The sequence below is a fragment of the Alligator mississippiensis genome, chromosome 12 (assembly GCF_030867095.1).
Source record: "Alligator mississippiensis isolate rAllMis1 chromosome 12, rAllMis1, whole genome shotgun sequence".
NCBI lineage: Eukaryota > Metazoa > Chordata > Crocodylia > Alligatoridae > Alligator > Alligator mississippiensis.
The window spans coordinates 55,029,686-55,318,043 of NC_081835.1; the positions used below are offsets into that span (position 1 = coordinate 55,029,686).

The following is a 288,358-nucleotide window of genomic DNA, read 5'->3' on the forward strand; positions in this document are numbered from 1 at the left end:
ATGATTAGGGTGTTCCACTAGGACTACAGGTCTGAGTCACTTCATTGAACACCTTCAAGAGACATTTGGATGTCTATCTTGCTGGGATCCTATAACCCCTGCTGACTTCCTGCCCCATAGGCAGGGGGTTGGACTTGATCTTCTGAGGTCCCTTCCAGCTCTAATGTCTATGAATCTATGAATCTATGAATTGGTTAAGTACGGACAGTCAAAAAGCCCGAGGCTGAATCAATTCAGTCTTTGCAGGTTAGTCTAAAAAGTAGAGATTAAATTAAGAAACAACTGGACACATATTTACTTTTGATTCAAGAAATGCAGCCACGTGCCTGCAGTGGCTCAGGCCAGAAGCCAGGGGGTGCTATATCATATTGCTCTGGGCTGTGTGTTTGCTTCCTCTTCCTGTTGCTCCTGAGGTCTCTGGGATTTGCAGTCCAGAATCACAACAGCAGGACTCTGCAGGGTTGCTCATCACTTCCTCTTCCAGGTGCCTCTGAGATTTGTAGTCCACAGTCACAGCCAGCAGAAAGTTTCAGTAAGTTTAGCAGCAGGGCAGCTCTGTACTCAGGGGAAGATGGGTTTAACTCCTTCCTCTCTGACCCCAGACCCTAGTCCCTGCCTCCTCCCCAACCCTTCTCTGTTGGAGCAAATAGCACAGCCTAGCTCAGGGTTAGAAAGTATGCTGGGGGATTATGATTTAACTTGAACCAGGAAGAAGTCTGAGACAGAAGTTTCATAAACTGGTTTGACCCAAATCAGTTAAGTCTGATACTGCATTCAACCAGGCTTATTTTAAACCAGTTTCATTAATTTTGAAACTGGTTTACATGCACTGAGTTTATGTTTGGTTACAGGTGTAAACCAGTTTCTGTTGACTTAAGCTGGTTATTGTGTAACTTCTGTCCCGAGCCATTGGGGTTAAGGTCCTTTATGCTGATAGGAACTGGAGGTTGAGGTTTTAGTCCCAGGTTCAGTCTTCACTGATGGCACATGATGGAGCTGGTTCTCTAAAGCTAGGAACACATTTAAACCTTGGTGTCCCACATCCCAGGTGATGGACATCATCCCTAGCCAACAGAGTCAATCTCTCACTGGTCCAATTAGTATTTAATTATTTAATTCAAAATGTAATACCTCTAACAGGCTTGAGGCTTGTGCCAGCCAACAGCATGGCGTTTAGGACCCTCATCTCTGGAGTGTGGGGAAGGACCTTCTCTGAGCTCACCAGGCACTTGGCCATGGGTCTCCTATCTCCTAGATGAGTATGCCGGTTTCCAAGCTACTGGCCATGCTGGAGCCTGTCTGTGTGACTGTTTCTCTTGAGTTTTTCTAGGAATGATTGGAAGATTTCAGTGCCATCCCAGTGCAGAATGAGAATAGATTGTGGAGATGTGAACAGTTTTGTGGGCTACATAGCAATCACTTATTCAGCTTTTGTAACATAGTCCATGGTCACAGTCTCAGGCTCCAGACTCCTCTAGGTGGGTTGTGTACAGTAATGGGGGGGAAAGAATATGGGCAATTCCACATGCAGTAAAGAAACATGCAGATCAGAATAAGAGAGACCTTTCTCATTTAGGAGTGGCCTAAGAGTAATGTCCTCATAGTGTTAACCCATTCACTGCTGACCTCTGTAAAAGGTTCTGTGTAAAGCAATATGGCAGAGTATGGCAGGGTGGTACCAGAAGGATGCCACAAGCTCTGGGACAGCAGCACTCAAATCATCTCTATTTATATTATATAACATTTAGAGGACTCAGCTGAGGTCAGCTTCCTCCCCACCCCTCCCAAGTGTGCTACACTGTCAAGATAATGAGAGACAGGCTCTGTCCTTAAAAGCCTGCATCCTAAACAGGCTAAGTGAAAGGGAAAGATTATTACCCCCATTTTACAAATGGGCAGATGAAGAACAGAGAGATGAAGTGACATAGCCAAGGTCAAACAAGGAGTCTGTGGCAGAGCTAAGAGCAGGCCCTGGACTCCCTGAGTCCACTGCCAGTGCCATAAGGGCAAAGCCATCCCTGTTGACCAGTTAGGCAGTGACAGGTTTTAAATAGAGTTGTTCTTGGTATCAGTGTAAGTCAGTAGTGACCTTTATGTCTGGGAGAACTTTGCCAAGGATTCCCTCTTCTTCCCCTCCCACCCACCCATGCACGGGATAAAAAGACAGCCACTCTTTAGTTTCTTGGCACTGAAATGCTTCCAGATTGCACCTATTTTTACACTGTTTATTGGGTCAGGTTTGGACAGCTTGGATATTTCAACCCTTTCCTCTCCCCCAGCACACGTAACTCATCAATGCAAGGGGGAAGAGAGAATAGCGAGATTTCTCTGCCAGAGCCAATCAATCTGGCACTTGTCATCAGCATCCAAACGGCTATAAAATATTTAATTTCTTAATGATGAATTGGCAGATTGTTTTAAAAAGACAACAAGGAAACAAAGCAAAGGAAACAGACACTGGCAATCTGCAGCGGTGCTCTCTGCCAGACTGAGCGTCTGAAGCCAATGAAAGGGAATTTGCTTTTCCTCCTACACTACCTGACACTATTGCCCATCGACAAGAAGTTTCCTTTAGCTTTGGGAAGTTTCAATCCAGACGGTCATCACCTCCTTCCTTTAGTTTCAGTGCCTTTATAGTCTAATAAGGTTGCATTTTGTAACAAAGGCTGTCCAGTCATGCAGTTGGTTCAATACAAGCCATCACCCACACATATCCTTGTCTCTCACTCTGTAGCTAAACTTTTCTTTATCCTGTGCATGCTGGGGGCTTTGGTCAACATCCCAGTTTCAAGGGGAGGTCCATGGACATAGGAGGCTGAATCTGGGATGAATCTCCAGTGGAAAAACAGTGCTTAAACCTGAGTCAAACTTTCAAGCACACATTCATTTTCAAGCCCTGGATGAATTCTCCCAGCTTCACTCATATATGAACTCTCCAAAGCCAATAAAAAAGGGACATTCCCATAAGCCGGCAGAGGAGATTCTACTTAGCTTGGCCTGGCTGACTTGGTACAAAGACAAGGCCAAAGCAAAGCTATCAGAGCTCACTTCAATTCTTGGTTAGCTCTGGAGCTCTGTTTTAGACACAAGGCTTGAAAAGGAAGCTGCCACATTCCTCCTCCTGGTCTAATAACTCGGAGAGCTTTAAATGAAAACCAGTCTGTTTATCTCTACTCAATGCTGTGTCTTTCTCTGCCTGTGAACTGAAACAGCAGAGGAGCCTGGCCCCCTTTGAGCGCGGCACTGCCTTAGCCACACTGCGAGCAGGCCACTCCCACTGTGCCATCGATCAGCATGTTTTCCAGATACATAAGCAGGTAATTAGGAAGCCAGCGATTCATATATAAATAATATCTGATTGCACTATATTAAGCTCCAGACAGCAGGAAGATCACTCTCCCACTGTCTGTTGAAATGAAGTAACACACAGCTGAAGACTATGAAGGACGGATTGAGGGTAGGGTGAAGAGGTGAAGTAGGGTCAGGGGGGTGATAAACAGAGGCCCTGATTCAGAAGAGCACCTAAGAAAATGCTTAAAACACATTGACTTCAATGAGATCTAAAATTATAAACAGGCTTAAGTGCTTTCCTGGTGGGGCTGGAGAGAATAGCTCCTGTGCTTGGTATGTAGGAAGATTAAGAGCTTGGTTAGTTGGAAGGAGTGAGTCATGATAAAGTGTCCTCAAACTACTGCAGTGAAGATGAATATCTGCTGTGCAACTCCAGGCAAAGAATGGAGGGAATGGTCTCCCTTTTTCACCCATGGCAGACTGGGGTTGGCAGTCCAGGGAAATGCTTTTTGTAGTGCACCAAAGATGACTTCTCCAGCTCAAATACACTATGAAAAATTAGCTGGAGAAAAAAGGAAAGAAGAAAAAATGCAGATGAAGGGCTAAATTATATAGTGCCCTGCTCTGTGTGGGGTCATTTATATTAATACAAAGTGAATGTAACACATTGTTCTGATCTCATGCCATTTTACACTTGCTTTGCACAGATGTAAATGAGAACTGCTTGAAATTTTTCCAATTAAATTGTTTTTCAGCAGAAAATTGGGTTTGGACTAAAGTTGATTTGTTTGGTCAAGAGTGTCTGCCTGACATGAGAACACTGATACATCTTGGCAGATGTAAACTTGACCCGAGAGTTTTGTGTAGAGAGGGGTCAGGGACCATGACCCACCCAACCTAGACCTCCTGTGAGGTCCCTTGGCTTCAGTTCATAAACCAAATATTTCTATTTCCATCCATCCCAGCCAGGCTGCTGATCAGTTTGCTGAAAAGTCAGATTTTGCTGGAAAACTTTGATAAAATGAATTTGAAGTGTTCCATAAAACCCATTCCTCATTTTCTGACTGGCATTATTGTAAAGGTTGGTAGGTGTTTGCAGGGCAATGAGGACTCACTCCCAATCTTTTCTAAGTCTTGGTACCGCATGCCAAGTGCCAAGTAAGCCTGTGCAAACTCTGTTATAAACACACAGCCTGAACGAACAGCGTGGAGAGAGAAATATGTTTTCTCCATTTACCTTCAGGGGTAATGACGGTGACTCCTGTTGTTTTATCAGGGAGCATGTGAACTTTGGTGTGGTTTTAAAGCCCCAGCACCTGGAGTCATATGAGGAAGGGAACTGGGCCTTTGGTTTTATTTAAAGGAGAAGTTCAGTCCCTAGCCCTCCTGGGTGTGGAGAAAGACCTGAAACTGTAACTGTACCTTAAAAATCACACACACCCCTCAGAGGATAAACAAGCCTTTATTTCTTAATAAATAAAATCCCACAATTTTTGATGAGCTAATTCAAACTCAGGTGCTGGCAAGCCTGCTGCTGAGGTGTTCACTTTGCATATTGTCCCCTCGTGTTGTTTAAATGTCAATGTTGTTCACGCATTTTCCCAGGCGGTGGGGAGAGGAGATGGAAGTGGTGTGAAGATCACCACAAGCTCTTCAAACATGAATTCATGCAAACAACCCCATGGGGTAGGGAAAGAAGCTTTATCAGGTAGCAAGCTGAGACACAGAAACTAGTTAGGTGTTTCTTCATTACAGTAGCTACAGCTTGGGTTCTCTGAGCAGAGACTGCAAAACTCACCCAAATATCTACCTAATACCTCAAGCAAGCTGTTCAAACCACACTGATTTCAGTGGCCACACTGCTAGTAGTAGTAGCCCAAGCAGCCTTAGGGAGAGGAAGTAGTTGAACCTGGGGGTCATCCAGTACCATAATCACAAGCTCATCCTTCCACAGCCTTGCTATTAACCTTTGTTCCTGAAGGGAATTTGTATTACTCCTGTGTCAGCTTGCTTCTATTCCAAGGTGGCAGTGATGTGATCTACCCAGCAGATGGCACTGCTCATCCCAAATTCAGCTGCATTCCAGCTGAGCTTGTTCCACAAGGAAGCTGGTTTAGGAAGAAATGGGTCACAGAACAGCTGGTAATGATCAGAGCAATTCCTACGCAGCTCACCTGTGTGCAAGACAAGCAGGTTATAGTGGCTGTAAGTAGCCTGGGTCCTGATGATTTGGCAGGGTTATCCTGGCTTTTATAACATGTACTGGGTTTGCAGGCTTCAGACTTTTTGAGTGTGGATGGGATGTAGTGCAATGGGGACAGGTTTCATCTGGATTAGGAGCAGAAGATGCTGCGGTGGGCTGTCTGGCTGGCCTGGCCTCTGTGCTTTTTGACACCTACTAAGGCTGCACAGGGTGAGCTCAAATGCTCAGGGGAGGCTCTTGTCAGTGCTTAGATGTCAACTCCCCAACCAGAAAGGGCTAGACCCTCTTTGGCTTTCTTTTCCTGTAGCTGCTTTTCAAAAGGGGGTGGGCATGGGTGGAGTAATATGCTACCAAATCAGAATTACTTAGTGCTGGGGTTTTCCCTTTTTTGGCCCTGGGGAAGGATGTAATGATCATAAGGTTCAATAAACATGAGTGAGAAGAACGAAACAACAACTCTTGATTGTGGAGTAGTAGCAGTGTTGCCAACTCTCATGATTTTTTGGTATTGTTCTTAAAGTCTACACTTTGGGAATGTGAAAAGCATAGTTCTTATATATATAAAGTGCCTGGGTCAGACAGGATCAAGGGATGCACAGCGGGCCAGACAAACACCCCCTGTGGGCTGGATCTGGCCTGTGGTCCATATTTTGTCCACCCCTCTTCTTAATATTAACTTCTATGACTATATAAGGAGCTTCAGAGGGCCAGATACTTCCTCCTTTGCCTTGTGGAGCTATTCATACCACTGCAATGAGGATGGAAAGAGCTGCTAAATCAAACTTCTGCACATTTTGCATGGATTAAATGGGCATGTCAGGTGCAAAGCTATGGGGGAATCAGGACCACAAGCTGCAGTGGAGGATTGGGCCTTGGGTACATGCTGCACACCATTCCTGCTGGGGACTCCAGAGATGAGGTTTGTGATTCTGTAAGGCTAGGACCAGACATTCAAAAAGCCTAAGCCTGAATTGATTCAACTTTTGCAGGTTAGTCTAGTTTCCAACCATACAGACAGTCCCTCTGGACTGAGGAAATTCAGGCACATGCCAGCAATGGCTCAGGCTGGAAGCCGGTGGGGGGCACGAGAGCAGCCCACCCTTCCATTGCAGAGTTGAGCTGAGACGGGTGTAGCCAGGTCTCAGCAGGAGGCTCTGATTAAGGAGGGGTATGAACCCCTGGCCTGCCTGCAGTCCCAGGCTTTTCCTGGCTTGTTGCTCAAGGGGTAAGAGTGTTGCCAACCCTCAGGTAGCACTGAGGCAAGGTGGGTGCAGTGCATGCATCTGTTGATGATACGGAGCTTTTCAATCTCCCTCCTTACTTCTGTATACTGTCTGCAGCAAGCAAACTGACAGGCAAGCAAGCTGGGGGTGGGGGGAGGCTAATAACAGTGTCACCCCTGTTTCAGTGTTTATCACCCCATTATGAACACAGAGGGACATTACCAGCTACCTGTTGATTCTGCCTGGGACAGACATTGCATAAACTGGTTTGACCCAAATCAGTTAAGTCTGATACTACATTGGACCAGGTTTATCTCAAACTGGTTTCAGCCATTTTCAAACTGGTTTATGTGCACTGAACATCTGTTCTGTTACAGGTTTAAACCAGTTCCTGATCACTTAAATTGATTTATGTGTAATGTCTGTCCCTAGCCTAAGGGCATTCACTGGATGTCGCTGTTTTACTGCAGTCAGAAATTCAAACAACAAGGGGCTTCCTCAAGGGGGCTGCTCTGAACAGCGCGTTCTGGAAACCTGGGAGTTTTTGGCTGAATACAGAAGAGAAGCCAGAATCAGAAAAGCAGACATAGAGGAGATGAGAGCAGCAAGGGGAATGACAGAGATTCCTCTCTGCCTGTCCAGTTTGATCCCCTGTGGGACACAGACCAAAGGACCTCACCCACCACATGGCTGTCCCTGGGGAATAACAAGAGAAGCTTTTTTAGCCTCATTGCACAAGTGGAGAAACTGAGGCACAGAAAGGCAATGTGCCCTAATTCCTGCTAACACATAGCAATTGAAAATATAGGCCAGGTTTCCTGAGGCCCAGCCCTGAGCTTTAGTCTCTTGGGCAGGCCTCCTTTTGGTGCTGCAGGAGGGATTGTCACATATGGACCCTGAAGTCAGACCTAGAGCAGCCACAACCCAGAGAGACAACCTGTGTGTGATGAAGGAGGTACCATAGCTCCGAGGGCTAGGGGCAGCCTTGGAAATAACCTTGTTCAAAGGCCTGCTGGACCTGACCAAAGGGAACTGGGCAGGTCCTCTGTGGAGCAGCTTTTCCACAGCATTGCCTACTTTCTCAGCATTCCCCCTTGCCATGAAGCAGGGGTTTCTCTTCAGCCCCACACACTCCCTTTCCCTGTCACTGAAGAGAATCACAGTTGATCCAGCCATTTAAACCATGCTGCAAAACAAAACCCATCCTTTGAGAGAGCATGGTGATGCTGTCTGCTAGTTTGGCCTCCATCCTTCCCTAAAACCGTAAGGTGTAATCGGGTAGGGAAGGGAGAGGGATCAGGAACAGCAAGTGTCCAGGAGACACCCCCTGCCAGGCAGAGAAACCCACTCAGAGGAAAAACTTGGGTGCTTAGAGGCAGCAGGTGATGGAAGACCTGCCTCATGCCCCCTGAGGATGGCCGGCTGCCCTTCCTTCCCCCGGGAGACCCCACAGTGGACAGGAAAGATGCACCACCTGTTAGGAGGCAGCTCTCTTGCCTTTTTTCAGCACAGCTCTGCTGGGCAAGAGGCCAGGATGCCAGATGGTTTCTGAGCAGACACTGGAGAGAAAACTTGGCAGCAGCTTGGCTGTCCTCTGCTGGACAGGGATGGCTGGATCGTGGGGGCTCCCAGGAGGACAGCATGACTTGCCACTGCCTGCAGGAAAAACACAGCAATCCATCCCTACTGCCTCCTTCCCTGGGAGACTGATATCCCACCCTTGCCCCTGACTAATTCCAGCTGCGCTAAACCTTGCAGCAATGGCTTCTTTGCTTTGGGGTTCCTGCCTCTGCCACAACCCCATCTTTGCCTTGAGAGGAAACATCCTGCTTGCTTTAGCACTGCTTTTATTCAGAGACTTTTCCTGATATTGAAACCGGTAATAACTGAGGCTTCCAGGGCACGCTGAAGAAAACTGGGGAGCCTCAGCACTTAACTTGCTTGGGGCCCCTCTGCAAGCTCCAGCAGAGTGTGTGTGTGTGTTTGTGTGTGTGAGTGTAAGGGGCCCTGCCATGCTTTACCTCATCTTAGCACAGAGGCTTACATTTTGCTACCCTTGATCTAAGTCCCAGACATGCCCCTGTGTAGCCTCAGAAGACAGCAATGACTTTACTACCCTTTCCTTCTCCCTGGAAATTTATTTTTCCCTCTCTCTGTAGCCCCAGGAACCAGAAACAAGTTTTATGGGGCAGTGATCATCTACCCTGTGTTCATGTGGCTGCTAGCATCTTGGGCCTGAAACTAGGGCTCCTGGGAATGATCTCAGTGCACAATAATAATCATAATCCCTGTTAAGTGTCTGCTCTCATACAGCAAAGCTGGGCTGTGTCTATGCCCAGCCTCCTCTGGCCATGGCCATTTAGTGGAGAACGGTGTGCTAAGAGGGGCTTTTACTTTGTTCATGATGTGGCCACATTGCCCAGCTGTTCTCCTCCCTCTCAACCCTTTGGCTTGGCTGTGTGGTTGTGCCAGGGCTCTGGACTGCTACTCACACAGGATCACCTGCAGAGACAGACCCATGCCCAACCCTGTTTGAACACCTGTCAGTACTGTCACCCTGAGAAGGTGGCTCTGGGGAATAGTGGATGAGGTGGCAGAGAAGCTGTGTCCAGCAGGTAGCTAATACCTCTCTCAGGGCTTCCCAGGGATCAGGGGAGTCCAAGTCATCTTGTTCTGCAGGGCTCGGGGGCTGGAGGAAAAGGAAATGCAGAGAGCTGGAGAGCTGCACTGAGAGCATATGAGCACTTCCTGCAGGAGGACATTTGTTCCTCTGCTTGCTGAGCATGGCTCCCACAACCGGGTCTCCTCTCCTCCCTTAGCTGCCCAGACAGCACTCCTGTTCCCAGCTCCACCTGCCCAGCCCTCCCAGGGTGGTACTGGGGCCAGGCCGGGTGTACAACTTACTGTTGTCGTCACTCACCAGGGCACTTTGCAGCTGTCACCGTAGGTGCTGTCAAGCTCCTGCGATGCCACTTGTTAGGGTTGTTAATGAACACTTTCTCCCAGGGACTGTTATTAACACAGGAGACTTGCTTAACTCCATGGCACATCTCCTGCTGACATGAGCTGAGGACCTGCCAGTGCTAGATTAGGGCTTTTAAAGATGAGCAAAGGGCTGGTTTGGAAATTTCCAGCACAAAGAACTTTGTAACTAAAACTTGGGGGTGGAAACCATGGAGGCTTGTGAGATGTCTTCTACCTACGATCTCAGCCTGGCATCTCCTTCCCGAGGGATTCTGCTCTTGGGTGTTGCCTTTTTGCTGAGCAGGAGAGAGGGCCTACAAGAATTGGCTGGAGGATACTACTTGCTAACCATCAGTCTGTGGACCCAGACATTGGCGTTGGATAGAGTTTGGCTCCTCTAGGTTCCTGGCTAACATAAGAAACATCACTATAAGGCTCAACCCAGAGCCTGGATTTGCACCTGGATTCTAACTCCAAGTGAAGCCTCACAGTCTGGTTTTAAAGTTTCCACCACTGCTGGTTAAAGAGGCCCTACCTGGATTGTCCATGTAGACTTCACTGTCATATCTGTCAACCACAGCTATTGAAACTTGTGTCTTCGTGGTCCAAATGCAGCAAAATGACCAGGTGACCTGCCTTGGCCAAAGCAGAGGGGTTGCCTTAAACTCCTCTCTTCCAGGGGTTTCTTTTTGCAAATACCCTCAGATCTGAACTCCCTCCAACCTCCTTGTTGGATCAAGGGGTTGATTCACTGTCACCGCAGGCAGAAGGGCCAGCTGGGACATTTGAGCCCAGAATTTTGTTACAGGGCCATCTCTGGATTTCACTGATGGCTCCACTCCTCACCCTGGCTCCAGATCAGCTCAGGGGCACCCGATGTTATAGCCACTTCTGCAGATGGCAAGTGCTTCCCATCTCTCCCACCTCCTCTGCCTCATGCAAATCTCCTTCGATTTTTATATTGTCACCCACGCAGCAGCTTAAAGATGTGCAAAGCTGACAGTAAAAGAAAAGACCCCCTGTCACTGCAGAATAGATGCAAGAACATATTGCAAAGATGATTGCATTATGCGAGGCAGGGGATGAGAGGAAGCAGGAGGGAATTTTCACTTGGTGTCTATAGGATGGGGTTGTGGGTCACAGACCAGTTTTGACCTGTGGTTTGAGAATGCTGTAATGCAGGGTTTGGAAAAGGCATTGGCCTGCTGGTTCCCAGGGTGATTGACCAGAGGTTTTAAAGGAAAAGATGCCAGAAGTCAAACCCTCAGCCAACAGAGTGTAATTTTCCTGGGCCTGTGTGGTCTCAGATACCTCATACTGGCGTGGTCTACTACTGGAACTTTTGGCCTTCAACAAACTATGCAGGAGAGACATTTGTGTTATGTTTCTCCAAGACCCTTCCAGCCTTTATGTTCATAAGGCTAGGGACTGAACGCTAGAGAGGGGGGCCAGGGAAGCCAGGCAGGATGCGCAAGTGTCTGGCCTTGTTCACACAACAAGACCTGCACTAAAACTTTCCCAAAGCACCTGTGACCCCTGAGGCTGACGTTCTAGAGCTGTGTTCAGGTACAGACACCAGCTGAAATTATCCTCCCCTTTAGAGAAGTGTCACTTGGGCCCTGCTGAGCTATGCAGAGTAGCATTAGCCAGGCACCCAGAGCTGGACATCAGCCCTCCCTTGCAGCTGCCCCCGCTGTCACTGAGGCACGTTAGGGACTGTAGTGACAAGACCCAGCACATGAAGCAGCCAGATCCTTCCCATCCAGGTAGACTATCACATTCTGGGACTTGTCTGTGAGGCTGCTTGGTGGAGCAGGGAGGGAGGAGGGGGACACGGTTTTAAGATGGGCTCTATTTGGTCACCACTTGTGTGAGGGAGATGGGCATGTGTGGGACTAGAGACATGCTGCCTTCAAGTGAGATGCAAGGAGAACAGGGACCTGGATGGGGCTCTGCCAGACCATGCAAAGCTCTGGTAGCGGCAAATTCTTTCCCACTTCCTTCGCTTCTCTTGAAACAGGCTGGGAAGCTTTTGGCGGTGCATACATCAGCCACACGATGGCACTGCAAGAGCACAAAAGTGCCCTGGTGCCTGTGACTCATCTGTCTGGCTGGATCAAGTTTATTAACCCCTGGAAGGAGGTGAATTTGCGGTGGGTGCCCCAGCTCAGCAGAGTTTGAGAAGTGGAGTGTAGGGAAGAGGTTGGGACGGGGTGAAGAGGGGAGAGGATGCTCATGTGGCCTGCAGCGGATGGTAATGGTGTTGCTGCCACAGCCAGGGCAGAGCCAGGAGTCTTTTCCTAGCTGCTGGTCCAGCTCTGCATCAGTGAAGATGTGCAGGGCATCCTGGGGTCTGTATCTGGGGGCCGGGGGGTACATCAGTACAGACATGCCCATTTCTGTTCTCAGGTCAAGGAGCTGTGTGCATCATTGCCAGAGGCAGGAGGAATCTTCTCACTGATGCTGGGGTGTGCGTGTGCCTGTATCAGTGCCTGATGTGCCTAACAACTTTTTGCAGGGGATACTAGAAAGGTAGACTCCAGCCTTTCTAGCCAAAACAGCCACCACTTTTCCATCACATGCTCTGAGCGGGCCACCAGCATACCCTGGGAACAATAGGTCTCCAAACATAGGTAGTATTGCATGAGGGTTAATAATTTCTATCCATGTTCCTGCTTTCCAAAGTCCTTTCCCCAGATCCTTTCCATTACCACAAGTGAGAGAGTTTTCTTCATTTCCATCCTGGCCTCAGACAGGTGGACAGAAGAGTTTCACATTGTGAAGAAGGAGGCTAGGTGAGCAGACCAGTTGGGAGCACTTTGGGTGGCTCAGTGTGCAAAGGATTTACTTTAAGTAATACTTGTAAATAGTTTTCTGTGCGGGACAGCTATATGCCCTTTTCACCCTAGGGGCAGATGGCAGTCTGGGTCTGGCAGCAGGGCCCAGAGACTGCTCCTTGATTTGTCCCTATGACTTCACATTTCATTGTGTTGGGTAACTGTTGTCCCCAGGTGAAAACTATAGGTTTTTTTTCTAACTTTTTTGTTACAAGTGTGGCTGACTGATCCTGAGGAGAATGAACGAAGCTCTGAGACAGAGATGGACTGGGAGAGAAAGTCCCAGGGCAGAGAGAGAAAAGCAATGGTCCCAGTGAGGACAGAGTAAAGTCTGAGCAAGGACGGAGGGAGCTGGAATGGCACAATAAAGACTGTTGGTTTTGCAGCAGTGATTGTTGTGCTTTTGAAGACTATCAGTGCTCTGATAACCCTCTTCTAAAGAAGAAAACACCCCCTGCTCCTCCTTCCCAGGAGCTGACTGAAAAGAAGGAGCTCCCAGAGATGGGGGTGCTAAAGATCATCAGGGAAGCCAGGGTCTGAGAAGAGCCAGGGTCTCACAGCCAAAGGCTTGCTCCTTGTGAAGCCACACTAGGGTTGACTACAAGAGGGCTTTGAGGGAGAGGGGAGGGAGACCTAATAAAACTGCTTGGGGGAGTCCCAAGGAAGAACTTTCCTCTTCCCCTCTGAAAAGGGCAGGGTGAGCTTTTCCTTTTTTTTTTTTTTTTGGTAACACACATCTACCTACCAAGCAAGTGCTTTGGGGATGCTCTAGTGCAAGTTGCCTATGAAAATGCTCTGTTGGTTGGCAACTAAGTTTAGGAAAAGACCAAGTTGATCTATTAGTTTGCTGGTTCCTGATGTTTCTGGCTTTCAGCTAAAGCTCAGAGAGACCAGAAGGACCTAGCTGAAGGGCTGTAATGGCTTTCCCTATGGAGTAGTTGCCCTGGCATTCCCAATTAGAGAGAGAGAGAGAGAGAGAGAGAGAGAGAGAGAGAGATCTCCCTAAAAAGATGTCTGTGTATCCTTATTTAAGCCCATCATTGAACTAATAGATTCCATCACTGAACCAATCTCCTCACTTACACAATCTCTAAATCCTATAAAATCAAATAGGGATTAAACCAAATGATTACCAAGACCTGTGCAATTCAGGAAGCAAAGAGAGGTCTGTTCTGTAGGCTGGCTAGAAACCTACTGCAGGCATAAAGACATGTATTAAATTCTGCAGGATGGTCCCAAAAGAAAAGTACTTTGTGGTCTCTGTAGGCCTTTTCCATAAGAGGTCATCAGGAACAACCACGGCCACCAGGAGACAATCTGTTTGTGAAGAGCAGTTGATGATTTCTGTGGCAACCTTTTCTTCAGCTCTCGTTCCACATCTCAGTATGGAGCCTTTTTAGCAGAAGGTCTGCGTGCATTAAAGGTTGTTGATTTGAGGTTTTCTTTTTCTCTCTCTCTCTTCTTTTATTCCCATTTATTTTAATATAGATTTTTTTTTTTTCCACCAGAAAAGATGCTGTGATGCCACCATCTGTCCCAGCACTGGAAGGTTCTGATGGTTATTACAGTCACTTTAATTTGCTTCCTGCTTGTCCTGCTGCGCTGAAGTGTGAGGAGCAATACTTAAAGCAGTTGATTTTTTTTTTTTTTTCTATTTATTTGGAAGGGGGGAGGCAAGAGGCTGGGGTTGGTGTGTGGAGGAGGGCAAGGTGGATTTCAGACAGAATGCATTTTAATTTACTACCCTATTTCTTTTTCAAGGTTACAGTAAAAAAAGTAACATCTGTCACACAATCACTTACTGCTAGAAGACCATAAAGAATCGGTTGCCATTTCTCAGGCAGAATAGTGGGAAGTGACACGATCTCAGGGATATGGGCACAAGGCAGGGTAGCATACTGGATTTCAATGCAACTTTGAAGCCTGCTCACACAAGAGTGAATCATTGTTATAGCTGTTTTGCCACTGGGGAAAGTGAGGCACAGAGATAGGGATTGAATCCTCCCAGGTCAGAGCTTCAAAAGGAGGTTTGAACTCAGATATTCTGATTTTCATGAGAGTAGCAACCATCCAGTAGTTAGGGCCTAGCCTAGGATTGAGAAATACATCAATCGGCTGCTACAACAAAGGAAGGAAGATATTGAGAAATAAAGGGAGAGGCAGTTCTGTGAATTTTATGGCTGACCTGGTCCAGTCCCATTCATCGAGGTTCCCTTCTGCTCAGCCGGTTCCTAGAGCCAGCCAGGTCTCTTCATTTGCTTCTGCTAATAGAAGAACATGTTCTGAAGGTGGGCCCAAGCTGCAGACTCCCACAGGAGTTAGGGATTTCAGGGTTAATTCTCACGTCTAGCACTTTGTGACATTCTTCAGCAGCGTTGTCCAGGGCAGTTCTAGCTAGGACATGATGGGAGAGCACACTTGAAGCTCACAGTCAATTGGGAGGCACTACTGTGCCAAATATAAGCAATCAGGAGTAGAGGCACCCATGTTGGAAAGGCCAGGTGTGCTGATTTCCTAAAGTGAAAAGCGCCCACAGCTCTTCCTGGCTCCAGCTGGAGCCATACATTTTTGGTATCTTAGCAAAGCAGGGTATGAGTGGTTGGGTACTGAAAAAGGTGGCAGCTGCCCTTGGAACTAAAGGAGGTCGAGAATGTATGTTGAATTTCAGCACTAAGGGCATCCTGTATGAGTTATTTAATCCCAAGCCAGACAAGTCTAGTGGCCATCACCCTCAGGGACCCAGTCAATCCAGACTATCAGCCATGACCATAAAGATAGGCAGTTTTTCAAACATGACCCATGCAAAAAACCTTTCTAGCCAATGCAGAACCTTGGAAGGAAATGGGAATCCAAGGCCTTCCAGTGGGTGACTGCTCCAGATGTATTATTAAGTAGTCTGGCAGCTGCTTTCTGCACTAGCTGGTCTGCAGGGCCCCTGCAGTAGCAGTCTGAAGGTGGTTAAGGCTTATGTGAGTGTAGTGGGACACCCAGGTTTGAGAGAGGAGGCTCTTGCCAGCCCTTGAAGGTTAAGCTCTGATGGTTCACCTTCACATCACCCACCCTGGGCAGCCCAGTACATGCCAGAGTGCTGCTAAGCTGGTTCCTCCCCATCTAGCAAAACAAACCACAGATGTGCAGCTTCAGCCCCCATCACAGCGATGACTGTACTTGTGCTGGGCACTGCAGAAACAGGTGCAGCAAACAGTGCTCAAATGCAACTGAGACCTGTAGGCACTAATGCAAGACAAATTCTCATTGTGGAGTTCCCTGTTGGGATGCAGGGTTGGCTATTTGACTGGTCAAATAAAGTTCAGTGAATTGATTGGTCAAGTGTCAGTCAAAAACTGATATTGGTAAAAAAATTGCCAATAGGTCCAAATAATACACAGAAGAGGCACAAATTTTCCGTCAAGAAAAGTGTACAAAAACCCCAATTAAAAATCATATTTCTGTCAAGAAAACTACAAAAATGTAGGGTTTTTTTGTACAATTGCTATAATTTTTGGTAAAACAATATGTGGTCAATTGATTGGCTTGCCAACCTTAGTGGGAAGTATAAGCATCCTTAGTTGGCTATGGCAGGAGCAGTTTGTAAGAGACTTCCAATTCAAGGGACCAGAATACTTATCCTTCAAGTGAAGTCAAACAGCAGCATTTCATTTTACTTCGGGGTAGATTTCCTGATCCAGCCCTCAGCCAGGTCCATTGACATAAGATTAGATTTGGACCCCAACAACTCCATTGTGATTTCCCTTAGTAAGGGAAACCCCTATATTACATTTGGTCTGATTTGCTACTTTCTACTTAGGACCAGATTCCTAAGACATTGGCTGGGTTAGCACAAAGAAATAGAGACTGCTTGTATAAAGAGCTTGTCTCTGATTTAACACTTAATCAAGGAACGGATTTTCCTTAGTGTTCAGTACCCAGCAGTCCCCGTGATGATGCTTGCAGCTAGATTTCCACAAGTGCTTGACAACACCCAAGGCTCTGGGCACATTGAAGGACAAAAGCAGCTTCTTTGGGAGTCTAAATGGGAACATTAGAGCTTTTTTGCAAAATCTAGCCCTTAATTTATAGGCACAGAATAAAAAATAGACAATTTATTTTAAAGAAACAAGGTTTTTTATTCCCACCCCCCGGATTGTGGTGGTTTCTGGGGTGGAGGCCAGTCATGGCTTCTGTGTGCATCTGAAGATAATTTCATAGATTTCATAGACATTAGGGCTGGAAGGGACCTCAGAAGATCATCGAGTCCAGCCCCCCGCCCAAAGGGCAGGACGTCAGCTGGGGTCATAGGATCAAATAATTGCTTTGCTAAATTATTTTTCACTTTTTAAAAATATAGATAAATTGGCTGTTGTACAGTTTACATTTCCCACTGTGGAGACAAATACTTTAATTAAAGAAAAAACCCCAAACAAACAAAAAGAAAGAAAAAAGAAAGAAAAAAACCTTCTATTAAAACAGTGCTGAGCCTAGCATGCAGGGCTGGAGAGAAAGAGAAAGGGGCAAAGAGAAAACTTTGGTGCAAGCAGGAGATAATATGATTGATTTTTCTTGAGCATTTTATGATTTTTTTGCCTCCTCCTTCTTGCTAAATACTAAGAGACACCTTCTGCTAGAAGCCCAGCTGCTTGGCAGTGAGGGAACTCAATTACCTTTCTGAGAAGGAAAGCAAGTATTTTCCTTGACCTGTGTCCTCAACCTTTTAGAAGCCCCATAAGTCTGCTGAAGCCTTTGTGTATGGGACTGAAGACTACATCTGGTGCCACTGCATTGCTAGCGAACTCAGCAGGGTCTGATGCTGCCCTGACAGAGGCCCTGATGCTATAGTCTTCCCTTGACAGTGATGGAGAGGATCATCTTCTGATATGTCCACTAGATGGAAAGAAGAACAACTGAGATGAGGGAGGTTTAGAAAACTAGACACTTTATTTGCAAGGATCTCCTTGTGGGCAGAGCCCCCCATGCTGGTGAACAGGTGCACATGGCAGCTCACTAGAAGTCAGGGCCTCAGTGTGGTGGTGTGAGTGGATGGGTTTACTAGGCCAGAGGGAGAGGTGCGATTAGTGTAATCCGCTATGGACTTGTGTGTTGGGAGTTTAGGCTCCCACACAGCAGCCCTCTCCTTGCTGTACTTTGCTGTATGGAAGACCTCAGAAGGCTCCACATGTAGAGGGCGAGCATGAGAAGTGCGTGGCTGTAGGGCTGGTTGTAACCCTGGGGCCAGCCTTGCCGAACCAAACGGCTATGGGTGCTGCCTTTCCGACCTGGGGGTACTGCTTGATTTGCCGGCAACGAGACGGCATGTAGCCTTGTCTGCAGAACTCAGCGGCGATGCAGGGGAAGGAAAGACCTGACTGATGGTCAGAACCTAGGGGCATTTGCAGGGCTGCCGTTTGGATGGTGCAGATCTGTGGAGCGCTGAGAAAGAAACTCAGAGGCCCAACCTTGCTGCTGGTTTCAGGAGCCCTTCCCCTCTGCAGGGCTGCCTATGAGCAGTTCTGTCAGTTGGGGGCTGCTTATGCATCTCCACCTCATGAGACTTCTCCAGCTCCTGGCAGGGAGGCACTTAAACCTCTTTCTTTTAAACAATTACCTCCTATTGAGTCCAGAGCAATTGCCTTTCTCCACCTGCAACAGGCTGAAGCCCAGCTGACAGCAAGGGAGGCAGCTGAGAGAGCCCAAGCTCCCCTCCCCAAGCCTGCAGCATTAAGTACAAGTGCCCGATCTGGCTCCTGCAGGAGGTGCACTAGATGCTCTTGCTTTCAAACCAGTCAACACCCCTTCCCTCCCCAGCATGGCCTGAGTTGGCAAGAGATGCCAGTGCAGCCAAGGGGGGCTCTTAGCTGGATGTTGTGCAGCTTTGGAGCAGCCAGTTGATGCTGAATAAGGAGCTTTGCTTTACCCAAACTAATCAGCCTTACAAGGGCCACGTTCCAGATGCCGAGGGGGGATGAATGCAAAACACCTCAAGTCACAGAGCCCTTCCTCCCGCTGAGCTGGAATTTGTATCGCCTGCTCAATGGGGATAATTAGATGATGGTCCTTAGATGGGGAAGCCAAACTCTCACTTCCTGCACTGCTGCTTGAAGAGAGGAGCGTATTACGCTTGTGTTCCCAGCCTGTGCTCGCAATTGTCTGCTTGAGCCGCAGAGCTGTCCCTGTATAATTAAGGCTGTCAGTCAAGCTCAGGCGCCTAAACACTTACAAACTCTGCGGCTTGCCAGGATTGTGCCCAGGATTTTAGTGCTTTGCAGGCAAAAGCACTGCTCTTTCTGCTCTTAGGATCTAATAGCTATGATTGGAAGACAGTACAGGGAGGAAGCAACTTGGAAAGGCTTTAAATGACTCCTGGTTGAAGCACTCTTTTACTCTGTCTTAGTTGAAGTGGACTGTTGAAATCATTTGTGTCCATGTTAGGGTGTCCTGAACTGGACTTGCACACATGAAGCAGCCCACAGGGATTCAGGGGAAGGGACAAGGCTTAGGGCACAGACTTTATTCTGTCTTGGGGATCTCAGCAGTTGAGGCAGCGTGGGATATATCCTAGAGGCTTGTAGGCACCCAAGGTTAGGCACTGCCTGCAATTCTAGGTCAGTGCAGCCAGGACAAATGCCTTCCTATGGTTTTGGCAAAGACTACTGTCACCTTTCCTTGTCACCCCTTTGAGAGTGATGCGTCACCTGCATCAGTTTTCTTTACTCCCCTGCAGGCTGGGAATGTAGGACCTGAGGCCATGAATATCAAAGCTCTGTGTACAGGCTTTCCTTTTCCTTTCTGAAGAGGATGTGGAAAGTGCTGATGCTCCTTCTAAGTACGGGTAAGAGTGCCAGCGGTGTTGCATGCTTACTCTTTCCAGTACCTACCCACTTCTTATGTGCACCATGATGTTTCTGGGGGGTTTCAATAGAGAATGAGGTCTCTCTGCCCTAGGTGCCCATGCGCATGTGTGTGTGTGTGTGTGTGTGTGTGGAGAGATAGCGAGAGAAAGAGCCTGTGCCCCCAAACAGTTTGTACTTTAAGTATAGAGGATACCTTTAAGAGGTGTGACAAAAAATTTGGTTAAAAATATATCAGATACATAAAGCCTTAGAAGGCTTCACAAAGTTTGATACCTATGAGGTTTCTGGACTTGCTCATATTTTAGATGGCAGTGGATAATTCAGATTGGGCCCTATTTCCTTCTCACTTGCACTGATTTAAACTAACATGACTGATATAAATGAATAGCAAATTAGCCTAAAGATGTTGGAGTAGATTAAAAATAATGCATTGAGCAAGAGGCCTTTGCCATCATACAGTGGTGGGCTCCTACTTAGATGAGTGTTCCCTTCAACTTCAGCAGTGCCTCTTGGACTAAATGATTCTCTGGGTAAGCGCGAGCTCAACAATGTGGCCCCCAAGGCGCTACTACTTTAGTTAGTGCATATAGAACTGTTATAACTATATATTTCACAACCGGGTATGTTTTCTAAACCCACATCCCCAGTCGTTCACACACTTTGTAGCAGAGAAAGCACTTAAAACTCTAAGCAGTTCCATTTTTGTTCTTGGAAGTGCTTGTAATAGTAAGCATTATACCCCATACTAATAATTTCCATTGCAATCATCAAGCACTTAGTAAAGATGCATTTCTCACTATGTATGCATTTGTACACTATGTATATGCCTAGTTTGGAGATTATTTTTAGAGTAGTAAGTCATCTTAGCTTTATTTGAATGGGTTAAGGGGAGGAAAAGCATTCTAAAGTTATTTTTTTTCTTTTTCCTTTAAGTGTTGTTTTTAACATTTGGCACTGAATAGGTGGAATTGAGTGGGATTCCCCTCCCATTCCTTAAAAATGCTGTTTTTAGGCAGAGATAAACAATGACTCCTTCAAAATAGATGAGACTCAAAGATGGCAGTATTGGGCTTTCACTAGCCATGGCCTCTGTGCTTTGGACCTCTGCACTACCAAAGTTTTGACAAAGAGCTGTGTGTGTGTGTGTGAGTGTGTGTGTGTGTGTGTGTGTGTGTGTGTGTGTGTGGCAGGTCTTGGGGAAATCCTCCAGGAGGACCAGCGTACTGATCATGAACTTCTACAAAGTAAACCTATCATATTTTATTATAGTCATTAGAAAGGCTAATTGTCACGGGAAGATTGCTGCTGCTTACTGACAAAAAAAATACAACCATTCTCATTTTAGTATCAAAGAAAAAAACACTGTGGTGCCCAGTCGTGTAATAACCACTATGCTGTTTGACAAGGGGAATTATGAGCAGAGTCAAATTAAAATCTTCTATCTGCAACTAAAATTGGTTCTTAACTAATAGTTTGAACATCTGCAAATCTACATTCTGCTCACTCACCAGAGAGATATCCAAGATCTTTAGAAAGATTTCTGGAGGGATTTTGTTTTGCCAAAGACTGACTGGGGTGACAAAGGATGGGTCCTTGTTAAAGAAGGATCCTTTTTGGTAACAAGGGGAATTTTGGCTCCAGTTAAGTCAATGGAAAAACTCCCATTGCCTTCTCAGAGCCAGTATTTTTTGCATTTTTTTCAGGCTGATTTCTCATGTGTTTGGCTGGAAGCCATATTTGTGGAAACAGTTTTCTGCATGTTTTCTTAAAGTGGCTTTTTGGTGCGCAACTTCATACCTACACACCCAGAGGCCTGATATTCAGAAGTGTTAAGCTCCATCCACTACATCAAGTTTTTGCACTGAGCACATTACTTTGGTTTTGGAGTGTCTCATATTCTTGCATGTTGCTGCTCCCCCATGGACTTCAGTAGAAGTTTGAGTCCTCAGTGCTTCTGGAGGTCAGGTCCTGGGTCTGCATGGTTGGTTATGAAAAAATGAGGCACAATAGTGACTACTTTTGGAAACACTGGCAGCAGATCAGAGAGGCCTGGCTTGAGTATTCTCAGGTTGGTTGGTCTGCTCAGACTGGACTGGGAACACCCATCTTGAGCCATTGACTCCCACTGAGTTTATGCAACCATACCCCAGACAAGTCTATCAGAATTGGCCTTGGCATCTTCACTGTCCTTTTGCACAGATGTAACCAACTTTTGTTCACTAAAGTCAAATATCTAGGCTGATGGCCATGGAAAGTATGTGGTAGGCCTTTTTCCCTGGCACCTTCCTCTGTGTTTCCTGTTCCCTTGGGACTGATATTGTGGGGGGTGCATGCTGGGGAGGACATATCACTTGGTAACTTCATTCTGTGACTTTTCTTGAGCTAATGAGAGAGTCTTAGGCTTCAACAGTAGAAGAGAGGCATCCAGGTCTGCTGCAGGGAGTTTTCTTAATTGTATATACTGTCAACAGTAATGGAGCTGCCAGGGTTTCTTAGGCATACTCAGGCATGACCATCTGACTGAAGTTGGGGTTTTTTTTGCCCAGGAGTTCTCGTGATAGGGCTGGTTCTGCAGGCGAAGGCTCGGTGCTTGGGTTTGATGTGCACCGAGCTATAACAGCATTATGGCTGGACAGAGGATGGTATGAGATTCTGAGTGGATCTCCTACCCTGAAAGAAGGGGTGAGAAGCAAGGAGTGATCATGTCTGGGGGCACCCTAGGTCCCTGGCAATCTGTGGCTGCTCTTCTATACTTACCCTGTTCCCCCATCCTTCTTTCTTCAGAGAGAGACCCTTTGTTGTCCTTTTGAATCTCCAGTGGTGGATGGGAAATAGCAAAGTTGTTGGATTTCTTGATCCCTCCCCAGTCTGGGAACAAGTGCTGCCAGTCACATTATTTCACTTACTGAGGGAAATGGTATGAGATGGAGGGGACATGGGAGGGGACTCCCCTCAACCCACAACTATTTTCTGGATTGTATCTTCCATCCCCTAAAGCTCTCTTCCTTTTTGGCCAGGATCTAGCATAGAATCAGTCTAGTACATCTGATAGACCTTGCACTTTGGGTGTGCTTGTCCTTCCAAAAGATGGTCTCAGCAGTTTGCTGGTGGCTTTTCAACTTCTTCCCCAGATTCTGGAAACCCATCAGTTTGGGGAAGCAGGGACTCTTAGAACAGATGAGTCACTGTGTCTGTGCAGTGCTTTGCACAACAGGATCCCAACTCTTGCTGCTCTCTAGGCACTTGCCTAATAAACACATGCTTGGGTTCAGCCTAGTTTCACTGCCCATGTGAAGTGAAGCTTAAAGCAGCAATACAGCTCAGAAGAACATGAAATATCTAACAGGCTGCCTTCCTCACTCCTCCAAAGCACCATAGTTATTAGTTGTATGGATAGAATGAATTTCTTTTGCAAGGGCCCTTATTCTTACTGCAACCAGGTGGAGCATCTTTGCACTGTGCTCCAGTCGGCCCTTCTTTGTTTTCCACCCACATTTTTTTTTTTTTTTGCCACTCTTAGGGGTGCTGTTTGCAGAGTCCTGCTTCTTGCTGTGCTTGGGATAATGGATCACTTGCTATAATAGAAACATGGATGGGTTAAAGATACCTTTACCCTGTTTTCCTATCACACCATTCAGCATCCCATGGATGCAAGGCATAATGCAGTAGAGAGGAGTGGGGCAGAGATTAACTGCACTCATCTAAATGCAACTCCTTCCAGTAATTCCCATCAAAGGGCATAGTCAGGACTGCTGATGGAATTCGGACTTTGACTTGTACTTTGAGCAAAAGGGGTGAGTCTGTGAATCAGAGCTCCTGGGCTGTGATCCTGGCTCTTCAAACGAGGGTGCTTCATTGCTTAAAACAGTGGGTTCATAATCAGGGCTTTTGCCAATTCTGCCACTAGCTCACATGGTGGTATAGTAAATTACTTAGCCTCTCTTTGCCACTGTCAACTGGGAAAAAATGCCTACCTCAGAAAGTGTGTCACAAGATTTAATGTTTGCAAGGTGTCCTGGGACCCCAGTCTGGAAGAAAATGTGGAAGTACTAAGGATCATTCACAAAAAATGCCATTTAATTCTGTGTGGCTCAGGGCTGGGTCTAATACAGCCACTAGGGGGCTCGCATGCTCTGAAATGATATCTAATGATCTCTAGGCTTGAGGGCTGACGCACAGTTTATGAACTTTCGAGGGGTTGGGGCTTTTCCAGCAGTGGGCTGTGCAGCGGGTAGTCTGAAGGAGGGTGCCGTGTGGAGGATGTGTTTTTTCTGTGTCGATGTGTCTGCCTTGTGTCTCTTTTCACTGCCTGCTCTGCGCGTGCATGTTTTGTACCGCAATTCAAGGAAGTTGCATGGACTTTGCTCTACATCACTCCACTTCCTCCCTGACTCTTGTTTTGATGTTAAGATGTTATGGTCAGGATTGCAACAGATGGTAAATCAGTCAGAACGGCACAGTAGAGTTCAAGCCTTCCCTTACTGTGATAGAGGAGACAGCTCCTTCCCAGCATGGGACATAAGGACTAGGCCTGTGCGAGTAGAGAAATATTCGATTTGGATTGGGATTCGGCTGTTTTGGAGGACAGTGATTCAATTTGGAGATTTGGATCACTGTCCTGCATCAATTTGGCCAAATCAGCTTTGGAAGATTCGGCGCCGATTCAGAGAGATTCGACCACAGACTATAATGGGGAGTCATTGAAATACCTATAACTTTGTCAGGTTTTGGTTGATTCAGCTAAAAATTGTAGAGATGATAGCTCCTTCTGAGAGCATTAAGTCTGCCAAGCTTAAAGGAGATAGGTATAGGGATTTCTGGGAAACTGCACCTCAAACTGCTGAAAGCTAAAATCATTTCATGCGTGTGTGAAGGCAGATTTGGATGAAAACAGCAAGAATAGTTGCCCCTTCTGAGAGCATGAAGCTTACTAAGTTTCAAGGAGATAGGTGCAGGGGTTTCTGGGAAACTGCACCTCAGACTGCTGACAAGCAAAACTTGTGATGTGTGACACTGTGTGTGTGTTAAGGCGCACCTTCACTGGAGCTGAGGCCTCAACACAACATGGTAGTGTGCCCCAGTGACGTCTCCTCCTCCCCTAAAGCCTCATCTCAGTCCACCACTTTAAATAACAACAGGTAAGCAGTGCACTGCAGCACAGTAGCACCAGCAGCATCTCATGCAGCCAAACTGTGGGAGAGCCCTTCTTTCCTCTTCTGCAGGAGCTTCTCCTCCAGCAGCTGCCAAAGAACTCTCCCTGCCAGCCCCAGCCCCAGCCCTGGGGCTTAGATGGGCCCAGGGCCCTGCTTCCTTCCAGTCAGGTGCTAGGGGTGTTGGTCTAAGGACATGGCACTGGAAGACAAGGTTCTTTGGGTCAATTTGGTATCTTTTAGTAGACCAACTAAATAAAGAAATATACCTTAGCAAGCTTTCGAAGCTAGGTAGGAAGCCAAGCCAGTCCAGGACCTTTCAGACATGGTTGCTCAGGCAGAAACACTTCACAAAAGGCACAGAAAACCTGAAGATAGAGGCTTATATGCTGTTTTTACATCCATCCCCCAGAGCACTGTAATTGGAAGGGGACTCAGGGAAAGATCACAGTCACTGGCCAGCTAGAGATGTCAGTCTTTTCTCCCCTACTCCCCCTCCCTCTTCTCAGTTTCTGTTCCCCTGAAAGACTGCCTTCCGAATCTCTGAATTTCTGAGTCTTTTTCTGAATCAATTCAGAGTTTTTTTCCTTCTCCCAATTCAATTCGGATTTGGTCATTTGGCCTCTGAATCGGGCCAAATCTTCTCTGAATAGAATCGCATACCCCTAATAAGGACCTCTTTGTGGAATAAGTCCAGAGGTGGCCCTAAGGGTTTTGAGAGACCTCTGTTGATGAGATAGCTGAATTGTGTGGAGTCACTCATAGGGAAGGAAGGGGAAAAGAAAGTGAAAAGTAGCAGGAAAGAGAAATAGTGGAAAGGTTTAATTATAATTCTAGTTTCCAACAGACTGGAACCTGTGGGGGAAGTAGAAGTGGTGTGGTAATGGGCATTTATAGTGCAAAATCACACAGGGCTAGCAGTAGCTGGAAGGAATGGTGGGGAGAGTGTTAAGAAGAGACACTCATATATTAGCTTGTATGCATCAGTATATCTGTGGCACTGTTTAACTGATAATGAAATCTGAGGTTTGATTTTTCAGTAAGAGTGTCAGCATTTGCAGGGCATGCTTTGCATTTCTGCTAGTTGCTTTCTGTTCATCCGGGGACTTTTGCAGAGGGAGTGCTGGGTTGATTTTGGCAATGGGTGTAGTGGCCAGGGAAATCTGGAGTGCCTCCAGCAGACAGGAAGGGAGATGCAGATGCGTTTAATTGACCAGTGCACAATGAGCCCTGGTGCTGTCATGAATTAAATATACAAGACCAGGACAGCCTAATATCAGTGTACATCTAGGACTGGGTAGAAATCTAGGCAACAGGAAGAGAGGCAGAGCATGGTTAGTTGGTGAATAGTGATGTCTTGGTACTCCTGTGAAGTAAATGAGTAAGCCAACATAAGAGCCAAAGAGGAAACACAAGTGGAAATGGAGTCTGAGCCTCCACCCCTGGGGTAGAGAAATCAGAACCTGACTCAGCATTTTCCAGTCCCCTAGTTACACATGCGTGGGGAAGAAATAGCAGAACTGATCAAAGAGGTGATTTCACCATCACAGCTGAACTGAAACAAAAGCAGAGCCAGCAAACGTTCAATCTAAGGGTCACAGCTGGTAGCCTGGGCATATCCAAGCAGAGCAAAGAAGCATTCAAATGCTCTATGTCCAGCAGTGTTTAAAGGCCTTTTGGAGAAATTGGTGCCTTCTTCCTCGGAGATGACCTGAGTCTCTCTTCTTAGGTTTGAGCCTCATGGGATCCCTTCTTGATCAGCAGAGAGTTATTCTGGATGAAAAACAGCCTTGCCAAGGGACAGCTGAATAATGGTCTCCAGTTCCATAGGCTTCCTTTTGGACTGCGATGCTCAGGTACAGCATTTCCTTCTTCCTGGGGCCCTCTTGGTTTATAATTAACCTGCAGGATTGTGGAGTAAATCTGTGCTTTAGAAAAGCTTCTCCCTACACAGCCACCCAATTTACAGGGACTGCTAGGTTGGAAGAGGTGTTGGAAGTACCCTAGGGCCCATTAGACCCAAGGCCTAGTAGTTCATAAGCGGGAGGTTAGAGTCTAGGAGAGTCAGCTCTCCATCGGTGGATGGGAACTTTTTCAAAGGACTATGGTAGTTGGCAGAGATCAAGAAAAGGGCTAATTCACTGATTCCATTCCCCACCTATGCCAGGAGGAGCACAGGGGAAGCACTCTGCTGTTAAAGCCTTAGCTTGCTTGCACTGCAGTGAATGGCCAATATCCTAGTGACCCCTTGATGGAGCTGCAATGCAATCTTTCTTCTGTGCTGGTCCAGGGGTGACATGCTAAATGCTATTTACAACATGGAGCAATAGAAAAGGGAGGAGAAAGGCTACTTTGACTCAAGCACTTGTAAAAGGGGCTGGATCAGTATTTGGCCCAGCTCTCCAGTGCAAGGTATGTATCTGTATATCTGTGGTACTGTTTAACTCATAATGAAATGTGAAGCTCGCTTGTCCCAGAAGAGGAGGAAGGTACTTGGTGGGATGGGCCGTGGTGGTGGGAAGTCATGGAGTTGTTCTGGGGAGACGTATCAGACAATGCCAACAATGAACGGTTTAAGGCTGTGGATTTCAACTCACCAAGGGAGGGTCCACTGAGGGAAGGGAATGAAGCGATGGTCTTTTATTGAGTTTGGGGGAACCAGGTCACCTGAGATAATGGTAAACTTATTTATAAAGGACTGGTGAGCATCTTCACCTTGCTAGAATTACAAATGGGCGGGGGGATGTTTGGGGAGTGGTCCTTTAAATTTTGGGGTACTTCAGACCATCCTACCAGGAACAGTGGGGTGACCCAAGAATCTTGCCCAGTCTTCTCCTAGTTTCATCTTCCCTGTTAATGGCTTACTCGCTGTGTAGTACCTAAACCTACAATGCTGAACCCACTGAGAATACAAAATGAGATGTTGGATCAGGATCCTTCCTCTGTGGCTAACCCCATTGACGTTCATAGGACTGCTCACAGAGCAAAGGGTGGCTGAGATTGAGCGTGGGAACCTTTGGTAACAGGGAGAGATCTTCACTTACCAGCTCCCATTTGCATCTTTGGAAATGTTGTCGTTGTGAACTTGCCACTTGCGTGTTACCCAATGGAATTGGTGTACCACATCCCATAGGCCTCATGTTGCCTCAGTATTTATTATCCACAGGGATTATAGCTTTTTATGTGTGCTAACTGTCTGCCTTCTTTTCTGTTGCTTGGGGTATTGAAACTTGTCTGAAATCTTCATCTCTGCCCTCCCTGTACAGGCAGTTAAAGGGTCTTTGCACCCGCCCTATCACAAATGGAACTGGAATACCTCCCCTTGAGGAACTTTCCACCCCTCCATCATCTGTGATGTATCATACAAGCTGCTTTAACTGAATAAACTGGACAAGGTATGGACCTGACCCTGGATCAATCTGGCTATGACAAATGTCTCTAGCCTCCATATGCCCTCATTGACTCGGTGCCTTAATGCTTCAGTGCAATACACTGTTGCCTAAGGGAGACTCCTAGAAAGCAGAGAAGGGAAAGAAAAAGACCTAATTACTTAAATCATTAGCATCACTTCCTGCCAGTGCAAGGTGTTGTCCTGAAGCCTGACATCCAGGGCTCTGGCCAGTCTAGCTCTAAATGATTCCATTACATCCCTTGGGAAAAAGAACCAAAAAACAGGCTGGTTTGGAGGTAGTACTGATATCCAACTTATATTTCCCTTTCTTAGTTTTACCCCATCACTCTTTGTCATGCAACATTTAATAATCTTTCCTCCACTTGGTGAGTGCTACCTCAAGATAGCCACAGGAACTTGGCAGGGATCTCCTGGCTCTTTGAATCCTGCCCCCTGCTATACTGGGCAAACATATCATGTAATTCCTTTTATACACACTTAAGTTTTCTCTCTTCCCATCATACGGACGTGTACAAATAACAGGCTACTGCAAGAAGGGGCAGATTTAGGTTGCCAATCCTCAAAGCAATGTGATATGAAAGAGAATTCAAGTCAAATGCTGCTTGATTCCAACTCCTTCTGTAACATTTGTTTCCCATTCATTGGGGCACTGAGGATTATTTTGTTAATAAGTATGATAATATGTTGTCTTTTGTCCTGATGATCTTTGAGATGGTGCCTTAAAACCATTAATTAAGATTAAGCCTCCCAGACACCACTATGAGGTAGGGAAGTATTATTAATCTGCATTAATTGTGGGGAAAAGTTGAGGTGCAGTGTGACTAAATGACTTGTTCAAGGTCACCCAATGATTCTCAGCCAGAGCTGGGATTAAGTCTCCTGACTTCCAAACCTGAGGCTTCAAAAACACTTGTCCTTGCTAAATGCCTTGAAAGGTGGTAAAATCCAGGCAAAAAGTGCTAAGTGTTTACTTAGATGCTGGAAAAATGGAGGGTATGTTCCTTGCTGAGCAGAGCTCTGAGGCTGTTCCACTTGATCTCATTCTTTTAATGTAGGTGTGTGTTTGTCAATGCCCATGTTGTCCATAAATGAACGAATGGGGTTTTGTAACACTTAGGCTACGAACAAGAATGTAATGCGCACACTAGAATTTAGCATGATGCTGACACCCCGGAGCATATTCACAAACAAGACATGTCCAGAAGTCAGGAGAGGACAGAAGCACTGAATGCTCAGGGTGGTGCGCAGACGTTGTTTGCAAGCACAACGATTCTTTCCAAATGCTCCTTTATATGCCCCGTAGTTAAGGCGTTACCTTTCCTAAGGCCTTATTTTCCCCACTAGCTACACTGTTCTGCACAATGACACCTTAAGCGGGCGCACCTTGTTTATGTGTCATCGGAAAGCTTTGATCTGGAAACTGCTCATCACTTTTTCTTGTCTTTTTAGGCTAAGGCGGAATGAAGGGGGGCAGTTGGTCATAAATGTGGCAGGTTGCTTAGTGCTGGGACTGTGAAGTTGAATTCAACATTCATAGTGTAATTTCAGAATGTGTTTGTATCTTTTTTATCCAGAAATATGCTACCACCAGAATCTCTCCTTTATCTCAGCCCCCTGTATGAGCTGAGAGGTCAGTGCTGTAGGATTTGGATACCTGAACAACAAAGCAGTAGGTTTACACTTTTTGGAATAAGCTGCTCCTTTAGGTGATGTTTCTTGGATGAAACTGGAGCTGCCACCATTCTTATACCATTCCCCATAATAATTTCTTTTCTTTTCTTTTCTTTTCTTTTCTTTTCTTTTCTTTTCTTTTCTTTTCTTTTCCAATCAGATTATCCAGTCATGGAATTGTTCAGAAATGGATATTGCTCTTTCTATGTGCACTTAACCTTAAATCCAAATCCACTTTTTTAAGTGGATGAAGCTAAACTGAAATAAATCACTGCTTTTTGGAATAAGAGTGGTGACACACGGAGTTATTGTGTGCAATATAATAGATATCATATCTAACAGGCATTGTTGTGTATACATTAAGTTGTTTCAGTTTAGTTAATGTCACATAGGGAGAGGTTTAAGATATATCGGAAAAGCTACTCGTCTATCACAGTAAGAACATGGCTGAGGAGGCTTTCCTATAACAAGCCTTTAAAACTAGTAAAGCCCCAAAGAAATAAGGCCTTATTTTACTTTTTCCTCCCCTTGTCACAGGACCTTCCCCTCCCCGCCCTGTCACTACAGCTAGTTTGCTATGGCACTTCCTATTGCATGACTGTCATCCTTTGTCTGAGTTACTTCTCTTTTTTGACTCAGTTCCATCTCCCTACCGGAGGCTTTTTGTGTACTTCACTCGGTATCATCAGCTCACGCGGTTTAGGAGTAAATGGAAGAGCCTGAGAAGTTGGCTGCTAAAGCAGAAACGGGTAGACAGAAGAGGGGCTCTGGAAGCATTCTATGCATGCTTATCTAGAGAGCTGAGTAGAGAAGTCAGCAGTAAAGCAAGGCAGGCAGTCTCATGATTATATGTTTAAGCGTCCATCCCATCTTTTGCTCAGTGCTGGGGTGTGACATCCTTGCTTTCTTCGCAACATTAACAGCAGGTAGTAACCACACGGCCACAGTAATGTTCTAAATAACAGTGATCACTAAATACATACAAAGATCTAAGCCTTGGTGCATTTGTGTGCTGCTGGTCTGTCGCTTCCTTGCTGTAACAGAACTTCTGTCCTGGAAAACAAGAATCGTGACCCACAGCTAGCGCTTTGTATCACTGAAATTCATTCAGTATACCTCAGGCCATATAAATAGAACATCTACTGCAATCAAAAACACGTGCTTCATCAGTGGGCCAGGATAGTTTATGTAGATTTGTTGCCATGGCATAGTTGAGTGTCCCCAAGTTTGCAAAAGAGCATAGTAGGTATTTGCTACTCTTGTTGACAACTATGAGGCTGTTTTGTTATTTCCCCTCTCATATTTCATTTGCTGGGTCCTGGCCATGATGTTCATTTTACAATACCTAGATAGCTTTTGCATAATTCTGGGGACGTATATGAATTCAGCTTTGTCAGAATAATCATTCTGGTGCTATACTAGGTAACCTTGATATATGCTTACCCATTGTTTTCATGCAAAAACGCTGGGCACAGTTGTTTATGTGCATAAACCCATTGTAATGTCAGCCGCTATAGCTGCACTGGATCGTTTCAGTTTTGTGTTGTGCCGTGGCATTTGTCTCTGGCAAGGGTTCACAGTTTGTGCCATATAGAACATATCGACTGTCTCTTGTTCCACGGCATGATGCTTATCTCCCACTTTCAATGACAGGCACAACAAGCAATTTGCTTTTGCCTGCTGATTGAACCTTTTGAACTCAATATTGTAACACCAAGTGCCTAAGAAGACTGCTGTATTTGCACTGCAGCCATTGCTAGTGCTGTTTTTCTGGTTTAAAAAATAGGAAGCGTGTAGTTTAATGATCTGTAACAAGAGTAAATCATTCTTCATACAGATATTGGTGAAACTTCTTCACACCCTGGACTAAACTCAGAGCTTCTCTATCAATTTATGTATAGTTCCACTCTACAAAGGTAAGAGATCTAGAAACAAAGGCAATAGGCCCTTTGCTATGATCTTCCATCAAGTGTGAAATTACTGCACCTATTCCATATGGGGGAGTGTCACAAGCTAACTTTATAGGCACAGGTGCACTGTAGTGTGTCAGGGCCCTTTCAGATAATATTAGATTTTTGGCCGCATCACAAGCCTGGGTGCTCTGTGTGGGTTAACACTATTTCTGTCCATTGTAGCTGTTCATTCAAGTGATATTGCATAGAGGCTATGTTAGTTATTGCCATACATTTCTAATTGAATGTCTGCAAGTAGGAGTGTCATTGTGACACATTTTGAGTTTAGTTTCCTTAAGGATATCTCTTGCTTTTTTCTTGTGCTTCATACACATCCTTTGTCAATATTACAGCCTCCATGTGCAACTGCTTCTTTGAAAAATTTACATTTTCCCTTATTTGCACTCAAACTGTACTCAGAGACTTTCACAAGTACTTTTTGCAGGTTCTCAAGGTGTTCTTCTTTGCTAGCTCCCACCACAGTATATCACTCAAGTAACACTGAGTTCCAGGAATGCCCTGTGGTATCTGGTCCATGGACCATTGCCAAATGGTGGGAACAGATGTTATTCCAAACACTAATCTGTTATATTGAAATAAGATCTTTTTGTGTAAATCACAAGCTGTGTCTTGTCACAATCTTCAATCTCCATTTGCAGCCAGGCTTAGAAAAATGCTTAGCACCCACTAATGAAGCAAATATATCCTCTATTCTTGGCAAAGGATATTGATCTCCATGAAGTACTGGGTGAATTGTGACCTTGGAATCATCATGGATGCGGACACCCACATTTGTTTTTATCACTGCCAGTATGTGGGTGTTTCATTCACTACAGTTACCCTTAAATATAATTCCAACATTTTGTAAGAGCTGCTTTGCTGTTCAGTCTCTGTCTTTGCAAAGCTCATCCAATACCTTTTGCAACATGCCCAAAGTTTAGGACTTGCTCCCTCTTTGAGCACAAGCTTTTGCTTCTGTATGTGCCATGTTTCCAGCAAACATTAGCTCTCTTGTCCAAAAGTTCAACTGAATTTTATTTTGGACTAGAGGTCATAGTATTTTTGAAGGCTTGAAGAGACTTCACACTTCTTTAGTCTAACTAAATGTCTCTTAGCCATTCTTTACTAGATAATGCATGACCTCTTGGCTTTACCACATATAGGTTTAGCATGTTTATAATTGTATAGTCCCCTCTGGATTTCCTCTTTATAAGTTTTTAGAGGTTTTATGAGGGTTTTTTTGCAACTTGATTCTTTAAAGTGGTCTCATATAATCCTGCCAGGAAATTTACAGAACCAACAGGTCCAAAATCAAGTTTTAGTTAAGTACTCTTTAAATACAAATAATAATCACTAGAGGATAATCCAATAATAATCAAACTGGGGGGCTGGGACCTGGGGGCGGGGGGTACTAGGTCAGGACTGGCTGTCAATGTTTACAAATGGGTCCTGGTACAAGAAAGGTTGAGAAGCACTCTTCTACAGGTTAAAGGGTGGAAGAGATTTACAGATTTCTTGCTGGACTCCACGTTGACCAGATGACTTACTTTTATTTGGTATTGTCCTTGTAAGATGATGGTGGTGCATTTGCGCTCACCTGCATGTTTCTGGTATATGTCCAGTTTCTAGTTTGCTCAGCAATCTTTTGCATGCCAAGACAATTTCCTGCAAAGAGACCACAGTCTTTCAGTGTGCTGCATGCTGTGCTTTCTCTTGGACTCCCAGTTTATATTTTGCATGGATTTCATGATGCCTTTACAACTCTCTGGCCTCTTTAGTAGTAGTTTCTATTGAAACAGTGATCTCTAGGGCATGCTTAAGTGTCAAATTAGCATCAGTCAATAGCCATTTTTAGGTTGCTTCTGTTTACAGACTTAATACCTAACTGGACCCTTTACATGTCAGTTAAACTCTCTAAACCATCAATGTTCTGTTAATGTCTTAATCCAGTCACATATTCAGCCACTGCTTCATTACTCCTTGGATTCCATCTGTAAAAGATGAAATGCTCAGTGATCCCTATCGACTTTGGGGATGGGTTTCTGTGGAGTTTACACAATCTTGGCTGGTTGAATAGGACAGAAGCTGCTAGGCTGTGGAGCAGGTTATAGATTTTAGCTCGCTAACACTACCACCTCTTTTTCAGCACTGCTATCACAAGCGATTATGGACTGTTCCAGGCCCTCAGTAGTCCTCTGCTGAACTATGGAAGTAGTCTAATTTCCCCAAAGAGCCAGACCTTTTAAACCCCTTTCCTTCTACAATAGCAGGTGACTCATTGCCCCAGTGTTGCAAACTGCACTTTTATAGTTTCATTTTTAGGTCTCTATACTTATGCTGTGTTCCATCATATTCCTGAATTAGGATCCCATCATTGTCACCAACATTAGTTATATGCAGAAACTACACAGGCATAGGTAGGTTCCAAAATAATGGTGCTTACTATGTGCAAATGCACAGGCCTAGCAAGATGTGGATGCTGATGCTGTAGCAGGGGTAGTTACTGAACAGAAAACAAGGAGGTTCACTAGACGAATTCTACTTTTGTGAAAGGATTTCAATTCCTATAGACTACAAAGGGTTACCCAGAAACAGTGGGCATGAACAAATCATTAAATGACAATGAGCTAAAAGTGGGGGGTGAGGACTCAGCTCAGAGAAGCTAAACCAAGGCCCCGTTACAGTGAGAGTTACGTTGGCCCCGTTTAGATTTCACACAACACTGAGAGTGGACACACAACTATTACCATGCGTCTCCTGCTCGGCTCGAACTCCCTGCTCCTTTGGCCTTGCTACAGTTCCACTGTTTGCCCAAATCTGCTGGCTCTGGTTCGGACAGTTCTTCCTGTCTTTATTTGGGCTGAGGGTTCGTTGTGTCCTCTTCAATAGGCAACAGCTCTTCCCACTGTGTTTCTTATTTACGCTTTTCTGTTGGCCAATTAAGCAAGATGTCTGCAGTGGTTTTGTTCACAAGCTGCTGCTCTGTAATTTGCAGCCCCTTGCTTATACCTGGAATATTGCAAAACTGAGGCCCAGTAAACCATGCAAATGCTTTATCAACTAAGGACATTTACCCCTTCTGAAATCTCATCTATATTTCATTCAGATTGTAACACAATGGCTTGGAAGGTCTCGCTGTTGCGGTGAAGGGAAAAGCCCAGAAAATGTTTGACGGTTATTGCTCAAGGTAGAAGAACTATTCACTGTTTGTCTTCTCTGATCCAAAGCACAGGAGTGGCAGGTTCTCAGCAAAGGATGTATCTTATAACTGCATGATACAGGGTATGGAAGAGCACTTGTGAAGAGCACACCAGTCTCAGGCTGGACTCCTGGGTTCTCTTTCCAGCTCTGCCACTGACTTACTGTATCATTGTGAGGAAGGGGTTGTTTGCACAGCACCCTATAGCATTGCTGTTAAGGAACACCCCACTCGCTCACACCTGGAAATGAAGCAATGTAGCTGCCTTAGAGTGTCCCTGAGTGCACTCCAGTAAGCACACCTGAGACAGCGTGCCTAGGACCACCTCTAGGTGTGCTTGCTTATGGCCTAAATCAGAGGTTCCCAACCACCAGTCTGCAGCCCGGTACCAGGCCATGAAGGTTTGGCTGCTGGGCTGCCAGCAATCACATGCGGGGTTAAGAAAGCTGGGCAGCGGGGCATCCCTGGAAGGGAGGCAGCCAGCTCCAGTGCTCCCCATCCTGCTCCCACTGCCATGGCTGGCGAGGTGCTGCCTGCACAGCAGGTACCAGAGCCCATGCCAGGCCAGGCAGGATCTGCCAGCCCCATCCGCGGCTGGGAGTGAGGGGATGCAGGCAGGGAAACGCCAGGGGTGGAGGGTGGGGAGACAGCTCAGCTGCTTGCTCTTAGGGAAGTCAGTGGAGACCCTTCTTCCTGGGCAGGCCCAGCTGGGTTCCCCCGTGCCACCACCTGCACAACCCCCTCCCCTGTAGGGCTCTCTGGTGCCCATGGCTGCAGTTCCCCAACCTGATCCAATCTTTGCAACCCTCCCCCAATTAAATTTAAATATGTAAATGTAAATTTAAATATGCAAATCTAAACAGTTAAATTAAATTTAAATATGCCTGCCAGTCCGCAGTTTTGAAAATGTTGGGAACCACTGGCCTAAAGGTTGACTACATCCCAGAGTTGATGCATGCAGGATTGAATGGCACACAAGCAGCATGCATATGCCATCACTCATGACTTCTGGGTGCCTCAGGAGAAATGGGGATAACATTTACCTGTCTCATAGAGGACTTATGATGGCTGCTTCATATCTGCAACTTACTTTGAGATCTGTTGGTGGAAAGTACCTTGACAGCATTTATTGTATCAGGATAGGAAGGAAGTGTCAAACCCAGAACTTTCCAAACATGGATGAACTTTCAACCCCTGAATGAACTACATTGCCTCCTTACTGGCATGGCCAGAGTCACTATATCTAGGGGCAAAATGTTTCTGTAGTGTTGTGCAGGATTTCAGGAGGGAGGAGAAATTAAAGATCTTGGGGACATGCAGCAGGAGGATAAAGGGGCATGGCTTTGTCCCACTGGACCTGAAAAAGCAGCAGGGATGGCTTACAAAGGTAGCTTTGCATTCTGTGCACCGGAGCAGCCACAGCTCTTCTGTGTTCATTATCCCACTATATCACTTCCCAACCCATTGTGATTTTTAAAACTCCAGCGCTTACCTAGCGCCATGCTCATCCCTGTTCTGCTAGAGCTGGAAACAGGGCACAGGGACCAGAAAACACCTTGGTAATTCTCTAGCCTTTATGGGAAAACAAAGCACATGATGGTAACTGCTGTGCAAACATGCAGTGCATCTAATTCATTGAAACATAGCAGTGTTACCGTATTGGAACATCTGACCTGTCTTCCTCATAAAGTCTGGGTGTTGATGCAATGGCTGGTTTCCATGGAATCTTCTGTTTTCATTCAATTTACTCCAAGCAAGGCTGAGGTACTAGTCAAATGACTTCCTCTGAAGATATTTTGCTTCCTCTTGGCTTCATGCCTTCCCACGATTTATATATATATATTTCCTGTTAACAAGTCACTGAAAAGAAGATCACTGTACAGCGAGCACGTCTTGGAGCTGATTAATTTTCAGTTTCACTTCCCCTGCCTCCTCCATTTGCACTTGGGAACACATCAGGACAAGGAGAATGAGATGCAGCATTTTAGGAGTTTTCCTTAGCCAGATTTTTTGATTTTCAGTCATGGTTATTTCTACTGGACTTTCACATCTGGAAGATGCTCAGGAGAGGGGTTTGCTCCCCATCAACACTCTTCACGCTCTCTTTGGTCATGCCTTTCCTGTCACAGTGCTCAGCTGGCAACTTCAATCCCTGCTTGGAGGTACGTGATCTCTGCATAAGTGTGACATCTTATTTTTTTCCGGGGGACTTTTCTTTTGCCTGTGGGACCTGTGCCTCTAGCACACTACTGCTTCTATAGTCTGCTGTGGTTTTTTTTCCCAACAAGTATCACCAAACTTTGTTTAATGTAAGTAACAGATAATGAAATCTCTGGCTTCAGAGCCCACAGAGAATTTAGCCATTAGCTTAGGAGATAGGAATATTACTATAAGAGCAGAAGCAGATGTTGGAAGCCATGAGGCACAATTCAGCTCATGTAGTAAAGCTGGAGAATGTGTTTGCTATACAGTTAGGTAGGCTACCTTGTCATTTTCTGATGGTATCATTGTCTTACACTTTGAGGAAAAGCATGTTAATTTGTGAATTGGGTTTGTGAATGTTGCAGGTGGTTCCTGGCCTGACTTACAGATGCATGGATTTGAATCTCTCCAGAGTTCCTGCTGAAATCCCGCCTTCCACCCAGAACCTAGATCTGAGTTTCAATCCACTGGGATCGCTGGGCTCAAATAACTTCTCAGCAGTCCCTGCATTGAAGTTTCTGGATCTTGCTCGGTAATGATCCTTTCGTATTACTATTCAGGAAGATGCAGTAAACATATTACATTTTGAAAATGTTAGATTGCAGTGTTCCATCTTTTCCAACTTCATTCTTTTTTTATTTTTGGCTGAAAACTATTTACAACGTTTGAATATGCAAATCATGTCAGTTGCCCCCCCCCCCCCCCCCAATTGCCTTTTTCAATTAATAAACTATTTAACCAACACAGTTTTTTGAGCTTTGTGTGGCACAGGTGAAATGGTGTTGGGTGACATGGTGGGCCTCATATTCTTTTAGATGCTTTCTTTTGGTTGAGAAGTTAAATTACTTTCACCACAAAAACTGATTTTGTTTTGAAAAGTGGACTAGGTAAATTAGATTAACATTTTCTTTCTTGCTAAATAAATCTGCTTTATGGGAGCATCCTATTTAAAAAAAAAATTTTTTTTTGCTCCCATTGGCCCTGCAAAAACAACTCAGAGGGAGTGAATGGGATTTTCTTTCTTGTGCATCATCAACAGAATTATTTACTGAGCCCCAGTCAATGACTCCTAGGGTTTGACAGCATAGCGGAGACAAAGGGTGGCTGCAGGCATAATTTAAAGGCCATTAGGAAGTGCAGGTAGAAGTGAAGGTCCTGTTGGACTTGCAGAATCTTAAGTGCTGGTGACCACACATAGGATGGACGCACAAGATTGAAAGTCCTAGCCTGGCTCTTGGGTAGTGTTTTATAGCCTGGCAGTAATGAAATGAACATCTTTCTACTTGTAAATACAGCATGTTTGTTCTGCACCTCATCTAGAGGTAATAAATACAGCAACCCACAGCTGTCCCCCTTGCAGAATAAGATTGCACTTTACAGATCTAATGGGAACAATGAATAATAATAATAGTAATGATTATATATGTGGTGGCATTGGTATGCATGGCACTCGGTAGACATGGGTAAATTAAGATTCCCTACCCATACAGCCTGCCTGTAATAACCTGCCATTCAGACTGTGTCCTTTCTGAACCATGTCCTCTTCTGAAGGAATTCTGTCTACTGGCAGAGGGCCCATGTCTGGCTGTACAAGTCACTAGAGCCTCACATGGACCTTGAACTATAGTGACAAGGGATGCCTAAGGGCCTTGCATGACAGATCTGCCCTGGGCAGAATTTCACTCTTCTACAGAGCACATCCAAAGATGTTGAGTGACTGCTGCCTTCCACATTTGCCCAGGGTGTGCCCTAGTCTCTATATTTAATTCCCTTCTGAATTTAGGTATCTGCCCCATACATTGTTACAGTGCTCAGGTTTACAAGTGGCTGCATATCTGTAATCTAATTACTTGTGAACTCTCATTGCTTGAGTGAATGCTTGACCTTGGTTTTCCATTGGGACAGTGGCTGTCAATTAGCAGCACGTGCCACAAGTGGCACATGCAGCAGCTTTGTGTGGCATCTAGAATATCCTGCAGGGAGAATGGCAGCACATAGAGCAAGGAGAAGAGTGCAGAGCAGTGGATCAGGGAGGGGAAAGGGACTGGAGTGGCACTAAGAGAGGGGACAGGTCTTACCTTGTGGCATGGCTGCCAAAAAAGGTTGCCCCCTTCCTCCACTGTATTAGGATATTAGGAGTTGTTCAGCAGGTCATGTTCTGTCCTATCCTATGCGTAGTTTTCTTTAGATTACTAGGACCTCAACTTTCATATCTCATTAAATACATGTTCCTGACTTCACATATACCCCTGTTGCTTGAATTGAAAAACTGAGGCTATAGTTCCACAAAATCTTTGAACATGTTTAGGCATACCCCATATTCAACTAAGTGCTTAAATACAGACCTAAGTGCAGGCTGAAGTTTTTCAGATGGACAGCTCAAATTAGGCCAAAATCTTTTAGGCTAGTGGGGGCCAGTATTTTTGGCAGGCATGCTATAAAGCCCCATGCCCTCCCTGAGTGCTACTCTGATTCCCTTCCCATGCCCAACCGCCAATCTGCCACTCTGCATCTGTGCTTCCTGCCCTGTCTTCTCTATGTGATCTGCTTGTCTGCTTTCCGCTCCCTGCCTTTCTGTTCCCTGCTTGATCTGTTGCCCTGTTTCCTTCCTTTCCTTCCATACACAGAGGCTGCTCTCATACCACTTGTGGTACATATGCTACAGGTTGGCCAGCCCTGTTTTAGACCAAGCTTTAGAAGTTTATGGTTATAGAGACCAAGCTCCTGAGCTTAAACTTTACTGTGTACCTCAGTTGGTTGGTTGTAGTAGGTTGGTTGTAGTGGTGCCAAACATCAGTCTGGTGTCTATACATGTGCTCCAGGGTGGGGGTGGGGGCTGAGTGTTTTAATTAGAGCAGCTCCTGGACAGTCTCTCTAATTAAAACGTTGCAGTGTCATGTGTATTCAGCATCCCATGTTTCAAAATGGCCACAGGGGTGTTTAATTAAAGCTCGTTCAACGAGTTTTAATTAAAGTGCCCCCGCCACCATTTTGAAACAAGGAACGCTGAATACACGTGACACTGCAGCATGCTGGAGTGTTCCAATTAGGACACTGCAGCAGACACAATTAATCTAATCTAATTAGAACACATCAGAGCACGTGCATAGGCACCCTTGGTGCTAAGGTCAAATATATAACCTCATGCTAAGGGAATATGGTGAGTTTGCACAAAGGATTTCTGAGTCTGCTACTGTTTTCAGCTAATGGGTTTGGTCTGTTAGAACAAATGACTGAAGAATTTGGGTTCAAATCATGCTGTGCAGTCCAGGCAGATTCCTTTACATATGCACCACAGAATTTCCCTGCAGGAATCCAGATGAAGGTCTTTGGTTTGTTTGTAACTCCACTGTATTCCTGTGGGTCCTTAAAAATAATGTAAGCTGAGTGCCAAACTGAGCACCCCATTCCAATGAAAATAAATAGGAGCTTGGTATTCAAATCTCCTAGGTGCCTTCTAAAATCCCAGTCAGGCACGTTTGATTATGCAGAAACCTTGGAGCATCTTTGCATGCTGCTGATGAGGACTGAGAGATGTTAAATGAAGCCTGCACTATGTCTGACTCTAACCAGAGTAGTAAATCCCACTCTTTTATATTTAATTCCAGATTTAGGCAGGAGAGGTGAGATGTGAAAGATGCTTACTATGTGTCAATACTCATATGCTTTCCCTAAACTGATTTCCTCTTGCCTGATTGGGCAATTATGCATCTGTAGGTGATAATGTTGTGTTCTCACATAGGGCTAGGTGATAATACTGCCCTGACTTAATAATGTTGTGCCAGTAATGTTACTTTGTTTGGTAATGCTGCATATGGGGAACTTCACCTGCCATGATAATCCTGCATCTGTGCCCAGTGCAGTTCCCTGGCACCTGTGTACATGCATATTAGAAGTGACAACATTTCAGGTATGTCATTCTTCTTTCTTGTATAACAGGTGTTGCCTCCAGACAATTGAAAATTATGCCTTTGAGGATCTTTGTAACCTGTCCACCTTGATTTTGACTGGAAATCCCCTCCGGTACCTTGGTCCATCAGCCTTCTTTGGTTTGTCATCCCTGCGAAGACTGATAGCCGTAGAAACCAACATATTCTCTCTGGCTGACCTCCCCATCAGACACTTACATACCCTGGAGGAGTTGAATGTGGGCAACAACCACATAGAGTCTTTGACACTACCAAAATACTTCACCAACCTGACCTCCCTCAGATTCCTGAGCCTTCAATCAAATAGGATCTCGTACATCTCCAAAGGACAGCTGGATGTTCTGCAGGAAAGAAAGGGACCCTATCTCACATTAGTGCTGTCTTTGAATGATATAAAATATATTCAGCCAGGTGCCTTTGAAGGCATTCAGCTCCATGAGCTTTCCTTGAGAGCTTGTTTTAACAATTTCACAGTTATGAAGGATTGCCTCCAGGGTCTTGCTGGTTTGCAGGTCAATAGACTCATCCTGGGGGAGTTCCGTAATATTTGGAGAGTGGAGAACTTTCAAAATGGGCTCCTGGATGGACTGTGTCAAGTACAGATGCAGGAGTTTGTGTTCATCTGCTTCAAAAGGTTCAAAAATAACACGGACACGCTCTTTGAGTGCCTTCTCGATGTCTCCACTATCCGATTCGTGGACCTCTACCTCAGCCAAGTGTCAGCGGTTCCTGAGTTCTCCCAAGTACAAAGCCTGGAATGCAAATTGTGCAAGTTTGGGGAGGTTCCTGCGGTGAAGCTGTCCCTCTTCAAGAAGCTAAGAGTGCTCCGGATTACCAAGAGCAAGTACCTCACTAACTTCGTGAAGGGCTTTAAGGATCTGCCTAGCCTAGAGGTGCTAGATCTGAGTGAGAATGAGCTCAGTTTCACCATGCGCTGCTCCTTTCTTTTGGCTGGAACCCCAAATTTGAGGCACTTGAACCTAAGTTTCAATAATCTCATCACCTTGAAGGACCCTTTTAGTTGCCCGAATGGACTGTTATCCCTGGATTTTCAGCACTCAATACTAAAAAACTTTGGTACGATACCTCTCTTCCGCTTCTTCACAAATCTCACCTACCTTGATATTTCCTACACTAGTGTTCAGATCTTGTGCGAATGTGTCTTTTGGGGCCTGGAATCCCTGCAGGTGCTCAAGATGGCTGGCAACTCCTTTAAGGACAACAGCCTGGCCAACAACTTCAGGAATCTAACCCAGCTGCGCACCCTGGATGTTTCCAATTGCAAATTGTTGCAGGTGTCTTCAAGCACATTTGCAAACCTCCGGAACCTGCGAGATCTCAACATCAGCAACAACAGGTTGAAGACTCTTGACAGCATGACCTTCCTGCCTCTGCAGGCCCTCACTGTCTTGGATTTCAGCAACAACCAGCTAACATTCCTGACGCATACAGCTCTGAAGAGCCTGATAGACAGGCTGATCTACCTGGACCTCTCTCACAACATGTTTGATTGTTCCTGCACCCATTTAAGCTTCTTTGAGTGGGTCAAGAAACAGAAGCAGTTGCTTCAAAACATTGAGAGGATGGTTTGTAGTAGCCCTGTTAACATGAAGAATGTGAGTGTGCTGAACTTTGATCTATCCAACTGTCAGCTCAGCATAACCCTGGTGGCTGTTTCAGCAAGCATGGCCCTTGTTGCAGTCCTGATCATGTTCCTGATTTACAAGTACTATTTCCACCTGTACTATGCGGTGGTGCTGCTCAGTGGGTGTAAGCATTCCTCTGAGAGGGGAGACACCTATGATGCTTTTGTCATCCACTCCAGCAAAGATGTTGACTGGGTTAAAGAGGAGCTGGTGAAAACCATAGAGGAGGGAGTTCCCCCCTTCCGCCTCTGCATCCACTACAGAGACTTTGTGCCTGGGGTGCCCATCGTCTCCAACATTGTCCAGGAAGGATTCCTGAGCAGCAGAAAGGTCATTGCTGTCATCTCCAGCCACTTCCTAGAGAGCCAATGGTGTAAATTTGAGTTTGAGATTGCCCAGTCCTGGCAGTTCGTGGAGGGCAAAGCTGGAATCATCCTGATTGTTCTGGAGGAAGTGGATAAGGCAATGCAGCGGCGTCTGCTGGGGTTGTCCCGGTACCTGAGGAGGAACACCTACCTGGAGTGGAAGGACAAAGAGGTCAGCAAGCACGTCTTCTGGAGGCAGCTGAGGACAGCCTTGCTAGATGGCAAAACATGGAACCACGAAGAGGTCAGACTAATGTGAACAGGCCACCACAGGCTTCTCTACATCCTGTTCCTTCTCTCTCCACCTGGTTCTGGCTGAAATCCAGGGTTACGGTGCTGGTTCTGCAGGAGGCATGTCCCTCAAGCAGCCTGTTGGAGTTGGAGGAATTTAATTGGAAGAGGAGAGTGGCAAATCCTGCAAAATGCTTGCTGTTGGTTCTGTTGCACCCTTTAAAGCAGGGGTTGGTTGGAAACCTACAGCCTGTAGGCTGGATCCAGCTTGTGAAACCATTGGATCCAGAGTATGCGTGCAGAGGTTCGGCTACATTTGAAGGTGGGGAGTTTTGGCCAGGGGTGATCTCCCCAAGCTGCTGTGGAGATAAGCAGAGTTGGCTGCTGGGTCCCAGCAGCTGCTTGGCTCTAGGCAGACTTCCCCTGGGCCGAGGACCGCAGGACTCCAGAGTCCCCTGTTGGGAGACAGACAGCCATGCTGGAGCTTCCAAGCCATATACTTTTGAGCTGGTATGCCAAAAGCCCTAGGAGCCCCAGCTCTAATTGTGGCAAAATTACTTGCAAGGTGGAAGCCCTGTTTTTTGGCTTGTGCTGCTACCATGCTTTCCATCTTTGGTCCTGAGCACTTGTGGTCAATGAAATCAGTGAGTCACTGAAAACCAATGGAAGTCACTTGCGTTCAGCAGCTCTGAAAATCAAACTATTCCTTTTCTGCGATTGCTTCCAGCCTTTCTACTGTGGCTATGTAAGGGAGTGTCACCAGAGACTGCCCTACTTGCATAGGCTTAGGCTTGATTGTGTTCACGGTACTTGTATGTTCTGGCCAAAGTTAGTCCGTGGGTAAGCAAGTGCCACTCTCTGATTATCACTGCTTACACCAGTGTCTGTAAAGTGCTCTGGTAGCCTATGGGGTCAAATGAGCTGTAGACATTTTAACTGATGAAGTTGTTGTTTTCCAGAGTTCTGATGATAAATTATTAGGGCCAGCTCCTGAGAGTTTTGCCTTTGGTTTATTGGGAGCAGGTTTGACCTTTAGTATTGCCATGTAGTGGAATTTCTGCCTCTAATAAATGAATGAAGGAGGGGAGGTACATAGGTTAATGCAGTGGAGAACTGAATGTATCCCTGCCTTGAGAAAAGTCCTCTCTTGGACAAAGTGTTTGGGAGGGTTCTTAGGGGATGTATTGCTAAATAACAGATTGCCCTTTTTATATAACTATTTGGAAGGCCTCAGGTATGATTAATCAGTGAGTCAGACAGCTCTTTTTTAAACTAGCACAACCCTAATGAAATCAGTGACACTATCCTAATGTAAAACAGGAGCAATGCAGTCATGAATCAGATCTGTTATTTATTCAAGAAGAGAGGCCTGATGCTCCTCTCTCTCCCATGGGCACAGGTCAAGAATATCTCCATTGCAGCCAAGTATAATTGATAACAAAATGAGGCAAAAGCCTGCTCAGAGATCATTTTAGACTTTGTGGCTTGTGCTGGCATAAGCCAGATTCCCTTTTCCTCCTTGTGTGGTGGAGGAATACTCACTGCTGGAAAAAAAATAGTTCACTCTCTGGTGTCTTTTGTTTCAAGGGAGGAACTGTAAACGACTAATAAAACAGGGATCCACTCTGCATTTGCATTCTCTAGTGAGTTTGTCTTCATTTTGTATTTGCTAAGTATTGTTGCAGTAATTTCCAAAGTGCTGTGTCTTTTATGTCAGGTGTGATTGACAGCCCTTAAGCACGGGGTCTTGCCAAACAAACCTGCCTCCTCACCCTGGGGTGGAGGCACCTGAAGCCCAGGAAGGGGCTCTCCTCATTGAAATGACTCCAAGGTTCAGTAAACAAGGGCATTTCTCAAGGTACCTGGGACTGAGGCTAAAGGAGAGTAGAGGACAAAGTAAATATTAGTCTGGATTTCAGCAGCTACAATTTAAATTAGAAAATGAAAGGGGAAAAATTAAATGGCGTGGGAGTTACTGCTCCTGAATTTAACGACACTGAAGCAGCATCTTCCTCCCGCTCTGTGGCTCCTCCACAAACAATTCACTGTATAAATGTATTTCTGGCACAAATAGCAGTGTCCTAAGATTCTTGATTATAATGATAATAATGGGTTTCTGAAAGCCTGCAAGTAGTTCCGGGAATTATAATAAGGGTTTAGGACAGATGTGTTGTTTCGACAGTGAGTGTTTGTTGATTATTGAAACAAGCTGAACAGAATAGCTGGGGCTGTGCCCATAAGAAGCTTGGAGATACACAATTTAAACACAAGCCATTCAGTCATCATCCTCCTCCACTTCAAATACATACAGCATCCCCCTTGCTGAGACAGATTCACAAACTGCTCCAGTTGCTGGCTGGGAGCATGTGCAAAGACCATAAGTGCTTTTGGAAGGTGTAAGCAGAAACCAAACCCAACAAGCTGGGACCTGGAGACAGGGTATGCCTTTCCAAGGGCTTGCAGAGCCCTGGGACAGTGTCAAACACATGTTCTCAGGCTTTTTTTTTTTTTATTTAATTTAATTATTATTTATCTTCAAGCAAGGAAATTACTCTGTCCCCTGGTAGCCCCTCACGATCTAGCCTTCCAGTTTTCTCAAACGCATGCATAGTTGGACCTAGTGTCACTTGGCTTTCATACTGGTTTGGCTTCTGAGAACATGGCAAGTTGATTTCTTGACCTGCAGAGATCTTGGGGAATACACTCTGGTATAGACGGTAGCTGTTTCCTTAGTGGTTAGAGTCAGCATCATTTGCAAAGGGTAATAGGAGATACTATGTGGAGCACCAGTGCTCAAAGGGAGACAACCTGGTGACATGAACATCTCTAGATGGGCTCTGGTCTCCACCATGGGCAAAAATTACCCATGCAAATGTAAAAGTAGGCAGCACTTGTGCCATATAGGAGTGCACAGAGCCTCCAAGTTGGAATCAGCAGCACCTGCTGTCCATGCTGAAGTGCTTTGTGGACAAGGTTAAGAGTATTCCTGCCTCTCTCAGAGCAGCTCCAGCTCCTAAAATATCCTATGACCAGCGAGGAGAAGATACTCCATGTGTCTGGCCTCAGAAACATTGTGCATTTGTTGCCCTGGGACAGAAAGGTGGCCAACCAGAGTCTTGTGTGAAAAACGGATTCTTGCATCCACAGGCTGCACTGAAAAATAAAAACAAATAATTTCATTCAAAATTAGTATTAGATATTTCTGGGTGAAGCAAACAAAGAAAAGAAATTTGAGGTTGATCAAAACGTTATTTCATTTTTGTTTTGTTTTTTAAGACCCTTTCTAAAAAAAAGGAATTTTGGGAATTTTCCAAATGAATTATCAAAATAAAGAGACCTCCCTCCCCCTGAAAATACATTTATTTCAGTTCAAAAGTGCCTATTAAATTCACACTGAATTTGGTAAATATATTTTGGTTGTGCCCAAGACTACATTTCTCTGTGATTAGACTGGTGTAAAAAATGTCACCTATCTCTGTTGCCTGCCCCCACTTCTACAAGGTGTACATAACTAGAGATGTCTGCCTGCTGTACCTGTCTCTGGTTCAAGTTATTGCACTCAAGCCAATGAGTGCAAAATCAAGCATTTCCCATTGAATCTCGATCATTAAGTCTTGTCTGCAGCTGCGTGTGCTCACATTTGAATCAAGTACAGCTGATCAGCGCAAGCCCTAAGTGTAGACAAAGCTACTGCTTGTTCTGTTGGATTTTCCCCTTTTTATTTACAATGCAGATTCCCAAAATCTTCAGGCCAGCATGGGCATAGTGATTTGACCACAGGGCACTGGAGCTGATTCTGTGTAGAGAAGGGAAATGGCAAAAAAATTGGTCCCCTAATGGTAAGGTTGGCTCTGCTTGTTCTGATCATTACTGGTCAGGTTATTTCTTCACTTAAACATTTGATCTGAGTGATGCCCTTGCTACTGTGAAGTAGTGATCTCCATGTTATTGCAAAACTGCTTTTATCTTGAGGATTTCTTGGATGCTGACTCCTGGAGTGGTGCAAGGTGAGTGATGCTCTACATTACTTTTACCCTGTTCCTTCCAATGCATTAGTAAATACTGTCAATGCCAGCAAGAAAAAAAAAAAATGTTTTTTGGGGGGTTTTTTTGTTGTTGGGCTTTTTTTTTGTTTGTTTGTTTGGTTTTTTTTTGGAGTAACTGGTTCTTGACAAGAGCTACTGGAGAACTTCCTACTGGAGAATGCTGCTTTTTCTAAACAAAGGCTTCCTTTTGTTGTGGGAACATATTGGCTTGGATGATTTTGGGGGCAGGGCATTTCAACAGAGTTGAAATATTCCACTTTACCGTGTTCTGAAAGGCAGGTTCGGGCGGTTTGGCTTGACACTTATACCATTTCTTTTCTTTCCTATTACCAAGACAATAAAAAAGCTAGAATCAAAATGTTGTCCATGCAGAATGTCTGGGTTGAGCCCAAGCATTCAGTCCTTTTGTTTCATGGGAAATTTCAGAATATTTTGGTTTTGCTCCAGTACAGCAGTTTCTCACAAAATGCACATTGATGTGTCTGCACAACTCTTCCCCTGACTTTGTGCTCGTTTGTACACAGGGTGTGGGTAGCTCTGTACATGAAGCAGACTTCCCTGACCATTGGGAACCATTTGTAAAATATACCAGATAAAGTGCCTTTTGCAAAATATCTTGGATCACGCATGGTAGATCAATACAAACTGTCTGGGGTCAAGAGCAATGGAATGAGGCAGCAAGCAAACGCTTCTTTAACCTGCTTTGAAATCCTAACTCGGGCTGAGAGTTATGACTAGCAGTACGAACATACAATCTGCAGAGGAGGGGGCCCAGTAACTAAAATCCCAACCTCCCTCTGCTTCAAGGTTGTATCTAAGGCATATTCAGTCACCTGATCTGACCACACCAGTCCGGTGGGAAGAGATAGGAGTCAGATAAGTCCGAGGGGGCTGTTTTATTAAGGGCTCTGAAAATCAAAAGGAGACCTGGGGGAAAAAAATCAATGAAGGATTTAACTGGAAGCTAATATAAAAATGTAACTGTGCTGTGGCTGCATAAATGCAGACCGAAGAGGGGCTAGAGCCTGGGACTTTGAGCCCTCAGGATGAAACTCACTTCTTACCCAGGGGTATATGGGCCAGTGAAGCTACTAGTGGCCAGCACAAAGACAAGGCAGCACCTCAGCTCTTAAGATCTTCATTAACATTGAGATGAGAGGGTGAGTTGCTTTTGAAAGCAGTATCCCTGATAATGTGTTATCTTAACACCAGGTTTTGGTGCATGTGCATGGAGCTATGAGCCGTATCTATGCAGAAAGTCCTCCACCAGCAGCTATTAGAGGTAAACTGGGACTGCAGTGACTTCTCAAGTGCTTTATCACCATGCTCTACAATGACTTCTGGAGGTTGAAACTGGAAGTGGAGGTGCTGACATTCATAGCATTACCTGCTGTGATTTCTGCTGGGAGAGGCTGAGATTGCAAGAGCAGAGGGCTTTTGCTTAGCATCTCTACAATTCTCCCTGCGTTGCTTCCCACAGGGGTGGGCGGTGGGGACTGAGCATTGGTCTGTGCAGAGCCTGTCCTCTAAAAATCCCAGCTCCAGACAATATACAGCAATGTAGTTTGCATGATTCTCTCCTTGTCCCGAGTATCAGCAGTTACAGGAGAACAGATTCGTTTGAACAATTTTTCATTACCTGCAGTCATCAGCCTGTTCTTTTCCACATGGTGAATGGGACAAGAGAGGGACTGAGTCACTGTTTAAATCTATTTAAATGCAAATGAAACTCTTGTCCTGAAGCCCCATTATGTGTGCAGTCCATACTATGTTGCAAGATCCTCTCATACATTCTGAAATACTCCGGTTACCCATGATTCGAGTGTTTGCAATAAGCACCACTGTCTTTCTAGTCATCTAATCACATACATATTAGAGAAGCAAAAACAGCATCTTAGGTACCCAGAGTCTCCACAATCTTAACCGCTTCATCCCAGTGACTCCTCCAGTCTCCGAAAATCCTGATGTCTTCTACCAGGCCATGACTGAGGTTGTCCAGAACCCAGACTGGGTATGGTAGGCTTTATAGGGAAAGAGGGAAATGTCAGTGTTGCTTGGTTACCAGACCTCTTTTCAGTGTGTAAACTGCTGGTACTAGCTTTCATTTGGGATTGCAGCAGGTCACAGCTTTACCAGACAGATAGTTGGAATCAACCAAGCTCAGCATCCTCCAGAGAGTCACAGCCTGGAAAGGTGAAGGCCTCCCTTCTCCACTCCATATCTATGTCTGTCACTGTTTCTTGCACGTTGGCGGGTCTGCATGCATGTGAGCCTTTAAAGGATGTTTATCCTTCCTTATCATACATCTAAGAAGCACCACTGGAAAGACATAGTCCAATGTTATACACAAATCCAGACCTGCCATAGTTGGTTATTCTCCTTCCCATGGTACAGATACAAAACTATTCATGCATATAAAATCATGGGAATGGATAGTTGCTCAGTCAAGCCAAATCTCTACTTGCACTGTAAATACCTCTGAACATCATAATGTTGCTGTGTCCGTAATCCTCAGCTGACCTCCTTTCACTAAAGCCAGGGTTCTTTGTCAAATGAGCTGAGGATCAACATGTTTGGACTTTCTCACCAAACCATATTTACAGAGTATTGGGGGTGGGGGATGGGGTGGACCCATAGGAAGGTACCTATAATATATAACATGACTTGGGATCCTCAGTGTGGTTCTAGTGGGAAGATGTCTCCACATCATATAAAATATTACCACCCATTGGACCCCATGTTATGAAGAATATTATTAGATTCATCACTACAGTGCCTTTTCCCACAGTACTAGCTGGTGGTCTCAGCTAGGATCGAAGGGTCTGGAGACCAAGCTCCCCCTCTTCTCTTTGGGTTGCTTTTTCTTAGATAGTGCTTATCAATGTGTTCATGGAAAACTTGATGTGCTGCTGCCTATCTATGCAGGCCCTAATTCAATAAGGTGTTTAAGCACAATCGTAACCTTAGGCACATCAGGAAGCCCCATATGACATCAATAAGTTTGTATAGTGGAACATAGCCTGAGGTGTCTTCTTTCCTCTGCCCCCAAACTTCCTCAACAATGGTATTCAAAAGAAAGGCTAATATGTTTAAACAAACCCATTGGAACTGAAACTCCCATTAGCTCATGTTACCATGGAACCACTGGCAGTAGTGACAGTCCCTTGATTTCAGGATGATTTCTACCCTGGCTCATTGATGGGTATTGAGGTGACTTAAGACTCCAATCCTTGAGTTACAGTCTCATCCACAGAAGTTGCAGATCTTTCCACAGAGGAGAGTAGGCTGTAGACTCTTCTTTTCCTTCCTCTGTTCTCTCTTTTCTGCTTCAAGAGCAAGATGCTTTATCTCAAAACAAGCAACCACTTGATTAAATTTGCAGTGCCATTGGAATTGGTTGACAGCCAACTTCTCTCAGCTCTTGATGTTGGCATCCATTTTTTTGAGGTATGCCTTCAATATGTCCTTGTAGGATTTCCTTTGGCCACTGCAAGATTTGAGGCAATTACTAAGTTGAGAGTAGAGCACTTGTTTTGGGAGTCCAGAGTAGGGCGTCTGAACACAATGTCTGGTCCAGGGAAGTTGGTTCTTGAGGATCATCCACCCAATGCTGGTAACACTGGCTTCAGCAAGGATACTGGCATCTGTGCAGTGATCTTCCCATTTGATGTGGAGGATTTTCTGCAGACATTGTTGGTGATACTCTCCAGGATCTTGAGATGACGATAGTAGATCACCCACATTTCACATCCATAGGGAAGAGTGGGATGTGCCTCAAAGTGCTCTTTCCATCTAGCTTGGATAGATCAATTGCATCTGAGAAGCATTGAGCCATCCAGGGATCTCAGGAAAGTAGGATCATGTGAAGTTGGGCCATAGATTGCTTTCATTGCCTAGAAAAAGCTATATGTGTCATAATTGTCAGCGTAGCACTAGGTCTCATTGACTTTATTTTGCCAACACTAATTTTTGATTTTCCAGATCCTCCTTTGAACTTTGACTTTGAAGAGCAGATTTGTCTGCTTTTTTGACAATATGAGGTATCATCTTGCCAAGCAGAATGAGTTCTTCTCTTCTAGTCAAGGAGGGCTTGGTCTTGGTATCACTCTCATTGAACCAGTCTGGGTGTTGACTGGTGGTATAGCCAGTGGATTCAGCAAAGGTCACATGAATGGTGGTTTTAAACTTCTTCCAGAGTTCTTTCATTTCTGGACAGGGCAGAGAGCTTTATGTGGAGATACTGTTGGAGATCCTTACAGACTTTGGGGTTTTGAAGAGATTTAGTGTTCAGAGTCCTTCACATTGCTTTTGGCCATTTTTAATGTTTTGAAGCAAGCTGGATATTCATAATGGATCTGAGAAGAGTGATCTGTCCAGCAGTCACTGGTTCTTTGCATGGTTTGCATAATACAGACATCCATTTGATCACAGGCTCTAACAGTAACATAGTCAAAGAGGGCGTGCATAGACAAAATGAGGGGCATGTATACACAACACTTTAAAGCGGGTTTAATGCTTATGCACCACTTTAATGGCGTTGGTGTTTGCACGTGTTGGTGGCATATTGTGCATTAATTCCAGCCGCTGTAGCGCGTTCAGTGTTATAATGTGTCTTAAATGACTTCGGGGTGCAGCAAACTAAAACACTTGTCTACAAACTCATCGGGAGGCGGGGAGGGGCAGCAGGTAATAGGGGGCACTCTGTTTACCAGGGATCCCCTTGGGGTTACCAGAAATAATGGCCACAAACTGAAGGAGAATAGGTTTAGATTGGACATAAGGAAGAAATTCTTTACAGAATTTGTTGCCAAAATATGGAATGGGCTTCCAAGGGAGGTGGTGCTTCCCCTTATCACGGAGGTGTTCAAGAAGAGATTGGATAGACATCTGGCTGGAGTTACTTAACCCCAGCACTCTTGCCTGCCTGGAGCAGGGGGTTGGACCCGGTGATCTGCCAGGTCCCTTCCGATCCTAGAAATCTATGTAATCTACCTCCGAGGAGTTTTAGTTTGCTGTCCTACAGCCGCAGAACAAAGCACGGGGCTCTGTGCGGCTCAGGGGCTCTGCAGGCAGCCTGTGCAGGCAGCCTGGCAGCAGCCCAGGAAGGCAGACTCCACCAAAGAGAAAAAAGAAAAAAATGGTGAGCCTGATCTTTGTTGTTTTTATTTTTTTCTCTTGGAGTCTCCCAAGCTGCATGGGGACCCGGTCCTTCCCTCCGTGGCTACAGAGCTCCCTGGGACTGTCCAAGCTGGGTACTGCCAGGGGGAGCTGGAGGGAGCCATCGCTGCCACGGAGGGAAGCACCAGCCCCCCACAACCCAGGGACCGCTCTGCCTGCCGGCAGCTCGCCCTCCCCTCCCCACCGTCAGAGAGGGAGGTAAGACATGGATGTACACAACATGGGGGTTTACTTCGCCTTTTTAAAAACCCACCGCTTCAATTTAGAGCGAAGTAAACTCTCGTTTTGTCTACACACACCTGGAGGTGCCAGTGCTTAAAGTGAACATGTGTCCTTGTATTTGTCACTGTCTGAAGATGGTGTTCAGGATGACAATACCACGCTGTGCACATTTGCGCAGGAGAAGCATGCCATCACAGTTGGCAGGGCCTTTGGAGGTTCGTGTAGGAAAGCATGTTGTTTCCTGTGGTAGAAGCTTGCACATGACTTTGTTTAATGTGAGGAAGCTGGTGTGTGGAAACAGCAACCACAGACTCTTGACAAGGTAGAAACTTAAGCCCACTGACAAGGGAGAACCCTAGATGACAGGAGACATCCATCTTGCTACAGCCATCTTCCATCTTTGCAGCTGTTGAGATCCTGACATCTTTTCCCACCTGATCTGCTGTTGAGGATTTGGAGTTTGAACTGTGGTTTGACTGGAACATCCCGTCAGGCCTGTTTGCCATGGATGACTCTGGCAGGAGTGTAGGACTCTGGGCCATGTAACTCTGAGGGTCATTGGGACACACAAGCGTCCCCACCACTGCAAGGTCTCGGTCCACGATGAGGGCCGAGCATGCTTATTATGATGGAAAAAGGGAAAAATACAACCTGGTCAGAAAGGCAGCACAAGGGCCAAGTAACCTGTTGCAGGAGCAGCTATTTGATGTTCTCTCTCCTTCCTGCTTGTGCTTTTCATGCCAAAGGAAGCAAATCCTGGGAAGCCTCTGCAGTGGCTTAGCAGGGGTATAGAAATCTGGACACACACTGAAAGCTTGGTCATGGACCTGGAAAAATGAGTGTATTTTCTCCTGACCAATTAACACTGCTGCAATGCTGTTAATTAACAACTTGGAGGGTTGATTGTCAGCTGGTGCCAATGGAAATAAATGGTTTGCTTCAGTGAACCCATGCTGATCTACATCAACTGGGGATCAGGCCTCATCACCATAGCCCCTGGTATGTCAAATAACACCCAGCTGTTATGTGGTAATATACTGACTGCAATCTCTCTCTGTCTCTCTTTTCTGTCTCTCTCCTCTCCAGGTGGTGACACCATGTGCGTTTATCTCGCTATCTTGGGTTCTGTATAACTCACAATGGCGTATTGTGGGGAGGAGAAAATTGAATTGGAGTTTACTCTCCCAGAGTGGGTAACCTGGAGCCTCTGTCCAAATCTAATCTCCTGTCTTTATCTTTTCTCTTCTTTCTCTTCCACTGCATTCCTCCTCTCTTCATTCTTTGCATATCTCTGCTTGCCGTTTGGTGACCAGGAAAAGGGAACAATCTGTGCTGCGGTTTATGAAAAGAAGGTGTCTTTTTATTATTATTTTTAAATGCTCTTTAATTCCTTTGGAGTGTTTGGGCCCTGAAGTAGGATTAGCCATAATTCCCCTGTCATCGTTCGCTTCCGATTAGCTGACAATTCATTCCTCCAAGATCCCTTAAACTCACTGCTGAATACATTAGCCAAAGGACAATGGAGCGGGCCTGATTAGATTGTAATAAGTGCAGGTGGTTTCACTATTGTCTGGATATTCAGTTTAATGTTAACTGCCAGGGACCAGTGGATGCACGTTGCCTTTCCTATTAAACTGAACAGGAAACAGCGTGGAGGCCTCTGCAGTCAGACTGCAGTGTCGAGTGGCAGCCCAGACTTGTTCATGGTGCATGTATTTGAAAATCAAATTGTTTTGTTAAAAGAATCATAACCACACAATTTTTCCCTTCCTCTTTTGTCAGCAGCGTGGCCACTAGTCTTTTTTTTTTGGTTTGTTTATGCTCCTTTGGCAAGTGCAGTTGCTGGAGCTGCCAGGACTGGACCAACAGCCAGCTTGTTCCCTCTCCCCCGGAGATTAGTGGCAGCTGGAGGTCTTGTTCTCTTGCCTTGTGCAAACTGCATCGCTCTGGCAGCTCCTGTTCTCTGTGTGCGCACTGTTGCTCTCTGATATCTTCCCGTCTATCTTGCAGAGGCCAGGCTGGCAGCTTGCCCAGAGCACAAAATGTTTCCTCTGCCCCAGATGGAAACTGAGGACGATGATATCACTTAGTGAGATGGGACCTCCAAGGAATAACAGGCACCACCTGGGTGCCGGGGCATTGGTGGTTGCAACAGTCGGCCACAGGGAGCTGGCAAGGAGCACAGCTTGCCTCCGGAACCTGAGGGACTAGTCGCCCATTAAAACCTGCTGGGGCAAACCCAGACCCCTCTCCTTCCCTTATGGATGGCGTCTTTGCAGTGGAGTCCCAATACTAGGGGAGAGAGATGGATGCAGCCTCCTGATATTTCCCCAGTATGAAGCCATGTAAGCCCCCTGCATTGACAGCATTAGCCAGTGGACTGTAACAGCCACCCTCTAGTAGCTCCAGAGCTGCCCCATGACCTTGCTGCTCCCTGTTTTCTGCTTATCTAACACTCAGCCGGCCTTAGCTGAGCTCTGGAAGTTGGCTGCTTCCCATCCTCTCCCTTGCCAAAAGCTGGAGGGCAAGTGCTGTGAATGGAAAGGGCTGAGCAGAGTCTGAAGGACTGATCACCCCGAGTGATAGCTGCTTTCCTGGAGAAAGGGAATATTTTATAAAGAGCTTTGTAAAAGCGAAGGCACGGCGGCCCTCAGCAAGCAAAGACTAAGAGCGATAGAGGAGCATCCCCCTGGATTCATCTGCCAGAGGTTATTCACCTCAGGAACTGGCAAATAAAAGCTACAAAAGCCCAGTAAAAGGGGGCGTATTATTTGCTCCCTTCAAAACAGGATGGGAAGCAAAAATAAAAGAGGAGGCTCCTTAGGTCCCAGTTGGCTGCATTTGTCAAGGACAAAGATTTCATGGAGATCTCCCTGGGTGACCCAGTTTTTCTCACACACACACATGCACACACGCACTGTGCTGCAATCCACAACTTTAATAATGCTGTGACATACAAAGGGGATTTTGATGCAAAGTGAACCTGACAGAGAAGTGTAGGGAAGTATCTGCCTTTTTCAGAGCCATGCCAGGATTACATCCAAGGTGGCTGTAACCTTCAGCAAGGGCTGTTGTTGTGTTTTATTTTTTTCAGCTGGTTTGCTTTTAATGGTATTTAACAAGAAATGGGATCATGTTTTGTCTTGTCTTTCTTCTGAGAGAGTTTACTAGGACTGTCAGGATTAAGTGTGCAAGGAGTGAGGAGCTGGGGAGAGGGAGAAGCTCTGCTGCTCCTATCCACAGAGAACAGGATGGTGTGCATGTGTGGCCATGTCTCTGCGGTGATACAGACTGGATGAAACATCTGTGCACATAGACACGATCATGAGGCTGTGTGCATGGCAACATGGCTGTACAGGAATAATTGTACAGTCATAACTGTCTGTCTACCTATAAACACACATGGAGAAGGGTGTTTAAAGGCATGTCTGACACAGCTGTGTCAACATTAAACCATATGAATTGAAGAAGCTGCAGATGTGACTGCCTGTAAGGCCATTTCCTTGATTCTGTGTGAGCACATGTGGACATGTGGCTGGAAACACAGCTGAATATGCACTGACTGTCCTCATATGTGGATAGCATCCATAAAGGATGGACGTCTTTTGAAATTCACAGACACTGTACGATATGAGGAGAGGTTTTATGTGGACTTCAAGACACTTGGTATGCCTCATTTCACTGTTGGGTTCTGGAAGTTGCATTCACCTCAGTATCAAGGGAATCTTCTTGTTACAGAGACTGCAGGGGGCTGGTGAAGAAGTTTGTCAGCTTTAAGAGATGATATATCTGGTCCCACCTGTGATGCAGTTGGCTCATCTTACCAGGTGGAGAAAATGAGCAAAGTCACATGATAAGCAGGTCATTTGGTTAAATCCAGCTGTCTGCGGTAGGGGAAGGATAGAAAGCTTAAAAAGGAGGTGTGGAGTGGGTTTGGTGTTCAGGTGAAGGCGGTTGTTGTTTGCTGTGTCTGATCTCATCCTAGTTTTACCTTGTCCAATGGAAGATGTTAGACTTTGGCCAGCTGTACTTATGTGCACTAATCCCTGAGCATTTGCAGCATCTGTAAGGGAAGAGTGCTCATCAGTGTGTTGTGGGCATGCTGGAGTGCTGCTCAGAGAAGGAGTTAGGATTGAAAAACTAACAGAAGAAACTCATAAAGAGCAAGGAGCACACATGATGCATGTCCTCTGTAACCCCTCATGGGCAGGGCTCCAACTCATGTGGCACCTTAGATTTGCTGACCTTATAAGGCATGCTATTCTGAGTCACTTGATTACTCTGACAAAGGGCTGCCTGCACATTTCTGGCTTCAGTAGATTTCTAATGTTTCTGGCTTATACATAGGTTTTCTTTGCTGTGTGTCTCAGCTTGGTGTGCCTCAACTTGCAATTGCAAAGTTTATCCTTGCTAGCTTATCAACATAACTTCTCCAAAGGGGCAGTGGGTATGCTCTAGCTATGATACACCCTGACCAGCTAAGATCAGTCTGGGTGGAGATCAATGAATAGTGTGGCCCTCCGCTTCCCGTCCCCCCACGCACACACACAGTAGGAGAACCAGGTGTCTTTGTAAAGTGCTGTTTTTAGGGAGAGAGGACTTGTGAACCCTGCCACCAAATGATCCCAAGCATGGATCAATCACACTATCCAGTGCCCCCAGAAGTCTCAGGAAATCTTAGGTCTGAGTAGCCATGTATATACTGGTAGTAGAGAGAGAAAGATTGAGTGCTGCTTTCTGCTTAAAGGCCAATCTTCACTATAATGGAGCTAGTGCTCCTATGAGGCGGCCAAGGGAAAGAGAAATATTCGTCTGTGTGTGTGTGCGCATGTAAATATAGGATTATGGATGTGTGTGTGCAGGAGAAACAAGAAATCAACCTAGATGGAAATTTGTCATTTAATTCCAACTTTTTTTTTTTTTTTGCAGTGCAAATAATAAAAGACAGCATATTCCCCCTGTACTCCATGCTCCCAGGAGTCAGTCTCAAGTTGATAGGAGCTGGGGAAGGCTGGGTACATTCAATGGAAGGGCAGAGTATGAAACAGAGTATATGAATAATTCTGTGACTGCATTTGATACGCCTGTTCTGGCCGGCAGCACTAGCTATAGTTATTTCCTGGTGAAGCTGGGAGCAGACTTTTTGGGGATACGTGAAATGGGCTCATTTCCACTAGCTTAGTAGGATGCATCCATGATGGGCATACACTTTACTACTGCTGTTTGTATCTGAAACCCAAATTGCTGGCAGTGCAGTACAGACAAATGATGATAACTGTATGTGCACCCCTGACATCTACAGAATATAGCTATTTCTGTGAAAATGGGACCACTGCCTCCCAGCTACACTCTGAACTTCTCTTTAAGTAAAGGAGCCGTGATTAGAATCGTCTATGTTTTATATCACATTGCACCTGAAAATCCCCCTCAGAGCAGCATTTTGAAAGACCTCCTTCCTATGGCTGCATGACAGGGCTGCTATACAATGACAGAAACCCTATAGTTATTGTGGCTTGCTTTCTAAACCCTTACAGTACTCCTGTTGCATGCATGATAGGGGAAGATGCTGTGTAGACCTAGGCAATACAGTTCATAAAAGGAGCTAGTTAATTCATATTGCCCAGTTTCAAGCTCACAAGAATGTTTTGCTTAGAAGCTTAAATTCAAAGGTTGTTTGGGCTGTTTTTCAGTAAGAGGATTATACAGGGACAAGGGAGAGATAGTGAGCGAGACTAATGGAAGCAAAAGATACAGAGTAACATTTTGAAAAAAACCCACCTACATGATTTAGGAGCCTAAATTCCATTGACTTTCAATGCAAGTTAAATACCCAATGCCCAAGGAGCAGATATGCAAAGGTGTTCGTTTCACTGTGCTGCAGGTCGGTGTCTAGTGAGACGTTTCCAAAGCACCAAACTCCCCTTGAAATCAGCACCTTTGAAAATCCCACTAGGAGTTTTAAGGTCTTTTGTAAGTCCATGGGATTTAGCTTCCAAATTACTGAAATGAATTAAGTTCTTTTGAAAATATCATTCACAGTCTGTGAAACATGGACAGGACTTCTGGTAACCAGTCCAGCTCCTGTATGTGGAGAATGCAGGTTCTTTTCTAATGGTGGCAATGGTTGTGTTTTGAAAAGTAAATTCAGGTTGAACTTACTGGAGAAAAAAAAGCTACAGACTTGGGTCAGATTTCTGAATTTCACAAGAAGTAGTCTGTGTGATTCCCAAAACTGTGTTTTTGGAGATTCATCCATGTGTGGTTTAAATGTATATGACACCTAAATTGATATAACTAATATAGTATAGGGTTTGTGTTGGAATCTAGAAACCAGGCGTGGTGGGTGGTGTTGAAAGATTTCCTGCGAAAAAGTTAATTTATAAAGATTTTCTAGAATGAAAAACGAGGCTTTTTCCCATGTTATATAATGGGTTGTTGGACTGGATAGAGAGCTTCAGGTGGGAGTGTGGGGGAGAGCTGTAGAAGAAAGTGCCAGGGTAAAAATAGGAGACAGATTCACTTCATGCTCCTTCTTGATCTTTCTACCTGCTAACTCCATTCATATTCTATGTGCTGCAGAAATCAGGAACCTTGGCTATAAAATCATAAGCATCCATGCCTTTAGATAAAAGGCAGAAATTGTAGTTGCTTGCCACCAGTATTGAGCCTTTTTCCCTGAGAGTGGTGAACCAACCCCCTGAGCCTGTTTGTAGTATGCAAGAGGCCCAACAGGAGGAAGAAGATGAGTCCAGCCCCTGCCCTTGCTTAGGGTAGCTATGCAGCCGGCATAAAGTGGTCAGGATAGTGTACACCTATATAATGGGGTTTTCCAACCCCTCTTATATATATGCAGAAAGAAGCTTTCTTGGAGTCTGGGTCGAATGGGACTCTAAAATCAGTAAACCAGAGAAGGGAGTTCAGTACTGACTGGGTGGTCAAAGAAAACAGTGTTGTCCAGGCCTGGCGGGTGTTAGCTCCCAGTGGGGGTGAAGGAGTGGCTATTGCAGGCTGCTAATACACTGAACCTGAGAGGTCTGGAGACAATGGTGCAACAGCAACCATGAATGGAGGAATAAAACTCTATCCCAAGATGAGGACAGAACTGGGGCTTGCAGATGGACTAAGGTAGGAAAGGGCATAAGGTTATGTGTAGAGCTGTGAGAGGAGAATGGCTTTGTTATCTAGCACTGCTTACAGCCATTTAGTGGTATGGACTAAGTGGTAGTGGAGCAGGGTGTATGTAGGACCTCCACCTTATTCCTACCCATTGGGACTGCAGACACTTACCATGAGGAGGTAAGGTAGTGGAATGAATGTTTGGCTTGATATACCTCCCTTGTCTTGTACACTCTAATTTTTCTCACCTTACACTCTGCTTTCTGCACGTCCTTTCACAGCATCTGGTAAAGTGGACTTTAGTTCATGAAAGCTTGCACTCTCTATATGTACCTCATTTAGTTAGCCATGTTAACCTGAAGTCAGTGAGAAGGCAGGGTAGATACGCACCTTCCTAGACTAACTCACACTGGCTTGGTACACACCGCAGGAGAAACGTCACTGTTTGGTGAAGGGGCTGTGCCAACAGCCTGTGGACTCTGCTGACAGAAGTACCCACTTCCAAACTCATCCCAGTCTGACATTAAATCTAGAGGGCCAGAGCTTTTTTTTTTAAATGCAGACACATTCAGCTCCCAGCACTGGCTCATTATGCAGAGACCTGTTTCAAAAAGACCTCCCCAGCTTTCTACCACCCCGGTTAATAGGTCTCTTGGAAAACAGCTGAAGCACCACTGGAAAACCACTTGGAAAACCACTGAAGCACAGACCACATGGCCTTGTTTCTGCCTTCTGATTTATTGATTGAACCTTTACCACAGTTGCACCCCTGTCTAATTATTAGTCTTACTGGGGCACACAAAAAACTTCTACCTTTAAAAGAATCTTGTCTGTGGGCCTCAAAATGGCCATTTTCAAGCAATTGTGTGAACAAAACGCTGGCTACGTGAATGTTTGCCAAGTGCAAACATCAAAGGGATGGAGGGAACAAAGTCAAAAGCCAGTCTTTGAATGGTTTGCTATTCATGAACAGATTTTTACCCTATTCAAATATAACTCTTTCATTCTTTAAATGGCATGGGCTAGGTGCATTCTAGTTCTCTTAAGAAAAGTAAGCGAATTAGTCTAAGCAGAATTGACATGGGATCATTCATGCCCCTCTAATCATTAGTGCCTCTATACCACAATGACTTCAGCCAACATGTATGTATGCACATGTGTTTGCAGGTGTAATTAAGGGCCTTACAATATGTCTGGGAGTAGAATGCTCTGTTAACATTTAGAAAGCATGTCTTGATTCAATACATACCAAAGCAGCCTATAGTTTACATGATCGCACTGTGAATACTCTGCAATATTAAACTGACTTATCCAGTTGCCAAGCCAGTTCTCACTTTGTTCAATGCAGGCCACCAGGGATTTGCAAGCTGTTCCATTTTGGTATGAAAGTACTATTTTTAAAGCTGAACATTAAGTTAGCCCTTTATTGACTTTCAATTTCTATCCTCTTACATTTCCATGGCAACTCTGGCCATTTATCTCTGTGTTTAACTTTCCCCTTTCATTTTGTTGCAAGATGATTTGAGTGGTGCTAAAGGGTTAAACCACCCTCTTAAAAATGCCCAATTCCAAGCAATTATTTGAATTTTTTTTTTTTTTTTAGACTAAATTGCCGAGTTTGTGGTTTAATGAAAACTGTCTCTGGAATATTTGCCCTTAAGAATCCTTCAGGGTGATAACAAGTACAAGTCACAAACTCGCTCCCTCTCACCCGGACTTCTATTATTACTGCATTCCAAATTCTAATATAGCATCTGAGGTTGCAAGTGCAGTAGCTATAGCAATAAAGTAGGTTGCAGGCAAGATTTTACTCTGGTAGCAATGGCATTTTGTTTAGAGTTTACATGTGGGCTTGTTGTGGGAAATGTTGGCTTTCATTGCTTCCAAAGTTTGGGGAAAAGAGGATAGCTCTACTCACTCTGAGCTCCGCTATGTCATTCATACAAGGTCTACATGGAGAGAAGAGGAGGGGTGATGGGGGACACAAAATAGCTGTATCACTTCTGCTAGAAAGCGCATCAAGGAGTATGCTTTGTGCAGACATGGTCTCTCCTTCAGCTGAGGGATATACACATATCCATATGGCTGGAACCAATTCCGTGCTCTCTCCATTGCCAAATCTTCCCACCGATAGAAGACAAAGCCATGCCTTTGCTCCTTTCTGGGGGATTATATCCCTGGAGGAAGCCATTTTGTGATGTCCTGATGAAGAGGGGCACGCTGAGCCATGCCTGCCTTCATGTGCAAAGTGGGATCACAATGTAACTCCCATTAATTTCCATTGAATGAATTATTGGACTAAGTACAGACAGTCAAAAAACCTGAGGTTGAATCTATTCAATCTTCACAGGCTAGTCAAAGCTGCATAGATTGAACTGATAACCGAACCGGCTAATATTCGCGTCGGATTCAGATTCAGCCGATTCAGGGGACAGTGATTTGATTCAGTGATTTGAATCACTGTCCCAATTCAATTCGGTCGAATCTCCCAGCCCTGCAATGGCTGCCCCGCCTGCCCCCCACTTCACCCCCCGCGGGCCTCGTCCGGCCCAGGTCCGGCCCTTTAAGAAAAAAAAAAAAGAAAAAACCTCAGACTCGCCGTTCCTGCCAGCGGGGGGGGGGGGGGGGGTGATCCCTGTTGCCCCCCATTGCCCCACGCCATATGGGGGGCTGTGCACAAGACCCACAAAGCCTCAAGGCCACTGCAGCAGTGGTGAGTCCCAGGCCTTTTCTTGTTGTTTTTTCTTCTTAATGGGCCGGAGCTGGCCCATGGGGGGGTGGGGCAGAGGGAGCAAGAGGGGATTGGGGGCTCATGGCAAAGCCCCCAGTGCAGCGTGGGGCAGTGAGGGGCAGCAGGGATTGCCCCTCCCCCCCCCCAGCAGCAGCCGGTGAGCACCAGGGCTTTTTTTTTAAGTACTGGGAGCTGGGGCAGGCAGAGCTGGGGGAGTAGGGGGAGATCAGGGAGCTGGCAGGGGTCCACCCCAATGTTCCCTCCCCTGCCCCCTACTTAACAGCTCAGAGTTGTCTACAGCTCACTGCTGCAGCCACCGGGGACTGCCCAAATCATCAAAGCTCTCTGAATCTTTTCCCAAGATTCAGAGAGTTTTGAATCAACTCAGACCTTTTAATTGATCCCCTGATTTGATTTGGATTTGGATACTTGGCCACTGAATCAGGTTGAATCTCCTCTGAATCGAATCACCACCCAAAGCTTCGTACAACCCTAGTGAACAGACATTCACTTTTGATTCTGGAAATGCAGCCACATGCCTGCAGTGGCTCAGGTCAGAAACTGGGAGTGGGTGGGGGTAGTGCTACAGCATGCTTCCCTGCTCAGCTGGAGCAGACAGCTTGGGCCAAGGCTAACCTGCCCACCTTGCAAGGGGGGGAGGGGTTATAGGGAAGATGCAAAGCACCCTGGGATGTGGGGGGACTGTGAATTAACTTGAATCTGGAGGTAATCTGGGACCAAAATTCAATAAATCAATTTTAATCTAAGTCAGTTAAGTCTAATACTACATCTATCCAGGTTTATCTTAAACCGGTTTTGGCTGTTTTGAAAGTGATTTATTTGCCCTGAACTTGTGTTGTGTTACAGATTTGAACCACACTTATACTGGTTTATATGTAATTTCTGTCCCTAGCCCAAGAGAACTAGAGCAGTTCCCCAGAGTGCTGCTGATGTAGCAACTAAATGATCTACATGGGCCAGTCTTTCATGTTGGATCTAGTCCCAGCTGTGGGTGTTGGCCACCCGTGCCCTGCTGACTTCCTGGGGCTTCTGACTAGGAACATATCTGCAGGTTAAAGAGCATTGTAACCTTCATTCCATCACTTCTCATTATTCCTCAATGAACCACCCTAAATATTTCCACCCTCTACCTTAACATTGACACCTTCCAAGTATTTTCAGGCCATTATTAAATCACCTCTTTACTCATTCTTTATCTGAGCCGTACATAATTAGTTCCTTTAATCTTTCTTCATAGGTCAATCCTGCTAAACCCTTAATCATTTTTATCTCCTTTTCCTGGATCCCTTCCAGTTTGCTGACTGTATTTTTTTTTCTCATTGAGGAATGTAGTGGTTGTACCGTAGTCTGCTGTGTACGCTCCATGAGAATTGAAGTTGGGGCTTTGGGTGGCAGTGGCTGTTAGTCAATTCAAGTATGTCAAAGCCAGAGAGAAGCCCTGAAAACAATCACACCTAGATGTAGTATAGGAACATAGCCACACTGACAACCTTCCTCCTCTCCCTAGGTGGCATCAATTTATACTAGTTAAAGAACTTTTTTTGTCAATATAGCTTAGGTTGTGCAGGAAGGCAAGTCTTGTATATCAGCAAGCAGACTCCTTTTATTGGCATAAGCTATGTCTCTACCAGGGGTTTTGCCAGTAGAGCTTTTGTTGTATAGCATTGCCTGGGATTCCATTGGCATACATTCATTTCAGCTGTAGACCCATACTCATTTATACCAGCTGAGAATATGGCCTTTGATCTTGTCTCCAGCCACCTACAGATTCACTGCAATTGTCCCACTCTCCAAGGCTTTGTACGACTGCTATAGGCTACTGACAGCTGCATGCAGCATTCCAAATGCATTCACATCCGTGCTGTATCCTGCCCAGCTCTGTGACGTGAAGCCTTTGCGCACACAGCTCAGAATAGCACGGCCTTTTCTTTTTCTTTCTTTCGTTCCTTTTTTTTTTTTTTTTCATTGCTACTAATAATGCTACTTCTGCATTTTCCTGCTGCTTCCCTCCTAGGATTTGAAACCCCTTTTCAAATGTTCTTGAACTCACCTTCATTTAATCTTTGTCACGTTGGGTAACTGTACATCTGGGGAAAGTGAGGCACAGCTGATTTTTCTAAGACTGTGCTGTTCTTGAGTAACATGGAAAGGAACAGAATGCAGGAGTCCTGGCTTCTTGGCCAGTACTTTGAGGGTCATGCTTTTATTAAACCAAATAAAAATAGTTGGAAAAAAATTTCTTTGTAAGCTTTCAGGTACAAACACCCTTCATCAGGCTGAGGAAGTATCTGCAGTTGGTCAGCGCTCTTCCTGAATGGAATAGAAGCCAGAGGCCAGTATGCATGTGAGAATACCAGTCAGTAAAAATGCAAATTGCGGAAGTCAATGGGTGAGAGAGAGGTGGCGGTTGGGGGGGAAGGGGAATGTAGACCTAGTGATAAGACTATAGCTGGTAAATAGTAGAGAGGTTACCTGGGGTATCAAATGTTAGGCAGGTTATAATGTGTCATAAATCTAATATCTATATTAGTCCATGATTTTTTGCATTTGATAGGTTGATGAAGTGAAGTTCATAGGCTTATCTGCAAAAGGTGTTTTGTAAATTCCCTTTGAGCACTACCTATGCAAAAAAGCCAGTCAGTTAAAAAGTAAATTGATTTACCCAAAGATCCTTGTCTGCCTATACTCTTAGACCAACATGGCTACAACCTATACCCCTAAAATTTCCCACATTTCATGGTAAATTTCCATGTCCTGAAAAAGGAGATGACTCTACCATTTTTGTATAGTCTGGCATGAAACACCTAACCCAAGGCTTGGCAACTGCAATGTCTGGGAGTCACATGCACACATCATGTCTGTTCGTCAGAGAGCAGCTTCTTCCTGGCAACCAGTCATGGACTGAAGAGTACAAATCAGTCAGGGAAGACGGCACATGGAACATTAGAGACCAGGATTTGGATTTCCCCAATGCCTACATGTGAGTTAGGATGCCTGGTCAGCACATCCATGTCCAAAGTCAGACAGACAGGAAGAAGGGGATAGCATCTCCTTGTGATCATAAAAAGAGCACCTCACAATGGCCAGACTATGAAACGCATTTGTCATCCCTCCATTCTGCCCCTAATTTATTGGCTCTTTCCTCCTTATTTTAAGAACCCATGCACACACCATACTAATTGCATTGCAATTTCCCAGTGCTCAAATATCTTCTTTTAGAAGAAATTCCAGACCCAGTCTCACATATAGCATTAGGGAACATTAAAATGCATACATGATCTACGCTACCCTCATGGACTTTCAATCAGCAGGAGACAGGTAGTGGGGGAGGGGGAATAAAAGTGGCTGCAGGCAAAGAATGAGACAAGAGGGTGAGGGAGGAGGGGGAAGGAATGGGAATAGCAGGTAAAAAGTGGAGGGTTTACCTGGGGAGTCAGATGTTCGGCAGGTTACAATGTGTCATACATCCAATGTCTGTATTTAGTCCATGGTTTTTTGTATCCAGTAGATTGATGAAAGTTCATAGGCTTATCTGTTCATAGGCTTGTCTGTGAAAGCTGTTTCTTAAAATCCCTTTTGAGGATTAGAACTGAGAGATTGGAGAGAGAGTAGTTTTCTTGTGAGAAATGTGCCCCCACAGGTAGGTAATTGGGTATTCTTGTCTTTGGTGGATTTTCGGTGTGCGTTCATTCTGGTACATAGTTGGCGTTTGGTTTCTCCTACATATTTTCCATCAGGGTATTTCGTGCACTGGATGAGATATAAAACATTTGTGGAAGTGCAGGTGTAAGACCCAGGAATGGTGATGGTTCTGTTGCAGGGTGTAGTTATTGTGGGGCTTGTGGGGATGTGTTGGCAGGTTTTACATTTCTTGTCATAGTATGGTCTGGATCTATTCAGTGTGTTCTGGGCTGTAGGAAGTTTGCTTCTGGTGATGAGGTTGACAAAGTTTGGTGCTTGTTTAAAGGCAAGGATGGGTGGTTCTGGGAAGATCTCTTTGAGAATTGAGTCTTCTTCTAGTGTGGGTTGCAATTGTTTGTGGATTTTCTGTATAGGTTCCAGGGAGGGATTGTGTGTCATAATTCGTGGTGTGCAATTCATGGGGGGTTTCCTTTTTGTACTGCAGCAATTCTTCATGTAGTACCTGGGTGGCTCTTTCAAAAGTGTGATCTATTTCTCTGGAGGAGTGTTCTTGTTCATAGTTTCATAGTCAGAAGGGCCCTAAGCAGATCATCTAGTCCAACCCCCTGCCATGGGCAGGAAAGGATGCTGGGGTCAAATGGCCCTGGCTAGGTGATTTATCTAGCCTCCTTTTGAAGACCCCCAGGGTAGGAGCCAGCACCACTTCCCTTGGAAGTTGGTTCCAACTCCTAGCCGCCCTAACTGTGAAGTAGTGCTTCCTGATGTCTAGCCTGAATCTACTCTCAGTCAACTTATGGCCGTTGTTCCTTGTTACGCCCGGTAGTGCTTGGGGGAACAGGGACTCTCCCATTGCCTGCTGGTCCCCCTTGGCAACCAGATCTACTCTCAGCCTTCTCTTGTGGAGGCTGAACAGGTTCAGGTCCCGTTGCCTCTCCTCGTAGGGCCTGCCCTGCTGCCCCCTAATCATGCGAGTGGCCCTCCTCTGGACCCTCTTGATGCTGGCCACATCCCTCCTGAAGTGCGGCGCCCAGAACTGGATGCAGTACTCCAATTGCGGCCTGACCAGTGTTGCATAGAGGGGGAGGATCACCTTCTTGGACCTGCTTGTGATGCACCTATGGATGCATGACAAGGTGCGGTTGGCCTTCCTTACCGCGTCCCCACATTGGCGGCCCATGTTCATCTTGGAATCAATACTGATTCCAAGACCCTTTTCTGCCTCTGGGCTGATGAGAAGGGAGTTCCCCAGCCTGTAGTTATGATGCTGATTCTTCCTCCCCAGGTGCAACTCCTTGCACTTTTCCATATTGAAACCCATTCTATTGTCATCTGCCCACCTCTGTAACCTGTCCAGATCTAGTTGTAGCCTGTCCCTCTCTTCTAGCATGCTCACTACTCCCCACATCTTAGTGTCATCTGCGAACTTGAACAAGGTGCTTTTCACTCCCTCGTCCAAATCGCCGATGAAGATATTGAACAGTGCAGGCCTGAGGACCGAGCCCTGGGGAACCCCACTGCCCACATCTCTCCAGGCCAAAAATGACCTGTCCACCACCACTCTCTGGGTGTGGCCCTCCAGCCAATTTGTGACCCATCTGACTGTGTAGGCATCAACACCACAGACGCCTAATTTTTTAATAAGGATGGGGTGAGAGACAGTGTCGAAGGCCTTCCTAAAGTCCAGGAAGACTAGGTCCACTGCGATACCTGCGTCCAAGGTTTTTGTGACCTGGTCATAGAAGGCCACCAGGTTGGTCTGACAGGACCTGCCTCTAATGAACCCATCTTGGTTGCCTCTAAGCATAATCTCCCCTGCTAGTCCCTCACAGATGTGCTCCTGGATAATTTTCTCAAAGAGCTTCCCCAGGACCAAGATAAGACTAACTAGCCTATAGTTTCCTGGGTCCTCTTTCCTCCCTTTTTTTGAAAATGGGGACCACATTGGCCCTTTTCCAGTCATCAGGCACCTCACCAGAGCACCATGAGTGCTTGTAAAACTGTGCCAGGGGTCCTGCAATGACCTCTGCCAGTTCCCTAAGCACTCTGGGGTGGAGATCGTCAGGACCTGCTGATTTGAACACATTTAGTCCTTCTAGAAGTTCCCTGACTAGGTCCTCACTGACCCTGGGCCTGGCTGTGCCTCCCCTGGATCTGTCCAGTATCCCAGTGTGGGGGATGTCTCTGTCCCTGCTCAGAAAAATGTAAGCAAAGAATCTGTTAAAGAGATTAGCTTTGTTGTCTGGAGCTACCACCAGATTACCAAGCATGTCCTGCGGAGGCCCCACATTACTTGGTACCTTCTTTTTACCCCCTATGTATTTAAAAAAGGACTTCTTGTTATCTTTGATCTGGGTTGCTAGTCCCAGTTCCATCTCTGCCTTAGCCTTCCTAACAGCCCCCTACAATCTCGAGCCAAGGAAGTATAATCCTCTTTGGTGATAGCCCCTCCCTTCCATTGGGTGTATGCTTCCTTTTTGGCTCTGAAGCATTCGTGGATGCTTTTGGTGAGCTGTGGGGGCTTTTGATCACTCTTGCCCCCTTTGATCTGCATGGGGATGGTCACCCTTTGGGTTTGGAGGATCGTCTCCTTAAGAAATGACCACTCTTCTTGGACTCCCAACTCCCCTCCCCTCTGGGACCTCAGTGTCTCCCCAACTAGTCTCCTTACCTTATTGAAATCTGCCTTCCTGAAGTCCAGGGCTGCTGCCTTGCTGCAGGCATTTGACACCCTGCACTGGATGGTGACTTCCAGTAGGCGATGGTCTCTATCACCCAGGTGGTCAAACACCCACAGTCCCCTCACCAGGTCTTCACCTGTGGCCAGGACCAGGTCCAACAAGGCATTTTCCCTGGTAGGACAGTTCAGTGAAAGCCCTTTTGATATTTCACAGTTTCATAGTTGTTAGGGGCTGGAAGGGACCTTACAGATCATTGGGTCCAGCCCTTCTGCACTTGGGCAGGAAAGACTGCTAGGATCAGATGACCCCAGCAAGGTGGGCGTCAAGATGCTTTTTGAAGATCACCAGGGTGGATGACTGTACCCACTCTGGGGGGGAGTCTGTTCCAAACCCTTGGCACTCAGCTTGTAAATAAGTTTTTCTTTATGTCTAGCTTGAAGCAATCCTCAGTCAGCTTGTGCCCATTATTTCTTGTTCTCCCGTGGGGGCCCTTGGTGAACAGATGCTCCCCCAGGCCCTGATGTAAGCCCTTCATATACTTATAGGCTGCCACCAAGTCCCCTCTGAGTCTTCTTTTCTCCATGCTGAACAGTCCCAAGTTTTTCAGCCTCTCCTTATATAACCTGGTCTCTAGGCCTCGAATCATGCCATGCATGTGGCCCTTCTTTGGACTCCCTTGAACTTCTCCACATCCTTCCTGAAGTGCGGTGCCCACAGCTGGACATAGAACTCCAGCTGCAGTCTCACCACGGCCAAGTAGAGAGGGAGGATGGCATCCTTAGCCTTGCTTGAGATGCATTGGTAGATGAATGCCAGTGTTTGATTAGCTCTGCCAGCTATGGCATTGCATTGGTTGCTCATATTCATTTTGTTGTCTATCATGACACTCAGGTCTCATTCAGATGTGGCGTTAGCAAGCATAGCACTGCCGAGCCTGTAAGTGTGTTGTGGATTATTTTTCCCCAGATGGAGCACTTTGCGTTTCTCTGTATTAAATAACATCTGGTTGAGGTCTGCCCACCTGATGAGCCTGTCCAGGTTGGCTTGGATTGCCAGTCTGTCTTTGAGCGTGACCATTCTTCCCCACAGTTTGGTGTTATCAGTGAACTTTGCTAGATAACTTTTAATACCCGAGTCCAAATTGTTGACAAACATGTTGAAAAGCACTGGTCTGAGTACTGAACCCTGACGTGTGCCACTGGTCACCCTCTGCCATGATGACTCAGTTCCTTCAATCAGTACTCTCTGCATCCTACCACAGAGCCAGTTACCTTGCTACCAGACCATAAAGTAGTTGAGGCCACATTTTCCTAATTTTTTTCCTGAGGACTTTGTGGGAGACCAGGTCAAAGGCCTTTTTGAAGTCCAAGTATATGACATCAACTTTATTTTCCCCATCCAGGTGGTGAGTAACCTGATTATAGAAAGAAATGAGGTTGGTCTGGTATGACCTGCCCATAATGAAGTCATGTTGGCTGTCCTTCAGAATACTGCCTTCTGCTAACCTGTCTGTGATGGATTCTTTGATAATTTTCTCCAGGATTTTACCAGGGATTGGCCTGTAACTTCCTGGGTCCTCCTTTCTCTCTTTCTTAAATATAGGCACCATGTAGGCCTTCTTCCAGTCTTCTGGGACCTCTTCTAAGTGCTACAAGTCTTCAAATAACTTTGCTATCGGTCGCTCTATGACATCGGCCAGTTCTTTTGGCACCCTCAGGTGTAGTTCATCTGGTCCTGCTGACTTACAGATATCTAGCCTTTTGTAGGTGCTCCCCCACAAGATCTATGTGATCTATGGAAGGGTGGTCACCCCCATCATGGTCATCCTGTATCCTGTCAAGCAGGCTAACACCCTTGGAATGGGGGAACACCGATGTGAAGTATTCATTCAGGAGTTTGGTTTTGTCCTGAGTGCCAGTTATCAGCTGTCCCATTTCATTCATCGGGGGCCCTATACTTCTCTTATTTTTCACCCAACTTCCTACATAGCTAAAGAAGGACTTTTTGATGTCCTTGATTCTGGTTGCCAATCTGTATTTGGTTTGTGCTTTTGCTGTTCAGATCTGCTCCCTACAGATTTGGGCTGTTGCCGAGTACTCCTTCTTGGTAGCTATTCCTGACTTCCATCCTCTGTAGGTTCTTGTTTTTGTTTCAGGAGGTCCATGACTTCCCTGTTGAGCTAAGGGGGTCTCCTAGCCCTTTTGCTGCCTTTCTTATGAAAGGGAATGAATGTCCTTTGAGCTTTTAGGATCGCTTTCTTGAGAAATGACCACGCTTCTTGTACACCTTTCCTCATCGGATCATGGTTCTGCAGGGCCTCACCAACCAATCTCCTAAGCTTGTGGAAATCAGCTTTCCTAAAATCAAGGATTTCTACTTTACTGGCCAATTTTTCTGATTTATGGTGGATGGAGAAAATGATCATCTCATGGTCACTGTGGCCCAATTTCCTTTTGATCCTCAGATTGCTGACTAGATTGTCCCCTTTGGCCAGACCCAAGTCTAGCAGTGCCTTGCCCCGGTCAGCCCGTTGACTTTTTGTATTCGATGCAAGTGAGGAAGCTTTGTGACCGATTGGATTTAGATGAGTGCTCAACCCATGAGATGTCTGGGTACTTGAAGTCACCCATGATGACCATGCTTCAAGAGCGTGCAGCCTCTACTAGTTCTCCAAAGAATTCCTGGTTGAGTTCCTCTTGGTTTGGCAGCGTGTAATAAGCTCCTATGGTCAAATCCCCTTCCCCACACTCTCACCATATCTTGACCTAGAGTGTCTCAAGTCACCCTTCTTTGTTTCCAATCTTCGCTTCTGGGGAGGTTTAATGTTCCTTCATGCAGAGAGCAACTCCACTGCCCTTCTTCCTAACATGATCCCTCCTATACAGGGTGTATCCACCTATGCCTGTGGTCCAGTCATAGGTGGAGTCCCACCAGGTCTCTGTGATCCCTATGACATTGTATTGGTTGTTGGTTAATAGGAGGGCCAATTCCTCCTGCTTGTTTCCCATACTTCCGCCATTACTGGCACCTAAGCCTCCCATTGGAGGTTCTAGGCTTTTGGGTGACTTGTGAAATAACCTTTCCATTGGCCAGTACTGGAGAAAGCATCTTATCATACCCTTGGATGCTGGTTTTGAGGTTGCCATTTTTTGGGCTTGTGCTAGTGGTTGATGGCCCATCACCTGGTGATCTCACTTTAAAGCCCTATCTGAGAGGTCTGCCATTCTAGCCAAGAACAGCATCTTCCCCTCTGGTGTGAGGTGGATGCCATCCCTTCCCAACAGGCTGCAGTCCTGGAGGTGCGTGCCATGGTTGAAGAAGCCAAAGTTCTCACGGTAGCACCAGTGCCAGAGTCTTCTGTTTACTACCTCTATGCATTTGTGAGGTGGCAATCATGGGTGTTCTCCTCAGTGCACATTCAGTGGTATCAGAGGGCTTGGCTGTAATTACAGCTTTCTTTGTGTGTTTAGGGTGATTTCTGGTTCTGTGGAGATATGTATGTTGGTCTGTGGGTTTTGTGTATATGGTGGTCTGTAAGATTCTAGTCTTCAAAACCAGGGCTTAGTGGCCCAGCTGGATCTGCCTTCCTAGTGTGGGATCTGTTGTAGGGTAGGTGTGTCAATGCCAAGGCTGTATAGAATGTGTTCTGGGATTGGCAGCAAAAAACCCCGCCTTTAGTGCATTTCACTCAATTGCTTAGCAGCAACAGCAGAGAGGAATATTCAAAATATCCTTGGAGTTAAAGAATGAACCATCTAAAAAGCTGCTTTGGAGCCAACTGCCCATTAGCAGCAGGCAGCTGCACTATATGTGTGGATCAAAAAGGGAATGAGATACCAGTGGCATAGTAGGCATACTTCATTTGGAGGGATGGGTTGCAAGCTACATGAGATGGAAGGTGTCTTTGCTAAATGAATCAGTATGAGAAGATAGCATTAGGGGATCTGGTCCACCATACGATCTTTCCTATCTTTTTTTCAGTCCGTAGCTTGAGCCACTATTACGGGGGACTAAGGAGGAAAGAAGCTAGAAAACTGACCACTGACTTGGTAAACTGCTTGATGGACCTTCCCAGAAGATCCTCAGGAGTGACCCAGGCAGGAGCTGATGGTTTCTGGCTGGATGAATTGCTAATGTATTTTGTGAGAAATCCATTGGGTTTGGGGATAGGGAGAGTATTCAATGTCTTGTCTAGGCAATACTTTGGGCTGTTTGCAATTCTTTTTTTCTGAAACACATGAAGAAGTCTCTGTCTTTGCTAGGTGCTCACAACAGGCTTGTCTCTGATTCCTTGTTGATCAGCAAAAGTGAAAAAAGATCCTTCCTAGCTATTAATCTAACTCCCCTCTTTGGATTTCTTGATTGCAAACTAAATGATTCAGAACAAGGAGAAGGAATTTTCAGAGCAAATCTGGCTGCCTGGTGGTAACACCCAAAGCCGATCCTTATAAAAAAGATACAAATGAATGCATTTAACTACATTACTCCTGAAATATTGTGCGTGTGGACATGTGCATGATTGTTTTTTCTTTTGGGAGATTTGGACCCTGTCACAGAACTTGTCTCAAATTTGATTGTTCTCAGTACAACAGTTGGGCTTGATTTATTCCCTGCAGAGATGGTGAAATCTACGTGTTGCCGTGTTTTTAACAGGTCACAGGCCTTTTTCCTGCCTTACCAACTCGGGTAACTGGTGTGAAGTAGCCCTGTCCCCTCCTGAAAACTCTACCAAAAGGTTTCAGTTAGAAAAAAAATTCTTATTACCATCTTCTAAGTAACTTGGGTGCAGATGATGTGGTAAAAATGGAGCAGATAAAGGGGGCAGGAAAATAAAGTCAGATGCCTGCTCTTGTTCTTCTCCCTCCCTACGAAATACTTGATTAGAGATGATGGGCCTGAACCTGAGCCTTGGATCTAAACATTTCTGAGATTTGGAAAAATTCAGATCTGAACTTGATTGCTGGGCACTTATAGCAGACCAAGCGAGAGAAAAAGCACTTGTACTGTGGTGTAGGTACAATGTGCACATAGACTGAATTTCTTTTTTTCCCATGCTGCAAAGTTGAGAAACTTCTCTGATCTTTGCTCATACTGCTACTGCCACCAGAAGAGTCCTTCATAATCTTTTAATTACCATCTTTAATTACCGCAGAATGCTCAAGTGTGTGTGTGAGACCTTTGTTCCATGGCATGTTGTATATGTGAACATTAGAGTTGTGTGAAGCAGGTCCTATTTGATTTGGATTCAGCCTGAACTGGGGACAGTAATTTGAGTCACTGATTCAGATCATTGTCCCTGATTGAATTTGGCCAAATCTGAATCTGAAGATTCGATGCTGATGTGGAGAATCAGCAATTAGGACATACACACAGCTTTAAAAGTTTTTCCTACGTACCTTGAGGTAGCAGGTGTGGCTTGTGATCACTGCGATGCTGGGGTGCATGGAGCGTCCCGCAGGAGTGCAGGAGGGGGGCCCTCCATGTGCTTGTCATGTACTTCTGGATCCACTTCCGGGTCTGCCAGGGAGTGTGCTGGGGGCCCTCCCCATGCCTCCCTGGCTTGGCAAACAGCTGCGGGGAGACCCCGGGTGCCCCCCCCCCCAGACCCAGGAGGCTTCAGTTGCCGAGCTGGGGTGGTGCGGGGGTAGGGGGGCAGGCTGCCCACTCCTTGGTGGCTTTGGAAGTGGGCTGGAAGTGCTTGTGGTCCACTTCTGGGGCTGCACTGAGCATGCTGGGGAGCCTCCCATGCTTCTGTGGGACACTGCATGTGCCCCAGCATCACAGCACTCACTAGCCCCTGCTACCTAGAGGTATGTATCAAAAACATTTAAAGCTGTGTCTATGTCCGAGTCTCTAAATCTTTCCGAATCTCTCTGAATTGATTCGGAGGGTTTCGATTTGATTCGGAGAGATTAAAGGGTTCTTTCATTCGATTCAGAGATTCAGCCACCGAATCAGATTGAATCTTCACCGCATCGAATCAGGGACTGAAGTTGGGCACAGCCCTAGTGAACACGATCGTGTTTGGCTGGGTTTATGTTTGTCCATAGCATATGTAACTTTAGGATAGTGAGTGTCCAAAGACACTTTCCATTTCTAAGTATTCCACTCGTACTGTGTGTATTTCTGCTTATGATACATGAGTGCCAGTGGGACTGAGAACGTCCATGCCATTATGTGGGTCTCTATTTACACGTGAGCTGGGGTAGCATGTTGTGTGTGACCTTAGATATAGCTCGGTTTTCAGTGGATTAGGGTCTTGTTCTCAGGGAAGCACTAATCTTAGAGGGTCTTAAAATACTCTATCAGTGAATTGGAGGGCACTTTGAGTGCTAGAAATGACTTACTGGAAGTGGCTTGATTTTTATAGAACAGAGGTTGAGTATGATCATGTTCTATCATAATTTTATCCCATTTGGATGCATCTCTCCCAGGAATGAAAGAATTGTTTTAAGAACAGGAAGACTCAAACTGGAACTTTTTTATCCAGATGTCTCCTTTTCCCTCAGCGGGTATGGATAAAACAAAACTTGTATCTGAACCCCACCCCTGCAAATCCAGAACAAGCCCCATCTCTGGTTACTGTTACAATGGTGAATGGCAGGTTTGGATGCTGAGGGTGCCACTTTGTTCAAAGAGAAGCCAAGGAAATTAGGAAGGGAAATGAGTGCATCCTCCTGCCTTCACCCAAAACTGATGGAGGATGGGATGCTGAACATCTACCCTCTCCCTGATGCTGACCTAGTATCCCACTCCTGGATGCCTCCAACTTTTCTCCAGTCCAAAGGTTACAGTGTATGGATATCAGAAGGTCACATGCAGCTTCTCTCCCAATCCCACTCCTCTCTCTCTAGCTGGCATGGGGCAGCACCATGGACCATTACATGTACGTTTAGGTTCCAGTCCATTCCCCTGTATTCTTGTTATCTGTACCACAGGAAATGAGGACAGGGTGTACAACATCCCCATAAAGGCTTTTATTGGGAGCCATGCATATGTTTCTTGCTGCACTGATTTATCTCTACCACTTCTAGCTTCCTATGGGCTGTGATGTTTCCACATGGACCTATTATCCTCAATGAGTACATGCAACTGTAAATATTTACATAAATGCTACTTGAGAAGCTTGACATGGGATTGACTCTCCAACCTCTGTGCTCTTTGTGCAGTCGTCCAACTCAAAGCAAGCTTTATGGTCCCAGAGGTTTCAGGATCAGAGATCTGCACTGAAGTGACTTTTAGGTTATGGCCAAGTCTTAATTCCTATGACAGATAAATACCACAAACAAATAAAGGAACCCAGACAGTCATAACATCTAGTGGGAAATGCAGTGAAGTGGGTCATACATCCTGGCTATTGTTAGTGCTGGGATATGGGCAGCCAGACCTGAGGGATAATTGGGGATTGAGCTTACTGGACTGGGGAAAAGTTAAAACTGAAGAGGGCAAGCAGAGTTCAGAGATGAGCCAAGTCAGGAAGCCAGTAGGTTAAGCAGCAAGCAAGCAAGTTAGCAAGAGTGTAATCTAGGATCTAGAGGCATCCTGTTGCCCAGACACTCCCTGCTCTTCTTTTTCCTGGTCTTATATAGGGGAAGTGGAAGGCCAGGTGGTGGGAGCCAGCCACTCAGGTATCAGGGAGCGGGGTTCAAGGCTGGGTTCAAGGCTGCAGGCCTGATGGCACTGCCATTGATCTTGTGTTGGTTGATCACCATTATCTTGTTTGTTTAGATGAGCAGCTCTCCCTAGCTACATATTATACCCTCTATATACACAAAGAGGTACCAATCTCAGTGAGAGCTTCTCCTGTAATATTAAGCAGAAAACAGTAGGAAAACTACAGCAGTAGATCTGTCCTTGTGCTGGATGTTTCACACAGTCCACATTTGGAAAAGGAAGTGACCTGGGTTCTTACACCCACCAGAAATGAACCTAGGCTAATGCTCCTAATCTAGCCATGAGAGGGTCTGTTACTTTTCTGCCTATAGCAGGGGCAGGCAATTATTTTGGGCGGAGGACTGCTTACTGAGTTTTGACAAGCCATCGAGAGCTGCATGGCAGGTAGCCAGGGGCAGATAAATATTAATTTTCTAAATTTTTTAGGGGCCCCACGGGCTGGATAGTGGCCTGGTGGGCCACATTCAGCCCACAGGCTGCATTTTGCCCACCCCTGGCCTATAGAGATAAAGGCAGAAATAGCGTCACATATTTATTATAAACTCAGAGAAGGCAGGGTTTGGCTTCCCCTCTCCCTTATGTTTTCCTTCCTAAGGAAGCCAGGGTTGCGACCGAGCATCGTCACGTTTTCCCATATAGCTTGAAAGCCTGGACCAGTTCAAGTCAAACTGCAAAATTCCCCTTGATTTCAGTTCAGGATCAATGTCACCTGGAATACTGTCACTGATATCTTCAAAAAACTCAGCAGGGATAGTCAAAGCAGATGGCTTTCTCTGATATCACTTTATTTAGAAACACTTGCACTATCTAATTCTATTCTTTTTGTGATAATTCTTTCACTGAGATCTTTCATTAGAGCATACAGGTCTGCTCTCCCTATGCATGCCAGACTATGAAGGGTTGTAGCTGGCTGTTCCACAAGGGATGTAGACACTAGACAGCCCCCAGTGGAGGGTTATCCCCAAAAGACCTATTAAATTCTATCAATTATTTTTTATTTCTACTCCATACAAATAAATTCTCTACCTTCAGCTTTCTGAGAGTGAAAAGTACCTTATAGTACTTTCAGTGGTTGCTTCTAGCATTAGATGGGTTCTGCTATTAGATGCTGCCATGGTACTTGCCCAGGTATGCCTGGGGATAAATTATTTACCTGGTGTGGCAAGATCCTGCGATTGAACAATAAAGTGTTTAGTACCTTCCCAATAGAAATGAACTTGCAGTGAAAGAAGAATGTACTCCAAATCTAAAGTCTTCCTGTTTTGTTGCATGCCAGAAAAGGAGTTTCACCTAAAAAGTACTGGATTTCTGTGATTTTTGGGTTTCTTCAAAAGGGGAACATTTCTTTTCAATGAAAATAAAAGAGAGCTCATTTATTTTGCTAAAATACAGCTTGGAATTCAGACTGTACAATTTTGCATTGAGGACAGATAGTCTTTGATTTTGACAGGAAAAAATGACATTCCAAGGGCATAGAATAAAGTAAGTAGCCGAACTTCACAAAGTGCAAATGTTTGTATGAAACTCCTCGGAGACAGATTCACCCCATTCACACATCTTTATTTTCCGAATACTTCCCTCTCCCTCCTGGACATACACACTAGGTATGCAATAAAATGCATGGTGACTCTCAGGAGCTGGAGACCAGAATGATAACAGCATATAGTGCCTTTCATTTCCATGAAAGCGGGCTGACTCTGATCTTGGTTGGAAATGATCAATAGTCCATGAAGGGCTTGATTCTGAACATGCTGGAAGTAATTCAGCAAAGAACCTAAACATGTCAGTAGTTGCACTGGATGTGAATGGTGCTACTTATGTGCTTTAAAACAGGGGTGTCAAAGATACAGGCCATGGACTGGATTTGGCCCCAAAAGCTCTATTACCTGGCCCCCAGTGCTGCCTTGGGTCTTGAGTTGACCCACAGGTGGTGTGTTCAGGACCATCCAGCATGCAGGTCTTGGGACCCATGATAACATAGCACTTGCCCTGGCCAGTCCAAGACATGCGGTGCCAGCTCTAGGACCATGCAGGACCAAGGCGGGACCCCCACACATGCTGGATCCAGAGACTACAGCATCCCCTCAAGGACTGTGCCACATGCAGCAGTTGCTTCAGCTAGTCTGGGGCAGGCACTGCATGTAGCATAGGTCCTGAACTGGCTGCACCAGATGCTGCATTCGGCATGTGTGCCAGGTTGGCCATAGTGGGTGCTGCAGTTGCTCAATCCTGCAGAGGAAAGCTATCCATAAACCTAATCTGGCCCATGGTTCTGGCCCCACACCATTCATCTGGCCCATATCTCGGTCCCAGTCTGCAGGGCCAGATGAGTGTCATGCCCCTGCTTTAAACCAAGTGTGTTTTTAGATACTTTGCTAGACTAGGGCCAGAGAACTAAACCCCTTGCAAGATCAAGCCCTAACTGAACTTGTAAACATTGCATTACTCAAAAGAAGTTAGACAATAGGTCTGGAAGGACCACAAGAGGTTGTTTGGTCCTTGCCTCTGTCCCAAGGCAGGATCAACTACATCTAAACTATTCCAAGCAGATGTGTTTATGTGTTTATATAAACTCCAGCAGACTCATAATGTGATTCCCAATGGCAAACAGCTTCTTGCCTACACAGAAAATTGTACCAATATAATTATACCGCTGTAGTTAAACTGCTGCAGTTGTGCTGGCATTGCTCCCTGTGAAGAGGCACTTATTGTATAATAAGTGGCTTTTTGTAGTTATTCTTAAAACTGCTTCCAACAAATGTAAACTCTTAGACTTGAATGGAAGCATTCCCATGGGGAGACATGTTGGTATTACTCTAGCATTTTAAATCCTAAAAGCTTGCCTTGCACTGGTAGTCTCATGTAGAAAAGCCTTGGTGAGAAATGCAGAAGCCAGCTCTGTTCAATCAGAGGGCTCTGCCACTTGGCAGTGATCTGTATGAAAAGGATGCAATGCTTTCATCCATTTCCTTGTGGTCATGGATCTTTGCCCTCAAACACACCAATACAACCAACACTTTCTGATCCCTTGTTGTTTGTGGGATTTCTTCATTAGGGGACCCAAAGATGGTATGGCCATAAGGAGTCTCAGCTGTCCTGTCTCCTGAAGAGCAGACCACGTTCTAGCTTAGGCCTGAGCTATCAGAGGCCCTCAGGCATGGAAGTGTTGCAGAGCTTCTGCTCTGTTATTCATAAAGAGAGGATGTGCATATGGTGAACTGTCAATCCAACACCTTTCACATGCTTTAAAAATAAGACTTTGACATATCTTCTCATTTTGATTAGTGTTGGATAAAAACAACTTCTCGAATATCAGCAGTTTTTGGTGGGAGAGAAGTTCTCGTTTTAAAGCAACTCTAATAATAATACTTATCCTTAACAAAGGACTCTTTCATTTCTCCCAGGACATTCTGCAACTCAGACCCAACACACTTTTAATCACATGAGTAATCACTATACATATCATGACTCATGCGAGATGTCCCATTTATTCAAGTGTAAATAGACAAGAACTTGTCACGTTAATTAGGGACCCATCCTAATGTCCTTTTCATTTTGTGTGCTTCTGCAAAACAGCCTTGCAGCTCTTGTTCATGTTCTGCAGCGGCCTCAGAAGCAAAACTTTAATGAGAGAAAGTTAAAAATATAACCATCAGTTGGAATGAGCCATCAGCTAGTGTAAAGCCAGCCATCGGGTTCTCTAAATCCATGATCTCCTTGGTGAAGGGGCAGTTTAAGACCCCCTCATCCATCTGATATCCCAAAGCAGACCCAACATAATATAATAATAAAATAACTGAATAAAGAAAAAACAAAGCCTGGGAGATCTGATAAGCAAAGTCTTTTCCCCCCTTCCGGGCATTGATGTGCAAATAGTGTCTGAGATTTACAGCCCACACTGAGTTGCACTGTTTTCCCCCACAATCTCACACAATCATAATAAGAAAAGCTGAAGGGAACTCTGTAGGGAGCATAGCATTTACACAGCCCATTGTGTCACTGGCCCATATTAGCAAATTACGTTTGAGATGCGCTTTCAAGCCATCAGTCCCTTTCAAAACAGGACTTTGAAAACCCGGACTCCCTTGACTCTCTGGACTGAAGTGAGAGACTTTAGTGCCTTTGAGAAAATGGTTTTATATATATAATATATATATGAGAGAAAAATAAAAGGACAAAGACTATTCTATCATCTGCTTCCCCCCCCCCCCTTCTTTATTTACTAAAAGAACCTTAAGGGCTAATGGAGTTTTCTCTGGCCACTGGGAACAGAGATAGATTGAAGTCTGAAATATGAAAGGTTTCTCTTGTTTTTTAACAAGTTTGGATCACTCTAGTTAACTCTCAGTTTGAGTTCAAAGCAGAATGGGAGACAGAAAAACAAAAACAGGTTTCCATTTGAGCAAGGTGAGAAATGGTTTTCCCATCCTAGAAAAAGATGTTGAAATTGTAAATGTTCCTTTGGGAGGAAAGGTCAAAATCTCCAATTTTTGTGACGTGGTCACCTGGAAAGATATTCAGTTTTGGATTTACTGGATTTTTCCATTTTTCAGCTTATCAAAATATTTCAGTATTTTAATACTAATATTTTATCGCGACTATCTTAAATTTTGAAGGATAAAGTTATTTGGAAGAAAAAATATGGAACACTGGGCGTGTCTACAAGTGCATTTATGACAGCTTAAATTTACTGTGCAGTAAGTGGGAATAGGCTGGTGCCTACACATGAAGGCGTTAAAGTGCTTTAACGCTGTGTGTGGACTGACTTGGGGCTAAAGTTAGTCCCAAGTCAGTCCACACACACAGTGTTACTGGACAGTAAGGCATCTACACATGCATTACTGCACAGTAACTAATGGGGCGTACATTTGATACCTGTATGATACAGGTATCAAATTTATGCTCAAGTTGGCATAAATTGCCATATTTACTGCACAGAATTGGCATGCATGTATAGATGCACACCTGTATTGCACAGTAATTTTGGTTACTGCATAGTAAACGTGCATGTGTAGACACACCCTCTGTGTTGAAAATAAGTTTCATTATTTTTGTTCAAAATACAAAATTCCTTACAAGTCTTTCATATCTGTGAACAGCTACAATTTCGAGAAACCATCTTTTTCCAAAGAAAAATGGTTTTATGGAAATATTCTAGGAATATAATATGGAATCTATGAATTCCAAACTAGCTCTCCTGGAAAGTGTAGGAAAGGATGGGGGTTATGTGAAGGTAAAGGATGTAGAGGAGATCTTTGGACACCCTCTGTTCTAGGCTGGGGGTGTCTTTAAGGCCCTTCCCTGTGTCTCATTTTTCCCATCTAAAAAAGCAGGGGGGGATAAGAGTATCTCTATCACAGTAATATACTAATATGTACAGATTTAGGTTTTCCATAGATATATGCAGGTAGCAGGCAGGCAAATATTGTTATTAACATTGTCCTTATGGAAACAAGGTGGAAAAGAGGAACTTGGCTCAGAGCCACTCTGAGGATTATATTTGAGACTCTTCTAATCCTGGTTCTTCTGAATCTAATTTACTTTGTGACTGTGGGTCAGTTATATAACCTCTCCTGGCCAATTTCTCCACCTGTAAAAAGAGGACAGTGTTTTTTATTTACTGCAGAGGGGAAATGGGCTACCTAACCAAAGAAATATCCATTCAAGCCGAACTATGGAAGGAAGAGTGTTTTATCACTCCTAAGCCCAAAGGGGAGCTGTGGATGGGGCTGTTGTCTTACCAGTAGTAGGAGGCAGCTTTCCACATTCCTCCTCAGAAAACCATCGCTGCTCTTCCTCGTTCACCTCCCTTGCTTTGAGCATCTTTTCACTGTGAAAAGATCATGATGAACTGAAAGAAAAAAAGAAAATCATTCAGATTGTCTCCCTGAGATCTTGTCATCCTGGATAGCACCTGGGAGGGCCACATGGGCAAGACAGCAGAGTATATACGTTTTCCTCTCGGTAAGGCAGGATGAGTGATGGATCTAGGTCAGACAGCCCAAACTCATTTGTCTAATGAAGGGAAGCTGTGAAAGAGGAACATCTAAAGCAGTGATCCTCAGCCCATGGCTCTCATTGCTTGCTCCCACAACCCTCTGAGGTGTCTTGCCACCACAGGAAATTAAAACACATTGACAAGGAGAGGAAAGTATAATGTTGCCTGTAGCATGTTACTTGCTCAGGGTAGTTGCCCATGAGCCAGTGAAGTTTCCAGCCAGAGAAAAGGAAGAAGGGAGATGTAAATGTGTAAATAATTTTCCATCGTTGACACCCCCATGCTGAGAGAAGAGCCTTAGACACAGAGAAATCTGACTTTGAGACTTTGAGAACCTCAACCTTGCTCATCCTCCCCCCCATACTAAAGCCAGAGGGACATGTCCTTAGACGCCTCCTTGATTAAAGACACTCCAACCTTGAAGCATCCCCGAAAGGACAGATGTTACAGATAGACAGTTATGAGGGAGGACAAATCAAGGGAGCAGGTTGGGCAAGTTCAGGGGTATTAGCCCTGACAGACTGGCAGCAGAGGAGAGATCATGGATCCTGTCTTCTTCCCCTTAGCCTAAGTTTAAAGTTTTAACCATTAATTCCCTTATCAGAAGTTTGCGCTAAGAACCCTTATCTGGATTTTACAGGCAGTTCCTGGCACTGGGCCAAACGCAGAGGAAAGCATTTCATTCTTCTCCAGTTGTTAAATGAAGGCAACATTATAAGCCAACAATATTATTCTCATTAATGGGAAGGGAATGTTAATGATGGGAACATATGTGCTCAGCTTTCAAATGAGATCCAACGTCTCTTCCTCCCTCTGACCCGGTGCAGCTTAGTGGGACTAAATCGGTTTTAAAAGCCTGACGGAATGAACCTTAATTGAGGCATTAAAAACACACTCATTTGATCTTACTGGGATCCACAATTCTCTCATTACCGATGTCCTGCTTCTGATTGCACACACAGGCAGCTAGAGAGAGTCCTGAAACCAAATGCACTGCCCGAGGGCTGCTGGGTTGGTTCTCCCTCCGTGCCTCCCCTCTCTTTTTCTCTTTCAAACTTAATTGGAAGTTTAAACCGTATTTATTTATCTGTTTGATATATTTGAAATTGCAAGCGCCTTGATCTCTGCATTCATTTCTCTGCCCTTTAATGTGGACCTGAATCAAATCCTCCTCTCTTTCAAAGCTGTTTATTAGTTTTGTTGCACTTCCCTTACTTAGTCTTCAGCTGTGTTGGAAATGAGCAGCCTTCAGCCCAGCTCAATTTGGGCTGCAGCCCGTGCAAAAGGTGTCCTGAGGAGTCCAAGGTGAATCCAGTTGTGCTCAAGAAGATCCTAAGCTTGTATCTTTATAATGCACCTGCCATGATGCAGCTGAGAAAAAAAGGCAACTTTACAGGGCTGTTCTCAGGGTAAATTTGCTTGTCAAGTCACTGGTTGATGAAAGTGCCTCCAGGTGAAGGGGCTAAGATGGAAATAGGGGCTGAAAAGTAGCATTTCTGCATTGTCAGGCATTGTATAGACACTCAAGGCCTGGTCTCCTGCCAGAGCAGAAGTTGCTGCCCTCCTCCCTCCCCACGCTGTGACCCATGTTAAAGGCAATGATGTTACTATCAGGTGTCGTACTTGACAGGGGAAGGGGATTTTCTGTGGCCAAGTGGCAATTGCTTAGGAAGGGAAATAGAAAGGGATCACACATGCAGAAAAATGGGACACAACGGGGAGCCTGTCTGCTTTCTATGTTTCTCTCCTCTGTTTCCTGAATTGCCCCCAACGCAAGCACAAGTAGGACCTTATTGTCACTCAGGGAGAATCTGGGCTTCCACCCTAGGAAAATCTCTAGTAACTTGAGGTAGGAAATACCCAAGCAACCAAGTGATCATACTTTATGTTTTCCTCACTTGATCACCTGGCTGGGTCCTGTTCCTGTTCTCTCCCCAGGGATGCCTCATTGGGGTTGCTTTAGCCCAGGAGTTCCCGGATGTTTTCAGCTGGATAAAGTTGTAAAAAATGCCCCCTCATGCCAAGAATACTGTGCAAAGAAAGGAGTCTAGGGCACAATGTGATGCTGCACCACCCTCCTAAGCAAGTCTCCCTGTATGTTACAGGAGTATGAATTTGCTCCCCTTGCTGGAAGACCTCAGAGAGTGTGGGCATTAGGTATATGGCACTTACGACAGATGGATGTCCCAGTAAGGAAGGTGGCAAAAAGCAGGCCATAGAGAATACTATACTACTACTACTATTAATAATAATAATACCCAGGTCTTTTCATCAGTAGATCTCAAAGCCTTTGGCAAAGGAGGTCAGTAGTATCCCTAACTCCATTAACTGATGGAGAAACTGAAAGACAGAGAGGAAGAGTCACTTGCTAAAGGTCACTGAATAGGCAAGTGGCAGAGCTGGGACTACACAGTTTTGCCAATTTGTAGTTCATTGTGTTCTCCATCGTGTCTCCCTTAGGAGCCTGTCCCTGAAAGGGGATTATTGTGGTCAAGATGGGTATACTGAGGTGACATTTAGGGAGAAGTTTCTGCTAAAGCTACCTACCTATTGCTGGTTTTTTTAGCTAAATAGAAATCTCCTTGTTGTACAGTATCTTTCACTGACACTAAATCCACACAGCCTGGTTTTAATTGCATGGGGGATGTTTGCTGGGGAGTCTAGTTGCTTTTCTGACTTGTCACTGAGATGTGGTGATAAGCAGATCAAAAGTGGGGCTAGGGGCATGGCGAGATCAGACTGCTCTATGTGCTGCCACCTCGCTCTGTCGGGTCAAGACCACGGGTTGTGAGAGATGTGATAAGGCAGTTATTGCAAGTATCCCTACCTCCCGTGCTCCTGGGCCCTTGTGCCTAGAGGGACGCATGGAGCAGATGAACTGCTTCTCAGTGGTGAAAATGGCTACTCTTCTTTTTTTTTCCTTCCCCTGGCCTCTCTTTTTATCCCCTTATCTTCACCTGTATTCGATAGATTAATGCATGTCTCTGGAAGATAAACGCACTCTCAGATCTTCAGAAGGAGATGCAGGCTCTGAAAGCCAGCGCTTACAACATCCCTTTGGCTTCTGACAAGCCAGGCAGGAGGATGACACGACTTTCGGCTCAGCCTCCAAGGTCGCTCCTCAGACACAAGGCCTGGGGCCTGATATTAGTGGGGCTCCTAGTAACGCTGTTTGACACGTCAGCTGTGTGACATTTCAGTTTAGTTGTGCTCCCTGGTGGGGCAGCTCCCCCTGGAAAGTGCCTAGGCTAACTTCATAGGCAGAAAGAGAGAAAGTCAGAAGGAAGAGAGGGAAAGAGTGAGCAAAAAAGAGATGGGGCCAGACTATCTGCTGTTATAATTTTGCTGGAGTCAGTAAAGTTACCCTAGAAGAGAACTTGGCTGAGGGCATGTGCTGAAATGGAGGAGAGGGAAAGAGATAAAATAGTGTCAAAAGGCAGAGGAAGGACATTAGGGAGAAAGAGTCCAAGGGAGGTAAAGGGAGAGTTGGAGAGGCAATGAAGTGAGTATGAAGGGACAGGGTGTCAGAGAGCTGGAAAAACCTAGTGGGTTTACAGTTTTCTCTCAGAAGCCTGCCGCTGCATGCTGTGTTTAGTAAAAGCTTCAGGAGTTTGAAACTGCAGCTGTGATGGGTTTCCCCATTGCCTGGCCTATGAACCAGCTGTAGCTCTTTTCCACTTTGATTTCACTCATCATACACTACATCCTAATACTCGGCAAAGACACCCCCAACCTACTCCTGTCAAGCTTATAGCAACAGGAAGATGCTTATACCAGTAGGATCCCTATACTGGCATGCTTATACCAGTAGGGAGATATTTCTATTATAGTGGCTGTTTCCCTAAACTAATAGTGTAAGTGCAAATAACAATACTAGCACCCTTTTGGCTGAGGCTGAAATCCTGGACCCACAATATTATAGCTAAAAGAGAAACAAGTGGGTAATTAATTAATTTCCCAATGGTCAGAAAGCACTATTTTCTCACACTGGCTAGACAGCTAACTAGTGTAAATCAGGGCAAGGACATTTGAAATCAATGGTGCTTACACTAGCCAGGGATGAGGCCTTCTGCATTGCTGAGTGGCTTGTCATGTCCAGTTCTAAATGTCTTAAGTACAAGGCGCTTTTTGGGCGACTATTCCAAGGTGTAGAGGGATTCACTATGCAGATTTTGGGCTAGGTGTAGCCTATGAGCTTAAGGGATTTAGTTATCCACTCTCCATCCAAGATAATAAAGGGTAGGGCTTCTTTGCCTTCAGAGGGCTTTGCAATGTCTACCCTCTGATTTTTATTCCTGGGACAGATTTTTGTGCAATGTCTCCTCTAGCAACCAGGAGTCATAGTTCAAATTTCTTAGCAACTGTTTTGCATGATGATTCAGAGAGGTGGAGAATAGAGAGGAGGGGGCTACATGGGGTCGAGGGAAGCAAAGACTTGTGTACACAGTGTTTAAGTGATGGCTCTGGGGTGGGAGAAAATGTAATTCTGTTTGAGCAGTTTGTAGACGTTTTGCCGCTCGTCCCTGTGAATTAGGGGCCGAGTGAAGTCATTAAGCCCTAATCAAAAGCAGCTAATCAGGAATCAGTGGGAGATCTTCCAATTAATCGCGGCTGGAGCTCCGCAGAGCTGAAGTGCTGGAGGCTGGGAGAATAAAAATAATGAAATTAAGGGGAGTGCTGAGCTTTGAAAAACCCTCTCTGAGCATGTTGTGCAGGGCTTGCTTGCCTCTGCCGCGGAGGTGTTCCCCATCACTGTAACCTACTGCCTTCCAGGGCTGGGAGGTGGTGTTGGAAATATTTTGGGGCTGTGGCCTGTATTAAGGTAAAGGTAGTGGCACGTGCTGCTACTAGACTAATGATGTTTAGGGTCTAAGAGAAGTCTGAGTCAGTCACGACATTGCTTTAGTCCACAGACTCGTATTATGACGGGGAGTTAGGAAGTGTATTGTACACAGGTACAACTATACCTGCAGTGATTCTTTTACAGCAGTGATTCTCAGCCAGGATGCCAACGAACCCTGGCGTGCCTTGAAATCCTTTCAAGGGTGCTGTGGGGTGCGATGCAATGTTAGCACAGTTAGATGCTCAAACATGATTCTCAAGATAAACACAGAAACTTCAAATAGCAATCTGTAGCGTTCAAAACGTGTTGACCTGTTGTGGCCTTTCTGAGTTCTTTGCAGCAGAAGAATTGCTTTAGTATTTTTCTGTAGTAAAAAATGTGTGAAAACTAAGATCTGGCATTTTCCAAGGGGGGCCTCTAGTCTACTGGGGGGGTGCTTTGAAGTCTATCAAAGGATGCCTTGAGTATAAAAATGTTGAGAACCACTGTTCTTTATCATGTAGCATATTAGGATCTCTAAGCACTTCACAGATCTGGTAGGTAAATATCATTATCCCTATTTTACAGAGGAGAAAACGGAAGCATAGCATGGTACCATGACTTCCCTAACTCATTTCATTCTGATTCAAAACTGAGTTTTTGCCTGAACATGCCTGGTGTTCTCACCCACATCCCAAGGCAGAAGACAAGGTCTGAGTTAGTGCATCTTGTATTTTGCTGCCCCAAAATGATTGCAGAGAACATGCCTCACCACACCCAATCAACAATCAGTGGATAGTGGTTTGCTATCCCCTTCTCAAAAATGTCCCTGTGCATCAAATTCTTGACACCCCCCGACTGGAACTTGTAACTGCAAGTCACTGCCTCCATCTGCACTGCCTCCAGGGTAAATCTTTAAGATGCCCACAACCTCTGTTCATGTTTGTGGCCACTTATGCACATCCCCCACAGAAAGCAGGGGCACAGGTAGGCTTTTCTAGAGACAGGATCACACCTTGAGGCAGGTGGGCCCTTCCTTATGCGGATGCTTGTGGGATTGTGCCTTGTTTCAGGAGATGTGCTACCACAAACGGCATGATCAGAAGGAGTGGTGCTTGACGGCCTCCAAGCAAATGCTGGTCAAGGTCGATGATTCCCATGCTACCCCACCGCTCACATCAGCGTCCCTGCCAAAGAAACATTGTCTTCATAGAAACTAGCAGCTGTCGGCTCTGCCTATTGGGGTGAACAAAATCCATAACTTCAGCCTAAGGGGTCAATAAACACATTATCCCACCAGCATGGGTCCTGCAAAGAAATGACTCTTCCAGAGCTAGGTTGTTTCTTCCCATGCTTCCCAGAGTGGGCAGACAAGTTACCCCATGCATCCTAAGCAAGCAAGCACCGAGGGGTCCAGTAAATGGTGATGCTATGATTTTTGGCATACCTGTCCATGTATGTGTATCGTCCCTCAGAAGCAGGCAAAGGGCCAGTGCAACTGTTGGCTTGTGACAGCAGTGCACAAAGCTAAATGGCGTAGTCATGCTCTGCTGAGTTAGCTTTACTGCGAGGTCACTAACTTACCATCACCCAAGTTGTGGTTAGTCCACAATGAGGACGTGTCCACAGTAAGTCAGGAGCAGGGCCAAGGAGCAGGAAGAGAGAAGTCTGACTTCCAGTTCCCTGTTTTTAGCTGTGCTCCTTCCTCAAGTGACAAAAACCCAGGACTTCCAACTCCCCGCACTTGCTGCTGAGTCTGCTTTCAGGAGGGTAGGTTAGCTGGGAAGAAAAATCCAGGGGGGAGCAAAGAGACCGGGCCCTTCAGGGAACGGATGGCTCCACTCAAAGCTTGGCCACAGTTCATCTTTCCCTTCAGATGCAGCTGTAAACTGCTGCTGTTATTGCTGATGAGGCCAATCTTGTCCTTTTATCTGTTCCATTAAAAACATGGCAGTTCTCTCACATCACTAAAATCACCACAGCAAAGAAGAGAGATACTCCAGCCTCCCCTCCTCCACTGAACCCCCCTCACCTCCAGTCGCTGAGAAACTTCTCTCTACATCTTACCCTGCCTTAGCCCCCCTCCTCCTTTTTTTTTTTAGCTTCTGCTTGAGAGCCTCTGTAACATTGCTCTGACACTGCTGTATTCAGGTTGCTCTCTAAAAAGAAAAAAAATGCATTGTGTCGTATTGGGCACATCTATAAATTCTCTTCAGGTTTCATTTGGCACAAATTGGATTCTCCTGCGCCTGTGTTCAGAGGTTTCCCAAGCACCTTTTAAACTTGCCAAAGAGGAAATGCAATTTAGTTTAAGTAACCAAAGCGAAAGTGAAAAGGCACATAAAGTTGTTGCAGTGCATTAACCTCTGAGGGCAAGGTTTGAACGAGAAGTCAGCGGCACTAAACTTGGAAACCCCCCTCATCAACACAGATGGATGCACGCAGCAAATTTAGATTGGGTGTTTTCAGTCCCCCTCAACCCTCTCTCTGCCAAGGATTAAGTGGGGTTTATGTCTTAGGTTCAGCTTTGCCAAGGAGGTTGGCTCCCTATTAGGCGGCAGAACGAGTCACCTGGATAAATCCAATGCATTGGAGTTGTCACTCGGCACTTCTGAAAATCTAGTGTTACTGCCTGAATAGAGGTTAGAATAGGATTGGGAGGGACACCACGGGCCAGCCCCCTGCACAGAAGCTGGATTTGTTGTTCCCAAACCAGGACAGAGGCTAGACCGTGTAAGCTGCTGAAAGTCTGTCCCTTTTATAATCATCTATCTGGGGCCTAAGCACACTTGGCAGTTTAGGTCCAAATGTGGGTGCTGAGCTCTTGAAAACCTGGGATATTTTAGCAGCTAAAGCATTACGGCAGTTGTTCAAGACTTCTGGGTTTGGCCAGTGATTTGCTGTATGATTGCGGGTGGGCTGCTCGGCTTATCTGTGCCTTTGTTTCTCCTGTATTGAACAAGGGATGTTGCGGTACGTGTTTGCAAAAAGCACTGACTTGCGTGGCTTTTAAGCTCCGATTTTTGTTTTTGCAGAGAAAAATTCCCTTTGTGGAAGTCAGAGGGCCAGCTTCCAATAGTGGGTTCCTGAAAGTTCAGGGGTATTTCAATTTTCGATAGGGTCTTGCCCACTCAGGTTCATCTCCATAGCAAGCTTCATTTTATTGCTATCCTCTCTTCTTGCCTCTGCTACTTCCGCACCTTATAAATAACTCTGCTGAGCTATTGATTTCTGGCTTGCTCGTTTTCTAGATTTTTTGGCGCCCCAAAGGGAAGGTCAAGATAAATTGGCAATTTGTCTCTGGCTTGGATCTCATGTTCCTTCCTGGAGGTCCCCACCGCTGTCATCTTCTTTGCTGCGATTTCACTGCCAGGCACCATCCTCGCCCTCCTCTGGACTCCCAGAAGAGCTATTATTTATGACTAGTGGAACAAAACCAAATGATGCAAGCTTGTTTCCAGCCTAAGAGAGGACATCCATCAGCAGGGACTTTCAGAGAAAGCCCTTTGTTTAATTATTGGATCATTCAGGTTCTTTACAATCTGATTTTTCATACAATTTCTTTGTGAGTATCGCATAGGGTACTTCATTCTCCATTGGGGATTAACAACTTGCAGGAGTGCACATGACCTTTGGATATTGCCTGTCTGGCTGGCTGCTGATGTGAACCCTTCTTTCCTGCTCTTCATATTCAGTACTAGGGGAGAAGTGGACAAGGACTCACCAACTTACTTATTTTAGAGTCAGTTGGGAACTAATTATTTTGCATGAAAAATCTAGGAGAAAAGGAAATATTTTGATCTTTTTTTTCCCCCTGAACTTTCCTGCTGAATTTTTCAGGAATTCATTTCTTTTTTTTACTAAAAAAAGAGAGAAACCTGCCATTTTTTTTTCATTTTGTAGTAGAAATTTTCAACACCCTTCCCCATAAAAGACCTGGAAAACTTCCAATGAAACCCAAATCCTTCATGAAATATTTATGCAGTAAAAAAGGCCAATCTTCACTGAAAAGAACATTTTAATGGAAGAGTTTTCCTCAACTCTGATTCAAGTGATGCAGGACTCTGGTGCTTATTCAGCAGAGGGTGACGTAATGGTGTGGATTGTGCTAACTCTATTAGCTAAACAAGGTTCATTCATTCTTTGCAAGTCCTAACCTGCTGCCCCCTTCTCTTCCAGTTCTGCCTGCCCAGTTCTGTTACTGTGCCTCAGTCTCAGCCTTTACCACTGCCTGGTCTTCCAGTCCTAATCCTCTGCTGCATTGCATAGTCACTAAATTGATGTGGACTATACATTTATGACTTGGACTAAGGACTCCTGAGCACTTGCCCAAGCTAGACTCTAACCCCCTGCTCCAGAGGTGGAAGGCTGTCTGGGCTCTAGTTCAGTGAAGCACTTTTGTACTGAATCTTCTCTATCATGTTTCTTCCATGGCAGATGCAGCAGGCAGATCTATCCCCAAGATACAGGTTACCTGCCACATATATCTCTCATAATCCTCAATTTTTCAAATTATCCATGAAGGAGAAAGCCCTAAGGCCACTGGCCCCTAAGAGAGTTCAGCTTGGGTCCTGGAGTCTCTGGCAGGTTTGCTGGAGATTTTCTGATCATCTCAAGACACTCTTGGCTTGATGTCCCACAGTGTACAGAATAGATGAGGCCTGGTAAAAGAGAAGATCTCAGTCACCCTCAAGGCTTTGTGGATTAGCTATTGAGTATGCGGCTTCCTGCTTTACTTCCTTCTAAACCTCTATATTACCCATTCACCTGACCTTTCTGCTATTTTGTGGTCTCTAGATCTATTAGCCTGTCTGGGCTGGAACGCATTAAACTGCTGCAAATGGGCTTCTCTAATCCGTATTGGTTACTCTGGCACTCTATTAAAATGAGAAGTGGTAAGAAACCAGGAAGTTCTTGGAGACAGCTTGGTGCTAGCATTAACAGGCGTTTTCTAAGGCACTGTTGACAAGTGGGAAAGATTGTATAATTGAATGTAAACTGGTGGTGAGCTTGCGCCTACATTATGAATAATAAATAGCAGTAATAACAATGGGGGAGCAATATTCCAAGATCTAGCTGACTGGTGTCCAGGCTCCAATCTCCAGTGTCTGAACACCTCCAAAGTACTAATCCGTGTATTCTCCCAACTCTGCTATGTGGTATGGAGGAAGGATCAGTTTTCCTCAACAGGGAAGAACTGAAGCAGATAGAGATCAAGCACTTTGTCCAAGGTCATAGAGGCAGCCTGGCTGCCAAAGGCCTTGCAAGCGAGGGGGTTGGCTGGGAACATCTGTGGAACATGGTGCCGCATGCATCACAAGGGGTGGAGCCTGTCATGATGTAAGTGACCAATCAAAATGGCACTTAAATTGCAGTTCAGCAGAGGACAAATGAGTTCATTCACTTTTGGTAGGGTGAGAAGAAATAAATTTCAAACACTCAAAGGCTTGGAGCATTGTCAGCTTGACATGTGTGCATGAGTTAGCTGTGGTGCATTCAGTGATGTTCTTGACATCTGTTGGGCTAAAATGTATGGTGGATTGAAAGCATAGTTCTTCAAGCCCTTCATACCATCCCTTTCGGCTGAGGATAGTTGTCCTGCCTTTAGCGCCTGGATCCTTTGGTTCATGGATATATGGAAAGATACATTTTGACCACAAATCTGGTAATGTTGCCAATTCTTGGGATTGCATTTCTGATCTTGTGGTACTTCGTGGTTTTCTTAAGCTCAGTTACTGGCGCTTCCGGAGAGTACAGCTTTACTGAGACCTAGGTATGTCTGGCATTGAAGCCGGGTTAATAAAAATAACTGGAACTGGTTGAAAACCAGAATTTCTTTTCCTTGGGGAAACTGACATTTTAAAATCACTTTTCATTCCTGATCAGATTGAAATGCTGAAATTTTGACATTTGACATTTCCTGCAGAACAAAAACTTCCAAATTTTTTCACTCAGAATCATCCAAAAGTTTCATTTAGATGATGTCACCTTTTTTTGCCATTCAGATGAGATAAAGTATTTCAATTTGATAATGTCAAAACATGACAATAGAAAATATAGAAGTATAATGTTCAAAGTAATATTTAATATACGACAAAATGAAATTAATCAAAATGACAGCTAAAACAAAGCATTTTTTTTTATTAAAGAAAACCAAAAAAGTCAAAGTGATTTTTTTTTTCTGTCAAAAAGTCCACCAACACTAGCATGTTCCCTTGAAACATGTTCATTGACATAAAACTGCATTTTCCAATGGAAGATTGTTCTGTCAAAACCTGGTTCGCTCTGAACATTTGAGGTAAAAAGTTCTCTTTCTAGGAGCAAGTGGAAGTGTCAAAGTTTTCCATTCTGTTACCACAGAAAGCTTTGCTCCCTAGACTAGCTAGCTGGAGGAGCCAAACTGCAGTGTTTGCTATTCATATTAAGTATGGTAGTACCGACCTGATTAAGCTCAGGGTTTGTATCATGCTAGGCACTCCATAATAGTCCCTGCCTCAAAAAGCTGGCTGTGAGAGGCCGCATCAGCCATGTACCCCAGGTTTTCCCATACAAGATCAAGGCTGACATGTGCAGTCTGGGGTTCTCTGGTTTCCAAGCCTAAATCAGTGTTTCTATCTCCTCTGGAAGGAAGGAAGAAGTTGTCTGAGCAGTGTGAATTCAGTCAATACTGGTATCACAGTAATGGATCGAGGACTATATCATTGTTATTGTTGTTATTATTATTATTAGTTTGATTTGATTTTTATTCCTTCCCTTCTGACTCCATTGCAGTAAATCCTCCTTGGGTTTTGCAGCCTGCATATCCACCCTCCCTCCCCTTTTGGTGTAATTCAATTTATGTATCTCCCCTGCCTTCTACCAAGGCGAAAAATAAACGCTGTCTCTCATTGCTCTCTCTCTTGCTTTTGCTCTCTGTTGCTGTTTCCCAATCACAAACACAGTTTCTATTCCACTGCAGTCCTCGGGGGGAGACCTATAAAATTTGACTCATGAAGGGAAAGGGAAAAAAAAAAAAAAAAGAAAGCATAGGAAGGGAAAGTAATACAGGCAGAAAATGAAAGAGATTTAAAGCAGCTATCAATCGGTCGCTGTTCCAGCTTTAAGAGTCTGTTGAAACAACATAATAAAAGGCAATAAAGGTGGGATTTATGACCTACCTGGTGGAAATAGCTTGCTGCATTTATTGTGTGGGGTGAACCCAGTGGATGAGTCTGGGGGGTTAGTGGCTGTACTACCCAGTGTGCTTAAAGTGGTGCGACGCACAAATGGCCCTGTTAACAGACACTTTAAAAGGCTATGAGCCAATCCCATGCTTTTTCTCCATTGCCCACCCCCCTCCAACTCCAGGCCTTATGAGCCCCTGTATTTATGGGCTTAGCATTTTGTGTTTTAAAGACTCCGTTTTGCTCAGTTTGACTAGTAAACCTGAGACAATTCTCCGAGATCGATGGCAGTGGGCTGGAATTTTAAGGGCCAGGTATTTTACCACTGGGGTTGGGTCCTCAAGCTAAATCTTGAAGGAAGGGAAAGAGGAAAAAAAAAACACCATGCAGGCAGCAGAGGGAAAGTCTCGTAAACCTCTGGCAGATATTTAAATTGCAGTAAAATCTCCAGGGAGGAATAAATCTGCAAATATAAAACCAAAGCAAAACAAAAAGAGATGGGAGAGTTTTACTACCAGCTTTGTGGACAAAACCATGCTATTAAAAGATGGGAGATCATAATGGAGGCCACTTAGCACAAAGCCTGGACAATTAGGGCTGCACGTACATTTGTGGGTCTTCTACCGGGTGTTCTGCAAACAGACAAGGCAGAAGCTCACAGAAGCAGCGGGTGCGGTGCATGGGGTCTTGGACTGGGAGGCAGCAGACCTGCAATGAAATCCTGGCTTCATTGAATCCAATGACAAAACCTCCATTGACTTGAATGAGATCAGGGTTTCATCCCTTGGTCACTATTGTGACCGCTGCCATATTGTGAGTGCTGCCATAGGCATCTTGTGTGTTCGCTGGCAACTTATGTGGCTCTCTTGTGCCTCAGTTTCCCATTCTGGATGATTGAGATAATGGAGCTTATACCTCTTTGTCACGTGATCCAAGAACCAGGTGCAAAAGGAGCCATCTGAGAGCTGGGCAATACCGTAGCAGAATTGGAAACAGCCACATATGTGTCAGCGCCACAAGGTTGTCAGCAGGAGTTAGCACTGAGATCCTCTATTTCTAATGCATAAATTGTTGACATTTGGGTTTAGGAGGTTACTCTCCTAGCTGTGAGTGGAAGGCTGTTATCCTGGATGTGGGTCAGCCACTAAAGGGCATCATGGACCTAGGCCATATACTACTACCCATATACTTTCAAGGCAGCCATGGATTTTTCATGCTTCCATTTGGGAAGTGTCCAACTTGAGGCACTTTGAGCCCGATTTTCCCAGAGCACCGACGTGGACATGCTCAGCACGTTCTGAATGTTTCTCACCTTGAGACTTCCTGAATGAACACTTCCCCACAAAAAGGTGGTAGAAGGATGGTCCAGTGGTTTGGCCACTAGTCTAGGACTTGAGAGATGTGGGCTCAAGCCTCTCTTATGTTATAAGCAGTCAGGGTGACCCTCCCTGCATCATGCCTCGCAAATTTTAAATAAGGGATATGAACAGTGCAGTACCTAACAGGTGTTAAAGGTCTATTTGAGCCTAGTTTCAGCCATCCAGCTATAGTGAAGGGACAGCAGTTTCTGTAACCAGCAGTGCATGCAGGAAAATTGCGGCAAATCCAGACTCGTTTGTCCTTGACTCTCCAGTCTAAGTAACCCATTGACTGGGGGCAGCTTTCCGCATATGTGTAGAGCAAGGCTCAGACTCATGTCTCAGGACCCCATGATGAAACACTTAAATGGCTCTGTCCCACCTCCTAGTAGCGAATGAGCCTAAATATATTAAAGATTGTGAGGGGCACTGATTGCATGAGAACAGGGGACAGATACATACCATATGAGTTGGCCTTAACTTCTGTTGGCTGGAGCGAGAGCCATGGTATTCAGGCTCTGGTAAAACAGGACTTTAAACACTCTGCTTTGAGGGTCTGGCATGATGCCTTCTCTTATAATTCATCCCCATCCCTTTCCTCCTTGGAAAGAGTTTTAACCTTCTCCCTGTCACTCTTGCTTTCCGGCCACAAGTTACATGCTTTTGTTTTGTGAAGTGCAGTAAATCTTAACGGTGGAATGAAAAGCTCTGACATATCCGATGCCGTTTGTTCTTTCGGAGGAAGAGGAGGGGGAGGGGGAGGGGAGAAAAATCAATCTAGGATATAAAAAGAGAGATGCAGCATGGCACAATGGCATAATCCAGCGGAGCCAAGGGAAGAGAGAGACAGATCTGGGACGGAGGGAGGAGGTGCCGCGGGGATGCTGCAGTCCCGTGACACTTTTAAAACTTCAGTGTGCAACAGAACCCTGGTTAGACACAAATAATGTGTAGGGAGTGGCAGAACAGGCTAACTAAATCCCCATAAAGCCAGATATAATGACATTGTGAGCCAGCACTGGAGCTGCACCATAAACACTGTGAGACAAGACCCCGCTAATTGTAAAAGCCCAATCAGAGGGACCAGGGGCCACAACATGATGGATTAGTTCAGGGGCATGAATGCCAAGCTTGTACAAGGAACCCACACATGTCCCCTTCCCTCCTGCTATCTTGGAAGACTTTGGTTACTGAAAAAAATCCAGACAGACAACATTCAAAGCTGGGAGCCTCTGGGGTGGATTTACACTGTGAAGGTATGTAGGGGCGAGGGAAGAGCAACCTGCGGTGATATTGTGCAGCACGGTGGCTTTCCCCTGCATGCTCTGTAGCCTTATGGGACATGTTTGTCCATTTTTATCATTGCAGACATGTTCAGCACAAGATCATCTTAAGCACTTCTGTGTCTGTATCTCTGTATATGCCTGTGTGCACACAACTTCAGCACAAATGTGTGTGTGGGCATGCAAGTCCACATAATATTAGCAGTAATAATAGGATATGTAATAGTCAACTGTGGTATACCTAGGAGCTCCTTTCATAGAATCAGAAAATGAGGGTTGGAAGGGACCTCAGGAGGTCATCTAGTCTAACCCCCTGCTTAAAGCAGGACCAGCCCCAAGTAGATCATCCCAGCCAAGGCTTTGTCTAGCTAGGTATTAAAAACTTCCAAGGATGGAGAGTCTGCAACCTTTCTGGGTAACCTGTTCCAGTGCTTTACTACCCTCCTACTGAGAGAGGTTTTTTTCTAAGATGTAATCTAAACTTCCCTTGCTATAACTTGAGACCATTGCTCCTTGTTCTGTCATCTGCCACCACTGAGAACAGTTTATCTCCATCCTCTTTGAACCCCCCTTCAGGTAGTTGAAGGATGCTATTAAATCTCCTCTCAGTCTTTTCTTCTGCAGACTAAATTAGCCCAGTTCTCTCAGCCTCTCCTTGTAAATCATGTCCCCCCGCCCCCGAACCATTTTCTTTCCCCTCTTCTTGACTGTCTCCATTTTGTCCACATCCTTTCTGTAGTCGGGGCCCCAAAACTGGACATAGTAATCCTGATGTGGCTTCCCCAGTGCTGAATAGAGGGAAATAATCACTTCCCTCCATCTGCTGGCAACACTCCTACCAGTGCAGCCCAGTTTGCCATTAGACTTCTTGGCAACAAGAGCACACTGTTGGCTTATATTCAGCTCATTGTCCACTGTAAACCCCAGGTCATTTTCTGCAAAGCTGATGCTTAGCCAGTCAGCCCCCAGCCTGTACTGGTGCATAGGCTTGTTCTGTCCTAAGTGCAGGACTTTGCACTTGTCCTTGTTGAGATTTCTTATGGTCCGATAATCCAATTGTTCAAGGTCTCTCTGAATCCTAGCCTTACCCTCTAGTGTATTTACTGCTACCCCCAGCTTGGTGTCATCTGCAGACTTGCTGAGGATGTACTTCATCTCATTTTCCAGGTCATTGATGAAAATATCGAACAAAACTGACTCCAGGACTGACCTTTGGGACACTCCACTTGATATCGGCTGCCAACTAGACATTGAGCCATTGTCTGCTATCCTTTGAGTCCAATGATCCAGCCAGTTTTCTATCTACCTTATAGACCATTCATCCTACCTGTAGCTTGTTTGCATTGAAGGAAGGATTGAGTGTCAGATACTGTACAAATGCAATGCAAAGGAATGGTTTCAGCCCCAAGGAGATTACAGTTTGAAGGGCAAGATTACTAAGGAGATGTGCATGAGGCTTCTTGGGAACACAATGGGGATATGCTAGAGTGCAGCTTGTGTGCTTTTCTGCCTGTCTGTAGGAGTGGACATATAGTTGTGCAAGTAGGGTGGAGGGGTGTTTGTGTTTGTATATGGGTCTTTAAAAGTGACAATAATTGCATGGGAAAAGTGCTTGAATAAACTAGGGGATACATATGTTTGCATCATAGTTACCTGAAGTTTGGGCTACTACCATTGGGACATGGAATAGACCTATTCAGGATAAAGCTTCTTCTGGGTCAGGAAGAGGGATGTACACGTATTCCCTGCTTAGGAGGAGGATGGAAATAGACTGATGTGAATAACTGATGTTTTGAGTCTGTGGGCTGAACTGAAAAATTAGGAGAGATGCTTTGTCACAGGCCAACCGAAAACAGAAGTCTTTTTTTGTCCCTGCATTGAAACAAACATCATAAAAAAATGTCATTTCTAGTGAATGAAATATTTCCTTTTCTTTTCAGGGCTTCTTTTCATATGTCAAAAAAAAATCTTTAGGTATATTGGAAAAAAAACAACCCTGCAACACTGAACCCCTTTGTTTAAAATATGAAATGTACTTTTTGATGTTTTCAGCTGTTTTTGGCCCAAACTATTTGCAAGTGTTGGCACAAATTCACAAACTATTTTGGTTGACACGAATCTGTATTTGTTCACAAAGTACATATTTCACCAAAAGAGGTTCTCTGACCTCAGCATATGAATGATCTGGATTCTGGAGTAGTATCACTCCTGATTTGGGGTCTGATCTGGTTTTTCCTGTAAGGGTTCTTAATGCGAGTTCTTAAGCAGGCAAAGTCCAGAGCAACTTCAGTTTTTCAAAGCTTTGCATCTCATAAGCAAATCCCATATTATCCAGATCAGAAGGCAGGTGAGTAAAGGGGGTGAAGTGTTGTTGGGTAAATGGTTTTCAATTTGGTCAGTTGGGTGGTGCAAGCCCAGGGCTGCCATAATCCCGTCTCTCTTAGGAGAGAGAAATGAATATGCTTCTGACCTGGTCCTTTCTAAAAGGGAAAACGGTGCACACCTATTTCCTAATTGTACTTCCTACAGTGAAGGTAGAAAAGTGACACTCCCTACTGTGCTTAGTGGCATCTGTTGGCAAGGGTTTTGTGTGTGTGTGTGATGTTCTGGTTATGCAAAGTAGTAGCAAATTCCCACAACTTCCCCTAATAGACAAACTGTTATTTAGTACTGATCATGACCCTTTCAAAACACCCAGGTTAAAAAGACAAACAATCTCCATCTCCTAGAGAAAAATCCTGGCTTGGGTCATTACTAAATGAGTATTTACAAAATTCCTTTGCTTTTCATTCTTGTGCTTATTTTCAGAGGTGCATGTCTATATAATGCAAAAAAGACAAATCAAGCTCACTTTTGTTTGGAATCACTGTCATCTTCTGGCCTTTGTGCTCAACCACAGAGCTGCAATGTTCAAGCTGCAAACACTGCAGTAGGCATGTTGATTTTATGAAAAGGCCACTAATTCTGGAACAAAAAACACGGGAGTGTGGAAATATATCTGTTGGGTTGAGTATTTAGTTTTGCAAAATCTTCATTTAGATCTAGAGCTGGTTGACATGTTTGACTTTTTTTTTCTTTTTGAAAATTCCACATAAAAAATGAGAATATTTTTGATATATTGTCCATACAAAAAATGCCCTGTTTTTCAACAAACATTCTTTGTATTTAAATTTCTTTCATTCTTTAAAAACAAATACATTTGATACTTGAAATAAACACCCAATGATCTCCTCACACTATCGTCATCTGGGACTCTATTTGACCTACTACCACTTAGGAATAAAGCCAGTCCAGAGATCAAGAAGACATCCAGTGCAACATTAGGGTGAACTTGGAACTTGTCAATACAATACAATATAGCCTTATTATTTTTTACTAGTTTTATTACTCATTACAATTTGTAACAACAATGGTGATTACTAAGTTCAATAGGCCTTAATTTATTACATTTTTAGGAATGTTTGTGACTTTTGACCTTGCTTCCCTAACGATACAAATAATGCTCCTGGAAAATTCCTTTGTGCTTTGGAAATCCTATTCACATATATGAAAAAGACAAATCTGGTAGAAAGTCAGAATTTGGATTCCATATGCAATTATCACATTTCTATTTTTTTTTTTTGTTTTGTATTGGAACAAGGACAACTCCCTCTCCTCCCTCCCTTCCTCCCCCAACCCCCTTCCTGTTAAATTGCATTGGGGACCAAAACATTTCAGGACAAATACATTTTGACATGGAAAAAATGTTTTCAAAATGAATGACATTAATGAGTCTCATTCTAACATGGTAAAAATACAAAGATTTAACCTTATCAAAACGTTTTGTTTCAATCCCTTTTCTAAAGAAAGTTTCAGTTTTGATGAAATTGCATTGTCCAGGAAAACATTGTGTCAGAAAACCTTCAACCAGCTCTCTATGGCAAGGTAACATAGGTGATAATATGACTTCTGCTTTTAACCAAGACAATGCTATAGGATCTACTCATAAACCCATAGAATAAGTGGATGTTGCATAGCAATGTCTGTAAATATTTTTGTGAATCCCAACATGCTGTCCAGTTCATTGGGATTGCAATATCTGCCATTTATGGAGCATGATTTTGTTTGCACCAATAAGGATGTAAATGGTGGTTTTGGGTAATGGGGCAGAGTTAAGGGTGATGCTGGACCTGTAATCAAGTCCTCTCACACTTTTTGACATTATGTTGGTTTGTTTTTTTTTAATGAATGCTCTTAAATACTGTTTCCCAAACTTCAGTTGTAATTTTGCATTTGTATATCCTGACTTTCAAACAGTAGGATTTTTTTTTTTTTTTTTAATAACTGCAATGTTCTAATTATGTTCTGTAAATTAATGGTCTATTTACCATCTTAACCTATCTCCACAAAGATTTTGTTTGGGAATAGATTACTAATGAAAAAAGCTTTGGCATCTTAACACTCTCATGGGTAAATCGTTAGAATAGATTCCAAATGCAATTAAAGGAGGGCTTTTTTAACTACTGTATTAGCAGATAAATAGGTATATTCTCGCCTTTGAATGATCGTTTGCAAAATCACTGAAATACTATTAGCTCCCTGCTCCTTGCTGAAAATTTGTCTGCTGCCGATGGGTAATAATGGGAAGATGATTGTGTGAAAAAGGAAAAGTGCTGTTGATGGACAGAGTAGGTTATTCTGCTGGCAAGTGGAAAAAACAGAATTTCCTGGAGGCAGCAGAAGCATCATCGGGGGGCTGGAAGGAAGAATATTGATTTGGGGACTGTGATCTTAAGTGAATTGTTGAAGGTAATTATGATCACTCAAGAACAGAGCATGCTGGGAGTCCGGGGAAAGAAGAAGTTTTGGGAGCATCCAGTTGCATTGTCTCTTGCGTTAGAGCCACAGGGACATTGGTGATTGCAGGAGCTTTGAAAAAGTGCATAAAGGAAGCCTGGGTTTTAGGAAACGGTGCAAGCTGCATTGCTGGAAGGTCAAGGATTGAAAGAGTACATGTGTGCACTGATAAATCCTGGGATGTTGGAGCAAACCTATGTGTGCATAACACACACCAGCTCTGAGCACCAGATCCTTCACTTTTCTTCTGCCCCACTGGACAGAGATCGTCTCAGCCACTCCAGAATGTGTACCATCCGTTCATCCCAGGACACATCTTCTTCCAGCATTTGCTTCTCTTCAGCTCTGCATAGGTAAACTCTATAGCCACTGGTGTTTGACATACAGGAGGGGCTCTATGTGAGGCTGTGTTGCCTGCTTATCCCTCATTCATCCAGTTTTGTAGTTTAGGCACCAACCTATGCCACCAAGGACCTGATTGACAGGGTAAAGGAAGATGCTCCAGGGAGTCAGGCCTATGTGCAACCTTGCATATGCTGAGTAATACAAAGTTTGGGAGAGGGACAGGAGAGCTAGTGAGTTGGGAAAATGTCTTCTTTATCCCCCAGCCCTTTGAGAGAGTCCAGTCAACATGGCATCAGACCTAAGACTGTCTCAAGCAGCTGTACTAATGCATTCCCCTGCTCTCTCCTCTTCAGAGGTGTGTGTCACTAGGGGACTGCCTGGAAATCCAAGAAAGAGCCAGAAGCCAGCAGATCCAAGGACTCTTCTTTGTCATTGGCACGAAAAACCAGGAGTCTTAAGTCCAAAAAGCCCTTTCTCCTGACTTTCTTCAGTGGCGTTATATCAAGCTGGAAGTGCTCAGGAACCTGGATTTAAGATATTTTTTTGCAAGAATTTCAGGCATTTCAGGGAGGTCTGTGGCGATGTTGCCAGCTCTCGTGATTTTTTTTCATGAACCCAACCATTTTGGGGGATTTCCATAAAGTCCCAAACTACCGCAATCCTATTATTACCCGGGAATCTTGGTTTTCATTTATAATAAAAAAAGAAGTTTCTAGCCTTCCTTGCTGCAGGGCAAAGCTTGCAACACCAAAAGACAAATATGTCTCCAGCACCAGGAAACAAATAAAAAGAACCCAACACATATTATTTTATAAGCCTTGTGGTTTACAAATCTATTATGCAACTTCTCAGGGTCCTGAATCTTTGTTTTTGGATGTTTGGGATTTGTAATGCTGTTTTCAGGGTGTTGGGCTCCTTCCCTTGAAGTCTTTGAAATAACAAGTTGCTTTGGGGCTCTGTAGTGTTCTGGCTTGCATTTAAACTGAATCCAGTCCTGGAAGCCAAGGGCTTGTCACAGTGAACTCCATTCTCTTTGCCACCTATAAGCCATCACTTGTCATGCAGGCATAACCGAGGCTCACTGTAGAGGTGCTTTCATAACCAGTGACAACAGAGCAAAGAAAGAGAGACAGCTACGTGACACACAACTGATTTTCCAAGGCTATTCTTCCCTTCTGCTCACTCTTGGGTTCCTGTCATCTTGGACCTAAGGTGGTTCTTGGAGAAGCACCGAGAATTTGTAGGAATTTACCCCATGGATTCTGTGAGCAACTTGGAATCTGCTGTCAAGGTCCTTATATCTGGATATCTGGACATCTGTCCCCATTGTGGACTGAAAGAAGCTTGTTTTCATATATTTTCTAGCCTTGGCTAGGCTGTGATGGGTCCTGTAATAATACTGAGCATGATTCTAGTCAAATTGCTTTACAGGCATCAATTCATTCCTCCTCCCAGCCCTTCTGTGTGGTAGGCATTACTATACTTCTTAATGGATGGAGAAGCTGAGGTACAGAGATACTGTGACATGCTCAAGTCCACAAAGTGAGCCAGTGTCAGCAGGGATAGAACTCAGCGGTTTCCAGGAAAATTCCTCCTTTACAAATCAGCCTAGCTCCAATGATGTCAATGGGACGCTGGCTACCTACATCAGCTGAGGCTGTCTTTCTGTAGCTCTATGTTCAGACCATGGACTGTACTGCTCTCTCATCAGTGCAAAGTCAAGTTAGAGAATGACCAATAACAAGAAAAAACCCAAACAGTCCTAATGATATGGGATGGCCAGGGTGAGGTTGAACTATTACCCTATATCGATGTTGACCATGTGAAGGAACACTTTGAGAGGTTGGACATCTTCAAGTCAGCTGGCCCAGACAGCTTACACCCCAGGGTACTTATCCTTTTCATCATCTTCATTAATGATGTGAACATTGGTATCAGAAGCGGACTGGCCAAATTCACTGATGACACCAAACTTTGGGGTAAAGCATCCCCACCTGAGGACAGGCTGGTGATCCAGGCCAACCTTAACAGGCTTGGAAAACAGGTGGATGAAAACCTGATGGCCTTCAACTCTGAAAAATGCAAGGTACTCCACCTTGGGAAGAAAAACCCGCAGCATGCTTATAGGCTCGGCAGTGCTACGCTTGCTAGCACCACGGCTGAAAGGGTCTTGGGGGTCATGATTGACCACAAGATGAATATGAGCCACCAATGTGATGTTGCAGTTGGCAAAGTGAGTGAAACTCTGACTTGCATCCATAGGTGCTTCTCTAGCAAACCCCAGGATGTCATCCTCCCGCTGTACTTGGCTTTGGTGAGGCGCAACTGGAGTACTGTATTCAATTCCGGGCTCTATAATTCAAAAAGGATGCGGAGAAGCTTGAGAGAGTCCAGAGAAGAGCCACGTGCATGATCAGAGGGAAGGAAAATGGGCCTTATGATAAGAGGCTGAGAGCTACGGGACTCTTCAGCCTGGAATAGTTCAGGCTCAGGGGTGATCTGGTGGCTGCCTATAAGTATATAAGGGGTGTGCATCAGGATCTGGGGGAATGCCTGTTCAACAGAGCACCCCATGGGATGACAAGGTCAAAGGGTCAAAAACTTCTCCAAAACCATTTCAGGCTGGGCATAAGGAAGAACTTTATTCTCCGAGCCCCTAAGACCTGGAACAGACTCCCCCCAGAGGTGGTGCAAGCACCTACTCTGGACTCCTTTAAGAGTCAATTGGATTTTTATCTTGCTGGGATCCTGTGACCCCAGCTGACTTCCTGCCCCTGGGGCGGGGGGCTGGACTCGATGATCTTCTGAGGTCCCTTCCAGCCCTCATGTCTATGAAACTTATGGAGAAGTTTCATCCAAAGCTACATCCCAACTGCAAGCTTCCTTCCTTTTGAACACAGACATGTTGACAGCTGGACAAAACCCTATAGATACTAAGGATCTCTCAGTATCTTAGAATTCTCCTGCAGGTTAGAAAATGTTAGTAAGGAAAAAGAAAGAGAGAAAAGAAGGAGATGCGTTGCAAAGAACCTGACCTTATTTCCTGCAAGTGTGTGACTAAATCATACAGCTAAAAATAGGGAAGTGATTTGCTTTGATGCAGCAATGTTTTGCTGATACCGCTTTTGTTACACATATAAATATAGAGATTTAATGGAATATTTCCCTTGATGCAGTGCCTTCTATCCAGATACTGCTGAATTCTCAAGAGTGACTGTCTGTCTGCTGTTTTAAGCTGGGAATGACATGCCTAGACTCTTTGGTTCTGTAATTAGCTCCGGCACTGACTTCCCACGTGACCTGCGGTCAGAAACTTCTGCTAAAGTTTTTCACAGTCCCTGTTGCTTTGGAGTAGGGCTGTGTGATGCTTCGGGTGCGGATTCGATTCAGAGGAGATTCGGCCCAATTTGGTGGCCGAATCTCTGAATTGAATTGGGGACCAATGAAAAGGTCTGAATCGATTTGAAGCTCCCCAAAGTGATTCGGAAAAGATTTGGAGAGCTTTAGATATTTGGGCAGTCCCTGCCTGCTGCAACAGGGAGCTGGCCCTGGACTCTGTGCTGGTAAGTAGGGGGCGGGGGACGGGGGCTGAAGGAAAGGGGAGGGCACTATGGGGAGACCCCTGCAAGGCCCCATCCCCTGCCTGCTCCCCTAGACCCACGCCTGAGTGCCCCCCAACCCACGCCTGCTACCCCAGGCCCCCCATGGCTGCCCTGCCTGCCCCACCTCCTGGCCCTTTAAAAAAAACAAGCCCAAAAAAGCCCTGCACTCACCAGCTGCTGCAGTGGCCCCGGGGCTGCTGGGGGCTTGTGGAAGAGCCCCGACACAGCGTGAGGCAGCGGGGGACAGCAGGGATCATTCTCCTGCTGGGCAGGAGCCAGTGAGTGGGGGTTTTACTTATTTAAAGGCCAGGAGCTGGGGCAGGCGAGGCAGCAATGGGTGGGGGGGCTGGGGCAGGGGGGCAGGGGGCTCATGTCAGAGTCCCTCACACAGCATTGGGCAGTGGGGGGCAGTGGGGAGCACCCCCCTGCCTGGCACCGAATCGAATCACTGTTCTCCGAATTGGCCGAATCCAAAGCGAATACTAGCCACTTCGCACAGGCCTACTTTGGAATATCTGTATTTCAAGTCTCAGCACAAAAACAGAGGCCTCCCAAATACAGCAACCACTTTGAAAACTATTGAGCCCAACAGCTTTGTGCCTCATTTTCCCTTCCTGTAAAATGGGGATAATAAAATAGACCTGCCTCAAAAGGCTGTTGCAGGGCTACATAACCTCTTGGTTCTAAATCGCTTTGAGATGTTCGGAGGGAATTGGTGTGGACAGGTCAAATATGAGCACAAAGCTACCGAGGGAGCACAGAGGTGTGTTTAGGAAGCACTAGCTACTGTTCCCACAGCTACCGGGGGCGGGGGGGACATGACATTTATATCAGGAGATGGTAGATACAGGATCATGTGCCTTTTTCAACACTTCAGCTAGATTTCATCTCACCTCCCATTTCCTGGAATAGTCTGTGACTCACTGCAGGTGCTCCTCCATGTCGGGTTATAACAACTACGTTAAGAGACAGGTGGGAAGAGAAAGATAATCCATAGGCGACGGCAGGTATCCCAGTGATGGGATCACCACAAGTCTCCACCAAACTGGGATTTCTGACTCATGGCTGGTTCTATCCCTGCCTGTGACTAAGCTGAGGCTGTCTGCTTTGCAAGGCGTCTGCATTTTGAAATATCCAAACAGCGAATTATTTAGTGGTAAACAATTATTCTGTTGCATAAAAGCTCTCACATTTGTTTACTGAGGATCCCACACTGAAATCCAGCCCTGAGACAAAACTGTCAGCGAGCAGGAGAGCAGAGGCTGGAGTTTATGTAAATGCGATGTATTGTGTCTCGCCAGCCACTGTCTCGCTACTAGCTTTTTATTTCCGTCTGTCGCTTTTTTTCCTTTCCTTGATTTCAGGGAGACACTGTACTTTCAGGTACATTGGCCTTCTTGATGAAGTCCTCCCTTGCTGTTCTTCATCTCTCCCAGCCCTTCCTCCCCATGCTTTGTCTTACGTGCAGCCCGGCACGTTAATCACCTTTTCTACCTACGGGACTCATTTTTGAGGTTGCTTCTGAAAGTAGGGAATCATTGTTATACCTATATTCTGGAAGAAAATACAAAGGCACATGAGGATGAGATGGTTTGCCAAAGAATCACTCCGGGACCCTGTGGCACGGCTGCAAACAGAAGCCAGGAGACCTGGTCTGTATCGCAAGCCCTTCCTGCCCATCTCTTTTCTTTCCTAGTGCTGCATTAGTCTGTGTGGCCACGCTTACTGGCCCCCGACAAAGGGGAACACGCGTTCAGATGAACTGTGCTCCTTGCCGAGGCCTGGATAAATAATGCCAATCAGAAACTATGTGGGGGGTGCCAAGCACCATCAAAGTGGAGACCACCAGTCTGTCGCCCACCCCTGCTCTCGACAGGCCTGCTTTGGCTGAAGGGATTCCTCGCTGTGGACCCCATTTATCTCCGAGTCAGAGGATTTACATCAGCCATCTATTGTGGGCTGGTAAATCTGCCACTGAAGCTTTGAGGTGGAATTTATCTGTGAGCGTCCCTCCGCAAAGCTTGGGATTCTCCAAACACTGGCTCAGCCCTGCGTTTGAACGTGACTTGCTGCCTCTGTGGCAGGCAGCCGGTTTGGCTCAGGGGGACTCTTAGCGGCCATAAAATGTGCAATTAAAACCCCCTCCTACTTCAAACTGTCTCCTCAAGCGCCCCAGCTAGGCAAACATTACAGCTGTGAAGAGATGATCCTGCTGCTTCCCGCCTGCAGCTGCAGCTTGGCTCACTAACAAAAATCCGTGTTTAAAAACCAGACTTCTTTCTCCACTCCCCATGGTCAGCCAACGGCTGAGGGACCAGGACGTGGCATCGGCTGACCTGTCTGCTGCCTGCTTTCACCCGGCAAACTGCATATCCGTGCCCACACTAATGCGGCATGCATCGTCTCATGGCTGACCTTCTACAGAGCTGATAGAAAAATTAATTTAGTGCTTTTATAGCGCCTTTCGGTCAAGGAGCTGAACACCTTTTACAGATGTTAATTGAGCCTCACAGTTAATGAAGCCTCACTAACAGGTCTGCAGGGTAAAGCAGTGTTTTTATTATCCCTGGTCTGCAGGGGTCATATGTAGATCTAGACTATCCCCCTCACCCCCCCCCAAAAAAAACCCCAAAACAAACAAACAAGATTTTTTTCCCCCCTCAAAATGGAAATTTTCAGCATGCTAAACATAATTCTTTCAGGTTTCACCTGAAAAACAAGCAGAAGGAGGAGTTTGATGGAAGCAGAAAGTTTTTTTGTTCTCATCAAAATTTCCAGGGGAACAGGAAAACCTTTCCCAACCAGCTCTACAGATACAGAGAGCAGAGAGTGGAAAGTCCTGTGGGGATGGGACCATAAGCTGTTAACTGAATGGTGTCAAACACTCTCTTGGGTTTTGTCAAAGGAATCGCATATCAGCTGTGAGAATAAAAGACCTTTCCCATGGTGACAGAGTGCAGAGAAGAAGCTAGACCCTGGGCTCACAGTGCACCCCTCTTAACATTTGTTGTGCATCCACCTATTCATAGTGTCACAGCTGGCATCCAGCTTTTTCAAGAGCTCATATCCCATTGATATCTAGGTTTTTCAAAAGACTCAGTAGTTATGTTGGATAGAGGTACCAAGGGCACTAGTAATGAGAACCTGGACTTTTAAGTTCAATACAAAAACCAATGAGTGTCCTTCCATAGCCTAGTACTAGTTAGAGCCATACTCTTCCAAGTGCTACGCCTCTACCCTAAATAGGAGTTCAAAATCTATCTATAATTATCAACCGTTGATCCTTCTGGATCATGGTGTATGCCTGAGAGGTCACCCAGACCTTTGATGCATACGCCTAGGCAGGAGTTTTGGAGGAGTGGAGGCTACCCAGACCTTCTAATTATCGGATGACGTAACTAATCCCAGGACATCCAAGGAGTCTGTGGCAAAGCCAAGAATAAAACCAAGTCTTTCCTGAGCACATTCATCACAAGATCAACCTTCCTAGGCTTCCCAATCCTGCATACCACAATTTCCTTTCCATTTCTTGTCTCAGCTGACCCATGTTCACTATGTGTGGATATCCCTATTGCAATATCACTCTTAGAGCAGCCATTAGCATTGTTCCAGGGTGGAAACTGCTCATGAAAGTCTGTCTATAGTCCAGCTTTATTCCCCCCACCCACATCAGCTGGTTAGACCTTCTCTTGATGCACTTCCCAGTTGCTGGGCAAAGTAAATGTATGGCTTCAGTTTGCCTTTCAGTGGTAGGGGCAGGAAAATCCTGATTCTGTGGAGACCAGAACCCCCTCCCCACCCTCCACGCTTTGCTCCATGGAGCAATGCCAGCAGGAAAAGCAGCCTGAAGCACGTCTCAGGAAATCCAGACATGCTCACTCCTGGCACTGTTGCCCTTGCTTCATAACTGAGGTGAAGCCAATAATCATTTGTACCACTTTTAACTTTCCTAGTGTGTTCTCTTCTGTGTCCTCTTCAAACAGCAGTGTTTCTTCTGATCCATCACAGTCAGCATCCTTATCAAAGGAAAACGTGTGCAGGAAGGGAGTGTGGAAACTCAGATAATTCTATGTGCTCCCCTCTCTCTTCCCCATGTCTCCCTCTGTGAAACAACTGGTGTAGACGGAAAAGAGAGAGAAAGAGAAAGAGAGAGACAGAGAAAGAGAAATTCTGCTGTCCTTTCTCTGTGCTGTCAGTGGAAGTCACGCATACTTGGCAATAGGAGGGTTTAGGTCCAGAGCTCAGAGTTATTGACCTACACGTTCAAAGCCTGACCACATTCTTTGGGCAAATCTGATCTCATTTATTAGACCAACTAAAATATTTGGAAAAAAAATTCTTTGCAAGCACCTGTCTTCCAAAAGCTTGCAAAGAATACTTTTTCCAACTATTTTAGTTGGTCTAATAAAAAGAGATCAGATTTGCTCAAAGAACCTTGTCTGTCTACATCCTTAGACTAACACAGCTACAACCAACACCCCCAAAGCCTGACCAGTTATTTCTGGTTCCTAGATTGCAATAGCAATGGCCCCCTGGAACGTGTTTGATTTACACCAGCTGAGGATCTGGCACTGAATTCTGCTTACAACATGGCCAGTCATTCTGGACTTTTATATTCCAGTCCTGATCTTGCAACATCTTAAGAGGCCCTGCTTTCAAGACCTGCCCTTAGACAGAGTGTCTCAAGTTAGGCACCCACAAACGAAGGCACCCAAAGTGAATGGCCACTTCTGAAAACTGAAAGCTTGCTAGTATTCCTTAGACATGTCCTTAGACTATTCCTAGAGGCTCTGATCAGGCTTAGGTGCTAGGTGCTGCATACACACAAAGAAACCCAGAGCCTGCCCTTAGCAGTTTTCAGTCTGAGGCACTATGGGTGAGTGTGACTCACTGCCAGAGGACAGAGTATGTGGGAGGCTGAGAGCTGTGATATCCACATGTGGGAAGCACTCAGGTTAGTGATGCACGTGGCGAGATGTTCAGTCCCATCTGTTCTATTCAGAGGTACCACGAACAGTGCCAAGGCGGTTGTTAGTCATGCTGGTGGCTTGTGTAAGACGGACTGTATTCCAACTTCCTAGTTGCACTGGTTCCAGTAAAACATGGTTAAATACGTTGGGAATGATCCCCCCTGGTGCAAGGGTTAAACGCTTTGTTTAAACACACCGGGCACAACTGGGGTGCAGATGCACCAGGAGAATCTTTCTTGTGCTGCTGAACAGAGGGGACCCCAGGCCATTTCAGTCACCTCCTCTCAGCGGAGCCCTTTTTTCTCTCTCCATGTTAATACAGCAAGAGATTGCAATGAACACATAAATTCTTCATGTTGAACTTTATATCTGCTGACTAGCATGTAATCCTAGGTGCAGCAGGCAGTGCTCTGTTCAGGGCAGCCATGTATTGCCGTGTATAGGGGGATGAATGGAGCTTTCCAGCTACACCCTCTATCCACATACAGATTTCCCTCGCTTTACACGGGTTCTGGATGTGCAAACTCGCTCTTACGTGATAACCCTTTTTATACCAAAAATGTGTTATATGCAAGGGAAATTCACTCTCATACGATTGGCGTGGTGGACGCTCGCAGTCAGCTGCTTTGTGCTGTGCACTGTGGGAGTGATGTGCACCAAAATATAGTCTCCTGTGTGGATCTGTGCTTCTCGCTCGTTGTCTGTGACACGTAGTTGTTATTCCTTTTATGATAACATTCACTGCCACCCTGTGCTTGTGTGTACTGTCTGCTGTTGGTGAGTACCAAAATTATCTTGTAAAAGTTGTAGAAATGGGTCTGGGGGTCAGTACAGTCGAGATCTTAGAACGTAGCCCTATTTGTTACATTGTAAAGTGGGTTTCCTTTATGCAAATTTGAGTTATGCACTGTTTTCCAGGAATGCATGTACAGCATAAAGTGAGGGAAACCTGCACCCAAAGAGCTGCTCCACCTTTCAAGGAAACCCTAATGTCCACCTCTACCTTCCTTACAAAGTTTACCAGATGTGGAGGGAAGGGAATTAAAGACACCAGGAAACAGCCCAGACAGCATTGCATTGCTTGCTGGAATTAAAACCTTTTACCTGACCACAAGAAGTTGACATTGTGCCATTCATCTGCTGCCTCTCTTTCTTAAGGGGTGCACTGAGGAAGGGCTTCAGGAACCACTGTCCTACCTGAGCAAATCTTGGTTTCCACCCAAGGCAAGAATAACAGAAGAGGAATGAGCAGTGGGTGGGGAGGGGGTTAAAGCTGGAAAAGATGCATTAAATGCCATGCATCCTCACTGTTCAGGCCAGCCCCATTATTTTTGTTCTCTCAGGCTGGGGAGGAGGAGTGAGGTAAGCAGCTGGTTGAGAACGTGACAGGGTCTGTGTCACCACAGAGGGTATGGCGCAGATGTGAAAAGCTCTGAAAGGGCCATACTCCAGGCACATCAGGTGCCCTTCAGCACTTGCAAGTCCTTCGGGGCCATGTTCTACAGGGCACGAAGGAGAGGCAGGAAATGTGTGGCAAGAGGTAAGAGATAAAGCAACAGTGGACAAACCGCCGTAGGTTTGGAGACTTGGTTTGGATGAGAAAGCAACCCTCTGAACTCCACAGGAAAGACCTCCCTTTGGGGAGTCTGTGGTATTTCGGGCTTTCAGCCAGGCTTGAGACATAAATAAGGTGCTGACAGAAGTGACATCCGTCACATCATTGGTCCCCTGAAAGTGCTTGACAGCTGTGCCGGGACACAAATGCATGGCTGCAGAGTACTTTAAAAATGGCCTGTGACATGACAAGTTAACCCTCATCACACGAGGGATCAGATGAAGGTGCTCCACTTTGGAGTGACTTAGGAAACGTCTATTCCCTAGGGTTAATTTGTGCTGCGATTGGGGCTGGCATGATGCTGCCCAGCCCTGCCATTAGTGCTGTCTGCAGGAAGGGAGGGGGAATGAGCTCCAGGCTGTGGTTTGCTTGGCCTAAGCTGGAGGTGGGGTGGGTGGATTGGACCCCTCAGGCCCCCGCTCCAGCTCAGCCTGGGCAAACCCCAGCCTGCAACTCACTCCCTGTCCCTTCTCCTCCCTTCCAGTAGACAGCACTGGAGTTGGGCGGCGAGGAGGGCTAGGGGAGAGAGGTAGCAGGCAGGCTCCTCCTCGTGACTGGCTCCAAATTGGATCTTGATCCTGTCCCCTGCCCAACCCAACAGGTCCACAGCATTGCTTTAACTTATGGTGCCTTAGAGCAGGGACCTGCACATCTTCCAGTGCCCCTGTTTGATACTCTGGGTCCCATTCTCGTCTGTAGAAACCTGCTGTACTTTTATTGCAGTTAAAGTAATAATATCAGGTTATAAAAGCTGTCCCATCATGCAACACAAAAAAGCAGAGACCCAGCAGAATGAGAGGAAATAATTAGTTGACCAAACTTTTCCTTGAATCTCAAAAAAGATTCTGCTTTTGCATCAGAGATCAGGAAAAGCTTTAGGACAGCTGAACTCAGTGCATTTGAACGAGATACTTTGTCTCCCTGGACTCTTTGCAGCTGCCTCTTGGCCTCTTCTAGCAGATTTCACACTGATTGACAGCCAGGGTGTTGGACCTTTGATAAAAACCTTGCCGATGGTTTCAGAGGTGAATGGTCTGTAAACTCCTTCTTCCTGTGTGTATACTTTGCTGGTTCTAACAGTGGCCTGAACCGCGGACTCTGACTAGGATACTATACTGGCAAAGGTTGGGTCTGCAAGGGGTTTTTCTGCTGCTGACTATCTGTTTTGTTGTAGTGGATTCAGATATTCCTTTTTGCACTGCTGCTTGGTGTGAAAAATCAAGGAAAAACCTGTCAGAGTTTCAGGGACCAGCTCACAGCAGGGGGCGGCAGAACTCCACGACAGACCCGGGATCAGGAAAGGAAGGAAACAAGCCTCCTCTGGCCTGGAGATGAAAGATTGACTTTGAGAGTGCAGCTTGGCTGGCAAGAAAATACCTTCCTGCCTCAAAAAAAGTCACCAGCACCGTGAGTTTCTGGTGCTTGTCAGAATCCCCTACTTACTAGCTCTGATAATACTGGTCCTTTCAATGGTGCTTTCCACTCAAGGCAGTGAACAGCTAACAGGGAATAGCAATTCACAGCAACCCTTTGCAATTGGGAAGCGTCATTCCCAAGCAAGCAGACTGTGGCACGTTTCACTGAAGTTCAGCCCCAAAACCATGACACTTAACTATAGATAATATACACCTCATAAACACTCATGACAGAGACAGCTTATTATCTCCCCATAGCAATATAATCACTTGTCATCCCACTTGATGCATGACACCCACCTAACCGTAACTCTCCCCGCCATTTTTGTCTTATATTTGTACAGGGCCTAACATACCAAAGTCCTGGTCTGCATGGGGATTTTGGTGCTACCCCAATAAAAATATAATAATCTCATTCTGTAGCACTGCTGGATGTACATTGCGTGTGTGTGTATGTATATGTGTATGTGTACACACACACACACACACACACACATACATATATGTATATATGTGGGTGGGTGTTTGTATATGTATGTATATATATGTGTGTGTGTGTATATGTATGTATGTATGTGTGTGTGTGTGTACATATATAGTTCATTAAGTTTAGGGTTTTCAAAGAAGGATGAAATTATTAGATGGCCAGCCATTTCAACTCTCGTCATTAAAACATTCCCAGATTGAATACCTAGCAATGATTTGGGAAGAGCATCAGTGTCAGGGTGCTTTAAAGAAGATATATTTTCAGTTGGTTTGCAATATAGGTTTTGGGTGGAGTAGATTACTCTCATGAAAAGAACTGGATTGAATCTTGTGTTATGAAATGAGGAGAACGGGTAATAGGATAAGTTTGTTTTAGCACATGGAGTGGGTGAGCAGAGCAGAGAACTCAGACCCTGTGGCCTTCAAGTTTTTCCCAGGGTTTAGATTTTTTTTCATTCTGAATCAGAGCAAAACAGCAACATTCAGAAGTTCCTGCACTACAGAATAACATGAAAACAGAGTTTTAAATTCATTAAAACATTTCCCTTTAATAAGGTTGGCATTTTTCATTTCACTAAAGTTGGAAATTTGGCAGCGACACTCTTACCTCAACTTCTGTTTCAAATTATATTACAAATGATCACATAACATAGCAATGTAATATCAAATTAATTTAAAAAGTCACAACAAACAGAAGTGGAGATATCTATCTAGCTAGCTATCTAAATAAAAATGTATTGGAATTAACAAACCTTTCTGAACAAGTTAATTTAATTAAATAATATTTTCTGACTGAAAATTGTTTCCCCACAAAATTCTGGATCGGCTTTGCTTACAAATTTGTATTTTTAACTATGATAATGATGGAGTGGGCCAACTGACATATGTAGTTCTAAAGTAGTGCGTCATAGGGCAATGCGGCAAAACATTTAGCACTCCAGTTTTGGGCCAACAAAGTGCTTAAATACATGCTTATCTTCAAGCGTAAGAGCAGTTCCAGAGTCGGGAGGAACATCTATTCTCCTTTGAGGACCGAGTCCAGAGTTGGGGATAAATCTTTTAAACAGGAAGTTATATAGTCAGGGTCTTCATACAATGAGGAGCACTTTACTCCATGTATAACTCCCTTAAAATGAATGAGCTTCTCACAGGGTGCATGTACACATTCATTAATGCGCTGTAATAACAGGTACTAACTTAATGTGCCATAAATGATGCTACTGCTCATTAGCTCAGATGAACGCTTTTTGTGTGATGCTTAGTGCTCATTGGACTAATCTACTCCAGATTAGTGCATTAGCACGGTTTTTGCCGGCTGCACTAATGCACAGTAGAATTAGTCCAATGGGAATTAAGCATCTTGTGTAGCTGTGCCTACAGAAGGTATGTTTGGTGTGATTAAGGCTAGAGATTTAGACCATCCAGATTTAATTCTTCTGGACTTTGCATATTTTTACACATGCAGATTTTAAAGACTGATCCAGGTGGCAGGAGCTGTGGATGAATACTCCTTCGCTAGCACTAGTGAATGGATGGGAGTAGAGCAGAGTGGCCAAGGCTGAATGAGAGGGGAGAGTAGCAACTGCAGCTCCCATCCTCACACTGTTGTCTTTGCTCCTTTTCTGTCTCTCATCTTCCCCTTTTCTTTCCCTCATTGTCTAGTCTCCTTCTTCCTCTCTTTCTCTCTTGACGCCTCTCTTCCTGCATTATCCTTTATTTTCATCTCTCTTCCCCATTTCTCTTCTCTACCACAGGCAACCTCTTCTCCTTCTCCCCTCCCTGGAGTGTTGGGTCTCTGTAGTGCTCCTGTACTCCCTATGGCTAATTCCCAAATGCAGTTAGGCCGCACCCTGATTGACGTGTATGTAAAGGTGGCAATAGTGCCATATTAAGATCACAGCTCATGCATTCTCCCCTTCTCCCCAGCTGCAAAAAATACATCTGAGGGAGGAAAATTTGGCTGCTGGCTAGCTGCAGTCTTCCAGCATCCATTGAAGAAACCATCATCGTAGGAGACTGACACTTGAGATGTTAGCAGGATGTTGGCAGGTTAGCAGGGAGATGAGAATGGGTTCAATAGAATGGAGTAAAAGGCATATTTGGGAGTTATGGAGCCTTAGAGGACTCAAGCCGGTGGAAGCCTGGCCAGGCCTGCTCTGGTATGACTGTCTGGTTGCTGAATGGACTGGCATTGAGCCGTACAGTTTTTTGGCTTCTGATTGCTGGCTTCAACCAACATGGATCATCACAGAACAAAAATTGTTATGAACTCTTTGGTGCCTTATGTGAAAAAAAACAAGAGCCCAAGGGATGGAGTGACCTTCAAAAAATTGGAAACCAGGAGGATTTTGATCATGAGAAAGTGTTTTAGGCCCCACAGTGACCTGGTGAAAATTCAGGATGCTCAGGGGTGTTTTAGGGTCTGTATACAAAAATAAGATAATCTTGCGGTGGCCTTGAGCACAGAACACAGGCTTATTAGAGAGCCTGTTTCTAGGGATCCCATACTAAGAGCAGAAGACAGAGGTGGGCAAAACCCAACAGAGAGCGATTCCTCAGGTTAGTTTTGCATAGAATGGGGCAGGTTTGATTCCATGCTGTTTTATTCTGTGGTCCCATTTCATCCAGTCCCTCTTCCAAAAGCTACTGGGCTTGGATAAATGTTTCTGGTTGTTTCAGGTTCACCCCAAAGGACAGTTATTGGAGGGTCAATGATGAGTTGCTTACCCCTCTTCCCTGCCTATAGCAAAAGGGTGGATGCCTGTGGGGGATATGAGTGGGTTTAGGATGCTGTGGAAATGCTGCAGTGAGGGATCATCTGTGGTCACTTGCTGCAGGTACACGGTGTGTCTCACGGTAGATACAGAGATGCCGTGAGGCAAATGAGCTGGTCTGAGGGACGCCGATAAGCCTGAGCCTTCTTGAAGAGCAGCTCTTTGAAGGAGTCACATGACCCTGGAACTGGTGGCAGGAGATATGAAGGACCTTGAAAATTTACCCAAATGAAGGTCTGTTCCCTAATATCCTCAGGCTTAATTTTAACAGGGAGGCTGCATGTGCTAAAGGAGATAATAATCATTTGCTGCAGTATGCAAATGCACCAAGAGAATGCAGCTCCCTAGAAATTGGCTAGTTTTCCTATATTCCCGCAGTGATCACTTTTCTAACCAGGTGGCCACTGTTCCCCCTGTCTTCCCCAGTGAGATAGCTGCATCCCAGTACCTCTAGTCCCCTGACCCTCCTATGAAAATTGACAATGACAAAAGTGTGGCTCCCTATAAATGCTCCATCTGGAAGAGTCAGTGTGCCTATGTGCCTGTAGATGCAGTGAATTTAGCCAAGCCTGTTCCTTTCTCTACGTGCATTAGTGTTACTTTCTGTCTGGCTGTGTCCCTATATGCCTGTGTTTGGTCCCTTCGAGCTAGGATGCCTGAAGAATTGCAGTGATAGGTATGCTTCTGTAAGACTGTCTGTCTGTATTTATCCCCTTATGGCTGCATTTGCAACAGTGGGCTCATTTGTCTATGGATGTCTCTGTAAGCATGGGAGTAATGATTGTTTGGTTTTATTTTTTTTGTTAAATGTTTAGGGTTTTTTCCCCTTAAAATGCAATTTATTTATAATGAGGTCACTGCTGCCAGATGGTTCTGGTTCCCAGAATCAGCCTGGAACAGACTATCGACTGCAATGACCCAAATGGCAGCTCTACCAGCCACATGGGGACTTGGTTGGGACTGGAAACTCCATTTCTCCCTCTCTGCCTTCCAGCTCTTTTTCATTCATTCTGCTTGGGAACAGTCTGACCAGATTGTGCCCAAAATGCAATGACGTAGAGCAAGCCTGGAAATTGGAACTTCATCCCCAGCCCTGAGTTATCTGTGACTGCGGGGTGACAGGGAATGAATCCAGATTGGCTGGAGAGCCAAGCGTGCATCTGGTGTCGGAGAAATAATGTGGGGCCTGCTCAGGCACACTGGTTGGGAATATTGGGACTCCGCTAATTCCAGCTCCACCAATTCCATTGTACGAGCCCTGGTACCCCTTGCAGTTTCCACTTGGGACAGAAGCCTTCCTTTCTCCCTCCTACACTGGTGTGCGCTGATCTTCTGCCAGCCTCTCCCTGGTGTGTGTGTGTGGGGGGGAGGGGGGAGTTGGGTTAGACAGAAAATTGGGGAAGGCTGTGCTATATACATCTTCTAGCTGAACATACTTATTTGGTTGGACCGGGAGTGCCATGCATATGTGGGCTGTGGGCGGGAGTGGGGCAGGATCAGCTGTGCAGGACAGGTGGCGGAGGCCCGGGGAAGAGGGGTGGTGTTGGGAGGGGTGGCAGGCTAAGGTGAATTTTGGGGTGGCTATAGCCCTCCGAGCCCCTTCCTAGCTCGGCCCCTGCTTCTTCACTGCTCCAGACAGTCTGTTTTGCACTGAAGGCAGGGCGGAGGGTGAAAATGACTTTGGTATGCCCTTGACCTCCTTTGTCTGGTGAGTGTGAAGCTTGCCTAATTTATGTTCCAAAAAGCTTTGAATTCCTGAGAAGAAAAGCACTAGAGAAGTGCAAAGTATGATTAATCATTATTATTATTTCTATAAATTCTCACTATAGCCTCAGTTGGAAAACAGCAGCTATTTAGCCATGCTCATAAAGGCAGAAAGGACAGAGCACTGGGTCTGACTCACCCCTCCCCTTGGATCAGGAAAGCTCCACTCCTTTTGGTGCATTTATGCCTGATTAACACCAGAAGAATCAGGCCTGGGAATCTTTCCTTTCTGATCCCGTGGGCATGGATGACTAGCTGCTGTTCTTCACTGCTGGGGTACTCCAGTGATGGGAGACACAGCCCAGTATCCTGTGAATATGTCCATGCTGCCCCCTGCTATTCTGCCCTTCAAGGCAGAGATCTTAGGAGCTGCAGCTGCCTGGAAGCATCCTCACTGCCCCGTGTCTGGAGTCTGCAGAGTGTGAGTGAGTAGACAGGGCTTACTTTGTTTTTGTCTCAAGAGCAGTAGAGAGACCATGTGGACATCCGTCCCTATCCCTTCCCTGCCCCACTGGGGGGAGATGGGAACTGAGGCATGGAGTGGTGAAATGGCTTGCCCAAGGTCACACCATGGGCCTAACAGCGGTTCTGGGATTAGTGCCAATGCATCTGGACTCCCAGGAGACTGCTTTAAGCACGAGACTATCTCCGGTGCCGAGTGATTGTTTTTTCCCCTACCACTTCTCTGTGACTGATGTGAGTCTGCTTCAAATCACAGTCACTCTGACTTCTGCTATAAATCAAATACATCTCACCTCCAGAATGTCTTTCTCCCACCCCTGAGTGAATCGGGCTCCCTGGTGCTACTCGGCCAGGATGCTGAGTCAGCAACATTGCAATGCTCAAATACCTTTTACCTCCGTCCTTTCCCGCATCTGGCTGGTTGCCTTGGATGTTGTGTTTAGCCTCACCCGCCTGTGTGATGGGAGCCCAGGAAATCCCACTCCCCTCTCTCTCCCACTGTGAACATTGGTTTCCAAGGGGGAGAAGAGGAAGATGCTTTACCGGGAGCTCGCCCTGTTCATATATCACTGCCTAAATGCTGCCGACAAACAGCGAGATTCATTTCAGTGCCAGCCGACCATAAATTTATTTGCTTGTTAATGCAGCTTCCCCAGTTCATGTTTTCCCTAACTAGGAGCATCAAAATGTCAATCTGTCCTCAGGGGTGTATCAACCTCCTGAACTGAACTCAGTAACAAGATTAGAATCTGTGCCGCTGTGAAGTGCTGTCTGTCTCTCTCCCTCCCGTTCTTCCCCTCTCCCTTTCACTCACACACTCTTCTTCCCTTATCTGGTTTTTATCATGCGTTCTCCTGTTTTTTCTACCCCTTCATTTCTTTCTTCATCAATTCCCAATGACGCGAGGAGAATTGAGGCCCTCTGCGCCAAGCCCCCCTGTCTGTCTCAGTTAGCCTTCATTTCATCCTTTCTTTCTTTTATTCCTTCTCTTGCTTCCTTCCACAGGCCAGCCAGTGAGAGAAGGATTCAGAAAAGGTATTCCTAGATGGCCTACTCCTCTACAAGAAACTATAGGTTACATCCCATTAGCCCTTCCCACATGGATTTGAAGACGTACGTGTCAGAGAGGGTGAGTCCGGAGCAATCTGCAGTAGTTTCAATAGATGGCATGTTGTGCAGAACAGAGTGCCAGGGCCACTGGGGATAGGGCTAGTGCCCTGTCCATGTAGAGGTACATTGGGATGTCTGGTAAAGCTGGAGAGACAAGGTGAAGGGCAAGATGTCTCCATTCATAATAGGGGAGAGGTCACACTATGGTGGTTAGAGATCTGGCAGGTCACTCCTCCTACGGGGAGGGAAGGTTATGGAAGCAGGGTAACAAGAGGGTATGGGTATTAGAGCTATGGAAACAGGCTTCTCCTTGAGAAGGAGGAAGGAACCCTCTTAGGTATTAGAGATAAGAGGTGTGTCTACATGTGCATTAACATGCTTTAGTTAATGCTTATTAAATCTAGTACCTCCATTGTGACATACTAGGAGAATGCGCATTAGCTTGTCTTAATGCGCATTAACTAAAGAGCATGGGCATTTTTACACATGCAAGTGCTGGGCACTTTGAAAAGCACCCGGTGCTGATATGCTTGCAGTTGTATAAATGGTGAAATACACGTCAGCACTGAGAAAACGGCGGCAGCATGCTTTTGAACTAAAACTCATATAAGGTGTTTTAGTTCAAAAGCACACCGCTGCCATTTTTTGTGCGCTGACGCACATTTCACCACTTATACAACTGCATGCAACAAAGCACAGTGTGCGTCAGCTCATGTGTGTGGAGCAGACTCGATTAATCGAGTCTACTCCAAAGTAGCGGACCTCTGGCATGTCACGGGGCCAGAAAAGGATGTGTCTAAATGACCCACCGGTTTAAAATGATGCTTAATGCGCATTAGCCTATTTTAATGCACAATAACGAAAAAGCATGTTTTTTAGTGATGCTTTCATGCACATTAAAATAGGCTAATGCACATTAAAGTGCATGTGTAGATGCATGAGACATGACTACTTGTATTATGGGCAAAAGGCAACCTAGGAAGGGAAGGGTTAGAGATTTGGAAACTATCTCCTTCTTGGTGTAGAGAAGGGTATAATGAGATATTTCTCTGTTTGGGCAGTTGAGGAACTTGAGGTATGGAAACCCTGATAATATGGCACAAAGGGTGGGGAGTGTGTGCATGTGTATATGTGCGTGTGCATGGGTTGGGGGAGGGGGAAGGTCTCTCGCCTGGTCCCAGCACAACAGTCCAGTATCACTCCCTGCTGCCAACAGTGTTGCTTTTTATCTCACTTTATTTTTAAGTTTGATTTCCAGCCCCCTTTTTATTAACTTGTAGTCACCTGCCGTGGCAGTGAGGCGGTGTGCGTGATTAATGGCCCCTGAAACATTATCGAGTTTGAAAGGCTGCTTGTTTGAAATTTATACTGAATGTAGTTAGGAGGATTTTGTGCAGCTCGGCATTCATATCACAGCATAATTGCAAAGAGCAGATAATAAGGGCTCAGGCAAGAGGTGAGCAGCATGGAAGCAGCACTCCTATGCAACAAGCAATAACTGGAATCAATCAATACCTTGATCAGTGCTTCCTACGCCACTGAAAATCCTGCCCAAGAACAAGAACAAGATCTGTGTCCTCATTGCTTCATTATCCCATTTTTCCCCCATTGCTGCTGTGCAAACCCTGGCCAAGGCAACACACTTCCCTGCTGTTGTGGGGTGACAGCCTCTTTAAAGGGTGATGGCTTGATTATCACCTTTGACACAGCTTAGGTCACCTCCCCAAGTGGTGAAAATGAGCAAAATCATATGGCTGGCAGGCCATGCAGTCAAAGCAAGCCCTCTTAGGTGGAGACGTAACAGAAGTCTTTGGAGAGCTCTGGGCTTATTTGGGAGCTGGTGTCTGATAAAACGTGTGATATGATCTAGAGGAGCTCATCAGGCTGAAGTGAAAAGGTGGATCTTAAGGCAGGGGAAAACTGGGCTCAGGTGGGACTGAGAGACTCTTTTTGTATTTGTTGTGGATTTGGATAATTGGGGCGGGTTGGGCTTTCTTCACTGGCCTGTTTGGAGGGCTATGAGTTGCTTACTGTAGCAACCAAGCAGGGCTGGAAGTCCTCCAGCCTGAGTGCTGAGAAACTGAGGCAGCAGCAACTCCCTACAAGTTGGACAGGTTAGATGGTGCTGCTGTTCCTTCCCAGGGTCCATATCCCCCTTTCTAAGGGGAAGCTCAGGCATATTTCCTTAATAAATGCAAACCTCTTGAGGCAGGGCAGAGAAGAGGTGGCTGCAGGGGGAGATAGTGAGGCCTATGCAAGCATTGTGATGGATCTTGCATCTTTGCCCATGTTGTCCCACTGTGCCTAATCCTCACAAGCTAGGATCACCTCCATAGAAGAAAGAAAACACCGACAGTGAGAACTCTGGGATAACACCTCGCAGACGGGCATTTGTTTTTTCAGGTAGAGTTCAATGTCAGCACAAGAGCAGTTGGTTCTAAATTGTCCATGAATAAAGTTTGGCAGGAGATTAGAAGATGATTTCTATTGATCAGAGGAGTAAGGATCTGGAATTGACTTTCAGTAAAAGTGGTAAAGGGGCAAAAAGGCTTTAGGGTGGAGCTGGCATATCAGTGTGGTTTATGATGTGAGAGCAGAGACCTAGACTCACTGATCCAGGAAGTCCCTCCAGTTTTATTTCTTATGTTTCTTGAAAATGCCATCTCAGACCTGATGTCACTGACAGAGCCCCTTTCACCAACAAGAGCGCGTGGTTGCATTGGGGATTTTTTTGCACCAGTATAACTTTGCTCAGTATAAATGCTCTGAGCTGGTATGAAATGGGCATTTCAGAAGCCTGGCTGATGCTGACTGAGTGTATACTGAGCTGGCAGTAACTCTGTAAAGACTGAAAAATATTCCTGGCAAAATATGGGATTGTGTCAATCAACTTTTTTCCCCTAGAAAATTTAAATGTTGAGGAGTGTGGCTTTTTTTCCCCCCCTTCTCAGTGAGATGCTTCCAAATGCAATGCTTTGTTTTGATTGCAAATGTTGAATGTTGTTTAATTTTGACATGTCCAGATTGCTCTTTCTGGGGGAAGTTTTCCAATCTATGAAAATGCTGATGCTTCAACTTCTCCCTCTGTTTTGGGACAAACAGATACTGAATTTTTTTGTTTATGGCAATATTGAGGAATCCCTGGCACAGGTTAGGATCTTCCTGAGCAAACCCAGAACAAAAAGGCCTTCTGCCCTAAGGAATTTCCTCTTGAAGGTTGGGCATTCCAGTTTCTGAATAGCTCCAGTCTTATACTAGCACAACACAGCTCATTTGGGGGCTTATATTAAGTTACTGTAAAAAAAAAATTCTCCTAAAAAGCACTGAATGGGCAACATCCTACCCCTAGTGCTTCTTGCATTGTTCATCGCAAGCTCTTTGTGGTGGGGATTGCATCATCTTCTGCTTTTTGTACCTGTTGTTGGTGCTTAATTGATAAACTCTTCATCATTAATAAGAAGTGCAGTATGTGTCCACTCTGTAGAAGCCACTGGTATCTTCATTAGCAGAGAACTGCAGGGTAAATGTACAGTGGCCTTTGTGTGTGGGCCCAATTCCTTTAGCCTGGGACTGACAGGTCCGTGTTGGGTAGCTGGATATATCATTCCCCTTCTGGAGCTGATTCAGACTGCAGGCCAAAGGATTGCCAAGTCAGCACTAGATTAACTCTATATGAGTGGAAACAGGCTGCTGCCAGGGTAGGCACAGTGAGATCACAAGGGCAGGAAGAAGAAAGCTCAGTCTGTTGTCTTCTCTTATGGGCGATGAGGTTTCTCTTCTTGGCAGGAAGCACCATTTATTTTTATCAGGGCTGGCAGCTCACAAGCTGGACTAGGAACTAAAAAAAATGAGATCCTCCCACGCCTCGGCTGGCTAGAAGCAGGGAAAATTCTAAGTGTAAATTAGCCCTTCCTGATGGGAATACATTCACCCTTTGCAGCTTCCAGCCAGGCTTGTCTCAGACTCAGGGACACAGGCTCACCTGTTACAGGCAAAGCAACATCTGGAACCTGATCGGGATGGGCTCGTAGAAACCTCCCTTCAACTGCAGGGGTCAACGTGCTGCTGTCAGCACAGTACGTGTAGCAGGGAGACAGCCCCAGTGCACAAACCAATTTGGGTTGAATTGCATTGAAGGATGGCCGGTTGCCAACAGGCATGAACTGCCTAACAGCTTGAGCTGCTTTCATTCAGTCAGGCTGACACAGATACCTGTAGGAGACTATTTCTCCCTTTACAGCCACTGGGCATTGAATAACCTCTAGATCTATAAACTATCTCTGAATCAAGTATGATGAAATATCAGGGCTGTGGTTTCTTTCCCTGTACTAGGGGGACAGGGCCTGAGAAGCAAGCTGAAAATCTTGTTTTGGTTCTTCCAAAATGGAAGTTTTTTAACTTCCCCTCTTGTTTTTAGGCAGACAAGGTTCTTTGGGTAAATCTGATATCTTCCATTAGAGCAACTCAAATAGTTGGAAAAAATTCTTCTTTGCAAGCTTTTGGGTATAAATATCCTTTGTCAGGCTGTGGAAGCATCTGCAGCTGGTGTGGGCTCTTCCTGGATGGAATGAATAGTAAAGAAGCCAGAAGCTGGTATGCATGTAAGAAAGCTAGTCATTGAAGATGTAAATTGAGGAGATCCAAATCTCTAAATACAAAACTCTAAATCCCTAGACACATGCTCCTCAATTTATATCTTCACTGACCAGCTTTCTTGCATGCATACGAGCCTGTGGCTTTACTATTCATTCCACCCAGGAAGAGCACACACCAACTGCAGATGCTTCCTCAGCCTGAAGAAGGGTATTTATACCCGAAAGCTTGCAAAGGACAATTTTTTCAGCTATTTGAGTTGGTCTAATAAGAGATTGGATTTACCCAAAAAACCCTTATCTTCCTATGTCCTTAGACCAACATGGCTACAACCTATACCTCTTCTTTTCTTCTGACCTTTGAGGAAGAAGGGAAGGCTTTGTTTTTTCCTCCAAAATACTTTTTATTTGCATTGTTTTCTGACCAGTTCCTGTTTGGGGTCATCGCATATACCTAGCTTGAGACATTAATTCCTCACTTTTCCAAGCATGGGCTTCACCATTAAAAAGAAAGAATTAAGAAATGATTCTATCTTTGGGACTATGCCTTGATTTAGAGAAAAAGATTATGTTGAAGGCACTGGCGTCTCTCTGTAGGGTACAGAAGAGTCTGTCCTTTGAGCTGGCCTTCCCAGTTCTTCACTTTCACTGTTCATTGTCTCATTTTGGGCTCCCCTCTGCCAACAAATTGTTCCTAATCCCCCTCCCTAGATACAAATTTTGTAACATAACTAATTTATGAAATCATCCATTCGTGGTTTTGTCTCCCATTCCTTATGGGGGCATGTGTGGTGAAGTGGCTGGACTGAGATAATAGCTAAAGGTTCTCATAAACCTGAATGTCAGTCAGCTTTACCCTGTGACCGTAGGTGAGTCACTTGGCCATTTTGTACCTTGAGATAATTGGAAAACTAAGTAAAGAAAATAGCAAAGTGATCAGTGTGAGAAACAGATGCTGCATCTCAGTTGAGCTTTCCCGGGGTAAATAAATTACAGAGTTACTTTAAAGCATCTTTTTTTACTTGCATATAAACACAAGGAAATGAATGTCTCTTACATAATTGCTGCAAAAGGCCCAAAACAGCCATTTTCATTTGCCGTTTCATATTTCAATAAACTTTTATTTATTTTCATTTGTGTGAATTTTCCTGCTCATGAATGTGAAGGACTCAGTTCAGGCTTGTGAATGGCAGATGCGGTGCTGATCTTACTTAGGGTAGAGCAATGTGTGTACTCTTGGTTGGGACCTAACCTCCTAACTCGGTGCTGTTCCAGCTCTTGACCTTGCATGGGAAGACTGCCAGTTAGTTGCCGTATCTCTTCAGACATAATTACCTCACCCAAAACAAACATCGACCTGTTCTTAGGAGGGTTAGATGTTACCTTTGCCCTTCACCCCATTATTTTTTCTTGTCTTGTGCAAACCTAAGAAATTCACAGGGAAAGCATACTTATGTTAAATTAAACCCAGACATTGTTATCTTAACGATGCAACATAGGACCATTTGGTTTTCATAGACTTTCTTTTTCTAAGGCAGGAAACAAACAAACAAAAATGGAGGCTTTGACATGTTGGCTCATTTTTGTATTGGAATGAAAACTAGCGTGGTTCAAATAGTTCACAAAAAGTGAAAGCCTCCCCTTGATAGCAAACATCTCACTGCATGAATCTGAGCAGTGACTGAATTTAGATGTTCTCTTTACTCCCAAACTACTGGTCTCTCCTAGTTTTGACCAGAAACCCCGTTCAGAGACAGCTTCCCAAGAAAATGGACATATTTCTATAAAACGCATTTTGATTTCAACAAAGTTAAAAAAAAATGTTGGGAAAACATAAAAAGAAATGGCTTGTGAGCTGTGTCTCAGAGGGACTGTTTGCAGAATCCAGCCTGACCACCTGTATGCCAGGCCAAAGAACACCATCCAATTATTTCTGTGTCAAGCCCATCTCTGCTATGAGAGCGCTATTATATCTCTGAAGGAGGGAGGGGTTGGCACCCTGGGAATGATCATGCTTGTATTGCATGTTCCACTATGAAGGCAAACAAGCAGCAGACAGTCCTATCAGACTACAACCTCTTTCCACCCCTCCAGATCCCCTGCTCAAGGAGGGAGGTGTGTGATGGTGTAACTCCAGAGAAAATGTTGCACTGGGCTTTCATGCGCTGGATGCTGAATTTCTCTACACGTATGCAGATACAGTCTTAGAATAAACATTGGCAGTGCAAGCTGTGGCGGGCCAGTAGGGGGAGCTCCTGCATTGAGCCTTCTGCCTCACCATGCCCGTCCACCTTCTGGACTGCCCATGACTCTCCAGGAGCGCCTAAGCCCTGGCTGACTCCCTTTCAAGCCCAACCGCAGAGTCCGGGAGTAATGTATGCTGCCACCACTCCGAGAAGGGACTGTCTGGGGCCTGTGTCCTTGGGGAAACACAGGCCTAAGTGTCCTATGGGTACAAGACCCAATACAAGAACTTGGGGCACTTCCCCAAGTCAGGGGCCAAAAAGGATAGTCTCCCTTAGTCCACTGACTCCAGGGGCCTCCTGGGCATAATTAAACCCACCCCTCAATAAGTCTCCCACACTAGGTACAAAGGAGAACTTTATTGGTTACAGAGGGTAGGGTTTGAATAGGGTACAGGGTACAGCAATATCAGAGAAATCCAATAGAGCAAACTCCTGTGACTGGGGTAGCCTTTGATCTCGCATCTGAGTTACTGCAAGCTATATATCTAGTTGGATCTCAGGTAGCTTACTCACAAGTAGCATCCAGAGGCAGGTGGAGATTCCCTGTGGAGGCAAGCGGTTCCTGGATCATGAGTTTTGAGAGAGAGAGCAAGTTTCAGATGGTACAGCTCTTCTTTGTTCCTGAGTATCTCTCATGGCTGCTGCCCCCCCCCCCCCCCCCCGGGCAGTCCTTAACTTATATAGCCCTTGTGACCTCATTTACCTGGTCCAATGGAGGCCAGCACCTGTTGGCTGTCAGCCAACCAATTTGAAATACATCACTAGTTGCCAGACAGACTCTAGCCCACTGGGAAGGAAGCCCCTCACCCAAGTATGTGATGCCAGTCACGTAGGCAGAGGGAGCAGGTTTCCCCCCTCCCTCAGGAATGTATCCAGCTCAGGTTACCCAAAGAGTTAGGGTAAAGGTATGTATCCTCGGCTGGGCCCATCCTAATCAAAATAGTCACAGAGCAGAGTTTTTGGGGGAGAAACAAAGGTGGCTTTCTGCCACACAAGCATCCTACAAACTATCTTGTCCCACTGAAGTTGATGTCATTATTTGGTCCCTGAGGCCTCTCAATTGAGTTGACCAGTTGTAGCTACTGGTTTTCTTGTGGTATGGAAACTTTATTGGCAACCTGACTTAAGACTAACTCATCTCACAAGGTTCCAACCTTTGGGTATTTTCCATCTAGGCTGAATGATGCTTGGACATGAGGGGCTCTGTATCCCATTCCCAGTCCCCAATGTCATGCCGTCTACCAAGGAGCTGATATATTGTTTCTTGATGTCTCTTTCATCCATGAAGCCTAAGCTGTGGCTCCCGACTTCTGGGAGGCATCCCCATGAATGCATGCAAAGGCAAGGCCCTGTTGCAGGAGGATGAGGGGGTGGCAGTGGGGGAGTGAAGGCTGCTGGAGCGAAAGCTGTCCATATGGCTGTGGGCGTCCTTGTGACCGGTGCAATATGGAGCAGCTCAGTGTTTGATGAATGTTGTCATTAGTGTTTGTGGCACTTATGGGCCTCCATTTATCCTGAGTGACAGTGATTTATGGATGGGGCATGTATCCAGGTGAATAAAGAAGGAAGCAGGGAATAAGAGAGTACCCCGTCACCCAAATCTTATTTTTGTTAATGGCAGCCAGGAGACTGACACAGCATGAAGGAGCCTTCCCCCATGCTTCTTTCCCTGTCCTACAACACACAGCCCCCAAGAACACTACCCTTTGGTCACCATTCCTTCTCACCCAGCCCTCCTGCCAGCCCGGTGTCATCAGCCAACCTTTGCAGATCTTTCAGTCATCACAGGCTGTCCTGGCTTTGGGACAGGGGACTCCCTCAGCAGCACCTGGATATGTGGCTTTTAAAGGCCTCCTCCTTCTCCTTGCCTTCCCCTAGCTTCTTCCTGTTGCTCATGCTGAAGTTTGCTAGCGAAGGTGTGCTTGGAAAAAGAGCAGTAAGAGAGAAGAGGCAGGGAACTGGCTGAAGGACATTGCTCTGCCAGAGCCATTGCTACTGCCTCTGCTTGCACCTGTGAGGTTTCTGTCCAGACGAGACCACTCACCATCAAGGCTTCCACTCAGGGCCGGGTTTGGTGCTGTGGAGGCTGTGGCTTGTAGGTTCCTTCCAGTGGCAGCCAGACTGGGGGATGCCTGCGGTGTGAGTCAGGGTGTCAGAAGCTAGAAGCTGGGATCCAGACCGGCATCATGACTTGGGGATTGTGAACCAGGACTAGGAGCTAACAATCCAGGCAGAGGGGTCTGGGTAGGAATTGGGAGTAAGGAGCTGACACTCAGAAAACAGGGATCCCAACCAGAACAAGCAGCTAGCAGATGAGAACCCGAAAGTTAGGAGATAGAAGGCTGCAGGCAGGAACTGGGAGCCAGAAGCCCAAGGCTAGAGGGAACAGGCAAGGGAGCTACAGGAGGAGGTGGTGAGGCTCTAAAGCATCCTCTGCCATGAGGAGTTCATTGATTTGATGCTGGAGGAGACCTCTGGGACTGTGGAGGAAGAAACACTAGAGGCAGTGCTAGAAAAGAGAAAGGGCATGGACTCCCAGTAGGGTGGAAGATGGAAGCTTGTGACCTCTGGCAGCAAGCAGATACCTTCACCTTCTCCATGGAGTGTTCCCTCAGCAAATCTGCAGATGACATGAAGCTGGGGGGAGTAGTAGATACACTGGAGAGTAGGGCTAGGATTTAGAGTGACCTAGACAACTTGGAGGATTGGGCCAAAAGAAATCTCATGAGGTTCAACACGGACAAGTGCAAAGTCCTGCGTGTAGGATGGAACAATCCCATGCACTGGTTCAGGCTGGGGGCTGACTGGCTGGGCAGCAGTTCTGCAGAAAAGGACCTGTGGGTTACAGTGGACAATAAGCTGAATATGAGCCAACAGTGTGCCCTTTTTGCCAAGAAGGCTAATGGCATACTGGGCTGCATTGGGAGGAGTGTTGCCAGCAGATCAAGGGAAGTGATTATTTCCCTCTATTCGGCATGGGGGAAGCCACATCTGGAGTACTGTGTCCAGTTTTGGGCCTCCAACTACAGACAGGATGTAGACAAATTGGAGACAGTTCAGCAGAGGTCAAAGAAACTGGTGAGGGGGCTGGGGGACATGATTTACGAGGAGAGGCTGAGGGAATGAGGCTTATTTAGTCTGCAGAAGAGAAGACTGAAAGGGGATTTAATAGCAGCCTTCAACTACCTGAAGGGGGGTTCATAGAGGAAGGAGCTGGACTGTTCTCAGTGGTGGCAGATGGCAGAACAAGGAGCGATGGTCTCAAGTTGCAGCAAGGGAAGTTTAGGTTAGATAATAAGAGGAATTTTCTTACTGGGAGGGTAATAAAACACTGGAACAAGTTACCCAGAGAGGTGATGGAATCTCCATCCTTGGAGGTTTTTAAGACCTGGCTAGACAAAACCTTGGCTAGGATGATCTAGTTGGGGATGGTCCTGCTCTTAGGAGGGGGTTGGACTAGATGACCTCCAGAGGTCCCTTCCAACCCTGATTTTCTATGATTCATAGTTTCATAGATGTTAGGGTCAGAAGGGACCTCAACAGATCATCAAGTCCAACCTCCTGCCTGGGCAGGAAAGAGTGCTGGGGTCAGATGACCCTGGCCAGATGCCTATCCAGCCTTCTCTTAAAGACCTGCAAGGTAGGGGAGAGCACCACCTCCCTTGGAAGCCCATTCCAAATTTTGGCTACCCTTACCATGAAGAAGTTTTTCTTGATATCTAGCTTAAATGTGCTCTCTATCAGTTTGTGACCTTTGTTCCTTGTTACCCCAAGAGGTGCCCTGCTGAATAGTGCATCTCCGATCCCTGCGTCCCTCTAATGAATTTGTAGGTGACCACAAGATCACCTCTTAGCCTTCTCTTGCGGAGGCTGAAGAGGTCCAGGTCTCTCAGTCTCTCCTCATAGGGTTTGTCCTGTAAGCCCCTAACCATACAAGTGGCCCTTCTCTGGACCCTCTCGAGGCTATCCACATCCTTCTTGAAGTCCGACGCCCAAAACTGGACCTGTGCTGCATAGAGGGGAAGTATCACCTCTTTGGCTCTATTCATCATGCATCTGCTAATGCATAATAAAGTGCGGTTAGCTTTGCTGATGATTTTGTCATGCTGACGACTCATGTTCATCTTGGAGTCCACTATGACTCCAAGCTCCCTTTCTGATCCTGTGCTGCTGAGAGGGTCACCAGCCAGTAGGTGTGCTGGATATTTTGCACCCTAGGTGCAGCACTCTGCATTTGTCCTTGCTGTACTGCATCCTATTGTGTACTACCCACTTTTCTAACCTTTCCAGGTCTGCCTGCAGTCTTTCCCTACCCTCCACAGTATGCACTTCACCCCACAATTTAGTATCATCTGCGAACTTGTCACTGATGAAGATATTGAAGAGTACAGGTCCAAGGACTAAACCCTGCAGGACTGCACGGTGCACATCCTTCCAGGCCGATACTGATCCATCTACTACCACTCTCTGGGTGCGGCTGCTAAGCCAATTTGCCACCCACCAGACCACGTAAACATCTACGTCACAGCCTCATAAATAAATGTGTTTATGAGAATGAGATGAGATACCGTATTGAAGACCTTGCTAAAATCCAAGAAAATGACATCTACCTCTACTCCTGTGTCTATGTGTTTTATGACCCTGTCATAAAATGAAGCCAGATTGGTCAGGCATGATCTACCTGCTACGAATCTACTATGACATCCTCTTCTCACCTTATCCCTTGCTGAGCACTGTGCTCCTCATACTGGAAGTCACACATCTGTTCCTTTGCAAGTAATTGTAGTGAGGTCAAGGTAGCTATGCTTGACCAGATTTTCAGAAGAGCTCATCTTCCATTTAAGCATCTAAAATAAAGGACCCCACTGAAAAGAGCTGAATGGGCGACGAACCCTTCTGAGAATGGCTATCTTGGGTGAGTTGATGACAGCTGGCTGGAAAACAAAATGGATCTCTTGCAGAAGATTTTGAAATTAGAGAACACTTAGTCTTTGCAGTGAGAACAGCTTAACTGATGCTTATAAGTCCTGAGACTCAGCCTCTACTGCTGATTAAGGAGAACCTTGCATCACAAACATACATGTGATGCACCACATAGACTGTGCCATGAAAATTAAACACTTAGCCAAGATAGAAATGCTGCCCATAAATCTGCCATGGACTGAACAACTATGGGACACTAGACCTGGGTAGCTGTGAGCTTTATTCCTATTTCTTGCAGCTGAACTATGTTCACAGGGATAAGAGTCTACTTCTGCCTTTGGGTCAATAGGACTGGATGTTTTGTTTTAGCTTATAGGCCCAAAGATCAGGAGTTCAGTCCCTTCAAGCAACCTAACAAGAAATCTTTATCCTAACAAGACCTGCTTCCCAGTCTCCAGGTCTAATGACTGGACTACACACTCCTTTCCAGAAACATGCCATCAGTCCCCTCGGTAATTTCTGTCACTGTTGCTAAAAAATCTTTTTGAAGACTGTCTCCATACCATACAGGGATGAAAGCCTGGAGCCCAGAGAAGATTATGTATTGATTTAGCAACCACTGAAGTGAAATAAATGCTAAATTATGGTGGAAGGTGACCTGAGTTTCTGAATTTAGGCTGCCCCACCCTCCAGCATGTTGCACAGGATGCAGTTCCCATGGCACAAGTGGCCCTTCAACTTAATATCTTGCACAATTTTTTTTTCTCACTGTGTGCCTTAGGTAGGTAATCATGTATATGTCCTGTGTGCAATACTGGATGGTGCAAATATTAACTAGTGTTAACTATTATTCAAAAGGGGAAGTGCTGCACTTTCCCTTTTTGAATGATAGTGGATTTGTCGCAACTCACCTAGGGATGTGGTATGTCACTGTAGCTCTTTGGTGAACAAGAACTGCTCAGTGATTCTTGGGTCAATAATACTGCATCCTGATTCAGGATCCTGAGGAAAGGAAGGATAAAGAACAGCAGAGCAAGGACCCTGCACTTCAGAAAAGCAGACTTCAATTTGCTAAGGGAACTCATGTGCTGAGTGGGGGACTCATGGACTCCCTCCATCCCCCACAATCAGGATGCAGTATTATTGCTCCAAGGGCTTTTCCAGGCCTGCTCTCTTGTGGATGTTTTACTGCCACCATTCAGGTGGAGTGCATCAGAGCCCTTCCTTCCTCCTCAGTCACTTTGGGCACAGCTTGATTGGGGACCTCTAGTCTCCCATGCCTTATGAGTTGGCAGGTGGCTTAACATTGGCTCTATGCAGCAGCTGCTTGTTAGCAGGCCTGCTGGCGTGGAAGGGCTGGACCTTGGCCTCTGGGGTTGCCTCAAGCGAGCTGTACCTTAATTGCTTCTCTGCTGACGGCGCTGCTATTTTCCCTTTTGCTTTGGCTTATGAATGAACAGGAAACATCTCTCCAATTCAAGCTTTTCTGGTGTGTGTGTGCAGGGGGGGTGGGGAGCAACCTCAGGGAGGGAGGATGAGGTGTGTGTTAAACCATGTGTTCTCATTTTGAATTGCATTGAATATGAAAGGCAAGCAGAAACTCAATTAGTAACCTCTGAACTAGCCCTGTGTTATCTCCTGGAACACACACCATCTGCCAGCCTCTTCTCCCTTCCCCTCCTTTGCTCTTTCGCATTGAATGAAACAGGTGGTGGAGCTGGTTCCTGGGCTGGAGACATCACAGAGGGACTGTGATTGCGTGAACTATCTGCTTCCTATCCCTCCCCGCCGGCCCCTACCTCCACGCCTCCCTCTTATCCTGCTTTCCAGCTCTGTTCGGGAGAACTGTCAGCGCCAGCCCCACATAGCAGAGGAGCTGATCAGCATCTAGGATGAAGTTGCTTGATGCACACACTGCTGGCCTTAGTGGGATGCATGCTAAGGTTGTGTTGTGGTGCTGGTGCTCCTCTACCTGCTATGATCAGGACACTTTGAAGTAGCTCTCAGCTGGATCTCTAGGTAGAATGGGGAGGGTGTTGTTGGGAAGAAGCTTGTCTTGGCATTTGAGTTAGTATATCTGGACACTGCCACGAGGAAAGAAACTGCTGGCGTCCTAGCTGACAGTGCCTGCAAGGATGGCAGCGACAGGAAAAAGCTTTCTCTGGTGCCACCGTAGCCTGTGTAGTGCTGGAGAGCTCCTAGATAAACACAGAGGCAATTCTTCACTCTGCTGTATTCGAACCATTGTGCATGTGGCAGTGTTATGAGAAGACTTACAGCTGGGCATTGCTGGCCAATTGATTTGGCATGGTCCTGCTGGGAAGAAGTGTCTGACTCCTAGCTGGATGCGTGAGAATGGCAGCAAGTAAGTGGCAAGTGTTTCTGGGAGATTGAACATACGCCGTGATGCTCTGGGCTCTGTAAAGGCCCGTGTGCTATTCCATTCAGTCACATGTAAGTCCAAGCCTGCAGTGGAGATCCCTACGCTTTGAGACCTGCGCTACGTCAGAAGGCTGTGGGGTTAGTGGCTCTGATTTCCCAACTGGGAGGAAGGATTCAAAGAAACACATTAAAGTAATGCAGTCAGGGAAAGGCACAGGCTCCCCAATGCCAGAGCAATGTGATAACATATACCTAGGGCTGGCTATCTCCTATGGTCACCTCCTGCTCATTAAACTCCAGGGGTCAGATGAGCTTTTTTCAGCAGCCTTGGTAAATTGTGTGTTTACAGTAAAATTGACAGATGGGAGTTTCAGTGCTTTGCAAAGGCAGATGGTATCAGAGGAGGGTGGGAAAAGCCTGGCAAGCAAATGCCAACCGGATCTCCTTGTGCCAAAGCTGCAGCATATGTCTGCCTTATGCAGAGTAGTTACGCTTTCTCCAGAAAAGTTAGCACAATCAAGCTGTGGATCAACAGCACTTTTGTCTGGATCTTTTCTCTCAAACGGTATATGTGCAAATGAGCAGGAAGCGTCTTAGCTAGTGAAGGTTCTATGTTTGTATATGGATTTTATATCCTAGCAAGGGGGTTTTCCTCTTGGCTGGCTTTGGCTTCTGCTGCTCACAAAATTGCTTAGCTCAGGGCTGTCTTTATTCCCACCAGGATCGATGCTCTGCTCTTGAAAGGTCCACCTAAAAACTCAATTGTTGTGCCAGTTAAAAAGGGAAGAATGCTATTACATGTCAAAAGAGCATAGCTAATCTAGGTAGCAGGGAAAGTTCATTCATCTGAAATGTGTGGGATGTTGAGGTCAGCCTCACGACACTTTTCATGTCCTCATAAAAAGAGGCATGGGGACACTTAATGACCATGAATGAAGAGGGCCTGTGTTTTGTTTTTCCTTTTACAGGTTGTTTCTGTGGCAGGGCTGCCAGGCACTCTGTGTTCAGCCAGCTGATCGAAATCCACTTGCTCAAGATCATTCCAGATTTGCCATACGGTCTTCAGAGCCCTTGATATTAAGTTGTCAATAAGGAACCTGTTAAGCAAGGAGGACTTCATGTTTATAAGGAAGGATAGTAGATCTGGACATTATCTGGCCATTCAAATAGTAAATAAATCACAGGAACTAGGGGATATTTTTTCCTATTGGGGAAAGACCACACTTGCAATCAGCAGTAGTTCCAGTGAAGGGAAATGACAGGTGTAATGCAGTTCAGAGGCTTAAGGCTTAATCCTGCAAGGTGCTGAGAAGATGCTGAGAGCTCCCAAGCCCTACTAAATCCAGGGGAGAGAGGAAGGAGCTCTGTACCCTGCATGATCAGGTTTTTAGTTTTCATCCCTAACATGAATAGTTTTTCCTTGCACTCAGGTCTGAATCCTGTAATAGAAGCTCAAGAAAGCTCCCTGCAGGAGGAAAATTGAGAGACGGTGTGATTGATAGCCACCAAGGAAGAAGATTTCAACTGTGACACTGGAGTCAAGCGCTCGTATTCTGTATGGAAAGAGCGTATGCCCTGTCACTACGGACACCTCACTGTGCCTCCAGCATTGGGTTTATTAACCAGACTTTGGGTAGCAAAGATTGTAGCTGTGTCTCTGCATCCTGCCTAGGTTGCTTGCATCTGAAATAGAAAATGCTGAACCGCAAGGTGCCTGAAAATGCCCTCTTTCACTCATGTGGTATAATTACTGGAGGTTAAAATGAAGGGTGCCTGTGCTGATGCATCATCTGCAGTGCAGAGTTGGAGCGTACATGTGTTACGTATCTGGGACACTGCTAATGAACCGCTTGTAAAGGGCTGGGTTTACTCTAGGGTGCTTGGCACTGACAGACCAGAAAAGGATTTAGGGGCTGCAGATGGAAAGAGGGGGGCGTGTGGAGAATGTGATCCAGAGTCTTTGTTTTATAATGGGGACTATTTTTTTGTTTTGCTTTGTTTTGTTTCAAAGCAGAGGCTGGGGGCCTTCAGCAGGATGGCGCATCTGTGATCTGCAGACTGAATAAAGCACTTGAGTTTGGATTCATTTTGGTTTCTGTGCCTGTGGTTGAAATGGCCTAAAGATGATTCCTGGCCTCAAAGGCAAGGTTTGAGAGAGCCTGTCATCTCTCTTTTAAACTTCGAATGAGAGTTTTGCAGTCGTAATAGAGGAAGGGCTGAGGGCTGTTGCTATGGCCAGGTTCCTTCTGTGTTCCAGGTGGGCATATTGAAGGAAATGAGTTTATCCAACTCCTAAAGAATCTGTCCCATGCTGGGCTAAGAGATATAGCACTGAGGGAGATGTAAGGCATTGAGCAGAAATGTATTGAACACAGCTGTTGCCACTTTACATAGATAGCGAATATTGGCCCAGTCATTTCCAGCTCTCTTAGACAGAGCAGTCCCTGGGCACTATCCACTGGCTGTATTCCCACAGGGTTTTCAAGCAGCACTGCTTATTTTTGCAACTTCTCTGCTACTTGCTCCTGCCTCCCTGCAGTCCTACCAAGTAGTACTCCCAGCAGGAGATCTACTTGGGAGGATCCATGGAGTGGCTTTAATGGCCCATCGTGCTCTGTCCTCAGAGCTTTCAAGAGCAGAGGAAGCTTTCAGTGAGGTCCAAAAGCATCATTTGGATTACACAAATTTATACTGAAACCAGGGGAGCTTAATCAAGGATAGATACCTAGTAGGATAGGGGAATAAATTTGACTCCAGGTCTTTTCCTTTTCTGTGGGTGCATCTACACATGCACATTTGCTGCAGAGTAACCAAAATTACTGCACAGTAAAGACATGCATCTACACGTGTGTACCCATACTGAACAATAAATATGATGACTTACACTGACTTGAGTGTAAATTTGATATCCACATTATGCAGGTATCAAATTTACACCTGATTAGTTACTGTGCAGTAATGTACATGAAGACACCTTAATGTGCAGTAACATTGTGTGTATGGACTGACTTGGGACTCACTTTAGTTCCAAGTCAGTCCACACACAGCATCAATGTGCTTTAATGCGTACACAGGTAGATACCAGCCTATTCTTGCTTACTGTGCACTAACTTATTGAGAAGTAAATTTAAGCCAGCATAAATGCACGTGTAGACACTCCCTGGGTGGGTATCTCTTGGTCAAACAGCTGCAGCACAAGTTGCTCACTACCTCATGTAACGGTAGAAACCATAGCTTTTAACCCAAAGCCAACAGATACCTGGCCTTATTACCCCAGTGAAGTTGGAGACAAACACCTCATCCTCCAGCTTAGCGAGCACCTCAGTGCTGGTTCCAGTCTGCTGGCTGCCCAGGGTGGAGGGTGTGATATGAAGCCTAAGAGTCCAGTAGGAGAAGGCTGTGGCTCTGCTAACCAGATTGACTGACTGATTTTGCTGATATCTAGGGGTTTTGTCAGCCCTTTCACCTTTTTCTTATCCATGGTTTGTATGAGTTTGTGTTTTCCTCTCCACTCCCCAACTCTCCCCCCTCTCAATTCTCCTCTTATTGTCCTTATCTGGTAAGACCCTATTACCTGCTTTTATCTGCAAAAATGTCTAATCTCTGACAGCACCTGGCGCTCAGCTAGACGTGGACAGAACACATCTCTTCATTTATTTTTTTAATGCGAGGCTTTAAACTGTCTCCCAGCTCATACAATCTTTTTTTAGCTTTTCAATAATGTTTTCTCAGCCCCTTGGCTTGCTGGGAGAGGGCTGTGTGAGAAGGATGAAGGACTGGAATGTAATATGCATTGGTCACACTTTGTTTATTTGTGTGAATAAATGTTGTTCTTCTAAACCTGGATTAGCTGCTCCAGGGATGCTCACTAAACACAGCAGTGTAAATGGGTGTGGCAGTGTGGTGTACTGGCTAAATTACTCTCCAGAGCCTCAGGAAACTGCATTACCTGCTTTGGGGGCTTCTGCTCCTTCTGTCTGTTTAGATTGCCAGTGCCTTTGGCCAGAGGCTCTCTCTTAGTGTTTGGATGTCTGGCATCTAACAAAGCAGGGTTCTATTCTTCTACGTTCAACAATACTAAAAACGTATAATAATAATTCTTGAGTTGGTTTACCTTGGGTTTAAATACCTGGGTGACTTCTGTTGCTGGGTTATTGGTATTGAGAAGCAGTATCTTTCTTTGGGAAGTAGTGTTGGTGAGTGGATACAGTACTGGAGACAGGTGTGGAAGACTTGCCGACTCCACCAGCTCCATGTGTGACCTTGGATGGATCACTTCACCTCTCCCTTGCCTTAATTTCCCCATCTAGAAGATGGAGATGATGCTTAATAGCAGAAGTCAGCATCACTGTTGTGATCTACTGATGAACTGTGCTGTATCAGACCTGTACCAGACCTATTTATTGCTATAGCAGCTAGAGGAACTGAGGGGAGAAAGGTTAGGAGACCCAGTTTCTACACGCAGTTCTGCCATGGACCTTAGGCAAGTCACTTCAAGCCCTCTGTCTTAGCTCCTTCACTTGTCAAGGGAGGGCATTAATCTCCCATTTGTAATGCACTTGGAGGTCTACGTAATAAGGCTCATCTCCCCAGTAGCCAGCACCAGGTCGAGCAGCACTTTGCCTCTCGTTGGCCCATAGACTTCTTGAGTCAGGTAGAGGTCATCCACGCACGAGAGGATCGCTCCTCAAGGGAGCGATCCTCAATGCTGGCCCGCTGAGCAAATCTTGCAAAGCCAGCAGATCACGGCACTCAAGGGAGCCCACCCCAGCCCCAGCCCTGGTAAAATCTGTGGGCAAGGAAGGAGCCTCCCAGGGGGCGCTTGCCTGCCTGTACACAAATGCCAGGAGCTTGGGGAATAAGCAGGAGGAGCTCATCCTCCTGCTCAGTGCAAACAATTACGATGTCATAGGGATCACGGAGACCTGGTGGGACTCCACCCATGACTGGACCACGGGGATAGATGGCTATACCCTGTACAGGAGGGATCGTGTAGAGAAAAGGGGCGGGGGTGTAGCTCTCTATGTTAAGGAAAGCTACGCGTCCCTGCAAGCCGATATTGGTGACCAGGGTGGACGGCTGGAGACCCTCTGGGTTAAAATCCGTGGGGAACACGGCACAGGGGACACAATGGTGGGAGTCTATTACAGACCTCCCACCCAAAGTCCTGAGCTAGACCAGGAGTTTGCCCAGGAACTGGCTGAGGCAGCTTGCTCCAGGACCATGGTTGTCATGGGTGACTTCAATTACCCAGACATCTCGTGGGAGGATCGCTCAGCAAAATCTGAGCGGTCGCAGAGCTTCCTCTCGTGCGTGGATGACCTCTACCTGACTCAAGAAGTCTATGGGCCAACGAGAGGCAAAGCGCTGCTCGACCTGGTGCTGGCTACGGGGGAGGACCTAGTCGGCGACCTAGTGATCGATGGGAAGCTGGGTGACAGCGACCACGAGCTGATCACCTTCGCCATCCGCCGAAAAGCTGGCAAGTCGGTCAGCAACACGCAAGTCCTTGACTTCAGGAAAGCCGACTTTGACAAGCTCAGGAGGCTTGTCAGTGAGACCCTAAGGGACTGTGACCACAGGGAGAGGGGAGTTCAAGAAGAGTGGTTGCTCCTCAAGGGAGCGATCCTCAATGCACAAACTAAGTCTATTCCATGTCGGAGGAAAGGCAGCAAGAGGGCACAGCAGCCCCCCTGGCTCTCCAGGGACCTAGCAGACCTCCTGAGGCTAAAAAGAAAGGCCTACAAAGGATGGAGGATGGGAGTCACCTCCAAGGAGGATTATTCTGCACTGGTCCGGTCCTGTAGGGAGCAGACCAGGAAAGCCAAGGCTGCAACTGAACTCCAGCTAGCTTTGAGCATCAAGGACAATAAAAAGTCCTTTTTCAGATATGTGGGGAGCCGGAGGAAAAGCAGGGGCAACGTTGGACCCCTGCTGAACCAGATGGGGCAACTGACAACTGACGCCCAGGAAAAAGCCAACCTATTAAATAGGTACTTTGCGTCGGTCTTTCATCAGCCCCATGGGACGCCCGTGCCTGCTACAGGGCCGGGAAGTCCGGGTGAGGGTGATCCCCTGCCCTCCATTAATGCTGACTTTGTGAAGGAACATCTTGAGAAGCTGGATACCTTCAAGTCAGCCGGCCCTGACAATCTTCACCCCAGGGTACTCAAGGAGCTGGCAAGCATCATAGCCTCTAGCGCGGATCTTTGAAAACTCTTGCCGCTCTGGTGTAGTGCCCGAAGACTGGAAGAAGGCCAATGTGGTGCCTATCTTCAAGAAAGGGAGGAAAGTGGATCCGGCTAACTATAGGGCCATCAGCCTGACTTCTATCCCGGGGAAGATCTTAGAAAAGTTTATTAAGGAGGCCATCCTTAATGGACTGGCCGACGCCAACATCTTAAGGGATAGCCAGCATGGGTTTGTTGCGGGTAGGTCTTGCTTGACCAATCTCATTTCCTTCTACGACCAGGTGACCTATCACCTGGACAAGGGAGATGAGATTGATGTCATATATCTTGACTTCAAAAAAGCCTTCGATCTGGTGTCCCATGATCGTCTCTTGGAGAAACTGGCCAATTGTCGCCTTGGGTCCCCCACGATCCACTGGCTGGAAAATTGGCTCCGGGGTCAGACCCAGAGGGTAGTAATTGATGGAAGTCACTCATCGTGGTGTCCTGTGACCAGTGGGGTCCCCCAGGGCTCTGTCCTTGGACCCATACTGTTCAACATCTTCATTAACGATGTGGACACTGGAGTCAGAAGCGGACTGGCCAAGTTCACCGATGACACCAAACTTTGGGGCAAAGCATCCACGCCAGAAGACAGGCGGGTGATCCAGGCTGACCTGGACAGGCTCAGCAAGTGGGCGGATGAGAATCTGATGGTGTTCAACGCCGATAAATGCAATGTTCTCCACCTTGGGAAGAAAAACCCGCAGCATCCTTATAGGCTCGGCAGTGCTATGTTGGTTAGCACTATGGAAGAAAGAGACTTGGGGGTCATCATTGACCACAAGATGAACATGAGCCTGCAATGCGATGCTGCGGCTAGTAAAGCGACCAAAACGCTGGCTTGCATCCGTAGATGCTTCTCAAGCAAATCCCGGGACGTCATTCTCCCCCTGTACTCGGCCTTAGTGAGGCCGCAGCTGGAGTACTGCGTCCAGTTTTGGGCTCCACAATTCAAAAAGGATGTGGAGAAGCTTGAGAGAGTCCAGAGAAGAGCCACGCGCATGATCAGAGGTCAGGGAAGCAGACCCTACGATGACAGGCTGAGAGCCCTGGGGCTCTTTAGCCTGGAAAAGCGCAGGCTCAGGGGTGATCTGATGGCCACCTACAAGTTTATCAGGGGTGATCACCAGTATCTAGGGGAACGTTTGTTCACCAGAGCGCCCCAAGGGATGACGAGGACGAATGGTCACAAACTACTACAAGATCGTTTCAGGCTGGACATAAGGAAGAATTTCTTTACTGTCCGAGCCCCCAAGGTCTGGAACAGTCTGCCGCCGGAGGTTGTTCAAGCGCCTTCATTGAACACCTTCAAGATGAAACTGGATGCTTATCTTGCTGGGATCCTATGACCCCAGCTGACGTCCTGCCCTTTGGGCGGGGGGCTGGACTCGATGATCTTCCGAGGTCCCTTCCAGCCCTAATGTCTATGAAATCTATGAAATCTATCATACACCAATTGCCATACCTACTTCAGTCATGGATTGCCTTGCTTTTTAATAAGGGGCCAGCATTCATCTTGCATGGGCTCTTGGGCCACCAATGAGCCTGATCTGAACTTCACATTAATAAGTTTGCCTTTATGAATGAAAATATTAGTGACCACGGTGGGAGGGGGTTGGGGGGAAGAGGGTAAAGTTTTTTTTTTACTCTACTCCATGTATGAACTTCATTGTTGGACAGATGGGAAAGGCATCTGTGCAGAGTAGTCTTGGGCTAGGCATTGCGCTTCTCCAAGCCTCAGTTTCCCAAGGTGTTATGAGACTGTATTGCAGTTGCACCCTGAAGGACTCTGGTCTATAACTGTCCCTGCCACCATAGATCCATGCACCATGCAAACATAGAACAGAAATGGTCCCCTGCTCCCTGTGAGTGTAGCGTGGCTTTACTCTTGTAATTGTAGCTGCGAAGCACCGAACAAATAATAATAAGCACTATAGAGAATCCTGTAAAGAAATATTGCTATGTTTGCACATGCCCTAGCCACATCACTGCATGAGGGGCCAGGGTCAAGATTACAGGGATGTAACAAAACCCCTGACCAATTGCTATTGCTGCGGCCAGTCTTACTAGTAGGACACGCAGCGAGAGCTGAAGTGAATGAATCGGGAGGTTCTTGTTCAACATGGCAGCTGCAGCAGCTGCCAGGAAGCCAAAGAAGAGTAAATCTGCCATCCCAGGAAGGAGGGGAGCTTTAGAGAAGAGTGCTATTGTTCGTCTTGACTGGGAGAAGAAGCGAGAGACATTAGAAAACGTGCAGTCCCTCACTTGCGTTTGCTAGAAATACATCTTTCTTTGGTGGGTTCGTGGGCAAAAAACAGAGAATCATTTAGTGGCTCAAAACATCTGGAGACAGAATTCAATGTACAGCATAAGGGCTGGCAAAGAGTTCAGAAGGAAAAGGATGAAAACGTCTTTGATCTACCGGATGATCAAGTTGGTGAACTGATTGACCAGCTAGTGCTTAGGTGGATACATATTTCCTTGATCTTGTAGAAATTTCACTGCTGTGGGACTTTCAAGATCCCATAGATCCAAGGGAAATGAGGACTGAAAAAGTCAGAACAGAGGAAGGGGGTTGAAAGGCAAAGGGAAAAGTGAGGAGCAGAGGTGTGCATAAACCAGTGAGCTGGACAGAGAGACCTTGCCATGGTAGGCGAGGAAGAAGGTTAAAGTCCCATTGATTCCTGTGAAGAAAACACACACTCTGTTTTTATTCCACTTTCAGATGATCCTGCATCAAATAAAGAGGGCAGTTTTCAAGCTAGGCTTTAGAGATCTCTCTGGTGATACAACAGATAAACAGCATTTGCTGACAGTGAAGGTGCCAAAGTGATTTATTTTATGATGTTAAGCTGAGATGGGCAGTGGAAAGAGGTTGCTGAACATGATTAAACGTAGAGAAAGGTGATGGGCAGAGCAGGAGCCAAGGATGCCAGCCTGATGGGAAGCCAGGTAGCTTGATACAGAACAAGACGCCAAAAAGATACAGTGAGAACTGGAGCAGTAAATCCAGCTAACCAGAATAAGAAAGGATAAATAACAGTACATGAATAAGAGTATTTGAATCCAGTTTGGGACCCTTTGTATTGTTTGGGAGGCTTCCTGCTAATTGCTGGACTCTCAGGGAAATGCAAAGTGCTTCGCACAATGAGGCTGTGATCTCAGTTGCATTATAGCAGGCGTTGTCATTCAGCTGTGAATTCACCCCAGCTGTGAATTCGCTACAGGCGTCATTTTGTTCTCCTCTTTTCAGAAGCTTCAGCTACCCAATCTGCAGAATCAATACCAGGTGACATGGCTGGCTAATTATGCCATACCAATAGCAAACGGGGAAGAGCAGAAGAAACGTTTATGAGTAGCCATTTTACCTTATGCTGGCAGCTGCAGTGTGGGACTAATGCTGTATGTGACTCTGCAAAGACAAGGGGCATCTAGGAGCTCACTCCCCAAGCAGCACTAGAAATGGAAGATCCCAACAAAGCCAAGCCACAGACCAAGGAGTTCAGTTTAGGGGGCACAGAGCCACCATGCATGTGACTGTAAGCTGTTGTTGCTAAAAGCAATAGGAGTCATCACCATAACTGGCACCATATAGAGCTTACTTCTATAAAACGTAGCTATTGTCTAGGAGCTCCTCTCTTTAGCCCAAACCATGTAGGGCCCCAGAACAATGCAGAAACAAGGTAGCAGTTTTGGTCCTTCTTTGGAGAGTGTCCAGATGCAGGTGGTGTCTCACTCAAAAATATACCTCTGTTGCCAAAAAGTCTACGAGATGAAGAGACAAAGAAAAGTGTCTCTTAATAGGCCTAAGTCTATCCAGCTCTGACCCCTTTGGTCTCTCCCTATAGGAACTAATGGACTTGCTACATAATGTTCTCATTTTTTTAAGTTTATAACCTTTAGTGACCTTGACTTCCATGTAGACAGTGACACAAATGCAGCAGCATCAAACAGGAGGAGGCAGGGACTTCACTCAGCTCATCCTCAGATGTGCACACACACTAAATCTGATCTTCAGCGAGGAGCAGTCTGTAGAGAGATAGCAGGCCTACTACTACTTTCTGTCTGGAGACAACTAATTCAGTAAGTAATCGGTACCTTTGACTCCTCACTTCTTGTGCCTCACCAAGAGCAATGGAGAAAGACAGGAATAAGCAATCTTCTTTGTCCCGTTCCAACCAAAGGACAAAGTCTTGGATTTCCTTTGAAAGATCAATCTTGGTATTGAGTAGTAATTAAAAAAGAATGCTGAGTATAAATGCAACTAGATATGAACCATATCCCTGAATGAGAGACGCTTGGACCTGCGTAGTGGAGATATGCTCGTTGCTGCACAATAATGGTCAAGGACTGGATGTTCAGATTGAATTGATGGAATGCAACTTTTACCGACTCCCATTGGAAAGGTGTGTACGTAGGACCACAACCCTGGGCTCTGTCACAAACACAGCACGAGTAATATGTCGAGGCAACTCAGTTCTGCTGTCTCCTTTAACCCCATTTGTACAACAGGAATGATAGTGGCCATCTTGCCTAACACTCTGAAATATTCACATGAAAAGCAGCATAGAACTGTAAAGTATTATTATTGCACACCTTTTGGAAAGTGCCTTGAGATGTCTTGGAAAGATATGGTGCTATAAGCTGGAGAAGTTGTGCAGAGATAAATTCACTGTGAAATGTGTTTTTGCTGGAGACATTTATGTAGCATATCATGTTATCGAGGAACTTTTGCCCAAGAAAGCAATTCCCTTGTCCATGTAAAGAGGCCATTGTGAAAGAGCTGACTCCCAATTTAGGGGACATTTTAAGGGGCACTGCTATCTGAGATGGAGTATAATCGGTGATGACATAATTGTCAGCCTAAAAATAGGGATTAAAACAGTCCCTCCACCCTGAGCCAGCACTGGAATAGCAGGACTGTGCTTGATTTGTAAAGCAGATGGTTGAGTACTTGTAGGTCAGTAGCTGTTGGATTGGCTGGGACAAGATGGGGTCAGGTCACCATATGGATGAAGGATAAAGAAGACAGTTTATCCGGAGCATGTGATGCAATCTGTTTGCCTAGAAAGGCACCTGACATTGAGAAATAAATGCTCTCAGGTACAACTGCACACTAACAAGAGACAAGGCAACTTACTGCAGCCTGGATTCCTAGATTGAAACAATGCCTACTTCAGCGTTAGATTTGTATGGGAGGCCGTTCTTGCCCCCTCTAAGAGGACACCAGGGACTAGTACCCATGTTGCCCACCAGTCATGCTATGGGGGAAATGTGCCCGCCTTGTACATAGGTACATGGAAACCAGCTTGGGTACCGATGGCAGTGAAAAGTGACAGCATGGCTAGCTGCCCAAATAGGTAGCTAGGGTCCAGCCAGGCTTGTACATCCTGCAGTAAACCACTGCAGCACAAGCTAGCTTTAATTACACTTTGCCACTGCAGTGAAGATACAGTCAGAGATGAGACAATAGCTGAGCAGGAGCCATTTGCTAGCTCAAAGGTTGAGCCCACGCTCCCAAGATGCTACAGCTGATCTTTATTTTCCTTAAACTCTACAGACAGCGTCTTCAGAACTTAATTTGATTTTGATTGATTTTTTTGAAACTTGAAACACTTCTAAACTAATTTTCAGTATATTACTCTTGTCAACTTTTAAAGATTTTGTCAGGAAGAATTTGCTGAACAGACACAGTAATTTCGTTTCTCATTTTGTCAGATCACCCCTAAAGAGGAAAGTGGAGAGGTGGGGGTGTTATTATAGCAGCAGTTATTAGAATATACATTGCAATTATTCTGCTGCTATTTATGGGATGTTTAGAGACATTTCTTATAGTAACTGCTAGGCATTTGCTCTGAACTAGCAGAGAGAGAAGAAGAAAGGAAGCAAAATGGTTTAATGCTTTGTGATGTATATTCCCCACTGTCAAAAATCAAACTTTACCTGTGAAACTGGGTCCGCATCTGATCTTTGGGATATCTTTTCCTTTTTCATGTCCTTCTGACAAGTTATTTACAAAAATTTGCAGATTCATTGGAATCTGACAGGCATCACCATAAGCACTTCTGCTATGGCCTTGAACTTGCAGCATCTGCACTACCACCTAAGCACCTTAGCACCTGCACCATCACAGTCCCCAGCCCTAGGATATGAGACCTTCCTGCCATCAGATTTGGATCTGAAAAGCACTGCTCTGGCCTATTTTGATGATGACTAACTCAGAAGAGCTGGTGTTGGCAGGTCTCTGCCCCAAGTCATCCGGGTTAATTTGAATTGTACAGGCTATATAAAATATAGGATGACAAAAGCGCACCTGAGCTTGTGGGCGTCTTGGAACAAGTCTGGCAAGCTCCTGACAAGCTATTTAAAAGGCCGGGGTGATAGAATTTAGTCCATAGCTAGTGGCAGGCTGTTTCAGCCATATTTATTTGATGCATATGCTACCCTCCCTCAAAAAAATGCTCAGGGCAGCTTATAATAAAAACAAGATAAGTGATAGAAACATTAAATATTAAAATACCCCAGAATGTAACCTCATCTGCTAAGAGCCTGCCCAAATAAAACAAGGTCTTGCAATACTTCCAGATGTCCAGGCTCAGGCTCTGGAGAGCTTTAAGCGGGAAGGAGTTCCAAAGTTGAGAAGCAGCTACTGAAAGCAACTCCCCTACATTTTCTCCGAATGAACTTGGTGCACAGATGAAACTCGTAGGAGCTTGCTCTCAGCTGGTCTTAGGGACCACAACAGAGCAGAAGGGAGGAGGTGGTCCCTTAGGTACACAGGAATTAGGTCATATGGGGCAGCAGAACAGAAAACACAGGGCTTGACCTGTGTGTTGCCCCTTTTAAGTTTTCAGCAAGAACACAACAGTTTAATTCCAATGGAACAACTTCACCCCAAGAATTTGATTTGAAGTAAAGAGATTAAGGTGGAGGACATACTTCTTTGCTGGCAGCACTTCCCCTCTAATGACACTGAATCTCAAAGCCAACACCCCAGTGCTCCTGCAAATATTAAGCAATATTCACAGGCCAAGGAGAATTATTTTATAAATCTATGTAAAACACTGTCACCTGGGGACTCTTGCCTAATGCAGTGCTGCCAGACACTCTCTGAAGCTGTTTATACCAGTGCAAAATGGATGGGAAATGACTTCAAATAGCAGGTATAAACAACACACAGAGCATAAAGCCATTAAAAATTGGGCCAGCGCAATTTAGAGTAAGCCAAAATAATGGAGGGGATGGATACAAAGAAGTATAGGTAAGCTGAAAAGAGAGAAAGGTAATGGTATGCAGAGGTAAAGGAACAAGTGTAAGGATCACATCATCTCTAAGGTGGAACAAGACAGGCGGTTAACAGCACGTCCAAACATAAGGTCAGAAAATGAAAAGCATGTCGTGTCTTTATCTGACAAGATGTATGGGTTTTATTTGATTTACTTTTCCCCTCTTTGGTTTGTGGCTGTTCTCCATAGTTTGTGCTTCTAATTGCATGACAGAGGCTGATGTAAGAAATCCTATAGATACAATGACCTCTTCGACCTGGCCTGCATTTGTATTCATGTGTTTCATTTCAGTGCGGCCGCTGGTAGCTCTCAATTCAGTGCCGTGCCTGGCGGTCCGTGGGAGCTGTATCTCTTGAGTTCCTCGGGGATGGCGATATTAAAAGTCCATCATTGAGCAGCAAGAGAGGAATAACATTAGGGTTATAAAATGCGTCTCCCTCACTGGCTCGAGGATAAAAATGAGCAATGGTAAGAAGAGGAGCATGATACTGGAACTCAGCATGGGCGCTGGAGAGACGGTGACAGCACCAGCAAGTAGAAACCCTTTCTGATGGAGTGCTTAATGAAGGCGACCTTTCAGTAATGCGTCTTACCCCTGGACACCTTGGTACATCCATCGCTTCCACTCAAGGCAATTCCTCTGGCCATTTATCTCTCTTCCCCACCTTCTCCTGTTGCATTCCTACCTAGGGGAGTTAGCTTTAAACCTTTTACCTCTCATGGTTACATTTTTCTGGCTACATTTTTACTAGTGTCTGATATGTCAAGATGTTTGAGGGGGTTCATTTTTTTTTGTTTTTTTTTAATTCATTCATACAGTTAAGCTCAGCGGCTTAGAAGATTTTTTATATCTTAACAGCACTTTGCAACCCTCCCTTTTGCCTCTTGCTTGCTGCACAGGGAAATATTTCTAGACACTAAAGAAACACTATATGTTCTGACTCGCTTGGACTGTTTGCTTCAAGAGGTGCTTTTAAATCAATCCCATGCTCTAAATGCACACTCCTCCCCACACCCTTTAAAAAACCACCATCAGGAGGGGTCTGCATTCTGCACACACAGGGGCTTCCCAGTAAATCAGGCAGAGGATCTGCTTGATATTCATTTCTTGCCTCTTACATCTATCATCAATTACCATCATCTGGGTGATCGATATTAAAATGAAATGGCCGAGGGATCGATAGAAAGTGGAATAATTGAGGAACGTTCTGTACATTTTTTTCATTTTGTCTGGAGGGTGATGGAGAGGGAGGGGGATGCGTGCATGTATGTGAAGAGATGTATGCCACTAGAACAACTTTATTCAACCTAATTTACGGACCGTGAAACATTTTGTATACGTTGAGGACAGATCCCCCTCCCTACTTTTTGGTGTAGAGAGAGGGTAGTGCTGGGTTTTTGGTTGTAGCTGTGTTGTTTTAAGGACAGAGGCAGGCAAGGTTCTTTGAGTAGATGTGATATCTTTTATTAGACCAACTGCGTAGTTGAAAAAAAAATGTTGGCAAGCTTTTGGGCACAGTCACCCTTCTTCAGGCCTGGGGAGTCTCTGCTGTTCTGAGATTCCAAGAAAGAGAGAGGGTAGTATCACTTGTAAAAGTCTGTGAGCCCTCTAGTGGTGCTTAAATTTGTTCTGGGAACCACAGAGCACTGTATCGAAGTAGCTAGGTCTCGCACATCGGTGCACAAAGTTAGTAAAAAGTTGTTTGGAGCCTGTCCATGCCATGCAGTTGTTTCTTCTTTTTTTAATTTGTATAAAGAGCAGACAATGAGGCACCTGTATTTGCAGATGCACAGGTGTATTTCTTCTAGACAGCACTCTTAACGAAAGGTGTGACTGAGAGAAATGGGAGGTTCAACTTCCCGAGGAGACTGCTGACCCAGCAAAGCCTGGTGACCCCTTCTACTATCCCCTGTGATATTCTGCAGTAATAGCCTATAAATCTACCAAATTACCCTTGTTGTGATTTGAGCTATTGCTTTGCAGCATGGCATGGGGGAGGAAGGAAGGAGGGGTGGCAGCACTGCTGGGATCCTCCCAGAAGGATAAAGGTGAGAATTGCAGACATTGTCTCATAGGAATAAATGTGCGCATGGGCGTGTGCGTGTGTGTGCATGGCTTTTTTATGGGAATGGGACAGGGTCATGAAAGACAGTGATTGGACTCAAGAAATCCCAATGTATAAAATAACAATCCTATAGTTATTGTTTGTGTTTAAACAAAATCACTGCAATATTGGTGAGAACCCACCAATGTGACTAAGAACTGGAAGTGCTAGGCACTGTACCAAGTTATAAGGCCAGAGGAGTTCAGATCTCAGGATAAGCACATAAATAAAATCTCTAGAATTTCAAAATTGCTTAGTAACCCTCATCAGCTCTCCTTGTTCTCAGTGTGAGCTGTAGCCAAGATAATATGTTGTCATTTACTAAGGGACACAGCTTTCAGTCTCTGACCTAAATGTTTTACAGAATTCCTCTTTTGGGCTGTGCAGTAGATAAGGGGTGGCCAACAACAAAGGAGTGGGGAAGATTTTGCACCAGATATAGAACCAAAATAGGCACTGGCCTCCTTCCATTGACCTGACCGGGGTTAAAGGAGGGATGAATGTAGCCCAGAATGCATCCTTTTTTAATCTGATAGTTTGTTTAGGTCTTCTCTGCCCTTGTGCCCCCAGTGGTGGTTACTCTAGCTACTTCTCAGCATGACCCTTGTGCAGCATAATTATTTGAAGCTCTCTCTTCTGATGCTGATTTCTCTCCTGTTTTCATTGTTGTTTAAGGCCCACCTCCCATTTTTTGTCCTCAGCTCACTACTGGGTTGCTGTAAGGCACTTGCAAGTGCTGCTATGGGGTACCTGCCTCTAGGTTCCTCCTACTGCCTACACCCTCCGGCCTCTTCTCTATCCAGTAGTCTCACCCACCACACTATGATGTTGAAATTAGTAGGGGAGGCCATATGGAGGGCAAGGCACACTTTCGGAAGAGAAGGTCCCTGTCTGGCCCAAGGCTCTCCCCTCAGCCCCATCCCAATTTTACTTTTACTGAGCCCTCTAGTCCAGGGGCCACTGTTCAGAGATGCAAGCTCATGGCTCAGCTCCCGGCACTCCCCATGACCTCAGGTTCCAACGTGTGCAATATCCAGTATGTGGTCAACTGGGGACCCCTTCCACCTCCTGTCTCCCAGTTCAATCAAGTTCAGCCCCCTGTGGCCACAGATCACACTCTAGTCATGCTCCGTGACCTCAAGTTCCACACAGCACAATTTCAAGTTTGGGGTGTCCCCAGTCACCCCCTTTCAGTGGCCTCCTCTTCCCTTACAGCCACATCCGGCCCTCCAGGGAGTAATGAAAACCCAAAATGCAAGCACCCGTCCTAGTTCAAAGGAATGTCCCACATGGGGTTCCTCACCCCCCTTGGTGGTGGGCTCCACGTAGAAAACAGAAAGTGCCTGGGGTACTTAGCTTGCTTTCTATGCAGGTCCCTAGCGTCTCTTCATGTGGGGCTGCCTCCTGAGTCCTCTCTCCACAGTCTGGGCTCTGGTCTTCACACTTCTCAGAGAGGGCTCTGTCCCTGATGGCTTCCACAACCAGACTGCCTGCCCTGGCCTGAGGCTTGGGTTTATATAGGGCTCCTTGTGTCATAGGACCTCTCTGCTCCTGCCCCCAGGGTCAGCTGGCTCTGCCTGCACCTAGACCCAGGGGCCACCTTGTTTCAGGTTCCTCTACTTGTGAGTTTGCCCCTGGGCCACCACTGGGTCACAGGCAGAAGAGACACAGATGGAGTGGAAGGAAGCAAGAGGAAAAGGGGGAATCAAAAGTCTGTAAACAGGAAACCAAGGGGAAGGGACCTCTACCAGGGAAAGGATGTACCCACAAACACATAAATGATAAGACAGGAAAAGGTGGGGGTGAGGGGGAGTGAAGGAGGGGGAAAAGGCCAGGTACCCCTCTCGGATCCCCTTCCTATTCTAGGAATGGGGTAGGGGCCCTGTTACAGCTGCACTTTGAAATCTCTCTGTTTTCAAAATAGCTGGCTGCTGTTTTAGTCTATGCTCTTTGCCTCATGGAAACAAAGGTTATTTTTTGCTTCCTGTATTGCCACTATCTATGGAATATAATTTGAATAACCATTAGCCTCTTCAAAGTTGGAGTCAGATTCTTTTTATAATTTGGGTGGCTATATTGGAATAGCTTTGTGTTCTCCCTCATCCAGAACTATGTCTCTCTGTAGGTGTATTCCCATCTCCATGAACCAAATATTTCATCCCTTTGTTTCATGAGAATAATAAAAGTGCTTCCTTATTTTACTTGCTACCCCACATAAGCAACTTTTCTCATATAACAGTATCAGCCAAGATTCTAGTTGATCTTACTTTCTGCTGTAGAGCATTGCTAGAAGCTTGGCATGTTCAAGGGATGGGTCTACCACTAAAAATCAAAAGGGTAAACAAAGTTGTGTCATGTCCTGAAACTACTCTGGAAGGTGGGAGGATCCCGCCGGTTTGGAAATTGGAAACTGCTGTAAGGATTGGCAAATGGACCCACACTTCTGAGATGTCATGCCCAAAATCTCTGTAAAGCAATGCCAATTTTGGTGAACAAGCCATGAATATAAATAGTAATTAAACAGAGATACTCCCCACCCCTCCTATCACTCCCGCATGCATTTGGTTTGGAACATCCTGTTTCAGTATGTTTGGCAGCAATAACACATATTCAAATTTTACCTTAACACTTTCCTTCTCAACCCCCCTATCCACTGACACCTCTTTTAAAATGTCTTTTTGCATGCATCTGTAACAGGACCCTTGCCCCATTACTGAGAAGAGGAGGGAGCCCAGGGCTTGCTGGCTAGCTCCAGCCCCTTGAACAGACTTCAAATAGCAAAAGGGGTCTTGAATACAATGGCTGCATGCCCCAGGTGCAGGCAGTAATTGGCAGATGTGGGGCAGAAGTAGAGGGTCAGAGGACCAGGGCCTGGCCCAGAAGGGGTAGTTTGTCCGTAGGAGCTGCAGGAGGCAGAGCTCCAAGGATGAGCCAGTCTGGGCTGCTCATGGAGGAAGGATTCTGCTTCACACAAGGGTGGAAGAAACCCTGCATCTTGAGCAACGTGAGATTAATACCTCAAGCCTTTGTGTTACTCTTACCATAGGGTGAGATTCACCCTGGTAGGGGAACTTTGTGTTTTGGGAGTGGACACTCATGTGTTTAAATTACACTTACATCAGAGGAGTGGATGTGGCTGTAAGGGGAGGCTTGCAGGCCATGGGGGTACTGCAGGGACTTCCTGCCAGGGTCTGGGACCTGGTCGGCTGCATAGCGGGCAGAAACCTCAAAGCCTTTAAAGAAGTATGGCTGATTTGTCATGCAACTGTGGTACTACTGCTGCTTTGTCAGAGCACCATGATACAGGACAGCAAAGACTGAGGGTACATAGGTCCAGTGCCCATGAGGTCCTGACTAGAGCTGGGGCCCAAGAACCCAGGTTCCTAGTACAGTGTGCCTTGGATGGAGGGACCCAGCTAGATTAAAGTGAGCCAAGGACAGGAAAAGCCGCAGCTCAGACAGGGACTTATCCCAAAGCCTGCATCTGCCTCCCAGGGAAGCCTCCTGGTGAAATTACAAAATCAAAGACATGGCAGGAGAGATAGCAGTGAGGGGTGGACCCATATGGGCCAGTGGGGCAAAGGGATAGGGGCCAGGGCATGAGTCAGGTGGGAGACGTTGTTGCTCCAGTGCCAGATTTGTTACACCATCCCTCTAAAAACTTTCCCCTGGCCTTTATATATAAATGCATGAAGTGCTTAGGAAGGATTGAGGTGTCAAGTCCAAAACTGCAGTTTTCAAAATCTTTGCTAAGCAATTTCCTAACCCGGGAGGCATCAAGGTCCACAGGCCCAAGAGTCTTTGACGTTAAGGATGCTGAGACTCCTGGCGTTCACCCAGAAGCACAATGGCCCTGGAAGGTCAGAACAGGTGGGATCCGATCCTACACTTAATCCCCATTAGTTTCTATGAACAAGAGATTAATCTGCCTATCTTCTCTGTGAGGCTTAGTCCTCTAGGCATCCTTAGACCATGATTATTGGATCAGGGTCTGCATGGATGCAGTTAACATCCCCCACATTGTATTGAAATGTAGCCTAAGGGTAGTGGAAGAGGTGCACCCCTTTTGTGCAATACCTCAGGGGTTAGAGCACCTATGTGGGCATGTATCCTCTGCCTGAGGTTGTTCAAAACCTGTCATCCAGGGAAGCACCCTAACCGTTTTGCACAGGCTGCTTAAGTATTGACTGGGACAGAGGGAACCACTAGAAATCTGATTTCTAGTGGTTAAGGGACATCCTTTTGAAGACTGTACTGAGCATTCATAGTTCATATTTGTTCATGTTTTATATTTAAGGGCATAGAATAAAAGAAGCAGGAACTGGAACCCAACAGACATTGCACGAGGTATTTAATTCATCACCATGAAATCAGGCCTGGAAACAATCTGCACCCCAAGACACTTCTGCCTGTGCTATCGCCATGTACAATATCAGCAGGCCCTGAAGTGAATTGTAGCCCTGTATGAATTTGCTCCCTGAATCCAACCAACACTCCAGCAGTGTGTGCAGCTATCACAGCACTCTGAGCAAATCCCAGCCCCTCTATTAATTCTTTCAAATCCTGAGAGGAGTGTGACAGCAGAAAACCCTCCAAGTGAATCCTAGCCCTGTATTAATTCGCTCCCAGGTCCAGCTCCCTGATCCTCTGTCAGCTGAAAGTGATACTAATGCCAGGTTTCCATAGCCAGCCTCCTGCTGTTCCTCCCGCTGCAGTCAGAGTCATGCTGGGAGAGATCAACTGAACTTGAGATGGATAAACCAAGTGCTTTATTTTAGGCTGCACTGAATAAATCATGGGAGAATACTTGGAGGGGGACACTCGCCCTGCAGTGCAAATGCATGGCTAAGACAACCTAGTGACTCATTTCTATCTCTAATCTCCATGAATCTGGGTTCCCCTCTGGGGCTTTATTTCTCCAGATTGTCCTGATTCCCACTCTCTAGGCTGCCTGTCTTGCCCAAATTGAACCTGTCTGGGCTCCTTGCAATCTAAGGACAAACTAATAATGCTAGTGCCTGTGACAGCCAAGGGCCTAGGGAATAAGCAGAATGCTGCAAGGCTCAGTGCTTTATTAACTACTAGTTGGACTCCAGACTTAGCTTCTTACAACACTGCCTGGCATAAAGGCCCAGTTACACTTGAAAGTACCCCACAATACACAAGTTGGGTGGGCTGCTCGTCTCCTATGTCAGCATGATGTCTGGCTTCTTACAAGCTGAGTGGTAGAAGGGACTAGATTTGCCCCTCAACATGTACTGCCACCTAGCCCAAAGTGGAAATAGGCAGTGAGAATATCCTCTGGTATCCCAGGCATGTGCCCCAGACTGATTGAATTTAGCTCTTGAAAATAAAGGAACAAACACATTTTTATGTAGAAAGATTCCAGCATCCTGAAGGATCCCAAAGCACTTTACATGCATACAGACCTACTGACAGGCAAGCAGGGGGCACTTCAGTGCAACAAAAGAAGATCTTTGACCAAGGCTTCAGGGAAAACCTTTCTCTGATGAAAATAGCCACAGATCCTTTAGTATGGAGTCAGAACCAACTGGAGCACAACTTTTGACTGATTCGTATAATGTGCAAATTTTTCCCAAAGCAACTAGTGAATCTAGATTCACATTTTTTTGAGATCCTGTGAAAGCTGATTCTCAGAAGATGACCACTGTAGCAATTAATTTCCCTTTAAGATACCTCAAACTAAGCACCCAGGAATGGATGCACCAACCTCTCCTCCCCCATGATTCCTTTGACAGTTATGACTGTAGTGCTCAATTTACCCATATGGGTGGGCTGATGTGCAAAGATGGGATTAGCACTTGTGGTTTTAGGTATTGTCAGAATTTCAGATCAAGTTCTTAAAGGACAAAGGGCCTGAATCTGCCAGCAGTATCATGCGAGTGTTTCCTACTCTTTGGCTGCATACAGAAGTTTAGGCAGCCTGCTGTGGAAGTGCTCTAACTATGGCGCTTTACTCAAAGTGCCATGAGTTAGAGTGCCATTGAACCCCACAGGTGTTTGGAGTAATCCTGATTAAATTCTGATTAAATCCTGATTAAATTGGGAGTAATCCTGATTAAATTAACAGGACTGCATGAGGGGTGAAACACTACTCTGTGTGAGTAAAGGGGACAGAACGTTTCCCCGGACAAGTAGTGGTAAGTCTGCAGTACTGTTCCTGTCCAGCATCTGGGACCTTGAAACATTTATGCTATACCAGATTTTGTCCTTATGATCTTCTTTCCAAATAGTAAGAAAGAAGTAGCAATTAAGTGTTGGTCCTGACTGAATTTATCTTTAAATTCCTTTTTGCTAGCTTCTATTGCACAGATAAAAGAAGGTAACTTAGGTGGCCATTATTCATGTTGTGGAGAACTTTGTTCAATTTAATTTATATCTTTTTGAGCAATCTCTCTTTCTCTCTTTCTTTAACTCAGTCTCATCATTTGTCTAGACTCTCCCTCTCTTTCTTTAACTCAGTCTCATCATTTGTACTTCCTGCACTCTGCCTTAGGTTAAATGCTTTGTAATGTCTTTTTGGCCAAATGGAAATCAAGGGAGTTAACACTGGAGTTGAATATTCTGTTGTGGGTGTGTGGTATTTAACTCATGTCTGGTAAGTACTCAGAGGCCAAGGTGACAGGTGAGAAATAAGAGAACTTGAATAGATTAGGAAACAGAACTTGGAGTTTCATATTCTTTTGTGTGTATGTGTGTGTGGTTTGTTGCAATCCTTTTTTTCTGGAAAACCCACTGTGTAGAGCGGCAAAGATGCAGTTAACTTAGTGTTGGATGATTAAAATTATCAACTTTTTAAATTTGCATTTGGGGAGATAACAGTGATGAAGGAATCTGGTTCCAACCACATCTCCTTTTGGGAAGGCCATGCCCACCCTTCTATAACTCACCTAGAAAAGTGGGTAAATCTCTGGGCAACTTTCTCTGGTGTCACTTACATGCTAATACCAGGTGTTATTGTTGTCTAACACACCCACCAATGCACCTTTCTGAATGGTTGAGTCCTAAGTATGTCTTAACCCCATTTGTTCTTTTTTAGTCATGCAATGATTACTTACATGTATTCAATAGCTTTAGTTAAGAAGTTCGGCCTCATTTCCCTCCTTCTTTTCAATTTTTTATTTGTGGTTTTTTTTACTCAGTCCTCAGGGGTCTTCTAAGCTGTGGTGTTTTTTAATATAGCACTTTTATTTGGATTATATTTAAATATAACTAATAAAGAAGAACACAAAAGAAATGAGCAGCCAAGGAAAGAATGAAGAGTCTCTTAGAATCTGCATAACATTGGTTTTAAAAAGTACATCAAGGATATAGAGTCCTGGTCACCTGGGTATTTGTAATATTAGTTTTTATTATTTGGTGATAATATTAGCTTTGTTGGATAATGTCTGTTGGTCCCAGTCTGGGAGCCATTGTGTTGGGAACTGTGGAGATAATAAAGAGATGGTCCCTGCCTTATAAACTAAGCATGAGATAAGTTCTAACAAATGGATGCAACAAACAGTTTCTCAAACCACACAGAAACAGAGAGAAGGTTGTGATTAGTGCAGTAATTAGCTGGTAGGGGCTAGGGATGGAGCCAATTCAGGTCCCTAAAATACAAACCACATTTCAGACTTTGCATTGAGTGACCCCTGTCCACTGCTAATGGCATGCAAAGCCTGAACCAAAAACCTGGATTAGAAGGCCATCATCGCCTAGAGATATTCGAGTCTGGCTCCCAACTTGCTGGCTTAATCTTTGAAGGGACTCTCGCTGAGTTTGCCATACTGTGGCAGGATTAATTTATTCAGCCCAGTCCCTAACAGAAAAGCATCAGATCACATATGTTACTGCGTGTAGGTTATAGCCTGTATTGTGTTTTTTTTCAGATATAGTTGGGAATAAAACCCATGTGTTATTCTAACTCTCTTGTTCTATGAACCTTTCATGTGCTGCTGTAACTTTCTACAGAAGCCAGCTCAGAGACACCCACACTCTGATCCTCGAGCGTTTCATCCAGTTTCATTGCAGGATTAACTTCTTTGCTGTGAGGCTGGTCTATAACATCAATTCTTTCTGTGCTTCTGTGACATTTTTCCCTTTCCTAGTCCCCCCCCCCCCCCAACAAGAGACATACTATGTTTTCTGTGGGTATTTTAATGAACCTATCTCCATAGTTTACAATAATATGGTGCGCTGATGGGTATGCGGTTGTCAGCAGTGAAAAACAATTAGGAAGAAGATCAGTGTTGACATTGTGAAGGTACTTTGGGAATAGTAAATAATTGATCCTGATCTGTGCATCCCCTCCATGGCCTTCTACCGTAGGCAGTACTAGTTCATACATGGGAGCTCTTAGGTGCTCTCTTCAAGGATCTCAAGTATCAGGGTGATAAGAGCTCTTCTGGGCACAGACGATCTTTGTTGTGCACGTGCGTTCGCAGGCCCCAGACTTTGTAGTGGAATAGTCCTCCCTCTGGAATCAGTTATTCTTTTCAGAACCATCGTCTCACGATTCTTCATTTCAGATGCTAGCACTTTTTCAAATCCCCCTTCCAGAAGCGAAGGGGACACTGATATATGAACAGGGTGAACCTATCTGGACTAAAACAAGTGGTATCCCTCAAAATAAAAGACATTGTGGTGAAGCTTAGTACAAACTTCCTCCCACTAAGGGACCTGCCATTCTGGGGGGAGAAAGACATGGATTGTATTCCTGAAAAAAATCCATGAAGTTTCAAGCCATTGTTGATGTCAAAGTAATAGTGCCTACAGACCTCAGCCATTGTGTTGGACGTTGTCCAAACACTGGATAAAAACCAGCCTATGTCCCAAAGAGCTTACAATCTAAAGAGACCAGGAGTAAAATGGGATTGAATACACATGCAGAGTTAAGGAAGTGATGGTTTTTGCAATGTCAGGTAAGTTCCATGTTTTAAACTCAGTTTGTAGCATGGCGACAGTAACTGCTAGGGGATCCCAGATTAATCGCAATAACACATTCGGATTCGAACCAATTGAAAATTACACAATTTTTGACTCATGGTTTATTGACATTTTGTATTTTGATCTCAGAAACTTCTGAATTTTTGGTAGGAATTTGGCCAGACTTACAAAGCTTTCACTCTAAAGATAACAGTAACAATGGGCTAAGATAGACTAACTAGGATTCAATTACTGGCTTTTTCTGCTTATAGTTTCCTGTCCTCTTCAATTTCAGGACTCTTCAAAACCTTATTGCCTGAAATCTAATGATAAGCAGCTAACTGGAATTAAAATTCCAGGAATAAAAGGTGAATACACTTCCGCGGGAACCACCATTTAGTCATTTCCTGCTGGCCTATTAAAAAAGCATTGAAGACAGCTTTGCTTTGTAGGCTCTGTGATGCTTATTGATTTATCTGGACCACTGCTTTATCATTATTTTAACCGATTGGAAAATGAAGACTCATTTAAGCAATCAGCCAACCAAAATAAGTTATTTAAGTTGAGTTGGATCTTTAATGAGAGGTTAGCTAAAATGTTGATGAGAAACATGGAGAAATTTAAAATGTTCTCTTTGCACAGCATGCTGTTTCACGGGGAATACTCTGGTGGAAGTTGCACTGCCTGATTCAATGTGGCTGAGTTTTATTTTGGTGTAAACCTTTCACTCCCAGTCAGCAAGTGGTCACACACTGTGCTATCAGCAAGGTTGTACATTGGATTATATGTCAATGAAGGAGAGTTAAGAGCAAGTGAATTAAACTGTCTGTACCATGCTGCCTGGTGGACTAGGAGACGGTGTGTTTCTAAGCTATTCATTTGGGTCTGGGGGGCTACAGAGAGAGATGGAAAAAGAGACTCTCCAATGCACTTGAACTAGAGCTACTAACCTGAATTAAAACCCAAGTGGCCTCAGTCTTCACTGCCATTTAGACCTAAGATAGTTAACTCGGGTTAGCCAAATTAATTGAAGACCCCTTTTTAGCAGTCCAGAGACATCCTTAGGTGCATTATCTTCACAGTGCCACCACTTCTAAAAGCATGATCCAGTCCATAATTAGCATTAAGTAATGCTAATAATGCATAATGATAAATCCATAGCAATACACAGCACAATCTTTTTCCCCGTAGGCAGAAATTATTTAAAATATTCTAATAGAAAAATAAAAGAATCATCATATTGCACATACATCTTATTTCAAGACAACACTGGAATACGTGTCACAGATTTGGGATCCCAATGGTAATCCTTTAATTAATAAAACTGAAGCTATCTAGAAATGTGATTCAGGATTTGTAATAAATAATTACTCATCATGACAATCTCTTAATGGGCTATTAAACGACTTAGGTTAGAATTCTCAACAGCTGACATGTAAATATCTGAAACAAAAAATCTCTTTCCCCGATATATAATGGTCTAATTACTATTGAAGAGGACAGTTCTGTTTTCTCTGTTTCTTGTGTCTTTAAGAACAGATCAGGCTTAGAAAACAGAAAGCTATCCAGCACACACTGATTGCTGCCAGAAACCAATTTTTCAAGAACTGTCGTTGAGTCATTAATTATCTGCAGGTCCCATTCGTCCTGAATCAATGGCAAACTTTGTGAGATCTTGGATGAATTTAATTAATGCAGGAATATGAGTTGTTATATGCTTCGTGCTTGAGCAATTATTGTCCTAGTGTAACCCTTGAATGAAAGGATTGCAGGAAAAAGATAAAAGTAAATGGGATGCTGCAGACCTCTCCTTAGAACGAACACACAGAGGAACATGTCTATCAATATGGCTTTGAGGCGCAGCCCTGATCCTGTCATCAGACTCTTACATCTGCAGAGAGCCCCAATGAATACATGCATTACATTGCAGTGAGCCATTTTCTGTTGAATAAGCTGATGCCTATGGTGTCATGCAGCTTTTTAATGTAATCATAAGATAAATTGCTTAGGCCTCATGTTTAAGTTGAGTCAAAATGTTTGGCAGCGGGCAGAGGAGGGAGATTTCTTTTTGAATACATTGAAAGCCATGTTCTTTAGTTAAACATTGCCCTAGCATAATGAAAACCTGAATGCGCTGGACAAGTTCTCAGAAGAATTAGGAAGTGAAATGTACAGTCTAATTTCACTGCCCAAACTGAGACGAGTGACCAGTTGGCTCTGTTTCACCAGACAGTGCCAGGTTTTGTCAGGGCACTGATGCCCGAGTCCCACAGGCTCTTCCTTCAGGACACTGGCAATGCCCAAATTTGCCATGTTGTATATCAAAATACATAAGGTTTCTTATAACTACAAACATTTATCCAAGACCTACTGCTGCGCCACGTAGAACTTTGTCCATTTAACCGGCATAGGGAGCATGCTGGAAGAAATAGTGAACCACAGTGCAATGAACACTGTTTCAGAGGGAAAGTTTAGATATATGTAGTGGCCATCAGAGGTGTTCCTTAGTTCAGAATTAATGTTCATGGCTTTGTTCAGTGTAAATGGAAAAGTCTCCACTGAGACTTGGTCTACATATTGATTTAGTACTGGTCTAACTATAATGCTTGGAGATGTGAGTTTTTTTAACCTTTATAGATCCATCACATTCCCAGTGAAGTTATGGGAGTTTGCCATTGATTTCAAAGTGGCCAAACTTCCATCAATGATTTCACCCAATGCTGCAATATTATACTGCTCCCATGGGGTCATAAATCCTATTTAATTTTCTGCCCTTATCTTTAGCTGTCACATTCTTAAGAAGACACAGGAACCACCTGTATGCTCACAAGCAAGGGATAACATGACTGTGGAAAGCATATGAGTCAAAATCTGGCATTTAGGCTGGTGATTTTCCAAAAATGATTCTAGTTATTTTACACCCAGCCAGCAGCTATTCTCAGTGAGTAAAGTGTGCCATTGTCACCTTCTGGTAGAGAGACCTGTAGAAACTGTGTGAGTTGACAGTGGCTATAAACCAAATGTGGATAGCCTCCAACTATAGCGGTCTGTGGTTTTAGCTGTAGAGAGCAACCCTGGTTCAGTTTCCACTAGCGATGTTGTTACAAATAAGTGATAAAGGGAAAAGGGAGGATTGAACCTTTTCTTTTTTTCCCTTGAGGGGGTTTCATGTGCCTTGCCACACATGGATTTCCATGGGATCTGTGGCATATCCCTGGGGCACTCTGGCTTTGCACAGATCCATGCACAAACGTACCACTTTACATCCCAAACCATGGCACACACCATTACACATAAGACACAGCCTGTTGCACATTACATTGTGTGGTGTGTAGCTAAGTCCTCTCCTTCTTTCACGAAAAGCCACGCACCAGGGAATGGCTGGATACACGTTAAATGTTTTTGTTTTTTTTCTGGTAGGCAGCCTGCAGCATTACACTGACTGCCTGTTTCATGCCAGCAGACAACCTCATTCTCATTCAGAGCTCAAACTGAGGTTATTACCAACTCAATCCAATTGCTAAGGCTTGAATGTAATCTGGATTTTCCCCTGCAGCCCCTTCTCAGATGGGTTAGCCCTCTGCCTGCGCCTTCATCGCTCTCTTCCCTCTGTCTCTCACTCCTTCATTTGTTGGCTTTGGGATTTCCAGCAGACCCTTCGCCTCCCCTTGCAAGCACCTCTTGGTTATTAAAATGCAGCTCAGGATGGTTCACTTTGCCTGGTACATTATCATTCCTCGTTAGAGACCCCTCCAGGGCCTGCGATATGCCTGCACCGACTTTATAATTACAAAGTCAATTTCTAAACAGACATTTGCAAATAAGTCAATTTAAATACCGAGATTTGCAAACAATAATTAAGCAGTAGCTTCTTTTTTAATATCTATATATATAATTAATGCCTGTGGGCTTTTCATTTTACCTTGTGACTGCGTAGTTTGCAATTGTTTGTCAAGCGAAAGCATTCTCAGAAAGCAAATCAAACCACTGATGGGTTTTAGAGCTGTTTAAGGAAGTGCCTTACCTCCCTGCCTACAGGAGGCTTTCTGTGCAAGCCTCTGTCCTCCTAGCAGCTGGCAGGGATGCAGTTAGGTGCCTCACGGCAAAGCAGCTGAGCAGGGGTCTTTCCCCTTCAACATAAGGACAGCAGACCTGACCTGGGGGGGGATTCTGAAAGCAGATGGGAAGCTGGGATTTAGAGGAATGGAAACATTAGTGTAGGGTATCCAACTGGGTGTTCCCCAGAAGAGGGGCAAGGAAGAGCACCAAGGGAAAAGAGTGTGCGAGAGCAGCCCTCCTTGGGAGGTGTCACCCCAGGATGGGTATCCCAGGAGTGAGGGATCTCTCTTCTGTCTGTCTGAAGCAGTGCTCAGCATTTCCCCATGGTGGCCTAAATCCCTGTGGTTCTCCTAAGGCAGCTCCCATTCCTTGTCTCTTTTCATACATGGTTTCTTTTAGGCCTGGTTCTTGTACTTTGTCACATGTAAGTGTCAAAGGGTGACTGGTCCAGTGCTTTAGGAAAAGCAGTAAAAGTGCTCTTTGGAGGGCCTGTGTTTTGGGGGCCCCTTCCTACCCCACAGCAGGCTAACGGTGGAAGTGGGGTGGTAACTCTTCGCCTACTCATGATCTATGCCTCTAGAAACCAGATTAATAGATGCTAGGGTCAGGAGGGACCTCAACAGATCATCAAGTCTGACCCCCTGCCTGGGCAGGAAAGAGTGCTGGGGTCAGATGATCCAAATTACATGCGTACAGACAGGATATGCCTTGCCTTGGGCACAGAGGTGTTGTGGTAAGCCCACCAACCCATCCCCTTTCCCTGCCTTTGAGGCTCTGTTAAGAAAACTGCAGAGACTGCTCCTTACAGGGAAGAATAGGTACTGTGTAGCCCATTATGCACTACAGCAAAATACCAGGGAACACCAAATGTAATGAAATGGCCGACGGGCTGGAGGGATGGGGCTGGAAGCTCCACTCCTTGGCACTTCTTTTTTAATGGGCCCCTACTTTCACACACTGAACGCATTAGATCCTGTCCCCGCAGCCTGTACTTATATCTACTCTAGCACTCTTCTTCATCCCATGGAGACTATCATCCCCAAGGCCTTTTGATGTTTGATTCCCAGCTACCGTTTCAGCAGGTCTCCAGTGTTACCTTTCCCTGTAGAGCATCTCTGGCCTTAACCTAGCCCCATGCTCCTAAGATGCCCTATGCTTTCATTTTGCTATTGGGTTTTATATCCTTCCAGCAGGGCCTTGCTGGCTTTCTATCATTTGAGTGGCAGCTGCTGCTCTTGTTAATGGCACCTCCCTCCGCTTTGGAGCCCACTGGTCCAGCAGTTGCCAGGGTCAGCCCTTATCTGTCTCTCTGTAGCCGTTCCCACTCCCTCTGCAAAGCTATTTGTCTCTGCAGCAAGGCCTGATTTGGCTTCAGCTTTCTGCTCCCATTCAAGTCTCATTCCTGCCTTGAATCTTCCACTCTGCTTCTTTTCTTCCAGTCTTCACAACACAGTATTTCTTCCTCACTTGTTTTTCTTTCCATGATGATGATCTAATCACACCAGGTCAGGTCACAGCTTCCCTGCTGGCTCAGCTGTCACACATCCTACATGCTTCTTCACAGAAAATGCATCCTGTGGCTTTGTTGTGTGAACCACCCCTTAGACCTCCCTCCCTCATGCAGCCTACTGCCTAGCAACAGTGACTTTCCATGGAATAAGACTCCACCCAGGTTGGCCCTGATTTCCAACACCCTGCTAGTCTTCAAGTAATGCTTAACGCTCTGTCAATGTTCCCCTACGCTTCCCTGCAATAGGATCATAGAAAATGCGGGTTGCCAGGGACCTCAGGAGGTCACATCTAGTCCAACCCCCTGCTCAAAGCAGGACCAGCCCCAACTACATCATCCCACCAAAACTTTGTTTACCTGGGTCTTAAAACCTTGCAAGGATGGACAGTCCATAACCTCTCTGGGTAACCTGTGCCAGTGCTTTACTACCCTCCTACTGAGACTTTTTCCTAAGATGTAACCTAAACTTCCCTTGTGGCAACTTGAGACCATTGTTCCTCGCTCTGTCATCTGCCACCACTAAGAACAGTCCAGCTCCATCCTTTTTGTAACCCCCTTCGGGTAGTTGAAGGCTGCTATTCAACACCCTCCTCCCCTGACCCCGCCTCAGGCTTCTCTTCTGCAGACTAAATTAGCCCAGATCCCTCAGCCTACCCTCATAAGTCATATGCCCCAGCCCCTGAACCATTGTCATTGCACTCTGCTGGACTCTCTCCAATTTGTCTACATCCTTTCTGTAATGGGGGGCCTAAAATTGGACAGTACTCCAGATGTGGCCTCACCAGTGCTGAATAGAAGAATCACTTCCCCTGATCTGGTGGCAACACTGCTCCAAATGCCGCCCAGTATGCCATTAGATTTCTTGGCAACAAGGGCACACTGTTGGCTCATATTCAGTTCATTGTCCATTGTAACCCCCAGCTCCTTTTCTGCAGAGCTGCTGCTTAGCCGTTTGGTCTCCAGCCTGTACTGGTGCATGGGATTGTTTCATCCTAAGTGCAGGACTTTGCACTTGTCCTTGTTGAACCTCATGAGATTCCTTTTGGCCCAATCCTCCAATTTGTCTAGGTCACTCTGAATCCTAGCTCTACCTTTCAGCATACCTACTACTCCCCCCAGCTCCGTGCCATGTGCAAATTTGCTGAGGGTGCACTCTGGGCCATCTTCCAGGTCATTGATGAAGATATTGAACAAATCCCGCCCCAGGACCAACCCCTGGGGCACTCCACTTGATACTATCTGCCAACTAGACATTGAGCCATTGATTATTACCCTCTGAGCACAATGCTCCAGCCAGTTTTCTATCCACCTTACAGTCCATTCATCCAGCCCATGCTTCTTTAGCTTGCCTGCAAGAGTGCTGTGGGAGACCATATCAAAAGTCTTGCTAAAGTCAAGGTACACCACATCCACTGGTCTCCCTGCATCCACAGGGTCAGTCTCCTCATCAAAGAAAGCATTCAGGTTGGTCAGACATGGCTTGCCCTTGGTGAATCCATCCTGACTGTTCCTAATCACCTTCTTTGCCTCCAACTGCTTAGAAATGGATTCCTTGAGGATCTCCTCCATGGTTTTTCCAGGGACTGAGGTGAGACTGACTGGTCTATAGCTCTCTGGATCCTCCTTTTTCCCCTTCTTAAATATGGGCACTGCATTTGCCCTTTTCCAGTCATCTGGAACCCCTTCTGATTGCCACGAGTTTTCAAAGGTGATGGCCAGCAGGTCTGTAATCTCATCAGCCAACTGCCTTAGCACCCTCGGGTGCATTGCTTCCAGCCCCATGGACTTGTACATGTCCAGCTTTTTTAAATAGTCCCTAACCTGTTCTTTTGCCACTGTTGAATGCTAACCTCATCCCCAAACTGTGCTGCCCAGGGTAGTAGTCTGGGAGCTGATTTGCCTGTGAAGACTGAGGCAAAAAAGGCATTGACTACTTCAGCCTTTTAAGCATCCTCTGTCACAAGATTGCCTCCCCCATTCAGTAATGGATCTACACTTTCCCTGATCCTCCTAGTGCTACCAACATACTGATAGAAACCCTTTTTGTTACCCTTCACATTACTTGCTGGCTGCAACTCCAATTGCACTTTAGCCTTCCTGACTTCATCCCTGCATGCCTGAGCAGTGCTCTTATACTCCTCCCTATTTATTTGTCCAAGTTTTCACTTTTTAATAGCTTCCTTTTTCTGATTTAATTTACTGAAGAGTTTTCTGCTAAGCCACGCTGGTCTATTGCCATACTTGCTAGTCTTCCTATACATCAGGATGGTTTGTTCCTGCACTCCCAGTAATGCTTCCTTAAAGTACAGCCAGCTGTCCTGGACTCCTCTCCCCCTCAGACTGGCCTTACTCTGGCCTCTCCCCCTCAGGGTCCTTACTCTGCTGCTCTCCATCCTTCCTTTCCTCAGGATCCTGAACTCAGTCACCTCATGGTCACTGCTTCCCAACTTGCCATCCACTATACTACATTTCCCTCCAACTCTTCCCTGTTTGTGAGCAGCAGGTCAAGAAGAACGTGGTCCCTAGTTGGCCTGTCCAATACCTGCACCAGGAAGGTGTCCCCAAAACTCTCCAAAAACTTCCTAGATTGCCTATGCACTGCTGTTTTGCCTCCCAGCAGATGTCAAGATGATTGATGTCCCCCATGAGAACCAGGGCTTGCGACTGGGAAACTTCCACTAGCTGTTTGAAGAAAGCCTCATCCACCACTTCTTCCTGGTCTGGTGGTCTTTCACAGACCCCCACAACAACATCACCCTTGTTGCTCTCTCCTCTAACCTTAACCCAGTGACTTTCAACTGGTCTGTCTCCAGTTTCATACTGGTGCTCTGAGCAATCATATGGCTCTTTTACATACAGTGCAACTCCTCCTCCTCTTCTCCCCTGCCTGTCCTTTATGAAGTTTGTACCCATCCATGACAGTGCTGCCGTCATGTGAGCTCTCACCAAGCCTCTGTTATTCCAGTCATGTCATAGTGCTGTGACTGTGCAAAGACTTCTGATTCCTCCTGCTGGTTTCCCAGGCTCTGTTCATATGTCTAGTGGCACCTGAGGTAACTGGTTGATTGCCCTGATTCCTCAGGAAGTAGGAGAGCACCTCCCTTGCTGCCCCTACCTGCTTCTCTTCCTCCATGTCTTCTGCTTCCTCATTTATGTCAAGGCTTTGGTACCCAACTCCCGCTGAACCTAGTTTAAAGCCCTCCTCACTAGGTTAGCAAGCCTGTTGAAAAGATGCTCTTCCCTCTCTTCATCAGGTGAATCCCATCTCTTCCCAGCAATACTTCTTCTTGGAACAACATCCCATGGTCGAAGAAGCCAAAGCCCTGCTGGCAACACCACCTATGCAGCCAGGTATTGATCTACATGATGCACCTGGTTCTTCCTGGGCCCTTTCCCTTGAATGGAAGGATCGAAGAGAACATGAGTCGAGCCCCAGATCCCTTCACCCTTGTACCCAGAGCCCTGTAGTCACTTTTGATCCACTCAGGGTCACCCTGGCAGTATCATTGGTGCCCACATGGATAAGCAGCATGGAGTAGTAGTCAGAGAGACAGATGAACCTCAGTAATCCCTCCGTGACATCTTGGATCCAGGCTTTGGACAAGCATCAGACTTCCCGAGACAACAGGTAAGGTTGACAGATGGCTCCCTCCATCCCCCACAGAAGGGAGTCTCCATCTACCACCACCCATCACTTCTTCTTGGCAGTGGTGGTCTTGATCCTGCCCACCTTGGGGAGGCCTATCCTGTCCTCCTCCACCAGTGCTCCACAGTCACAGGTCTAAGCTTTTCCTAAGTATAGCCTGTAGCTAATCCCAGTGAAATTATATGGTATAAATAAGTAATGTGGACAAATATTCCCTGGAAATTAGGGTCAAGTAAGCAGGTAGAGAATGGGACTTACTATGAGGAAGGAGATGAGTTATAGTGTTGTTTCACCACAGGCTTGTTCTTTCATTTCTGTTCTCGCTGCCTCAGTTTCTCCATCTGCAGTATTGCTGTAACAAGAGAGGCCTGCCTTATACAGAGATTGAGTGAATGAATAAAGTATATTTGCAAGGCAGTCTGGACTCCTGCGATAGAAGTTGCCGCAGAGTGCAGATAGTGCAAACAATTGGTATTGCAACCTTATTTCATTTACAACATGAGAGGTTCGAATCTTTGGTCTTCTCCTGTTCTTGCAGCAATTGTACGTCAGGAAAACCCCAACGATTTCAATCGAGTTACTCCTGGTTTATATTGGGCCTCGGCCTTTAAACATTTTTTTGCACCTTAACTCATCATGCTCCTGATAAAAGTACTCTGGGGCGAAAACTATCCCTGATATAATTCTAGACTTTAATAGGCTATAGAGCAAGGGTGCATTTTACCCAGCACACTTTATCCAAACATTACTACCCAAAATGATATTGGTGATCAGCATATTTGCACGTAGCCTGGGCCCTGATGTTAGCTCAGGCAAGACTGCTGGAAGCAGACCTGCTCATGCCCTGGATCCAAGCACTATAAATACTAGCGACAATTATATATCCCTTCTTTTCCCTTTTTATGGGTATGCGAGGACAATAACTTAAAGCACTTGCTGCTATTCAGCACAAAAACAAATAACAGAACAACTCCGGCTGTGATGCATTTCAACAGCATAACTTAGGCTTGCCACCGTTCTATTAAGTTATAAATATCTATCACTTGACGAAGCCAATGCTTTTCAGCAGGGAAGGGAGTATTAAAAAAAAAAGAAAAAAAACTAAACCCAGAATCGTGGTTGCTATAGCAATTAACAATGGGCATCCTTCTTCAGGAGCCAGAGATGCTGATGCAGCTAAAACAAATGTTTGCGTATGGCCGTGGCGGGGACGGTGACGGATTAGGGAGTGCTGGCCTTGAGCCGCGATGTAATCCAATTCTAAATAAATCATAAATCTAAGTGCAGACTGGCAAGCTGGAGAGAATACCAATGTAGGGAGGGTACAGGCAGGGCAGCATCGATTTAAGAAGGGGGACCAGAGGCAGGGGGCATGGGTGGTAGAGGGCAGAGGGTAGAGGGTAGGAGTACAAATGGTGGGTATGTCTGCAATCCAGCTCTCTTGGCATAGGACAGTGCTACTGGCCAGCCATATACTTCCAATGATCCCTGCTTAGATTCTCTCTCCCAGCTAGATGGAGGTTAAATCCCATTCAGAACTACCTCTAGCATGGAAGCCCTGGAGAAAACTTGGTTGCAGGGTCCTGACATGGCTCCCCTAATGTCGACAGCAAAATGTCCATTGATTTTAGTGAAAGCAGGATTAGGACCCTTAGGTATGGACAAATGAATAAACTGTAGTGAGTCAAAAGGGGGCAGGGACTTACCATAAATTAGCTGCTCCACTGTAACTAAGAGAGGTAGATGGCTGTGTTAGTATGTCTGCTCTTACCCTCTAGTAAGTGACAATTAAACCCACATAATTTGCCCCTCTTTCATTTTGGACTACTTGTACCCTGCTGTCTGCCTAAGTTAACGTAGTTTAGGTTTCACTTGCTATGGGGTGGAAGAGTGGACAGATAAAGTTACCTTGTAGCAGCTGACATGCCACAAGTCCTCCCCTTTTGTAATGCTCTCTGACATTGAATCATAGAATCATACCAAATTAAAGTGGGAAGGGACCTAAGGAGGTCATTTTGTCCAACCCTCTGCTCAAAGCAGGACCATCCACAACTAGATTATCTCTGCCAAGTCTTTGTCTAGCCAGGTCTTAAAAACCTCCAAGGATGGAGATTCTACCACCTCTTTGGGTAACCTGTTCCAGTGCTTCACTACCCTCCTTGTGAGAGAGATTTTCCTAATATCTAAACTATCCTTTCCTTGCTGCATCTTGAGACCATCAGTGACTGGTGCCTCCTGAATCTGGGAGGGGGGGGCACCTGCAGAAAACGCCAATAGTGGCAGCCCTGTTGGGGGTGCCACCAGCCCTACTGACAGCATCAGTGTCAGCCATCAGTGGGGGCACCGGCCCCGTTAGGGGGAGCACGTGTACCCCCATGCACCCCCTACAAGTCGCTTATGCTTGAGACCATTGGTTCTTGTCATCTGCCACCACCGAAAACAGTCTAGTTCTATCCTCTTTGTAACCACCCTTCACAGATAGTTGAAGGCTGTTATTAAATCCCCCTCTTATTTAGTCTGGAGAAGAGAAGACTAATCCCAGTTCCCTCTCTTCATAAATCATGTGTCGCAGCCCCATTACACTTTTTTGTTGCCCTCCACTGGACTCTTTCCAATTTGTCCACATGCTTTCTGCAGTGGGGGACCCAAAACTGGACACACTACTCCAAATTTGGCCTCAGCACTCCCAAATAGAGGGAAATAATCACTTTCCTTGACCCACTGACAACACTCCTACTAATGCAGCCCAGTATGCCACTAGCCTTCTTTAACAAGGGCACACTGTTGGCTCATATTCAGTTTTTTGGTCCACTGTAACTCCCAGATCTTTATTGGTCTGTATCCTTCAGCGTGGGAGTAAAATCTTGAAAGCTGCTTCCCTTTTCTTTCTTCAGGGGATGCTATTGACCCAATGCTCCTGTGAGTTGGACAAATGGCTTCAAACCCTGATAGTGAAGGGGAGCCCCCAGAACAGCTGACACTCTGTTCTCAGTCTTACAGGGTTGGCTCCTCACCCAGCCTATTTGGCAACTAAGGCTACGCAGGTCTAGTTTTTGAGGCTGGGTTTCAAATTGGAAACAGTTCAGTAGGAAGGTATTTTCTCTCTGCTTTTTCTCTCCACGCTGTTTCCTTTTTCTCTCCAGGATTTCTCTTTACTCACTTATACTCTATGGCTTACCCAACTAATCCCCTTCCTAAAGGGCCTCACCCCACTACAAGAATTAAAGTGGGGTATGCTCTAGAGAGGCACACATACGACAACAGTGGGAAGGGAAAGCAACTGTTGACCTGAATAAGTAGTGATTCCTTCACACAGAACCTGGGAATAAGTAGAGCTAGTGGGAGTGGAGGACAGAAGATGGGCCATTCCTGCTTAACCCAGCTTATGCATCATGCCTGTTCAGTTAGAGTTGCCTCGGTCCATAAAACAGTACAACAGTGCCAAGAGCCATGCCGCCACCTCTTGTCCAACCCCCAGTAAGTCGCTTTTCCTTCCATTAATTCAACCAGAGGCCTTTCCCTCTAGGATAGCTCACCTAATGAACAGGGTTCTGCATTAGGTTATAGACTGGATTTGTTTCCACTCTGGAAAAAGCTAGAGATCTCTTGGTTTCTTCTAGTCTCACTGACACATGGATTCAGCCTTGATGTGGAGTGAAAAATTAAAATGAGGACAGTTCAGTCAACAGTATGTCTGTGAAATTAATGAGCCCCTTCGCCTCCAACACCTGATAATTACATCTTTCAATTAAATGAACTCTCTCCCTGTCCAAGATCTTATAAATTAACTCAGTGATGCATCTTTGTGGGCTGCCAAAGCTTTCATATGCCAAAACCTGTGAGAGCTGCCAGGTCCTCAGAGTGAGAGAAGATTAGGGCCTTAGGCCCAGATCCATGGAGAGACTTAGGTTCAATATCTCAGAATTTCTAATGTCAACCTGAGATGCCTACAGAGCTTAGGGGCCTCTGGGGGACAGTTGGCAGTGTTGAGGATTGCAATTTTGGGCCTTAGGCACCTAAAGTGTGCATGAGATGAGGCATAGGCCTCAAAGTCCTTCCATGTGCCTAGCCCTTAGTGACTTAGTGCATTCCATTGTCCCAATCCTTGGCCACAACCCTAGATGAGTAAAACACATTTGGTGGGAGGCCAACAGTTAGCTGAATATTTGTGTTGCGGGGAGAGGTGAGCTTGTCTGAGTTGGAGTTTGTTACCTTTGTCCCTTGTAAGACTCTGCATTGATCCAAATTAATGAGAGGTCTTTTACATTAGCTACAAGTGATTCCCCATAAAGAAGTGTCACTCTGCAACAGGAAAATGTACAGGGGAGCCAATGCATTATTTATTCACCAGGCACTGCAAGCAATGGAAATGGCAGCATCAGCTACTGTGACTGCCTCCCTGGCAGAGCTCTGTGGGCCCGGAGAGCGCTGTGTAGAGCACGACTTACTCTTGGCTGCTTAAAGACACAGGTTCTCAACCATGCTATTGCTCCATGATCTTCAACAGTCACATGCCAGGTTATACCACCTGAAAATCTGATGGATTTTACTCACTCCCTCTGTCGCAGGGCACCCTGGTGCCTGCTCCTATAGAGGAGAAACTGCCAGGGAGCGAGTGAGCGCGCCCTGGCCTGACATGACGAGCCCAGCTGAGGCTGGCTCAGGTAATGAGCGCAGCTGCGGGTTGCCGGAGCAACCAAGCGGAGCCAGCTGCCTGTAGGGGGCAGGGCCTGGCCCTTATAAAGCCCAGGGCTGAGGCCAGGCTGGCAGTTCTCTGCAAGCAGCTGGAGTGGCAGGAGCTCCCTCGGCCGAGATATGGGAAGGAGCCTAAGTTGCAAGTACAGCTCATGATAGCCCTGGAGGCTTGAGCTATGAGGAGGAGTTATGGCCAGGCGGCTTGCATTTGTGTTACAGCCTAGGGGCTTGTGGTTTTGCTTTGTGTTTGTGTTATTACACCCGGAGGCTTGGGTGAGGCTGTAGGGGTTGGAGGAGGCTTCAATTACTCGCAAGCCAGTGCGTGAGCAACTGGCGGCGAGGAGCGCGGCCAGTGGGTTGCGGGCACAACCCGTAGGTTGCGGACGGGGACCGAGACCCCGGATTGTGTGTGGGGGGAACATAGCCCCCCGGCCCCAGGAAAGGGGCGGTATTACTGAGGAGCCCAGCGTGGGCGCGGCGAGCCCCAGAGAGGGGGAACGCCATTGTATTTTATTGAGTAGCCCAGTGTGGGCGCGGCGAGCCCCCAGAGAGGGGGAACGCCCTTGTACATTATTGAGTAGCCCAGTGTGGGCGCACGGGCATAGCGAGCCCGGCCGCAGGCTAGTGCGGCGATACCCCTCAGACCAAGGTAGGGCGCTGCGGTTGCCCCTGAGAAGACAGGGAGTAGCAGCGCGGTGAGCCAGAGTCGGGGAGGGTAGCCGTGCGGTTGGCCAAGGAAGGGCCGGGGCCCGCTAGAGAGTCCCTGAGCGGAACCACACCGGCAGGGCAAGAGAGGGAGCCCAGAGTGGGCCACATTAGAGAGGAGGCCTGGGAAGCGGGTGTATAGACCGAACAACGTCCTTTACATCTGTGAGGCTTGAGGCGTGGTATCAGGGGAGGTAGGAGCCACGCATAGCCCATAAGGCTAGGGCGCTTGGGCAGCGCCCATTGTACGGGGAGACCCACGAGGGGTCCAGGAGCTGACAGGCCCGAGGAAACACAAGGCAGCCTCCCTATTACATATTCGATCAAGACGTGGCGGGCGAGAATGGAGGGTGCCCTCGGGCCGGAGTAGCGCGGTGAGAGGGCCTCAAGGAGATCGCGGCCCTCCGTGAGGACCCCGCCGTGAAACCCTCATTTCTGAGGTTCCTACCACCCTAATGTTTCCTCTTCTCTAACCAGCCAAAGAGGACAAAGTTTCACTATATCACTTTTAGGTGTCTGTCCACTTTGGTCTCCTGTCTACACACACACGCACATGTTAAGGACAGAAGAAAGGCTGGGAGAAGTGATACATCTACAGCTTCATGATGAATGTTATGAAACAAAACAGTCTCCCCATTTTCTTTCTATTTTTTCCTCCTTCTAAGTAGCCAAACACATTCAGTGAGATCTACAGCTGGTTTTTATAAGTTCACCATAAATCCAAGCAGCTTCTGTAATGCACAGCAGGCAGCTGCTGTGATCATGTAATTCAGCACAAACCCGTTGGACAATGGCTGAAAACGCTGAGGCTGTATTTTCCTCTTAAACACACACAGACATGCGCGCTATTTCAATTAAGACAATTAGCGGTGACCAAGGGCAACTGCAAAGCTCCAATTAAACCAGCACAAAGTCTAACATGATCCACAGTGTCACAGAGCAGGTTGGAACATGTAACCCTGACAGCCTTTGTCTGCCAGATAAAAGGGTTTAAACATTCTCTCTTGTCTCCTTCCAGACCTCCTGCAATCTCTTCTCATTTAATAAACTGGAGCACTCATCTCCAGTCTTTATAGCTCCTCATTAATTTGCCCCACAGAAGGGACTTAAGAGGAGGTGGAGCCTCCTTTGCCTTTAACACCCATCCCGGTCTTTCAGTTCCATTTAAGCACCAGCCTTGGTGCCCGCCTGTCTCGTCACCTTGGGGATAAGCCGAAATGCTGATTTAGGCTTTGCTGACCTTTTCACTAGCAGTGATTGGATCCAGGCTATGCTTTGTGTCTTCCATTGTCAGCCTGCAATAAAAGAATGAGAATGATTTCAGGAGGGGAGCAAACAAAGCACCAGCATCTTCTCTCTCACACAATGCTAGTGTAACTGGACTCTTCCTTTATTTTCACTGGTACATGTGTAGGTAAGGAACCATCCCTAGGAGATGTTGAAGATCCAGTTAATTTACCCATGATCAGTCCAGGTGAAAAAATGTGCCTGACAAAGTCTGCTCTGTACTTCTGCATAGGCATGCAATTAATCTTTCTGGGAGGAAAAGGGCCTAACAGGAATGTATGAGCCAACCTAGGACAGTCTAGGAGCGCAGATCGCAGGAGAGGGATGGGCTTGAACTGGCTGTCTAAAATGGAGTTGAAGCACAGGTCTTGGGAAAAGGATGCAGAGCCTCAGAGGAAACAAGCCATTAACAGCCTAGCAGTGCCCATCACCATGGCTTGACCTGACTTCTGTATGCATATCCATCCAGGCCAGATGTCAGGAAGCTCTTACCATTGGATATAATCTACGAGGTTGGTCTCTAGGGAGAAAAATGGTAGGTGCTGACATCAGCAAGACTTTGTAGCAGCAAAGGGACTTTTCATCCAAAGGCTGGAGCAAGTTTGAGAAGACAGGACTGCTAACAAAAGGAGATTACTAGGATCTTCCTGGGGTGAGATCTGGAGGGCACAGGGTGCTGGTAATGGTCTAGAAAGACCTTGTTCACCAAGTCAGACTCGATTTACATTGGTAATTTGTGGCTATTAACCTCTGTTAGCTGCTTAGTGGCCTTGGTGGTTTCAGTTCAATTGCAAGTGGACTGCTACATGCATTGCAAAAGCCACCAGCATAGTTAACACTAACTGACATGCTTGTTAACAGCCACTGCTGAAAAGCCAGATAATACATGGTCTGAGAGTTTGAACTCTCTTCTTAAAGGTTCTCCCTCCAATTACGGATTGATGGGTGGTTGGCAGATTCTGGCAGAGTCTCGGCTTTGTGGAGAAGCAGAAGACTCCAGAATACAGCGCTGTCATCCAGGTACCTTTCCACAATAGCTATATTTAGTAGGAAAAAAGATGCTGGACAGAGTCTGAGGGGTGTATTTGTTAGAAGAAACTCTCTAAGTCTCTCTCTTTTTGTGGCTTCTTCCCCATTTAGTTGGATTTGGTTTGCTTATTGGATTTTTAGAGTGTCAGCATCCGGAATAAATCCCACGAGAAGCCGCCTCTCAATTGTTTGTCGGTCCCAAGCAATGCAGGTGAAGGGGCTGTCACGGGCTGCAGCGAAGGAAATTAATTTTAAAAGCATCACCATTTGTCACTTTCATAATGAGAAAATGAGGTTCCACCTCATACAGAATTATTACAGCAGGCATTTATTGCCCAGAAGTTATCGGAGTGCTTGTCTTGATGTTTGCAATGGAGTGACTGCCTCCATGCAGCTAAACCAATACAAAGAACTGTTGTACACCCACTGCACTGGGGTTGTTCTTGTCCCTATGCCTGGCTAAAATAGGGAGATGCAAGCAACTCAGTCCCAAGCAAACTAATGAAAAGGAATGCCTGGTGGTGGCATGCATTCAGGTGCTCAGATACCCCAGCAGTGGCCATGAGTGAGTGAGAACCAATGGACTCTGGGATTTGCTTCCCAATGGGAACATCTACACAAGAAGTTTACTGTGGAGATTACTAATTAGCTCCGCAGTAAAGTCTCTGTGTCTACACATGTGGCCCTATTAGGCCACAGTAAATGAATAAATGCTGCCATAGGTTAGTCCTTGTCAACACAAGTATTATCCCATAGTGACATTATTTACTGCATTGCAGGGGACATGTAGACACTGACAGGGCTGGCTGGGGTATGAAGGTGCTTTAGTGTTGAAACCCTATTCTCCCTGCTAGCCAAGGCTGCTTTGACCTGTCTCAATGTGCTGCAGTCCCTGGGTGCATGTGTAAATGCCGGGCTTAGGAGCAATAAACTCTGGCGCAAACCGCACCAGAATTTATTGTGTTGCATTAATATCATGTGTAGACATGCCCGGTGTGGTTTGGCAGAGCCCAACACTTCTGACCTTCTGGGTACAGTGCAGAGCCCACCTGGTTTTCTTTCAGCTTTGCATGACTTTTTGGGGCTAGACTTGGGGTGATGGTGCCATATGTACTTCTGAGTGGGGAGTGCATTTGGTTTTGAATGATGCTGATAATACACAGGCCTGGTTTTAAGAAAAGGTACATATGGCTTCGGGGTGTTTGGTGTAGGAATCGTATTGCCCCTGAAATAGGGAACCTGTTGGACTGGGTTGAAATACTGAGGTCCAAGCTGGGGCAAAGCACATGGGTTTAGCAATAGCAAGTCTGGCGGATGCAGCTGGGATAAACAGCAGTGATCTACCTGTGGCAAATGATAGAAATCCAGCTGCGGTAAGTCTGACAGAGGCAACCACAGTGAATCTTGCAGCTGAGGCAAACATCAAGATGTGTGCGCAGGGTGCATAGATCAGAAGCAACTCATGAACCCCTTTGTTCTGAGCTAATCTATGGAGCCTGTGGTCCTGAAGTGGCCTGTGGAGACAACTCTGCCAGCAGGGAAAGTGTGCCTCATGCCGAGCTAGGAACTTCAATCTACAAGACTGTCACTCCAGAAGAGCTAATTAAACTGAACATAATAACCCTCCTTCTGCCTTTTTCATTTTCCTTTTTTTGGTGGAACTAGTTAAAGACCCCTCATCCCATCGCAGTTCTCTTTATCAACATCTTACCTCTCTCCAGCCCTTCCCTGCACCCTCCATTTCTCCTTCTCTGCTCACACACACAAACTTGCTCCCCCCAGGAAACCAGCTAATTATTTCCTGAATGCCCCCAGTGTTATTTTGCCTTGAGAACCACTCCTGCTGGGACTTCTCACGCGCTTATGATTCTCTGTGTGACAAAAGGTTTCTCAGTTTGGCTTTGAATGGGTATTTCTTTAATTTCAACATTTAGTCCTTTTGCTTCATCATCTGCACTTGGGCTGAGACTTATAGAAACTTCACTTGACATTATCTAAACCATTATCAATTAAATCCCTGCTCAACTGCCTTTTTCCCCTAAACTATATAAGTTTGGGCATTTTTTGCCTTCCCCCCTCCCCATTCTTGCATGCCTTTCAGTTGCAGATAAAGCCTTTTGCTTTTTTCCATTAGCTTTCCAAACCTGAAAACTTTTTTGTTTAATATTGCCAGACTAACCGGATATGAATGCAGGATCCTGACTTGACTTTCTTGAAAGCCAATCAGTTCTGTGTGAAATCGGGCAGACTTCACTATTCTGACTTCTCTAGATATGCCAGAGGCTCTCCAGTTGTCTGTGGGAAAGCTTTTGATAGGTAAGTACTAGCAATACTTCCTTATCTTGTATTTTAGTAGTACCCAGAGGCAGCAGCAGCACAGATTAGGACCCCATGGCCATAGGTGCTGAATGGACCCCCTAAAGAACTGAAGTCTAACCAGACAAAGTTGAAACGAGGAACTGTAATTATTCCTGTTCACAGGTGGGAATGGAGGCACAGACAGATCAAGGGACTAGCTCAGGGTAATGCTCATAAATATTGTGGTAGAGCAGAGGTTTTATCTCCAGCTTTCTTGACTACCAGACTAGTTTATTAACCTCAAGATCATTTGTTTCCTTGCTGGACAATCAACTAGTGATGAACCTGGCCCTCCAACCAACATTGAAAGCACTCAACTCTTTTGGGAACAGACTTTCATTAGCTTTTAGCTACAAGCATAATGAAGATAAAGCATAACTGATATTTAGAATTGGGTGGCACTTTGTCTTCAAATGGACAAATGCTTGCTAATGGATCACTGTTTTACGTCATCCTGCCATCCCTGCCAGCCTGCTTTCTCCTCCTTCAAAAAGTGCTTTGAGACAAGAGACTTTGAATGCTATGAAGAGATAGTGATATCATCTGTTATACTAGGTGATGATGACCTTTAAGACATATACCCTTGTGAAGAATGATGCAGTAATCTAGCCTGGAGATAGAGGTAGCTTGTGTAATAACAGTTATGTCTACTTAACAACCAGAGAAGTTTTAGTTTCCTGCTCAGTACAGATGAGAGAGCGCATACAGATCACATACACTACTATTGCTCTTTATCTGTACTGCAGTTATATCTCAAAGCCGCTCTGTGTCAAATTGGAATAAATACAAAATAAAGGGGCAGCCTATATTTGCAACAGCTTACAGTCTTAGGACCTTGTTACACATTGCGCTTTTTGCTGCTCAAACCTTGATTGGTGTCAGTGCTAGCTGAGTTTGGAGCAGCCATACCTTTAGGCTAAAAATCTTCTCACATTGTCCCCCACCTGCACAGCTGTGACTTGCTACTAGTGGGCTGGCAAGCAGGAGCCGGAGTACAAGCTACAGCTGTGAGTTGCCACCACAGGGCTGCTGAGCCAGGACAGGCTTCTATCCCTGCTCCGGGTTGGGATGGGGGTGTGAATGATGGGCCAGGTGGGCTGGGGAGAGCAGGAACATGAAGCTGGGAGGCAAAGAGTTATTGGGATGAGGGTGGGTAATAAATGGGAGGTGGAAAGGAAATGGGGGTGGGGAAATGAAGAAAGTAATTGGAAGTAAAAAAAAGGAAATAAATACAAACAAATGTAGCACCTTTCAGAGCTTAGGTTGAATCCCAGGCTTGACATCCTGCTGTTTTGATTGGTGGAGCCCATCCACCAATCAGAAGGCAGCAAGAGAAATAACGTCATGCCCCTTTTCTGAGGGGAAGGGGAGAAGAACTCTACCAGACCTGATTGAAGACTGCAAACTGTCAGGTCCAGAAGACTTCGGGGCAGAGCATATAAAAGGAGCTGCGGGCAGATGCGTGGAGGACTGAGAAGAGAGAAGAGTGGGGTTTAGAAGAGCTGAGGAGAGCGGCTCAGCAGGGCAAAGCAGTAGCCCAGGAAGAGCCCCTGAAGACTTCTATCAGCGAGGAGCAGGGGACAGCTCCAGTGGTTAGGCTCTTGGTATGCAGTACTGTGCACAGTGTCCAGACCCGGGAAGCTGTGTGAGGTGTCCCGGCTCTGCAACCTCTGGTGTGTAGCCAGAGACATGGTACACAGGCTGGTGCACAAAGCAGGATCTTTGGAGCCCCTGGGGCAGCTCAGGTCCTCAACCCCCAGAACGAGGCTGGGAGCTCAGTGCAGGAGACGCTGCACAGAGGGTGAGAGACCCTGAGAGCTGCTTGAGGTGGCTCGGGTTTACAGCTGCTGACACAGGGCAGCAGCTCAGTGCAGATGACGCTGCCCAGAGGGTCTGGGAACAGACTAAGTCCCGGTGCTGCACCAGGCTGTCCAGGCCTCCAACCCCTAGCATAAGGCGAGGCGCCCACTACACACAGTGGTGCATGTGACCCTAAGCCAGGATGGCGACAGCAGAGTCAGGCAGCAGGAAAACCTAGCAGGGACAGAGCTTGACCTGGAGAACAAGAGGCAACCCTCCGGGACTGTGGAGTAGTAGTAAGTTACCCTGGAGAGAGGGTCTCCAGAGGGGAGCCCCCCCCCCCCGCAAACTGGGTATGGTGTGGGTGTGTGTGTGGGTGTGTGTATATATATATATAGGTGTGTGTGTTTTTTTTATATATATATGTGTGTGTGTGCGTGTGTGTGTGTGTGTATGTGTATATATATATATATATATATATATATATATATAAAATAGGGTTTATTGTTTTGTAAACTTATATGTAAAATAGGGTTTATTGTTGTGTACATAGATTATATATATGTGTCCTTATCCTTTAATGGTTTTGTTGTCATAATAAGTCTGTATATAGTTAAGTAATTGATTGACTGGACCTGACTCTATAGTGGATGGAGGCAGCCCTGCCCTGCCAAAAATTCCCTCAATTGGAGAGGGAAGTACAAACCTGTGTACACCTGGGCTACACAAATAAAGAGGAAAAAATAAATTAAAGTCTCATGTTTTAATAAAGTTGGATTTGGGTTTGGGGTGTGCGGGGTACTGGTCATGCTTCTTGGAGTGGCTGGGAGCTGAGAGTGATGGGGAAAGGTGCTTTTGGGGGTCCCACTGTCCCTTCCCCTGGAAGGAAATGCCAGTTCATTGGGACCCAATCCCTACCTTGTTCCCCACAGTCCCTCTAGATCCCACCCCTGGACCTCATCTGTGCCCTGTGATTGAATAGCTGGCATGTGCTCTGTGAGCTGTTTGCATAGGGTTGCACCCCTGGGGGTGGGAGGGGGAGTTGACTTGGTGCCAGAACTGTCCCCTGGACAGTAGAGTTCATGGGGTGGAAACTTTGTCCACACAGAGCAGGAGGATCGGGAAGGGGTCACTCCATCCTGGGGTGCTGGAGGACTGTAACTTGGGTAGTTCATCTGCGGGGAGTGGCCACACATTAATGGCACTTGAGCTGGGTAACGTGGATAAACTTGCCCTGGAGTGGTATAAGTTTCAGCTGCCTAGAGTGTGCTTACGGCCAGGTTTATGTGTTAATGTGTGGACAGTCCAGAGGTTAAAAGCTCCAGGAGACACCTAAAATTAATGTGTAACAAGGGCCTTAGTATAAGATAAGGTGGAAACAGGCGGATTGGGAGCAAAAGGGAACATCAGAGCAGCACTGCTGTGCATGATAGACAGTGGTCTCAATCAGCAGATGGCAAATGTTGTCAAGTTTTTAGTAGGCCTCACAGCAAAGGGATTTTAAGTCTGCAGGCTGAAAAGGAGCAGAGGAGGTACAGAAAAAAGCATGTAAAATCCAGGACACGGATCTGACCTGAACCTCCAGACTTTTGGAAGTTCATCTGGGGGTGGATTGAAAGAGCTGAAACCTTAATTGGTTGCTGTTTCACCTTTTTTCTTTCTCGGATCAGCTGTTAATTCAAGGCCTGTGGCCATGTCATAACCACTTTTATTGAGCTGTTTCAAAAGTAGGTCCCAGTGAGCCTTTTTGTCATTCAAGCAATGAAGAAGACTGCCTCCCAGCTCTGCGAAGGCTGTTCAACCTTGCCTCAGAACACCCTGAAATCCATCAGCGCTAATTAGGGCCTATTTAAAGGCTCCCAGGCTGCCTTTATTGGGTTGGAATGCAGAGTGGCATGTGAACGGACTAACGCCTGGCTCCTGACAGAAGCTAAAGCAAACAACAGGCCCTGCTGTGACCTCCATTTACAAGACTCATTTACTGCAGTGAAGGCATCAACTTCTTGGAAATCAAAGGGACAAATTAGTTTTGACCCCCTACTGTTTAAGATGGACTTCTCACAGAGACAATGTCCTGCCTGGCCAGCTAAATGTATCCTTAGTCTTTGTGTCCATGGCACTCAGTTCACTGAGATCCATAGATGAGCTAGGAAAACACCTTTGTGTTTGGGCATAACATGCTACAGTTAGCTGGTTAGGTTAGGCATTTGGGTGTCTTGCTGGTTCCCTGGAAGAAATGGGGCCAGGATGGCTTAAACAGTAGATGTCAGCTCAAATATTATGCATATCCTTTAGAGAGAACCAGAGTCCTGAGTTGTGTTCCACTCCTATGTTACACCATAGTATGGCAATGCTTCCCAGCAGTGCGTTAAGCCATGTGAGCAACATCTGTCCCAATGGCCCATTCCTTTCCACATAAATCCAGTTTTTGTTCCTCTCTTCCCAGATACAATAGCTACATTCGAGTCCAGGTTACCTGAGGAGTCCAGAGTGTGCCCCTCTCTTCCCAAGGGCTATATCTAGAATGAATTCCTGATGGGCACCAAAGTCCATGTCATGGGTCCCTTCTCCCACTACTTCTATCCTGAGTTGGTGATGGCTGTCTTCTCCATGGGCCCAGGATTGGGTGAGGGGAGAGAATGAGAAGAAAGACACAGAAAATGAGGGTTCAAGCATTTTCTCTACTTATGTATTGATTTACTATGCTGCCCTCCCCAACAGAGGCCCAGGGCTGCCTAGGAATAGCAATGTGTTTAGATTTGGCACCCTTGGGTCTGCTGGTCCTTATGGCAATGATACCACTCTTTCTGCCTTCCCCATTGCACCATCTACATTTCTTCCTTAGTCTTTCAGAGACTCAGGTGACTTTGCCTCATTATGGGATATATTAGTTTTTATCCCCCCATTCTCTTGGTGTATAGTACTGTCATGCCTTTTCAGGTCAATAAAAAGGATATCTGAATTGAATTAAAGTGTTTCTCAACTTCTCTCCCACCTCCCAACTGAGATGAATTTCAGGGTGATGGATTAAGCTATGGCACATTCTGTCATGGAGAAATTTGGTAGCATTCAGTATGAATAAGGGGAGGCAGGATGAGGCCCTATCACTGCCCTAGAGTTGTGAAATGTGTTGGTGGAAGTGTGTGGAGAAGCAGAGAATTTCAGTAGAAATGGGGAGTGAAACTTCTTATTGTTTTAGACTATATCTTTCTATCTGAGGTACACATAAGGCCCCATTACTGGGGCATCTAAACACCCTATGATCTCTGTGTTTCTCATTAGAAATCCTTATGAGGCAATACGGTATTATTATCCTCTTTTAACAGTTGGGGAACTGAGGTACAGAGAAACAAAATGATTTGCCCAAGGCCACACTGCCCGTCTCTGTGGAACAGACTTCAATCAGATCTCTCACTCACTGGGTTACTGACCCAACTATTAGATATGCCTTGGTTGCCAAAGTGTGGTGAAAGCAGGGTGACATGCTACTTCCAGTTTCATTCTTCTCTTTCTCTGACTGATGTAAATTGGGAACAACTCCACCAAACTCTATAGAGGCATGTTAGTGTAAAACTGGTGTGAGAAGGGAATCAATCCCATGTTATCAATCCTAGAGGCAGGAAGGCAGACTCTGATCTGACTTCTGAGAACTGGACAGCAGTAGAGTAACTAGTAATCTGCATCAGCATGAACAAAAGGAAAATGTGTCTGTTCCAAGGTAGAGCCTTCCCAAAATTGCCCCAAAAGCACCAGTGATATCCTGTGAAAAGAACAGAAGCAAGTGCAAGGTCTGCAAAGACTTCAAACTTTCATTTTAAAACACACACACATTAACTCCTAGCCATCTCTCAAACAGCACTGTGCAGTATGTGTTTTAACCCACTTCTCTGCCTTGTCATGTTTCCCCCTTCCACTTTGCATGTCACACAGGGCTCTGACAGACTTGCAGGCTCCTGCTCTAACTCGTGGTGCTTTACATAAAGTGCCATGAGTTAGAGTGAGCCCCCTCCCAACCCAACAGCCCTTTACCTGGTGAGTTGGGAGTGTGTGTATGGGGGGGAGGGGGGAATCAAGCCCGCTTGCAACAGAGGAGCCACCTCTCTCCCCCAACAGCTCTGGGGCTGTCCTCAGGAAAGGAAGGGGGAGTGGGATTGAGCTGCCGATTGGGGTTTTCCTGAACTGAGCTGGAGGGGAGGGGAGGGGCTGTGGGGGTGCACAAGATGGGGAGGCTCCAATCTACCCCTTCAGCTCAGGCCAGGCAAACCTGATCCCACAACTCACTCCCTCTCCCCACCTCCTTCCTATGGACAGCACTAGGGCCAGGACTGGGCTGATGCAGCCCAGCCTGGATCATACCACAAAGTATGATTAATAATTAAGTTAATATAAATTCCCTAAGACACTCCAAAGTGCAGTGCCTTCATCTGATACCTAATTTAATAAAGGCTAATTTGTCAAATGATTGGGCATTTTTAAAGCACTCTGCAGTAGGGCTGTGCAAAAATTTGCCGGTTGTTTTGATTCGACACTGTTTCAACTAATTTTGAGCTCGAAACAGTGAGATCAAATCGAAATGAAGGGCTTTGAAACAGCCTCAAAACAAAATGAGCCTAGTCAAAATGTTTTGAGTTTCAAAGCCAGCAGCGAGAGACAGGGGAGAACTACGGCTGCACTCCCAGCACCAGCCGAGAGCGCAGCCCTGTCTCTCCCCATCTCCTGCTGCCAGAAGCCGATAACAGCGCAGGGGAAGGGAACTGAGCCTGGGCTCAGTTCCCCACCCCAGCACTGAGATCTGGCAGGGGGCATTGTGATCTGGGGTGGCGGGGTGTGGAGAGTCAGCTCAGCTGGGCTCACTTCCAGCCCCCATGCCGCAATTGGGTGTGAAGGTGGAGAGTCAGCCCAACTGGGCTCACTCCCTGCCCCCACCCCGTGCTGTGATTGGGTGTGGGGGTAGAGAGTTAGCCCAACTGGGCTCATTCTCCCCCCCCCCCCCCCGCACTGTGATCAGGTGCTAGGAGGAGAGTCAGCCCAGCTGGGCTCATTCCCCACCTCTGCGCTGCGATCAGGAGGCCAGTTGGTCTCACTCTCCACCCCGTACCCGATCGCAGCATGGGGCAAGTGAGCCTACCTGGGCTGTCTCTCCGCCTCCGTACCCCACCCCCAGGGAAACATCGAAACAGCATCAAAACAGCCTTTTAGTTTTGATGGAACCAAACAGAACAGCTGTTTTGAATCAAAATGAAATTCAAAACAGAATGCTGTTCCTTCAAACCGGCGAAACTGAAGGTAAACCAGAATGGTGCCTTTTTGCACAGCCCTACTCTGCAGCCATACACTGTGTCATGGCATGGCTGTATAGCATTTCCAGGGGTCCAATCACACAACAAATTTAACTTCTGTTTGTGCCCATAGGTGCCAAATGGCACCCCCAGCGCTTTAAACTGAAAGCATCCAACTGTTCACAAAGCAGGAACAGAAAAAGCGGGATTGATGTCGTCTTTTTTATGGTGTTCCTGACTTGAGACAAGCAGTTAGACTTTTAATAGACTTAAAAGCTCAGCCTTGATAAAGTAGCACTTAGAGCAAATTAACAGGACCGATGTATGAATGCTAGAAAAACAGACTTTTAGTTGCCTTTTGATAAACTCCAAAAGTTGGGAGCAGGAATGGCAGCCAGCAGAGAGAGCAAGGGATTAATCACAATAGGCAGTGTCCCTGCGATGGCTACTCTGACCTCCCAGCTCCAATCAGGGTAGTTAAGCATCATATGTATATTAAAGAAGAGCATTTATACTGATGATAGTGATAATTTATTATTTGATTGTGGAACCACTTAAGAGCCCCAGGCTGGCATTGCGATCCCATTATGCTAGACATTGTGCAAACACCAAAAAAGAGAATTCTAACGTGAAAAAAGGCATGATGTAAAGGCTAATCATTCGACCAGCCATTTGCTGTTACTCTTTTATTTTGAAGATATTTTAAATCCACAGATTCACTTATGTTGGCAAGAGGGAGTGGGTTAGGTGAGTACAGGAACATTTTATCTATCTGCTAATTTAATTCTGAGGAAACAGGACACATTTATTAGTTGTAATACAGTAAAACGATCTATTCATTAGCACCTCATTGTATGAGGTGCTGTGCAAAACCCTAAATGAGAGATACCCTCTGTCCTGATATCACAGTTTAAGTAGAAAAGGAAAAACGAAGCATTATTCCCATTTTAAGGGCAGGGTACTGAGGCATAGAGGTATCCTCAAAAGTACTTAGGCACCCATCTGCTGCTGGGAGCCAGGTACCTAAACATCTTGGAGAATCTGCGCCTAAGTGACTTGGTCAGGATATCTCAGGGAGTCTGTGGTAGAGCCAGAATTAAAGCTCAATTTCTCAAGATAGTCATCTGCTTTTACTGAAGTCTGACCATTGCTCTCAGGATAAGGACACTTGAGCAGGTGACTAAAAGGCAAGCTAACGTGTGAATTGACAGCATGAAGTAGCTACCCGGTGGTGACTGGCTGTGTGCAAGCTGTTACCCCATGGTAAATGCAAGGTAGCTTATTTCACTATTACTGTTGAGGGGTAAGCTACTTCATATTTACCTTGGGGTAAGAGTGGATACAGGTACGTACTGCCAAGTAGCTGAGGGGTTATAGCTTGTTCCTTGGTCCATGTATTCAGATCAACAGCCTGGGACGCTGAGGTTATCTGGCTATAAAAACACCACCAAAAACAGGCAATGCCAAGATGAGTTTCCCCCACACAATCTGGCCAGTCAGCCTCAGCTTTGACCATACAGGTTTTTGTAGAGTATGCCTCCATGGCCTCATTGCTGACACAGCCAGTGAAAGGGCTAATTACTTTTAAGGCTATCCTCATGACAAGCTGTATCCAATCCCATACAGTGATGCAGAGGAAAGGTTTTGCTCCAAGAGTCATAGCTTCTCCATTTTTGCACCTGAAGAGAGTTCACTGTATTTGGCCAGACAGATAAGGTGCCTAAAATTTGCCCTCTCCTTCCCCACTTACTGGCTGTGGGAAACACTGAGAGAGCAACGTTTGAGCTGTGTGCCAGAGCCAGACCCACCTCCATGTAGCTCTGTCCTGGCTTGCCAGCCAAGTAAGGCAAGGGCAGACTTGAGCTCCTGGGACAAGACACTAGAAGAGTTTTCATGTTATAGGCTTGGAGGGAACTGAAATCTATTTTTCCTAATACAAGACAGGGCACAACGGAGGAAAGTAGGATGACAGGGAGAAAAAAACGCAAGGTTTTGGGGAAAGTGCCATGTCTCGACAAGCGTGGTAAGGAAAGTTACAAAGATGAACTGACTTGCAGTACGTGGTAAAAGGGTTAACTGCATATTTTTGAGTAGTGTATCTGCATGCCATGCCAGGTGCTGCTCATAAATCCATCGCTAGGAGGGCAGGGACTCTAGAATCCAGCTTCAAAGGCCACAGGAAACCTTGGGACCCTGCTCACAATCATTTCCAGTCCTGTTTCCTTGCGAGAGCAGGTTTATTGGGAAGTGTGTGCATGTGGTAGGGATATAGCACCAAACAGCTTGCTCTGTTGTGCTCAGAAGATGAATTATGACACAGGCCCCAATGTGCCTCTCTCAAGCTGTCCCCTCATATACTGAGACCTGGCCTAAGCCATAGGAGAGCAGGAGGGAAGCAGATGGCAGGTTGGCAGAGTGATTAAAGCCCTGGATATCTGTTTTAATGAATTGCCCACCCAGCAGATTAAATATTGCAATAGTCAGTCCCATTCTACGTCGTCAGTAATCTCAGCCTTATTTACAGTGCTGGTGGAATGCTGTGTATTTTCCTCCATCGCACAGTGTGTCATTGCAGGCAGAATTATAGTGTGGGATGGAAAAGGAATCTGCGGGTTTTTATCTGAAGCCAATTGCACAGAATTTGCAGGCACACTCATCTCAATAAACTACCTGGTAGCCCAATTCAGGCAAGGAAATGGGCTACAATTGATCTTCTGACTTGTAAGGTTTCAATAAATTCCAGAGATGCTATTGCCACATGCAAATTCTGAACATCTATGTGCCATCTTTTTCTTTAACCAGCCCTCCCCACACCTACCCGGAAAGAGGTGTCTGAAAAATCTTAGGATTATTCCCTTACATGCAAAAAGACAAAGATGATTCTGAAGCGCACATCAGCCCGCTGTGTGAACCAGTCAAAAGCTTGCCCCATTTCATGCTCTCTCTCTATTCCCTTGCCATTCACCTGTGAACTTTGCAGGTGATGCAGTTTGATTCACAGCGTTACCAGGGTTCTCCTTCATATCACAGAGTTTATTTTACATGGTTAGACAAACTTAGAGAGACAGAACGTGTTATAGTGTCTGTGCCGTTTTCTTCTTTCATTCACAACCACATGTGATATAGGTCACTATGTGACTATTGTGCCTTTCCTTTTTAAGTGCCACAACTTCATACCTCTGAGGACATTTCCATCATTTGAGACTGCCAGATATTTTGGGTTCATTTCATTGCAGACAGAGGAGACGTATACACTGTGCTCTTTGATGGAAACTTTAAATTTGCCCTTTTAGTGTTGTGTGTTTCCTCTTAGGGCCAAAATCAACCCCCAGCACCCCCAAAATAAGCAAAAACCCTCCAGTTAAATACATATTTAAAGACCTTTCTATTCAGGAGCGTACTTAGGCATGTGATTAATCAGGTACTTTATTACTGCCTCCAAAAAGGGTGGCTTTCTCAATGGGGGCATTAATGCTGAGAGTGTCTGTGCGCTGCCTGTGTTTAGAGGCACATATGTTCCACTGAAGGAGTTGTGTTGCAAATGAGAGCAGGAACTGGGAGTTTGTATTTGAGTTATTACATGTAGTGTCAGGGAATGGTTTAGAATGGGGTACAGCACCTTTCATTTCCCTGTCATCAGATTGAAATCTAGTGGATGCTGGCAGTGATATAACATAATGATGGCTGCTCAGAAGCCTTTATAAAATGTGATAGTAGCCTTCACTTCAATCCATCCAGTGCTCACCATCCAGTTGTTAGAGAAAATGTGTCCACTTGGACTGCCAAGGACTAAAGGGTATAAAGACTGAACAATGTTCTTGCCTTTATGCCTTGTCTGATGTAGACTCCAGCAAATATAGCCAGCCAGCCTCTGTAACAGTGCAGGGGGGCACTGAATGTCTTTTTGTCTTGATTCCCCTAGCTGCAAAATGGGGACAATAGCCCTGCCTTCCTCACAGAGAGGCATACGGGAGGATTGATTCACTAGTTCTCATATACCTGTGTCTGTTCCTGTAAGGGACAGAAAGGATTTCCCTCCCTCACGAATGCTACTGGTTTCTGGGTTTTATTTTTGCCTCCCTCTGTGAAGCACAGGGATATCGGCTACAGCCAAGACATGGGGATCCCAAATGGTGTGCTCTGATGTTTTTCTAATGCTTAGCAAATTCAGAGGTTCCTTGTTAAGGACTGTCTTGCTTTTGCCCACCAAATTTGGGGTCAGGCTGGAATCTTTCCCTCTAGGGTTTCCATCATTTTTCGGCAATGCGGACACTCCTCTTCCTAGGACCCCTCAGCATATATTAACAAACTCTTTCCCTGTCATTGCAGTGGTAAGACATTAGCTGTGTCCTCATCTCCCCTGCTTTTATCTATGGCTTGTAGTAGCGTATTCTTGGTGCTTCTGGTTTTGTGCCTTATAGTTGTGTTTGAAGTAGAGATTATGGGGAGTCCTTGGGTAAATGAATGCTTGCAAATGTTATGGACTAGATCTGATGGCCCAGAAAGCACCTTCCAGTGCTAGGTTCAATGTCCTAATGTTTGTGAGGTGCTATAGGAACGTGCGAGAACCTAGCTAGAAGGAGCATAGCCATCCATTCATAACAAGTGGACTTTTACATGGAAGACACAATTCAGAAGAGAATGTATCTCGTATCTCCCTAGCTTCCATGCTGCAGAATGCCAGCCTAAGTTTAGTAGTGAGGGCAAGGCTTGCTCTGCCCCAGGTATAATAATCATTTAAAGCAGTGCAAAATAGATGTAGAACACTGTCATATCATAAAGGTAATATAACACTATTGGCGACTGGTGCCTCCTGAGTCTGGCGGGGCACCTGCAGGTGCTGATGGTGGAAGCGCCAGCAGGGCCGGAACTGGCGAGTGCCTGAAGGTGTTGTCAGCAGCGTCACTGGCAGAGGCGGAGCTGGTAAGCACCCACAGATGCTGCCAGTGGCATTGGCAGTGGCTCTATGGCAGGTGGGTGGGGGGCACATGCCCCACCATGCCCCAGGTACACATCACCTATGTATAATACACTGTGACTGGGTGGTTGGAGAGGGACCAAAACCTTAACCTATGCATCTATAGGAGCAAATTTCTATTGGCTGAGCTAAAAGGATGCTTTCTGCTAAATCAGAACCAGTAGCACACTCGGGCTTTAGTATGTGCAGTCTATCAGGGAAGACACTGAAAGTTAGCCACTTAGTATATGCATTTGGCTGGGGCTGGTCAGAAAACAGCAACTCTGTTTCATGATCAATGATTGGGGTTCAAGACTTGCTTCTGATCCACATTAAACATCAAAGGAGAGACCTTTCTAATTCTTTCACAGAAAGTATATAAGAGACCCACCCCCTTCATGGTAGTCTGGGAGATGGGGTACTCATCTTGGAAGTAGTTGGCCACCAGACTACCTGGACTAAGTCTCTCTCTTCTGCCCTTTACCAGAGACTTCACTTTGAACCCAAGAAGCCATCCCAACTACAATCTTTTTCAAAACCAACATGTTTTCCTAAGCCATTTCAGTTTGGACAAAATGGCATTTTATGTCAGCGGAAAAGTTCTGTTGAAAATTTTTTTGAACAGCTCTGCATTTTATGTCCACTCTGAACTTGATGTGAATGATGACACTAGCTGCAGAATAATAGGAAATCCAGTGCCCGGTTTTTGTTCCTTACAATCGGAAGTGTATCTCGGGAAGACTTTGGTAAATTTCCATGCAGTGACTATTTATAGCGTGCCACCCCCAGGTTCTGAACTTTTGTACATCTTGGTGATAATATCCCATTACTAAACTGTAATTTATGTGTACATCATTTGCATTATTGAACAGCTGTTATCCTCTTTAAACTGCTTGCCTGCCATATTGCATAGATAATAATATCTAATCCATATTAATTATAAATACACAAATCGTCTCCTAAATAAGGCAAAGTTTTGCAAGAGGCACAAACCAATAGGTGCCAGGAAATGTTAACGTTAAGCCTGACACCTCAGCCTCTTGCTGTCATGTTATGAATAAAGAAGAGCCAACAGCACAAGTTAAAGATGGCATCAGAGCTTTAATAGCCTGCAGCCACTGCTTGAAGCCCTCAGGCTATGATTTCATCATATCTCACAAGCTAAACTGCATTGGGTCAATAAGAAACCTTTATGGAAAACTGCTGCAGGAAGTGGCACTGAAATTAATATTTTCTACCTTGCACTTTTTTCCTTCTGTATCTGTGCTGGATTATCGCCCCCTTGTGGTCCTAAAAGGTTCTAAATTGCCCACGGTAAAGTCTTCCCGATGCAATGTGACTTCCAGGTACTTACCGTGCGTGACTAACAGCAATTTTCTGGTATTTTATGTAAGCATGTACATTAGATCCTGTATCCCGATTATATTCCAGTTTGGATGATTTATATTTTATGTTCCAGCGTGACCCAGCTCCATTCTGTCTCCCTGTTGGATAAAACAGTCTTCTTCCATTGCACGTATTGGACTAAGTAACGTTTTGTCTGTTAAACAGCTACCATACTCTGTTTCAGAGGTGGCAGCATTTCAGTGGTGGTCAAAAAGTATGCAAAACAGTTTATGATTGTTATGGATAAAAGAAATAACTACATCATAAACACTGAAGCAAGAGGGATAGTAATTTTCCTAATTTGGGTTAGTGGCTCACTCAGAAAGACAAGATTATAAAGACACAATAAGGACTCTAAAAGCCTCTCCCACTGTAGAGCTACATGCTAGCTTGTTTGTTTTTTTTTTCCCTGGGAGTAATCCAGCATGTTTATAAAACACCTAGCACAAACAGAATTATGATTGGATCATCTAGGTATCAGAGCATGATAATAACAATAATCTAGCAAGGACTAGCAATTCTTCCTTTCTATGATGTTAAATTTACCTTCCCCCTGCAAATAGGAGTAATTTTCTTAAGATTTCCTTTAAAATTGCTATAAGAAAGGGAGAGCAAAAACAAATCCATTAAAGGTCTCAACGAGGTCTCAGTTCTGATGATCACAAGACCCACAGAACAGCCAGACCTGTTCATAATTCCACATTTCAGGTGTTGTATTTTTAAGCAGTATAAAAATGCTGTGGGTAGTTAAAAATATTAAAAACCTGTATAGTTCAGCAAATATCTACACCAAAGGATCTAAGCACTAGGGCTCATCTGCAGATGCAAATATCAATTATTTAGCACTATTTTGGCAAAGCAAATTTTCCTAAGGAATATAACATTTGAAGATGTCCCAAATAGCCCTAAACATGGGCAAAGTAGCCAGTGTTTAGATATTTTGATGGGAGAAGGTTTGTACTTGTGACTCCAGAGAAAGTGAGAGAAAAACTGTAGTAAATTCTGGCTGTGTCTTGTCTCGTCTTGTAGAAACAAACTTATCTTGAGAGCTCTGTGCTTGTTGCAAGCAGAGGCCAGTAGAGGGAGACAAACCTCTGAGCTTAGTGTACGAATGTTTTTTCTCTCCAACAAGTTCTTAGGATTTTCTTTAGAATTATTTTGTTTGAAATATTGTTTTTATGAAAAATATCTATAAATGACCCTCACCTCACAGCTACAGAGAAGATTAGATTAAAAATGCTGCAGGGAGATTCAGGTGAGTGAACACCGCAACAATCATCTTGCGGTGAGGAATAAAAGCTGGAAATTGGGCCAGGTAGGGGCTCTGTATGTAGCAGTGCATGTGTGTGTGGAAGAGAGTGAGAGTGCGAGTGTAAATTTGTATTGCTGTTTATATCAGTGTATGGTGTAATGAAGGAGCGATGGTATATGTACAGGCAGTGTGGACTGTATGTGACTACAGGCTTTTTACAGACCTAGATGGTAGTGTGCATGTGTGATGTGAAGTCTGTGTGTGTGTGTGTGTGTGTGTGTGTGTGTGTGCGCAAATGTGTGAATCGTGAATATGCAAAGGGGTAGTTTTGAGTCTATGTGCATGCATATATGTGTGTGTGTGAGAGACAGAGAGATACAGTTTACGTGTGAGACGATATGGAGGTCAGGAAGGTGGTTTTAATTGAGGCTTGTGTGCGTAGGAGGGGATATGTGGGTGGATAGTTGCATATGTGTGACTATAAAGAGGCCGGCAGTGTATGTGTGTGTATGAACACAGGAGATGCTTGTGAGTGCCTGGCACAGCTGGGATCATCAAGCGACTGACCCATGGGATATGGGCATCTAAATCCCATTAATCTGGGGACTGGACATCTAATTCCATGGTTTTGTCTGTCTCAGCTTATACACGAGGTTCACTTCTGAGTTCCTATAAGAGGGTATGCGGTGCATGGTCTGCAGGTGTGGGGGAGTTGTGCATATTCATGCATGTGCCTATAGTGATGGGAAAGGGACAATGTCTGTGTGTGTATAGGAGATGATTTTTAGTATGCATTGTATGTTGGATTTGTTGTTAAGTGTTGGTAGTCATGTGCATAAGTGCCTGGGTGCATCTTTTGTGAGGATTATGCATTCATGTGTAGCCATGTGTATACAAACAGGAGAAGGCAAAGGGTATGTGAGAGTAAATCATTTCTGAGAACTGGAGGAGTGTACATGGGTATAGATGTATGTACAGAGGTATGGATGTACATATATACAACACTCTCACACGTACAGTTATGTACATACGTATGTAGTCAGTGAGCACAGGGAGTCTAAGGAAGGGGTGTGCAATACACAGATTATTTCTCTGTGTGTGCATGGTGGTGGTGGTGGTGGGGGGGGGTGTTGTTGAGCTCCTTTGGGGACTTGTGTGTTGGGAAATGGCATCTCTCAAAGTGGGTATCACAAATGTATTTTGACTGTGCTGGGTCCAAGTCCTCGGCAGAAATTTAAGCAGATAAGGCCAGTTAGCAGCTGGAGTCCAACACAACCAAGGACAATAAAGGATGAAAGGAACCAAGCAAATGAAACAAGCTTTTTGAAGTCCTTGCAGAAACAGTCCTTCACTATATTTAGTGAACCTCATGATTCCTTCAGAACAAAGCTGTTGCCACTGGAAAGAAAATAGAAGAAATTTCCTTGAATGAGAATGGCTCCAAGAGCAACGTGCAGGAGGGGTGGATGGGACTGTGCAATGGAAATGAAGCCATTGAAAAAGCTGCTTGCTCCGGGTCTCACACAATGGCTACTGAAATGGGTGAAAGGCTGCTCGCTGACCTCAGGAAGTGTACGCCCTTGTGAAACACTGTCCGAGCCCTTGGCTGTGTCTCTTCTGAAAATGCTAGGGAATATGTTCCCCTCTCAAGGCTACAGATGAGGCTCCAGTACAGTACAGAAGAGCCTTTAACCATGCTCCTTCGTCAAGCTACAGTCTTGGGGCTTCCTCTTGTTCACATGGTTCTGAACTGGTTAAACCTGGTACCCATTGATGTCACCCCTGATTTACAGCAGGGCAAGTGAGAGAAGAACCAAGCCTTTTGGCTATGGCAATTTCGTATCTACATGTCTAAGGGCCAGATCTTCACTCTGCGTGTGGCTGTTGTTTGCCACAAAGCAGCTCAGTTTATGTGGGTGTCTGGAGCTTTCTGCATGGGCCAATAAAGTGGTTGAATCAGTCTTCTGTCTGATTGTTTTATGGAGTAGGGAAGTAGAACATGTGATATGAAGTATTAGCTCTATAAGGGATTTACAAGGGCAGGGCCAGATTATCCTATGTGGCAATTCCTCTGCGTTGCAGGGCCCTGAGTTGTGTGTGTGTAGTGGGAGTGCTGTTTGGCAAGTGTGTGCATGTGTCTCACGTATTAGCACTAGACTGACCCTCAGCTCACAGTCCATGATTCAAAAATACTTCAAGAGTTGAAAACATTAGATAATGATATGGACTTACATTGTAAAGTGTGTTGAGCTCTGTGGATGAAGTCCTACATAAAAGAGCCTAAGTATTATCAGTTTCTCAATCCTGTCCAGTCCTGCCCAATGCTGAATGCCTTTACACAGTATTAAATCTTTTCCTTCCTCGATTGCACAAGCCTAGCTTCAGGTAACACCCCAAGAAATGGGAGGCGACCATCAGTTTCACTAGTGTTGGTTGCAGAGCCGGAAGGTCATGTTCTGTCATCACATATATACAAATTAACTGCAAGTGTGTGCACAGTACCAATTACAAAGGATGCTGTCAGATCGTCACCAGGCTCATTTACTCACCTCTGATCCAGGACTCTGACATGGATCTTAGTGCTTGATAGAACAAGAGAAATAAGGTTACCTATCTCATCCCATATAGCATATACCACTTCAAGCATGGACACAAGAATGTAATATGAGTAGCATAGGTCAATAAGAGCCTGCAAGCTTAACATTTCATTCCCGGGAGTCCTCAGATAACAAAACTCAATCGATCCAATGTTTGCAGAAAGCTAAAACAAAAGGGGCCTGCCCATGATACTAATTTCCAAATTGATAGCAACTACCATTGACACTTTTAATTTATTTATAAGCCTTTTGGAAGTGCATTTCACTGTAATACCTAAGCACCTCCAGACATTAAGGACCGCATCTTCAATTACCATGTAAAACAGGAAAGTGTTGCTATTCCATTTTGCCAAATGGGGACACTAAAGGGTCAAAAGGGTAAGCAATTTGTCTAAGGTCAAAGAACGCATAATGATGGCACTAGAAATACAGAATGGAGGAGTCCTGGGTCAGTATTTCTCAACCCTTTCAGGTTGGCAATGATAGGCCCTCATACCAATAATTTATTTGTGTGTGTGTTTCAAGAGGCTGATTGAGGATATTTGACCTTTGATGGGTTGGGTGTCTAGTGAACGGGTGAGCAAGTTTGTCTACTTTAGAGTGTAATAATATTTCCAATCTCTTGTGACTCCTTGATTGGTTATCATGACCTTACTGAGGGCTGTGACCTACCCATTCAGAAACAAGTAGACCACAAACCCTCCATAGGAGGTGGCATATTATAAAACTCTTGAACTTATCCCAATGGATTAGAAATGAGGTGCTGCACATCACAGTTAGAGAGTCACTTCAGATATTTGAGGCCACATCAAAGAACCCCTCAGTAAATAGCGTGTGGTCCTGCGTACAAACTGTTCATTGCAGAAGAGAGACTAAATTTAGGTTCTAAGATTTTGGGAAGCAGTTTGTATTTGCCATGCTGCTGTTGTCTCAGGCACTTATACTATGGCCCAGGAAAGACAAATAGACCTCTGAAAATATCTGTTCAGGAAGAGGTTTTCCACAGAACCTATAAAACATTCATAACACCTCCATTGTGCTGTAAATCCTTAGCAGGAGTTGATAACAGTGCATGAATTTTTAATGTAACATTTATAAATGGTTATTAAAACTATCCTTAAAGTAAAGTGTCAGTTTATTTTTAATTAACTGTTGGCTATTTAAGCTCCTGGATGGCCCGGGGGCAGACCAACAGTCTAACAAGTTAATATTCTAGAGTAACCCTTCATTTTCTGCCTGGTCATACTGATGGACCAATGGAGGATCTGCATAGGGCCAACTTGGGACTGGACTGGGTTTTACTACTGGGTGGCAATGGAGTCTTTCATGGATTGAAATGTTTTAGTATTCCACATTGTAGCCTAGAGCTTCTTCTGGGCACTAATAGGAGTTATTTCTTAATATTTAGCAAATCCAATCAGTGTGCAGCAAAGCTGAGCAGTTCCTAGAGGGACACAGATTTGTCATGTATGTTGAGAACAAATTTCCATTGACGTCAATGGGTTTGGATTAGACCTTAACCAATTTAACAGAAACCAAAGACACAAATTTCAAACAACACTTTGGATTGTGACAATAGTAATTGATAATTTTCACTGCTGGATTTCATGAATAATCCAGTAAGAGTAGAGAAATTTGCATGTGACTTATTAAACTGATTAGCATGCGTTCAGTGACAAATATTACAATTCACTATACTGTGTGAAAATTGCTTTTGTTAAATATTTAACTATTTATTCCGTAAAATATTCTCTTCAGCAAAATTTAAGCAATCGTGTGGAAACTGAGCCTGAAACATTTGTGAGATTATTCTTCCTGTTAATAATTTACATTACAATATCATAGACCAATGGCACTGTCTATGAGCTGGCAATTTTTCATGTTGAGCTCAGAATCAGGCAGATCTTTAAAAGTAAATGTATTGGTGCATGATGGGAGATGTCATGAAATAACACGTTTTGGGACACTGGATCCTGGTGAAAATACCAAAACGGTGAGATTGATCTTCAGGTTCTTTAGTCGAGTCCCCAAGGCATCTAGTACCATTGCTTCAACTTTAGCCCTTTCTCCTAGTCTGTTTTATACCTAAAGGGTTGATAGCTGGTGATGCTTTCTTCTTTCCTTTCTGCCAGCTGTTTTTTCCATGGACATGCAATGTCTAGGATAGTGTCTTTTTGCATGTCTAACCCTGAGAGCTTCTAAATCATTAAGATATCTGGGTTTCTTTAGCTTCCTCTTGCCTTCTCCATCACAAGGTAAAATCCTAAAGGATTTCACTTTGTATTTTCTGTTACTGAGTTACATTTGTGACCCCATCACTTCTAACCCCTGGGGTAATGATATTAGCCATGCATTTCACTGTGAATGGTACTGGCTACTCGGTTATGCCTTCCCTAGTATACAATCCTTGAGGCAGTGCTGAACAACTGCTCACAATAGGCATTATATTCTCACCACATGTGTGGCATCTTCTTCCTTTATGTATGGCTTCACTAGTTTTCAGAACATGGCTTCCTAGCCAGCTTATTTCCAGAGTGCAACTGTAATTAGGCCCGTCTCACTGATAGGTCTAAGTGAGCTCTTTCTAGTCCCTTAAAAGGGTGTAGGTTGTAGCCGTGTTGGTCTAAGGACATAGGCAGACAAAGTTCTTTGGGTGAATCTGATATCTTTTATTAGAGCAACTTAAATAGTTGGAAAACAATTTTTAAGCAAGCTTTCAGGTTCAAAAACCCGTTGTCAGGCTAAGGAAGTTTCATCAGTTGGTGCGTGCTCTTCCTGGATGAACTGAAAAGTAAAGAAACCAGAGGCTGGTCTGGTCTGCATACGAGACGGGCAGTCAGTGAAGATGTAGATTGAGGAGTCAATGGATGGGAGACAGGCTGGGGGGGTGGGTGAGAGAAGGAGGATGAATAGTGGAGATGTACCTGGGGAGTCAGATGTCAGGCAGGTTATAATGTGTCATAAATCCAATGTCTATATTTAGTCCATGATTTTTAGTATCCAGGAGGTTGATGAAGAGGAGTTCATAGGCTTGTCTCTGAGAAGTGTTTTGTAAGTTTTCTTTGAGGATCAGGACTGAGAGATTGGAGAGAGAGCGGTTTTCTTGTGAGAAATGTGCCCCCACAGGTATTCCTGTCTTTGATAGATTTCCGGTGTGTGTTCATTCATTCTGGAGCTCAGTTAGCACTGAACCTCGCCAACCTCATCACCAGAAGCAAAATTCCTCAGGCCCAGAACACACCAAATGGATCCAGACCGTGCCAGGACAAGAAATGCAAAACCTGCCAACACATCTCCACCACCCCCACTATTACTACACCCCACAACAGAGCCATCAGCATTCCCGGATCTTACAGCTGCACCTCCAGAAATGTAATATCTCTCATCCAATGCACCAAATGCCCTGATGGAAAATACGTAGGAGACACCAAACAACAACTGCGCACCAGAATGAAACTTCCGTAGCCTGACGAAGGGTTTTTTGAACCCGAAAGCTGGCTTAAAAATTGTTTTCCAACTATTTAAGTCAGTCTAATAAAAGCGATCAGATTCACCCAAAGAATCTTGTCTGCCTAGTCCCTTAAAAGGAACTTCATCCACATTCTCAATCAGCCATTTTTCTGTGCATTTGTTTCCCACCTCTTAAAACTATCTTTGTGTTCTGCTTAGGTTTTTCTTTCCCCACATATCTTAAATAGGGTCTATGACTTGCTCAGGTATTGTACTCAAACCACTCCCCTTACAAGTTGTCTTTTGCTGGTGGTGACAATGACACCTTTGTCTTGTCCAGAATGCATACAGAAATCATCTGAAAAAGGTCTTCGCTGGGCTAGGATATCTTAATCTGAGTTTGCATGCAGTTTAAGGTCATATAGTAAAAAGATGGGGTGACAAAGAGTTCCTTTGGAAGATTCATTTGCATTTCATTAATAGTGGTTAGTTTGCAGCTACGGATGGTGAGATCTGTCTTTCACGTACCATAGCTAAATTTATAATTTTATATAATATACATTTATGCAGTGGCATACATTCTTGGCATTTTCCATGTTTGTGAATGTGGGACTGAATCGAATACCTCTTCGTTGTCTAGCCATACTTTCCTGTGGCTTCTTTTTTGTGGATCTGGCAGTCTTCATAATATGTTGGCCAATAAGTAGTTGATCCTTGATACTTCCTTATTTCATTTGCACCCATTTGACTACCATGTGAAATTAGGTTCCTAGTTAGGAGTCATAGGTCTGAACTGATATGGGTGATGTGAACTGTCTGTAACAAGGCAGGGGGAAATGTGAGAACTTCTTGGTTCAGGTTTTTGTTTTTCCTGATTAGCACAATTCTCTGATGCATCCTCCATTCAACATCTCCTTCTAGACCTGCCTGGGGATGTTGTGCTAATCTAGGTGCAATGGTGTAAACTAGTTAAACCAAAAGCCACAGATGCAATCTGGTCCAGGTGCTTTTCAGGGCCTGGTTGTCCGTACCATTTCTGTTCTTACTCTTAGATTTTCTTGCCGTTGAACCTCTTCAGAGTCTTTAATAACATGGACACCGTTGTTGTTATCAACCGGACTGCTCCCAATTCCTCTTCAAAACTTGAAACACTGTTTTAGCATCTAGAAGTGGTGGGTTAACTCCAAGAGGTTTCTTGTAATAATCTCCTTTAGCTGGGGTTGAAGAACTGTTTGCTAAACTAAAATTTTGGAACATTTGGGAGTTGCAGATATTTTCACAAATATCCAGTGTTCATGCAGCCCCTGGTTAATACATAATGACAACCACAAGTTTTAAAAATTATGAGTCTCCTCTTCCCCTAGCTCCCCCCATAAAAACCTTGAGATTTTAAAGGAAATAATTAAAGTGAGATTCTGTTTACCTGCTTGTGGTCTCTTTGCTTTTTCAGGGCAGTTACTTCATATTTCCAAGCTTTTTAAAGACTTGCAATTATATTGCTAGGTTTGCAACATGGTTAATAGAGCCTCAACAATGAAAGGGAAATGAACTTGATGCGTTCAACCTTGGCTGAATGCAACCTCTTGTTGCCAAACTGCACGCAAATGATGTCTCTGAAATGGCTGTTCCAGTGACTGTGGCGGAGGACTAATCCACATTTCCTGATCTCTGAAGCTACTGTTCCAATGACAGAATACATCTGCTGGTTAAAACTTTTGAAATCCACCTTTTTTGCTCTGCACTGGATTGCTTTTGATTACTAAAACATCTTTGTAAAGCACTGGTTATTTATTGGATAAATGGTTTAATTCTGAAAGTGCTGGTGTGACCAGAACTAGAGTTGCTTGAGACTCCAAATTTTGATTCAGCCAGAGCTTTATCCCAAATCAAAACAAAAACAAGTGATTCCCCCCCTTGAATTATTATTTCATGGGAAATTCTCACAGATAGAAATGACCCTATCAAACTATTTGCTTCCCCTTTAGTATTTCCACTTTTATATTAATATAACATAGTGTATTGGATAGTACAGCACAATATATTCTGGAAAAAAATCATTTGGGACTGTTGCAATGATATGATGGAAACAAAAGTGCTTCAATTTTATTGAAAATAAACAGAATGTTTTCATTTTTTTCTTTGCAGATTTAGATGAAATTGCTACATTCCTGTGAAGCATTTCCATCTCCATTTCACTGGATCAGTATTTTGCTACAGAAAACTGTTCCATCAGAAAAAAATTGATTAGCCCTGCTTGGGGCTTTGCAGGTTAGAATGCTGTAAAAATAATAATAATAATAAAATAACACAGTGGAAGCAGAAGCACGGTTTTATGATTTATAAAACTGAAGCACTAGGACGGGGCTTAGGAACAGTTCCCAGCTCTACCTGCATAGATAGTCTGCTGTCCCAAACACAGGTTTCTTCCATGACTTTCAAGCACATCAAGGAGTAGGCTGTCCAGGGCTCAGCACTCAGTCAGGGCCTGATCAGCACTCATCTTGGACACATGCTGAATTCCTTCAAAACTCTGGGCCTGTTTACAGCTGCTTAGTTCTGTTATATATATATATGGGTTTTTTCTACATTCCCCACTTCTAAAGCAAAACTAATGTCTGCATCTACACATGTGGTGAACTGTGGAGTAGACTAATTAGCTGCAGAGTAAAGCACCACCATTTACACATGTGATGCCATTAGACCACAGTAAGCTAATTAATGCTGCTGTAAGATAGTACTGTCAGAGACAATATTAACCTTTGGTGTGTGATTAAACATACATGTAGAAAAGACTGTAGGCATAAATTGTGCCCAGTTAGCCCAGCTAGTAGGAGGCCAGGCTTGTGCCTGCTACTTAGATACATGGCTCTGCACTTTTAGCACCCTGTGCCCCAGCAAGCCCCTCCACTGTCCGATTCATAGATTCATAGATTCATAGATGTTAGGGTCGGAAGGGACCTCAATAGATCATCGAGTCCGACCCCCTGCATAAGCAGGAAAGAGTGCTGGGTCTAGATGACCCCAGCTAGATACTTGTCTAACCTCCTCTTGAAGACCCCCAGGGTAGGGGAGAGCACCACCTCCCTTGAGAGCCCGTTCCAGACCTTGGCCACTCGAACTGTGAAGAAGTTCTTCCAAATGTCCAGTCTAAACCTGCTCTCTGCTAGCTTGTGGCCATTGTTTCTTGTAACCCCCGGGGGCGCCTTGGTGAATAAATACTCACCAATACCCTTCTGTGCCCCTGTGATGAACTTATAGGCGGCCACAAGGTCGCCTCTCAACCTTCTCTTGTGGAGGCTGAAAAGATCCAGTTTCTCTAGTCTCTCCTCGTAGGGCTTGGTCTGCAGGCCCTTAACCATATGAGTGGCCCTTCTCTGGACCCTCTCCAGGTTATCCGCATCCCTCTTGAACTGCGGCACCCAGAATTGCACGCAGTACTCCAACTGCGGTCTGACCAGCGCCCGATAGAGGGGAAGTATCACCTCCTTGGATCTATTCGTCATGCATCTGCTGATGCACGATAAAGTGCCATTGGCTTTTTTGATGGCTTCGTCACACTGCCGGCTCATGTTCATCTTGGAGTCCACTAGGACTCCAAGATCCCTTTCCACTTCCGTACCACCCAGCAGGTCATTCCCTAGGCTGCAGGTGTGCTGGACATTTTTTCCTCCCTAGGTGCAGCACTTTGCATTTCTCCTTGTTGAACTGCATCCTGTTGTTTTCTGCACACTTGTCCAACCTATCCAGATCTGCTTGCAGCTGTTCCCTGCCCTCCGGCATGTCCACTTCTCCCCATAGCTTTGTGTCATCTGCGAATTTGGACAGAGTACATTTGACTCCCTCGTCCAAGTCACTGATGAAGACATTAAAGAGTATCGGTCCAAGGACCGAGCCCTGCGGGACCCCACTGCCCGCACCCTTCCAGGTCGAGACCGACCCATCTACCACGACTCTCTGGGTGCGACCCTCTAGCCAATTCGCAATCCACCGGACTGTGCAGTCATCCAAGTCACAGCCTCTTAACTTGTTCACCAGTATGGGGTGGGATACCGTATCGAAAGCCTTCCTGAAGTCTAAGAATACGACATCCACCCCTCCTCCTGTGTCCAGGCGTTTCGTAACCTGGTCGTAAAAAGAAACTAGATTGGTCAGGCACGATCTGCCTGCCATGAACCCGTGCTGATTTCCCCTCAGCATAATTTGTCCTGCTGGGCTCTCACAAATGTGAGCCTTGATAATTTTTTCAAAGACTTTGCCAAGGATGGAGGTGAGACTGACTGGCCTATAGTTGCCCGGGTCCTCCTTCCTCCCCTTTTTGAAAATGGGGACCACGTTAGCCCTTTTCCAGTCCTCCGGGACTTGGCCCGTGCGCCACGAGCGTTCAAATATTCCTGCCAGTGGCTCTTCAATGATGTCGGCCAGTGCCTTCAGCACCCTCGGATGGAGCTCATCCGGGCCTGCCAACTTAAAGGCATCCAGTTCTTCCAAGTGACTCTGCACCATCTCAGGGTCTACGCAAGGAAGTCTGGCGCCTTGCTGCTGCCTCTCTACAACTCCAGTGAGAGACTTGTCGTGTCCCTCACTTAGGAACACTGAGGCAAAGAACTCGTTGAGTTCAGCCTTGTCCCCCCTGTCTGTCACCAATTGTTTTTGCCCATTTAGCAGGGGTCCTATTCCTCCCTGGGCCTTCCTTTTACTCCCTATATATCTACAAAACAATTTCTTGTTGTCTTTTACTTGGGTTGCCATCCTCAGCTCCATGGTAGCTTTGGCCTGTCTAACTGTCTCCCTGCAGGCACGAGCAGAGGAGGTATATTCATCTTTGGTGATCTCTCCCTGTTTCCACTTTTTATGTGCTCCCCTTTTGGCCCTTAGGCTGCCCTGGATTTCCGCGGTCAGCCAGGGAAGCCTTCTGGCCCCTCTCCCTCTTTTGCCTCGCTCGGGGATTGTCTTGCTTTGTGCCCGAAGGATTGTTTCCTTAAGGCACAGCCACCCTTCTTGGGCTTCCATTTCTTCAAATCTCCTACTCTGCAGTGCGTCCTTGACTAATCACCTGAGTTCATTGAAATCAGCTTTCCTAAAGTCTAGCACTTTCACCCTACTAGTTACCTTACCCACTCGACGTCTTATGGTGAATTCTATTATTAGGTGATCACTGTCTCCCAGATGGCTACCGATCTGTAGGTCCGCTACCATGTCATCTCCCGTTGCCAATACCAGATCCAGTATGGCATTCCCCCTAGTGGGACCGTGTACCTCCTGTGTCAGGTGGAGGTCCTGTACACAGGTTAGAAACCTGCATGAGTGGTGGGACTTTGCTGTCTGCGTCTCCCAGCAGGTGTCCGGGTAGTTTAGGTCCCCCATGACTACCGCCTCTTTAGCTTTTATGGTCTCCGAGAGTTGCCTCAGGAGCCCCGCATCTATTTCTTCCCCTTGGTGTGGGGGTCTGTAACAGACCCCTACCACCAAATCCCTTTCTCCTTGCCCTCCATGTAGCCTAACCCACAATCCTTCTACTTCCTCATCCTTGGATTCTGTCTTGATGAGGGTTGACGTATATTGCTCATTGACATAGAGCGCAACCCCTCCCCCTTTCTTCCCTGACCTGTCCTTTCTGTACAATCTATAGCCCTCAATATGTACTGCCCAGTCATGGGATGAATCCCACCAGGTTTCCGTTAGCCCCACTAAGTCATAGGTGTTTAGTGCAAGCAGGAGCGCTAGTTCATCCTGCTTGTTTCCCATGCTCCTAGCATTAGTACATAGGCACTTGAGTCCTGCGACTGGTGCCTTTGCTGCCCCCCGCTCCGAGTCCCAAGGGGCCCTTTGATTCTTACCTTCTCATTTCTTACCTGTGCCGTAGTGCTGGCCTCCCCATGGCTTTCAGGTTCCCAATGTTCTCTTTCTTCAGGCTGGGCTGTCCTTGTGGGTGCCACATGGTTTGGTGGTCCACAGCTTCCCCCGCCCTCATCTTCCCCTCCCCCCGACGAGCCTAGTTTAAAGCCCGCCGGAGGAGATCCGCCAACCTAGAAGAAAACACACGCTTACCTTTGGGGGACAGGTGAAGCCCATCCCAGCTGAGCATGCCCCTCGTCGTGATGTCACCACTGAAGCCTGGGGATGACTCCCTATGCCTCCAGCCCTGGCATAAGCTGATCCGCCCCTGCTCAAATTGCTGCTGTCCTGGGTGCACATGTAGACGCTGTGCCCAGGAGTAATTTATTCTTGCTCAAACTGCTCTGGAGTTTATTGCTTTGAATTAATTGCAGGTGTAGATGCACCCAATGATTCCATCTTCTTCAAGCAATTTTTTTTTGTGTGTGTCTTGTCTGTCTAGATTGTAAGCGCTTTCAGTCAGAGACTCTCTCACTACATTTTTGTACAATGCCAAGCACAATGGGGCCCAATCCTCCCTTGGGTCTCTAGGCTTTACCATAATACAGATTCTAATTATTATATTACTGTCTCAGTATGGGGGATCTGTGGCTGCAGACTAATCTCTGTGTTGCACCCTGATGACTTGCCTGGTGATTGAAGGCTAAATCTCCACGGACAAGTAGTTTATTTAAACTTTATTTTTTTTCTTCCAGAGGCTTTTGAAAAGATCAGCCGGAGCATTGGGAAAGCATGAACTTCAATCTTCAGAGCATGCAAGCAACAAGGCATCAGCCGTCAGAGTGACACAAGCAGCAATTTCCTTTGGTAAACACTGTTCAATGCAGCACAGTTTCCTAGTGATTAAAGGAGTCTTGGAAATGTCACTGCCCCAACCAAATGAGATAATTTGTGTCCATTGTCACTGGGAATCAAGCCCTATTTTTTTATTTTAAATTAAATTGTGAATATGAGTTGGGGAGAGGAAGGGGAGTTTCCTGTGTGCGCTGGCTGCAATATGGAAATGATGCCTGTGTAATTGTGCTCTCTAAATGAACTTGACTCCATGGTTGGTGTCAGGTTTTGCTAAGTGCCCTGGGCCAATGGAGACTAATTAGGAATGCATTAAATATTAAAGCTCTCTGACACTGGGGCATTGATGGTGACAGAAGAAAAGAAATCCCGTAACCTAATCTGCACCCAACAGGAGTAATTTATGTTCCCTTCTTTTAACAAAGGAAAATCCAATTATTTGGCCCATAGAAAATGTATTTCAAGGCAAAGTTAATTTAAAAAAAAAATACATACATGAAATAACATGCATGCTGTCAATATAGTCGGTTAGCATCTGTTTCCTTATAGTTCGGGCTTTGTTGATTGCCTCCATTTACAAACATGGGATGGAAAGGCAATTCTAGTAGTGTTGGCTGGATTAATCTCTCAGCTGGAACCTGTGCAGGAAGAGAGGGGAGGCAGCTTATGCCTTTAGTCTTCAAGATCTCACAGTTAGTAAAACCAGTCCCAAAGCCTGAAATAGCCATTATGGATTTCTGCGGGAATAAAGATTTGCCAGGGTGTCTACTCTGGTCCTGCCACCTCCCACAAATGCACCCCTAGCTGACTGCCACCCACACCAACTCCATCCTCATTCTGGTACCCATCTCTGCTCCATCCTTACCTTGGTACCCACCCACTGGGTAGAAGCATTGCTTGGAGAGAACATATATATATATGCAGCCTCTCTGTGCTGGCCTAGGCATTAAGTAGGGTACTGTATGTTTGTGGTGGATATGTATGTGATGGGGTGGTTGGCTGAGAGTGAAGTGGCGTTTTACTCTGTAGAGGCTGTGTGTGTGTATGTGTGTGCATGTCTGGGCATGGGGGTGAGGTGCTAGTTCTATCTGTGGTACATTGCTGGCTATGGTATGGATACAGCTGTGTCTATGTGATAGGGCTTTGGGCTGTGGGGAAGGTCTTTGTTGAGACTTTTGCAACTTATATCAATTAAAACTTACTCCTGCATGTCTAGAGTGAAACTACCCCTAACAACTCTACCTCCATGTTGCCACTCCTCTATAGCTACCAGTTTCCAGTGCAATTTTGCATGACCTTTAGTTAACTACCCTGCTTTATCAGGTATCTTGCTTTTTCCTGTCTGGCTATTTATCCCATCTAATCAAATTGTAAAGGGAATATATTGACCTCACCTTGCAATAGTAACTCGTGCACCTGTCTGACTGTCTGTCTTTCTATCTAAATACCGGTGTCATCTCTTGGACTGAATCTGTAACTCATAGCTGTGAACAGGTGTCTGTCTTTTCCCAAACACATTTGCAAAGAGGACTGTCCCTATTAAAAAATACATGTGCATGGCAGTCACTGTACATATGCATGTGCAAACTTGTGAGCACACAAAGACATGTGCACAAACACGCATTCAGCCTCTGATACCTTTTTGATTTGCTCTCCCTTTTTGTCCTCTTCAGAAAAAAAACTACATTTATGAAATTACAGGAAGGCCATTTTCTAAAGGAAGTTGGTTGCCATGGGTTACCAGATGCTTATCTGTCACCAGCGCTATTTTGCTAACTGCAGCCATTACAGGGAGAGGCTAAAGAGGCAAGGCTGGAGTCTGCCTTGGACATCAAAGTGATACCTCTCCAGCTAACCTTTGCCAACAGAGAGAGAGAGAGACTGAAAACCAGTGAGAGACAGGGTGTGCTTTCCCAAGGGGGGCTGGGAAGCAACTTTCTCAGGGTTGCTGAGTTCACACAGCCTGGGTGAATACATGAAATGTGTGCTTGGAGTCTATTAGCACTGCCATTCCTTTGCAGCAGCTCATTGCAGGCCTGGCACTGCATATAAAATTGACTTGCAGCTTGTTAACTAAAAAAAAAATGGGGGGTGGGAGGCAGAGATTTTCTTGGGTACCCAGAGAAAGAATTTCAGAATTGTATTTTGACAGCAAGATTGCTCTGAAAAGGTCAGGGCATGTGAGGGGGGTAAAAATTGCCAAATGAAGCTATTTTGTGAGTGTGCTGCAGAAGCTGATCACAAATTCCCTTCCTCTGATGCTTTTGAGTGGTGCAGGAGGATGTAGGGAAGTATTACAGAAGGGATTCCTCCAGCAAGGAATCAACTGGCCAAAGCAGAAATACTTTGCCTCGGCAGAAATGATAAATCCATCAATGGGAGATTAAGAAACCCATCCATGTAAACCCTTGGGGGTCAGATGGGATGGGCAAATACTCACTGCTCATATGGGGTCTTGTTTTATGTTTGAATGCCTGCAGTGATTGGGCAGACCTAAGTATGGTTTGGCTGAAAGGTGGGTTTGCTGACATTAGTCTTGTACTATGGGATCCCTGGCCCTAAAAGCCAGTGGTCCCATATTGTCATAGCCATTGACATCCCAGATCCCCATATCTTCATGTCCTTACATTGGTGCTGTCACCTGATGGTTTACTGTCTGTAATACCTATTTCCTATGCTGTCCTTAGTCCTCAACTCTAGGTCCTGAGGCTCTTCTTTTTTCTTATGGGGGCCCTGTGCTCTGATGTGTCCCATGTGGGTCACTACTACAGATCTTATGACTGTCTGCAATTCATATTTCCCATGCTAATCCTTGGTTTCCACATCCTTCGTGCTTCATGTGCCGATGGTTTTTTTTGTTGCTCTTGTTACATCCTGGTCCCTGTATCTTGATGATGCTATAACCTGCTGCCCCAAAAGTCTCTTCTCCACAGGCCCCTCCCTATCTGGCGCAATTTTCATCTCTCAGCCCACAGAGAGAATATACTGCTACTACAATAATGGAAGAAAAAGAAGCTAAAAACAATACTTTACATTTCAAATAACTCTTGACACTTCCCTTGTCTTTTTCTAACCGAATGACAAGTGACTTTATCTCGAAAGAGAAGCCAGCCTCCTCAAGCTGTCTACATTGTCAAAAAAAAATAATTTGTAAATTCTCTGATTACCTCTGTCGCTGTTAGACTCTTCCATCCTTTTCATATCCCCCTTTTAAACTCTCTTTATGTGCTATTTCCCAAAGTGCTTTTCTTACCATGAATGTTTTCTGCCAAAAGAAAACTCTTCTTTTGAAAGGAAAAAAAAACCCCTCAGATTCCACCCCAGACTGAATTAAAGTGCTGGGGTTTTTTTTTTTCCTCTTTCTTCAGCCCTTTAGATCACACAAAATGTGAATTTTAAAAATAACTGTATTTTTACGACTTGTTAAAAATAAAAAAAGAATGTTAATGAGAGAGACAGAAAGAGAGAGACCCTGAAAGCAGGGTTTGTTCAACACAAGACTAACTAAAATATTTACTAATGAGAGGGAGAAGGCAAAGTAATTTAAAAGATTTAAACTAGGGGTTGTTTTTTTTTAGTCATGCCACCTTTCTTTTTCATTACATATTTCAATATTTGCCTACCTTTCCAGAGATTTACTTGAAGTGCGTACAAATTATCTGGCATTTGGCTAAAGACAATATGTCTAATTATGGCTCTAAAGACCTGAAATATTTTTGAGCTAAGCTAAAAGTCAAACTCACAAAAAAAAAGGAGAGAAATTAATAATCCTCTTTAAATTCATTCTAAACTCAGAAGTGACAATGTCCATTCGTGTATGAGAGTACATCTTGAAGAGGAAGAGTGACAGAAAGGGGAGAGAAGGGAAGATTCATCACTTTAAGGCCTGATGAAAGTCCTGCTGAAGAGAATGGAAAATCTCCTGCTTGCTTCCAAGAGGCCTTGGCTTATAACCCTGATGTACCTGAAGCACATTGTCCTTGTGATACATGACAAGACAAAAGCTGGACCAAAGGCCCTGGGAGGTCATTGCAGAGGTGAGAGGGTGCTTGTGGCAGGGGACAGCGTGAGGGATTCGAGTGATGCTGAGGCTCTAGGCACCAGCACAAGTCATTGTTGAGTGCTAGGGTCAACATATTCCCCTTCTCACCTATATGAAGCTATATGGCCACATCCCTCTCGCAAGGTGATGTTGCCAGTGCTCTGGACAGATAGCTCACTTAATGATAGGGTTCCCCTTTTTCAGTTCTAATCACTCGGTCTCCTAACTTGGAGTTTTCTGCCTTAACCCTCCTAGTCCATCTCATGGAAAATCTTTGAGATTCAGTCCTTCATGTTGTTACCTTGAGTATGTCCTCGCCTGCACATTTATTCCAGCATGAATCCATCTGAATTGTATTTCCATGGCCATCACCCTGCTACTTCTTCAGCAGCTTGTAGTCTGTCCAGTTCTCTCCCTGCAGAAAGGTGTAGGGGTAAATGCTGCAACATGGCTGCTCCCCAGTGCAGATGGGCTCCTTGGGCGCTAGTTGGCAGTCCAAGAGCAGGCAGCACAGAGTGGTTCTCTGTCCATGTTGCAGATGCCAGCCTATCTCTGTTCCCAGCTGATCTGAGCCAAATATACTGCCTTTAGGAGGCCATCCATTAAATCCTGGCTTTTCCCCTACATTTCTTTGGCAGGGATCATTTTCAACTGATCTGAGGACCACTCTGGAAGCACGAGAGTATTTACCTCTCACAGTTTTCATTTGGGCTTTCTGCATACACTGATCCATCACTAGATCCCAAACTTGTCACAATCCCTATGCACACCTAACTCATCATTTCTTAAAAGCTTCAGACAAGAGGTGCATTGGGAACATTAGTCATTCTCTGTTGCAGAAAAGTGTTTCAATCTTGAGGATGGAGTGTAGGGCTTGTCAATCGTTCACAATGTAGTCCTACTACTGGTTCATTCCTCTGAATCCTGTGGGTTTTTTCAGGCAGTCCTGTTACCAAGAACATCTAAGATGCAAAACAGGACACAATTTTTTGTGGGCTACCACTGCCATCATGGCACTCTGGCCCACTGAAAAAGACATGGTCTTGCCACTTAGGAAAGCTGGACATTACTCCTGGCTCTATCAGTGACTTCATGCATTAGTTTGAAAAGTCAATTTATTCCCCTCTCTCAGCCCCAGTTTACCTGCTTGTATCATTTACTTATGTTATGAGCTCTTCCAAATACTCACTCTGTACTTGAAAAGCACCAAACACAATGAAACCCTAAATAAAACCAGGAAACCAAGATATTCAGGGAAATGGAATAGCTGCCACAGCATGAGGGGCTAAAAAGGCAAGGACTCTTCAGTTTGGAAAGAAGGGGGAAGGGTAGGGAGAGGAGAGGAGGGATATGATATGATAGAGGTCTATAAAGTAATGAAGAGTAGGTACAAAGTGAATAGGGAGCTGTAATTCAGCAAGTCCCAGAATGCTAGAACTAGGTGGCACCCACTATAATCAGCAGGAAACAGGTTTAAAACAAACAATGGAAAGTACTTGTTTATGCAGCATATTATTAACTTTTGGGACTTATTGCCATAGGAGGTTGTAGAGGCAGAGAGTACAGCCAGGTTAAAAAAAAAAAAAGATTAGAAAAATTCATAGGTGCTACATCCATTAATAGATATTAATTAGCACAGTGAAACATGTATCCTCTGATATCACTAAAGCAATGATGGTGGGTGCTAGGGAGGGTATACCAAAGAGTAGATCGCTTTAGATACACCCTATTGTTATGCTCTCCCCCTAAAGCATCCGCTCCTGCTACTGCCAGAGACAGGATATTAGGGTAAAAGGCCTATTGGTCTGACTCAGTCTGGCACTGCTTATGTTCCAAAATAAATAATAATGCAATCTATCTATTGAGGAACCAGGGCTGTTAAATTCTTCATTCTGTGAATTGATACTGAGGCACAAAAGTGTGACAGATAACTGTATCCAAATATAACCCCTATTGATAGCATTTTCCTTGATGTGAATAACTAATGAAACTAAATTGAGTGTATTAATTCTCCTCCCCCAGCCTGCTCTTTCCTTAAGGGGGTAGTAATAGAAACTGCTTTAGGGGTTGCCTGTGCAGGAAGCCCTCATGAAATTCATCTGTGGAATTAGAGGGCAGAGTGACCGAGCCTCAGAGGGGCTTACGGGTTGCAGGTGGCACTAATTTCATGAAGAAGAAATGCATTGCCAAATAAAGAACAGATGGCTCAAGTCACCAGTTATTTATTTCTATAATTAGTAGCAAGCTGTGATCTCAAGTCTTAAAGAAATTGTCAGTTTCAATGAAATTCCCCTCCTCATCCTCAGAGGAAGAAGTGTGAAAGGCTGTCTGCTGTTGAGCAGAAATGTGTTGGTTAAGGCAACAGGTTGGTGCGCACACAGGTCTTGGGTCCTTGAGGAACAAGCCTGCAAATGTTAGAAAAATGCTGTAGGCACTTAGCCATCTTCAGTGCTCTGTGCTTTCATACCAGCTCCTTGAGCTGGAGTTTGTTGCTGCTATTTAGGAAAATGTTCCCAGTTCAAATCTGGGTCAGCTTTCAATCTGTCTCTAATGGTGTCATTTCTACCCTGCTCTCCCCCCTGCCTATTTCTATTTGTTTTTCCTTTGTGATCTCCAGCTTTTTATTTTCTCTTCTGTGCTGCATTTCTTTTGGACCTCATCTTACTTTTGAACTGTTTTCACACAGGTTAAAGATTTCATCGGGGTGAATTTTGGTTCACTCTGGTGTAGGGCTAATCACCAGTCATCAGGTGGGTGAGGCATTTGCCAACCTATCACCAGGTGCGCTACCTTGTTATATTAGAGAATGATATGAGATTATAAATAGGTGCTTGGAAGCCAATGTGATGGGTACATGTAGTTGGTAGATATAGAGAGAAGTATCAAGAGAAAGCGTAGTGCTTGTGCATGGAATAAGATTTGTTTTTTAATTTAATGGAGAGAGTAATCAGTTCCAGAACTGTTGTAGCCCTGGAGATTTCATCCTCATAACAGGTGTTTTTTTTTTTAAAGTACAGTTTGTTTTTATCTGAATTTTAAAATAGAATGGAAGAAATTGCTCTACACTGGCTCTCAACCCCCTCCCCCAACTCCCCACGATCCAGCAACAAACTCAAGAAGGGACAAGAATATCTGCCCCTGTTGCAAAGGATCTAATGGAATTCAATCAAATCTCAGCAGAAGAACATCCTATAGTGGCTCTGGGCATAAATGAAAAATGGAATTAGTTTTTGTTCTTTATTAAGTCCTTTGGGACAAAACAAATAAAGAGAGGGCACCCTGTGCCCAGGAGTACTGAATGGATTGAAATGATGTCAAAGGACTGCCAGCACTGACTCCTAGACAAAGACGTCTAGAAGCAAAACTAATATGCATCCTCCTAGTTGTAAAATGCCTTCAGATCATATTAGATCCTATTGTGTGTAGCTATTTAGAATGGAAACATGAGATTGTGGAGCAGGATGGCCAGATAAGATGGGGTTGGGGCTACATCAGCCTGCTGAATATACTATCTGTATAATTTTCTAACTTCATACACAATGCAGTCAGGACTAGGGTATGGAAGTCTTAAGGTCAATTGGATATTGGTTGCTAAGGATCATCAGGAAACACCACTCGAGATCAGATATTGGGTCCCCCCAGTTTGGTTATCACTAATTCTTTCAGATGGGAGGTACAAGAAACCCTACTGTAGGCCCCTATAGGATAACTTATCCACAAATAAAGTTTCTCCCTACCTCCCATTAATGAAAGGCTAGTTGATGCCCTTTTTTGTTCTAAATCTAGAAGGAGAAGGATTTTAGTTGGCAGCCCACCAGCCTGATACTGTTTTAAATTACACTAGTGTGAACCCACTGAGGTCAATAGCTGAGAGCAGAATTTTACTTCATACTTCTATTCTCACTGGCTCTTTTTTATTGCCATCATAAAGGACAGAGCTAAGTAAAATTCAGAATTCCCATCCCTCAGGAATCTCTGACATTTCAGCCTTCATTTTTACCCCAAATTGAGGGGGAAAGTTGAGCTTGCTTTTTTTTTTTTTTTTTTTTGTGGAACAGAAATTCTGAGAAAAAAAGTTTCTGAAATGTAAAAAGAGGAAAAGCTTGATTTTTTTTTAATTTAAAATCAAATACTGATAAAAAATGAAATATTTGATTTTTTTTGTTGAACTGTCCTGCAATGTTTCATTCATAGTCAGTTCCATGTTGAACAGCATTTTCCAGTAGCAGCACACTTCCTTGTGTCTGTACATTCAGGAGCCTGATGACCTTATAGGAGAGGAAGAGGAGAGTGCAAGGCTGAGGCCAGTCAGTGTGATTGGGCCTGGGTCCTTAGGACAAGGACTGGGACTGGAGGTGCACGCTGTCATTCTGGATAGTGCCTGATGTTCTCCAAAAGATCAGCAATATGGGCTGCAGTAGATAGCGTCCTAGGGGCTGATCTTTTCAGAGGATGATTCCCATCGACTACAGTGGGCTCTGACTCGCTAGCTAAATATCTGGATCCTAACTGAATGAGATTAGGTGATCAGAGGCCCAGTGAAAGTCCTACTGAGGGGAGGCAGGAGCCGACCTGGAAGGGAGAAGGAATTGGGGCAGGATGAAATGAGATTCTGGGCAGACTGTCTAGCAGAGACGAAGTAGGACAAGCCAAGGCTAAGTCCTCTCAAGAAGGAAGGACAGTTCTGTTCCTGGGGTATCCCTCGGGGTGACTTTCAAGGCTGGGACAGAAGAGTTTGAAGCCTATTGCGCTGCTTCAAGCCCCAGGAGCCTGGCCTAAAATTAGACTTAGGTGAAAACAATGGAGAATTATCCTTAATTAGCTGCAGGTATTCACAATGAAAAAAATGTTGCTGCGGTAAGGCCAGCACTAAGCACAGACCCTTTGAGCCTCTTTGCTCTGATGCTTGCACTAGGGACTTGCGCTGTGTTCCTGAAAGAGTGTGCAGCGCTGCAGCCCACTTCCAATCTGCTGGGACGAAGGGAGGTTATTAAAAGGTCTCTCTCTTTCTCTCCTACCACAAAGTTCTTCTTCTTTTTTTTTATTTTAAATTAATTTTGTAGACAGGTAGAAGATGCTGCCTTAGCTTTGTCCTTGGGAGCAGCAGAGCTTCCCTTGATTGAAGAAATATTTTTATAGCCTAAATGTGCAGGTTAAAGTAATTTTTTGACAGGTAAAATATTTGGTCATGGCCCACAGCGAATCTCTATCTCATCCCTCCCCTTCCAATTCTGCCTGCTAATACCTGGGTCTTTTCATTTTGCTGGAGGGTCATATCTGCCTATTACTGCCTTCTACATGATAACAGGCACCTGTCCCTTTCTCAACCCCTCTCTCACCTACCTTTACAATTATTCCTTAATGATGAAGCTGAGAGCTGGTGGTTTAGTGCTAATATGAACTTCCACAAGACAGTGCTGTGTGAATGCCAGTGGGGACAGAGCAAAATCATAGAAAATTAGGGTTGGAAAGGACCTCAGGAGGTCTGGTCCAATCAAAGCAGGACGATCCCCAACTAGCTCATCCCAGCCAAGGCTTTGTCTGGGCAGGTCTTAAAAAACCTTCAGCGATGGAGATTCCACTACCTCTCTGGGTAACCTGTTCCAGTGCTTTATTGCCCACTTAATGAGAATTTTTTTTTTCCCTAATATCTAATCCAAACTTCCCTTTGTGCAATTTAATACCATTGCTCCCTGCTTTGTCATCTGCCACCACTAAGGAGAGTCTAGCTCCATCCTCTTTGGAACCACCCTGTCGGGGTGCCATGGAGGGGTCCAACATAACCCTCAGCACTCTGAGTACCGCATGGGTTTCCAGCAGCATGCCCCCCACCCATGTTATCAGTCCCACCCGAGACCTGTCAACAGCCTGAACTATCTCAAACCAATGCACTGCAAATATTGCTCTCATGATTACTGGTATTTTGACAGCAGATAAAGGCTCCACTTGAGATCAGGGCCCTGTGAAGCAGGTAACTCAGAGATCCCACCAGACCTCGTGAGCCTCCCATCTAAATAGATAAGACAGAAAAAGAAACTTTTATTAGTCCCCTTTTTGCAGGTAGGGAACTGAGGCACAGAGAGGTTAGGGGCTGATTCTTTTAACTTTTCTTAAGGAGACTCATAAATAACCCTGCTGATGTGAATAGTACTAATCAGGGAGAACTCAAACACTGGGGTGATGAGGACAGAACCTGGCTCTCAGTTAATTGCCCAAAGTCTGTTGCAGACTCAAGACTTCAACTTAAAATGTCTGTGGAAGTAGGCTATGCCTCCCAAAGCAAGTCTTGTTCTTTATGCTGCCTGGATTGTGTCCTCCCACTTCCTAAGTCAGAGGGAATGGGAGGAGGTGGTGGCCACCACATCTTTTAGTCCAATAAATATTTGTCCAGGTCACAAAACACTCAAGTTTTTCTCCCTTCCAAATCATCAGAAAGGGCTTAAACCTGCATCTCCCACTTCCTACCACAGCACTGACTACTGCATGATGGGCTAGGCATGCAGAACGTTCTCCAGCAGTCTTAGTGAAGATGGCCCATGGTGCAAATGAGAGGGAAAGATCTGTGGGGCTAGGAACCAGCACACTAGAAGCAGTGAAGGTTAGTAAAACAGGCAATGCCCCAGAAGGACAAGGATCCTGAGGCCTGCATTCAAGGAGGCAGAAGCTGTTCTGCTGCTGTCTGTCTGTCCTTTTTCTCCAGCAAATGCAAGGTGTAGAAAACCTTCTGAAGTGCATAGATGGGAGTAGGAGAGGGCCCCTTCTTTATCCAGGAGAGTTGTCATCTCACTGAACCTCAGCAGCACTTGATCATGCTCTTCTTCATCTCACTCATATCCCACTCGTTTGCTTTAAGAGACTAGCTGTGTACTATTTACCTCTCGCTTGATGGCCAGAACACTTTCGAGGAGAGGCAGGTTCAAACACCATCTGGGTGAAGTATGCCCAGAATCTGGGTCCCTTGCTTTGAGGGCATGTGCCCTAACCCCTAGAGTATTGGTAGGATTGGCTACTCTTGCCTCCCCTGTCAAACAGTCATGAGTCTTAGTTTTTTCTCTGAGCTAAGTTTTGGGGGGGTTTCTCAGGACGTTATCCAAGGTGATCTGTTCTACTTTAGAGCCTGTGCAGCCTCCAGCAAAGCCTTCAAGCATGCCCAGTAGGCTCACACACAGGAAGCAGGGCAACACTGGTGGAACTAGGCAGCAGCTGGGCAAGTATCATTTGGCACTTTCATAGACTTTGCACGCTAAGTAAAACAGAACTTGGCTCTGGGTTTTCCACCTGGCACACTGGCAGGCCCAGCCAGCTCCCTCCTTTTTTTCCTAGAAAGGTGGGCAATACAGAAAGATGAAAAAAAGAAAAAGGCAAAACCACTTGTTTGACTTGAAAGGATACAGCAACAGGGCCTCCTTTGTTGCTAGTTTGTTGTCAGCTGTCATTTCAGGGAACTTTTGCATAAGCTGCTGCAACAGAGCCTGGAGGGGGATGCACCGGGTGCGAAAAGTAAGCCTCCTGTGAGACAGAACAGATGGCTTCTCCACACGGGTCTAAATAAAGCTGTAACGGTGCTTGGCACCACAAGAGCTGTCACGTGGCAGCTCTCAAATCAGAGTAAGTGGAGCACACTGGCAGGAAGTGGAGAGATGGTCAGCAGAGAAAGGGGTCATGTGGGACTGTTAGGGAGGGAGGCTACGGTCATGATGAACGAGAAGCTGTATAGAATCAACAGCTGAGGTTATCTTGAGGCAATTAACTTTGGGCTCAACCTACCTAGCCCCTTTTCATCTTTAATGGAAACTAGATATTTTCCCCTATCCCAAGGGGTGCCCATACTGAATACATTGCAAAATTAACCTGACACTGGCTCTGTTTTTCTACTTAGAAGCCCCAACCATTGGTTCATTGTGTAGTGAGCACTAAAACATACTAAGAGACAGTCCCTGTAAGCAGAGTTTAAAAGACATAGGAAGAACTCCAGCCCGTGTAAGTATTAGACATGTTACAGGCACACAGCTAGCTCAAGATTGTAAAGCAAGCCAGTGAAATAGTTTACATGAGTTTCATCCATTCATTTCTACCAGGCAAATGCCTGCGCAGTACAGCACAGGCAGAATAAGGGATGTTGAAGGAAAAGGGCCTGAGCCCATATAGAATATGGATCTCAAATAGGCTCTGGTCTTTCAGTTCTCATGATCCCTGGGAATGATAGATAGGATGAAAAACACAAGGCCATGGAAAGGAACCTAAAATAGGGCACTGGCCACCCATTGTGATATAAACTCCATCACCCCAAATGCCAGCAAGCCACGGCAGCAAAATACAACTGTCTTGTATTCTTGCCAGTGAATACAAGGGAAATAATCATAGTAAACCCCTAACCACTACTCAAAGGCTGATCTTATTTAGACATGTAATGTCATGTTGTTATTATTGTTACTACTACTACTATTTCTACTACTACAAGATCCTGATGACTGCAACTCCCATCTACAGGATGCCAAAGGTGTCAAAACCCCTCCACTTGCATCAAAGCTGTGGGGCTTGTCCAAAATATCTCAGATCCCAAACGTTTTGCTGGACTTCCATCCTAGATCTCAGTCAGGGACTAGTCATCAGGCACATTGCAAACAGTCATGTGATATATATGCAATGATTAGGATCTTCCTTTCATTTTACTTGGGGAAAGAGGGATAAAGTTAGCTTGGCTGTGAAATATTTCAACTCTCCAAGTTTTCTGCATCCTGGAGGTAAGAACATTTTCTGACTACAGTGCCAAGGTGTTAAAAGATTTAGAAGAACAAAGCTCTCAGCTCTACAAGCATCAGTGTCTTATCCATTGTGACATTTTTCTTTACACCAAATATAACAGTCACTTTGTCCAAGTTAGTTCATTGGTGATCAAAAACGAAGCTGCAGTTCATTTGAATGTTGCTGGGGAAAAACCCGTGCTACATATACTAGACTGGCTTTAAGGGTAGGGGGAGTAGGCAGCGAACTACCCTAAGTAGGAGTTAGGAGCAGCAAAAAAAGCATGTTTGCAAATATGAAGCATCTATTATTCCCCAGCAGTATTTGTTTTCTGTTCAGATTATCAAATTGGCAGTGTTATGGAATTTGCTGTCCAACAACAGCAGACAATAGGGAACTCGTTGTATTGAATGAGTCAGCTGATACTTGGTTGTTTAGAAGTTCCTGGATTAACTTGTATTTATGCGCACATGCAGTCAGCTAGCGATCTTCAGTGACAACACAAATCTTCATGGTCAAAAGAGAAAGGAGAAGTGCCAATTGTTTATGAACATGCAAATATCTTTCTGATGCTGAAGATTGCAGCTGAAAACTGGAAAGAGAAGCCAACAGCATGATACAGAGTCCAGCACTAGTTGTGAATATTTTCAGGGACATGATTAAGGAGGAAATCCTTTGTACTTTGAAAGCTGTTGGGCCCAAGTCATTAGTAAGCAAGAAGGGATGACAGTGGTTTTTCAATTCATTTCTTTAGAAGGAACAACTGAGGTGAGAGAAGTCAGTGTTATGACCACATTCCTTTTTTGTTGAATTTCTGGATATGACATAGTGGCACCATCATGAGAGAGGTGCACCTAGAACAGTTAATAGAAATGGGAATCTCACTTAGTGATCTGAGTGGCCAGGGCTACAATAATATGGCAAACATGAAAGAGAAACATAGTGGAGTTCAGAAGAGAAGCTGAGACCTTAACAAGAGGATGCTTTTGGTCCTGCACATTCTTTGAATCGTATACAGAAGCTGTATGGTTTTTTGATATGCTTCAAAGCATTTATACTTTTATTGCAGTCTTGCTGCAATACTGGGATATAAGGAGTCAACATGTGACCATCCGGTTTCCAGAACTGTTACATGAAAAAGATGGGAAAGCTGAACTGATGTTATTTGAGTATTTTAATACCAAGATTCAAAAGCCTATGATATTTTGGTTTCAGTTTCCAAGGATTCAAACCTTAAAGGGACCCAAAGGGACCAAAACTTAGAAAAGAAATGCAAGCGGTTGTCTCGGGTAATGTTCAATTTTAAATTATGTACAATGTAGTATGTTGGCATGTTATTCTTCATGAAGTCAGCATCCTCAGTAACATACTTTAAAAACTTGAAGTGGCTATAGAGCAATCTATGCATCAACGAAAAGACTCAAATAATGTCTCTGTAAACTGCCATTCTGATAAGGGATTCACAAGTGTCCTGACTGCTGTTAAAGAACAGTTTGAGCTGAAAATCAAAGCTAGTTTGTCACAAGAAAAACCACTAAGAGTACAAATGAAAAAGAGAATGTTTGATTTATATAAGATCAGAGGTGAACCATTAACTAACTATAAAACCAATTTTTTCTCCTATGCTTTGAGACAGCACTTGAAGAAAGACTTTCACAATTTGAGGAGCATCATAATCTGCGCGCTTTCTTTTTCTGTATCTCCAGCAACATTGAAGATGCCGGGTGAGGGTTTACAACAGCAGTGCACTGTGTTAAGCAAAGCAGTAGAAGACAGACAGCCTGGAGAAGAGACAGGCTGTGACGTAAGTGCCCTGGACCTTTCCATTGAACTTCTAGTTCTTGGCAGCAGCTGAAACTTGGAACGTACCCAAAAGCTGCTTTGGAGTTTCCATGCAAGAATACGGTTTTTGTCCCTGTTTCCAAATCTCCCATTGCAGTCGGGGGTCCATTAACACTGTCTGGGTCTGTTGCAAGCAGAAAAATGCAGTTTTTCAAAGTTCATACTTAAAGACACGTTTACTTTCTACTAGGGCTCTTTTTTGGCTGGTACACCTTGATTTAAGTTCGGGTGAATGGTAAATTACAGAGAGTATTGATCTGAACCCTCTGCTAGCACACATGTAGCAGAAAAAAGTAAAGCTCACTAAGATGCTAACTGCCACTCCCAAATTATGGGGACCAGAGACTTTAAAGGAATGGCCCTGTGTTTGATTTTCAAGTTCTTTACTTTCTTTGTACTAATAAAAGTATGAAACAAAAGGAATGAATCCAATTCTTTCAGTAATGTATTGGGCAATTAGGACATTAATTGGGGAGTGTGGCAAAAAAAAAATATTACCCTAAAATTAAGCTACAGGTGGTACAGAACATCTATTCACAAAAAATATAGAGTTTCTTATCTGACTAGTGAACTGCACCAGCAAGAGCAGAATGATTCACCTCTACCATCACAGCTGATGGAAAGCTTAGATAGCTAGATAGAGCGAGACAGAAACCAGGAGTGGGACACAGAAGTTGTGACTCCCGGACTCCTGGTTCAAGCACAAGGCAATGCACTTCCTTTGGGACAATATCATCACTGGCATCATCTGTTAATTCCTTGCTATAAGAATAATACTGTGGTAGAGACTTTGGCTTGCTGTATGCTTTGCGGCCCCAAGCGAACTTTGGGTGCTTCCGGAGAAATTATTAACAAACAATGATATGAATGACATCGCCCATCTTTTCTTGGAGAATACACTCTGATGATGCATTGAACCAAACATTTAGTATCCTTGTTCTTGCCTCCGAAGTACATCTAAAAGAACAATTTTCCTCTGACAAGTAAGGCATGAAGTGTGAGTTTGTGTCTGACAAGTTCAGGGAGAAGCTTGCAATGAAGCAATTAGACAGGGAAAGTGCTGATTAGAAACAGCCACCCACGGCATAGGAAAGATACACATCTGGCAGAGAAATACGATCAAACACTTGATAAAGCAGCAGCTTGTAGCTTGAGGTGTCTCGAGTTTGGTAGGGTCTCAGTTAGACCTATGAGTTGTCAACCTATGGGGTTTCTTAACCATTCCTGGGAAGTATCTGGAATCAGGCATGCAGATGGGATACATTAGGAGGATGACTGTGGTAATCCAGTCTAGCAATCGCTTTATTTTCAAATTGAAAGAGTGGACCTTGAGGAGCTGAGTAATACCATGGATAGCTCCTCTCTGCAACCCAACCTACTGGCTTCTGGAACAGCAAGAGAGAGCAAGAGAGACAGAACAAACTCAGAGCCTTCCCCGATTAGGAAGGAAACTTTGGGAGGGAATTTTCTACAAATATCCATACAAGATCAATACCTCCCATAAAGTTGTTTGTTAGGCTGAGTTTTCCAGCACCGTATATCTGTTTTTATTTTTTTTTAATATAGATATTAGAACTAGGCAGAAGGTGTTGATTCTTTTAATATATAAAAATATTGTTCTTATCAAAATCAGAACTTATAAAATGTGTCAATTTGGGTGAAATTTTATTCTGGGGAAAAAGGCAAAGCATTTTAGTGATATTGGAATGCCCCATGTCAACGTTTTGAGAATGATACTCTTTGATTTTTTTTTTTGCTTTGAAATTATGTTGAAAAGAAGAATTTTTAATGTACTAAACTTAAAAAGATGGAAATGACAATGAAACATTTAATTTTTTTCGCCCCATTGCATGGACTAAGTTTAGCATTTCAGAGGAAGTTCTCTCTCTTTCTTTTCTCCATTTCAAAACACAATGGGAGCCAAGCCCTCCCGCACCCCCCATGAAATTACAGCACTTCTGAAGACATGGAAAATCTGGTTCCCACCTGGCTCCGTGCTACTTCAAGCTACTTGGACTAGAAGCCATGTCTTTCATACCTCTCAGCACCCTGACTGCTCTGCTTTCTTTCTGCCCACAAGCTGCTCTGTTAATGAGAATCCAGGGATAAGGGAGCTGCCTTCCTGCTGCAACCCTGCGCCTCTGTCTCCTACGCAGCAGCAGTTTGACTTCCTTGCATAGTTAATGCCCAAATCTCTCTTACTTTCTGGCCAGGAACCAGTTAACACTGGTCAGTCTCTCTTTCTCAGTGGAGCCGCTCACTGGAGGGCAATTCAGCAGCTAATAAAGAAAGGTAAATCACTTTATGCAAATGATGTTTTAATTATTCATTGCAATTTGACTGTAGTCGGGCAGGTGCCTTGATAGGATGAGCATGAGGCGATAAGTGGGTTTCTTCTGTCAGATGCACTCACCGTGTCCCTCCACAGCACTGTGAGGTGCCTTCAGCGAGCTGAAATTACCCAGCGAGATGCTCAGGCGGCCGGGGAGCGCACACAGCACCGCTCCAGACATGGTATATTCAAGGAGGATTTTAGAGGAGTTCTCGCACACCTTGTAATTCACCCTGAGATCAAGAGTGGAAAACAGGGAGGGGGTAACACTGACAAAACTCAGATGAATCAGTCTCTTTCTATGTTCTCACCTGCTTCTTTAGGGTAACTTTGTGCTGCTCCAAATGGCTGTAAAGGGAGCTCAGTGTCATCATTACACATATACATTACACATATACATTACACATCCTCAGTCCTGAAGCAAGGCGAGCGACTGCCCCAGGCGCCAAAGTGAAGGGGCATCAGCAGGTGCTGCCCAGCCAGGGCAGGGTGTGGGATGGAGCCACGAGTGGCTCATTTGGGGAGGTGCAGGGACAGGGGGAGGGTGTCTTCTGCTTCTGCGTGCACTCTTGGGCAAGCGTGGGGGGTGCCCCCCAGATCTGTGCACAGGGCAAGGGTGGGCTGCCGCTGTGAGCTTTGTCCCAGATGCCAAACTTCGATGCTGCAGCACTGCCCATCCTGATTTTGGTGGTGGGTAAGGGACAGCAGGAGCAGTATTCATCTCAGGCCAGTTAAGAAGCACAACATAGGTGGTTGGTTGCAAGCTGTAAAATATTAGTGCTAAGACAGAAATGACAACATCACAATATAAAAGCTATGCCAGCTGGCATGGTTGTCCCTATGCGTCATGCTTTGGCTACCTTTATGGCAGGGAAAGAATCCAGAATTCTCCTGCTGCAGATTCAGAAGCCCCAAGTGCCTGCCTGGGACTTCAGATGGCAACAATATAGGGCTTAGGTATACAGTTGAGTACTGATTCCCCTCACTAGAGGGGAGGGATACATGCGTTCACTCTGTCCAGGTAGAACAGTAGCTTGCCTTTGTCCGTTATGTTATTAGGCCCTTTTTGTACTTACTTTCGACCCCCCTGACTGCCCCAAAGCTTTTTAGCAATAATCTTTTTCCCTGCTCCTTAAAGTGCTGCAGGTGGGGTGCAAGAAACAACCGCTTAAGGACAGGAAGTGAAGAAGAGCCCTGCCTCCCATGGAATATAGGCCAGCAGACTGTAATTACCCAAATGTTTATGGGCTCTCTTTATTGTATGAGTCACAGAGGGCTTGCGAGGGGGCAGCAATTTCCATTTTGTTCAGGGCAGTAATATCCCTAGAGACCAGGCTGATCTATGGAGCTGCCATATCAAACTCTCCTAAGAAAGAAAGATAGTAAATTTATTAGTCAGCTCACATTGGACTTTGCCATGTAGGAAGGGAAAGAATTCAACTGAAAAAAAATGCCTTTAAAACCTCAATTCTGTAAGCATCTGTCTTGTTTTGAGTATGGCTGTGCCTTTCGGTCCCTAAGAAAAGGAGAAGGTACATTCAAATGATCCACTGGAGATGATTTTCAGCTTCCCAGAGCTGAGCAGGAACCAGGGAGGGGTTAATTACCTCAAGGGATCCATATTCCCCTCCTCCCTTATCCCCCTTCCTGAGTGATCTTCACCCACCTTTGACCTCCCTCTTCTGTCAGGCCTGGGGCTGAGATAAAACACTGTGAATTAACCAGAGGACAAACTAAATGATTGCAATTCTCTGGACAGATGGCAGGCACCAGGAAGGAGGGTCAAGGAAATGATATCTGTGTCAAAGAAGGCAGCAGATTGAATTAGGAGCCCTGCAAAGGAATTAAAGTGCAATTACCCCATGTAAGACCAAGGAAAAGCAGTGATGGAAGTGGAAATAAGGGCAGATGAAAAGAAAGGGGACAATGAGAAAAAAGGGACACAGGGAGGGAGAGAGCGGGAGCAAAGCAGAAGCCTAGTATATAAGAATTGGATATTATCCCTTTAACTATCTTGCAAATTCTCTAGAGATAGTCACTGTGTTCAGCTTTAGAAACCAGCCAGAGCTGCGTTGTTGACATCTAACTCAGTTATTCAGGCCCCCGTATGCCTATGCGATTCCTTCATACCGTGAAGAGCAAGAGACACAAAAAGAAGGTGATGGGGAAAAAAAACAAGCAAAATAAGTTTAAGAGTATGCTGAACTAGGGAGGTGAAAATACAGCACTACAAATTCTTCATTATCAGTTGTATTTCCATCGCAGCTAGAGATGCCAACTGAGCTCAGGGCTTCATCCTACTGCATGCTGCACCGGAGAATTAAAATGGGACACAGCCCTTTCTCTGAACTGCTCATCAGCTGAGCAGAAAAGGTAGAAATCCACACCGTTCGTCTACAGGTGAGGAAACAGAGGCATAAGAAGACATGATTTGCTCAGGTTCACACACACACACATAGAGTCCATGGAAAACTTTTATAAGGGGATGTCTACACTGCAAATAGAAGAGACATGTCAGAGTTGGCTTTGAACTAGCTAACTCAGGTCCTGGTAGCAGTCTGGTCAAAGCAGCATAGAGCTCAGCGTGAACTAATTTCCCCTGCCAAGAGTCTCACACCAGTGCCTGAACCATCCATCACCATCTCCCCTCTCCTTGCCTGGTGTTTTGGGGCATGAAGAAAGGGTGTGGTACACAGGGTGGGTGAGAGCCCCAGGAGGCACTTGGCGTAGCAGTGGTAATGCCAAGCCCAAGGATCCATGTAGGAGGAAAGGAGAGTAAAGGCCAGTAAATGAGCTGGATTAGAGAAGCTGTTCTACACAGCCCTTCATTTAATCCTTTGCTTTCCTTTCATTGTTTAATTGGTTTAGCCCTTGTACATTTTAATGCTGCCATCACAGAGATCCTGTCTCTTTCTTTCCTTCCGTTTCCCTCCATCTAGCTCCCTCTAATCTCATTTCTCTTTTTTTTTTCTTTTCATTTCTGGCCCTGTCCCTTGTTCTCCTCATTCTCTCTCTAGTTTCCTCCTTCCTCTCTCTCTCTTTATGCCCCTTATTACTCAAGAAGCTTTTGTTAGCACTGTCAACTGCATCAGTGTGTAAGTGAGATTGTACTGTAAGTGAAGTTAAAAGTATTTCTATGGAGGGATATTTAATCATTTGAATCCTTGATAGGAGCAGCTCTTTTTATTTTCACTAGCTATAAATCCAGGCTCTATCTAATCTCTGATCTCGACGAGGAGAGAATTAACCAACTGTGTGTGTGACTGGAAAGGAGGAGGCTGGAGAGAAGGAACCACTTTTTCTTTGTGCGGAGTGGAGTCGCATAGGAATAAGGCCAGGAAGTGCTTTTAGGTCCATGAAGTTTCCTACATTTTGTTCTGCTTGGAGTTTTGCCACTTTGTCCAGACTATCCAGAAAATCTTGGGATTACAAGTGCCAAGATTCATTATTACTCATTTCCTTCCTCAGCTATAAGCTCAGCAGCAAGGGGCAGTTGATGTTCAGCAAACAAGCGTGGGCTGGGAGCTAGGATTCCCGGGTTCTTTTCAAGCTTTTGCTGAACTGATTTGCTGTGCCATGAGGCTGCTCTAATCACAAGGACAAAGTTGGCAGTAGGGACCTCATTCAACAACAACACCTAAAAGCACCATTTTCCCCATCCTCAGCTGACGTATGAGCCCCTTTTTCATGAGTCTTCATACAGGTCCACTTAAAACTCCCTTGGTTTGAAATGTTACCATCTCCATGATAGTCCTGGCTTGTGTGTGAATCACAGAGGAAAGCACGTCAGGTTCTTTTGACTCTGATATGAAGGCTTTTCACAGCTCTAGTCACCTGAGGATAACTCTTTGCTAGGTGGAGTTGGGCTAGCTGGAGTTGGATATGCTCTTTGCTACCTGGTGTTGGATATGTTAGAGTTCCCTAAAGCAAGGCCCTGAAATACTCCATCAGGTTCCTTGGGATGGATATAGACCTACACTCCTACCCCAGTCTTCCTCAACCACATTGCCTAGGTGGGAGTGAAATAGGGACTAGCGTTTCAAGGGGAGAAGGCATTTGGTATTGTATTTCCCTTGACTGCTGGAACAAAGATTGAGCTGCATGGATCTTGCTTGTACTTCAAGAGCACTCACTAAACTCCTGAAGTGTAGTCACAGTAGTCTCTGGTTCAGGCTGAGGGGCACAGAGAAAACCTTGACTAGGTTGGATATGCTGTTTTAGTAGGAACGTGTGACCCAGTCTGGAGGGTCTTGGGTGAGTTTATCAAGAGCTTCTAGAACTGAAGGTCCAGGGCTCGATCCCTGCTGTTCACCTAGGTTGGATTATTTTGGGCCCCCAATGTCCCCTTCCACCTTGAATTTCCTTCCTCAGCCGAAGAAGGCAGGCATCCCCGATCATAACATCTCCTCCCCGTCTTTCTGGTGCTTCCATTCTCTCCTCATCTATCCTTTCTTCCCTCCTCTCTCACAGAGACACTGATATCATGTTTACCTCCAAAGCTGAAGTAAAGAAATTTATTTTCTAATGTGCATTTTCTTTTGTTGTCAACACATTTAAAAGAAAAGGCTCGAGACATCAAAGGTGCCAGCTAACTTAAAAATAACAGCTCCCCTCACTGAATCAGATGTCAGTGCTATACAAACTGGCCTCACCCGGGCACTGCCTACCTATTTTTCATACTCCCTGAATGTTTAGCTGGGGGAACAGAGTCCCTGGAGAATGGGTGAGAGATGAGCCTAGTGCAAAGGTATGTTATCATGCAAAAGGGCCTCATTTAAAAGAAATCTCCTTCCATTTGCCAGCACTTCAGTGGGAAATCTGGGTTATTCTACATCCAGATCTGTCCTAAATGCTGCTCTGAATATGTCAGAGGGGCTGTTTTCCATGGTAGTATAAAGGGTTTTCACAAAAGGAGGACAACATCTTGAGGTGATCAATGCAATTGCTACACTTAGAAAAAAGCTGTAGCCCTCATGGTAACCAAAGCAATGGGGATGGGGCCATGAATTACCCATGACCGACCCACTCTGGGTTGGAGAGTATTTCATATTTTGGGGTACCAAAACATGGGTGCTCCTCATCTAGGTCATTGGTAAAGCACCTTTCTCTAGATAAGAGGGCATCCATCTATCCATCTAGGAGGGATTTGAAGCCTTTAACTACCTGAAGGGTGGTTACGAAGAGGATGGAGCTGGACTGTTTTCAGTGGTGGCAGATGACAGAATAAGGTGTAGGGTCTCAAGTTGCAGCAAGGGAAGTTTAGGCTGGATATTAGGAAAAACCTTTTCACTAGGCAGGAGGTGAAGCACTGGAACAGGTTACCCAGGGAGGTGGTGGACTCTCCATTCTTGGAGGCTTTTAAGGGCCGGCTCGACAAAGCCTTGCCTGGCATGATCTAGTTGGGGATAGTCTTGCTTTGAGCAAGGGACTGGACTACATGTAACTTCCTGAGGTCCCTGCCAACCCACATTTTCTATGATTCTACCTTGCCAGGACTGTCGTTTAGCCCTTTGTTTGAAAAGTGCTTTGAGGCGCTGGGCTAAAGGAACCTGTGCTAAGCAGACCCCTCTCCTGCATTGACTCTTCATTCTGTACCCAGGTCTATCCTCTTAACCTCATGCAGTCCTTTAGCCTATTCTCCTTGTCTGTGCACTTCTGTTTAACTGCCACAATATCCCCATCAGATAAAGAGTCTTTGCTTATGGGATCCCTGGGCTGGTGTAACGGGCACAAGACCAGCTGAACCTGCAGCTGCTTCCGGACTGGAACACCAGGAGGACGCTTCCATGCTGGGAACACGACCTGGTCAGTGTGTGCATGGGGGAAGGCTACCAGGATGGCCTGTGTGAAAGCCTAGTACACAAATGACAGGGATGTATGAGTCTAAGTTTGATTTATATTAGCAGAACTGTATGTGGAGGGTCATATTTGCACTAACAGCCAATACTGTATGTCACAATTAAGATGTCCCAGCAGAACTGTATGTGGGAAACCTGCTAGATACTGCATGGCTCTAACCTTTGTCATCCGTCCATCTTATCCACAGGGTCTAAATTTCTCTCTGCCAGGGGTTTGACTTGTCCTGAGGCAAATGGCTTCTTTGCACGGGGCACGTGGAGATCAGCATTTGCCGTGAGCATGTGGCTAAGGGATGAGAAATGATCGCATATCTTGGATACCGTTCTTTGCACAATGCAGGGATTCCTGCCCTCGCTCCCATGTGTCTCCAGATAAACCTTCCCACCCCCTGTATTTTTATGGCCTCAGAGTTTGCAAGGTCACCACAGAAAATGAGATTCGCTACAGGAGCACAAAGCCGTGATGGCTTCGGGGGGAGGATTTTTCCCCGCTTTCTGGAGTTGCTGGAGTCATGTGCGCTGCTGGGCAGTTCTCGGCAAAAGCGGATGATCAGTCACTGTCTCCAAGTGGTGGGGGAGGTACTGAAGGGGGATGCCGAGTTTGCACAGAATACTCATCGCATAGTGAGATTCACACAGCTGTTCTGCTCCCAATGTAAATATGGACAGCCCCATTCATCACTAGCCTTACTTCCTCAGCACACGTCCAGGAGAGTGGGATGATTTAGTGCCTGCAGCTGGAACAGGCACTATGTTTCTCTAAAACAGCAGCATTTAAAAACTGGGAACGTTGTGTGCGTGCGCGTGTAGGAATCTGAAGTGGAGAGAGGGTATGAAGCTTGGAGGAGAAAGCCCAGCATTAGGTGAGCTGTTAAAGGGAATCTCTACCCTTCCCTGCCCCTATGTTCATTCCCTGCACTAAGTAATCTTATTTGCCTTTGGATAGTGCAGAGGGACTTCCATCAAAGAGGAGAGCTCTGTTGTACTAGAAGCTATACGTAGGAGGTCATTTCCAGCCCTGACAGCTCACAGCATCGAAGCCATGTCCCAATGACAGAAGAAAAGAAGCAAGTGAGGGACGAGGAGGAGGCATCAGACCAAACCAAATGGATCAGCAAAGAAGAAGTCATCCAGGCATCTTCTGTTAGTGGCAGGAGAACGAGGTCCACAGGGTCACCAGAAATGGTGGAATTAATGGGCACTAACCAGGAGAGCAGTAGATGGAGCCTGGTAGGTGCTGGGGAAGTTTACTTGAGGAAGAAAGGCTGTTTTCAACCTCTTTCTGATACCACAGTATCTTAGCTCTTCACAGTTTTTACTGGATTCTGTCCCTGCAACAGAGACAGAGAGGTGGGAAGTACCATTGCCCCCATTTTAGAGATGAGGACAAAAGCAAGGGCTCACTTAAGTGACTTTATCAACACATCACAAAGCAAGTTTGTGAAAGAACCAGGAAATGAACAATGGTTTGTCTGCCTTAGCTTCCACTAAACCATCATTTCATGCCTCACACTGTCATTTTGGGTTCAGTCTTGGGCCCCCCATTACAGAAAGTAAATGGACAAATTGGAGAGAGTCTGGAAGAGGGCAACGAAACTGGTGAGGGGGCTGGGGGACATGGCTGATGAGGGGAGGCTGAGGGAACTGGGCTTATTTAGTTTAGAGAAGAGAAGATTGAGAGGGGATTTAACAGCAGCCTTCAACTCCCTGAAGTGGGTTCAAAGAGGATGGAGCTGGACCATTCTCAGTGGTGGCAGATGACAGAACAAGGAGCAATGGGCTCAAGTTGCATCACAGGAAGTTTAGGTTAGATATCAGGAAAAAACTGTCACTAGGAGGGTAGTAAAACATGGAAACAGGTTACCCAGAGAGGTGGTGGACTCTCCCTCTTTGGTGGTTTTTAAGACCTAGCTACACAAAGCCTTGTCTGGGATGATCTAGTTGGGGATGATCCTGCTTTGAGCAGGGGGTTGGACTAGATGTGACCTCCCGAGGTCCCTTCCAACCCTCATTTTCTATGATTCTGTATTGACTTCCTGATCTCAATGAAACTTGAGTCAGAAAGCAATTGCTAGGGAGGTGAAACAGCATCAGGTCAGACAGGACTGGAAGGATTCTGCTGGGTTAACGTTCCCAGTCCCCTGATATCACAGGGGGCTATGCCATCTAGTCCCTTTCCTAAACAGATCAAGCTCCACCTTAGGAGTAGTTAGAGAGCTTTTGGCTCCACTACCCCTATTTGAAGGCTGCTCTAGAATGTCACTGCTGTGCTACTTAGGAACATTGTTCTAATTTCCAGCACACGTGTATTCATGGACCTTTTATAATAATTTGTTCTTATGCCAACATTGTCCTTTAGCTTAAATAGGCAGGTGGTTGAGGGAGCATGGCTTACTCAGGGCAAGGCAGGAGGCCCAGGAGTGCTGGCTGCAGCAAGAAGGGCAGGGCTGAGGGTGGTGGAGGAGAAGCTGAAGAGACAGGTGGGGACTACATTTCTTTTCTGTAGGATAAGCAGTGCACAAGAAGCTGAAATGGCTCAGACTGGCTGCAGGGTGGGGGTAGGGGTGGTTGGCAGCCTGGGTTTGGAGGAGATGTGCTGCTGGAAGTGCTGAAGCTCCAGGACAACCTTTGAAAGTAAATTAGAACTGGGGGTAATCCCTTGGAGGCTGCGTCTATACAGTTCCCAGTAGGATCCCCTAGGAAAACTGCGGTAGTGATGTCCATGTAGCGCACTTGGTTAGCACACTCCGCAGGAGCATGTCCACAGATTGGTAAGGGGTAGAAAGTTTTGCCCTAGGATTAATCAGCCGGGCTCTTGGGGCCCTGTCTCCATTAGATGCACAGATTTGTACCTTCCAGCTCCGGAGTGGGGATGGCATGAGCTCCAAACAGCCCCGGTGCTGTTGTATCCTCCCCTCCAGCATTTCTGTGCAAAGCTTTCTCACTGCCCCTGGCACATTGTAGCAGGTCTCTTTTGTCCCAGTGGGCACCTGCCTCTCGCTCTTGTCCATCTCAAAGGCATGCATGCATGTGGTGCGTGTGGTTTGTTCAGCCAGTGCTAATTACGCCCTTGACGCAGAAATAAGAACTGCTTCTGTCTATAACAGCGCAGAGGTGAGGGAGGTTAATTAACTCAGAGGAAGGATGCTGAGTGTCCCTACATAACACCCCCTTCCATTTGCATTAGCTCCGGGGACTGAAGATCCTTTTGTTTAACTAAACACAGCTTGCAGCACTTTTGCTTCCTCCCTCCTCCCTTCTCAGATGTCTGTAGCTGATGAAGCTCTGGCCTAGGATGGCTTTGGCAAAAAGGCCTCTGAAGGAAAGGCAGTCTCTTTGTAAGATGTGCACACCCACCATCCCCTGGCAGTTTGGCCATGGCCTGCCCCATTGACAGTCCAGGAGAAGAGAGTACATCATTTTGTGCAAGGCCAGCTGCCAAAGGCTGCAGGATTTGGGGCTATCATAGCCAGATTTCTTAAGGAAAGGCAGAAAGAGAGGCATGCTCCTCACTCCCCCTCCACATATCTATCCTACTGCCCTCATCTTTTCAGCCTCCCACAACTTGCTCCAGCAATGCGAGCCATTATTCTTTCTGTGCAGGCAGTGTGGTCTGGAAGCTGGGTGCTGGATTGGCAGCCGAGAGCACCATGTTATGTGCCCAGCTGCCATGTGACTTTGAGTAAATTCCCCTTCCTACCCATATGTTTGTCTGTTGGGAGCCTAAGTTCTTTGGCATAAACACTGTGCCTTACTGTGTTGAACAGTGCTGAGCACTACAGGGTCCCTAGGGGCTACTGCAGTATAAAAAGTCATACTGCTTTAATTTAGAGACACCAGGGGGAGATGGACAATGCCAACACACAGGAACACAAGTCTCAATCAAGTGACTCTGTGGAGGCCTGTGACAGTATTTGGCTTGCCCCTGTTTCTCCAGCCCTATCTTGTTCCCATCTCATTCTAAGCAATTATAGGTCTCTCAGGAAAGTTGGTCTTGGTCTTACAGTGGAAATTTTATACAGGTTTCACAAGAATTTATTAGAAAGGATTTGCTTTCTGTGCAGTTATTAGTTTAACAAGGCACTTTGCCCATCTCTGTCTTTGGAACTGCTATTGATCATTTTACAAAAGGAAGATTAATACACACGCACACGCACGCACACAATTGCATTTTCATCCTAGATGTTAACATTTCAGCTGGAGCACTCCTTAATCACCTTAACTGCATTGGCCCAGACTAATTATAACAGGGCAAACCAGGCTGTCCACAAGAGAGATATACCTTGTAATTCTAGTGAGGAATGGAGGTAGAGAGATACAACTGATCAACGCAACGTGTTTGATTCAGAATGAGCATTGGAGAGTCGCATCCTCAGCTGGTAGAAATGGCCAGAGGGCTGTCGACTTCAAATTGGAGGCACTGAATCACATCGCTAGAAGATCCTGCCCTGAGTATTTTTGTTTTGCTTACTTATTTGGATTTGGGTGACATGGAATATAATCTTGTGAGATAATCCCAAAGTGTGTGAGCAACTTTGCTAATTGACAACACAAGTACCATGGCTAAACTAAACAGTGCCCGCTGCCAACTGTTGCACAGTACCAGCTCTGCTTGGGCTGCTCTTACAGTGGGAAGAGTCTGGGGTTTGGAGCAGCTCCAAGACAGCTCTCACACTATTGGAATTACCAACATTATTGCATGTGCCTTAGGCTGTTACATCCAGAGAGACTCAAACTCTAAAATTCAGATCTGGGTCCAAGTGTCTAATGAAGAGGAAGGTTCATGTTTGAAGCCAGTGGTTGGATCAGTAGTCCAGGTGTTTGGAGGCCTGGGTTCAGTTCCCTACTTTGGCACGCACATTCTGTATAATTGTTGGCATGCCACTTTGATTCTGAGTTCTGCATGTGTTAGAGCAATGCTTTGACTCCTATTTTATCTCTAAGGGGTGACCATGAAGTACTTTGAGATCCACTGCGGAAAAGTGCAAAGTTAGAATGAATATGGCTGTTATTTCACCCAGTTGCAAAACATGGCTGTAGATCTTGCTTCAGTGTTTGATTCTCTCCAAAGATCAAGAGTGTTTGGATCCAGGGTTTTTGTTCAGAAGTCAAGGCCTTCCTTAATGTATTTGTTTTGAACAGGGCACAAGTGACAAAAAACATTCTATTCCTTTCACAATCCTGTTCCTGCCCTGGTTATAAAAGCTGGCTGCTCTGATCTCATGGCCTCTGGTATCTCTTCTCTTGGATGTATGCGCCTGGTACATAAGCATTGCCTGAGTCACAGCCTAACCAGCTCTTTGCCTGGCAAACACAGGAGGGAAGGCAAGTTTGGAAGGAAATAAATACATTCTCTAACTGCTTAATAATTCTAAACTAGCTCTGTTTGCAGAGCGGCAGAATTGGGTCTGCCTGGAATATATTAGCAGCCTTTGGGGAGCCTGCCTCTTCTGGCATACAATCTGGAGAGAGGGGAAGAGATGAGATAGTTGATATTACACACATGCATGCACACAGAGTAATGCCCTGCATGGTGTTCTTACTTCATTTCCCCACCTCTCTTGTCCCTGGGCTCTTAAAAGATGATGCTAGAACTTTAACACACATGCTGTTATCAACAATGATAACTAAGTGAGGTGGGGAAACGAATAAAAATCAGTCCTGTTTCAGGAAAAGCACTTAAGCCTCTGCTTAACTTTAAGCAGGAATATAGTCACTTCCCATTGACTCAGAATTAAGTGCATGCTTAAGTGAGTTCCAGAAAAGGTTGGTTTCTTGAATTGGGGTCTAAACCGGGTCCAAAATACCTCCTTCCATCTCGCCTAAGATGTACTGATTATCCCATTCATCTGGAGTACAGGAGTCTAATCCCATCCCACCGACTCACACTCTTTGTAGCAGGTAGGCTTCCTGCTGTACACATTAGGTCACTAGCTCATGGGGACCAGCTTTCTCACAAGTGATCATGTGCCCACATTTCAACGTGATGTGGGCCAGCTTTATTTTGAATTGACTTGGAATGGCAAGTGGAAAATATTACCTTTTCCTCCATATGTTCCCAACTGCATGACATTTTCCCCCATTCAGCTTCAGGCCTGTGGTATGATACAGGTTACATCAGGCAGACAGGCACGGACACCATTCACATCTTTTACAGCATATTGAAAGACTTTGAAACTCATGATGCTGCCAGGAGTCAGCCTGTTTTCAGAGCTAGCTCTGTGTGCATGTTCATCAGGACAGAGCAGGCAGAAGCTTCTTTTTGTTTTCAATTACCCTGGTAATTTCTGTCCTTTCCCTTTCCCAAACAACAGTGATTTTCTTCTTGCCTCCTTCTATTTCCCTTCCCCTCTTTCCCACGTCTCTTGCTGCAAATGACTCAGTCTGTTTACAGAGAAGGAAAGCTAATAGAAGGCAGAATTTAAGCCACGCCAGGACTGCTTTACATGCTGACAAAATCATTCTTTTTTTCCCCCCCGTTAAATATTCATGGCACTCAGATTTTCAGATACAAAGGTACATTTTGTTTCCAAATGTGCTGATCCAGAACACGCTTCTCTGAATTGATTTTCTTTCCCTCCCACCTGCACAGACATGAGCATCCATACTTTTCGTGTGATACAGTCTGAATACCCCCTTGGTTATGGCAGTTTGGGGGGGTTGCTTTGGGGTTTTTGTTCGTTTGTTTTTACAATTGTTGTTTGATATTTATGGCCTGGGTTGATTTGTGCAATGTTGTTTTTTATTTATTTTTTTGCATTGTACAAATAGTGTGTCAACATCTTCCTGTGGCCTAGCCTCTTGTTAATCCCATAAAACAAGGTGCTTTAACAGAGGCCCCATACATTACTGACATTTGGAATATTTGTAATTTTGAGACAATATTTGCATAGGTTGCTAAAGCAAAGCTCTTGTACCGAGTGACAGATCACAGGCAGCTGAAAGCACAATGCAGGCAGCACTATTTAGTATTTAGCAGGGGAAGGAGTGAGGGGGGCAGCATCCATTAATCCAGGACTGTGTATTAACAGACGCATAAAGCAAACAAAAGAAAACAAGGCAAGTGGAAAATAATATTGTACACTGCACTTTTAGATCTGAACTGGACTTGGATTGGAGTTTGTGTACAGTTTGAATCCAGAGGCTTGGGTTGTACCCAGCTCTGACCGCTTATTCTATATTAGGAGCCTGATTTTCCAAAGAATTACATTCTAGAGCTGGTTGGGATTTAGGAACACAAAATGGATAAGGGGTTCCTCAGCCATTGAGTTGAATCCCTTGTGTTAGTTCCTCCCTGTGAAAAATGTTAATGAAAAAAAATCAGGTTTCCATCTACATTTTCCAATTAACTTTTCTGTTGATCACCCCAAACTCAACACCATCTTTCTCTCAAAGAAAACCTGGAATATATTAATTAAAAAACACTTTTTGCAAAAACTTCATTTTTTAGAAAACCTCATTTTACCAGAAAACCATGTTGCCAAAAAAATGTCAGTCAGCTCTCCACATGCATTAAAGAGAAGTCATATTGATGGATGAAGGTAGTGATTCTGTGGGGAGCAAGTATTGACTGGGTGGGTTGAAACCTTTCAGCCAGAGGCATAACTTATACTATTGGTGCCCTGGGCAGTGTGGAGAAACAAGTGCTTGCTTCCCTGTGCAAAATGGGTATTTCTGTTTGACACCTGCCCTTCTCATGGGCCTGACAACCTCAGAAAGTTTGATAAACTATTTAATACTGTCTTATCATAAGGTGCTGATTTGAAAGCACTCTGAAAAGATAGTCCTCAGAGCCTTGTCTTGTTCAGAGGACATGAAGTGGTGACCCTAAATCTAAATCCTAGAGGGCAAGTGCCCATAGGAATTTTAATGGAATGGAAGCCCTATGCCCGATTGCTTTGGTGAAGAATCGGAGGAGGTGAAGTTTGTATCTTTAAAAGGCTCTCCGTGGACCTAGGTGCTGCAACAAGAGGAAGATCAGGGAAAGTGTGAGACCCTTACTGAATGGGGCAGGCAACTTAGTGGTAGATGATGCAGAAAACACTGAAGTACTCAAAGCCTTTTGCACCTCAGTCTTCACAGGCAAGGTCAGCTCCCAGACTACAGCACAGTTTGGGGAGGAGGTGAGCAGCCAACAGTGGCAAAAGAACAGGTTAGGGACTATTTAAAAAAGCTGGACATGTACAAGTCAATGGGGCCAGACAGGATGCACTCAAGGGTGCTGAGGGAGTTGGCTGATGTGATTGCAGAGCCACTGCCCAACAGCTTTGAAAATGAACGGCAATCAGAAGAGGTCCTGGATGATTGGAAAAAGGGCAAATATAGTTCTCATTGTTAAGAAAGGGAAAAAGGAGGATCCAGGGAACTACAGACTGGTCAGCCTCACAACAGTCCCTAGAAAAATTATGGAACAGGGCCTCGACGAATCCATTCTGAAGCACTTGGAGAAGAAGGTGATGAGGAACAGTCAGCATGGATTCACCAAGGGCAAATCATGCCTGCTCACCCTGATTGTTTTCTATGATGAGATGACTGGCTCTGTGGATGTGGGGAGACCAGTGGATGTGATACATCTTGACTTTAGCAAGGGCTTTGATACAGTCTCCCACAGCGTTCTCACAAACAAGCTAAGGAAGTCTGGGTTAGATAAATAGTCTGTAAGGTGGACAGAAAACTGACTGGGTCATAGGACTCAGAGGGTAATAGTTAATGGTTCATTGTCTAGTTGGCAGCCAGTCTCAAGTGGAGTGATCCAGAGGTTTGTCCTAGGGCTGGTTTTATTTAATAACTCAATCGGTGACCCGGAAGATGGGATGGAGTGCACCCTCAACAAGTTTGTAGATGACACGAAACTGGGGGGAGTAGTAAATACACGGAGGGGTAGGGCTAGGATTAAGGTAACCTAGACAAATTGGAGGATTGGACCAAAAGAAATCTCATTAGGTTCAACAAGGACAAGTACATAGTCCTGTACTTAGGATGGAAGAATCCCATGCACTGGTATAGGCTGGGGACCAATTGGCTAAGCAGCAGCGCTGCAGAAATGGACCTGGCGGGGGGTTACAGTGAACAGTAAGCCAATTATGAGCCAACAGTGTGCCCTGGTTGCCAAGAAGGCTAACAGCATACTGGGCTGCATTAGTAAGAGCATTGCCAGCAGATTGAGGGAAGTGATTATTTTCCTCTATGCAGTACTGGTGAGGCCACATCTGGAGTACTGTGTCCAGTTTTGGGCCCCCCACTACAGAAAGGATGTGGAAAAATTGAAGAGAGTCCTCCTTGTGCTAGTTGTCCCCAGGGAATGCCTGTGCCACATGTCCTCTGGTGTGCATCAGGTTACCCCTGGTGGGGTAGGGAGGCTGGCCCCAGCAGCCTTACCTGGGGTCCTGGGAGCCTCCTGGGGCTGCAGCAGGGGTAGTCCTGCCACTCAGAGCCTGGCTGGCAGCCACAGCATGGCTCCAGCTGACCTGGCTCCAGGTTTGAACAGTGTGTGTTGCCCTCATGTGCACTGCTCTGCTTTTTTTGTTGGGTGTTTTTTTTACCCCTGTATATACAGGGGTCAAACCCCTGCTCCCCCCAGTGCTGCTCCCTTGCAGCGCAGGGAACAGCTGAACATGTGGTATGTGGCACCACAGATGTGTCTGCTGTGCCACATACTGCATGATGGCACTCATCTGGACACATCCTGTGTGTGGCTGTGGCAGCAGCAGCAGCTTGTGCAGCAGCAACAGCAGGCTCTTGGGTATGTGGGGGTAAAACTCCCTCAGCTCCCCCTCCCTCCTATCCAGGTTGCCAAAATTCCTAATTAAGCTTCTGCTGCAGAGAGAGTGAGGGAAATAGAGAAACCTAGTACCATAACTGATGCTACTAAGGGATATAGCATGCTAACAATTCAATTAGGTTGGTGTCTCTTTTTGGTACGTGCTTGTTTGGATAGCGGTTTCTCTTGTGGGTGGTAGTCTTCCAAGGCACGACGATCTTCCTTTTTTTACTTCTGCAGATTGCCATATATCAGTGTCAGACTTTATTTTTATTCTCATCTTCATTGTTGTTGCTGTTATCTGTGTCTCCACTGCCCTATGCAGATAGTTTTATTATAGACTGGCAGTTGCCTCGCTATAGTTCCTCCCTAAATCTTCTGACATAAACTGCCTAAACTTAATCTCTTTGAATGGCATGTGCCACATCTCATGCAAAGGTGATTTTTTTTTCTAGGAAGTTTGGAAAAGTCAGAAAAGCAGTTTAAACATGTATTTCCCTATTGCTGACTTCATGATGCAGTGGACATGGGTTTCCTGCAGCTGAGCATGGCAAAAGGCAAAATAATTCTAAAACAGCTTCTAGCTTCCCCCTAGCCCTGCATTTAACCAGCATTCAAGCTATCCTACAGTATAAATTAATATAATCCCTAGGAAATCATTCAGCTGGTTCCAGATTGCTGGGACACATCACACTCATGCCTCCAACATAACCCATATGCTAGACAAGGGAAGTGGGTGATATAAAGAGTGTTGGCAAGAGAGTTGGCTGTAAAGACCAGCTAAGGAATCCACCCTGACAGGAGTATCTTTAGGTCAGAGGCACAATTTATCTTCATGTGCATTGAAAAGATCCAGCAAATTCCATATCATACAATCGTTGAATCATGGAAAAATAGGGTTGGAAGGGACCTCAGGAGGTCGTCTAGTCCAACACCCTGCTCAAAGCAGGACCATCCCAACTAGATCATCCCAGTCAAGGGTTTATCTAGCCATGTCTTAAAAACCTCCAAGGATGGCGATCCCACAACCTCTCTGGGTAACCTGTTCCAGTGTTTTACTATTCTCCTAGTTAGAAAATTCTTCCTAATATTTAACCTAAACTTTCCCTGCTGCTACTTGAGATCATTACTCCTTGTTCTGTCCTCTGGAGATTAGAGGTTGTCATGATCCACACCACAGAAACCACCATGAAATTTGCACTAATTGAAAGCTTCAGCAGAGAGACCAAAGACTGAACAAGCCACAGAGGTTGACTTTCCTTCTTCTGCACAGCTTGTCATGTCAATCCAGTACTGAAGTTATTAAAAAAAAAAGGGATAGACACTGTCCGCGGGTTGTTGTATTCAGGACTTGTAACTTGGTACCATCAGTGGGTACCTGCCCGCAATTTCCCAGGCTATGTGTATATCTGTTGGCTTTGTTGCTTGCCTGGGCTAGACATCGTGTCTGCTTTGAAGGCTGTGTGAAACTGTGAGACAACCAGGCCTTTAGAAATCAGTTAACCCTTGCCGTCTCCCTGGACCATTATTCTAATGTGTATATATTTTACTTACAAGCCAATTGCTAAAAACAAACCTCTAAATACCATATTCTAGCCAGCAGGGTTAACTTAGTTTTAAATTATATAACCTATCAAAGACAATTTACATCAGGAGACATTACTGTACAGTTAGGGCTGACAGGCTCTGGAATGGGCTCCCAAGTGAGGTGGTGCTCTCTCCTACCTTGGGGGTCTTCAAGAGGAGGTTGGACAGATATTTGGCTGGGGTGATATGACCCTGGCACCCATTCCTTCCTGGGGCAGGGGGTCGGACCTGATGATCTGCTCAGGTCCCTTCCGACGCTAAGTACTACGATACTATGATACAATCCCTCACATAGGTATTTGCTCCATCACATATGTACCCTACATTACCATGATTCTTACTGTTCTAGTTGTCACTATTTGTATTGGAGTAGCACATAGGAACTGCAGTCATTGGCAAGGCCCTCTGTCAGGGCCAGTGCCATACAGATAGAACAAAACAATAATCCATTTCCTAATATTAAGCTGGAACCATTTTCTAATCAACTGCAAACTCAACTGAAATAATTTTGCTTTCAGTTATAATAAGACGTTCAACTCAGCCTTTTTCCCTCCATTTAGTTAAATCAGGTTAAAATAAAATCTTAAGTTAAAATGATCATGCTTTCCCATGTCAGTGGGTGCATCTACATGAGATGCTACATTGCTGTAGCAATGAGCTATGGTGATGTAGCGTTGGTGGGCATGAACTGTGACACTGATGCTACCATGCAATAGCAATGAGCTACTGCACAGTAGTTCATAATTACTACGCAGTAGGGTTGGAAATGACCCATGTGCCACTGGGACTGAGCAGTTAAGACAGTGACTGTGCAGTCATTTAACATTTCTAAAGCTTTTTGTGCTAAAGAAAACACTAAATGACTGTACAATAACAACTGTGCAGTTGAGTGCATGTGTAGATGCACCCAGCAAGATCAAAATTGGGGTAGAAGGTGTGAATAAGCTACCTGGGCCCACAAACTTCCACAATAGACTTGATCCATTCCCCATAGACCAGCATTGTCTAAACTTTTAGAAGCTGAGTACCATCTTCAGGAAAGAAACCATTTCATACATATGTTAAGGCCCAAAAGTACTACTGGATCATCCAGCTTGCCCTTCTGCATAACAGGATGTGTCTTCATGAAATGCTTACTGTGCAGTAGCCTAATAACACTGTGCAGTAGCATGCTGGTCAAAAACCGTCCTAATACGCTACAGCACAATGTTATTAGGCTACTGAGCAGCAAGCATCACAAAAAACCCCATGTGCCAGTGCTACTGTGCAGTAACTGTAGTTACTGTATATTTAGTTAATACTTCATTAAGCAAATACTAAACTAAATGCACAGTAACTACTGAGAATTAATGAATGTACAGGCGTGCCCACAGGCCATAGAATTTTATGCTGCAATCCCTTCATGGAGCCTAGTAACCAGCACTTGATTCGAGAATATCTTTTGGAAGGCAGTGAGTCCCAACTTGAAGACACACCTACATATCCCTAATGATGAGGATCCACCCCTTCCCTTCTCAGCTTGCTTCAGTGGCTAATCTCCCTCATGGTTAAATATGTGGACTTTCGTTCTAATTTGAATTTGCCTGGCTTTAACTTCCAGCAATGGATTCTTATACTTTTTGCTGCTAGATTAGGGTACATTCTTCCTGTGAGGATGTGTGTACAGATAAATCTAGTCACTTCTGAGTCCTCTTTACATTTCCTTTACAACTGCATCATTGCTCCAAAAAGCCTTCCACCACAATAATGTTATATATCTTCCATGCACTCTGGCCTCACTTTTCATGCCCTTCCCTTATGGCACAATGCAATGCTTTAGGAAAAGTTTCTGTACTCTATTTTCCCTCTCTCTCTCCTCTTTTGAGATAAGGTCCCTGTGCTTGCTGTGTAACAGTGGATGGCTTAGCATGCATGTGAACGTTGAATGCTATGCGGAGATGCTCAGGACCTGAGAGCTAGTTTTGAACGCTACACTGGGATCCCTAGAAGCTCGCATCCTCTTGCATGAACTTTATCAATTGATTTGTTTTCTAGTGGAGAAAGAGGTGGATATATACCAGCCTGTATGTAGTAATGAAACTGGCTTCTGATGAGAGAGAATCCATCCCGAGAGGAAGCACAGACAAAAAACACATTCATTACCCCTTTCACCCTATGCCAAGCATTAAAAGAACTTAACTGTTTTAGTGCAATTGGCCTTTACGGTGTATCACAGGTTCCATGATGGACGAGTCGTTAAAAAATAAATACAGAGGTAATGATGGTAGCAATCACAGAAAGCAATTTTCAGATATAATAAAGAGTCTCCTGGATGTGTACAGCTTGCGATACACTATTGATTTCTTTCCTTCTTTATTGCGCTTCACTCCTCCTAGCTCATCGGAGCCCCATCCCCGATGCTGCCTAGTTTGCCAGCCAACAGTGCTGACAAGCAATCATGAATTATTAACATCCAGGAGCCCTTTAATTGGATGAACCATGATTAATAATTTATCAGAGGTGCTGCAGAGGGAGGAAGGCAGGGAAGTTGATGCAGTTTCTGAGGACAGCAAGGGTTGGCCCCTGGGTGGCAGCATGGAGAGGGGGACCCAGGAGGAATTTGGAGGGATGCTCTCTGACCTCTCAAGTAGGCTATGGTACTTTTGGTGGCACTTCTCTGAGGGAGGGGATGACATCAAGGCCTGGAGAGGCCGTGAAGTAAGAAATAGATAGGCTGTTGTAAGTATGACCTTCCTTTTGCAGGTTTCTGGACCGTGTCTCTGCCTGTGAAATACAAGGCACCGTGCCTTGTGTTTGCAATAAAGAGAAACCACCCCAGGAAGATAAATATCTTAGAAACAAGTTTGTGTCCCAGCTGTGGCAACAACTCTCACTGATACCCCACAAGCAGAGCTGCTATCAGGTTCCAGTCATGATTTCCCTCGTTGTGAATGTACTGGAATAAATGTTAGCGGAGCCAGGCTGGGGTATGGGAGTGAAGTTGCTGAGCTCATAACAACAGACTCGCTGCTCCCAGGATTTAACAACAAATTACCAACACTGTGTTGTGCACATTCCTTCTGGCTTCAAGAAAGACAGGCAAGACCATAGCCCATTAATATTAATTAATATTTACGATGCAGTGATGTCTCAAGGGCTCAATCAGAATCAGGCCTTTATTGCAGTGAGGACTGCGTGGGCATACAAGAAGACATGCTGTCTGCCCCCAAAAAGCTGTTTTGCGAGGGGAATATTGATAACATCACTAAAGACATCTGTATAGCTTTGTAAAAAATACAATAAAAAATAGATTTAGTGCTGATGGAGTGCTCATTCCAGCAGGCTCCACTTGCTGTGTCCACAGGGCAGGCTCAGTAAGAGGGACACTAGGGCTGCGTGAAATTTCACCGGCTGTTTCGTTTTGACGCTGTTTCAACTCATTTCGAGCTTGAAACAGCAAAGTCAAAATGAAACAAAGGGCTTCGAAACAGCCTCAAAACTAAACAAGGGGCAGTCAAAATGTTTTGAAAGTTTTGAAATTTTTTGAGTTTCAAAGCTGAAGCTGGGCTTGCCTGCAGGGAAACAGAAAGTAAGAGGGAGAGGGGAGAGTGGGGAAGGACAGCTTTCATATTGACTGTGTGGCTGGCCAGTGACTGTGATCCTTCCCTGAGGTCCCTTCCAATCCCAGTGCCCTAGGGGAGGGATAGGGAAAAAAAGCATGAAAAGCAGGATTGTTTGAACTGGGCTGCTTTCTGTCTTGGGGTCAGTTACTGAGCTGTTTTCCAGCAGCAAAGCAGCAGCAGGCAACAAAGGCTGCCATTTATTTCCTACATGCTCGCCTAGCAAGTGGGATTCAGCAATACCATTTGCTTTCTTTCTATATACTTTAATTTTATTATTATATTCATTGTTTCCTTTAAATTTATTCCTCCCTCAAAATCCTCTTTTTGTTTTCGTTAGTCTATTTTGATTCTTTTCAAATCTGTGCTTTCTCTCTCAGTGTACATTTCATTCACTGTGCAGGGAAGCACAACATAATTATATTGCATATTATACTATAGAATTTATATAGGAAAACACATACGTGCATTTATATGTTTTATTTATTACATAAATACATACGTACATACATACACAGACATTACATACATACACAGACATACAATTATCTACATATATATCTACATATATTACATAAATCAGATAGCATTACAGAAGAAGAAAAGACAGATTTTTTAGCACACCAAGGCAAAGACAAGACACTATGAAACACACCATGAAGCATGCTGGAAAGGCAGCTGGTAAGCCTTCAAGGAGGGGCAGAAGAGGAGGTAGAGGGAGAGCTGTATGTCCCCCATCCACCCCCCAAACTGAGACAGCCTCTTTGCTATGACAAGCAGGCATGAGGCTTCCATCAGTTCTACAAGCAGCAAGGCGAGAGGAGCAATGCCAGTGCCACTGCCACTGCCTGTGCCCAAGTTTGCATCCCCTCCAAGAGCACCAGCCATAACACCCAACCCCACCACCATGACAATAAGCAGCAGTACCAGCATGACAGTCTATTCCACCCCCATTCCACTTCCCATGCTGAGCCTTCCAATGCCAGAGGAGGAGCTGGAGCTGGATCTGGATCTGAGTACCCTAGCAAGGGAAATTCTGGGAAAGAAGGGGGAATCATCTGAGCTTGTGCACCACACCCCTCAAGTTTCCCCTAGAGCCAGGTCTCCTCCCCCAGAAAGCACTTCAGAGGAGGCTGAAGTAAAGGTTGTGGAGGCAAGCAGCTCAGCTGAGTCCACTCCTCCTGTTGCTGTGCCTCTTGCCTTCTGAGGAGGGGGAAAGTGCAGCAGAATCCACACATGCACCTGCACCCCAGAAATGAGCAGGTAATGTGTTCTGGGATCATTTTGAACATTTTGATCCCACATACTCTATCTGTCTGCACTGCTGAGCCAAAACCAGCCAGGGCAAGGGAACAAAACACATGAGCACCATGGGGATAATGATGCATCTCCACAGGCACCACCCCCTTGCTCTTGCTCCTCCTCAGCCTGGCACCAGTAGGAGCATGCCCAAACGGAAGCTTCCTTCTTGCTCCAAAGCCACCGTCCCCCCAAAGCGGAGGCAGGCCACCCTGGAACAGTGGGGGAAAGATGGACAGAAAGGGGGGCGTGTTGCAAAGGCAAGCAAGATCACCCAGAGCACTGCTTGCTGTAGATGGCCAGCCCTTCTCCTTAGTTGAGCAGTCAGAGTTCAGGCGGCTTACGGCGCTTGTGGCCCCATCCTACCAAGTGCCCACACGCACCACCTTCAGTAGGACGGTGGTGCCCTCCCTGTATGAGGCATGCAGGGAGTACTTGAGAGAGTGGCTGCACAAGGCAGGTTCGCAGGTGGCTTTACATTTCACCTCGGACATCTGGAGCAGCCAGGGTGATCATGCATACATGTCCCTCACAGGGCACTGGTGCAACCAGTCAGGCCATTGGTGGGCTCCCCTTCAAGCTGAGGTGATGGATGAGTCCCACACAGCAACAGAGATCATAGGGGCCATGAATTGCTTGGTGCAGGGATGGTTCATTGGGCAGGGCGAGCTCACCCGTGGGTTCATGGTCACCAACAATGGGGCCACTATGGTCAAGGTGGTACGTGATGCCAACTATGTTGGCATCTGCTGTGTGGCACACGAGTTCCATCTCATCGTCAGGGATGCCTTGGAGGGGGACAGGCCTGCCAATGACAGCTCCAGCACCACCAGCAAGATAATTTTGAAATGCAGGAAGGTGGCAGGCTACTTCCACCAGAGCATCAAGGCGGGCATGATGCTGTGGGACAAACAGACAGAGCTTAACATCCCACTGCACAGAATCATGCAGGATATGGAGACTCGGTGGAACTCCACATACCTGATGCTCGAGAAGCTAGTGGAGCAACAGAAGGCCACCCATGAGATGGCCTTGCTTGGGGAGATTGGGATCAGTGACCCCTTTAACAGAGCTGAGTGGGGCACCATCTCCCAGATCTTGCTGGTGTTCAAGCTCTTCCTTGAGGCCACCGAGACCCTCAGTGCTGGTGATTTCCTCCTTATCCAGGTGATCCCTGTACTGAGGGAACTTCAGAGCCAAATGGAGAACTTCCAGGGATCAGTGTTCCTGGCTGGGGCAAGCCGCTGTCACCATACATGCAGGCATTGGTGAGGCAGCTGAAGGAGGGCATCAGGAAATAGTTTGATCCCTTGTGGTCCAGTACATTCTACATGCTGGCCACCATGTATGACCCAAGGGTGAAGGGCAGCATATGCAACAGCCAAAGCTGAATCAGTGGATGGAGGTGCTGGTGAAGAGAGTCAGGGAGGCAAAACAGCACAGGTGGGGGGACGTGAAAGAGGGGGATCCACTGTTCTGTGTCAGCATGCCATCCACCAGCCTGTTTCTTCCTCCACCACAGGCACTGCCAATGTGGGCCAAGGGCATGGCTTCCATGGTGGGGTCCAGAGGCACCAGGCCCCACCATCAGGCAGGTAGCACTCAGGACTTGGTGACTACCTATCTCGCCGAGGATGTGGAGGTGCTGCTGTGCAACACCTTGGCCTACTGGGCAAGCCACAGCCAGATGTGGCCGGATCTGGCCATGGTTGCCTGGGAACACCTGTCCTGTCCACCGACCAGTGTTCCAAGTGAAAGGGTGTTCAGCATTGCTGGAGATGTAGTGACACCCCACTGCACCTCCTTGGATCCTGGTTTGGTGGAGCAGCTGGTGTTCCTGAAGGTGAACCTCCTGCTGCTGGGGTTCCCAAGGCTCCAGGTGCAAATGGAGTGAATGCCACCCTCCTCACTCTGTCCTCACCTATTTCCCTTTTTAATTTTTTTAAACCATTTAATGCCCCACTCTCAGAGCTGGAGGGGGCACTCACTGCATCACCGGCAAACAGGGGAAGAACGTGTCCCTGCTGAGCTCCCATGCCAAGATGAACTTGGAAGTATGGGCTGGGACTATGGGGAAGGAGGAGGCCCATGTCCTGGGCATGACCACTAACACTGAACTCTGCCAGGGTTGGGAGGCCTGGTGGGACTGCCAGCAGTGAAGCAGCTGCAGGAAATGCCAGGACCAAGGATCCCTCTGGTGAAAGGTGGGCAGGAAGTGCCATAACCTCCAGCCACCTCACACACACACACTGTCCTGGCTGGGGAAAGCCCAGACCCATCACATCTTTGACAGGCTTGAGGCTTGCTGGTTGCAGTGGAGTTGTGAGGCTCCAGGTGAGCTCAGCTTTGTTTCCTGGGATGCCAGCTTTCAGGTTGAAAAACCCTTTGTCAGGCTGAGGAACTGGCTTTCTTGCCTGCATTTTATGCCAGTCTCTGGCTTCTTTACTATTCCTTCCATCCAGGACGATCACACACACACCAACTGCAGGTGCTTCCTTAGCCTGACAAAGGGTTTTTCAACCTGAAACCTTGCTAAGATATATTTCTGTAACTATTCAGTTGGTCTACTAAAAAATACCAGATTATATTGACCCAAATAACCTTGTCTGCTAGTGCCATGTCCTTAGACCAACACCCCTAGCACATGCCCCTGGTCAGCTGACTGGAAGGAGGCAGGGCCCTGGGCACATCTAAGCCCCAGGGCTGGGGCTGGGGCTGACAGGGTGAGTTCTCTGGCAGCTGCTGGAGGAGAAGCTCCTGCAGGAGAGGAAAGAAGGGCTCTGTAACAGTTTGGCTGCCTAAGATGCTGCTAGTGCTAATGTGCTGCTTACTAAGTTATTAACTGGTTGTTATTTAAAGTGGTGGACTGAGCTGAGGGTGTAGGGGAGGAGAAGATCTCATTGGGGCACACTACCATGTCATATAGAGGCCCCAGCATCAGTGAGAGTGTACCTTAACACACACACACAGTCACGCATGTCATGAGTTTTGCTTGTCAGCAGCTTGAAGTGCAGTTTCCCAGAAACCCCTGCACCTATCGCCATGAAACTTGGCAGGATTTGTGACCTTAGAAGGGGATACCATCCGTACAGTTTTCACCCCCACTATGCCTTCACATTTACAAGCTTTTCTTTCAAGAATTTGAGGTGCAGTTTCCCAGAACCCCCTATACCTATCTCCTTGAAACTGGTAGGCTTCATGCCCTCAGAAGGGACTATCATTCCTGCTGTTTGCAACTATATCTGCCAAAAAATGACAAAGTTATAGGCAGTTTCATGCTTCCCCATTGTAGCCTACAGGTGAAATGTCGAAACAGCATGGAACCAGCAAAACAGAACAAACAGTGCTTTTGAAATTAAACAAAACTCGAAACAAAACACTGTCCCAGCGAAATGGTGGAATGGAAGTTGAAATGAAATGGTGCTGTTTTGCACAGCCCTAAGGGACACCAGTATTGGATTCTTCCAGTGACTCACTAAACCTGGGCCATGTTACACAGTGTGTATACCCCCCAAATGCCTGGATTTTCAGGTCAGACAGGATGATTAGGTCTTATATCCTCCAAAACATAGGCTGTAGAATTTCACCCCCTTATTCCTCTTTGGAAGAAAGTGTGATGGATCCCAAGGCAAGAGGTCAAGCTTTGCTCTAGACTTGTGTTAAAGACTGTCTCCAGTCGACCCAGCTGTAAATGGGTATTTAGACATTCAGGCTGGAGGGGTCAAAAGGGGGTCAATGCGATATCTTCCACAGCTTCCCATTTGCTACATGGGAGGCAGAGGGAGGTAGCAGTTTGCCACTGGCTTACACACCTGTGGCCAGCTCAGCTGCTTGCAGTGAGTATGGTGAGTGGGGAAGAGTTCCTAATTCTTGCCCACATATTTGCTAAAGGGGGCAGAGTTAGGCTTTGAGTCAACACAGAGCATAAGTGCTTAAATACTGAAGTCAACAGGACCACTCGCATATTTCAAGAATAGTATGAGCTGAAATGCTTTTCTGAATGGGGGTTTTAGAAAGCTCATAGTTCTCCTGGGTGCCAGAAGGTTGTTGGGCCCAAGGATTGGAAGGATAGGCAGTGAAAGGGGGGTGGTTCCTACACTGACATATGGGTACATGGACCACGTTACAAGGTCATCCTTAGAGGCTATGTGGATAAGCTTCCTCCAGGCATGAGCTGTCTTATGTTGCATTGCTGTGTGGTCTTCCATAATTCCTCAACACTAGAGGTGTGAGTAACCATGATGGATGCCACAGGAAAACCTTGGGACTCACTGCAGCCAATCCTTGTTCTCCATCAGATACCTCCTTCTCTCAATGTGTTGAATTAATTTTGGATTTACAGACTGTGTTTGCTCCTCAGGTATCTGTGGCAGCATCAGTCTAGCACATTAGAGTCCCTGATTCCATGTTAAGACTGTTCAGCCACATAACACGAGGCAGGAGACAGTCAGGTCCATTTTCTTCTTAAAGGTCATCAAATTCAGTGAGACAGCGTCTTTAACATGTCCCATTTCCCCCCTGCTTTTGAAGTATTATGTGAGAAAAAGGAGTGTGCATAGGAATTAGAATGAATGAACAGGAACTAGGACTCCTTTTCTCTTCTTGACATTGCCACCAGCTCGCTGTCTGACCATTTACAAGCCATATAACTCCATCATTCCTCAGTTTCCCCATCTGTAAAATGCCTATAACATAACACTTCAACATTGCAGTGAGATCTGAGAATTAACAAAAGGTCTTTAAGCTCCTACAAGATAAAACCCTCTACAGATCTGTGATGTATTATAGTTATTATATGCAGACCACAGAGACACATTCAAAATTGAGTTTCACCTTTAGCTTGAAACTTCCTGGCCGCTACAGGTTAACGGCTGACCTTTTAATGCTATCTGTGTACAGTTTTCTGTGGTTGAATGTATTGATTGTGCTGCAGGGATGCAGTAGGAAGAACTTGGGAGGTGAAGATGTTCTCAGAATGGCAAATCAGGGGTCTCCCCGCCTCCATTTTACTATCTTTTGGGCCTGTTCTTATGAACAGGCTCAAGCTCTGTAGGGTAGGGTTTAGGCTTCCCTTTATCCTGCACAAGGACATACAAGAGCTCAAGCTATTGAGGATTGTGCTTAAATTTCTGTTGCTCGGCAAATGACAGAGCAAGATTCATAACTGGAAGCTCACATGATGCTCTTACTGTGGGAGTCTTGCATGCCATTTATCATTGCCATTTGTATAGCACCTTTCATCTTCCAAGGACCCAAAGTGTCTTACAAACTATGCCTCTGTCCTTACAGTCCTTACTCGTGTCAATGGGCAAAAATCCCATTGTCTTTTCCCTTTGTAGTAGAGCTAAGGCCCTAACCAGAATTTTGTATTCAGCCCCTCTTCCTCAGATGCAAGAATAATTCACTCCTATCCAAACACTGTGATAATCCCCTATCCCTAAATTCCCCCAAACCTTGGTACAGTTTGGACCCAGGACAAAACTTTACAACTAGCTCCCATTTCTATTTTAGGCATTCAGGAACAAAACTCCTTACTCCCTACCCCTGCCTATCCATGACACCGATCTTCTTTAGCTGACAAGGACACAGGGATGTTTGTGAGCTAGGAATACTAACCTGAAATCAAGGACTAACTAAATTAAGTGGGTTAGCAGATCCAAGGGCAACCTGGGGTAAAGCTGCTTGGTGATAGAAGGATGAATAAGGGGCAGGTAGCCTGGACCACAAAACTCAGGAAGTGGGTAGTCTTTTTATAGATCTCTTAGCAGCTATTCAGTGATGGGCCACTAAACCTGACTGGAATGACTTGGAGTAATTTAAAAGGTGAAAAGACCTTTAAAAAAAAACAAAAAACCAAACACTTCCCACCCCACCCCTCCAAAAAATGAGGGGAGACTAGAATTTAAAAACTGTAGTTATTTTCTCTGTACTAGGCCTGACCAAACATTGTTTGGAAAATTATTAATAGCCATAAGGAATCAAAAATCCTACAAAACAAAGCAACATTCATTTCTTTTAATATTTGCTTTAAAAAACCCAAACCCTCTCCTTTTGGATTAACTTGGCTAAGTTCCTTCTATGCATCATTACAGGCAGCAGCTGCTGAGCCCATGTCAGAGTCATCACCACCATTTGTGAAGGACAGCTGCTCCTAGCCCTCGCTCTGCAGCTGGAGGTGATATTTGATAAGTGAAAGCAGATTTTTCTGATAAGTTTGAGTGCAGAGAGCAAATTTCACCGGAAGTAAATTACAGGCAGCTCACGGAGAAAGATGATCCTGCAGGCGGGCTCTGAACTAACAGCAGGAGGAAATGAATGCCCCAGGAGTGCCTCCGCTCTATGGGGTGACGTGTAATCTGTTACTGAGGCTCTTTTCATAGACATTTATCCCGTCTATATGAAGCAATGATGTTACTCAATAGCTTATAGCGATGAGGGATGAACTGGGAGATAAAAGACAGAGTTTTCCTCTCCTTGACAGCACAGAGGATCTATTTTCACTATCAGCAGATCTGAGCTGTAATGAATGAGCTTCATAATGTTGATCCATCAGTAGGCAGCACAAGGCACTTGAGCAGCAGTCAGTCTAGCACAGGTGAGCTTAAGCTGCTGTACACCATGCTGCTACCTGCCATGATTCATTTCACAATCAAGGGGGTGCTAGGTGTGGTCAGGTATTATATGGGCAACCCTAGTGATGATAACCCAAGGTATTGCGGCATATAGTACCAGTGATCTGCAGGACAGTGCTTCCTTTGGCTTTGGTATCAAGAGGCAGGCAGGGGAGAGGTGGTGTGCAGGGTGAGATAATTAGCTGACAGCAACACCTCTAGCGGGTATTTCACAAAAATCTGGGTTTCTTGACCAACTATCCACATAAGTGATTAGATTCTGCCTCCCTCCTGCTCCCCCTAGGTCCAAAGGGATGCTGTATCCCTGACTTCGAGCTTTCCTCTGCCTTAGTGTGGTGTGACTGCTGCTAAACAGCCGATTCCTTTCCACTCTGGGCTGGGTAAAGTCATTCCTATTGGGCTTGCTTCTCATTTCCTACATGAGCCTAATTCTCATTTACACAATGGCCATTTTATGGCACTATGGCATTGTAAAGAGACTATAATATTGGAGTGAATTACATGCACGCTGCCAGACACGTAAATGAATGTGAATTTTACTTCCTAATGAATGATCCTCGCAGGGCTTGAGGTTCACTTGGTTAGTAATTATTAATTCCTTCTATTTGTATCAGAGTCATTTTAAAAGCTTCAGTTATGGATCACAACCCCATTATTTTTAGGTGCTATGAACACACACGGTTGTCAGAGCCAGTTGTTAGAGCCCTGAGCATCTAAAAGTGCAGAGCGCTGCCCGGGAATGATCTGAACACCTCTCAGAAAGATCACAAGCGCAAATGTTTTACTAGCTGTTTGATTCCATTTGCTTCTCGTCTTGCTCAAATTCCAGGAAGCAGAAAAATGGAAAATAAAAGGTCTGGTGCTGTTTGAGGCACATGCTTTTCTCTTTTCCTTATTTTATCTAATTTTTTTTTTTAGCTCTTGTGTCCCTGAAGACCCTCTTTCTGTGTGACAGGCTTCATTCTCTTCCTATTTTGAGATGTTTTCTTTGGCTACTGTCTTCCCTCGTGTTAGAAAAACTTTCTAAAATACAAGGCAAGGCCAGGATAATGAACTGAATGTTGGGGGTCAGGGGGAAATCATTCCTTACTATTGCAAAGCTTTCCATTTGCAGCCTCCTGGATGCTCCTCTCCTCATGTGCAATTAAAGCTTCCTAACCTGGAGGAGGTGAAGAGGCTGCAGCAATCACAGTTAAACTTTCCTCAAGCCCTCTGAGGCAATTATCAGGCTCAGAGAGAAAGGCAAAGGGCAAATCACTCTAAATCAGGCCCCAGCATCTTGGAAGCTCATTGACATCGGGGCCAAGTGCAGGAGGGGGAGCAGAGAGAGACCTCCCACTCCACAGGCACGTTTTAATGGAGATCAGGAAGCAGAGGCCCATGGATTACATGGTGCTCTCCAAAGCAGCTGTTAACTGGACTAAGTCAAGTGGAACAAATCCTTTAAGCAAAACTCTTTGCTTTAGTTCTGATCTAGATGGCTCCCTCTCTAAGGTCCAGCTAGCAGTCTCATCCCTGGACATCCCTTTCAACAGGGAGCAGAACGGTACCAATAAACTCATTGGAAACAAGGTGCATGTGGGAAGGGAGGGCTGTAGGCTTTTATTGCAATGCTCCATAGAAGGGAAAGGGAATCTTTCGAAAGCAAAATGAAAACAAATTCTATTTATTCAAGCCTGCTTCTCCTTCTGCAGCAGGAAACAAGCTCATTTCTCTCTAGGTCTGGGGAGTGAAATTTATTCCCCTCACACAGGCCACTTCAGCATCTTTTTGTTTTTTATCTTTCCGACGTAGGAGAACAAATTTAACAATGAGATTCCGTTTCTGTTTCCTACATGTGGAATAATTAAATTTGCATCTCACTCTGTAGTTGGATCTGCTGTTTGAGGAGAAATGTATCAATTGGACATGAGCCCAATGTGTTCTGCTCTGCAAATAAGGCAGTTTGCAAAAAAACAAGGCATAATCTCTCACCCAAGCAATAATCACAGTAAAATCATCCCTCACTGACAGCTCTTTTCAGGGCTTGATTCATATTCCTACTGGAGAGGAAGAAGGGCAGGGCAAAAGGGGAGCAGAATTTGGGGATCTCACAAGCGGATGGGTGGTTCCAAACCTGGGCCAAATCCTGGTGCCTCCAGCAGCCAAAGCAGAAGTCCATTACTTGCAAAGCTGCAGGATTGTGTCTAGAGGGATACAAAGCAATGCTCAAGCGGTGCTCAATAGAAAGATGTTAGGCAGTGAAAACCCAGGAGACTCATCCGTCCTTCCTTCCAGTTTTATTGTGCCAGAACTAACCAAATTTCACTGGAGGAACTGAAAGTCCCATTAGCTTTTTGAAGTCAGTGAACAGACTCGCAGAAATGTGAATGGGCTTGTGGAACAGATCTAGGAAAGAAATCTGGGCTCCATTTTCAGGTGCTTATTACAGCAATGCACAGTCATTTGGAGGTTAAAGGAAGAAAGAGCTTGAAGGAGATATGTGTGTCTACGACCAGCATGTTAGCAGAAGTTGTAGCACCTCTGTAAATAGTTTTCTTAATAAAAAGCCATCTTACTATTAGAAGCGTGGAACCCTCTCGTGTTATAATCTAGTACCCATACATATGCGTGCACATACAAAACAGTAGCAATTAGTTTAGTGAGACCCAGTGTAATTTGCAGGTAAAGAAAGCAGCACCTAAAGCAGGGCAGAAGAATTACAACTAGAAGAAATACTGGATTTCTTGATGAACAAGAAGAAAAAAACCCTCACCTGATCATGAAAGCAATAGGAGAAATAACTAAGTTTGTATAAAGAGCTGACCATTGGAGGTAAAGATGAAAAAATGAAGGTAAAGCTTAATTACTATCTCACTGGAGGAAACAGGTTAGAAGTGGATGAGACAGTTGTTGCTAGGGTTAATGCAACAGGGCAACTAATGAAGGCATTTGACACCAGTCAAAATAGGATTGATGGGGAGAGGCTCCAATTCCTGTGATTTCACCTGAAACCAAGAAGCAGGTGAGTGACTAGATGCTTCTATTACAAAGCTGAGTACTCTGGCATCCCCATTTAACTTGAGGTTAAAGATTTATGAGTCAAAGATAGGACCATCCAGGGGACATGTGTTTCCATCTTAGGCGAGATATTGCTGAGAGAAACAGATCTAGCCCTAGAGAAATGCCTCCAAAAACCAAATCCAACTGAATTATCCGGGGAAAGAACCAATACTATAATAGTGACACAGAACAAATCTCCAGGTTAAAGCAAAAGAAACCCATGACGTTGAACTGGAACAAACCAAGAATGCAAGCAACACAGACCAAAGCATGTAATGAGGAAGCAACAAAAAGAAAGCAGAAGGAAAGTGAACAGTTTATGGCCAAAATGCAATAGTAATGGGCAACAGAACCGCATTGTGTCCTAACGCTGTAGAAATGTACATAGGCACGGACACTTCTAGTGAAGACAAGGCTGGCTGTAACATGTGTTTAAAGGCAATTAATAATTAATACAGTTTAAAGACAATTTAAAGACAATTAATACAGACATTGCAAAAGGTGACTTCCATATATTCTGCCATTGTGTTGGTAATTGTGATCAAACAGCCAGCACAAAAAAGATTCTCCTTGCCTTGGATTGCCTGTGGGTCAGACCTGTAGAGAGACATTTTCCAAGCAGCTCTGGACCCAGCGCACTGTGTGCGCTCAGCCCTTCTGAAAATCCCAGCCCTGAAAACCTAGAACGAGCTCCTGCCTTTAAAGATTCACTGTCCACCCCCAAACCTTCAAGCCTCTACACTGTAGCTGAGAGACAGGTCCTAGAGGGCACAGCTCAAAAAGTTTGTAAAGCTTGGTTTCTTCAAGGTGGGTCATCTCCATTTCAGAGACCTTCTGTGATTAGTGTGTAGGTTTACAGAACAGAGCATTTAATGTCTCTCCCAAGCCCCTTTTCCCATGCCCATTTCCATGATGGAGACAAGAAAAGGTGTTTAATAATAGGAGCAATGCAAGAATATAGATGCTGCTGAAGAATTTCTGGATCTATCGTGGCTGGAAGTGCCATACTAGGAGCCTAATTTAATCAATATGAGAGACAAACTGCACCTGCCCCAGTTCATCTGAAACTCTTCAGATAAAAAACCTTATTCTAAGTGGAAATTAATTGAGTTTGTTGAATGGCTCCTACTGCATTAAACACACTCCAGGTCAAGAAAAAAAGCAGAAATAAAGACAATAACAACTTTTTATAATTGAAAAGCTTTTAGTGGAGCTGACTAGAGCTTTTCATTTTTCTCTCTCAGACTTTTTTTTTTTCCCACTCGTCACCTTTTTTTAAAGGCACAGCACCATAAAAGGCCTGGATTTGCTTCCTAGGGCTGGGCAGGGTGGTCCTCTAAGTCATCACTGAAGCCTCAGGGTGGCAGAGATCATCCAGAGATAGGCGTCATCTAAAGTGGGGTTGGTTCTCAGGTTCAAGTAAGGTTCATGTACTGGGTTTTAGCAACTGGGATTACAAAGACCTTCTTATTTTGGGAAAATGGAAAAGGAATCCTATCCAGGGAGGGGAAGTGGTGTATCCTGTTGTGCAAACAGGAGTCCCGGTGTGGAAAAGGTTGAGAAGCACTGTCCTAGGAATCCAGTAATGCAAGACACTTTAGCGCATCCCCAATGCACCTTGATTAACATGCCTGAGAGAGAGCCTAAGAGCAGTGCTGGGGCATTTGCTCCAGGCCTTCCAGATGCAAAATCGGGTGTGAATGGAAGATCACGGCACTGTGTCAAGGGAGCGTAGCCAATTCCGGCTCTAAGTATTATAGCACTGCCATACAAATTTAGCAGATGGCCATTTCCCCCCATTATTCTGCAAAATAGTGCTTTCGCTCACTCTCATACACACACAATTTCTTTTGCGCACATTCTTTCTTCTTCCCTCCCTTCCCCCTACCCCTATTTTTCTCTTTTCTTTGCCTACCTGAACTGCATCTAATGGAGATGCATAAAAAATGTTTCCATTCCATGAAATGCAATCCATCAATGCACAGTTCTTATGTATTGTGCAAAAATGAATTCAGTTCAGCTGGGGAGGCAGATAAATCAATTTAAGTGGAAGATTTTTGACAGTTTAATTCAAATTAAGTCCACTTTGTTCAATTAGGGGGTTGCTGGAGGGGGGTGGGTAAAGGAAGGAACAGGACTGCTGAAACTAAATTACAAAATTTCTTCAGACTAAATCCAACTGTAGTGGAGGTTTTATTTCTTTTTAAAACAGGGGCGTAAAGTCACTAATTAATGTGCTATTTGTGATTAGCAAGTATTTGCTTTAAAAGGCTAATCTTCACTTTACATAGTAGGCTTGCATAGTGTTGGAGTACCACAAGTCTTCGAAGGGGCAGACGTGAGTCGTGGGGAGGAGAGGATGGAATGAAAATAGGATTACAACCTCTTTCTCCATCACCCCACAGTGATTGCCATGAGAGCTGAAAAAAACAGTCATGTCCCGGATAGACTGGCATCCTGGAACCATTAAAGTAAAAAGAAGTCTAAAAAACCCCACCCAGATTTTAGATGAGCTCAACAGTACTGGGAGGCCTGATCTTGTATGCTAAAGTTTCATCCGGCCCACATTCTGTATGTTAGCAAAATTGGCCACTGTTAGGAGCAAGCCCCTCAATTACTTAGTTGAGTAGTTAGGTGTGAAGTCACTCTATTTGCATGTGGAAATGAAGTTCTGAAAAGTGGATTTGCAGAGCTGCACGTAACGACTCTCTTTGTACAGCACTCCTATAATAAATCCACTTTTGTGAATGTACTGTATAGAAGCTGGTTGAAGAATAGACTTTATGAGTTTAAGTTAGTACCATGATATCCAGCTGACAGAGATGAGCTCAATAAAATTGCCAGTTCTTTTATATGAATCTTAGCGTATCTGTTCAGAGTTCCTGGTGATCTGGGCTAAACCTGAAGCTGAGTCCCAGATGTTTCAACACCTGGAAATGCTGCATTAAAGCGACTGCAGTGCAGTGCATGTAAACAATGAGTGACTGTGCTAGAAGGCAGTGGCTGCTTTTCACGTTGTAACATATTTTCCCAGCCAAGCAGAGGGTTCCAGGTTCACAGTGCAAAATGTAACTGAATTTCATCCAAGTCTGCAAATTCACCAATGCTTTCCATCTTCAATTTGGCAAAAATCTTCCCAATCGTTTTTGTCAACCGTTTTGCAAAATGGGTCCTATTTACTGACAGATGGAAAACCACAGGCCATTCGATCATCAGGGTGTAACACTAGGAGAATTATACTTTCTTGCAGAAAGATGGTGAACAGCAAAGAAAATCTGCTTTTTTCCTTCTTGAGATGCATGTCCTTCTGTAAGTGTATTTTACAGTAATGTAGTGAAAACTGCAAGCTTGGCAGCCTTGAACATTGAAGATTGCAGTACTCATTCAGTGGATAACAGAGGTAATGCACACCTTGTTGCTCCAACATGATTCACAGGGACCACCACATGTGGCTCATCAGGGCCTTGTTATATGTTGCACTTTGAGCTGCTCAAATGTTGATAGATGTTAGTGCTAGCTCAGGTTTGGAGCACTGGCAACTTAAGGCTAGAAACCTCTGACTGTTCCCCACCTGCACAGCTGTAACCTATTACTAGCAGGGCCCTGGCTAAGAGCTACAGCTGTGAGTCGTCACCACAGAGCTGGTGAGCCAGGAGAGGCTCCTGTCCCTGCTCCAGGTGTGGGAGAGGGGAGAGAGAGGAACATGAAGCTGGAAGGTGGAGATGTGGGTGAGTAGTGAAACGGGAGGTGGAAAGGAAACAGGGGTGAGGGGCAAGGGTGGTGAAATTAAGGAAGTCAACCAGCGAAGCATAAAATAAAAAAAAATAAGTTAAAACAATTACAGAGAAATAAAGAAGAAATAAATTAAAGAAGGTCTTATGTTTTAATAAACTGTGATTTGGGATTGGGCTGTGATTTTGGATGGGACATGGGTGGTGCTGGTCATGTTTCTCAGGGTGGCTGGGAGCAGGGAGGGAAGGTGCTTCTGCGGTAGCTACTGCCCCTGCCCTAGGAAGGAAGCCCCAGCTCATGGGGACCTGATCTGGCCCCCTACCTTGTTCCCTCCACCCCCCTAGACCCCACTCCTGGATCCATCCATGCCCTGTGATCTGGCTAGCTGGCATGTACTCTGCGGGCTGTCTGCATAGGGTTGCGTCCTGGGGATGGGTGGTAGAGTTGACTTGCTGCCAGAAGCTCCTCCCTGGGCAGTAGAGTTCAGTGGGTGGAAAGTTTGTCCACACAGAACAGGGGGGTGGGGGAGGAGACACTGCAACCTGGGATGCTGGAGGACTGCAACTTGCAGGGGCGATGCGTAGGGGGTGCACGCGGGTGCATGTACACCCCCTACAAAAAGGCACCACCGACACTCTCGCCCCCTGCTGGCCACCACCAACGCTGCCAGCGACATCTGTGGCAGCGACCCTATGCCCTCCCCACCGCCGCCAGCGCCGGCGGCATCTGTGAGAGCTCCTGCTTACCGCCGCCATGTCCCCCGGAACTGCTGGGGGCACACGTCATTCATGGCAACTTGGGTGGCTTGTCTGTGGAATTAATGGATCACGAGCTGGGTAACACGAATCAGAGATAAACCTTCCCTGGAGTGGCGTAACTTTAAACTGCCTAAAGCGTGCTTAAAACTAGTTTCAGGTGTTAGTGTGGGCAATGCAGGGGTTAAGAGCTTCAGGAGCCACCAAAAATGACCGTGTCAAAAGGCCCTTAGTCTCTCCAGTCCACTCAGTTCTTGTCCGCGCAGGGACTGTCAGCCAGGCTTATCCGCTGCAAATTGGCACCAGAGGCGATTCCTACAACTGGACTAAAACCACTACCCCATGGCACAGTGGTCACCAAGAAGTCATCAGATGGCATCAGCCTTTGACTAGCGTGACCTGATGAGGCTTCACTTCTGATTACCAGTTACTTAGCACGGCCTGTTCTGAAGAATCCGGGTTTTCCTTAATTACCTTAGCAGTCAAGCCAGGAAAATCTTTTGTCACAGCTTGCTGTGGACTGGAACAGGCCTCTTGTGCTAGCAAATAAGTGGGTCCCTGAGACCTACTTCTGCCTCCTGATACTTGTGTAGAGTCTGCAGCTTCTTCTGAGCAGTGAACGAATCTGCCTCGTGACGGTTCTGTCAGGCGCTGAAGTACCAGAAACAATGGGAATGTAGAAGTGATCAAAAAGTTTATATCGAAACATTTTCACAAAGGGAAATTCTTTTCTGACAGACAAAAAGAAAGTGTAGAAAAATTGCCCTTTTGTCAGATTTCTCTCTCAAAAAAGCTGAACGTATTCAGCAAAAACTAAAACATTTCTCAGAGGGAAAATTAATCATTTCCCACCTAGCTCTAGTGTAGATGTATATTTATATAGATATATAGTTCTAGAAATAGATGGTATAAAAGAACACCAGTCAGTCAGGCAGACAGATCGGAAAACATCTACACAAGGAGAGACCAAAGCACGCGCTAGCATGTGAGAGACGCTCTTATTTTCCTATCCCATGCAAATCTTTTTCTCTCTAGTCTTTTAACCCCCTTCTGCCATTACAATATAAAAGCTAATGCTCTGATTACTTGCCAGCAAGCCTGCTATGCCAGGCTGCAAATCACTGGATGCTATCAACAGTTCATAGGTCAGTACTTTTTCCAGCGCCCTGGAGGTCTGCCAGACTCAAGGGCTTGAGTTTCATTTCCAAACAACCACTGCATGTCCCCAGCATGGAGTCCTTACACCTCTTTCCAATGAATTTATGGTCCTATAAATGGTGAATCATTGTGTGTAATAAAGAGCAGAAGAGATTTGAGTGGTATCCAATTTAATAATTACTGGAGTAACTCAATCATTTTCAGATATGTGGTTTCTGAATCTGCAGACCTTGAAGACCAGCTTGGAGCATTTGGCTAATGCCTAATAAAAATATCAGGTGCTCCATCACCCTCCCGGCCATGCACAAACCCCACGTCGGTTCCAGTTACACCTCAAAGCCTTAGAAACAGTGTGTTCATGTTTTTCTTGGCATCTGTGTGTTTGGATTTGTAAAAGCATAAGCAGATCTACTGATACACAGAGCCCCTCCTGAGGCCTCTCACAAGAGAGCTCCATCTCTGTATTTATGGTAAATAGTTAGCAGACAAAATGCTGGTTGGCAATGCTCAAGAATACACAGCCCTGTTTTTGTGCATTGCAAATAGCTTCCTCCCTGCAACAGTTCTCCATCAGCTCTGAACAGGGACATATTTAGCCCTCTAGCCATGGACTAAATCCCAAAGTCCTGACAAAAGCAAAAATCCAAGGCTTCAATGTTCTGGATTTTGTTTTTTGCCGTGTTGAAGATGGATTGCAAATTGAGGATTGCTCCACATGCATAAAACCCATTGACATCAGTGGATAATTCATGCATGGATGGAGGGCAGGAAGTGAAGTTTAGCCTTTACTGCAGGCTGACTTCAAATCAAGCACAAAAAGCAGCTGCTTGAGGCCATATGTTTCATGTAGTCTCGGCAGCTCGTGGTGTAATTCCTCCTTTCGTCAGAAGGATCAGCTCTCAACTTCCAATTTCTCTTTTTATGACACAATTGTGTTGTAGAGAGAAATAGCTCCTAGTCCCATTCCCCATTGCTTTCCAGCTGGGAGATGGGAGCAAAGCTCAGCCTAATTTTCTCTCCAGAAATCGCACTAGAGATCAAGAAAACTCACAGCTGGATGTTTATGTCAAGTGGTGGGACCAGAAGGAAAAGGCCGTGTTTCTGGATTACAATCTAGGGTATTGGGTATAATTCAGGGTGTTGGCAAGAAGGATCTGATGTGCAATGGTGGTTTTAGGTCACCTTTCTTTGTTCTCCTCAGTCCTGAATCCACCCACACCTCAGTGTGTTCCCATCACACATTTGAGTGGCCTGAGCAGTGCTGCAGATAAACTAGTTGCTAATAGTCCTGAGGGGCCTTTTTGGTTGTTGAAATCCAGCTGAAAGTAAAGGAGACTCCAGATATGCTGCTCAGACTAAGGACTGTGGAGGGTGGATGGTACAAAAGTTCCTGTGCCAGCTATTTATGTACAGGCAATCCTCAGACTTACGAGACAGTTGGTTCCTGAAAACTGCATCTTAAGTGGAAACATTGTAACTCGGAACCGATTTTCCCATAGGCACAATGTTATAAATGGGTGATTGGTTCCTGAACCAAGGCCCAATATCCTATTTTCACCAAAAATAACCCAGAATTTTGTACTCAGTCATTTATAGATGAGTAATATAGCTGCATTAATGCATTTATATTGTAAATAGCAATCATATTGATTTGGAAGGACTTCTTTGAGGTGATTTTGCTGGACTTTTTGAAGGGCTCTTGGCTGGAGTCTTGTCTGCAGGTTTTTCTGGAGTCTTGTCTTTCTTAAAGAAAGTGTCCCAGGAAGTTTGGACAGATGTTCTCCAGGGAGATGGGCGATGCAGTGAACTTGTTCACTGGCGTGGCCTGGCATCGGATCAAGCGTTGTAAAGTTGAAACTGATGTCAGAAAGTCGCGGCAGGGTGTCAATTTATAAACGTGGTCAGTGTCATTCGCTGTAACTCAAGCCGTCTTAAGTCGAGGACTGCCTGTATCTGCAGAGGGAGAAGATATATATATCTATATATATAGGTATATATAGATATATAGATATAGATATATCTATATAGATATATCTTAAAGGCTGGATGCACACATTTAAGGTTGTTGTGAAGCAGAGGTTGGATGCCTGGTTTTATTTCCCAATCTTCTGAGCCTCTCAAGGCTGGCTCTGCCCAAACACCTTGGTGGTTGTCCAGTCCTTGGCCCGTTAACCAGTTCATCATTCCCACTGTCACAGAGTTACACCATTGGAATTGCATCAATTTCATTGGCATCAGTCCTCATTGGTGCACATGGAAATGACATCAGTCAGACTGATTCATACTCACGGTTCGCTTTGACAGTGCATTAAAAAAGGGGAAAAGAAAAGCACAGAACAGAGTGGCGAAGAGAGGAGCCAAGCATCAGCCCTCCTGAAATTTACCCTTTTAGCCTGTCCCCTAAAATCATTTTTCTTCTGTGATAACAGGGCACTTCTTATACTCCTATAAGAGAAAACCTTCCTTTTTTAAAATGGAAATGTTATTGCTCCTTAGCCTACTGGGGGGACTGTAATATTTTAAGTTGGGGGGATTCATTTCAAAAGAGAGCTTTTTCCTTTAGAAAATGTTGAGTTTTTTTGTATTTATCTATCTGGTCTTCCGAGGGCCAGAGTGTTATGAATGACCAAGTTGTTCCTATCTGTGCATGCATCTTTGTGCTGGAAGAATGAATGGTGCGATAGGAATATCTGGTATCTGTTGTGAATGCAATCAGAGAATGCTGTTTTATTTCCATGTATTAAATCTTTGATCTGTGGTATCCATAAATCTTAATAAAAATAAAATTAGAAGGAAAAGAAATATGGGCTGCTACCTGGGTGTGATTTGTCTAACTAAGCTTCAGGAAGATTTTTAACATGCAGACTTAAATGCTTTGCTGGATTTGGGCCAAACGCATGCATTACTTAAGCACATGAGTAAACTTATTGAAGCCAAGCCTGGCAGTTGCTGAGAATACCGTGAAGTACTTATTCCAGCAAATTCTCATTGAACTCAATGTAAATGTGCCTGAGTAAAGGTGGAGTAAAGGAACTTGGAATCTGTTCACATACGCATACAAAATTCAGCTAGTCAAACACTGTCAAGGATCAGGTTAGCAAATAGCAGCAGCATTAGCATGAAGTTCAGAACCTCAGCTAACCTGGATGTGCATGGGCCACATTGCTTTGCACCAGATAAGGATGTGGTGCAAGGGCTCCGAAGAATCCCTTATGATTATATGGTGGTGAAAGACCCACATAGCTTGCTTTATACCAGGTCAAAAATCTATTGATTTCCAAAGTCACCAGCAGCCCCTCAATACACGGATGACAGGTTTTCCAAAGTGCAATAATGTGAACATACAGCTTAAACTTACCTGGCTGAAAAACTAATCAGTTCAGTGATATGCATTCTCAAAAGTAAAAAAAAAAACCATGCACCAAAATATGTCACCTTGTTAAAGATGTGTCAGACACCTGTAGGGCACTGCTAAGTGAAAGGAGGGCATGGGGTGAGTTAGGCCTTCCCATAGGGAATGTCTTTCTTGCTTGTAAGGATATTGGAGAAAATTAATGCAAAACATTAAAAATGCTAGTTTTTAAACAAGAATCCATTTTTTAGTCACAATGAGACCCTTCAGGTGGTGTGGCAGTGTTGAGTAATGCACACTGGAGATATTTAACTTCATCTCATGCCTCACTATTCCCCAGGGGCACACATTAATCAGCACTGCGAGGCAGTTTGTCATGTCCTTTTGCTTAAATAATATCCATACCAAAATACAAGTAATGCATGCACCTGGAAGTCAGTGGAAAATTTGCCTGTGTCGGGACAGCAGAACTGGTGCTGGAGGGCACAGGGTGGTTAAAGGACTACCATAGTCTTCAGTGAACTTTGAATGAAGGTCACAGTGGGTTACATGAGCTAGTATGCATAGTAACATGATTATAGTTGCTAAACCCTAGTACTGAGATGAGATAGTACTGTAGACAGCAATGGGTGGGGAACAATAGCACAAGCAAGATGAGCCCACAGAAGATGCTACAGTACCACTGAGCACAAGGTAGTGGTAAAATTATCCTGGTTTTTTTTTCTGTCAAAGTGGGTTTTCAATGTGTGTGGATGTAAAGCTGCAATTCAGAAAGACCCGCTTAGTGTCATTGGTGCAAGTTTCAACTCCTCCTGGGCTGCCAAAACATCTCTACTGGAAGGACACCTCTGGAGCATCAGAGAGAGCTTGTTTTCAGTGCTCAGCCATTCCTCTTCCTGCTGAGACCTGTTGACAAGGGCAGTGGCTAGTATTACAGCGAGTTGACGAGTTTGCGAAGTGGACGCTTCCCTGCTAGGAGTTTGACTAGCTGTCTGATTCAGTACTCATTAGAAAGCCTCCCTTGACTTATCTAGGTATTGGATGGAGAACAAACAGGGTTAGTGCACTTCTTACAAGCTGCTGCATGGATTCCTGACAAGAGTGATGTTCAGTTGCCATTTGGATTAGCATCTCACTTTGAACCTGGAGGTGAAAACTCCTGTAGCCCATCATCAGTCCTCTAAGCCATCTGGTCACCTACCTCCCCCAATCAAAAAGTTTTCTTTAACTTATGGAGTAAAATATAAACACTGCAGTCTGCCCTTCCGACTCGACTTGCTGGCCTTATGGTAACTGGCAGACCTGTCAAAAATGACCTTCTTTCAACAACATCTCATTTTTTTTTCAGGTGGGGGTAGAGAGGTTGGAAAATGTAAAGATCAAGTCACAGCTGCACGTAGTACCTAATTAAACAAGTGTAAGAAAGCAGAGAAAGGTCAGATTGTCAAAAATCATTGCTGTGTCTTTACTGAATTGTATTTAGAAACTGATTGCAGCAAAGAAAATAACTCAATAAAGAGAATGAGACTGGAATAACAAACCAGCTCTAGGGGCAGGCTGGATTTTTAAACACAAAAGACAAAAGCTTGATGGAAAAAAAACAAAACAACTGCCTCCCCCCTGCCCCCCACCCAAAAAAAACCCCCAAACCAAAATAACTCCTTCTCCCAAAAATGCCAGGCAAACAAACCTTGGAAATGAAGGGAAACAATGAGTGCAAAGAGCAAAGAAGAGTGAGCAGAAGAAGTTCAAATAGGAAACTCTGCTGAAATTAGAGGATGAACATACATAAGCACAAGATACATGGTTTACGTGACGGGGGTTTAGTCCTCAGGGTTTTATTCTATGCCCCCGAAATTGAAACGGTGGGTTTTTAATTGAAACTCACTGTTTCAGCTTTCCCAGCACTTTACAGCAAGGGTCCTGATCTTTTCTTTTTTTGTTGGAGCTGGAGCCTGCTTGTGGCTGAGGGCCAAGATGCTGGTGGGTCGTGCGGCCCGTGAGCTGCTGGGGGCTCTGCCCCTTCCCTCCACAGCAGTGGCACCCCCCTAGGGCCACCCGGGCAGGCTGCTAGCGGGCCAGGGGCTGCCCCAGCTTGGAGGCAGCACCTGGCCTGATCCAACTCTTCCCCTCGCCCATCCAGGGAGCAGCGCCGGGTGGGCTTCCAGTGAGCAGACTCAGGGAACAGTTGGGTTGGGCTGGGTGCTACCTCCGAGCTGGGGCAGCCCCCAGCCTTCTAGCAGCCCACCTGGGTGGCCCCAGGGAGCACCACCACCATGGAGGGAAGGACCAGGGCCCCCCACTTCTCAGGGGCTGCTCAGTCTGAAAGGTGGGCAGGCTTCGCCAAAAATAATAAAAAAAAAAAGGTTTGGGCCCCTCACCACTTCTGCTGTCAGCAGGCGCCTGCTGAAGGCAGAAGTGGCAAGGGGTCCAACTCTTGTTTTCTGCAGAGCCTGCCCGCCTCTCCCACAGCTGGGGGGCGAGCTGACAGCTGCAATGCATCGTTGTAAACTAAACTACATTCAGATGTAGCTTAGTTTGCAATGATGCAAACTCATCTAAACCCCCCAAAACTGGTGCACGTGTAATGTGCAATGCCATTAAGCCACACAAATAACATTTTCAACGTTTACATTGTGACAACTGTCACGTGTACAGGTGCCCATGAAGATAAAAGGGGAAGGAACGGAGAGAGCAAATTAAGGGGTGGAAAGAAAGGGGGTAAAAGGTAAGGGTACAATACAATAATGAAGAGGAAAGAGAAGGATACAGAGCATGAGTCAGGGAACCAAGTTCAGTTAGAAACAGATGGTTTTAATGACCTGATCTGAAGTAATCAAACAGTTGTGCCCAGGCTCGTCCCAAAGCCTATTGGTCCTTTGGAGCATTTTCCTCTTTGACTGGCACATAATCGGTGCTGGGAACCTCTAGATATACCTACCCCTGAAACGAGGAACTCACCCACATCTAGTCACCTTACCTATCTCTTTATCCTCCAATGTGAACTTTTCCCGGTGGTACTCCCATTTACCTAGCACACTGAGAGAATGGGAAGGACTTTGGAAAATAGTGAAGTCAGTGATCAAGACTACTTTCCAGTGAGGATCTCTCCAGAATCCAGATTACATTTGCTCTCAGAGAAATACTGTTGATTTTGTGCATGGAGACATGCATGGAAGCTGTTTGTCTATGGAGGAGGTCATTGCTATTATATGTGCACTACTACGTGAGGATGGAGAATAGGATAAAAATCCTACCAACTCAAGGAAGAAGGAGAAAAACTTACATACAACTGTATTACTCGCTACTATGCTCTGATAGCAGCCTACACAAGAAAAAAAAGTCAGAGGGGGTGTGGATGCTCTCTGTTATTAAACATGTCTCTTCATTTGTTCTGCCAGGGACCCATTCCAACCATTTGTTCCTGGTAGTTGTGTCTGCCTTCCTATGATACCATTTAAATTTTTTATAAAACCTGCTATGAGAGCGTCTGTAGTCTGAAGGAAGCATCAAGGAGATTGCTGGGGGAGGGAAGGAAGTGTTTTCTCGCACTGACAGATGAGAATTTTTTCCCCTTCATTCCCCCCAAGAAGCTTGGAAAATGACACATGCAATGTCTTGCAGTTAACAAATTGACAATGCATTTAAATAGTGTAGCATTGCAAGTATAATTGCAATTTGTTGTAATTTCTCCTCCAAATTCCACCCTGACACAGTTGATTTATTTTGCAAATCAGTGCATCTGGAGTGTGTACCGTGTCACATTATGGGCCTTTGATACAGAACCTTTGTTTTATAACAGGGAAAATAATTAGCTTTCGGACAAGCTTGAGCTGTGATGTCAGACGCTTTCCATGGCTGCTGAAAGAAGTTATTAGTGCTGATCTAATGAAGCCTCTCTGGCAAAGCTATGCCTCTTTCCTAATTTGTCTCTTTGGGATTTTAACAAAATTAAAAAATGAGGTAAATGCAAGAAAAATAAATAAATAAAAGGAAAATTAAAAGGAAGATCTGAATTTGTATCGTATAAACCTAAGCAGCATTTCTGATGGGATCTACAGACAGCTGCAAAATAAACAAAACAAAATACATTACTTTGTTCCAGTATAAACAGTACTTGCCTCCATTAGTTTTGCAAAGAGAATTCTTTGGGCATATTTTTTTAATTAACTTTTTTTTTTCTTCTTCTCCCCTTCTCGTATTTCAAAGTACACATTGGAAAGTCTGGAAAGGTTCAGTTATTAGCAGTGTCAGCTTTCCTCCAAGTGTCGTCAGCAGAGTCCTTATCCGATAGAGTTACATAGACTGTGGGGACAGATTCTCTTCTTGCTTCCCCTGGTAGAAATCATGAGCAACTTCCCTGAATTCATTGGTACTGCTCCAACGTAACATCAGTATAAGCCAGAGAAGAATCAGACTCATTTGTCTCCGCTGGAACGCCAAGTCCCTAAAGCAATTGTGCTGCATGATGGTAAATATTATAGGAAGATATAGAGTGGGATGGATTAAAAGCGCCTGGCTGGATCTACGGAGGGTTTGATTTCACCCAGGAGGAATGAGCGAACGCAGATCACTCTGAGTTTTGAATGTCCGAGGCATAATCTAATTTCTCAATGTAGTCAACCAGTTGAAATTTGCAAAATATGGACCCTGTTGGGAACGTGGCTGAGCTGTGTCTGATTAGCATGTGTAACTGTTCAGTGGCAGGATTTTGCGAGCATTTAGTCTCTGCTTTAAACAGAATCATCACCAGCTGGTTATTTTTTACTGTTATTAGGTTAGAAAATAGCACTGAGGTATACAACAGTAATCACGAAGCTGTGATGCCAGGGAAAAAATAATCACATTAAATTGACCTTCATGAATAAAGAGTGAGGTTCCATTTCGCCTCATTTCTGTTCATTTTAAAACCAGCATTAGCTTTTCTGGCACATAATTTTTCATTGTTTGCTGAGCATGGCTCGATTAGAATGATTCATCGTCTTTAATATTAGTGATTATGGTCCAATTCAATTACACAACGTGTTGTACAGTTTGTTGTATTACTTTCCCGCTGTCCCCCATTGTGCCTTCCACTAGGGGAAGTGGAAGAGGAGAGGGAATTGAATGCATGGGGATCAAAAATGATACCCCCACCATACAAAATCTCAGTGGACAACTTGCAACTTTTATTCTACTTCTATAATAAAAAACACCTAAAGAGTTTTGAGTTTGGATTAAGTAGCGGTCTCCATTGAGTCACTTGAGATCTTGCCGTTTTGGAGTCTGAGCTGTCTTTTCTATGTACTTAAAGAGTGAAAGCAAGGTAGTCAGTGGATCCAGGACACTTTAAGCTTACAGTTTGGATTACAGTAGGATTTGGGAGATTTGTGCAAGTGTCAGATTGAGATTTATTTCATTGCTATTCAGTTGTCTGTTGAGCCATGGAATTCAGAGCAGAGTAGCAAACATTAAAATAACTCAGCTGTCTTGTGTGTGCTCAGAAATTAGTATCTACAGCATCTGTAGCCAGTCTGCTGCCCAATTAAGTTTAAAAGACTTATTTTTACTGGAGTGGAGGAGCCTAGAGGCTGCTGGCTGTAACTCTTGAGCTGCAAGTCCATGTTGCATATGTAATGGACAAAATCAGACTTGCAAGCGATGAGGCTACATGGGTCAGGATCCTATTATCCAGTCTACCTCGTCCTTCCCCCTCACTCCCTCCACCACACATTAGATATTGCCCTCACTATTTTCTAATAATTAGAGAATGCCTAAAACTTGAAGCATGAAGAGCTGATGGCTCCACTGTGTTTCAAACAAAAGACATTATCTATGTAGGACAGGGGTATTACCCATTCCCCTATAGGAACTACATTGGGGTTTTGCAGTAACCAAAGTGCATGAATAAATAATGCACCTACATCGTGACAGGGGAACAATGGGTAAGGACACCAGAGCAATGGTGAATCTACTTTGATTTGTATCACCACAGGAAACAAATGTATTTCCTGCTGTCTGATGTTTGCTTACAATTGACTAATTCAACTATTTATATATTTGTAATGAAACTTTGAGTTTGGCAGTCCCTTAGCCCACAGAGATATTTGCAATCCAGTACCTAGGAACTATTCATTGGCTAGTGCCAGATCCTCCACAGGTGGACATCAACAATTCTCCACAGAAGTGAATGTAATTATGCCAGTTTACACTAATTTATGGCCTAACTGTTTAATTTCAGTACAAAGGGTCATAAAGCAGACAGAACATTGGCTTTTTCCTTTGTGATGGAGTCTCTTGGTTTTTAAACATCATCCTAGGACATTATCTAACCTCTGTGTTACTCATTAGGGCATAAGATATTCCAGAAGCAGGCACAAGTCTGTCCCTGTCATAAAATTCCTTTATTCATCTTTTGGCTTAGTTCAATTTCCCCATGTGCTTGAGGAAGCTATTGTAGCAGGGTGGATTTTGTCACATTTACTAGGCATTTATAAGGGCTGCAAAGCATTTATTTTATTAGTAAATGAATTATTAACTAATTATAGGTGGCTGTTAAAGTGTGGCTGTAGTCAGACAGAGATTGTAAAAATAGTACTTTCTGATTCCACTAATCCACTCTCCTGGACAAATTGTACTTCCCTGCACTCTGATGCAAATCTAGAATAAGTGTATTGACTTAATGGAATTACTCTTGATTTTTGTTGGGGTAACTGAGGACCTAATTTAGCCCCTTGTGTGTCTTTGTATCGCAATCACTTACTTCACTGACAAAAACAAATGGTTACGGCTCTGAGCACCCCATAGCCAATAAAGATGTAGGGAAGTGAGAGGGACAGAGAGAGGCTGCCTTGTGCATCATCAATAAAATCACCAGTTAGTTCTAATTGCAAAAGCTTTAGTATCAAGGATGATGTAAGAGGCAGAAGGAGGCCGGTTCAATGAGTACATTCCAGATGGACTTTGCTTCATGGGCCCCTAGGGGAAACACGGCAATGCTTTCGATTTATAAGTGGTGGCCAAAAGTCAGGAACACATATGAAAGCTCACTATGCCAACTCGACAGCCCCATTTTTCTGATTGTTATAGGTCTTTAACATCATGGTTTGGTTCTTTTAGTCTATCTAGATATAGGTGCCTTAGGAATACCAGAGATAAATGGAGATATGCAATGGATCCCTCTTGGTTAAACAGCGAGCTTTGAATCTGGAACCCCCAGGACTAAAAATGTGAGTATCTGCTGCTCAGACTGAAGGAGTAATTCCATCTGCTGGCAGCTGTAATAGCCTCTCTTCCTCTTCCTCTTATGTGGACCAACCCTAGAAAGAAACACAGGCCCATGTGACACAGCTGTGGGTTGCAGGTAAGATAAAAAGCTATTAATGAGCATGAAGTGTATGGGCACAGTGGCTTAAAGGAGAGAAGACACTGAGTTTAGGGGCTGATGTTGAAAGAGAAAATCCTTATACCTAATCACAAATCTGTAAATTCTCTGGGACAGGGACCTTATTTTTGGCTGTATGTTAGCATAGAACAGTCAGGTCCCAGTCATTCATTGTAGCCTCAAGGCTCTACCACAACGTACATAATAATTGTAATAAATCCAGGAGTGGTCCTACCATGGCTCCAACAGTAAAAGCCAAAGCAAAAACACGCACAAACGAAAAAGCAACACTCCCTGGGTGATATTAATAAAACAGCATGGCCAGAACTCAAAAGCAGAAGCCTACTTTCATGTGAGGCATTAAGAGTGAGAGCAGGAGAGATGGAAGGAGACAAAAATATTATGAATGGGAACTAATAAATGTTGGTTTTGAATGAGTTCTTCAGTTAAATTCAATAGCAGAAAAGACAAACCTGCAGTTATGACTAGGAGCGTCTTGCTACTTTCCTACCTAGGACCCAAATTCCAATAAAACACATTAAGCCACTTCAGTGGCAATGAAGGCAATGATGCTGGCAAATAGCACAATGTACAATTCGTGAAACAGCCTCTGATGTCAGCGGAGCTCATGCCTGCGAGAAGGATGTCTGTTTCCCTAATATCATGGGACAATTTCCTTGAAGTGGAATTGTCTGTCCAGAAAAAAAGAAAAAGAAAAAGAAGTCAGCTGGGGGAGGGAAAAAACCCACCATCTCTGATTGAAATCTATTTTCATCTTGTGAAAAATATCTTAATTTTCACTTATATTCCATGCCTGTAGCTAAGGGCCATTAAAACTAATAAAAGTAAATCATTTGTGACAGATCTTAGAAAACAGTTTCTGCAATGCACCGCACTCTCAAATGCTCATTAGAAATAGTGGCTTTCTTTTCGGAAGAATGCTTGCTGAATGCTTAAAACGTGTTCCCTCCAACTTTTGACAACTAGCACAGGCTATGAGGAGCTTTGAAGCAAATGTTTGACATAAAAAAGATGGTCTGATGCTATAGCAAATAAGATTGGAGGGAAGCATCAAAGCAGAAAGCATTAGGATGAAATGCAGTTGGTGGAAGGAAAATCAACACATTCATTTCTGATTTTACATTTCCTGGTATCAGTATAAACAAGTGATTTGCATTTTCTGAGAATGCTGAATTCAAGTCGTAACAAATTAACTGTACGCGGAGCCTCCCCAACATGTCTTCTGACGATTGGGGTGGCAGAACCCCATGGAATATACTACACGTGCCAGACTGGGGTATTCAAGAAAGGAAGTGGGCACCTCTGTCTATGGGATGATGTCTACTCATTCATTTCAGCCTCCATTTGAATTGGCATCCTTGAGACTTGTAGTTTGTGTCCTGTTCTGATCTAGAGCTGTGGTAGGCAATAGACTGTGTTAAGACACTGTAAAAGGTATGTAGAGTATTTACAGCATTTGGCAGTACCTCTTAGAGGCTTAGTCAAATAAATGCTTCATTTACCTAGCATGGTATTTCACTTAAAACTCTGAACTCTATGTTGAATTCATCTGTATTGATCTAACAAGACAGACACGGTCTTCCTGTCTAATGCTGATGCCAAGAATGGTCACTAAAAACCTAAACTATACTACATCAAAGTTAATTTTCATTAGAGTTGGTCAACCTGTTTGGTTCAATTTTATAAAAACAAACAAAACTAGGTTTGAACCTCTGTCCAAAATCTTCTCGCACTTATTTCTTTGTTGGACGTGGAATGGAAATCTGAAATTTTGAAATGCATCAGAGAGGCCAACCCTTGAGGTTCCTCCGATATGACTAATAGCAGGAAAAACCATAAATCTACTGAAGTCGTTTACTCAAGTGAGCCTTCCAGCTCAGTACTTTAAGTCTCAGTGTCTCTGTTCAGGTATACCCCTGATTAGTATTGAACATTTTGGGTATTTCTCTGTAAGGATCTTTGAGTTTGATGTGCTGCCCCCTGCTCTCCTCCCCAACAACACATACCCACCCACCCACCCACATTTCCATGAAGACTGCAATGGGTGTTTGCAACTTAAAATTTTTCTCTATTTTATTTTAGCACTTCTGTTCTCAGTGGAGGTACAGCAGGTCAGTGGAGGTACATCAGCATATGACCTGACTCCTCAGACTAGAAGGGAAAACAGCAAAGGCTAACTACAGATTAATGTGTAATTTTCAATAGACTATTCAGAAATATTCACTGGGAACCCATCTCTGGAACTAATTTACTCAGACAATGGAATGCCTTTATATGGAGAGGAGAAACCTCTTGGGATTTCACCCACTTATTTTTCAAGCTTTTTTAAAAAGGAAGTAAATTTGAGGATATCTATTGGGAACATCATTCTACACATTTACCTAGCAAGCCCCTGGATGTTGATATATTGGTATAAATACTACTAAAACCTAATTTATCTCCTGTCTTAAGTACTAACTGTTCCACTTTGTTTGTTCTTTTGCCTCCCCTACATCAAACAAACTGTAACATAGCAGAACATCCCAGAAGTCCTGCCTATCACAGCTCCTATCCATATTTTATCCTTTCTGTCTCCACCTTCGCCTGCAGTTTCTTTCCACTGCTTGATCAGTTTTCATGGTCATTCAAGTCATAGGGGTGATTTGTTCAGGTAAAATGGAAAATTGAAACGGAACGGGTGCTGGATACAACATCATCCGCTTTTTCTGTTTTGTCAAAGTGCCTCGGCTGTTCATTTTTTCATGGTCATGAGTTGAAATAAATTAAACTTCCCAGAGGCAAAACTTCTCTAAGATCAAATTGGAATATATTGATTAGGCTCTTTGAGGGCTGATGGATTGGACTCTCATGCTTTATAAACACATTTACCAACACGTTTTCAGAAACAGTTGCTTAGCACTGGGCAAACTGATTGTGTTTATTTAAAACTGTGACACCGGCATACACCTGTAGCCCTCATTCTGGCCAATAAAGTCTCACTTCCTGATTGATGGAGACAAGTTGAGCTGTCTGGCTGCATGACTCCTAAGACTGGTCCCAAAGGTTGCAGGGCTGATGGAGTCCAGCGCAATGCATCAATGTCAGAGAAACAACTTAGCATGTCATTGAGAAGATCTGATCAGTGGGCACCTGGGAGAGAGGATGAAAGCAGTAAGCTAGAAGATTTTTTGAGTGCTTATGATGGCAAGGGGAATGGGGAGTCCCAACACAAGATGGTTTCAGAGACCGTGTATACTAATAGTATTAGCTGCATGACATAAGAGATGAATGGATGTATTTATTGGCCAGGGGTGTCCAGGCACAAAACTTCCAGCAATCAGAGGTGGGATGAAGCAGACTTGTCCATATAAATAGAGCCCAGGGAGGAATTGTGGATGCCACATGGTTAGAGCAGGGGAGTCTGAATTGTCTTTTGGCAGCTAAGACCCATTGGGAGTACCTCTAATGTGAAGGAAGCATACTACCAAAAGAGACCAGCCTGTCTTTCATAGTCCAGACCGAGTTTTCAAAGGATGGCTCTTAAACTGTCCAAGCATAAGAAGTCCACGAGCAGAGGCTGGGAATGGAGTACAAAGATATACATAGGTAAGAACTGGGGACTGGAAAGCCAGTGGGCAAAGTTGGGGAATTAGATACCAGATCCACGGAGGGAAATTCAGAATGTCTTACAATCTAAGAGCAGATAATGTCTAGAGTTTTAAATAAGGAAGTTATCTGGCTACTCTTGACATCCTCTGGAGGGGTCTTTAGTTGCCTCCCTGATCTCACTTGCCAATCAGAACCAGAAACAGAATGGGGTAGCAGTTGAGTCACCAGGGCACTTTTTCATCCTGTCTCTCATTGCTTCTGCATATCTTAGATCATGCTGAGTGGCAACATGCTGTTAGATGCCATCGCCCAGGGTAGTATGAGAGCACATTAAGGGAATGTAAGTCAGTGAGCTGAATGTTTAGCCTTAGGATGCTCTGTCCTGACTATTTATTCAGAGAAATACAAATTTGGGTATAGGACCACACACCATGTAGAGAAGCATGTACGGTGTTTCACCAGTGAGTTTACCTTGTAAAATAATCTCCCTTGTATAACAATCTAGAATCATGGTCTACTTTGGTGCAATTTAGATATAAGACAATGCATTTGGTATAATAATTCTCTCAGTATTAAAGCATAGGGATTTCTTGTGAGAACCTCAGATTGTATAGTCTCTGCAGGAAGATGGTGGAAACTCCCTCCCCCAACTAATAGCGCTTTCCCTATGGAGACTGCACCGTTTTCCTTTGGAGTCTATTCCTCAGTCCAACTGACCTCGCTCGTTTATTCCTGCTAATCAGACTACATTTTCTTTTTCTCTTAAATCAATCCAATTATTTCCAGTGATACCCACTGGAGCACCCTTAAAATATTCCTTTTTCTTCCATGGTATTTATGGTCTCCAAAGGCTCCTAGACATCTGTCCTAATGGAGAGTAGATAGAGAGTTATCTGACATGTCGGGGAGGAGAGGTTGCTTTCTTCCAATTCCATTACAGCAGGAAACATGCCGGATATCAAAGGGAAATTTATGTAATGTATTCCTGCATTGTTCACAACACAGCATCATGTTTTATGCAAGTGAAAGGAGCGTAAGGAGTGAGAAGAAGAAACCCCCATTTAACAGGCAGGGAAATGACAATAAAACAACAAATGGGGAAGCTGCCAGTAGATAAACCTGAGCTTTTATGGACAGATTCCTTAGTCATCATCACGCCCAAAAAGCCACTGAGCACACTGAAGAGGTGAGCGGAGGGGGCTAGGATGTTCTCATGGAGCATGCTCAGTTTTGCTCATTAGATAAAAGGCAGGCAGAAGCAAGAATGCATTTGGGAAACAGCAGGAGTTTGGAAAGGGGCCATGTGAAGATAAACACCCATTAGCTCTCCAGAGTTGTCAGTCAGGCACGAGGCACTGTGGCACAACCTGTGTGTTCATAGTTCTCAGTAACAACTTGTTTAGGTTGCAGCATGGGCCATGAGAGGTAAAGAGGAGACATGTCTTATAGAAGGCTTCCTATTTCCACTAGGACTAAAAGCCACCTCCCCCCACGAATGCAGCTTTTGCTCATGGTACTTCGGCACTTCCCCTTCCGGTTGCAGATGAAAGCAAAGAGGTACCTCTAAACCTGGAAGGGAATTTCCTCCTTCCCCTCACCTGTCCCCGTTATCACTCCCCACCCCAGCTCTCTAGCAGTTTGTTCTTTGAATATCAGAAGAAAAGTTTAGTTTGAGTTTGGGCTGAATCCTTGGGTCAATTCTCAGTACATCTGATTTGCCCAAACCTGACGGAAGGCAGAGACACAGATGCTAGGGCAAGAAGGTGTCATTTTTGTGGCATCTGGGTCTGGAGTTGCTTGAAAAGGTATGGCCGTACGAATAAACAAGGGTGCTGACAAGTCAAGGAAGAGGAAAGCAAAGCAACACATACCATGCCAGTGAGGACAGAATCCAGCAAAATGTGATCGAGCGTAATAATTAGGAGATTTTTGTTTGGATCCTCAGGTCACTTGCTGCTCACCCTACGAGTCCGAGCTAATGTCACCAAGGGGTGTCAAGCTCCCTCCGAAAAAAGACTCAGAGCTATCCTAAATCCTAATGCCCACTTCAATCAAGCTCTTACTGAGCTGTAGCCTTTGATGCCCAAGTTAAAAGGCCAGGGAAAAAAATCATGGGGTGAGGAAGTGACTGAGTTTAGGAAACCCACCAAGAGACTTAATTCCTTTTCTGATGTTGTTGTTGTGGTTGAAATATATATCCACATATATCTAAAATAAGTGAACAGGCATCCAGAGACAAAGGAAAATTTCCATTTTGCAGCAACAATCACAATGTAAAAAGCCTCCATTACCATGGAAACGGCCCTAAGCTTCATCATATCTAATGGTGATTTTCCAAAGAAGTCCTTGAAACATCTTTTGTTTCTTGCTTTGAAGTCAAAAAGAAATGGTCGAGTGCCAAGAAGAGGGCTATCAGCCCCAGCATCTCCAATCGCAGGACTGGTCTCAGCTGCTCTCGCTCTCCCTTGTTGCACAGGAGGTTCACTTAAGATAATTGCAACACACAAGTTAGAAGGGGGAGGAAAGCAAGAAGAAAAAAAAAAGCATAATGCAGGTGTCTCATGGAGCAAAATGTTCTCAACAAGTGGCCTGCTCTGGATTTCCATTACCAGAGCAACAGTGACAGTGGAGGCCTGTTATGTTAACACACAAGTGGCTAATAAATGAATGGGCTCCGGCCCCTCATGCTGAACCCACTCCTCTCACTCTCTGCAGGAGCATTAGCATTGCTGTGGTAGCAACTTTGTTGTGCCTGATTTAAGAATTAATGACCTAATTAGCAGTGCTGGATTGGGGGAAGGAAAAGGAGACACACCACCGAATATGTCAAGGGGCTTCTCCGTCACTAATGGAATTTCCTACTGCTTGCAAGGGATTCAATTGCATTGTTTGTGGTACAGCGCAATCAGTATAAAAATAGATGGAGGCTGCTAATGCACACTCAGAAATAATGTGCAATGTACACAGAAATGAGGCTCTAGCAGCCTACAGGTGTAGGTACTGCTACTCCTCATCTTGTGTGATCCGTTCTCAATGTACTGGGACATTTCTCTAAGACCGGTACTACCAGCAAAAGTAAAAAAGAAAAACAATTGGGATGCCCGAACACAGAGAGAAAAACTGGCAAACACTACTGGCTCCCACCAAAATAACACCATAAAGTCACAGCCACTGGGGGAATCTGTGCTGAACTAGCTTCAGGGCCCATCTGATTTAAGAGTGGTTGTGCAGCGGTGGTTGTGGCAGAGTGTATTTTAATAACTCATCGCACAAGGCTCAGGATGTCCTGTCCGTTCTCCAAGCTCCCACTTCTTGGATTTTTTTGACTGAGGTGATACTTTATAGTCTTTGCAGCTTTCCTTCTTTTCTTAGTCTCTCTGCTCTCCAACAAGAGATACTGTGAAGTGATCAGAATGGCCCCATTGACCACTGTCAAAGTGTAGATGGTTTGAGATCTACCACCTCCCATTATTTTACCTTTATCTAGTGAATTGAATATTAACTTCAGTTTCATAAGGCTCCTGGCCCTGTAAATTATAGTCAGGGGCTAGCATTTTGCGTGGGATTGAGTTTGGGATCACAATCTCCTTAAGAACCTTCCTCTGATTTTCTTTAATCTCCTTTGGAAGCACTGCAGGAAAATTAGTAGCTGCTGCAAAGTATACAGTCTGCTCAAAGGATGCCATTACATGCGGCAGTATATCATAAGTGGTGAACATGTTTTCCTACAACATATGGCAGCTTGTGTATTGCACTGCACAAAGGTGCAGGAAAACAATACAACCTGTATTGCAATACACTGTTTCCCCACAATATATTGCAGCATACTGCATAGCAATGTATCCAGGTTGTCTCAGTGTCCACCTTCTCCCTTCAAGAGACTATAGCATGCTGCATCTAATCCCCATATGAACAACATGTGGGTGTTAGATAGCAGTTTTCACCTAGAGACGTCTCATTTTACAAAAGTGAGAATCATTGGCTCCATTTCACAGATGGCGAAACAAGCACAGAGAAGCCAGTGGCCAGATTATAAACTGTTTACTGCCACACTGGAGAGCGGTAACTCATACAGAAAGACCCACCGACTATATGTGCGAGTAGCTGCTTTGCAACAGAAACAGATCTGGCCCTGCATCACTTGCCCTGGTGTACAAAGCAAATCAGTATCATAATATCACAGGAAAGTCTGGGTACATGCCAATAATTCTAGTAACGGCTACAATCTTCTAGGCTATTACCAATGAATGCCCTAGTGTGTTCTTATAAGAAATGGCAGAGCCAGAAATAAAACCTAAAGTTCACGGTCCTCAGGCAGTATCCATATCATGGGATTATTCATGTATACTCTTCCTGTCCTTTAAAGCAGTATGTCATTATAATTTACTTAGTCTTCACATCTTCCTTCTCCTTGTGGAGACAACAGGATGCTGTCTTCCACTGTATGTTCATCCACCTAGCTATTTTCCTTGATTACTGGGTCTCTAGCACAGCAGGTTTCTCCCTAGGCCAGGTTTAGTCCCCGAGTGTCTTAGCTGGCAACCATTTCACTCAGTGCCAGATGAGGACTAAATAAAGCTGGATTCATTTGCTGAATGTGAAAAGTCATTTCAGTCACCCCGCTCCGTGGAACTGTACAGATCTCTTAGGTCTGCTAGGATTTAGTCTTTGCTCAGCTAGTCTTCCTAGCAGGCGATCCCATCCACAGGGGCCCTGCATGTTTCTTAGAGCAGCAAGGGTCCTCTGGTTCCTCCAAATTTCCTTCTGTATCAACAGAAACTTCACACACAAACTAGCTTCATCAGATCCCAGTAGAGAAGGGAGCTCGCTTCCGTTATCCCTGTAAAAAACTACTTGCATGACCCAACAAGGCTTCTCTAGTTGTTGTCGGAGTACCAGGCCCTTTCTTTTGGCTACATGCAATCCACTAGCATGGTGCCTTTTGGATTCAGCAAGAGAGCTTTCTACACATTATGCTGCTCTACAGGGAACACTTTGTGGACTATACACCTACCAGTGCACAAGAGTCACCTTGTTATCAGGACATAGAGGCCAGCACTAATAACCTACGTTTGTACCATGTATTCAGGAAGTATTTGGTAGAAGCAAAGGCCCCTGTTCTCCATTGCATCTGAGCTAGGCTCTGGCATACTGGGCAATGGTGGATATAAGAACCTGGATTCAGCTCCCTAATCCCCAGCTTCTTAGCCTCAGTGCAAGTTAGTATAAGCCCCCTCCTGCTCTGACTTCTTGCATAGTTTCTGGAAGTTGTATACATAAATTCAGGAAGCTGAGAAATTTAGTCTGGAAAATCTGGTACCCATTGGTTTCAATGGGTATTGGAATGAATCAGGCCTAAAGTGGGAATCAAAAGATGGGAAAGATGATGTACTCAGTGGAAGATATCTAAGAGCAACATAAGTAGTGTTCAGTGGACTGTCTATTGATCCTGGTGCTGCAAAGCAAGGGCAGACTGGGCAGGAGAAGTGATTGCAATGAGTGAAAATGTGTGCTGAAATATTTACAGTTGATGCCATGTGTTTTATCTGATGTTTCCACTGCAGAGCAAATACTCATGGAATGAATGCATACATGAATGATGCAGCCACCTCTAATTTGTACTCATTCAATGCTTAGATCACATCACTCATGCACTCTCAATCCTTTTGTTTCTCAAATATGTGATGGTGGACCTGGGATAATGGCAGCATGACCTTGAGCATATGGTATCAAGTGGAGTGCCCCAGGGTTTTTTTTTCAGTATCTTTATTACAGACCTGGAAGATGTGTTGGAGTGCACCCTCAGCAAGTATGCAGGAGATATCAAGCTGTGGGGTGTAGTAGATATGCTGGAGGGTAGGGCTAGGATTCAATGATCTAGAAAAATAGGAGGATTGGGCCAAAAGAAATCTCATGAGATTTATCAAGGACAAATGCAAAGTCCTACACTTAGGATGGAACAAATCACATGCACTGGTACAGCCTGGGGACCAGCTGGCAGCAGCTCTGCAGAAAAGCACCTTGGGGTTACAGTGGACAAATAAGCTGGATATGAGTCAACAGCATGCCCTTGTTGCCAAGAAGGCTAAGAGCATACTGGGCTTCAATAGTAGGAGTGTTGCCAACAGATCTAGGGAAGTGATTCTTCCCCTTTATTCAGCACTGGTGAGAGCACATCTGGAGTCCAGCGTTCAGGTTTGGGCCCCCCACTGCAGAAAGGATGTGGACAAATTGGAGACAGTCTAGATGGGGGCACCAAAAATAGCTAGGGAGCTGTGGCACACAACTAATGAGGAGAGGCTGAGGGGACTCAACTTATTTAGTCTGCAAAAGAGAAGAGTGAGTGGGGATTTCATAGCAGCTTTTAACTATTGGAAGTGTGGTTTCAAAGAGGATGGAGCTAGCCTGTTCTCAGTGGTGACAGATGACAGAACAAGGAGCAAGGGGCTCAGGTTGCAGCAAGGGAAGTTTAGGTTACATCTTGGGTAAAACTTTCTCATAGGAGTGTAGTAAAACACTGGAACGGGTTCTTCAGAGAGGTGATGGACTCTCCATCCTTGGAGGTTTTTTAGACCTGGCTAGACAAAGCCTTGGCTGGGATGATTTAGTTGGGGATGGTCCTGCTTTGAGCAGGGGGTTGGACGAGATGATCCCCTGAGGTATCTTCCAACCCTCATTTTCTATAGTTTGATGAAATGGCCGCTTTATTCCTAGGAACCTGGCTGCCCTACTTAGCACAGGCTAGGTTTTCAGCTGTGCTGAGCTCTCACAGTAATCACTGAAATCAGTGGGAGATGAAAGTACTTAGCATCTTTGAAAATCAAACCCCATCAACCTTACAGGGTCCCAAGGACATTGACAATGTCTCTGGAAGTGACCCTTTCCTTTTGTTGTGGATTTGACTTCTCAGCCACCGTGTTGAATTGACAGCTCTGCGGCTGACACCCTCTCCTTAAATGACTGACTAGCCTCAGAGCAGGATTAGGTACAGCACAAAGCTTCTCTCTCAATACCCTGCAAATATGTCTCAGCCTTGACCTGGAGTGACCCCCCTGTAGGGCTGAGTGAAGAGTTCAGTCTCTATGGCTCATTCACTCACTGTCCTGTAGGCTGAATTTGCTATCAAAAAAGCCAGCTGCAATGTGGATACCCTTCTACATGAAATTGGACTGATACTGTCAACTCATTTCATAAAGACCATCAAACAGCTCTTAAACCTAGGCTGGCTTTGAACCACTGACCTGAAGGTGAAAGGCTCTTTGTCTCATTATCAGTCCCCCGAGTCTTTTGGTTCTTTCCCCAGCCCCCCAGGCCACATGATCTGCCCTTTTTGATTGCTAACATAGCAATCTGTCCCCTTTCTCACCTGTTCTCACATCCTGGTTTATTTCCTTGTGGAAATTAATTTTACTTTACCCATTCAACTGCAAGGGATCTTGACCTGAGGATGATTATCAGTGAGAACTTCTCTTAACCCCAGCTCTCTAGTGAAGTGTACCATTATTTTTTTTTTCTTCCTTGTCTGGCTACAAGTTACTTAAAGAAGAATGTTTCCTGTGAGCATTTCCTTTAAATATTGATTTATTTTTACAGGAAGATAATGTCCCAAATCTGAATGTTCACAGGTTCCCCCCCTTGCTTGAATGAGTACAGAGAGCTCCATTTAGCAGGACCAAATTGGAGCTGGATGGTCCAAGTCCACAGAGGTTTTATCATTCAAGAGGCCAAATGTTACAGTCAGTGCTGCAGTCACTCTTCTAGAAGGCAGAAAGAACCATAAGATCCAAAGCCGTGAGGGAAAAATCCCAGAATGCCCTTTTCAACAGATGGATTTACACATCTGAAAGGAAATGCAGATACCAACATTTTTCATTAGCTGAACAAGAACATCCTTCACCTGTGACTTAAAAAGCTGGAGGAGGACATTTGCACTGCTCCTTTCCTTAAGATACAATCTCCCATGTAATGCTCTGTAGTCTTCAAACACCTGGCATGCAGTCCTAGCCTTTTTATTTCATGGTGAGAACAGACCCTTTGCCAAGAAAAGGAATCAGAACTGGATAAACATTAAACAAATACTTCAGGGAGCTTTATTTTATTTGTGATACATCTTTAGATTTTGTATTTGAGCGGCTTTGTGTGGGATTAAACTTTTGATGTGTTCAACTTTTTTTCCGCCTCTTCTCTCCATATCTTAGGTAACATAGTAGTCAGTTGGGAAGAGGGGTCTGGCCTGATAGTATAAGATAGAAGTCAAAGAAGATTTTTAACCCTCTGTAGCTAGGGCTGCAGCACAAACTCCATCCTCATGGATCACTCTGTGACCCTGACTCCCACTAGAAGCAGCTCAGATCTTCTGTTATTTCACTCTATCAAAAGACAGGGCCAGAAAATCCTTTAGCAGCACTTGCTTTTCTCTGGCTCAACCCAGCTCTGCACAGATTTAGAGGAGAAACGCTGCAAATTGGGCTCTGCTTTACACAGTGGGTTAAGAGCCCGGATACAGCTTCTTCCAAGTGCTTCACCTCCTATAGCAAGGCAGCAAAGCAATGAAGTACCCCTAAATAACAGATAGAGTAGGGGTATAAAGCAATGCTGCAGGACTTCATTAGATACCTTGCCCCCTCTCTAGCTATGGCCTTCTATTTCTGATAGCTCGCATGTTTATGGTTGAATGTGCTGAGTGGTCTTGGGGCTCTCCAGGTTGCTGAGTTCACCAGGGCAGTGCGGCATGCAGAGACGTTTGCTGTTCCCATCACATTTGAAAGAAATCCAGATGTCAGTGGAAAAAAGTGCTAATGCATTTTCATCTGGTGGGATTTTTGTTGTTGTTCTAGTCTCTCTCACCTTGATGCCTCATTTCACCTGCTTGCTGCCAGAGGCTATTGGACAGCATGCCTGTTCTCTACAGGAAACAATGAACAAGAAATTACAATAACCAAAAAATGTCAGCGGTTTCCAGTGCAGCCCAGGCTCCAATCAGCTGCACTGTTTCTTTGACGGTGGCTAAAACTCCCATCTGCTTAGAGTGAAGGACATGCTACTCATTGCAGCACCGCTGCTATTCCTCTTTAGTGAAAGAGTTAGGCTCAGTTGATGGCAATGTGTATTTACATGGAGATGTAGCTATTGGGCTAAATTCTTATTGCCTCGCATGCTCTTTGTCTGGGCAGGAAACAGGAGTGGCATGTGCACTTCTGACTGATGGAGCTTCTCTGCAGAGATTCACATGTGCAGGGCATTTTCAAATCATAAGCATGTCTGAATCTGCAATTGGTCCTGTACTCGGGGCTGAAGGACAACTGCAAGAGCAGTCATGCTGAGGAGGGTAGGGTGCTAACTCTCTTTACACTAAGGCAAACAGCCAGATCTTAAAGCCCTTACTGGGGAAAACAGCACGGGCATCTGGTACGTGCCGAGAAGTCGCTCAAATACCTGCAGGCCAAATCCTCAGCGGGTGTAATTAAGCATAGCTTCTGTGGCTGCACTGCTGATTTGTGGCTGCTGAGGATCTGGATCCTTCATCCTTAGTACTTTCCTCATCTGATAAACTGAATATGCTAAACTTCATCTCAGCATCCCCCGCTTGCCTTCCTTTCACCACCTCACTCTTTCCCCATACACACAAGACTACACATGCCTTGGACCTGCATAGATTCATAGATTGTAGAGTCGGAAGGGACCCAATGGATCATCGTGTCTGACCCCCTGCCCCTGGCAGGAAAGAGGACCGAAGTCAGATGACCCCAGCCAGGTGACTGTCAAGCGTCCTCTTGAAGACCTCCAAGTTAGGTGACAGCACCACCTCTCTTGGAAGCCCAGTCCAGACTCTGGCCACCCTTATTCTAAAAAATGTCTTCCTAATGTCTAACCTAAATCTACTCTCCACTAGTTTGCACCCATTGTTCCTAGTTACTCCCTGGGGCGCTCTGATAAACAGTGCATCCCCAATTCCCTGCTACCCTCCCCTGGTAAATTTATAGGTGGCTACAAGGTCACCCCTCTTGAGGGCTAAAACAATGCTACCCTGCTCAATGGGCCAGTCGCCTCTTCTTCCCCCCCTCCCCCTTTGCTCTTGTAATTGTCTCTATGGAGAGACAGCTCAGACAAGAGCCCACAGATTTCTGCCGTGCAGGAAGCTGATCAGGTCAAGCCTCTCCCAAGATTTCCAATTGGGTTTGCCTTTCATTGCCTTTTCATCTGCCCTTCTGAGTGAAGTGGTCCTAAATATCCCACAAGATGGTAATAATGTAGCCAATCCCTAAGTGTGACATACCCCTCAAGGGTTAACCTGATTGGCTTGATCCCTGAGACCATCCTTCAACCAGCATCTGCAGACCTCTAGATGCTGGGATCGCATGAAAATGTGTCTTGTGCTGGGTGGGGCAGAAACATTCTGGCCTCTGAGATTTGCTACTGGCATACAGCACTGATTTGTATTTTACCTGCAGCACCTCGAGAGGCAAATGAAAATATAATGAAAGAGAGATCAAGAAGAATTTAGGCGTTAATGTTGCCATAAATATGTGTCACCTCCCGGAAGGGATGTGGAACACGCAGGGTACAGCAGAACCATGGGGCTGCTTTAGATGAATGAAACCTTGAACTTAGTTTTTATTTTTAGAAGTGTGTTAAAATGACAGCGGGAATGCCTCTAATCACTCAGTTTAGCTCTTTAAGACATCTCTATCATGATGGATTAGAAGAAGGACCCTTACAAGGATCAGGAGGCTGTAGCCCACTAAAGTAAACTGATACAGTTAGTGCCTTGCAGAGGAACACGTTTCAGATAAGCTATTTTTGATCTCTGCACGAACAGTAGAAAAATCTGCAAAGTTAAAATAAACATCTTCTCTGACTAACGCAATATCCTCATTTTCTGAGCTAGCTCCCATTGAAGGCAATGGCAGACTTTCTGTTGACATCAATGAGCTTTGGATCAGGTCTCCAGTGAAAACTGAGAAGACCTAAAAGTGCCTCAGTTAGTCCCTTTTTGGGCATTTATGTCCTAATTCTGCTGTTCTTATTCAGTCAAATCTCACACTGGATTCAATGGGCCTTAGTATTCACTAGCTTGAAGTTTATGTATTGCTTGCATGGGGCAAAGCGTACGCAAAGTTGGTGCCAGACCTCGTCATTCTGATTGGAATAAAGACTTATATATCTGCATAGATATAAGGACCTGATGCAGAATTCATTGAAGTCAATAGAAAGACTTCCACTGGCTCCAGTAGGCCTTGAGCCCAACCTTACATGACTGTAGAAGGTGGAAGGCTGGAAGCAGGTCTATTTATTCACTGGCAAATTTTCACTGGAGAAGACCTAAGGATTGCAGAGTTTGACCCTATCTATGGTTTTCCTGAGACTGATGCTAATATGCTATCAGTTCTGGGAGCTTTATTTTGAACCCATGCAGATAAACTGACATAGCCTCAGAACTGATAACTCAGGGGGGAGAAAAGAGATGAAAATCTTTTTTCAGTCCTTACAAATAAAAAGAAGATGCGATTGAAAATGTCATGTTTTGGATGCATGAGCGGACTCCTATAATCAATCATCCCAAATAAACCACTATATTTAGCAGCTATTTAAAGGCAAGGAAGCAAGCTATCTATGTGCTTATACTACACAAAAATGCTATCATGTCTCATATCTAAATCTATCCTGGGCTGTATACCACCTGCACTATCATAATATTGAAGTACCTTATACTCTTCAGTGCATCTATCCTCTCTACCTTAGGGATAGGGAGGTGCGAATACCCATGCTTTGCAAATCAAATAGACTTTCCTAAGGCATGCAGGAAGTCTGTGGCAAAACAAGGAATTGAACCCAGCTGTCCTGAGTCACAGGTCACCATCCAAAAACCGCTACAACACAGCTTTCTTCTTGTGGCTTCCTGTATGGCTTTTCATATACATATGTCTTGAGTTTTCTCTTCTTTCTGGGTAATTGCCATAGAAAGTGACTCAGTACAATGAGCAAATCATATAACACGCTGCAGGATAGCTATTTAGTGTTTTGCTTTGCACTTATGGCTTCCATTAAATAATCTGTTCAGTTAAAAAATGCTCTATAATGTAGTGACTACATCATAATTACTAGGTGCGTCTGCTGAAAATCCAAGAAAAACTGATTGCATAATAGGGGTTAGATGTTTACAGAGCACAGTTGAACATGCAGAAAGGGGAAAACAGCATGCAAAATAGACCCGGCAACTCTGGCCCTTCCGTTTCCAAAGGGGATGCAATGAGTTCAAACAAACCCACCCTGGGACTTGGTGCCCCACTCCCACAAGGAATTAAGGATGTCATATGCAGCAGTCTATGACTCTGTCTATACACCTAGCTTTCATCATTGTAGTACATCTATATTTGGTAGCATTATATTCTCACTTTGCACCGCTATAAATGACTTGTGCACTAGGCAGGGCAGCAGAGAATCGGGCCCATGGAAACTATTTCCAAGAATAGCTGCTACAAGTTTCCTAATATTTTATGAAGGAAGAGAGAGAAGCAGAAGAGCCAGTTATAACAACTCACCCTTCCTTCATTGCTCTGAACAAGCAATTTCCCTCCTTTTCCTTCTTGTTCATTAATGATGCAAGCAGACACTTTCTTTAAAAAATAGATATATATTCCTTATACTTCCTGCTATGCACGGTAATGTGATAAAGACTCACCAGAGTCATCTTTATTCTGTGCTGAGCCGTCTTTGTTCATCTACAGGTATTTGCCTGGAAAGCTCTCTCAGTCATTTTGTAGAGTGTCTGTGTTTTTCCTCGGCACTCTCTTTCCCTGAGGTATCATCAGTTTCTGGCAAGCTTCGGTCTTTTTTGTTTGCCTTTCAGGCCTGGGCAGAATCTATGAGAGCTTTGAAAATGCAGTCACACGGAGGGCTTTGCAAGGGTCAGTATGAATGGTTTATATTGTTCTACAGATCCTCCCCATAATTCCACAGGCAGGTGTGAATAGAAATGTGCAGCTGTATTTTGATCTCAGTTACAGTGATGTTAATCTGGCATAACTCCAGTGAATTCAAGGAAGTTAGTCCAGATTTACATCATCGTAAAACTAGGGGCAAAATGAAGCCTTACCTCTGCATGTGCCATTTTCCCATTCCATTCTGGATTATTGCTCTTCATTCTGGAGCAAGCATTTCCAGTAGTACTGACTCCCCAGGACCTTAGGGCAAGCAATCTCAGCATTGATTTATTATATTTCTCTCCCTCCTTTCATTCGTATTTAACACAGTGCATTCACTGGGCTTTATAACAAGAGCTTGAGGAAACCATGGCAGCTCTTATTCTTGTCAAGGACCTGATCCTCTATTTCCATGCATCATGTGTAGTCTTTTACAGCACTGAGAAGCGAGAGTAAAATGGTACCGATCAGATGATCAGATAGTATTGACAAATGGAAGTTCCTCTCTCCCCCCACATGAATATACAAAAAACAAATGCCTGAATTCTTACTTTGTAAATAATTACACATTTATGTGTGAACTACCTATTTTCTAGCTGCAGAATGCATGCAACTCTAACCAAGCCGATCACAAAACACAATCCAGAATTTGATCACGTACTCTGATTGAAAGGCATGTATGAGAGAAGAGTGCATATTGTATGCAAACAGGAAAATCAGTTTCTACTATTCAAATCTCAGTACAGAGAAGATGTTAGTGCTCGACAACTCTGCAGTTTCCTTTCATTTTTTGCAACAAAAAGGCACTATGGACAGATATCAGAAATATTTATTAGCCTTCAAGAGATCAAAGCTCCCTGGGCTTCTGGTCCAGCTGCATTTGTCTTCAAATTCTTTGGCCA

At 45.1% G+C, this 288,358-nt stretch overlaps 1 protein-coding gene and 4 long non-coding RNA genes across 8 annotated transcripts; 4 read left to right on the forward strand and 1 right to left on the reverse strand.

Annotated features, from left to right (window-relative positions):
* Positions 1-14,030: 14,030 nt before the first annotated feature.
* On the forward strand, positions 14,031-44,759 carry TLR4 (toll like receptor 4). The gene is made up of 6 exons (XM_059715576.1): positions 14,031-14,127; positions 26,246-26,372; positions 27,783-27,911; positions 36,772-36,912; positions 37,318-37,484; positions 40,892-44,759. Exons 4-6 carry the CDS (start codon positions 36,808-36,810, stop codon positions 43,149-43,151), a joined length of 2,532 nt encoding a protein of 843 aa, XP_059571559.1. The 5' UTR covers positions 14,031-14,127; positions 26,246-26,372; positions 27,783-27,911; positions 36,772-36,807; the 3' UTR covers positions 43,152-44,759.
* Positions 44,760-46,702: 1,943 nt separating this feature from the next.
* LOC132244473 (uncharacterized) lies at positions 46,703-221,314 on the forward strand. 4 transcript variants are annotated; one of them, XR_009455906.1, is made up of 7 exons: positions 46,703-47,130; positions 120,330-120,453; positions 175,950-176,051; positions 178,234-178,376; positions 201,285-201,407; positions 205,730-205,841; positions 220,250-221,314. It is a non-coding gene; the product is annotated as an uncharacterized LOC132244473 (long non-coding RNA). The 4 variants fall into 4 exon arrangements; XR_009455903.1 differs by lacking the exon at positions 46,703-47,130 and adding an exon at positions 119,022-119,287; XR_009455904.1 differs by lacking the exon at positions 46,703-47,130 and adding an exon at positions 119,022-119,287 and having other exon boundaries at positions 220,320-221,314.
* On the forward strand, positions 133,903-136,663 carry LOC109280264 (uncharacterized). The gene is made up of 2 exons (XR_002086508.1): positions 133,903-134,560; positions 136,008-136,663. It is a non-coding gene; the product is annotated as an uncharacterized LOC109280264 (long non-coding RNA).
* A 46,502-nt stretch (positions 221,315-267,816) lies between the features above and the next one.
* LOC109286530 (uncharacterized) lies at positions 267,817-274,112 on the forward strand. Its single transcript, XR_002094598.2, has 3 exons — positions 267,817-268,032; positions 270,660-270,769; positions 273,028-274,112. It is a non-coding gene; the product is annotated as an uncharacterized LOC109286530 (long non-coding RNA).
* An 8,484-nt stretch (positions 274,113-282,596) lies between these two features.
* On the reverse strand, positions 282,597-287,431 carry LOC109286529 (uncharacterized). The gene is made up of 2 exons (XR_002094597.2): positions 287,216-287,431; positions 282,597-283,438 (listed from the first exon to the last, which is right to left on the reverse strand). It is a non-coding gene; the product is annotated as an uncharacterized LOC109286529 (long non-coding RNA).
* Positions 287,432-288,358: the final 927 nt, after the last annotated feature.

Bases quoted from the DNA above. Each gene is read 5' to 3' on its own strand.
- TLR4 (XM_059715576.1), top strand. From the start codon at position 36,808: ATGCTCAGGAGAGGGGTTTGCTCCCCATCAACACTCTTCACGCTCTCT. The intron at 36,913-37,317 runs GTACGTGATCTC...TGAATGTTGCAG, and splicing joins ACTTCAATCCCTGCTTGGAG to GTGGTTCCTGGCCTGACTTA. The intron at 37,485-40,891 runs GTAATGATCCTT...CTTGTATAACAG, and splicing joins AAGTTTCTGGATCTTGCTCG to GTGTTGCCTCCAGACAATTG.